This window comes from Nerophis lumbriciformis, linkage group LG34, assembly GCF_033978685.3.
Source record: "Nerophis lumbriciformis linkage group LG34, RoL_Nlum_v2.1, whole genome shotgun sequence".
In the NCBI taxonomy this organism is placed as follows: domain Eukaryota; kingdom Metazoa; phylum Chordata; class Actinopteri; order Syngnathiformes; family Syngnathidae; genus Nerophis; species Nerophis lumbriciformis.
Genome location: NC_084581.2, coordinates 8,073,534 through 8,361,891, shown reverse-complemented (window position 1 = coordinate 8,361,891; position 288,358 = coordinate 8,073,534). Strand labels below are relative to the sequence as shown.

The following is a 288,358-nucleotide window of genomic DNA, read 5'->3' as shown; positions in this document are numbered from 1 at the left end:
TCTTTCATAATTATTGTGAATGATAGGCAAAATTCCCAAAAAATGTTTAGTTCCCCCTCTAATTGGTGAAACTATAATTTAATTTTCACTTTTTTATTGACAGTTTAATTAAGAAAAGTGATTTTAGCACAATATAATTGTATGTAAATATTTTTTTGTCAGTAATTTATGATTCCCTTTTTACAGTATGCAGTATATTTGGTAATTTCTTATTTTTCTAATCTGCCTTACCTGAGCCCAAGGTTTGTGTGTTAAATAAATAATAATCTTTTTGATTAACGCATTGTTTCATAGCATCTGACAAGGTTGCAAACTGTAAGTAGGTTAGATATAATTACTTGATGTTATTAAAAATAAGACTAAGAGTGCTAATTCAATGTTGTACCTACGGAGTACCTACAGAGAAGCGAAGTACCACTTCAACAGGGAAGTGGAGAAAGCTAAATCTGTGTACTCTAACCGTCTACAGCAGGGGTCCCCAAACTACGGCCCGCGGTGCCGGTTCCGGCCCGCCAGCGTCCAAAATCAGGCCCGCGTTAAGTCCCATGTATTAAAAAAAAAAAATTTCTTTTTTTTTTTTCTGTCTTTTCTTATCCACTTTGTACCGCTTGCTACTCACAGTGTCTCCTAGCCGCTCAGGCAAATCATATTGTCTAAAAATGCATTTTCTGATCGATAACGTGACATCATCGCGCGCGCGGAAAGTGCGCTATATATATATATATATATATCCGAGTCAAAAAGTTTGGGGACCCCTGGTCTACAGGAACAGTTCCGCTCCAATGATTCTGCGGCCGTTTGGAGAGGGCTAAGGGCCCTTACGAACTATAAACCCAAAACCCCCCAGGCCCTGAATGACCGGACTCTCGCTCAGGGCCTCAACACACATTACTGTCGTCATGAACGGCCTTCAGCTCATCGAAGCTCTGCTCCCCCCACCATCACCCGCCCCACCAACGCCAGCACTTCATTAAAGGATTTAAAGGACTCAAAGGACTCCAAGGACATCACAGGACTCCAAGAACATCATAAGACTTTAAAGGCCCTCTCCATCCGAGAGGAGGATGTACGCAGGCAGTTCTTGAAGCTGAATACAGGGAAGGCCCCCGGGCCGGATGGTGTCTCCCCCTCCACTCTCAGACACTGCGCGGATCAGCTGGCTCCTGTCTTCACTGACATTTTTAACACCTCTCTGGAGCTATGCCGCGTGCCGTCCTGCTTTAAGACCTCCACCATTGTCCCTGTCCCAAAGAAAGCACGGATCACAGGACTTAATGACTACAGGCCGGTTGCGCTGACGTCTGTGGTCATAAAATCCTTTGAGCGCTTGGTCCTGCCCCACCTCAAGGACATCACCGCCCCCCTCCTGGACCCACTGCAGTTCGCCTACAGAGCCAACAGGTCTGTGGATGATGCAGTGAACCTGGCCCTCCACTTCATCCTGGAGCATCTGGACTCCCCAGGAACCTACGCTAGGATCCTGTTTGTGGACTTCAGCTCTGCCTTCAACACCATCCTCCCTGGACTGCTACGAGACAAGCTCTACCAGGTCAGCGTGCCCGACTCCCTCTGCAGTTGGATCAATGACCTCCTGACAGACCGAAGGCAGCATGTGCGGCTGGGGAAGATTGTCTCGGACAGTCGAACCACGAACACTGGTACTCCTCAGGGCTGTGTACTCCCCCCTGGCTCTTCTCCCTGTATACAAACTGCTGCACCTCCAGTCACCAGTCCGTAAAACTGCTCAAGTTTGCGGATGACACTACCCTCATCGGGCTCATCTCGGATGGCGATGAGACCGCCTACAGGAGAGAGGTGGACCGGGTGGCGTCCTGGGGCAGCCTCAACAACATGGAGCTGAACGCCCAAAAAGCAGTGGAGATGATCATGGACTTCAGGAAAGTCACAGCCACACCATTCCCCCTCACCCTGATTGACTCCCCCACCCTCGTCTCTATTGTGGACTCCTTCCGTTTTTTGGGCACCACCATCACCCAAGACCTCAAGTGAGAGCCGACCATCAGCTCCTTCATCAAGAAGGCCCAGCAGAGGATGTACTTCCTGCAGCAGCTGAGGAAACTTAAGGTGCTGGTGCAGTTTTACTCAGCCATCATCGAGTCCATCCTCACCTCCTCAATCACCGTGTGGTTCCCCGGCGCCACAGTCCAGGATAAGCATCGCCTGCAACGCATCGTACGTGCTGCTGAGAAGGTGATTGGCTGCAAGCTCCCATCCCTCCAGGACTTGTTCTCCGCCAGGACCAGGAGGCATGTGGGTCGGATCACAGCTGACTCTTCTCACCCTGGACACAAACTATTCTCCCCTCTCCCCTCAGGCAGGAGACTACAGTTCATCCAGACCCACACCTCCCGCCACCTGAACAGTTTTTTTCCCTCGGCCATCAGGCACATGAACAATAACTCCTAACAGTAGCTCCTTTGAATTCCTTCTAAGTCTATAACAAGATCTGATAGCTCAGTTACAGCTCTTGTTATTACCAAATCTGTGTTATATGTGTTTTAGGTTGCACGATTGCACCAAGAAAAATTCCTAGTTTGTGAACCCGTTCTCAAACAATGGCAATAAAACTATTCTGATTCTGATTCTGATTCTGATATTTGAGTTGGCCTTGGGTCCCTCTGTAGTGTAAAAATAGGGGCCCGGGTTCAAAAAGGTTAAGAAACTCAAAAAGGGTAATTTTGTCTTTTCATTCATATACTGGGTTGAGTTTTTCCTTGCCCTTATGTGAAATCTGAACTGAGGATGTCATTGTGGCTTGTGCAGCCCTTTGAGACACTTGTGATTTAGGGCTATATAAATAAACATTGATTGATTGAATGATTGATACTTTTCAATGTTCTTCTAGTCAGACAATATATTTGGTAATGGTTAGATTTGTTTTTAACTGACATGTTTCAACTGTCATCTGCAGTCTTCTTCAAAAAGGTCAACGGACCACTGCGATGAGTCGCCCATCAGCTCTTTATACAGGCGTGGCCAACCAGGCAGACTTGACAGGTCTGCCTGGTTGGCTCCCCGTGTAAATCATGCACAATAACATACATCGGTGAAACAGGCAGGACATTCAACACAAGAAAAAAAAAACATGGAGAAGAATGTGAAAAAAAGACAAGGGGAAGCCTAAAATAAAAATCTGAACAGGAAATCTTAAACTCAGCCATAAGAGATCATTGCAAAATAAACAACCTTATCATGGACTGGGACAATGTCAAAACTATTGGGACAGAAACGAACAGATTTAAACTATGAATTAGGAAGGCGATCAAATTAAGGAAGCAGCCCAAGGAAACTATCACTCGGGATGAGGGAGCATTCTTGCCCAACCAGGCAGACTTGACAGGCCACTGCTATAGAAACAGCTAATAGGTGACACGTCACAGTGGTCAGGTGACCATTTGAAGAAGACTGCAGATGACAGTCGAAACATGTCAGGTAAAAAACCCAAACAAACCAAAACAAAGATACAGTATAGTCTCACTGGAAGAAAACATAACAAAACAGCAGATGTTGGACCATATGATGCCAGGAATGGGAAGAGAAATGAGTGGCTCCATGGTGACAGCTGGTAGTCTGCGCAAAAACCTCTTTTGAATATGGCGCTCTGTAACACTATCGATCTCTTTGTCTTAGTAGATCACTCACAACAGCTCCACTAATAGTACACCCAGTTTGCGATCAATATTTAGCACCTGGTATTTGGATCTCAGTCAATCGGGCCCTAAATGTAGGGTTAATAAAGATTTTAGGATGATAACAATTTGACCCTGGAACGGATCATATTTATTACCGTTCATTGTTAGTGGAACATTTTATTCCAAATCCAAACAAATTAGAATTTAAAGGTTTAAGGTCACCTTGCAAAAACATACAATTATTAATTATTTTTAAGTCCTTGCGTTACAGTTTAGAATGTTAAAAAGTGAAATGCCATAGTGACGTTTTATTTTAACTTTAGCTTATTGTCCTGACAGCGGTTAACTTATTTTTACACTTTTTGGGCAGTTTTTTGGGGGAACACCCTGTTGTTAATATGTGACTTAAAATGTCACTTCAGATAAAGAAGCTGTTTGCAACTTTTACACAGATGACACTAAATTTCCAAAGTGTTCCTCTCCTACAGTACGCAATGACTTAAACTACATAACACACACAATAGCTTTGTGTTTAGTTTAGTTTAGTTTAATTTAGTTTAGTTTATTAAGGATCCCTATTAGTCTACACCGCAGTGGAGACTATTCTTCCTGGGGTCCAGGCAAAAAACATTACACAATCACAAAACAAAAGATTACAATGCAGTACAACATGATCAATAATAACATTTTCCATCCATCCATCCATTTTCTACCGCTTGTCCTGTTCGGGGTCGCAGGGCTGCTGGAGCCTATCCCAACTGCATTCGGGCGGAAGGTGGCGTACACCCTGGTCAAGTCGCCACCTCATTGCAGAGCCAACACAGATAGACAGACAACATTCACACTCACATTCACACACTAGGGCCAATTTAGTGTTGCCAATCAACCTAATAATACAAAAGTAGCAACAACAAAAAACAATAACTTGGAGTTTACATAATAATGTTTATACCAAAGATAAAAAAGAGCAATATAAAAATAGATATATATTTATTGCAAAAATATAACAAAGAACCAATGCCTACAACAGCGGTGTCCAAAATACGGCCCGCGGGCCAAATGCGGCTCGCCGGCGTCTTCAAATTGGCTTGCGAGACTTCATGAGTTTAATAAAAAATCTTATATTCATTTTAAAAGTATAACATTTTAAATGCTGCTATTTTGACACAATCTAGTGGACAACATGAGTTTTTCCTGGTCAAAGATCTTTTATGTTTGGAATGTGCACCATCTATTTATAAGACCGAATGTAATAATAATAATAATAATAACTGGGATTTATATAGAGCTTTTCTAAGTACCCAAAGTTGCTTTTACATGTAGAACCCATCAATCATTCACACCTGGTGGTGGTAAGCTGCTTTCATAGCCACAGCTGCCCTGGGGTAGACTGACGGTATGTAAACAACCTTCCCTAGTCATGGTGCAAAAAAAAAATCCAACCAACACAAAATGTAAACATACATGGTCACTGAACTTTGTGTATATTATAAAAAACGTCCAATCACAATAAAAAATAAAATAAAAATACAAAGCGTGATGGGAAAATGCTTAAGACTCTACATACTTGCATGTTTGGTGCATATTAGCTGCTTGATGATTCTGATTGATTACAAAACTTTAAGGAGGTTGTCACGGAAGTAAACAAGGTATAAGTCAAACTTTTGCATACTCTTGATATCCAATTATATTAATATAATGTGTGTGTGTGTATGCTTACATGTAAGTATGCATTCGGCTCTCAACCACATTTTTTTTAGCCCAATGCGGCCCCCAAGTCAAAATGTTTGGACACCCCTGGCCTACAATATACACGTTAGTGTACCAAAGACAAACAATTTTCTAAGTGACGAAAAAGTACCATAATGGATCAAATATGACATAAAGTACATACAAAATCAAGATAATATCAATATAAAAAAACGATAACCAGAAACAAGAATAAATTTAAGCAAAAAATAGGTCAAAAGAAAATAAATGACAATAGGTACAATCTAGAGCAGGGGTCACCAACGCGGTGCCCGGGGGCACCAGGTAGCCCGTAAGGACCAGATGAGTAGCCCGCTGGCCTGTTCTAAAAATAGCTCAAATAGCAGCACTTACCAGTGAGCTGCCTCTATTTTTTAAATTTTATTTATTTACTAGCAAGCTGGTCTCGCTTTGCTCGACATTTTTAATTCTAAGAGAGACAAAACTCAAATAGAATTTGAAAATCCAAGAAAATATTTGAAAGACTTGGTCATCACTAACTGACAAAGAAACAGATAACAGATTTGGTGTCCAGTTCAAAGTGTGACATGATTTATTTAAATATTTGAGAGTTGACTTTTGTATTTTACATGAGTTATTATTTGTACAAACATGGTGCAAAGTAATTCATGATTTGTTAAAAAAAATGTTAGTGGCTAGCTAGTTAAAATGGGATATTGTGATTTCACAAGACTGTCTTAGAAGTGATCATTTGAAAATGTTCAATTTGAAAATTGTGCACTTAGAGAAAATATAAAAATAAAGTGTTGCATATTGATATTTATATGTTTTTATATATATTTATTGTGAGAAATCATTAAGATGATCCGTGTTTCCACAAAGATAAATATCATTAATTATTAATAATAACATAGAGTTAAAAGTAAATTGAGCAAATTGGCTATTTCTGGCAATTTATTTAAGTGTGTATCAAACTGGTAGCCCCTGCGATGAGGTAGCGACTTGTCCAGGGTGTACCCTGCGTTCCGCCCAATTGTAGCTGAGATAGGCTCCAGCGCCCCCCGCGACCCCAAAGGGAATAAGCGGTAGAAAATGGATGGATGGAAACTGGTAGCCCTTTGCATTAATCAGTACCCAAGAAGTAGCTCTTGGTTTCAAAAAGGTTGGTGACCCCTGATCTAGAGTAATCTCTTTCCGCAATACTTCTCCTCTCAGTGTGTGTAGTCAGCTGCTCATGATAGCCATTTAACAAAACCGAGACAGCAGTGAGTGACCAGATTAGCAATTTTTGTGTAATATAATTAGCGATCATGGAAAATTTAAGCCTTTAAAAATATACATGTTTCTGTAACGCTAATAGAAATCCAAGCTAGTTTGTGGTGTTCTTTTTATACTTTTTGGAATAAAACATTTTACTTTGAGCAAGTTTCCAACAGGTTTTAGGAATGCTTGACTCTGGAACGGATCATTTCTATTCCGATGGAGGAGAGTTCACTGCATGTAATGTCCATCCAGGGCCGGCCCGTGGCATAGGCCGTATAGGCAAATGCTAAGGGCGCCGTCCATCAGGGGGCGCCACGCAAGTGCCACAAATGTTGGAGAGAAAAAAAAAAAAAAAGAGAAAAAAAGGTGGTACTATTATTTCTAAATACAAAAAAATAATCCCACGTTAATTAAAATGCAAAGTAAAGCCTATTTAATAGAAATATTATTTGTTACAACACCCCCCCCCCCGCACGGTGCGCCCCCTCCCTTCCCGTATCATGACTCTTTTTGGACGTCCCCACATCAAAAAATCAACACAAGATGTCAAAACGGCCAAAACTGTCAGGTGCCCAGGGAAGAAAAAAGGGAAAAGAAGAGGAGGAGAAACGAGAAAAGACAGAGGTAGCAGGTAGGTAATGTTAGCCTACATGAAATTATTTGTCTGTCACAGAATGTGATAGTAGCTGGCTTTTTAGCATTAAGCTAATGTTACATGATTCGGCAATTGCTAATCAATAAATAGCTAGTTCTGTTTTAACGTCGGGTTAATATTGTGGAGGGGGCTAAATTGTTATGGAAAATAATAATGTAACGTTAGGTAATTACAGTACTCCCTACATTCCTCTGGGACATTTGTATTAGATATTTTAAGCAGGTGATTTTTGTTTACATTGTTATTGCCTTCTGGTTAGCTAATGTTTTCCCTGCAGGTAATAGTCACTTTTCCACCCCTTTATATATTAGGTATAATTGTAAGTAAAAAAAAAAAAAGGTCAAAGACAAAGCTATTCGGTTTCTTGTGAGTATATACACTTCACTGCCGATGTGGGGGGGGGGGGGGGGGCGCCACCTAAAATCTTGCCTAGGGCGCCAGATTGGTTAGGGCCGGGCCTGTGTCCATCCATCAATTTTTTTTACCGCTTGTCCCTAATGGGGTCACGTGGGGTGGCTGGAGCCTATCTCAGCTGCATTCGGGCGGAAGGCGGGTTACACCCTGGACAAGTCGCCACCTCATCACAGGGCCAACACAGATAGACAAACAACATTCACACAGTAGGGCCAATTTAGTGTTGCCAATCAACCTATCCCCAGGTGCATGTCTTTGGAGGTGGGAGGAAGACGGAGTACCTGGAGGGAACCCACGAAGTCACGGGGAGATTGAACCCAGGACAATTCGTATTGTGAGGCACACGTACTAACCTCTGTTCCACCATGCTGCCCTGTAATGTAGGAAGATCAAAATGTGCATGCAGCAGGAAGTACACAGGTGTTTGCATCAGCGCAGTGACGTCACAGTGGATCCCTCTTGCAAAGTTGACAGGGTGGGTCGTGTACGTGTGTGTGTACGTGAGTCACGCGTGGATACCCCTTTAAAAGGCTCACCATGTTGCCATCACATGCTCCAGCAGCATCGACTTGGGATGCGGACGTTCCCGCTCTTGTTGTAAAGTAAAAACATTACGAGAAGAAAGCCGCGATCATCAACCAGCGTGGAGACTTTTGTTTCACCGAGGATTTGCTCACTTCGCGCCCGGCGAGACGGCGACTGGGCTCGGCCCTGGTGTCAGCCTGAGCCTCGCTGCTGCTTGCTGTGTTCCGCACGTTGGTCGACCCCGAGCTCCGTAAGCGAGTCAGCGTGTAGCGGCCAGAACTGCGGGGTTTCGAACCGACCAGCTGGGCGAGGCTGCTGTGCTCTTCGTGGGGAGAGTGGAGCGGATGGAACCCGGGGAGCGAGAGCAGCACATCCGCGGTGCTGGAAGATCCGACTTGTTTGCGTCTAGTTCTCGTCGAGCAGAGCCGCTCGTGGAAGTCTTGTTGTGAGCGGGCTGGCTGCTCTTTAACGGACACACAAGGTGCCCCGAAGCTCAACTACATCCCGGTAAGATCATTATTATAATGATTATTGTCTGCTATTCATTGGTGTTAATAAGTCAGGAGGACGTTTTTAAAGCCACATCATCATGATGGTGATCATGTAGCACTAGTCTCTACTTTCAGTTTGCTTCCTCTTCCAGCAGTCAAGTGCAATGCCAACGTTGTACTAAAGTAATATGTGGCTAATTATTATGTATTATAGTCAAATTGTTTCCTTTTCCCTTTTCAACCTTTTTTGAGGCACGGCACGTTTTTTTCTTTTAACAATTCCGTAGGCACACCACCAGCAGAAAACGTTAAAAATTTAAACTCCACCTTATTTTGCCTTATTTTATTTTTGAGTTTGTTGTTGTTTTCCTGTGTAGTGCTTTAGTTTTTGTCTTGCGCTGTTATTTTGGCGGCCTTTCCTGTTTTATTGGTGTTTTTCCTGTAGCAGTTTCATGTCTTCCTTTGAGCGCTATTCCCCGCACCTGCTTTGTGATAGCAAGCAAGGCTATTTAAGTTGTCGCTATCCTTCTTTGTGTGGACATTGTTGATTGTCGGGTCATGTACGGATGTACTTTGTGGACGCCGTAAGTTTTTGCTGTCGTCCAGCATTCTGTTTCCGTTTACTTTGTAGCCAGTTCAGTTTTAATTTTGTTTTTGCATAGCCATCCCTATGCTTCATTGTTAAATGATTGTCACACACACACTAGGTGTGGTGAAATTTGTCCTCTGCATTTGACCCATCCCCTTGTTCACCCCCTGGGAGGTGAGGGGAGCAGTGAGCAGCAGCGGCGGCCGCGCTCAGGAATCATTTTTGGTGATTTAACCCCCAATTCCAACCCTTTATGCTGAGTGCCAAGCAGGGAGGTAATGGGTCCCATTTTTATAGTCTTTGGTATTACTCGGTCGGGGTTTGAACTCACAACCTACCGATCTCAGGCCGGACACTCTAACCACGAGGCCACTGAGCAACTATTGCCTTTTCCTTTTCTTCATTTTTGGTTTAAGCATTACATACTTTTTTACCTGCACGCTGCCTCCCGCTGTGGTCTGCATATTGGGATCGCAACAAACCATCCTCGTCTCACCCGATACATTCCGACTTTTACAAAGCAATGAACTACCTGCTGCCACTTACTGATATGGCGTATTACATGGTTACCTTGCCGAGCTCTACACAGCTCAGACACTAAGTAACGGCACATTGTTTGCAGATTATAATTATTGATTTGCAAAAAATATTTTTTGGACCAATTAGGTGAAGTTGCATAATTTCCCACGGTACACCAGACAATATATCACGGCACACCGCGGCACAGTGGTTGAAAAACACTAGTGGTGAAATTAACCTCTGCATTTGACCAATCCCCTTGTTCACCCCCTGGGAGGTGAGGGGAGCAGTGAGCAGAAGCGGTGGCTGCGCTCTGGAATAATTCTTGGTGATTTAACCCCCAATTCCAACGCTTGATGCTGAGTGCCAAGCAGGGAGGTAATGGATCACATTTTTATAGTCTCTGGTATGACACGACCTACTGATCTCAGGGCGGACACTCTAACCACTAGGCCACTGAGCAGGTGAGATTGGTTTATTTCAAAGGGGACAATGCAATTTCATAAAACACATGACTACACATGGTTAAAAAAGCCACAATTAGCCAGAAGGCTAGTTTTCATCTGTAGTCCCCTGGCCATTATGTAAAAAAAGGCAGAACAATTACAATTTAAAAGAAAAAGAAAAGAGAGAGAAAAATAAAAAAAAGCACACAATACATATACAATATGATAAAAAAATGTAATACAACATCACAACATAACATTTATCTTAGCATCAAAACAGGCTCATCTTTTATTGCTGGCAGCTGTAGGCGTTGATAAGCCACATTTTCCATTTTTATGTGAAGGCCTTGTAAGTTGTGACTAGTTTAACCTCCTCAGGTAGTGAGTTCCACACATTTGAGCTCCTTACTGACCAGGCCGACTTACTGAAAGTGCTCCTGCGCAGAGGAATATAACAGTCACCTCTGAGAGAGCCTTGAGTGACACGCTCACGGCTTGATAAGTAAGGTATACAGAAGGTGCAGGCTGGAACCCAAACTTTGAAAATTCTCAGTCCTGCCGACTTTACAGTAGGACTGATTATTTTAGGACCAACAATCGAAAAAAAGGTTTTAAAACTTTAACAGTTCCCAGCAGGCACAATACATTAATACACAGGTGTCAAACTCAAGGCCTGGGGGCCAAATCTGGCCCGCCACATTATTTTATGTGGGCCGCAAAAGCCTGGAAATAATATGCGTTAATACAATTTTCTTACTAAATATATTTGTTCTTTACCTTTTTGACATTAAAAATCATGTACTGCATGCAATTGCATATATTTTCAAATTCAATTTGATCAAAATCAAAATACTATATTATCATGTATTCCAAAAATATTTTTTGTTAAAATAAAGATAAATACCGTACCTAAATATCAATCAAATCATAGACTGTAAAATTTACAATAGATTTTACGGTTTAATTTCGCCGACTCAGTTTTTTTTACCGTGAAATCAACTTTGGTACTGTTTTTTTTTCCATATACAGTAAGACACTAAAACATTAAAAAACAAACCAATAAAACATTAAAACAAAAAGATTTTGTGGTAAAAACAAACAAAAAACTGGCAGCTCTGTTGCTTGAGTTTTACCGCTAAAAACAGTGGTATTGTTTTTCTATTTGTACATTTTTTTTATATGCTGTAAAAAAAACACTGCTTTTACTGTAAAATTCTGGTGACTGAGCTGCCAGTTTTTAAAGTAAAATTTTAATATTTTTTTTGCAGCTTATATAAAAAATATATTGTAATTGTATATTCATATATTACTCATTGTTAAAATCGGCCCTCTGAGGTCAACCATAACTGCGATGTGGCCCTTAATGAAAACGAGTTTGACACCCCTGCATTAATACAACGTTGATTATAGGGATGAGGTTTTTGCACTTCCGATCCGATACCGATATTGTTTTTGCACTTCCGAACCGATACCGATACTGACCGATACCGATACTGACCGATACTGGCCTATCCGAGCATGTATTAAAGTTTAAAGTTATTTAGCCTACTTAGTTGTCAGAATCATGTTGAAAAGGGTTTTAGTACTCTTGATAACAACTAGCCAGCTGAATTAGGGGAGTTTGAATAATACACAATGGTTGGTAACAAGAAACTGACCTGTTTACTCAAGGATAAACACAAAATAGACAAAATTATACATGACAAACAGAAATGGCATCATTGAAACTAGGGCTGGGCGATATGGCCTTTTTTTAATATTGCGATATTTTAAGGCCATATTGCGATACACGATATATATCTCGATATTTTGCCTTAGCCTTGAATGAACACTTGATGCATATAATCACAGCAGTATGATGATTCTATGTGTTTTGATTGATTGATTGAGACTTTTATTAGTAGGTTGCACAGTGAAGTACATATTCCGTACAATTGACCACTAAATGGTAACACCCGAATAAGTTTTTCAACTTGTTTAAGTCGGGGTCCACTTAAACTGATTCATGATACAGATATACACTATCAGATATATACTATCATCATAATACAGTCATCACACAAGATAATCACATTGAATTATTTACATTATTTATAATCCAGGGTCTGGAGGGGGGCGCCGATGTAAGTGTCAAAAAGACAGCCAAAAGAGTTTGATATGAGAATAAATCTAAAGTTAAAATATAGGGTAGAAATGCACCCATTTGCAGGAAATGTAGTCTTGATTTTCAAAATTTTCTTTCAAGGCTTGCATGTCTACATTAAAACATTCTTCTTCATACTGCATTATTTGATTTTGTGCGTGGCATAGACGTTTGAGCAGGCGCGCACCTTAGCGGCTGCGCTAGCATCACAGCTAACGTTAGCCATGCTGCTACCTCTCTGCTGGGAGAGGGCGTATACGTATGTGACGTTACGACGTATGTCGTGACAGTATGTGACGTGTGTAAGAAGTTGCGCCTGTCTGTGAGAAGGAGACAGAAGAAGGAGTGGGAAGAGCCTGTAGTGCAATGCCAGCAGCTAAAAACAACTGCGTGAGAATCCATAGACCTGTGGATGTGTTTAAGGTGTGCTGGAAAATGCGGAACGGAAATAGGGAGCAGCAGAAAAGTGGAATGTATTATTTAAATCTTTGCGTTGGAAAACACGGAGCGGAGTTTTTTTTAAACTGGATCTGGATCGGCATTTTCCCATGCCTTGCCGATATGCATTTTTTTGCAAATATTGGCGGACATCCCTAGTTGATTATACATGTTTTAAAAAAAAACTGACTTCTAAACGATGTTTCAAAATAGTTGTATTTGTAAATTGACACAATGTCTATCGTTGTATCCGTGTTTTAGGATGGGAAATGACACAATTTCAATTGTCAAATCAACGTCCCAACCTGACATTGAATACATGTCGTCAAAAAGCATGTTGTTTCAACATTGTCTTTGTGTGGTAGAATATTGGTTGGGTAATGACCACAATTCAATGGTCAAATCAACGTCAGAACCCAACGTTGATTAAACATTGTCAAAAAGCATGTCGTTTCAACGTTGGATTTGAGTTGCTCAACATCAGGACCTAATTCAACATGTTGTCGACGTTGTTTTAATGTCTTGTGCCTGCTGTGTTGTGTCAATTAGGTGTAAAAATTGAATATTTGATTCTACCACCCCAGTTAAATGACACTTAAGGGGTCCATTTATGGCACACAAGACACAGTGTGTGACAATCATTGGTACTTTACTTTATTTACAGTAGAGCTAATTATTCCACTGATTGTACATAATTCAGAACCAAGTGTAAAAAAATAGTTTTTTAAATGCACTTGAATTAAGTGTGTAAAAACTTATTAAAGTTAAAGTACCAATGATTGTCACACAAACACTAGGTGTGGTGGACTTTGTCCTCTGCATTTGACCCATCCCCTTGTTCACCCCCTGGGAGGTGAGGGGAGCAGTGGGCAGCAGCGGTGCCGCGCCCGGAAATCATTTTTGGTGATTTCACCCTCAATTCCAACACTTGATGCTGAGTGCCAAGCAGGGAGGTAATGGGTCCCATTTTTATAGTCTTTGGTATGACTCTGCCGGGGTTTGAACTCACAACCTACCGATCTCAGGGCGGACACTCTAACCACTAGGCCACTGAGTAGGTGGCCTAGGTGGCACTTTTTTATTCATGTGAAACAAACTGTATTATTTTTTTGATCAAACCTGATTTTATTTGGCTTCATGTTTTGTATTAAATTGAATTCCTGGTCAAAAAAAGTTTCATAATTTAGTGCAAAATAACATACATTAACATTAAAGCTTGCAAACCCTCCTGAAACTATTCAGACCCTGTGAAAATGTTTTGGGATTTTTTTTCTATTATATTTTAAATAAACGACTTGTCCAGGGTAAACCCCGCCTTCCGCCCGATTGTAGCTGAGATAGGCTCCAGCGCCCCCCGCGACCCCGAATGGAATAAACGGTAGAAAATGGATAGTTGGATGGACGCAGCAGGACGGGGTTGGAAATATGTTTGCGGTAAAATTTCATATAAAGCAACATGTCATTCATTGATTGGAATTGTACATGGCCCTCTTCACACAATACACAGCAGCTGAGCTACGTAATGGGAGGAGTAAAGCTGCTTATTTGAAATTGTACCTGTTACAGAACCAAAAAGCAAAAAAGTCTGGTTTTCAAGTGTAGCAATAGAGTAAAGGGTATACAAACTGAATATTGTATTGTAACATGCCAGTTAAAATACCCCAAAGGAGTCAATTCATGTTACTTAAAGGGGAACTACATTTTTTTATTTTATTTTGCCTATCGTACACAACCATTATGAGAGAAGACAATAGTTTTTTTTCCTTCCGTTTCTAACATATAAAAATCGGCTCGTTCTAGGTGGCTAGCAATGCAGCTAATGGGAGCAATCAATTCTACCTCTCAATCAATTCTACGTAAAAGTGCATTCAAAAACCGTTAACAGTACTTCCTTTACGTTCCATAACCTGTATAATAACCAAGCTGTTGCAACATTGTTATTGTAAGAGCGAACGCTGAGGAACTCTTTTTCTAGCGTAGTAACACAACGACATGCTACGGTATCAGCCGTAAAAGCTAACCAGGGCAAGAGATAAGCTAGCTTCTACAACAACACGAAACGCGTTTGGGTTTGTAATGCACAACACTGCGATAGGACACCAATCTGTATTGACTGAAAAATATGTGAAAACAGTGTTTGTAAAGTATTAGCCCATATTTCATATTTTGTTTGTACAAAACTGAGCTAGCCAGACAGCAAATCACCAAAATGATTCCCGGGCGCGGCCACCGCTGCTGCCCACTGCTCCCCTCACCTCCCAGGGGGTGATCAAGGGTGATGGGTCAAATGCAGAGAATAATCTCGCCACACCTAGTGTGTGTGTGACAATCATTGGTACTTTAACTTTAACTTTATATGCACTGTAGTTGTAATAACACGCATGGCGTGCTGCGTGTATCATGAACAATATTCAAGTGACCCACTCAATGGACAGTTGTTCGTCTGGTCCAGATGGCCAGGTACGTTTCCTGTTAATTTTGGGTAAGAAATCCATTTATGTCGAAATAGATTGTCTCCAAATTCCATATTTATAGTGTCAAAATCACTTTCACCTCACTCTCCCAGCTTCTGTCTGCTCCAACGTCTCACTCTTCCTTCGTGCTCGCTTCTATAATCAGTGTTGGCGCTAGGAATTGGGACCCCATCAAGTCATAAAAATGGGGTCCCACAGTACATTTTTGGCGTCCCACTTTTTTGTAATCGTTTTGAAAACAAATGATAAATGTATGCATTATCCTGTTATATCTCACATTTTATATTGTGTTTTAGAAAAAGGTTGTCATAAACGTTACTTAATTCATTAAAAAAATAATACAAAAGAAAACACATTTTTATGCATATGTAAATGTATTCAGTTATAAACATTCACTCACTTTCTTCTTTCCTTCATGGATCTGAACTTTACTGCTGCCGGTAGTTTTTTCAATATTTGTATTTAATGAGTTGTAGGTGTATATATTTCAGTATAAAAGTGTAAAAAGTGTTTTGCTTCGGTCATGAAATGATGATAATGGTGTGCCAGGGCATACATACATTTGATATTTAACGCTTAAATATATCCCTCAATGAAATGTTGTTGTTGTTTTTTTGTTTGTTTGTTTTCTGCCCTTTTTGTCAAAGAAAACTTTGTTTTTTATGGCCAACACACAAAATATGCTAAATTTTCCACAAAAAGTATTTTTCAAAGTGGAATATTTGATGTGAAGTACAGTAATCAGAGCCTTGTATAGGTCAATAATTCATAAAAAACTTTGATTTAGATTCAATATTATGTTTACTCAGTGGCCTAGTGGTTAGAGTGTCCACCCTGAGATCTGTAGGTTGTGAGTTCAAACCACGGCCGAGTCATACCAAAGACTATAAAAATGGGACCATTACCTCCCTGCTTGGCACTCAGCATCAAGGGTTGGAATTGGGGGTTGAATCACCAAAAATGATTCCCGGGCGCGGCCACCGGTGCTGCCCACTGCTGTGTGTGTGACAATCATTGGTACTTTAACGTTAACTTAACTTTAACTTGAGCAATGACAGTTTGAAATAAAAAAAAACAGCTTTGTTTTATTAACCAACATTGCAACTTTTTATAAATTACATTTCACCTGTAAGCTTTTTTATTCCACATTAGTTATGTTTTTGTTTATTTTAATAGTATTTTTAGAATGTGCCATGGGCCTTTAAAACATTAGTTGTGGGCCGCAAATGGCCTCCGGGGCACACTTTTGACACCCCTGCTATAGATTATAACAAATTACATCTGATAAGTCTATCGATAAAAAGCCGAGCCTGACGACGCATGCGCGTTTATCATAACGCAAAGTCATTACCTCTGCTTCAATAAACAATGACGGTGATGACGTCACTGTCAGCGATGCGAGCGACACTTGCTAACTTGTCAGCCACTTCTCCAAGAGAACACTCCTCGCACATTAACACTTCAAAAGGCACACATTTGCCCCGTTTGTTGACCTACAAAGTATGTTTTTGGTCTGGTCGGGTGCTGGTTAGCTTGAAGCTAACAGCTAGCCTGTAGCCATCCCCGAACGATGTCGCTTCAGCGGGAGATAAAAGTGAAGTTTCCATGGACTCACAAAGAGTAAAACAACTCATTTACTGGAGAGATGGCACAACACAACACTCACCTTTGTGTTTACCATCAAGTGTTTCTTTTGACAGCCCCTCACGGTAAAGTTGTCCCAGTGCAAACTGAGGCAGTATTTGTCATTGATAAAACTTTCGGCGAATCAAAATTTACGACCAATAAAAACGCAATAAACGGGGACGGAAATTTGATCCGGAAAATATAAACAAAACTAAACACCGGCGGAAAGCGATAATCGATCAAATTTAAAAAAAACAAGCCAACCGGGCAATAAAAATGTAAAAAAAAAAAACCACGCGCGGGCTGCTGGAATTGCGCGTCCTTTCTGATTTCAATTCGTAAAAAGACACAAAAAGTGCGTTAACGCCAACACTGTATAAGCATCAGTATATTTAACTTCAAAAGTATAAGGTTGTAAATCCTCATTTGTCCAAAAATATATGGAACATATTACATTATATTATGAAGGTGTCTGTTACTACATTATATATAGACTTCCATCTATCCATCCATTTTCTACCGCTTGTCCCTTTTTGGGGTGTGCTGGTGCCTATCTCAGCTGCATTCGGGCGGAAGGCGGGGTACACCCTGGACAAGTCGCCACCTCATCACAGGGCCAACACAGATAGACAGACAACATTCACTTGCAGTGTGTATATAAAATGTTGATGGAGGGTTTTGAAGTTGTTTTAGAGGGCTTTGAAGGCTACAAAGGTGACTCCCATTAGCCGCATCTTTCAAGCGTTTTCATCATCTTTAAAATTGTAAAAAAAAAAAAAAAAAGACGTCTGTTCTTGTCTCTCATAATGATTGTGAACGATAGGCAACATTTAAAAAAAAGTACAGTTCCCCTTTAGGGTACAGTAGGGCTACCTTTTTTGACTCATTCCTCACACTTCACACCTGATTAGAGTTTTTTCCCCACAAGTGACACAGATCGGATATTTTTTGGTTATTTTTTGATATTTTTTAAATGCTCCAAAGTGCTTAAAACCTGATCTTTTTGCATCAGATTTGGGCCACATCAGGAGGTAGACCAAATCTGAATGGAATCTGAGCTTTGCAAATGTGACTGCAGTCTAAACGGAAATGTGACCAGATTGCGTCTTTTTATGTCATTATTTGTGTGCGCAGCGCAACCACTTTCCTTTTTGCAATTATCTTCATTTACAGAATCTGGTGTTCTGTCAAAATTAGCCGCTTCGTTGAAAAAAAGCTACCAATGGTGTGTATTGATTTATGCTGCTGCCACATCAAACAATTATACCTTAAGTTTTTGAAATGCCAATTTAGATATCAAATAAAATATATAATAAATTAATCACTTTTAGCGCCAGTGACAAGTCAACTCTTCATCTACAAGAGGTAGTTAATTTCTACAGGTCAACTTACTTTGTTTTCACTTTATCAAACTTTGCATGTAAGTGACTTAGAGGCCACATTTGGGCCTGTGCACATTTATACTGAGGTCTGATAAAAATCCCCTTTTTACTTGCAGTGTCAGCTGGAAAAAAATATTTAGAAAAAAATCTGATTTGGGCCACTTTGGCCTGCAGTGTAAACTTAGTCAAAATGTGTGTTGCTAACTGTAACAGTAAAGAGTCAAAGATGGCCTTGTGGTTAGAGTGTACGCCCTGAGGTCGGTAGGTTGTGAGTTCAAACCCCGGCTGAGTCATACCAAAGACTATAAAAATGAGACCCATTACATCACTCAGCATCAAGGGTTGGAATTGGGGGTTAAATCATCAAAATGATTCCCGGCCACTGATCCCTTCACCTCCCGGGGGGTGAACATGGGGATGGGTCAGAGGATAATTTCACCACACCTAGTGTGTGTGTGACTATCAGTGGTACTTTAACTTTAACAAACAAAATACTACAACTTTGCACAAATCGTTTTTGTTGGTACAGTAGGGCTAAGTATTGAAGCGGCTGTACCTGTTCTAGAACCTAAAAGGTACTAGTGTTTCCAAACTGTAACAGTAACTAGCCAGAGGTGTAAAAATATGTATATATTTGGTTGTACCATGGCAGGTAAACCGACTACCACTCTTCACAGATCATTTTATTTAGGTACAGTTGAGCTCAGTATTGAAGTCAAGGTACCTGTTCCAGAACCTAAAAGGTACTTGTATGTTTCCAAATTGTAACAGCAAAGAGTCAAAGGTGTAAAAAAAAGCTCAATATTTGATTATACCATGGCAGATGGACTATAACTTTGCATTAATAATTTTTAGGTACAGTATGGCTAAGTATATAAAGTCGATGTACCTGTTCCAGAACCTAAAATAAATATTGTGTATTTCCTAAACATGTATGTTCACAACTCTCAGTTAAAATACAATAGAACCATGCATTAGTCACCTTGTATTACTCGAGGTACATTAGTGCTATTATAAGACTTGCTGTACCTGTTCCTGAACCAAACAAGTACGAACAATCACCTTCGAGTCCAATCGTTGGGTCCTGTGTAGTACGCAATAAACGTCAAGGAGTATACATTAAATGCATCCCTGTGCGCTGGCTTAACATCTTAATAATAAAACACTTCTTTCTGTTATGTCTGGCCCGTTCCTCTGGGGTGAGTTTGGTTCTTAGCGTATGACTCATTGGGCCTTAAGGGCAAATAAATCTTCTATTGTGCTGCAACATTGAATGGAGGACAGTCGCTTGTTGCTCCACAAAAAGGTAGAAAGTAAGGAGGCGCCATGACAACGTAGAAACGTTACAAACGTCATGACATCAGCCATCAATGTCGTAAGCGAACACATCGGCCACCTTACTGGCAACAAAGAAAACTATTTAATCACTCAAGTTTTGCCCATAAAAATAAATGAAATCGAATGAATCAGTTACAGTGTCAAATTGTGGTCATTGTAAAACTTGTATTAAAGGAACAGGCAACATTTTAGCTACTGTAACACAGAAACAAACGATAGAACTGTAAACACTGAAATTTCAGAGCCAAGTTATTTTATTAACATTCTTTATTAAACCTTTAAACAAACGTTTACCTTCAAAGCCTAAGACTTCCGTCATTATGACAGCTCTGATAAACCAAATTTAAAAAAAAAAGAATTGTTATGAAACAAATATACTAATATAATAATACTGTAACAACAGTGTATTTAATTTATAGGTGCCTTTCTGGGCGCTTTAGGACACAGTAAAAACTGGTAAATAATTAGTCAGTTAAACATGATCAATAAATATAAAGATATAATAAACATTTAGATTGTTTCGCATTGTTTGTCATATGATGCAAACAATATACAATAATCCAAAAACAAAGAACATGAAACAAAATAAAGAGAGTGATTAGTTGGAAAAAAATATTCTATGTTAATTTTCATTGTCGTATTTTATAATAATGGCTCCTAATGAGATTGTGCAGGTGTGCATTTTGTGATTGTGTTCATTGTATTTCTTTTCCTATACCTTCTGATACAGTAATTATTTCTGTGCTCATCAATGGTGCTACATTCTTTAAAACCTTAATTAGCTTGACACGTTATTTTGTACGCTCACATCACATGAATGAACGGTTTTCTCGCAGTTAACAGGACACGCTAATGTGCCTTTGACACGTTTCCGCAGCCCAGTTTCCCTACAAGGTAGAAACATCTTTCTGTGGTTGTTATGCACTGTCTGCCTCCTGTAGCCAAAACATGAGAAACATCCGCGATCTGTGGGCGTCCTCATTTTGCGTGAATAAGGACATCTAAAATGGCAATTAATGAATGACAGATTGTGAGAATATAATATAAAGGAATAATATAAATAGAAATGTCCTTAAAAGTCTTTAATTGGATTTAATTTCTTCAGAAATCCTTAATAGTGGTGCGCAGTGTTAGTGCTGTGGTACTGGGATCAAATCCTGGTTGTAGATGTTTGACAAAGATATGCAAATGTATGTTTTAATGATATTATTTTGGACTAAAATAGAAGTTATATCAAAATTGATATCCATTAATTAGTTTTATTACACAACATACATCAATTTAAATTAAAAATCATATCACATGAAAAAAATAATTTCACATAAGTATAAATGTGTAAAAAAAAAACGTAATGGGCGGAGGGGCTTCTATATAAAATTCTGCTGAGGGCTTCAATTTACCCCTGACACCTTTGAATGGAAACGAGCCGAAAATGGCTGCTCAGGCTTAAGCTCATTGATTGTCTCTCTAAAGTTTAATCACGACATTATGAATCATGAAAATATGAATCACGAGCAAATAAAACAAAGAAAAACATTGAAAAAAAAGAGCTGGGTGCTTCACTTAAAGATAACTATGTTGTTGACATAAATATTTGTAGCATATACACCCAAGCTGTCACAGCTAACAGAATTAAGGTGGTTTGATCCTTAGCCAGGACATACAAGGTACAGTTGTCCCTCGTTTATCGCGGCTAATTGGTTCCAGGCCAGGGGGTAGCGGGGGCGTGTATATTGTAGCGTCCCGGAAGAGTTAGTGCTGCAAGGGGTTTTGGGTATTTGTTCTGTTGTGTTTATGTTGTGTTACGGTGCGGATGTTCTCCCAAAATGTGTTCGTCATTCTTGTTTGGTGTGGGTTCACAGTGTGGCACATATTTGTAACAGTGTTAAAGTTGTTTATACGGCCACCCTCAGTGTGACCTGTATGGCTGTTGATCAAGTATGCATTGCATTCACTTGTGAGTGTGTCAAAAGCCGCAGATATTATGTGACTGGGTTGGCACGCAAAGGCAGTGCCTATAAGGTTTATTGCCGCTCTGTACTTCTTAATACGTCCGTTTACACAGCGGGGTTTTAAAAAATCATAAATTTTACTTCTTGAAACCGATACCGATAATTTTGAAACTGATACTTATAATTTCCGATATTTCATTTTAAAGCATTTATCGGACATCCCTAATATATATATATATATATATATATATATATATATATATATATATATATATATATATATATATATATATATATATGTATATATATATATATATATATATATATATATATATATATATATATATATATATATTGTTCTGCCACGGTTATTAAGATGACTTTATTTAGTGTGTGTTTATTTTCGAGTCATTTCAGTTGGTTCTGTTAAGTGAGCTGTACCTTTAAGAAACACGCAGATAGGTCACGTGTTTAGACTCAGGAAGTATTTCAGACAGGTGCGCACAACTCCGCCTCATTCCTCGTGTTTCTCAGCAAACTATCACATCTTATGCTGTTCGTGGCATCGTTGGTATGTACCCATATTTAATGTTTGTAGTACACAATGAGTCATATTTAGCTGTGAAATGTGTGTGTTTTATGATGTTAGACGATCGCTGATTGCATTACCTGTTCATGTCGGCTAACTTTCATTTGTTGTCATCTGCCGCCATCTAGTGGACGTTTGTTGTACTGTTACTTAAGACAATTTAAACAGTAGAACGCTCATATGTCACGGATATTATTAATCATAACAACACATACAGTGGTGTGTGATAAAGTTAAACTTAGATTTAATTCAAATGCAATACTTGATAATCTGTGGTCTGTGATATGACATTATTAAGTTAATTTAATTCATGCATTTATATTTACAACGTTTGTGTCCTACAGTTTTACCCTTGCAATTGTCAATAAACCTGGCCTCCATCAGTCAACCTGGTGTTCAGAGTTTTGATGAGCGGAAGGTGTTGAACTTACTGCCTTCGTGTACAAGTGTGCTTAAGGAAGGCAGGATAGTAAAACAACGACTTCATCGCATAAGATAACACAGTTTCACGCTGAACATACATCATGGATTCAAAGGAGCCGTCGCTGAAGTCTAGATCCTACACATCACGCTTCACAAAATCATCTGCAGGGAATGCTGCGGCTTTAGCCCGTGCCAACGCAGAGGCAGCAAAAGCACGACTGAACTTTGCAGAAAAAGACATGATCCTAGCAATGGAAAAAGCCCAATTAGAAGCACAAATGATGAAACTGTCTCTAGAAAGAGATGCAGCTGTAGCTGAAGCGGAGGCTAAGGCGCTAGAAGCAGCGTTAAGCATGGACGGCAGTGTGCGAAGTAGCAGGAAGCTACCACTTCAAGAGATTCCCTGTGATCCTCTAGGGCGGACCAGAGAATATGTCACTGAACAGTCTAAAGAACATTCGTCTTTAGCATTAGAAGAATACGCTCAGGATGGTGCTCGTGAGCGAGGCACACAATCCAACGCCCCTCTTCACCCCTTCATCCAGGACAGTGTTGGTCAGCTACACACACATTCAACCCCGGCACTGCATCCACATCCTCATTTTCCTTCTCAAAATGAAAGCAGCCATCTATGTTTAGACCCAGCACCAAGAAACTATCACCATGCTCCCCAGTCCATAGAAGTAGATAGGCCAGCTGCTTCCAACATCACACAAACAGCAGCAAGCAGAGTAACTGTAAATCAGCCACAACCCTCTATGACCACGCCCCTACCCTTCAAGAATACTCAAGGTTATCATAACCCACAGGGATCAAGTAATAATGGTTTTCAGTATCCCGCCATGTCCAGTAACACTCCTCATAATGCTCATCATGACAGATCAGGTATGAGTGATGTCATCAGATATTTCGCTCGACGTGAACTGGTTACTACATGTATGACCCAATTCAACGACCAGCCGGAGAGTTACAGCGCTTGGCAACAGTCCTTTCAAAACGCAGTAAGAGGACTTCATCTAACATGCAGCGAGGAAATGAATTTGCTGGTCAAGTGGCTTGGGAAAGAGTCAGGAGAACATGCAAAACGTATTCGAGCTGTCAACACTAGCCAACCTCAAAGAGGACTTCAGATGATATGGGACAGACTGGACGCATGCTACGGAGCCCCTGAAGTTGTCGAAGAGGCACTCTTCCAACGCATCAGCAACTTCCCCAAAATCACCTACAAAGACTATGCAAAACTTCATGAGCTCAGTGACCTTCTTATGGAACTGCAGGCGGCCAAGACAGATGGAACTCTTCCCGGCCTTCACTACCTCGACACAGCCAGAGGAATAAGTCCTCTTGTCCATAAGTTGCCCTCTAGTCTGCAAGAGAAATGGCTGTCTGTTGGGTCCGATTACAAAGAACGTTGTCGAGTCTCATTCCCTCCCTTTGAAGTATTTGTGGACTTTATTTTCCATCAGGCTAAAATCAGAAATGACCCTAGTTTCAACTTTGCTGTTCAAGCTGACATTGCAATGACGGACAAGACCTTTAGAACAACCAAACCAAAAGAAATATCAGTCCACAAGATGGATGTCTCTCCTACAGAACACAGTGATGAAGCTGAGAACCCCGAACGTCACTGCCCAATTCATAAAAAACCCCACCTTCTGAGGAAATGTCGAGCTTTCCGAGATAAACCCATAGAAGAAAGGAAAGCATTCCTCAGAGAACACAAGATCTGCTTTAAATGTTGCACATCTTCAAAACACATGGCTAGAGACTGCAAGTATACGGCCACATGCACTGAATGTGGGAGTGAGAAACATAACTCTGCTCTTCATCCAGGACCAGCACCACAGACAGAGGAGCCATACCCCTCTTCAAAGCATGGCGGGGAGCCAACACCTTCAGAAGTTGCCAGCAGCTGCACTACAGTCTGTGGTGGTGATCAAAACGACAGGTCATGTTCTAAAATCTGTTTGGTTAAAATCTACCCCGTCAACCGTCAAGAGAAGGCAATAAAGGTCTACGCTATCATTGACGAACACAGCAACAGATCCTTGGCCCGGTCTGAGTTCTTCGACACCTTCAAAGTCCAAGGATCCCCCTCTCCATACTCTCTCCGAACCTGTTCAGGAGTAACAGAAACCATGGGGAGAAGAGCTACAGGCTACCAGATCGAATCCATGGACGGGAAAGTCAGTCTTCCTCTACCAAGTCTGGTTGAATGCAACGACATCCCTAACAATAGATCAGAGATCCCAACTCCCAATGCTGCATCTAATCACCCCCACCTGAAGTCTATTGCTCAATTCATCCCAGAGCTCGAACAGAGTACACCCATTCTGCTTCTCCTAGGGCGAGACATTATCGCAGCCCACAAAGTTCGCAAACAGTTGAACGGCCCTCGAGATGCTCCTTATGCACAGAAACTCGACCTGGGGTGGGTGATAGTTGGTAACGTCTGCCTGGGAGGTGTGCACAAGCCAGACAGTGTAAATGCCTTCTATACCCAGACAGCAGAATGGAAACGCCCTTCCATCTTTCAACCATGCCCAAACACCCTGCAGGTGAAAGAGAGGTGCAGTCAGTTTCAATACAAAGACTATCCTAAGATACAGACGACAGGGATTCTTACATGCAGTCGAGAAGCTGAGGAGTTGGGCTCCACAGTGTTTCAACAGACAAGGGATGATGACAAACTTGCTCCATCAATTGAGGACATTTCTTTCTTGAAAATCATGAGAGACAACTTAAAGAAAGATAAAAACAACAGCTGGGTAGCTCCGCTGCCTTTCAAGTCACTAAGGCGCCGTCTCCCCGATAACAAACTACGAGGCCCCCATCAGACACAGAAGATGGCCGACCTTCCGGAAGATCGCCTCTCTACTGAACCTCCATTCACAAATGTTGGCTTGGATGTGTTCGGACCGTGGGCTGTGTCTTCACGACGTACAAGAGGTGGCTTTGCTCAGAGTAAACGGTGGGCAGTGTTATTTACCTGCATGAGTGTTCGAGCTGTCCACATCGAGGTAATAGAATCTCTCGACACGTCAAGCTTCATCAACGCTCTTCGGCGTTTCCTTGCTGTTAGGGGCCCTGTGAAGCTTATTCGTTCAGACCGAGGAACTAACTTTGTCAGCGCGTGTAAAGAGCTGAAGATCTCCTCAAGCATCATTAATGCTTCGGTCGAGAAGTATCTCTTGGATCAAGGATGTGAATGGAAGTTCAACGCTCCTCACGCCTCTCATATGGGTGGTTCATGGGAGAGGATGATTGGAGTAGCACGAAGGATTCTGGACTCCATGTTCCTCCAGCTGGGAGCTTCACGACTCACTCACGAAGCACTCACTACACTGATGGCAGAGGTTGCTGCAATCATTAATGCCAGACCTCTGATCCCAGTGTCGACTGACCCGGACGACCCCCTCATCCTTACTTCAGCGACCCTCCTCACCCAAAAGGTGAGTATTCCTTCTGCCCCAGTCGGTGATTGGATCAAAGACCTTCACAAGTCCCAGTGGCGTCAAGTCCAACATCTTGCCCAAACTTTCTGGAGTAGATGGAAGAAACAATACCTTGCGTCACTTCAACCACGGAGAAAGTGGATGGCCTCCACCCCAGACCTTCAGCTTGGGAGTATTGTCCTTCTCAAAGACAACCAGCTTGCAAGAAACGAGTGGCCTCTGGGCTTGATTACTCAAGTCTTTCCAAGCAAAGACGGTAAGGTGCGGCAAGTGGAGATCAAGGTCTACAGGAAAGATGGGACTAAAGTCTTCCTGCGTCCCATTTCAGAGACAGTCCTCCTTCTTGCTCCTGATTAGGAACAATAAGAGCTGTAGGGACATTTAAGTGATGACATTTGATAATGCCAGGCGGGGAGTGTTCTGCCACGGTTATTAAGATGACTTTATTTAGTGTGTGTTTATTTTCGAGTCATTTCAGTTGGTTCTGTTAAGTGAGCTGTACCTTTAAGAAACACGCAGATAGGTCACGTGTTTAGACTCAGGAAGTATTTCAGACAGGTGCGCACAACTCCGCCTCATTCCTCGTGTTTCTCAGCAAACTATCACATCTTATGCTGTTCGTGGCATCGTTGGTATGTACCCATATTTAATGTTTGTAGTACACAATGAGTCATATTTAGCTGTGAAATGTGTGTGTTTTATGATGTTAGACGATCGCTGATTGCATTACCTGTTCATGTCGGCTAACTTTCATTTGTTGTCATCTGCCGCCATCTAGTGGACGTTTGTTGTACTGTTACTTAAGACAATTTAAACAGTAGAACGCTCATATGTCACGGATATTATTAATCATAACAACACATACAGTGGTGTGTGATAAAGTTAAACTTAGATTTAATTCAAATGCAATACTTGATAATCTGTGGTCTGTGATATGACATTATTAAGTTAATTTAATTCATGCATTTATATTTACAACGTTTGTGTCCTACAGTTTTACCCTTGCAATTGTCAATAAACCTGGCCTCCATCAGTCAACCTGGTGTTCAGAGTTTTGATGAGCGGAAGGTGTTGAACTTACTGCCTTCGTGTACAAGTGTGCTTAAGGAAGGCAGGATATATATATATATATGCATATGTATATATATATATATATATATATATATATATATGCATATGTATATATGTGTATGCATATGTATATATGTGTATGTATGCGGCCCTCAAGTCAAAAAGTTTTGGGACCCCTGATCTAGTGTGTCAAAAGCACATTTTAAATAAAAAACTAAACGAAACTGCAAAGCCACCCTGACCTAAAAAAGGCTTCAAACTTTCTAGATAGAGTAACATGTAGCTGCTTCTGGAGAGGGATATTTAGGGAAACCAAATTGCATTGGATGAAAAGGAGTATGTCCACCACTTAGGTGTTCAATTAGCTGTGCGGTAACCCACTTTTCTGCTATTTTTCATACGATTGGCAAAATACTTATCGGCCGATAGTTCTCTGGTTTCGTCTCATCACCAGCCTTAAAAATGGGGGTAACTCTTGCAGTCTTCTTGTTCTTCTCTTGTGTCCTCCCCTCACTTGTGAAATCCAAATTCTGTCCCTGCTGGGAAGAAACCACATTTTGGACTGTGCAAAAGGAATAAATGCAAAGAAGACCCTGCAAGCTCCATTTAAAATCAATGTCTTCCATCCTGGTGTAGTCTCAGTAAGTCATTTGGAAGTGAATGTTGATTCACAGTGAAAGAGGCCTGCTTTGATCGTAAAATATGATTTATCCATGGTTTACATCATCAATAAGTTATCATTCCATCGGGCCTACCCACTGAATCAATACTCGTTTACAGCTTTACAGCGCCGCCACGGTTCTTTCCTCCTTTCGAAATGATACAACATTAATGACATGTTATTAGTCAGTACGGTAATAATTGAAGTGATCATGTCAGCTTCCAGTTATTGATTTATTGTGTCACTGCAGTCTCTTTAAATTGCTTACTGGCAGCACACAAACACTCCAAGCCTGTCACTAGAATGAAACACTTTGCTCGCCCATACAGTAGTGCCTTTTATGCACACAGCGCCTTTTTGTGACTTACAAACAAAAATGTGTTATTTCGAAGATGTTAAAGCGTCAGTCATTAAGATGAAAATATTAGCAGCTGCAATGAATCTGAAAATTCTACTGAGATGCGGCGTCTTCTGCAGTACACATTATTTTTTGCTCTACTTCTTTTGACAGAGTTACAAATTTACCTCTGTTATGCAAAACACAAGTGTCCACTACAAAAAGGGTTGGCTACTCCCTGAAAAAGGAGTAACATTGCAGGGCTTTCTTTTGGATTTTATACTTGTTTGAAAATAGTTTTGAAATATCCACAAAGTTTGAATGGAGGAGACTTGACTCTCCTTGATTGTTGAAGATATCTCCGGGTTGCATCCATTCAACCATTGAACCAAATGACTGACAATCTACACACACATATTTTTATTCTATTTGAATCAGAAGCACAGGTTTTGGCATAATACAAATACATGGGAAACAAATAATAATCATCATTTTTTTTGCACAATAACAACATTTTAAAGATTTGTTTTTTTAATAGAAAGTGTTTTTGCTTTTTGTAACAGTATAACAATAAACCTCTTTCTTTAACACAAATATGTTCTGCTTAACTAAATAAAATCAGTGTGCAGCTTTATGATAGAGCAGGTCTCCTACTTTCATCACTATGACAAGTACTTTGACAAAAACAATGGAAAGGTGAGATATGTGTCTTTTATCATTAGTATGACTGAATTAAAAAAAAAATTGTGCTTAATTTATGAAGCAGATCTCCACTCAAAGCTTTCATGCTTTATTGTAGTAATTTGTCATTAAATAGAAGCATAATGTCAGAATTTACCACTTGTCGATATACTAAGAGTTGAAGTAAATATTAGTTGACCCTTTGGCAAGTTACTGTATCACCAGCTACCTGTTATAGACCTCTGTGTCAACATCATACCGTGTATTGTCACCATCATAATGTGTATTGTCACCATCAGTAGTATCACCATCGTAACGTGTAGTGTCACCATCGTAACGTGTCTTGTCACCATCGTAACGTGTCTTGTCACCATCGTAGCGTGTCTTGTCACCATCGTAGCGTGTCTTGTCACCATCGTAGCGTGTCTCGTCACCATCGTAACGTGTCTCGTCACCATCGTAACGTGTCTCGTCACCAATCGTAACGTGTATCGTCACCATCGTAACATTTGTTGTCACTATCATAAAGCTGGACACACTATGATAATGTTCAATACGGCTGCAACGATTAGTTGACAACATTGGTCATAAAAATTCATCGACAAAGATTTTTTATTGTCAGCGAGTTGCTTGATAAAATGTTTAGCTAATAGACCATCAGGAATGTGCATGTTTACAATTGTATTACTTCAGGTAAATAATTGCAGCAAAATAACCCCGACTGTACTAAGTAAAAATACTTTTTGCACTGAATGTCATGTTTACAGAACATTTCGACTGTAACTCTGTTTATTTATTTAATTTTAAAATACTTTGTGGAATATAGTAAAACCATTATTTTCTTAGTAATTTATGTTTCTTTTGTTACAATACTATAATACTATAAAAGGTTTAAAGGGGAACATTATCACAATTTCAGAAGGGTTAAAACCATTAAAAATCAGTTCCCAGTGGCTTATTTTATTTTTCGAAGTTTTTTTCAAAATTTTACCCATCACGCAATATCCCTAAAAAAAGCTTCAAAGTGCCTGATTTTAACCATCGTTATATACACCCGTCCATTTTCCTGTGACGTCACACAGTGATGCCAATACAAACAAACATGGCGGATAGAACAGCAAGGTATAGCGACATTAGCTCGGATTCAGACTCTGATTTCAGCGGCTTAAGCGATTCAACAGATTACGCATGTATTGAAACGGATGGTTGTAGTGTGGAGGCAGGTAGCGAAAACCAAATTGAAGAAGACACTGAAGCTATTGAGCCATATCGGTTTGAACCGTATGCAAGCGAAACCGACGAAAACGACACGACAGCCAGCGACACGGGAGAAAGCGAGGACGAATTCGGCGATCGCCTTCTAACCAACGATTGGTATGTGTTTGTTTGGCATTAAAGGAAACAACTATGAACTAGGTTTACAGCATATGAAATACATTTGGCAACAACATGCACTTTGAGAGTGCAGACAGCCCATTTCAGGCGTGCTAAGAACATATTTTTCCACGATTTCAGCACTCAGGTTAACCATACCTAAATAGACACAAAATATTGCATTACACAAGACTACCCGAATGTACTCGAATGATTGAAAAAAATAAATGTTTTTAAGCTAAATTATTGGTAAACACAGTTTATGTATAATAATTTACGTAAAACCTCGAGTAATGAATAAAGTTTTCATCAATTAATATATTCTGTAGACATACCCTCATCCGCTCTCTTTTCCTGAAAGCTGATCTGTCCAGTTTTGGAGTTGATGTCAGCATCTGCTTTGAGTGTCGCAGGATATCCACACATTCTTGCCATCTCTGTCGTAGCATAGCTTTCGTCGGTAAAGTGTGCGGAACAAACGACTGACCATTTCGTCAGCTTTCCCCACAGCCTCGTATTTTGAACAAATTTCGTCCAATTTCTTGCCACTTTCGCATCTTTGGGCCACTGGTGCAACTTGAATCCGTCCCTGTTCATGTTGTTACACCCTCCGACAACACACCGACGAAAGTGAGAAAATGGCGGATTGCTTCCCGATGTGACGTCACAACGTGACGTCATCGCTCCGAGAGCGAATAATAGAAAGGCGTTTCATTCGCCAAAATTCACCCATTTAGAGTTCGGAAATCGGTTAAAAAAATATATGGTCTTTTTTCTACAACATCAAGGTATATATTGACGCTTACATAGGTCTGGTGATAATGTTCCCCTTTAAAAAAATAGTTAAAATCAAGTCGCAGACTCAACGTCAACTCAACGTGTACAGCATTTCATAAGCAATAATCGTTTGACTGATCAAAGAAATAATCACTGACTAATCGACCATTCAAATATTTGTTAGTTGCAGCCCTATTGTATCCCATGAACCTTCTGTGTTTAAGCGTCCTCTGCAGTTAGGGTTGTCAACAGCCCCTTAAAAACGGAGTTGTACCGAATTTAGAAGTAAAATTGTCGCAAACTCGCATGGCTGCGGTAGTTGTGACCCCAAGATGCAGGAAACAGGAGATCGATGCGCATGTAAGAGGATTTTAATATATTTAAAAAGGAGGAAGCAGTCATGCATATAAAGGTTCTCAAACAATAATCAATCATCGAGCACGGGAGGGACAGGCGAGGCAGGCATAAATAGCCGCCTGATTCGGACGGCAACCAAGGGGTACCAAGCTGCCAATCAGGGACAGGTGAGGGAAATTGAGTGCTCAGGGAGAAAAGCAGAAAGGGGAACAAAAATAGGAGCGCCGACAGGAAACAAACACCAAACAAGGAACCACCACCAGAGGTGAAGTGACACATCGTCACAAAAATTATGTGTTTTCTCTTGAGTTGTCAAGGGAGACACTTTAAGTATTTTTAATTACTGTGAGAATAAAACATAGTCTGTAAAATATCAATAGTTTTTATCGAATGACAACAGCTTTACTACAGTCGATGCCAGTATGTCTGACCACTCGCCTGTCAAACTTATTGGCGATCAACTTTTCTGACATCTGTTCATTTTGCCTTGGAGGCAGCTAGCTAGAATTATCTGCCTAGCTTTTGGCAATCAGACTCCAAATGTGACTTTTTACTGCAGTGACATGTTTTCTAAAAAAGAGGAAGTTTGGTGATTGGTTTTATCTGACTGGGAAGTCATGGCTGTGACACCCATGAGGTACGAGCTAAAAACTTTGTAGTATTGCCATCTCTCTTTTTTAGAAGTGTCATTTAACAACTCTTGTATTTGTTATAATAATTATGTATTGTCCTCAAAACACTAGTGTGTATAAGTACTTTTTGAGCACATTCAACAATATTGTGTTAATTATGATAACAGTGATAATTTTGCTCACAATACTGTGACATGAAACTTTCATATTGATACATGCCTAGTCTGAAAAGCCAGGGTGTACCCTGCCTTCCGGCCGATTGCAGCTGAAATAGGCTCCAGCGCCCCCCGCGACCCCAAAAGGCACAAGTGGTAGAAAGTGGATGGATGGATAGTCTGAAAAGTTGCAAATGTCGAATACAACTCCTTTAGACAGCGAGCTAGCTAAACTAAAACTAAACTATCTGGTTAGGTCGCAGTTCATTTGGATAAAATCCTCATGTTGCTTCCATACAAGCAAGATAGTTTGTTTATTTATTAGGGGTACACAAAAATTTTGGTTCGGTACGTACCTCGGTTTAGAGATCACGGTTCGGTTCATTTTCGGTACAGTAAGAAAACAACAAAATATAAATTTTTTGGTTATTTATTTTTAAAAAAAATTTTTTAAATTTTTTTTTTTGTCATTAAGAAATTAAATTGAAATGAATGCCTTCTCATTTAGATGAGCATGAAGAGACATATTCTGACTGGTTTCAAGGCGAGCAGTTATAGCTCCAGTTCACGCCTGCCACAGGCTTTCACTGAGGCAGGCAAGAGTTCCACTCGGCCAGAAACGACAAATGTCACCGAGCAGTGACTAAGTTTATGGTAAAAAGCTTGCAACAATTTGCCACATTGATGCTCCTTTGGTGGGTGAATGTTAAATTGTAGTCGGAGAAACGTTGCATGTTTTCCTCCAACCACATTTTCTCCCAGTCATTACATTATACAGGTGGAACTCATGAAATTAGAATATCGTGTAAAAGTCCATTTATGTCAGGAATTAACTTCAAATGTGAAACTAGTATGTGTTGTTAACTCATTACACGCAAAGTGAGATATGCCAAGCCTTTATTTAATCTAACTTTGATAATCATGGCTTACAGTTTACAGTACACCACATTTTCTGAGATTTTCAATTCAAGGTTTTCAAAGCGGTAAGCAATAAACATCAATTCCAGGGCGCGGCCACCGCTGCTGCTCACTGCTCCCCTGACCTCCCAGGGGGTGATCAAGGGTGATGGGTTCAAATGCAGAGAATAATTTCGCCAGACTTAGTGTGTGTGACAATCATGGGAACTTTAACTTTTAACACTATATCAAAAGAAGGTTTGAAATATCTTGTGTTGCAGGTTATGAGCCTATGTCATTATAGTAGTTTCACCTTATAAATAAAGTTAAAAAGTTAAAGTACCAATGATTGTCACACACACACTAGGTGTGGTGAGACTATTATCTGCATTTAACCCATCACCCGAGAAGTGAGCAGCAGCAGTGGCCGGGCCCGGGAATCATTTTGGTGATTTAACCCCCAATTCCAACCCTTGATGCTGAGTGCCAAGCAGGGAGGTAATGGGTCCCATTTTTATAGTCTTTGGTATGACTCAGCCGGGGTTTGAACTCACAACCTACCGATCTCAGGCCGGACACTCTAACCACTAGACCACTGAGCAGGTATGCAACGAAAAATCGAAACAAACCTTTGTGCAGCATATTGCATGGTATATTTTTTAGGTAGATGGCGAAGATTCTTAATAGTTAAAAAGTCTTGTGTAATTTCCACGTTTTGTTTTGTTAAATTCTACAGAATTTCTTTTTAAAATGTATTTTCAAAAGTTTTTGTTCTATGCTACGTGCCTCTTAAGACCTCACTGTTGGCTTTGCAAGGTCATGTGACCTCTAAACTAAACACAATTGATGCAAATCCACCTTTTTTTCTCTTCCTTTCCAAATAAGAATTGATAAGAGAACCGTTAAAGAACCGAATCGTTAAGCAGAATTGAAAGTGGAATCCAAAAAAATCTTATCAATTCCCATCCCTACAGTGGGAGATAGACGACTCACAATCATCTACAATGGTTGCAAGGATGGTGTTTCTTCACCCTTGGTGTCATTTCTGGAACCGGTATCGTTTTTTTTATTATCGGTATCGGTTTTGTATTTATTTTTATTTTTTATTTTTTATTTTTATTAAATCAACATAAAAAACACAAAATACATTTACAATTAGTGCACCAACCCAAAAAACCTCCTTCCCCCATTTACACTCATTCACACTCATTCACACAAAAGGGTTGTTTCTTTCTGTTATTAATATTCTGGTTCCTACATTATATATCAATATATATCAATACAGTCTGCAAGGGATACAGTCTGTAAGCACACATGATTGTGCGTGCTGCTGGTCCACTAATAGTACTAACCTTTAACAGTTAATTTGACTAATTTTCATTAATTACTAGTTTCTATGTAACTGTTTTTATATTGTTTTACTTTCTTTTTTATTCAAGAAAAGGTTTTTAATTTATTTATCTTATTTTATAATTTCTTTTAAAAAGTACCTTATCTTCACCATAACTGGTTGTCCAAATTAGACATAATAATGTGTTAATTCCACGACTGCATATATCGGTTGATATCGGTATCGGTTGGTATCGGTATCGGTAATTAAAGAGTTGGACAATATCGGAATATCGGATATCGGCAAAAAGCCATTATCGGACATCCCTACTTGTCAGGTGTCGGCCTGGGCCTACCTTCGCACTTTCCTTCGCACCCGATGCCGGACCGTCGTCTGGGTGAGGACTTGTTGGGGGTTGTCGCTGTGGGAGAGGGGATGGATCGGCCGATTCTCGGTGGACAGTGGGTTCCAAGGCTGGTTTCCTTAGCTTCGTGCGGGGCAGTCCTGCTGCGGTTGACTAGAGTGGGGCGGCCCGGGGCTGACTCTGGGGAGGGGTGGTTGGGCTCGTGGGTGCCCGGTTACTTGTGGGCCGGGGCGATCTTCTTGTCCGGCTGTGGGGAGTCTCTTAGCGACCTGTCTCCCTGCCCGCGTGGTGTGTGGTTTCTCGCTGGCCTGGGAGCTGGTTGTATCTTGCTTCTTCCATGCCTTGTCCTCGGCAGTGGCGTCCGTTTACGGACTGCTGCTGGCTTGCCCAGTGGCATGGTGGGCCCAGTCCTGGGGGTCCTGTCACTGGCCAGCCTGCCTGCGTGGGGCTGGTGGTCCCTTGTTTCCCGGGCACCGCACCTGCTGTTTTGGAGTTGGGCTTTCTATGTGGCTTGGGCCGTACTTTGGCTCCCGCACATACTGGGAGACAAATATATTGTGTGAATGGGTGAATGTGGAAATAGTGTCAAAGCGCTTTGAGTACCTTGAAGGTAGAAAAGTGCTATAAAAGTATAACCCATTTATAACCCATGACTAATTTGTTCATAAATATGTATTTTTACTGTCTATGCTGCTCATTAGGCTGTTGGAAAAATAGAATAATTATTACCCTTTTGTCCATTTAAAAGAAAGGACAGGAAAAGTGCCAAATAAAACAAATATATTTTTATTTTAAAAAAGGACAGTTAAAATTAACCTGACCGTAGTTTGCTGAGCTCCACACAAGGGTCTGGGCTCGAGGGCAATGCAAACTCCTTCAAGATAGCAAAAAATAATGAACCAATCAAGATCGCCGGAGCGACTGTTTGATTCAAACAACAATGGCGGCACGCAGCGAGGAGTCGTGTGCTGACATTGTTTCTGCTATTGCAACTGTTTTGTCGATGAACAGAGAAACTGTTTTAAAAGATGTACAGAGAACGGTTTTGAACTTTTCGGTCTGTCGTTATCCAATATGTTGGCTGTTCTGTTTTGGATTTCCCAGCGTCGCTCTCATCAGCGTCATGGGTTGATTTCGATGTGAGTGGTTGAAGTAGCACGTCATTCACGATAACGGACAAGTGGTTTATCCAATCACATACAATGATTTTTTTTACAAGGCCCTGCCTTCTGAAATACATCTCCTATTGAGAAGTCCCAGATCCTTGTGTGGAGCTCAGCAAACTACAAGGATCTGGCGAGAGTCAGGTTAAGTTAAAATAGCAATAACAACAAATGATAAAAACAACAAAACATCTGTGGACATTGGACCCCTACACACGGTACATGCATTCACATGCACATTCAATTTACAAACATACATACATACATACATACTATACATACACTCATGCATATATATATATATATATATATATACGTTTCGTCAATATTAACGTTATCCCCCACCCCGAATGCGGGTAAACTGGGTAGAAACTGCTGAAGCTTAACCTATTTTTGTACACACACCTATTTTCATACATACATACATACATACATACGCACATACAGACGTTTATTCGTACATACGCACATACAGTACATAGGTACATACGCGCATACATAGGTACATATGAACGCACATACCTACATACATACACACTTGGTACATACATCCACACGCACATTCACTGTACAAACATACATACATACATACTGTACATGCACATATACCGGTACATACAAACATACATACACTCATGCATATAATCACATTTCATCAATCATATATTAACGTTGTTCCCCCAGGGGAAACTGGGTAGAAACACAGCATACTGCTGAAGCTTAACCTATTTTTACCATAACAATCTGTTAGGTTAATATCGTCCGCTCCTCTTCCCACCCCTTTGTCTGATTTATTTTGTAATTCATGTCTTTATTACATTTATGTATTGTTGCATTTGAAGCGATTGTAATGTTGATAATAGAGGTAATTATTAGTATTACTCATTATCAATAGTGTTTTTTCTATTGGTATTTTTATTGCTCCATTTGTAGTACAATAATGTTCATTGTCATTTCTATGTTATTACTTTCTACTTCATTAACTGGTGCTTTGTTATAATTTTTTGCATTATATTTGTATACATTGTATTCGCTGATGGTGTTCTGTTGTTCTTGCTTTTGTTTTTTGTCGTTGTTTTTCTCTCTGTCTCACCTCCTTCTTGTCCCTGCAATTTCCCCCTCTGTCTTCTTTTTTCTTCTTCTTTCTATCCCATCCCCAAACACTAAATACATCCATTTAATAAAGTCAAATACAAGTTAGGCAACAAGAGAAGTATACCACACTTCTCTTTTGTATAGCAATTATGTACAGCAGATATGGGCATCTACATCAACAATATAATTTGCCTGAATGGCTGGACAGGAGATGTTAAAAAAATTGAAATACTGGAATACAATATTATATTATATTGCAGTATTTTTATTCATATATTTATTTTCACTTTACTCCTTTTTTTACTTAAATATTATTAATGTATAAGTAGGTATGAAATAATAGAATGACAGCATTTTGTTAGTTATACTGCTGTAAGTGCTCTACTATTAGTAATTACGCCACAAAGAATTGAGCATGTGCTAATTGTATGTAATAAAATGCTTATGCTATATTAGTAATTCTATCAGTACCAACATGTATTTTGATATTTTTCGATACTTTTCAAAATAAAAGCGACCACGAAAATATCATTATTGGCTTTAATTGATCAGAAAATCTTATACATTAAACATATGTTTCTTATTGCAGAACACTGAAATAAAATGGTATTAAATAGCCTTTGGAACATATTGTAAAACTTATCTTTTAGTTGTAAGTAAGCAAACAGGTTAATTAGGCTGCTGACATACACAGTAACATATTTTGTCATTTCTAATTGTATTATTATAATTATGAGGAACAAGCGGTAAAAAATGGATGGATGCATGGACTATTCATCTACTTGTTAATTTACTGTTAATACCTGGTTACATTTTGTTTTAAAATGTTATATCTACGCTTCAGTTAAAAGGTAATAAGCACTTATTCTTTTGTTGTTTAGATATTTAACATAAGTTTGGGTCATACCAAAACATTGGGTATCCATCCAATACCAGGATGGTATTAAAGGGTTATACTGTACATTGGTCATAAGTGTTCAGCAACATAGTTCCTGAGTTTATAAACAATAGCAAAATGACAAAAGATTGTATAATAATATAAAATATCAATGTAGTCATTGTAGTATCGACCATATACTGCTCTTGTACTTATCATTACAGTCGATATTTGTATCGATCTACCCAGTTGATTACATTCAGTTTGCTGTTAGCGGTTAGCTATTGTATCCTCCGATAGGTTGTATTCATCTGACATCACGTTTGGCTCATTAAATGTGTGAAGTGCTGGGCCAGCGAGCGTCTGTTGCCATAACGTTCCGGGCAGCATTTTGCTCTTCTTGTCGAAAAATGCCCTATGCTTGCGTCGTTTTAGAATGTTGAAACCGTTCGAAACACAAAAAGATACAAGTTTCTCCTGAGTTTTTAGAGATGTAATCAAGAAGGGCGAAAGAATGCAAGATTTGACAAAAAACAACGAGAAACTTCTCATGCGCTCTAGTCTAAGGAATCAGATCGACCTTTTAACAAACCTTTGTTTAAGGTTTTTTTTATATTTTCAACGTTTAGTATTTCCCATTTAAATACCATCTGAATAATTTATGTATTTTATCTTGTTCCGGAGTTCTTGAAACACATTTTTGTTACAAGTGTTTCGTAAAGCACCAACTCAGCGAATCTAAATAAAAGAAAGCAAATGTGAGCAAAACCAAAAAGAGTTTAGCTTCTACCAAAGGTAGCAATCATGAACGAAGCTTTCAGCACATACACAACGTTGACATCTATAGTTATATTTTGATAAAGACTGGAAAGAACATACATAATCGTAAACTGCGTGTGCAAAAACAATAAGGCAACAAACATGGCTGGAGACATGAAGTTAAACCATGAAATGCAACCTTACCCGAGCAAAAAACACTGCATGATTTATCCGGGAGAGTTTTGATACCAATATCTTTGACCCAGCCACACATAAAGAAGTTGTAAACCAAGGGTGTCAAACTCTGGCCGGGGGGCCAAATTTGGCCCACCGTGTAATTTCTCTTGGCCCTTGAGGCGATATCAAATTAACACTAGAGCTGGCCCGCCGACTATATACAGCGGCGGTGCCGCGGTACACCGCTAATTCTCATATTTGCCAAACCTCCCGGTAGACTCCCAAATTTCAGTGCCCCTCCCGAGAATCGTCATGTCCCCTTTTAGTCCAGTCCAACGAGTGCTGGCCCAGTCACATGATATGTGCGGCTTTCGCACGCACACAGAAGTGAATGCAACGCATACTTGATCTTCAGCGATACAGGTCACACTGAGGGTGCCAGTATAAAAAACTTTAACATTGTTAGAAATATACGCCACACTGTGAACCCACACCAAACAAAAATGACAAACACATTTCGGGAGAACATCCGCACAGTAACACAACAGAACAAATACCCAGCACCCTTTGCAGCACTAACTCTTCCGGGACGCTACAAGGTGTGTGTGTGGGGGGCCGGCGGGGTTTGGGGGTAGCGGGGGTGTATTTTGTAGCGTCCCGGAAGAGTTAGTGCTGCAAAGGGTTCTGAGTATATGTTCTGTTGTGTTTATGTTGTGTTACTGTGCGGATGTTCTCCCAAAATGTGTTTGTCATTCTTGTTTGGTGTAAATTCACAGTGTGGCGTATATTTCTAACAATGTTAAAGTTGCTTATACGGCCACTCTTAGTGTAAACTGTATCGCTGTTGATGAAGTATGCGTTGCATTCGCGTATGTGTGCTTATAGAAGCCGCTCATATCTTGTGACTGAGTCGGCACGTTGTTAGAAGGGATGAAAAGCGGACGTGACGACAGCTCGTAGAGGACGTTAAAGATAGTGCTTGTAAGGCACGCCCCCAAGACTGTGGAATACGAGATACCGTATAATGACTGATGAACACCTTCGTTCGATAATGAAGGTTGCCTCAGCTCAAAGCCTGAGCCCCGACATTAATGAACTAGCATCCAAGAAAAGATGGCAGGTATCTGGCTTGGGCACATCAGATTAGATCCGTGTGTTGCAAACTGAGCAGTTTAAAGTCCAGAATGGTTGGTTTATTCATTATTTTATTTTCAAATTTATTCGCTTGTGGAAAAAGTTAATGTTGATATATTTACCTCAGAAGGCTGCAAATAGAAAAGAGACATTCAATTTTTATTTAAATTGTATTTGATATGCCATTGATATTTTTTAATTATTATTATTTGAAACTCGATTTTGCATGTCACTATAAATTTATATAAGCCTTGCTTGTTCAATATTTAATGCAAAACTTGTTTGGGTCCCTATCAAAAAGGTTAATTTGTTCAACCTTGGTCCGCGGCTTTATTCATTTTTAAATTTTGGCCCACTCTGTATTTGAGTTTGACACCCCTGTTGTAAACCTACATGATTTTCCAAGTTTTCATCTGTTTTGTCAGGAAGAATGATATCTGGAGCAATAGATTGTTTGACAAATCCCGGAACCCGACCAACGGATCCTTGGGATCACTTGACAAATCTTTTTTTGGATATTGTAAAAGTATATTTTCCATTGCATAGTTAGATTTTTTGCTCGTATATCTGATTTTAATGATACAATATAGGCCCCTCCCGTACTCAGATTGTTCGCACTCTGTTTGCTGCACAGTTGCCATATTGGTTTGGTGGCCCACCACTTTGTTTACTTCTGTTCAAAGGTCACGTGATGGAATACAACCAATAGTGTGTAGTGAAGCATGTTTCGTAGGAGTGTGCATCTCTACCTTAAATAGCGATCCGATATGAATCTCAATACATCGGTTACGATACGATTCACTAGCAATACTTTTTAAAACATTACGATTCGATGCGAATCGATGCACATAGAAGCTTTGCATGGTGAAAAGAAAATTAATTGTATCATGTCAAAACAATGTTGTATTTTAATTTTTTAAATAGACACATACAAAACAGGCGGTCCTGTATTCTTTTTTAGGAAAAAGTAGAACTATCAACTTCAAGACATTGCAATCCATAAACTTAAAGAAAATAAGATGTGTGATAATAAATGCAAATTATGATTAGAACTGTAAATTAATTTTCTTCTGTTGATTCTTAGTTTAGTTGTATTTTTCTTTGTTTTACATTGTTAATTGTTAGCATATTAAATTTGATCAAAAGACTGAAGGGTTGTGATATTCACAAACAAACCAAATCTATTGACTGGCACATTAACATGAAAATTTGTTTTTATTTGAAGAGTGACTGTGATGAAATATTTACATCTCAACCAAAGCAGAAACAGCGGCAGCTTTGCACAGAGTGGGTGTGGGTCTCCTTTCTGCTTTGACGAAAATGGAACGGACTTCATTGCAAGTGCATTTAAAAGTACAACTAAATGTGTTTTCAGTGCAAGCTGTCCAAGAGCAGACATTCAGTAGACGGGTGACCGCCTGAGAGGAAAGGCTCACAGCACCACCGCTTGTACGTTAAGGACATTAGAGTGATACGCGCTTTCATGTCTCCAAAAATCCAAAAAAGTTGCTAGATTTGTCGCCAGTCATTTTTGAGAAACAATGTCACAAACAGGAGTTGGAAAGATACAAGATTTAGCGAGAAAGTTGCCAAGTTGACAACACTGAGGTGTGCGTGAAAGATAAAGACACAAAGACCCGCCTTAGGTTGCTTCTGATTGGTTTACATTGCATGATGCTTTCCATGGTTGGCTTTGATTTAGGCACAATCATTTTTGGATTGGTCGGTAAGTCAATCAGAATTACTGTCTGCCAGGTTGCTCTGTCGTTGTCAGTTGTTTACGACAACGATACTCTCGTATTACGTCGATGGAGAAGTGTTCGCAAAATTAGAGCGGCCATATTTTGTAACAGATCTACAATCAACCGATTTATGACTTTCCAATCGGACGTCGACCAATCCATATTACAAATAGATTGATCCAGACGCTCGCCGAACGATGTCTTTATATCTCTAAAGTTAAAATTGGGTATCGGTTTGTACCGATTTCATTTTTAGAACCCCTAATGTTCAGCTATTCCTAGTTCTGCAAGGATGATTCAAAACGTAGTTTATTTGTCGCCGTGGAGGTGAAGATTAGTGATTTAGACGCCAGCTAGCTAGTAATGACTCTGAAGTGCATTGAGGAAGCGTACGTTCTCTTATTATCAAACCCTATCATCAAACACATTTCAGATTTTCCCCCAGATCACCAACATAACTGTGGGGGTGCAGGTGTGGCTAGAGGGGGTGGGGGCATGGTCAATATAACATCGTATGATTTGCATAATCTGCGATGATGCATACATTTTCTTTAAAAAGGCTCAAACATTGTTAGACACCTTTTATTATTAATTATTATGGTGGCAATTGCTCTCCAAGTACCACCATAACGACCGATATTAAAATATAGTAGCGTAGTAGGCTTAAGTATTTACTAAAAACAAAGCAGATGTTTTATTTAACAAGTATATTTAATATTGTCGGCCACTGTAACAGTACACATAGTTTGAACAGTAACACTGTTTGTATATAGGAAAACAAAACACTGTACTTTAATCAAGTCAATTTTTGTCGTACTGCTAGATGGAGCCCGAATACCACTAGTGGCAGAGCCGTGTTCCGAGAGAGTATGGCCAACCTGGTTTCAGGCGAGCTCAATGATTGGTCAAAAGGCACTCATGTGACTACTGGGTGTTTGCCACCAACTTTGAGCTGATCCTATGTGTTTGCGCCGCTTCCTCGTTAGTTTTTCGACGTGAAAAAATGCAGAGTTGTGCAGCCTTGGGCTGCTCTATACTAACAACAATTGTGGAAAGCTTTTACATCGCTTTCCCCACAACCTGGAAAGAAGACAAGTGAATGTAAAGTGAGTGTTTGCCGTCAACACTGGAGAGTCACCAACTACAGTGTCTTGTGTGAGGTAAACACACGACACAACATCTTTGTTTTGTTCATGAGAGAACACACAGAAGTTATTACAAATAATAACAGACAAAATTAATAAATAAGAAAGATGGTTTGACAAAACAGACCAACTTTGAATCTCAATACAACTAAAATAATGCTATTCGGTAAGAGTAGAAGAGAAAGTCAAACACAAATACAAATGGACTGAGTAGACATTGAGATAGTAAAATAAACCAAATTTTGGGTGTAATAAGAGATGATAAAATGAACTGGAAATCTCATATAAAAATATACATCATAAAGTGGCAAGGAGTATTTCAATAATGAATAAAGCAAAATATGTTCTGGCGACTTGTCCAGGGTCTACCCTGCCTTCCGCCCAAATGCCGCTGAGATAAGCTCCAGCACCCCCCCGTGACCCCGAAAGGGACAAGCGGTGAAAAATGAATGGATGGATGGATGTTATAAACCAGTAATCACTCCATATTCTCTACTTCTCGTTAGTGTTACCATGTCTGAGTTATGGTGTCGAAATATGGGGAAAAATGATAATTTCTCAGTGATTGTTGGTCCAAAGCTAATAAAGATTTTGGAAAAATTAGGGTAAAAGTTTATTTTTTTTGGTTGCTCTGGGTATTCTTTCACGTTTATTGTACCGTCTGGTGCGTGTTAGAGAGCCTGCTGGTCACTCAACACTTAAGGAAAGTAGCTGCAGAGTGCATCAAATATGGCAGCAAAATTATACTTTGAAGAAATAAAATAATGTTTTATTGTAAATGTATGAGCTGGTGTATGTTTAGAATTATATTTATTTGTATTATCATGGTTTATTTTGTCAGAGAAACTAACATCAAAACAACAGCAATTGCATGCTTCCGGGCACATCCACACACGTCCTTGGTAGTAAACAATGTGCCTGCTGTTTAGTCGGCCATACTCTCTTTATACACTGCTCTGACTAGTGGTACACGTACCACAGCTTGAGAATCATTGTCTTATATTATATCCTTAAGCTAGTTTTCAATTGTTGCTGCTTATTGTACGATGTACTTTGTTGTTGTAATTCTATTTTCACTTGTTTTCAACAAGTCACACAAGTACATGTGAGGAAAACCCTGAATTTATATAATTTATATAATCTATATCGCCCAACCAAAAATGTTTTAAAGCACCACTTGCAGAATGGCGATTCAGTGTTTATAGCTTGTTCTCAGTTGTTAGTTTTGATGTAAAAATACATCCATTTTCCCTCTCCCGTCTCCACACTGTTTCTGCTTGTAAGTGCTTTGTGTGTGTGTTGACTTACATGCGCCTTGGCTCATATTACCAGCAGTGTCACCACAGCGCGCCATCACGCGCATGAAAAAAAAGTACCAGTATTTCTCAAAGGCAGTATAGTACCTCCATCCATCCATTTTCTACCGCTTGTCCCTTTTGGGGTCGCTGGAGCCTCAGTATAGTACCTTTTTAAATTCATTATTACCGCAGTACTTTATTAGTGTTGGTATACCATACAATTCTATTTCGCTAGTAAACATCTCACACAGTATGGATTTTCTTCTGCCATTAGCGCCACGGTAATTGTCCAGGATTTTCCACTTTTTCATTATCGTTCCAGTCACTTCTCGCAATGTTTACAAATGTTGACCTTCGCGATGAGACCTGACCCAAGTTGTGTCATCAGTGAAAAGACTTTACTCCATCATGCATTAACATTTTTACCCTAGGGCAGGCCCATTCAAATGGTGACCCGTTGGTCACATCCGGCCCGCCAAAGCTTTTCATTTGGCCCCCCGAACATCACCCAAATAGACTTGATGAAACCATTAAAACTAGGGTTGATCGTGTATGTAGTACTGCCGCCACCCCGCAGGGGGCAACAGCGAGACATGTGTCACAGTGAAGCAGCAGTGGGATGAGTAGAAGAAGACTACTCATTCAAACTTGAAAAAAAATCTAAATACATAGCAAAATCGGACTTTTAACGACCAAGTATGAATGTTCTACCCCGAGCAAGTGCTCCAGTCATTTTTATGGCAGACCTTTTAGGCGATGGACACACTGATCCAGACGAGCAGCAACAATGGTAGACATCCCAGCGTGTAAGCTTCATCACAAAACTTGGTCACACATTTATAAATAGATATCATTTGTGCATAAAGATATTTAGTTTGTTTTGTATTTAAATTGCTAACTTTGTGATGTATTTTGTATTCGGGGTCGTGTTGTTTTTTTGTCTGAGAGTAACGATCAATCCTTGTTTAATACATTTAGTGCGAAGTTTGACGAGTAGAGGACAACAACGACAAGTCACATACAATGTTTGGTGTTTGAATGTTGTGTAATTTCTATATGTGTAAATGTTTGTAGTTTATTGTGCGATTGTATTAACACAGAACCTTTTATTTTATTTATGTAAAATACACAATTAACATTATTTATGTTAAATACACAATGGTTATAATTTTGTTACTGTTTATTTTATGTTAACATTTTTAGTCTTACAAACCCAAATGAAGTAAGAAGTGTAAAGAAATAAAATTAAGGAAGGAAAATAATTCAAAAGAAGGATCAACAATCCTCAACAAAACCTGGAACTTCTTTTTCTTCAAAATGTTAACTAGCTGCACATGCTGGAAACACGTAGCGAGGGCAGAATAATGATAGTATTGACAGTGCAGTGTGAAAGCCAATGTGTTTACTTTGCAATTAAGTAAACACAGTCTCTAAGGAATATAACCTGCGGAGGCACTTTCTGACGAAACATCCACATTTTGATGTGCGGCCCTTGGGCTCTTGAAACTGCGGTCCTCTTCATTATGTACAAACCCCGTGTCCATATGAGTTGGAAAATTGTGTTAGATGTAAATATAAACGGAATACAATGATTTGCAAATTCTTTTCAACCCATATTAAATTGAATGCACTACAAAGACAAGATATTTGATGTTCAAACTCATAAACTTTATTTGTTTTTTGCAAATAATAATTAACTTAGAATTTCATGGCTGCAACATGTGCCAAAGTAGTTGGGAAAGGGCATGTTCACCACTGTGTTACATCACCTTTTCTTTTAACAACACTCGATAAACGATTGGGAACTGAGGAAACTAATTGTTGAAGCTTTGAAAGTGAAATTCTTTCCCATTCTTGTTTTATGTAGAGCTTCAGTCGTTCAACAGTCCGGGGTCTCCGCTGTCGTATTTTACGCTTCACAATGCGCCACATATTTTCGATGGGAGACAGGTCTGGACTGCAGGCGGGCCAGGAAAGTACCCGCACTCTTTTTTTACGAAGCTACGCTGTTGTAACACGTGCTGAATGTGGCTTGGCATTGTCTTGCTGAAATAAGCAGGGGAGTCCATGAAAAAGACAGCGCTTAGATGGCAGCATATGTTGTTCCAAAACCTGTATGTACCTTTCAGCATTAATTGTGCCTTCACAGATGTGTAAGTTAACCATGCCTTGGGCACTAATGCACCCCCATACCATCACAGATGCTGGCTTTTGAACTTTGCGTCGATAACAGTCTGGATGGTTCGCTTCCCCTTTGGTCCGGATGACACGATGTCGAATATTTCCAAAAACAATTTGAAATGTGAACTCGTCAGACCACAGAACACTTTTCCACTTTGCATGAGTCCATCTTAGATGATCTCGGGCCCAGAGAAGCCGGCGGCGTTTCTGGATGTTGTTGATAAATGGCTTTTGCTTTGCATAGTAGAGCTTTAACTTAAAGTTAAAGTTAAAGTTAAAGTACCAATGATTGTCACACACACACTAGGTGTGGCGAAATTATTCTCTGCATTTGACCCATCACCCTTGATCACCCCCTGGGAGGTGAGGGGAGCAGTGGGCAGCAGCGGTGGCCGCGGTGGCCGCGCCCGGGAATCATTTTTGGTGACACTTACAGATGTAGCGACAAACTGTATTTAGTGACAGTGGTTTTCTGAAGTGTTCCTGAGCCCTTGTGGTGATATCCTTTAGAGATTGATGTCGGTTTTTGATACAGTGCCGTCTGAGGGATCGAAGGTCACGGTCATTCAATGTTGGTTTCCGGCCATGCCGCTTACGTGGAGTGATTTCTCCAGATTCTCTGAACCTTTTGATGATATTATCGACCGTAGATGTTGAAATCCCTAAATTTCTTGCAATTGCACTTTGAGAAACGTTGTTCTTAAACTGTTTGACTATTTGCTCACGCAGTTGTTGACAAAGGGGTGTACCTCGCCCCATCCTTTCTTGTGAAAGACTGAGCATTTTTTGGGAAGCTGTTTTTATACCCAATCATGGCACCCACCTGTTCCCAATTAGCCTGCACACCTATGGGATGTTCCAAATAAGTGTTTGATGAGCATTCCTCAACTTTATCAGTATTTATTGCCACCTTTCCCAACTTTTTTGTCACGTGTTGCTGGCATCAAATTCTAAAGTTAATGATTATTTGCAAAAAAAAAAATAAGTTTATCAGTTTGAACATCAAATATGTTGTCTTTGTAGCATATTCAACTGAATATGGGTTGAAAATGATTTGCAAATCATTGTATTCTGTTTATATTTACTGTACATCTAACACAATTTCCCAACTCATATGGAAACGGGGTTTGTAGTTGAATAACCCTGCTCTTGGGCAGCACGGTGGTTAGAGCTCATGCCTCACAGCGAGAAGGTCCTGAATTTAATCCTTTCTGTGTGGAGTTTGCTTGTTCTCCCCGTGACTGTGTGGGTTCTCTCTGGGTACTCCGGCTTCCTCCCACCTCTAAAGACATGCACCTGGGAATAGGCTGATTGCCAACACTAAATTTGGCCTCAGTGTGTAAATGGTTGTGTGTTTATTTTGGTTTTCCCTGCGATGAAGTGGCGACTTGTCCAGGCGACCCTGCCTTCCGCCCGAGGTGCAGCTGGGATAGACTCCAGCCCCTTAAACCCAGAGAGGGACAAGTGGTAGGAAATAGATGGATGGATGTTTGCTCTCCAGGTTCAAATCGTTCAACTTGCACTTACCTATTTGACACAAATACTTTGGCTTTGTAATCTCTGCTACTAGCTAAACAGCACACTTGCTTGTTGTGCTTAATAATTCCAACTGGACTTCGCATGTACATAAGGTCAGTGGTGTAGTTCGGAATAGTGCCCTTTAGACTTGGGCCGAATCAGTTAATCAAACAATAAATGAAAATGAATTCAAATACCTTGCTGTCTTTTATAAATAGCCATTTTCCTTTGTTTGTTTTCTTTATTGCTTCTAAACAGAGCACAAGAGGGTTCACGCTGTGCATCGCTTTCAAAACCAGAGCGTTTTTATTTAATAACAGAATTAAATGAACAGAGTGAATCCTTTTGTCAGTCTTCCACAGTCTTTGTCTCTGTGAGTGGAGGTGGGACCGCTAGTTTACACACAGGATGCACAGACAAAGCCTTGCTAGTCGCTGGTGAGAAGAACCACAAAACAACAAAAATTACGAGGGAAAAAAAGATGATTGCAAAGCCAAATCTGGTGTGAGAGTATTTTGGCTTCAAAGGAGTGAGCAAGATGAGCCCATCTACACAGACGAACGAGCAAATATCCCCAATTTGTTGGAAAGTGATGGAAACAAATAAAATACAACAAAATAGACCACTTTGTCCAGTTTTTTAAACTGGGAAAAAAAATGCACTTCAAGATGGCGGCGTGGCTCGGTTGGTAGAGCGACTGTGCCAGCAACTTGAGGGTTACAGGTTTGATTCCCGCTTCCGCCATGCCATCCGAGTCACTGCCTTTGTGTCCTTGGGCAAGACACTTAACCCACCTTTTCCCAGGGCCACCCACACTGGTTTAAATGTATCTTAAAAATGTAGCTAAGGGGTTTCACTATACAAAGCGCATTTGAGTCTCTAGAGAAAAGCGCTATGTAAGTATAATTCACTGAAGATGTTCAATATTTATTGAAGTGGAATTTCTGTTAACAGAGATTAAGAGTCAGTTTTATTCTTATTGTTTGCATACTTATTTAGGATATTTAAAAGTGAATGACCTTGAAATTACAAAGGTAGACAAACAACAACTAATAAGAACATTTGAAAGGGTTACCTGCTTTATTATTATTATGATTACATTAACACTTAATTTGGTCACAAAATAATGGCGACAATAGTATTGTTTATTGGCAATCATTTGTGTGACAATATCTCCTAATTTGTTATCAGCCCAGGCCTATAGCGGCAGTACTTTTTCTTCGTATTATTCTTATTTCATGAACAATAGAATTCCGTCCATCCATCCATCCATTTTCTACCGCTTGTCCCTTTCGGAGTTGCGGGGGGTGCCGGAGCCTATCTCAGCTGCATTCGGGCGGAAGGCGGGGTACACCCTGGGCAAGTCGCCACCTCAACGCAGGGCCAACACAGATAGACAGACAACCAGTGCTTACTAATTAGTGATACTAGCGCAAACATGTCATATACCACCAAGGACAGGGTGGGATAGTTTATTATTGAAGAAAATCTGAGGTAAATTGACTGGGAAAACTCTTGATGATGGTACTGTATTCAAAAAAATATATAAATAAATCACACAAAAATCGAATTAGAATTGGCGACCATATTTTGGATTGAACTTCAATAACCACTCTAATACTGCAAACTTTGGTACTTAATTCATAGTTTTGGACTTAAAAATAAGATGTCAGATTAAATTCCCCCAAGTAATTTTAGGCTTGTTTTCGGATGGCAGACTTTGAGTTTCAGACACATATTGGCACTGTCACGTGGGGGTCGCATGTTACTGCAGGGTTTTTTCTCCCGGGATGCAGACGGACCACTTCGAACAAAGCGTGCAGGTAGGAACATGATTTATTGTCATAAATCCTCCAAAATACAAAACGGCAGGAAACAAACAAAAGGAAAGCGTGCCGATCGCACGAGAAGCCAAGGAACACAACTTAGCACAGGAATCAGGAGTCGAGAAACAGGAATAACTAAACGTAACAGTTGCATAGACTTACTTAGACAAACTTTAATGATCCACAAGGGAAATTGTTCAACACAGTAGCTCAGTTACAATGATGCAAAGTCAGAATCAGAATCAGAATCAGCTTTATTGTCATTACGCAAGGTAACGAGATTGAGGCCATTCCATACAGTGCGATGTGTGCATGCTAGAAAAAGTGTAAGGATGGAAAGGACAATGCAGGTATAAATAGACTAATATAGTGATAAAAAAAATCTAACATATATACGAATATATACATAATATGTGTACAGATTAATATATATACAGATATATTATAGTATGTCTATAACATATATACAATATATACCAATGACCATGTACAATATTACAGCAAACAACGAAGCCAGACCGTGTGCGCGAGCAACGTGAATAAATAGCTCTCTGATTAGTGCCCGGCAGCAGGTGAGCATCCCGGACACTAATCAGAGACAGTTGAAACCAATCAGCACCCATGGTAACCAAAAACAAACCCAGGGTTGCACAAAACAGGAACTGAGGGAGTCCAAAACTAACAGAACAAAACCTAAGCAAAACATGATCCGGGCCACGGATCATAGTACATGTTTGGATCATTAAAAATACAAAATATTAGACATATCATCTAATCAGCAATAACATTTTACAGCTGTTTTGGTGTCGGTTGGCGTTTTTTTTAAATGTTCTTTTTTTTTCATAGGAAATATATTATAGCTAGATATATAGAAAACAATAGAATTCGGTAAGAAAAAAAACGGAACCGGGAAAACGAGAAAAGACAAAAAACGTGATTTCCCGGCAAAAACGGGACGGTTGGCAGGTATGCTCCTTGGTCCGTCTGATGTCATCCAAGGGCTGCGATTGGCCCAAGAGCCGCCAGTTGGATGTCTGTGATGTCATATTGCATCAAAAAAAAAAAAAACATATATATGTAATATATATTTTTTTTAAAGTGAAGAAAGATCTGCCAGTTATGTGTGCGTTGAATTAATTGGACATTTGAGGCTTTCAACGGAAAGAAGCCACGACACTGGTTTGGATTCGGATTAAGTTCGCTTGAAAACGGTGGAAGCACAACCAGGAAGCACACGCACACGCGCGCACACACACACGTACACACGCGCACAACACCGACCGTCCTTCACTCCTCCCCAGCTCTCCCAGTTTACCGAGCCGTGCCATCGCACCAGTCCGGCTCTCTCGCTACGCTCCCCGGCACACGCTCGCTCGCTCGACGGCCCCCGGCAGGCAGGAAGTGCGGCGGTAAGTTGTTGGTCGCTTCAAACGCTGTCGTCGCTTCGTGTGTGCTTCAAGTTGTTCCGAAGGGAAAGAGGAAAGGGGGCGAATGCAATTCTTTAAAAAAATGTGATATTTATTTGTCGACGCGGTGGAGAGAGGGAGGAGGAAGGAGGGAGGTGTGGAGCCTCACACCGGCCGGAGCCTTCTCCTCCTCGTCTCTTCTTGTCGGGCCGTTCGGTCGTGACGTCCGCCGCGCTGTGTCACTAATGAGGGTTCGACAATGTGATCGGATAATGAAGGAGGAAGAGAGGCTGCCCTTTTATTTGGCTTCTGTCAGCGTACAGTATTCCTCCCTTCCTCCCCCATTCTCCCATATTTAGAGCCTGGCTTCTTCGGATGGGCAAGCGACGTCAAGCTTTACTGTATACCATCCTGTTGTATTAGTATTATTATTACTATTAATAATACTGCAACGTGCATGGGCCGCAAAGAAAAACAAGAAGGCTTGAAAAACTTATTTTTTTTATCTCCTTCAAGCTCAACATGCCAACGCCTCCTGTTGGCTGCCTAACATGTCATTGGTGACATGCAAATATGGCAAAGCACCTTTGACAGTTTTTCATGCCAGCTTTAGGACAAAGTTGAGGCTGGGTGGCCCCTCAGGGACCCTTCAACCTGAGAAAATAGGCTCTCGTCACAACAATGATGCAGAAATAATTGAAAATAGTGGGGATAATGAGTGGAGATGTGCAAATATGACCTGAAAAAATTATTTCAACTTGATCTATTCATATTGATTGTATTTATTACTATTACTATTTTAGTTATTACTATTAATGAGATGTGGCATAATCACGCTTTGCCGGGGGTGCCCAAAGTAGGACCCGTGGGCCAAATTTGGACCGCCAAATCATTAATTTTGGCCTGTCAAACAGCGGCTTGCCAGATTTCATTCATTTTCACAGAGAGGCATGGTTCAGATGGTAGAGCGGCCGTCCAGAAACTTTAGGGTTTCTGGTGCATATCCAGCCTCTGACATCCCATTGGACTGAATTAATGATGGGTTCTATTGGGATAGGTTGATTGGCAACACTAAATTGACCCTAGTGTGTGAATGTGAGTGTGAATGTTGTCTGTCTATCTGTGTTGGCCCTGCGATGAGGTGGCGACTTGTCCAGGTTGTACCCCGCTTTCCGCCCGAATGCAGCTGAGATAGGCTCCAGCACACCCCGCCCGCGACTCCGAAACGGACAAGCAGTAGAAAATGGATAAATGGATGGATGGCCCCTCTGAGAGGGTAGGGACCCTTCAACCTGAGAAAATAGGCTCTCGTCACAACAATGATGCTGAAATAACTGAAAATAGTGGGGAAAATAAGTGGAAATGTGCAAATTTGACCCGAAAGACGTATTGCAATTGTATTAATTTATGTATACCAACTTGATCTTTTCATATTGATTGTATTTATTACTATTACTATTTTAGTTATTACCATTAATGAGATGTGGCATAAAGACGCCCAAAGTAGGACCCGTGGGCCAAATTAAGGACCGCCGAATCATTTGTTTTGGCCTGTCAAACAGTGGCTTGCCAGATTAATACATATTCACAAAGAGGCGTGGCTCAGATGGTAGAGCGACCATCCAGAAACTTTAGGGTTTCTGGTACAAATCCAGCCCCTGACATCACAGTGGACTGAATTAATGATTGGTTTCTATGGGAATAGGTTGATTGGCAACACTAAATGGTCCCTAGTGTGTGAATGTGAGTGTGAATGTTGTCTGTCTATCTGTGTTGGCCCTGCGATGAGGTGGCACCCCCCGCTACTCCGAAAGGGACAAGCGGTATAAAATGGATGGGATGGATGGAAGTTTTCACAGTAAAGAGCTTTGAGTGTTTAAAAAAGAGCTATAAATATCTAATCCTATATTATTATTATTTTCACACAGACCATTTTCAAGCTCACACAATAATTTATGGCATTTCTGTTCCTATATGATTATTTAAAGTAAATGTTTTTTTTTCATAACTTGTAAAATATTGATAAGTTATTTCCTAATATCTAATCGTAAACATACTTGAACTGCATTTTTTTCTCTTATGCACACATCCAGGCCTCCATAGCCAATCCACTTCTGATTGCTAAGTAATACAGTAAACCCTTGTTTATCGCTGTTAATTGGTTACAGGCCTGCCTGTGGTAAATACATTTCTGCAAAGTAGGAATTATTATTTATAGATTGAATATTGTCATAGATGGACTTTCTCAATATATATATATTTTTAACATTAGAAAGCCCTTTCCATACAAAATAGCACCTCCATATTCACCTTTACATGGCGCAAACTTCGAAGTGTGATGTGGCGAGGGACAATTGTATTACAATACTCACTAGACTGCAGTCAGCCCTATAGCCACTAGCGTTTGTACACAGGTAATACAAACTGGAACGGGGCCGCAAGCAAAATCTTGATTCGGGCGACAAAAAGCTCAGGGCTGGCCTTGTGAGATCGGATTGGGGCCAATCATTGCCTTTTTTTTTAATGATTCCAGTATTTAAATGGCTAAAGATTGTACTCATGTGAAACATTCCTTTTAAAGCGGATGTATGCACTTTATTCTTTGTTACACACATGCAGGAGTTGTCTGAATTCCTGGAGGGTGCATGTTTTGCCAGAACACTGGCTTCAATTTGAGAGAAAGCTGCAACGAACACCTCGTCTATCCACAATGCAAAGCTACTTTTAAGATACTAATCCTCACCACCATGGTGGAAAATAAAACAAAGTTTCTTCCAAGTATCTTTATTACTGCAGGACTAGAAGAAAATGAATGGCTCAGCATGCTACACACACACAGAGCAGGATGACACAAGAAGCTAACCGCTAAAGCTTCATTTTAAAGTAGGGATGTTCGATCCAGATGTCGATATTATCGCTACCTAGTAAAGTATCAGTATACAACAGTGTTAATTTTGACAGAAGTTTTAATTTAGTTTTAGTCATAGTCTTTTGATAAAAATGTATTTTAGTTTCAGTCATATTTTAGTCATCTAAATTTATTTAGTTTTAGTCGACTAATTTCCTCAACATTTTAGTCGACTAAATTTACAATAAATTTTGTCGACTAAAATATAAAGTATCAAGGATAATGCATCTTTGAAGTTGTCGTGATACCACTGTTATTAAAGGCCTACTGAAACCCACTACCACCGATCATGCAGTCTGATAGTTTATATATCAATGATGAAATCTTAACATTGCAACACATGCCAATACGGCCGGGTTAGCTTACTAAAGTGCAATTTTAAATTTCGCGCGAAATATCCTGCTGAAAACGTCTCGGTATGATGACGTCAGCGCGTGACGTCACGGATTGTGGAGGACATTTTGGGACAGCATAGTGGCCAGCTATTAAGTCGTCTGTTTTCATCGCAAAATTCCACAGTATTCTGGACATCTGTGTTGGTGAATCTTTTGCAATTTGTTCAATGAACAATGGAGACAGCAAAGAAGAAAGCTGTAGGTGGGAAGCGGTGTATTGCGGCCCGACTGCAGCAACAACACAAACACAGCCGGTGTTTCATTGTTTACATTCCCGGAAGATGACAGTCAAGCTTTACCATTGGCCTGTGGAGAACTGGGACAACAGAGACTCTTACCAGGAGGACTTTGAGTTGGATATGCAGACGCGGTACCGTGAGTACGCATGCAGCTGCGGCTTCCAAACATTTGATCGCTTGCCCGTACGTGCGTGCCGCTATGTGCATGTCACGTACGTAACTTTGGGGACTTTGGGGAAATATATGTGCTGTAAGAACTTTGGGGAGGTGAACGGTCCTTTGGGCTGTGGGATTGAGTGTGTTGTGCAGGTGTTTGAGTTGTATTGGCGGGTTATATGGACGGGAGGGGGAGTTGTTTGTTATGCGGTATTAATTTGTGGCATATTAAATATAAGCCTGGTTGTGTTGTGGCTAATAGAGTATATACATGTCTTGTGTTTATTTACTGTTTTAGTCATTCCCAGCTGAATATCAGGTCCCACCCGCCTCTCACAGCATCTTCCCTATCTGAATCGCTCCCACTGCCCTCTAGTCCTTCACTCTCACTTTCCTCATCCACAAATCTTTCATCCTCGCTAAAGTTAATGGGGAAATCGTCGCTTTCTCCGTCCGAATCGCTCTCGCTGCTGGTGGCCATGATTGTAAACAATGTGCGGATGTGAGGAGCTCCACAACCTGTGACGTCACGCTACTCGTCTGCTACTTCCGGTACAGACAAGGCTTTTTTATCAGCGACCAAAAGTTGCGAACTTTATCGTCGATGTTCTCTACTAAATCCTTTCAGCAAAAATATGGCAATATCGCGAAATGATCAAGTATGACACATAGAATGGACCTGCTATCCCCATTTAAATAAGAAAATCGCATTTCAGTAGGCCTTTAAGGCATAATAAATCAACGCAGCATAACTTAGCATATACAGATGCATTTCAATAAATCTGAATATTGTGCATCACATTATTTCAGAATCAATTCAGATTAAGAGACTAATTAAAGCCTCAGAATTTTCTTTTGTTAATTTCCAAAAGTGCATTCAGGAGTGTGGTATCCATCCATCCATTTTCTACCGCTTGTCCCTTTTGAGGTCGCGGGGGGTGCTGGAGCCCATCTCAGATTTGTCCGTCATTTTATTAAGCAAAAGAGCTGGGTAGGTGCATGGTGGGGTACGAGGTATTTACACGCTCTGAGCGGAGTTTAAAATGAAATTATGTGCAGCGCGTACACTTGTATTAAAATAATTTTATTTATTCAGCAGGAAATAATGGAAATGGAACACAAACATGTATTTGACGCTCAAATCATAACATTAATAATATAACAAGAACGGCTAAAAATACAGTTTTACATTATTTACATACACAAAGTTGTATACATAAACCTTTGGCAATTTGGAGTTCATAACTCAGAGAAATCATCATATTTTACTAAAATGTTGAATAATATTGTAACTATTTTCGGTTCCATCATTAAAATAAAATGTGTACATTTTATCATGTAGGTCTTGTATTTATTTAGACAATTATGACCCAATAGAAATATCACTGATCGACAGTTTGTTAAAAAAAAAAGAACTCTTTCAATGCCAGTGTACAGTGCATGAAAATGTGTGTGCATGCTTATGATCATATGAAGAAACAAACTAGTTTTATTTTATATTGTGTATAACTACACTGAGTGTGCACAATACTTGGCGTCTTGGCCACTGTCCCGTCTAAGTACAGCAGCCAGTGTTGTAAAACTAACATGTATATATATCTCAGATAGCTTTCTTTCTTTGTGTGTTCGCTTGATAAAGGACACATTTCCTCTTATGGGCAACACTAAATTGGCCCTAGTGTGTGAATGTGAGTGTGAATGTTGTCTGTCTATCTGTGTTGGCCCTGCGATGAGGTGGCGACTTGTCCAGGGTGTACCCCACCTACCGCCCGAATGCAGCTGAGATAGGCTCCAGCACCCCGAAAAGGATAAGCGGTAGAAAATGGATGGATAGATGGGTTGTCAAGTTGTGCAATTAAAAGCTGAACAGAACATCAGCTGAACATCGATTAAAGGGAACTGTAGGATATGTATTGGCTAGGCCTGGCCGATATGGTCTATAAATAAAACCTTAATTTTTTTCACAAAAAATTTGATTTATGATTTTTTTGAATTCCCCCCCCTACTTTTTAAAGAAACCAATGAATACAAATCACAAAGGTCATTCAAAACAAGTTTTGCTTTTTAAATGACACTGCATACACTGCATCTTACTCTTCCATCCATCAATTTTCTACCGCTTATTCCCTTTGGGGTCGCGGGGGGCGCTGGAGCCTATCTCAGCTACAATCGGGCGGAAGGCGGGGTACACCCTGGACAAGTCGCCACCTCATCGCAGGGCCAACACAGATAGACAGACAACATTCACACTCACATCCACACACTAGGGCCAATTTAGTGTTGCCAATCAACTTATCCCCAGGTGCATGTCTTTGGAAGTGGGAGGAAGCCGGAGTACCCGGAGGGAACCCACGCAGTCACGGGGAGGACATGCAAACTCCACACAGAAAGATCCCGAGCCCGGGATTGAACCCAAGACTACTCAGGACCTTCGTATTGTGAGGCAGATGCACTAACCCCTCTGCCACCGTGAAGCCCGCATCTTACTCTTAGCAAAATTAAAATTGTATAATGTTATTTTTAGACAAGATATAAATTGTACTTTTCTGCAATTATTTTAAAAGAAATAAATTAAGAGCTTCCTATGGGAGACAGTACTTCTGTCTTGAAATAAATACTTATTTAAACAAAAATGTAGCATTGCACATTGAATGCTAATAAACTCCAATAAATCAATAAAGATACCAATAATCATTAAATAGTAACAATAATCAATCAGATCAATAAAGTGAAAACTTAAAACTTTTGTTTTGAATAAAATACGGTAAATAAAAATGTAGTATTGTACATTGTATGCAAATACATAAACAAGTAAAACATTGAGATGACTATATAGTTTTAGTAAGTGGATAAATGCAGGCTTTTCCATGAAGTATCCTGGGCTCCTTGTTAGTGTGTGCTGATGTTAAAGACAATGTACACTTCATTGCACATGTAATACAAAACTATATTGATGATTAAATGCGTTAGAATTCCACAAGAGTTTTGCAGCAGCCCCCCGCGTGTACAAGTTGTCCAGTTTGGATGTGCAGAGCGACTGCTTTAGTTATCTCTCTGTGTATCGCTTCTTAAGTGAAGTTTGTTGTTGTTCACCTTGCAAAGAGCTGCATTTTTCCCACTCGGCTTGATGCTGTTTCACATTCTGAATAAGTTTGTTGTGCTGCTGGCTTTTTAAGAGACTTTGCAACGTGCAGTGATTTGTTCCACGCCTGTTGCCGCAAATCTAAAATAATGGCAACCCTTTGGAAGAAACATCTTGCGCTCGTTAGCATTAGCATGAGCGATGTTTTGCTCGGCTTGTGGATCTCCGCTTAGAGGTTGTGAAAGCTCATGGGGCAAAAAAATATGCCGGAGAAAGAGGAGACTTTTTTTTTTTTAAATGTAAATCGTCTGCAACAAAAAACTTGAATTTATTGATACAATCGATATATCGCCCAGGCCTAGTATTGGCAGGTAAGCTTGGCTCAGCTCGCTGCATCATGGTTTACTACAAAAGTAGTTTGTTTTTAAATAAGTATTTATTTTAGGACATGTGGTAAAATAAGCTGTCTTGCTCCTGCTCTACCATCTTAAATAGTGATTCAGTAAAATGAGTCCTTTTGAAATATTAGCTTCAGCCTACTCATTGTTGCGTAGATGTCCTGAAGGTTAGTCTGCAGCTGTCGCGTCAAGTTTGTTGTATTTTTGCCGAGGAAATTGGAGCCACAGGGTTTGAAGTTATTTTGTTGTCTATCGCGTAAAAGGTGCAGTGCATCCATACGTCTTCTCCTCTCTTTCTTCCCAGTGTAGAAGACATGTTGTATTTATGTCTTGTATTGATTTTTGCTTTTCAGGTTGAATATCAGGGCACCGTGCCTTACAAAGACACTAATTCTGATTGGATACCCATTGTGCTTTTCCACCCGCCCCTCTCCCACATGTAACTGTGTTTGGCTATTTTGTCCAACCTGCCTAAAGACGAAATTAAATATGATAGACAAAATTAACTATGATTGGATTTCGTCTCTGTCAACATTTTTGTCTTGTTTTAATTCGTTGACTGAGCTGGACGAAGTAGCTGGGCCAGAGGGAAGTCTGGGCTTCTCTGCTTAGGCTGCTACCCCCGCGACCCAACCTCGGATAAGCGGAAGAAGATGGATGGATGGATGGAAATTGTAAATTTATTTAAAAAAAATAATAATAATTTTTTTAGTCATCTTGCATTTGTTTTTATTCATTATCGTCCTAATTTTGTCAAGGTAAAATAGGTTGTTGACAATAACAATAACAAAGACGAACATTTTTAGTCAACAAAATTAGTATACCAACAATGCAAAAGTGATTAAATTGATATATTTTTTTATATTCCTTTTTTTGGTGTTTTTTTGTTATTGTTTAGAAACTCAGGGAGTAAGTCTTCGCAAAGCTCAATGATTTAAATGTCAGACAATAGTAGATTTCGCTTTTTAATTTTCCTGCTAGCTAGTAGCTAAACTTAACAAACAAAACGCTCTCATGAACTGACAACAAACATAACACACGTGTTACGTGGGGTGTGGTTTATGTGCTCAAAGCCGAAAGAGAGCGGGATATAATGCTTACAACACTTATGGAAATTAGCATTCTTTAAGTAGCGGCTTAAGATTCCAAACAGTCACTTTGAGGCAGTCCAAATATTAGAAACAGCTGTCAGTATGATGTAGTGCAGAATCAACTAACACAATAATAATAACTGACAATGATTGTTTTTGCAAAGGCAACATTTTTGTGTTGCATCTTATTTGGTTTTTCACTTAATGGTGTCACGTCAAAGATCTGTAAAGTTAAAGTGATCAATTTATACAGAAATACAGCTTGGTGTGTCTTAAAAATGTCCTCTCTTTGGGGGACTGGGGATTCCTGCAAATCTTTGTATGAATATTTGTATTTTTTTATGTGAAGTGCACTATTAAGTGGCTTTGTGTGTCATTGATTTATTTGTGATGCAGTTTTGGATAAGTGTTGGAATTTGTGTATTGGATCTTGTTAGATTACGCAGGTGTTCTACGGTGTGTTTCTTAAGATCTGTAAAGTTAAAGTGAACAATTTTTATAGAAATATACTTTATTTAGGAGCTGGTATAGTCATCAGAATTTCACCTTTTGGAGGGACTGCTGCAAGCACTTGTGAGTTTCCTGCAAATCTTTGCGCACATTTAAGAATATGTTATATACAGTATTTTATATAAAGTGAACTAAGGGTGACCCGATAAGCCTTTTTCCACTTCCGATACGATATCGATATTGATATTGGAGCCTTTAATATTAACCCAATACAATGTCAGCACAAATCATTGTACATACTTTTATTATTTTTTTAGTGTTAGAAAAGGCTTACAGAACAATGGGAGGTATGAAAAACACTAAACTTATGACAGACTTACGTCGTCTAAAGTTGAAGTTTTTTGGCGACACCTAGTAGTCCCAATAATTCATTAAATTAGGCTTATGATGCAGTAAATTGAATGATGCTGACACATTTGTTACTGTAACTTTCTAATACGTTTCTGCCTTGGAGACTTTGTATTGACAAAATAAATGTTGTGTTTCAGACTGCAATATTTTTCAATTAAGGACACTAATTATGTATGTCTAGCTTGTAAGCTATTGTGTGCTAAGCTTTTGTGTAGCTGCTAGCTCGTAGTAGCCTATAGCCTACCATGTTTACCTATTGTAAATGACTCGACTAAAAAACAAGAAAAGACCAACCTTGTGTGCTTACTGGAGGACATTTAGATGTTAACTGGTAAGATGTAAATATGCTGCAGGACTGCATGTATTGGAGATTAGATCACACATTTTACATGCAAGCTGATATCATCTAAAATTTGTTTTTAGATGAGCATTATCATCTAAGTAAAGGCATATTTTTTGTGTTGAATCTCATTAGATTGTGCCGGTGTGCAATGTTTTTTTTTTTTTTTTTTTAAATATCTGTAGAGTTAAAGTGAACAGTTTGTTTTGTTAGTGTTTCTCCTGATCATTTTCAGAGCATTTTCTGCAGTACGTCGGTTATTTTTGGTTCCTCTGACTGTGCCGTTTCCATGGAGGTGCACATCCCGGTGTTGTACCGAAATCTGTTACCCATCGGAATTTGTAACTCCAGGGGGCGATGTTCCCATGGCGTTTGTTTGATGGTTAAACGGCAAGCCCAAAGAGGAGGAGAAGAAGAACGCTTGCGTAAATGGCGTAAACTATCCTTAATGCTGAAACGTCAGTTGTCAGAATTTCAGCATTAATAAATTACACATATACAGGTAAAAGCCAGTAAATTAGAATATTTGGAAAAACTTGATTTATTTCAGTAATTGCATTCAAAAGGTGTAACTTGTACATTATATTTATTCATTGCACACAGACTGATGCATTCAAATGTTTATTTCATTTAATTTTGATGATTTGAAGTGGCAACAAATGAAAATCCAAAATTCCGTGTGTCACAAAATTAGAATATTACTTAAGGCTAATACAAAAAAGGGATTTTTAGAAATGTTGGCCAACTGAAAAGTATGAAAATGAAAAATATGAGCATGTACAATACTCAATACTTGGTTGGAGCTCCTTTTGCCTCAATTACTGCGTTAATGCGGCGTGGCATGGAGTCGATGAGTTTCTGGCACTGCTCAGGTGTTATGAGAGCCCAGGTTGCTCTGATAGTGGCCTTCAACTCTTCTGCGTTTTTGGGTCTGGCATTCTGCATCTTCTTTTTCACAATACCCCACAGATTTTCTATGGGGCTAAGGTCAGGGGAGTTGGCGGGCCAATTTAGAACAGAAATACCATGGTCCGTAAACCAGGCACGGGTAGATTTTGCGCTGTGTGCAGGCGCCAAGTCCTGTTGGAACTTGAAATCTCCATCTCCATAGAGCAGGTCAGCAGCAGGAAGCATGAAGTGCTCTAAAACTTGCTGGTAGACGGCTGCGTTGACCCTGGATCTCAGGAAACAGAGTGGACCGACACCAGCAGATGACATGGCACCCCAAACCATCACTGATGGTGGAAACTTTACACTAGACTTCAGGCAACGTGGATCCTGTGCCTCTCCTGTCTTCCTCCAGACTCTGGGACCTCGATTTCCAAAGGAAATGCAAAATTTGCATGGTTGGGTGATGGTTTGGGGTGCCATGTCATCTGCTGGTGTCGGTCCACTCTGTTTCCTGAGATGCAGGGTCAACGCAGCCGTCTACCAGCAAGTTTTAGAGCACTTCATGCTTCCTGCTGCTGACCTGCTCTATGGAGATGGAGATTTCAAGTTCCAACAGGACTTGGCGCCTGCACACAGCGCAAAATCTACCCGTGCCTGGTTTACGGACCATGGTATTTCTGTTCTAAATTGGCCCGCCAACTCCCCTGACCTTAGCCCCATAGAAAATCTGTGGGGTATTGTGAAAAGGAAGATGCAGAATGCCAGACCCAAAAACGCAGAAGAGTTGAAGGCCACTATCAGAGCAACCTGGGCTCTCATAACACCTGAGCAGTGCCAGAAACTCATCGACTCCATGCCACGCCGCATTAACGCAGTAATTGAGGCAAAAGGAGCTCCAACCAAGTATTGAGTATTGTACATGCTCATATTTTTCATTTTCATACTTTTCAGTTGGCCAACATTTCTAAAAATCCCTTTTTTGTATTAGCCTTAAGTAATATTCTAATTTTGTGACACACGGAATTTTGGATTTTCATTTGTTGCCACTTCAAATCATCAAAATTAAATGAAATAAACATTTGAATGCATCAGTCTGTGTGCAATGAATAAATATAATGTACAAGTTACACCTTTTGAATGCAATTACTGAAATAAATCAAGTTTTTCAAAATATTCTAATTTACTGGCTTTTACCTGTACATGTATAGCCTTGTCTATATTGGAAAATGTATGTGTGTGAGAGAGAATCAACAGCTGATACAATGGACTCATACTATAATGAAAGTAAGTCATTGATTTCCAGAATATGTGTAATTTATTGATGCTGAAATTCTGACAACTGACGTTTCAGAATTAAGGATAGTTTACGCCATTTACGCGATACAATGGACTCATACTATAATGAAAGCAAGTCATTGATTTCCAGTAAATGTGTAATTTATTAATGCTGAAATTCTGACAACTGACGTTTCAGCATTAAGGATAGTTTACGCCATTTACGCAAGCGTTCTTCTTCTCCTCCTCTTTGGGCTTGCCGTTTAACCATCAAACAAACGCCATGGGAACATCGCCCCCTGGAGTTACAAATTCCGATGGGTAACAGATTTCGGTACAACACCGGCAATACTGTGAAAAACGAGTATAGGGACACCGAAAATGGACTATTTGTGTTATAGTAACAGTAGCTGGTGGTTGTTTATTTTTTTTGAGGATTGCTAGCTAAGTATGTGTGATATGTCGGCAGCTCTTTTGGGCAAGAGCACGCCTGCTGTTTTCAAGGCGTTTAATGCTGGCTCATTCATCCACTTCCTGGAACAGTCGGCTGAACTGTGTTTAATAGAGCCAAATTGCTGCGCGGCAAGAGCGCTACGGCACGAGATGTAATCTCCACAGCGCTTTACATGACATTATTTTACATTATATTCCACACTGCTCAACAGCAGCCTGGTAAATTGCAACAAAAACATATTAGTAGCTAGTGTAGCAAATAGATATTGGCAAATGTGTGGAAATGTGCAGGAACAAGCTGGATGGAAATAGCTAGAAGCATGATAGGATTGAAGTGCTGACTCTTTTCTGTGTTTAATAATGTCATGGCTATTTTTCATTTTAATACCAAACTTTAAAACAATATGAGCCATTCCTGTAAAAATTATCTTGAAATTCTTCAAAATTTCCATAGACTTATTTTCTTTCTTTCATTTTAAATAGTGGTTGAATTGTTTTTACACTTGTATGACAATCTTACACCTTTTGGTCATTCATCATTAATGTAAGACTGCTATATTGGTTTTAGGTTTGACTATGAGCAGAAGTTATTTTTACACTTGCATGGCAATCAAAAATGGAAAAAAAAAGAAGTAAAGTCGTCCCTAATCTATCACGACACATTATTTTCTAGACCTAACCATGGTAGACAAACTTTTATAAATAAAATGAATGTTTTCATATTTTGAACTGTTTACGGCCTTCTAAATATTTTTTTAACAGATCCCTCTGAACATAAAATAATACCCTTACGGTCAATTCACCCAAATAGTCACCTTGAGTGTGTTCCACTGTGGATTACAATACTCACCCGTAGCCCGGAGAAGCCTCCCAGTTTCATAGCTATGACCGTCACCTGGCAACTACAACACGGCCACACAGGGACATACTTCATCACATTCTGGGTAATTATTTAAAGTTAGAACTGGGCTTCCATGTGCTGATACTACGGGCGTAAATTGTTCTGCAAAAAAGTGTTAATTTTGAAAGCAGTTTTCAAATTTAGTTAAAAAATTAAATTTTAGTCATAGTATAAAAGATAAGACATCTATAAAGTTTACATGAAAGCACCTTTGTTTATTTTTCCTGCAAAACATTTTTTTGACACAAAAGTAAAATGAGCTTATGGTCATAATTACTGTTATTATTTGTTTGTTCCACATATCAATATCAATAAATGTCTTTCAAGTAAGGCTGGGCGATATATCGATATACTCGATATATCGCGGGTTTGTCTCTGTGCGATATAGAAAATGGCTATATCGTGATATTCGAGTATACGTTCTCACGCAGTTGCTTTTAGCTGCATGCATTACACTACAGGCTCTTCTCACTCTTTCTTGTCTCTCCTTCTCACAGAGCCATAAACAAGCGCACCTTCTTACATACGTCACATACGTATACGCCCTCGTTGAGCAGAGAGGTAGCAGCATGGGTAACGTTAGCTGTGGTGCGAGTGGTAATACGAGAGAAAGAAGGTGCGAATCTCGTAACAAATGAAGGAAGAATTAATTCCCAAGAAAAACAGAACGGGGTCCATCGTCTGGCGGTGGTTTGGCTTCAAGTGGGAATATGTCGAACAGACAACCGTCATTTGTCAAGTGTGGAGCAAAAGCGTTGCTACAAAAAGTAGCATTACTGCTAATTTGTAGCATCATTTGAAAAGTCACCTGCTAGAGAATGAAGAGTGCTTCAAACTCTGCATGTCAACATCTCCGTTCGGTGCCACACCAACAAAATGCCGAGGAAACCATTTCCACATCAACACTGTATGAAAAAAAAAAAAAACGACATAAGGAGATAACGTCCGCCGGAACCTTCCACATAGCGAAGGACGTACACTATTTGATTTCCTATTATGCAGCTCATTTTTATTTGACAGTTATTGAACTATCTTGTGTGACATCATGCACAAAAGTGCACTTTCTTTGTTTTAAACTATTGTAGTGGTGTTCTGTACAAAAAGTGCACTTTAATTTAGTGTTGTTTTGATTTGTCATCTTAGTGACATCATGCACAAAAGTGCACTAATAGCTTGTTTTAAAATGTCTGACAATTTTGCACTTTTTGTTTTGAAATAACATGAATGTTTGTGCCACTGTTTAATAACTGTTTAATTAATGAATAGTTTTGGTCAATTGACTTAGTTGTGATTTCCCTCTCTGCATGAAAGTTTAAAATGAACATATATTAATGCAGTATGAACAATAATGTTTTAATGTAGACACATAGTATCATCATACTGCTGTGATTATATGCATCAAGTGTTCATTCAAGACTAAGGCAAAATATGCCGATATGGCCTAAAAATATCGAGATATTAAAAAAAGGCCATATCGCCCAGCCCTACTTTCAAGCATTTTTTCTATTTAAGCTTCATAAAGTGTGTGTATTTTAGTTTTTTGTGGAACAGTTCGCTCTCTGTCAGTGCTTGTATCATTTGAATAAAGTACTCATTTTAACAGTAGTGACAGGTAATGCACAGTAACTAATGCGAGTAATCATTTTGCCATGGTTTGCTTTAAAGTCACAAAGTTGTCACATACCTGTATAAAAGAGTTGAAGATCTAGTTTACTGGCATTGTTTGCTGTTCTTCGCACCATGTGGTCCATTGATGTCTCTATAACTGTGTCGTCAGCATTGTGTGTCCTGCCACGTTTCCCCCGCTTTTGTCATTCCAAGCTCACCAACGTCATGGAGTTGTGTTATTGATGTCAAAGATGACATCCATCATCAGAGTTTGTCTCCATTTAGCATTGCCTAGCATAGCATTGTCTGCGACATTAGCAGTTAGAATTAAGTTTAGAATTAAGTGGCGTTCCTTCTACGATGGTCTAGCTCAGGGGTTCTTAACCTTTTTAACCTCGGGGCCCAACTTTTCCACTGCACTTAAATATTAATCTTACTCTTGAATTTAATCGTAATCAATAATAATATTTAACCTACTTAAAGTTTTCCGGGCTTAACCTTGTAAAATGATATGAAAGCATATGTTAATCACAAAGATTATTATCAAGGCTTAGGTCAGGCTGATTACAAAAATAAATATTAATCAAATATAGTGCAAGAGAAGGGACATTTACATGCAATTCTGCAGTTCTAAAATAAATCAATTCGAACTAAATTACTAATAAAATAAAATTGAAAATGAAAATACAACTTCACCACTTAAGTCATCATTTTTGCGCTTCAGAACTTTCTCTATGACTTTAGCTCCAGACCTCTGTTTGTTTGATATTGTCATTACTGCCACACGTGGGGGAAAAGTGTATTACAACTAAGTTCCGCTGCGGCCCATACAAACTACAGCTGAGAAACATATTTTTTGGCAGTCTGATAATAAAGACATGTTTAGAACCAACTACAAAATGGATGGATGGATACTTGGATAGTGTGTTTCTTCGAATTGCCCCAGTATGACAATTAAGAACGTAAAAAAAATCTGCAATGTGAACAGTCTTATACAGTTTTGTCATTCATCATTCAAGACTGTGGTCCTAATTTACTAAAGGTTTGCGTGTACTAAAACATGTGCAAACTTGATAGCACATGCAAAGCTGATCTACTAAATGTGTTTAAAGTGGATTGCGTCTGTTAAGTAAGCAGAATAAGGCGTGCGATCCATTTTGCGTCTGTGTTCATTAATATGCAAGATATATGCTGATCATCAAAACGGCCACACTACTGGGAGGAGAAAATGCAAATATCATTATTTAGACGCACAATGTGATTTATCAACACTCATCACCATTTTGTGAGCACTATTTTGTGTTTTATTTAGCACATGTGAGAATAACATGCAAACTGACAAATGGAAAATCATTGCTCATGCTGCACAGACATATGATTGACAGACGAGAATCCTCCGTCCTAATGTGTGTTTGTCAACTTTCTGGACGGTCAGAAGTAAAAAAATAATAGACATTGTTTATTCAGCGGCATCATTTTATAATTTTGTAGCTGCAAGAGGATTTAGGACTTTCTAATACAAAGTCAATTAATGCGTCTTGGTGTCATTAAATATTTTTTTTAATGACAGTCGTTTATTTCGCATAGTAAAAAACGTATCAAAGTACACATTTTTTTTGTCTTGAGCAAGATTAAGTGCAGCGCGGTAAAAAAAAAAAAAGTGGTTTTAATGTAGATGCACAGCAAGACTGCTTCTAAGAATTAGTACATGTCTCCTGCATATTTGAAAACAGCAAAACTCCACAGGTAGGAAGGAGCATGATAACATGAATGTGCAGTAACTGAGAGTGTCTCTGTGGTGATGCTCCATATAGTACATGCAAAATCCTCATTTAAATAAGGCGGTCTGCACTACTTCTCAATTGCACACGCAGTCTTAGTGAATCGCACACAACACATCCACTAATACGCTATTTAATAGATTGCACACGCTGTTTAACGCGTTGGTATTTGGATCTTGCTAAATCAGGCCCTGTGTGTTTTTATAACGAGGAGTGGTTAATTTATTTTTATACTTGTATGACATCAATCAATGTTCACCAAATGAGATACAAGAGGCACATCTCAAAGGTGAACAATCTTTGCAAACATTTTTCGTCATTCATCATTACATTTGAGACATTACATTTAAGACTAATTGCTTTTAGTATTTCCTATTAGCAGTGGCTGACTTATTTTTATGCTTGAGAATGCTAAATTGTTGGCGACAGTTTGATATTATTAAAATCATAGTTTATGATGGTTGAAATGAAAAGGTGATGCTGATTTAGATATATAAACTGGCATTATTGGGATGTTATGTTTAACAAAGTGAGGCATCTTCCTCCTCGTCAGTGTCATTAAATGTTGTGCATCCGTTGGTTCATTATCTATAAGTAGAGACGTGGGGGTTCACGCTGTCACAACTGTCAGTGTGTGCTTGTTAATCCTGTGTGACGTGGTTTAGCCATGCTGATGTGTAGGCTTGATTAGCTTGGTGCTAAACCTCATTAGAAGTACTGTACAGGTCGAATGTAGAGATTAGTGGGATATCACTGTACACTAAAGCAAGGGTCTTAAATGTTTTCCAGGTCAAGGACCCCCAAACTGAAATAAAGATGGAATGTTTTAAAATGGTGTTTTGAAGGTACCTTGTTTTTGTGCAATATTCGCTTGTCTCTCCAACAAGGAACGAGTTGCGTTCCTACAGTGATGAAAGCCAAGTTTTTTTATTGTAATATTGTCAGATCTTGTACTTAAAATATACATAAATTAACTCATAGGACCGTCACAGTGTACACGGAACACATGAAGGACATTTGAAATAGACAAAACTATTAAATAGCAGAATGAAATGAAAGAATAATAAAAAAGAGAACTCTTCGTGTGAGCTATTTTTCTGAGACGATTATTCACATCCAACTTTGTCTCTCTCAGTCATGGCTGGTGAGCAAAGATTTTTTCTTTCCTAAATTCATATGCTCTAATAACTTTTGATACAGATTGCTCATTAAGATGATAACATAAAAAAGGAGGTAGTAATTTCCCTTTGTAAAAAAATGTATCAATTGTTTCTTGGTCTCATTTATTTGTTTTGATGAAATAAATAAAACATTTGGAGTCTCTATTTGTACAAACCCCGTTTCCATATGAGTTGGGAAATTGTGTTAGATGTAAATATAAACGGAATACAATGATTTGCAAATCATTTTCAACTCATATTCAGATGAATATGCTACAAAGACAACATATTTGATGTTCAAACTGATAAACATTTTTTTTTTTTGCAAATAATCATTAACTTTAGAATTTAAAGACCAGCAACACGTGACAAAGAAGTTGGGAAAGGTGGCAATAAATACTGATAAAGTTGAGGAATGCTCATCAAACACTTATTTGGAACATCCCACAGGTGTGCAGGCTAATTGGGAACAGGTGGGTGCCATGATTGGGTATAAAAACAGCTTCCCAAAAAATGCTCAGTCTTTCACAAGAAAGGATGGGGCGAGGTACACCTCTTTGTCCACAACTGCATGAGCAAATAGTCTAACAGTTTAAGAACAACGTTTCTCAAAGTGCAATTGCAAGAAATTTAGGGATTTCAACATCTACGGTCCATAATATCATCAAAAGGTTCAGAGAATCTGGAGAAATCACTCCACGTAAGCGGCATGGCCGGAAACCAACATTGAATGACCGTGACCTTCGATCTCTCAGACGGCACTGTATCAAAAACCGACATCAATCTCTAAAGAATATCACCACATGGGCTCAGGAACACTTCAGAAAACCACTGTCACTAAATACAGTTCGTCGCTACATCTGTAAGTGCAAGTTAAAGCTCTACTATGCAAAGCGAAAGCCATTTATCAACAACATCCAGAAACGCCGCCGGCTTCTCTGGGCCCGAGATCATCTAAGATGGACTGATGCAAAGTGGAAAAGTGTTCTGTGGTCTGACAAGTCCACATTTCAAATTGTTTTTAGAAATAATTGACATCGTGTCATCCGGACCAAAGGGGAAGCGAACCATCCAGACTGTTATTCGACACAAAGTTCAAAAGCCAGCATCTGTGATGGTATGGGGGTGCATTAGTGCCCAAGGCATGGGTAACTTACACATCTGTGAAGGCACCATTAATGCTGAAAGGTACATACAGGTTTTGGAACAACATATGCTGCCATCTAAGCGCCGTCTTTTTCATGGACGCCCCTGCTTATTTCAGCAAGACAATGCCAAGCCACATTCAGCACGTGTTACAACAGCGTGGCTTCGTAAAAAAAGAGTGCGGGTACTTTCCTGGCCCGTCTGCAGTCTAGACCTGTCTCCCATCGAAAATGTATGGCGCATTATGAAGCGTAAAATACGACAGCGGAGACCCCGGACTGTTGAACGACTGAAGCTCTACAAAAAACAAGAATGGGAAAGAATTTCACTTTCAAAGCTTCAACAATTAGTTTCCTCAGTTCCCAGTCGTTTATTGAGTGTTGTTAAAAGAAAAGGTGATGTAACACAGTGGTGAACATGCCCTTTCCCAACTACTTTGGCATGTGTTGCAGCCATGAAATTCTAAGTTAATTATTATTTGCAAAAAAATAAATAAAGTTTATGAGTTTGAACATCAAATATGTTGTCTTTGCAGTGCATTCAATTGAATATGGGTTGAAAAGGATTTGCAAATCATTGTATTCCGTTTATATTTACATCTAACACAACTCATATGGAAACGGGGTTTGTATATGAAGTACCGTACATGAACTATCCTCCATGAAAATGTACTTTGTATGATCATCTCTGTTTTGATTGAAAATCTGGTTTAGAGAATTATTGGATCAGAACATTAAAACAACATTTTTGTATTTGACAAAAAAAAAAAACTAAACAAAAGATGTTGGCTTCCTCGCTAATAAAACATGGTAGCAACATGCATCTGCTCAGAGCCATGTATAGAGATAGTATGGACAACTTGGTTACAGACCATCTCCTAAATGATTGGTCAAAAGCCCTTATGTGACTACAGGGGGCCATGTTGGGTACCAACTTTGAGCTGGAGCTATTTGTGATGGTGTGCACTGCACTTCCTCATTCAACTTATCTTTTAATTGAAGAGTTATCTGCAGTGTAAACATGCCATGTTGGGCACCCACTCCCAAAAACTGTGCAAAGCATTTGCATCGCTTTTCCTGCAACCCAGAAAGAAGACAAGTATGGGAAGTGAGGGTTCACCGGAAAGGCTGGAGTGCCAATGACAACAGTATCTTGTGCAAGGTCAGATAGCAAAAATTGTCGATTTGCGACCTTCTTGACCATAACTTATACACAATGTACTAACATTGACTCTGGGCATGATTGAACTATCTTCTAGGCACAACCTCTTTTCAGAACAGGGCTCCTTTTATTGCTATTCAATGTTTTATTATGTGCAAATTGTTTCAAACTTTCATAGAGAGGTTCATCCATCCATCCATCCATTTTCTACCGCTTGTCTCTTTTTTTCTGACACATTAAATAGACCAAAATCAAATGTCTACTGTAGAGGACGCTGGTACTCCGTACTATACAAAATAAGACTAGTAGTAAAGGGATGTCCGTCCCCCAGGCCTTAGCTTTCTGGAAATGTGGCCCCCGAAACACTTCAGTTGAATATCACTGCCCTACAGTGCCTCTTTTCTCTATTTAGAGTCCATTTATGAAAAATAATGATGTCATTAAACACATTAAACTGGCTGTAGATTCTACAGTGTACAAACTAGAAATTCATGGTGTAAAAATGTATCTGCAAACTTTATTTTGGCGACAATATGACAAGCAGACCAGCCAATAAGCCACGCCCTCAGCCTCTTCCGAACGAGAAGCGGCACAATACCCAGAAGCCTAATGTTAGGTTTTTATGTTAAAAAACAATTGTAATCATAGAGAAAATACATCTATAACATAGTTTAATGTACAAATATTAATATTTATTTCATGGTTTTATTATTCGTTCTTTATTTTTCATCACTTGTGTACCCGGACCGCACATCCCTGCGTCTCACATTACATTCGTCAAGCGCACCAAATCCAACTGCCGTATTTTTCGGACTATATGTCGCAGTTTTTTTCATAGTTTGGCCGGGCTCCAGTGCGACTTATATATGTTTTTTTCCTTTTTTATTATGCATTTTCGGCAGGTGCGGCTTATACTCCGGTGCGACTTATACTCCGAAAAATACGGTACACAAGATTCACAATAAAAGCACTGCGTGCATTGAACAGAATATTAACAAAAATTTATATGTAGGACATATAGATATAATACAATAAGAAGGGCCCTCATTTACTTAACTTCATCCCTGATTTGTCGTTGTGTCCACTTTTATTAACTCCTGTTTAGGTGTATTTACCTTCTTAAAAGTATTGGCCAAGCTAGCCAGGAAGAATAACCTCTTGTTCTACCAGACCTTGCAACAGCACAGAATCAATGATCACTCTAACTTTCATTATCATCAATTCTCTTTAGTTTTAAGGAGGGTCGATTACGATAGTCAAGAAATTGCAAACACATTCACGGCTAATACTAATGGCTGTTTTATCCTCTCTGACCTTTTATGATGATCATAATGAAGTCAGTAAAATTAGTCAAAAAAATAACATTATAATTCACTTCACTGACTGTAATCTCCTCAAAGTGTTTGTACAAGTGTGAGCCAACTGGAAGCACTGAGCACACAGTCCAGTGTGGCGCACGTAGGCAACGGTCTCCTTCCGCCACGTGCGCTGCTACTCGTCCTGTTGCCATGGCCCATTTATCTCCTCACTACAGTGTGTTGGATTAATATGAATATGGATTTCAAGACATGGAAATGAGTGAAAAATATAAATATATACAATGATATATTACAAAAAAGTTTGATAACCACCTGCAGTACCTCTGCAGACCCCCGTTTAAGACCACTGCCTGCTTCCACAAAGTTAGATAGGCGCATCCAGTTGTCCAAAATTAAATTAGATTAGATTAGTTTATTTCAAAGGGGACAATGCAATTTTATAAAAACACATGACTAAACATGGTTAAAAAAGACAGAATTAGCCAGAAGGCTAGTTTTCATCTGTAGTCCCCTGGCCATGATGTAAAAAAGCAGTAAAATTACAATTTAAAAGAAAGAGCGAGAAAAAGAAAAAAGCACACAATACAAATAAAATATGATAAAAAATAAAATACAACATCACAACATAACATTTATCTCAGCATCAAAACAGGCTCATCTTTTAGTGCTGGGAGCTGTAGGTGTTGAAGCCACATTTTAATTTTTTTTGTGAAGGCTGTGTAAGTTGGGACCAGTTTAACCTCCTGTCTTGCTTGATTGATGAAGAGCTTTGTCCCAAAACTTAAGTCCATAGTGTGTGTGCGTTAATATTTCAGGATGAGTCATTCCCTGTGATTAAAGTGATTAAAGCACTCAATCGTTTATTATTATTTTTACCACAACTCACATTTTGTTGAGTTTTTTGACACAAACAAAAGTGATGATGACTACGGTCTGTTGACTTATTGATGTTTGACATACTCCTTTTTGAGGCTTAAGCAAGTTTTAGTGTTCATGCGGTGGAATAAATAAATAAAGAATGAAGCGTGTCAACTCAGCTTGTTATTAAAATCTAATTGATAAGTCAGATGTTTTATTTGGTTTTTTTTCCAAATAAATGTGAATGAGAGGCTTGAGTCGCACACCTCTGTGTTGTGTTTGCGTGTCTCTTTGGATCTGCTTGTAATGTACTATAGCAGCCTTGGCGCTTTCAGTGTGTGTGTTTTACAGTCAGGGGAGAGAAAAGCTGTTAGATAATCTTAATAGTCCCTACTCGACGCCTTGAATGGCTGTTAGCGCTTGCCGACTGTCAACGCTCATCAGGCCTGTTTGGCCTGGTGCCAGCATATTCTAGCATTTTGTGGTTAAATAGGAGCCTTTTCATTAAAAGCCATGAAGTAACTTAGATTTAACTACTTTTTCATCTTACAGCAAGAAGGACTCCGGCTCAATTTGAGCTCAGAGCGCGCCAAACATTTGCCTTCAAAGTTGTTCTTAGTGGAGTTTGCACGTTCTCCCCTTGCTTCATTGTTTTTCTGCAGTGTCCAACTACCAAGAACATAAAATGTTTATTTCCAGATCCTTTGACCAAGGTGCACACACGGTCTGGATCCACTGTAGTCTTCAGGGTGGCCAACAACTGCTCAAAGTAATGCAGTTGCTCCTCATTCAGTATTCAAATTATTACTCAGACTTTTTTCTCCCACATTTTTCATCAAATTAAAACCATTTATGTTCAGCTCATTTATGACCCACAGTGCTACCATTTTTTTTAAATTTTCCTTAACTTCCCACATTACCAAGGAATTCCACATTTTCCGAGGTTATTTTCCTATTTAAAATGAATGGGCTTTTTTTTTTTAACTTCCAAATTTCCCAATCGATTCAAATTATTAACATATTCCACTCATCCTGAACATTCAAACCAACAATTTTCCAAGTTCCAAAAATTTCTGGAATTCCCACTTTTCAATACTTTTGCCACCCTTTTTTAATTACTTCCACATTGTTTAACTATACTTTCCACCTTCAAAATATTTAACTTAATCAGGAAATCGAGGCCATCTATTTTTAACATCCAAAAAATTCCCGGTTTTCCATATCACTTATTCTCTATTGAAAAGTGTTAATACTTCCTAATTTCTCGACCAATTCCAACCACTCTCAAGTCAAAATGCTTCTTGCTCATTTTAGCATGCAAGCAAGCAACTAGCATGCTAATGTTAACTTTAAAAACATATATTTTACAGGTATACACCTGAGAGTCACAGTTATTCAAAGCATACCAATGTCAGTGTGCTAACTGTGTTAGCTAATTTTATAGGTATACACTTTAGAGTCATATATTTTTGTACTTGGCGCATGGTAAGTGTTAATATTAGCATGCTAACATTAACATGCCAGCTTTTTTAACTCATTTTGCAGGTAAGCGCCTAACAGTCGTATTTAGGTTACTTGATATCTTGACCATCTAACCAGCTTGCTAACTGTTAGTATTTCAGTTCGGCTTTTCAGCATTCACATTTTGTAGTTATTATTCCGGCCTTTTTCTCTTTTACCTTATTTTTCCACATTTTTTATCCAATTAAGACCATCCCACTTTCAAAATGTTCAGTCCAATATTGACACACGTGCTTCAATTTCCCCCCCAAAATATATTTCCGAATTTGTTTTTGCTCATTTTGCAGGTACTAGGCACTATCTGGCTAATGTGCTAAATGTTAGTATTTCAACTCGTCTTTGGCGTTTCAGCATTCACATGCAATTTCTACAGAAATGTTATTTTATATTTTCTCTACTTTCCATCTGCTTCTCACCTCCAGGCCCAGTCATAAAGCATGTGATGACCCACATCAAGCAGAAAGGTTCCAACCAACGCTGGGACCGCAGCCCTCCGTGGTCGCATGGTGGCGCTATGGGCGTCGACCAGCTGGAGCGCTCACTCCGCTTCGGCCGAACGAAGAAGATAAGTGAGGTCGTCTATCGAAGGAAGGTGAAGAAGGACAAGAAAGATGCGGAAAGGTCCAATCAAACCCAAAAACCAGGCTGCGAGAAGAAACGGGACAGGAAGTTGTATCCTCTTCGGGGGAGGGTTGGGGACGGGCTCAGCTGCCATGTTCTCCTCACAAGGTTGGAGGAAAACATCCGCAGAGGAAAAAAAGCTGTAGTGTCAGACAAGGACAAGACCAGGAAGAGCGGGATCGGTGCAAGTACGAAGACCAAATCAACGTCAAAAGTAAAATCAAAGCTGAGTGACTTAGTACACGTCTTGCAACCACGCAAGCGCCGCCTCGCCTCCCTCAACGCCGAGGCAGTGAACAGCCTGCTCCTGGAAAGAGCCACTGACCTCCAGCCGCCAGCCAAACAGGCTAAAAGACAGGAAGAGCCCACGAATGGAGCGCATACCACGGATGAGCATCCAGAGTCCAGAACCGCCACCGCAGCAGCTCTTAAGACCTCGCAACGAAACGTCTCTAAAACCTCCTTGTGTTCAATATCCAAGAAGGTCAAGAAAAAAACCTCCAGAGGACACAAGAGTCAGGGGTTGAGTTTGGAGATTCTGGATACGCCAACACCGAGACGACTGGCTGGTCTCAATGCCGCCGCCCTGCTGAAGTTGACTAGCTTGTCTGCTGTGACGAAGCATCGAGTTAAGGCCGCACCCAGCACTACCCTCACGTCTGATGGCAAGAACCCTGCTGCCATCCAGAAACAGACCTCTAGAGTGAAACACAAAGGGCACTCACAGAAACAAAAAGGAGGTCTGGTGAAGATGTCCCCCATGCACTGTAGCTGCTCAGCTTGCAAGAAGGCCGACTTTGAGCCCAAGGTGGAGTGGGAATCCAGTAGTGTCGCCAAACCGGGCTACCAGTCACGCAGCATGTTAGACTACACACTGAAGAATGTGAAGGAAGAGCAGCTGGAAACAGAACTGAACCCCTGCTACTGCTGCCCCCCTGAGGGCTCCGTGGAGTACTGCCACCGCTTGGCCTTCTTCTTAAGCCAGCAGCCCTTTGCAGAGTCAGGTGATCAGTCCATCAGCTCGGCTGTGACCCCCGTGAAGCGTGAGTGCCTTGTCACCTCTTCGTCACTTACCCACTCCCACCCGGCCCTGACCCTCAGCCACCACCCCTGCCTCTGCTACTACGTCCACATCGCCCCGCACCTGCCGCAAACTGGAACATCTCCGCTGCCACCACTCACCTCCAGACCTCTGAGCTTTGCCCCACCCGGCTTGTGCCCTAATCGGACAATTGGCTCCAAGCCACCGGGTCCTCAAGTGACACACGCCTCGCCAGTGCCCCACCCGGCATACTGCAACTCGGTGGGCTCGCCTTGTTACGGCGAAGCCTGCGGGATTGGCGGCTACGCCTGCAGGACCGTCGCCCCCGTCAATAGCAGGGGATGCTCGTTCAGCGCAGGATGCACTGGATGCTCGCATGGCATCAAGACAGGTTTGTGAAAAATAACATTCTGGAAAATTCTTCCCTGGGGGCCACTTACCTAATTGTTACGCTAATTTGTTGCAAGCGTGAACATCTCTTAAGAGGTTTTGTATCGTATGATCTCCCAAATTGTATCTACTATAGCTAAGGGCTCAGATTCCGATCATGCCTGATAAGACTTTACACAGAAACCTATCATAACAACAACAATGACAAGCCACCCACAACCTTTAGTTACTAGAGCCATTTTATTAAGGCGTTCTTCGGATAGTCACGCTGTTGGCTGCTAGTCTCAAAAGTTACTTCTTTCAGGTGTGACATTGTCGCTTTCTTCTTTCCAGAGACTTTTTCCTCCTCTCAGGGTGACCACAGTCCCTCTCTTCTGGTCCCCCCGCCTATCTCCAGCTGCCCTTTATCCAGCGTGCCCACTTCCACCCAGACGAATCCTCACCTGCTGACTCCGCTGTTGGGCCAGGAGCAGCAGCCCCGGGCCAGGCTAAAAGCAGCCACAGACCGCCCGCAAGGCACGAAGGCCTCCTTAGACAGTGTCCCCCCTACACTCCAGCAACGGCCCCCGTCTCCACCGAGCCCCTGCAAACAAAAGAAAGTGGTCCGCAGACGTGCCACCAACGGCTGGCGGTCTGTTGGAATCCCCGCAGAGAAGGACATTTTCATCGTGGTGAGTGCTGAAGATGAGAGATTACAGAGCGGCGGGGTCATCTCTCTGAGGGTAGATTTATTCTCAAGGCTGCTTGCCAGAAAAAAAATCATCTCCTGGGGCGAGCACAGATAATTGTGTGACGGTTTTCTTTTGGCTGTGTATAAGGAGGACTCTATTTGTGTGTCAGGGGGAAGATGAGACAGCGCTCCGGCTGTGCTACGAAGGAGTCGAAAGGGAAGGCGAAGTGATACGCGTTAGAGACACGGTGCTGCTGCGATCGGGCCCAAGGAAGAAATCCCTGCCGTATGTGGCCAAGATATCAGCGCTGTGGGAGGATCCCAAAACAGGTACAGTACATGAGGACAAGACAGCATGATTGATGGATGCAGGGTCAAGGCTGGTGGCGCTCATTCGTGTGTTTATGCGCCGCTTCAGGGGAGCTGATGATGAGTCTTTTCTGGTACTACCGACCTGAGCACACCCAGGGAGGCCGAGATCCCAGCATGCACTGTGAGGTGAGATTATTTATTACTACAACAAATCTACACCCACAACATCAGCGATGCCACAAACCGCTCTGCGTTCTAAAGCTACAGTATGCGTCTGTGATGGTCCTCTCCTGCCAACCACGTTATTATTATCTGGTTGCCTGCAGACAACTGCACTGATGTTATCTGTCACACAAACACAACAAGATGGCTACTCTCCTCTCATGGTCACAAGTAGTGCTCTCTGCTTTCTTGTCCTAAAATTATACGAGGTCTTTGTCGTTTTTAGAACGAGATCTTTGCCTCTCGACATCAGGACGAGAACAGCGTGGCCTGCATAGAAGACAGATGCTACGTCCTGCCTCTAGCCCAGTATTGTCGGTGAGTGACACTTGACAAAAGTATTCAAGTATTAGTAGACATGCCTCAAGAAATAGAACTTCTTGATTACTTATTTACCCTGGTAATACATTTTGGATAATTGTAAGTAAAGTCACTGTCACATGTTCTTTTTACTTCCCCAAAGTGTCAAAACTACAGTGCATCCAGAAAGTATTTACAACGCTTTACTTTTTCCACAATTTATGTTACAGCCTTATTCCAAAATGGAATCAATTAATTTGTGTCCTCATAATTCAATACCCCACAATAACAATGTGAATGTTTTTTTTTTTAATATATTAAATTTACTAAAAATAAAAAAGTCATGTGTACATAAGTATTCACAGTCTTTGCTCAATACTTTGTTGATGCACCATTGTCAGCAATTACAGCCTTGAGTCTTTATGAATACGATGCCACAAGCTTGGCACACCTATCTTTGGGGGAGTTTCGCCCATTCTTCTTTGCAGCACCTCCAATCGCCATCAGGTTGGATGGGAAGATTTGGTTTTCATTCAGGATGTCGCTGTACATTGCTACATTCATCTTAGTCCCGTCAGGGAGATGACCAAGAACCCAATGGTCACTCTGTCAGACCTACAGCATTCCTCTGTGGAGAAAGGAGAACTTTCCAGCACAACAACCATTTTTGCAGCAATCCACCAATCAGACCTGTAAGGTATAGTGTCCAGACGGAAGCCATTCCTTTGTAAAAGTTTGCCAAAATGCAGCTGAAAGACTCTCAGATCATGAGAAGGACAAATATAGAACTATTTGGCTTGAATGACAGACGTCATGTTTGAAGGAAACCAGGCACCGCTCATCACCAGGGCATTACCATTCCTAAAGTGAAGCATGGTGGTGGCAGCATCATGCTGTGGGGATGTTTTTCAGCAGCAGGAACAGGGAAAGTAGTCAGGATAGAGGGAAAGATGAATGCAGCAATGTACAGAGACATCCTGGATGAAAACCAACACTGTCCATCCAACCTGATGGAGCTTGAGAGGTGCTGCAAAGAGTAATGGGTAAAACTGCCCAAAGATACCGGTAGATGTGCCAAGCTTGTGGCATCATATTCCAAAAGACTTGAGGCTGTAATTGCTGCCAAAAGTGCATAAACAAAGTATTGGCTGTGAATACTTACATGTGATTGTATTTTTCTTATATTTATTAAATTTGCTAAATTAAAAAAAAACATTTTCACATTGTCATTATGGAGTATTTTCTGTAGGATTTTGAGGACAAAAAATACTATTCCATTTTTGAATAATGCTTTAACATAACAAAATGTGGAAAAAGTGAAGCGCTGTGAGTACTTTTCAGATGCACTATATGTATTGGTGCATAAAACTCGTGTTATTTATTTGTTAGGGATAGTGCATAATAAAAATACTAAAAATATTATTACTACAGCCATCAATGCATTTTCTACTGCTTGTCCCTCTCTGGGTTGCGGGGGGCTGTAGTCTATCCCAGCTGCACTCGTGTTGACAAGGCGCCACCTCATCGCAGGGCCAACACAGATAATCAGACAAGCATTCACACTCGCATTCACACACTCGGGACAAGATGAGACCAAACCAATTATAGCCCGCTGTTCAGTATTGTGGCCACTGATTGGCTCAGCCTCAAGCAGCATTATTATATTAGATTAAAGGACTGTAAAGGTGACTATGTGGGTGTTATTTCATGTTTAAAATATGTATATAAATATATATATATATATATATATATATATATATATGTATATATGTATATATTAGATGATGGATCTTTATTGTCATTGCACAAGTACAATTACATTTTGTTTTCAGCACAAACCCTTTCAAGATTAGACAAACAAACAGTGTACAGGGTTACAAAACAAGAACGCTGATGGGTCGCCACAAGGTGCCCCGTAAAAGATGGGAAAAAGGTAGACGCTGGGGGAGGATGAGCAATAAAATAATACAATCCAGTCAGGAGTGGGGAAAAAAACTCTATAGCAAAGCACATATACATATTACAACATACAACTCAAGACTTGCAACAGAGGGGAGGGAGTGGGGGCTACGGAGGATGGCTGCTGCAATTCAAGCGCTGCCCAGCCGTCCATCACCCCTAAGGGATTCAAGGGTCAAAGACGTGGGATGGGGTGTAGGGTATTTGTGTGTGGCGTATATTTTTTGTGGATGCATGTGTGTGTGGATGCATGTGTGTGTGTAACCCTGCGGCGTGTCTCTAACCCTGCGGCGTGTCACTCTTCCGCGACCTTCGTGTTCTTGCAGCCGCCAGTCAGTCCAAAGTCAACAACAACAGGTGTATGTCCATGAGAGACAAGAAGGAAGTTTGTTGTCTTCGCTGCACTGTCCTCCAGGAGAGTCTCAAAGCCAGGGAAACAATCCAAATTAGAATGATTTGTTTGCGAACGAAAATAAAATTAACAATTAAAACTCTTAATTGTCTATTACTGGTCCTCAAATTCATCCTGCAGGGCAGACGGTCCGATGTTATCCAAATCACAAAGTGTCCACAGTTCTGCCCGCATCTTCCAATCATTTGTGGCAGCTTTAAGGTACTATGAAGGCTGACAAACCAGAGCAACGCTTACTCCAATTAGCAGGTGTCCTGTTGTCATAATTCCGAATAGGGATTCAACGTCCTCGACTCAAAGGGTCGCCAGGCACTTGGCACTCATTGTTCTACCAAGAGTCCGTCGTGTGTCCGCTCCGTCAAGACAGGCAGGTTTCCCCAAACCCAAGATCTTGTCAATTTCGTTGGGAAGCCAGTTAATTAATTCCATTGTTTAGATTTGGAGAGCAGTGTAAAAAGAGGCAACAATAAAGTTCAGACAAGACAAAGAAGCAAGCAGGAGAGATAAGGGAGAGGAAAGGGGAGCGCCTGCCCTCGATGAGTGCCAGAGAGAAAAAGGGAAAAAAATATAATATATATATATATATATATATATATATATATATATATATATATATATATATATATATATATATAGATATATATATATATATATATATATATATCAGTGACGTGCGGTGAGGTTCATGGCTGGTGAGGCACTGACTTCATCACAGTCAGATTTACAAACATATGAACCCTAAAGAGTATCTTATTCACCATTTGATTGGCAGCAGTTAACGGGTTATGTTTAAAAGCTCATACCAGCATTCTTCCCTGCTTGGCACTCAGCATCAAGGGTTGGAATTGGGGGTTAAATCACCAAAAATTATTCCCGGGCGCGGCGCCGCTGCTGCCCACTGCTCCCCACTGCTCCCCTCACCTCCCAGGGGGTGATCAAGGGATGGATCAAATGCAGAGGACACATTTCATTACACCTAGTGTGTGTGTGACAATCATTGGTACTTTAACTTAACTTTAACTTTACACATACAAACTGTAGCACACAAAAAAGCACATTTAATAAAAAAAACGTTATTATGGTCTTACCTTTACTTATAAATAAAGTCCATTCGCCGCTGTTGTGCTGGATTAATGAACCCCCTGACGGGTGTGTTATATCAACTAAAGCCCTCACTTAAACTTTCCACGTGCAAGATTGAATCTCTTTAAAAAAGTGTAACCGAGGGTTTATAAATGTCGCCTATACTGTATGAAACTACAAAATAACAAACACGGAGGCTCCAGTTTACACGAGGACCACTTTATTTACCTTCTTTCAAAAACCTCCGCTCCACTACAACATATCATCACTTCCTTTCTTGGCGCCTTCAAAATAAGAGCTCAAGGCATATACTGTATAACAGCGCATAACAGGAACTTAACATCACAAATAGGAAAGCCCATAAAAATAGGTTACAAAAGTTATTTAATAAGAAGCCAAAAAGTGCAAAAACAATAATGTTCATGTTGGAGGAGTTGTGAATTAGGTACACCTGCAGTCTGCAGGTGTACCTAATGTTGTGGCCCTGCAGTCATTCACAACTCCTCCAACACGAACATTATTGTTTTTGCACTTTTTGGCTTCTTATGAAATAACTTTTTTTAAATAGATTCAATCTTGCACGTGGAAAGTTTAAGTGTGGGCTTTAGTTGATATAACAATTCTACGGCGGGGGTGCAGGAGGCGGAGCTACTGGAGCCTCAGCCAGTGCGTCTTTTGCAGCCGTTTTATGATCGCTCAGCACAAGAAATACGTTACACACATACAGTTGTTGACAAAATACACTGTACATTATATACCTCAGCTAACTAAACTATGGAAATGTATAATATAATTCATATAGCAATACAGTCTCACTGCACAGCAGGCCAGCAGTTAGCCGAGTCCGTCCATGTTGAGGCACTGAGTGACGTGCCTCAACTGGCTGCTGTTCACCGCACCGTCTCTTCTCAGTATTTGAACGGCAAATGTGAAAATTCAGCGATTTTGAATAAAAATAATCTAAAACTGGTGAAGTTAAATGGAAAAATAACTTTATAGTATAATCACTGCATACATATAACAATTTAATTTTTTTTTTTTCTTTTTACATTTTTATTCTTTCCAGGGCCTCACCTGCCTCTAGTGACTGCACGTCACTGATATATATATATATATATACACACCGGTATGTATGTATATGTATGTATGCATGTATATATATATATATATATATATATATATATATATATATATATATATATATATATATATATATATATATATATATATATATATATATATACATATATATATATATATATATATATATATATATATATATATATATATATATATATATATATATAATATATACACCCCGTTTCCATATGAGTTGGGAAATTGTTAGATGTAAATATAAACGGAATACAATGATTTGCAAATAATTTTCAACCCATATTCAGTTGAATATGCTACAAAGACAACATATTTGATGTTCAAACTGATAAAAAAATACTTTTTTGCAAATAATCATTAACTTTAGAATTTGATGCCAGCAAAAACGTGACAAAGAAGTTTGGAAAGGTGGCCATAAATACTGATAAAGTTGAGGAATGCTCATCAAACACTTATTTGGAACATCCCACAGGTGAACAGGCAAATTGGGAACAGGTGGGTGCCATGATTGGTTATAAAAGTAGATTCCATGAAATGCTCAGTCATTCACAAACAAGGATGCGGCGAGGGTCACCACTTTGTCAACAAATGCGTGAGCAAATTGTTGAACAGTTTTAAGAAAAACCTTTCTCAAGCAGCTATTGCAAGGAATTTAGGGATTTCACCATCTACGGTCCGTAATATCATCAAAGGGTTCAGAGAATCTGGAGAAATCACTGCACGTAAGCAGCTATGCCCGTGACCTTCGATCCCTCAGGCTGTACTGCATCAACAAGCGACATCAGTGTGTAAAGGATATCACCACATGGGCTCAGGAACACTTCAGAAACCCACTGTCAGTAACTACAGTTGGTCGCTACATCTGTAAGTGCAAGTTAAAACTCTCCTATTCAAGGCGAAAACCGTTTATCAACAACACCCAGAAACGCCGTCGGCTTCGCTGGGCCTGAGCTCATCTAAGATGGACTGATACAAAGTGGAAAAGTGTTCTGTGGTCTGACGAGTCCACATTTCAAATTGTTTTTGGAAACTGTGGACGTCGTGTCCTCCGGACCAAAGAGGAAAAGAACCATCCGGATTGTTATAGGCGCAAATTTGAAAAGCCAGCATCTGTGATGGTGTGGGGGTGTATTAGTGCCCAAGACATGGGTAACTTACACATCTGTAAAGGCTCTATTAATGCTGAAAGGTACATACAGGTTTTGGAGCAACATATGTTGCCATCCAAGCAACGTTACTATGGACGGCCCTGCTTATTTCAGCAAGACAATGCCAAGCCACGTGTTACATCAACACGGCTTCATAGTAAAAGAGTGCAGGTACTAGACTGGCCTGCCTGTAGTCCAGACCTGTCTCCCGTTGAAAATGTGTGGCGCATTATTAAGCCTAAAATACCACAACGCAGACCCTCGGACTGTTGAACAACTTAAGCTGTACATCAAGCAAGAATGGGAAAGAATTCCACCTGAGAAGCTTAAAAAATGTGTCTCCTCAGTTCCCAAACGTTTACTGAGTGTTGTTAAAAGGAAAGGCCATGTAACACAGTGGTGAACATGCCCTTTCCCAACTACTTTGGCACGTGTTGCACCCATGAAATTCTAAGTTAATTATTATTTGCAAAAAAAAAATTTTGTTTATGAGTTTGAACATCAAATATCTTGTCTTTGTAGTGCATTCAATTGAATATGGGTTGAAAAGGATTTGCAAATCATTGTATTCCGTTTATATTTACATCTAACACAATTTCCCAACTCATATGGAAACAGGGTTTGTATATATAGTTAATAACATTGGATATTAAGAGTATGTGAAAGTTCCACTCCTACCTTGTTTACTTCCTCCTTACAGTTTTGTAATCAATCCGAAATATCAAGCAGTTAAAATGTGCCAAACATGGAAAGGTGTGGTGAGTGTTTTGCATTTTTCCCATCTTGCTTTGTAATGGATTTAAATGGGTGTAATTTTAGATGTTTTATGGTGCATGGGCATTTTCTATAATATCCAAAAAGTTGAGTGAGCAGGTTGTGTTATGCGTGACCATGTCTATTGACATTTTGTGTTGGTTTTATTTTCTCTTTTTTTTTGCACCATGACTAGGGAAGGTGGTTTGCATTGGGTCATATCAGTAAATGCATGTAGAGCATGATTTAAGGACATTGACCAGAGTTACTCACAAAATGCAAGCAACAAAGGCAGCCTTTTGAAATGAATGCAATCTCCCTGCGGGTAAGATTCCTTATTTTAACTCATGACGTTTTGCGGGCCAAACTGAAGACGCTGGTGGGCCGCACTTGGCCCGTGGGCCGTAGTTTGGACACCCCAGATCTAAACAGAAAGATAAACATCCCATCAGTCGACATCCAAGTGAGAGCAGACATTATACAGTCCGTGATTGATTTTTTATGTTTGTAGTTGTATTTCTTGTTCAGCACTAAACAATAGCGCTACTTGCTGGATCTGCTTATCATCCAGCATCAAAAACTTGAAGGTTATTCTCCTACCAAAAATCTAAGGTTCTGGATCATCATTTGCCCCAAAGTAGTCTTTGTTGGCTCCCATGAAGTCTGTCATGATTACTAATAATTGTTGGTGTAGGAAATGGCCAACGTTGTGATGCGTTTGTGAAATTATGCGCTGCTGTATGCTTAACATGAGCAAAATACATAAATATCACATTTAATTATGAATTTGTCTATAACTACATTACATATTTACTCAAAGCATGTTGATGGAGGTTTTTGGAGGTTTTTTTAGAGTGCTTTATAGGCGGAATAGACCAAATCCCGTTACCTCCGTTGTTAGCTAAATTTTGCTAGCGTTTTTACGAGTTACAATTCATTAACAAAAAAAAAGAAAAGCATATGTGTTCTTGTCTCATCACATAAGGATTGTTTGTAAATAATAGACACAATTCCAAAAAAAAGTGCAAAGGGAAAATGCACTTTTTTGGGAATTTTGACTTCATTGTAAGCAGGCTTCATTTACGAGTTAGAATGCATTACTGTCTTCTTGTCTTACATAATAGTGAATGATGGGCAAAAAAAAAAAAAAGTGCAGTTCCCCTTTCAGTGTGTGTGTGTCTGTATTACTTAACAGAATGTCTTATATTTATTACAGCATGGTATGTCTTATTTTCTATTATGTCTACTATATTAGGTAAAATAAGTGTAAAAGTGATTATAGGAGTGTTATATAACATGTCTTGAGGTAAATCAGTAATGTTAAAAAAAACGTATTTAGAAGGTCGCCAACAGTTTTTTTATGTTTTAACTATGAAAATATTCTATTTAAATATGTTGCAGGAATTCACTTATAACGAACAGGTCTGGAACCAATTAACCGCACGAAACGAGGAACAATTGTATCTAAGCAAATTGCAGAAGTTTGCAAATGTTACATATTTGTCTTTCAAACACATAAAGTGCTCATTATGTTTTATCAAAATATAATAGGAACATGCAAAAATATTCTTTAAACACACAAAAGGTACAAAACAATTAAGTCAAATATTTTTTTAACAAAACTACAATAAGAACCAGCGTCCTCTGCAGTGGACATTTGTGTTTGGTGTATTTAAACGTGTAACCCTGACAAAAGAAAATAGACCATAATCAAATGTCCACTGCAGAGGATGCTGGTTCTCAGGAGGACATTTCAAATGTAAACATTTTGCAATTGAATCACTGCTCTGCATTACATATAAAATTGCCCTTCATGAGCATTATGTCCACTATATATAACTTTTGTCCACATATCATAACTGAGCGTTGTGTGTTTTTAGATATTGTGCCTTGATAAAGCAGCGTTCTGAAGGCGCCCCACCCGGCCGCCCCAGCACGGTGCCCCCGTGCCCGGACTTCGCCCCACCCTCCCACCGTTGTGTGCCCGCCGACGTAGACCCGGAGCTGGTGTACTTGTGCCGCCACGTCTACGACTTCCGCTACGGACGCATCCTCAAGAACCTGCAGTAGGATTTGCCATGAATTATTCATCATCTTCATCCAGTCACCCTGCAGCTGACGTAAGGTTTTAGAGAAAGTGACGCACAGAGCCCTTTACTGTAACTTATGAAGATGTTACAATGAAATACTTCTTTCACGCGCCGCCTGATATGATTTGTCAGCGCCCTGATCTGATCGCTGGCATTTCCCCCCCAAAAGCATCTTAGCACACCAACCATGTTTGTAAGCCACTGGCTCAGGGGGTTCTGGAGGTTCTTCCAGGGGTGGAACACTAGACCTCGGCTGTATCCAAGCAGCTAATGGACAGTTTGGGCAAGCTTGCTTGTGTGGGAGAGCGAGTGTTTTCAGTGTGGATAAATGTGGGAATGTGTTCTGTTTATCTTTTGTTCCCTCTCGATGCTTTCAGGCAATCAAACCAAACAAAACAGTTGTTTTTTTTAGAGCTAGAGGATCTCTCGGCTCATCCTCTGTGCCGCTCACTTTCCTATCTCTTTCTCAACAACGCTCTGCACAATCTAAAAGAAAACATGTTTGACAGACCAAAGTCGCCCCAAATGTACCTTTTGTTAGCAACTAGCCCACTTTATAAGGGCTCCAGTAGGGAGTTCGCTTATGAATCAATTGAACTGATCAACCACAACTATATGTCCTTATCAGTCCCTCCAGGATTTTGCTGGCTTTTTTTTAGTGATTGTTGCTACCTAAAAAGCCTGAGTTCACAGAAGCTTTTTCCGAAAGTGTCGCAGTGGCTACATTTTTTTAAATCAATACATTTTTGTGATTTTATGAATGTGTTACCAATGTTTTAGGTGTTCCATGTAACACTGTACTGTTGACTGATAAAAACTAATCATAGTAATAATGAATAATATTTACAGAAAGAAACATCACAAAAGGCTTCCTTAATGTCTGTTGTCTGCTCTGTCATTCACAAGTTGCAGACATTCTCCGTGTTTATTTTACGCTTGAAAATGTTTGTCCATTTTGAACATTCATTTATGTTCTAACTAGGGATGTAACGGTATCAAATATTATCACGATATTAAGGCCACGGTGCGATATTATTGCGAGATATGTCCAAAAATGCCATAGTATCAGGAATGTTTCCATGCATCCATCCATTTTCTACCGATTGTCCCTTTCGGGCTCGCGGCAGGGTGCTGAAGCCTATCTCAGCTGCATTTGGATGAAAGGCGAGGTACACCCTGGACAAGTCGCCACCTCATCATAGGGCCAACACAGATAGACAGACAACATTCACACTCACATTCACACACTAGGGCCAATTTAGTGTTGCCAATCAACCTATCCCCAGGTGCATGTCTTTGGAGGTGGGAGGAAGCCGGAGTAGATAAAGTAATTGAACACAAACCTAATGTTAAAACGTTCTAATCATATTTTATTACTATAAACAAGTGTTTCTAAGTGCAAATAATTGTGCAGGAACATCTACTGTTTGAAGCAACTATTAAAAAGAATAACTTACAGTTGATGACTTTAAGGTAACAATGTATTTATCCAGTGTAACAAGTGTAAAAAGAACATAGTTTAGTGTCTTTCAACTTTTTACATTATGAGAAGCAGTGTCTTCTACAGTTTGTATCAATGTGGAAAATGTTGTTTCTCAGAAAAGTGAACTAAAATATCTTCTCTGTGTGATGGTTTATGAGGTGGCGACTTGTCCAGACCTGCTTTCCACCCGAGTGCAGATTGAATAGGTTCCAGCACCCCCGCGACATCGAGAGACAAGCGGTAGAAAAATAGATTGATGTATCAAGTAGCTTTTTAGTTTACTCTTATTTCCTGCGTTGCGGTGCGACGAGTCCGGCTGGCTCTGTGTCGCTATGGAAACGCTTGAAACAAATGTGGCGCGCTTCACTTGGCAGAACGTAGACTTTCTTACCTCCGCCAAAGATGTTATGTGTTGGCCTGGGCTTGTTTGTCTGTTTGTTAGCAACATAACTCAATCAGTTATTGACAGATTTAATGTCCAAAAAACAATTATTTTTATCTACGACCAGTGCGAACACACTTCACTTCCTGCTTACGGCGTTCAACGCCCCCACCTTGCCGTTCCCGCGCTGTGCAGAGGATTCTGGGAGATGTAGTTTAAATACAGACCTGGTCAACGCTTAATTACCAGAAAAAAATGACACTCATCAAGTTTTTGTTATTATTGAGAAGACTTTGAAACCTAAATACTGTGGTATTTATAATACCGTTACATGCCTAGTTCTAACACATTTACCCCAGCACCTTAAGAGCACTTGTGAACTGTTGAGTGATTGATGATGTCATCATCACACTTCAACATCTCTAACATGTACATGCTGTCTCTTTGTTGGGTCAGCATTGAAAATAAAAATATGTTATTGATTTTCTTACTCTGGCTAGATAGATGTTAAATAAATATATAAATACATGTACCTGTAAACTAGGAAGTAAATGTGTATGTACTACATTAAAGTTTAAAGTTAAAGTTACCGAGAAGGCTCAGCGCTGTAGACAGAAACACAAAGTTAGTCTGAGCTACGCACAAGGACGACAATTGTGTCGTTTGATCAATAAAGAGTTGTTATATTGTTACACGTTTTTGTTCCCAATTCGTCTACACACAAAAAAGTTTTGATCGGACAGTTGTCGCGTGTGTTACAGCGCTGCTGAGAGACAAATTCGATTGGCGAAAATGACGCCGCTTGGCCAAAATATGAGGGTAACAGAGTATTTGGACAAAGTATAATTTGCAGGGCCTGGTTGAAGTTGCGTGAATTGGCACGATTGCAACATTGTGAAATCATGGAGGGACTGCTTTATACTTCACCACTTATTTTGTTCTGAGTCATTAGGGGTACCTGCAGAGGGCAATTGTCATCTGCGTAAAAAAACATTTCAAGCGGTCTACTTCAGTTTGCCGCTGTATGGTTTGTGTTTCCAGTGAGAGGCGGGTTGACGTTAGCTGCGTCCGCTGTGTAAATCAGGGGTCCCCAAACTCCGGCCCCGCAGCATCCAAAATCCGGCCCACAGGAAGTCCCAAGTTAAAAAAAAAAGAATTTATTTTTATTTTTTTAATCATTCTTTTCTAATCCATTGTCTACCGCTTGTTACTCTTGGTGTCTCCTAGCCGCTCAGGCAAATCATATTGTCTAAAAATTAATTTTCCCATCGATAACGTGACAATGTTAAATGTTGATGAACATCAATGTTAATTGACAAAACAGATTATAAAGACAATGTATATATACATATATATATATTATATATATATATATATACATATACATATATATATATTATATATATATGTATATATATATATTTATATATATATATATATAGCCTGGCCCCGACCAATTTTTTTTAACCCAATGCGGCCCCCGAGTCAAAAAGTTTGGGGACCTCTGGTGTAAATAGTGTGACATCATAACATGGCGCCAAGGAATTCAACAGCTTTTTACACAAAGTACCAAACAAATCAAATATTTTGCTACCTCTACTTGCTAGTACAGTTTAGCTTTGAATATGTGACTTGTCCTCCACGTACGAGGCAAGATGAACAGATTGAATTTTAATACAGTTTCAGCAAATATTTGGCTAATGCGTATGTTTTTGTTTTATGTGGGTGTCTCTAATATAATTGTATTTATTTATTTTTTAATCTGGTATTTCTGAATACCACGGGATGGAGTGCACCACTCAGTGTGAGCATCTATGCCAGTCCTTCTCAAGAAGTTGGGCGGGCCCCCCTGAGGGGGGCGCGGTGTGGTGCCGAGGGGGGGGCGTGTGACCTCAGGGAACATACTTTTTTTGTCGTACAAGAATATGATGAAGCGTATGTAGCACTTGGCTTCACTGTAACCACGGTGGGAGACCGGTGTGTTGTTTCCTTTAATGTTAATAGGCTTACAATGTGATGCAGAGGTATAGTTAGAACAATTTTATAGACAAATTATACTAATTATAGTCACAGTGAAGAGAGGGGGGGCACAAAATATTTTCTTCTTGCTAGGGGGGGGGGCGCAACAGGAAATATTTGAGAAGCACTGATCCATGCCGTGTTTCTCATACATTTATGTATTAGTGGCAGCTTGACACAAATAGATTTGGCGCTACCTGTTCTATGTCACTCAGGGAATGCTAAAGCGGCTGTTTGCAACTTACTCAAAGTCAAAACATTTTAAAACCAAAAATATAACAAGAACACCATCAGCTAGCCTATGTTAACATTCAAAATTTAGCCGAACATATTTATTTTAAAGTTTCTATATTTTTACAATTACTAATTATTATTAAAAAAAAATTGTTCGGCCGTCCGAAGAATTGGTCTGGCATTCATGCTTGTCATACATAAACAAAAGCAGTCCAAGAGAAGCAACTAACAATTTGCAGTAATGTTGTTGTTATGATAGAGTAATACAATAATAGCTAACGATAGTAGCTAATTTTTGCTAAATCGCTATCAGTAGCTGACCACACAAAGCTAATGTATGTTTTATATACAGGCGAAGTCACGTTACTACGTGTGGAACACATTGCAAAAATCAGCGCCCTCTAGGCATCCGCGTAAAGGTTGCAAACTACCCCTTTTGTGCAGTTTGTCGTTCCAGCTCTGTACAGTAGATGGGACCGTAACTCTGCTTTATGACTCCCAATAAGTACCTGGTCTGCCAGAGAATAAAATGACTTAGCAGAAGAGATTAGTGTTGCCAACTATATATATATATATATATATATATATATATATATATATATATATATATATATATATATATATATATATATATATATATATAAGGGCTGCAACTAACAACTAATTTGATAATCGATTAATCTGTTGATTATTACTTCGATTAATCATCGGATAAAAGAGACAAACTACATTTCTATCCTTTCCAGTATTTTATTGAAAAAAATGTATTGTTTCTCAGCTGTTTGTAAATGTTGCAGTTATAAATAAAGGTTTATAAAAAAATAAAATAAAAAAAGGAGCCTCTGCGCATGCGCATAGCATAGAGCCAACGAATCGATGACAAAATTAATCGCCAACGATTTTTATAATCGATTTTAATCGATTTAATCGATTGTTGTTGCAGCCCTAATAAATAAATATATATATATATATATATATATATATATATATATATATATATATATATATATATATATATATATATATATATATATATATATATATATATATATATATACAGTCATGGTCAAAAGTTTACATACACTTGTTAAGGACATAATGTCATGGCTGTCTTGAGTTTCCAATAATTTCTACAACTCTTATTTTTTGTGATAGAGTGATTGGAGAACGTACTTCTTTGTAACAAAAAACATTCATGAAGTTTGGTTCTTTTATGAATTTATTATGGGTCTACTGAAAATGTGACCAAATCTGCTGGGTCAAAAGTATACATACAGCAATGTTAATATTTGGCTGCATGTCCCTTGGCAAGTTTCACTACAATTAGGCGCTTTTGGTAGCCATTCACAAGCTTCTGGCAAGCTGTTGTTCCTGTTGGAAAACCCAACTGCGCCCAACACCCAACCTCTGACATAACATGGACAAAGATAATAGCTGTTTGGCCACAATACCCAGCAATATGTCTGGAGGAGAAAAGGTGAGGCCTTTAATCCCAGGAACACCATACCTACCGTCAAGCATGGTGGTGGTAGTATTATGCTCTGGCCCTGTTTTGCTGCCAATGGAACTGGTGCTTTAAAAAGGACAATGAAAAAGGAGGATTACCTCCAAATTCTTCAGGACAACCTAAAATCATCAGCCCGGAGTTTGGGTCTTGGGTGCAGTTGGGTGTTCCAACAGGACAATGACCCCAAACACACATCAAAAGTGGTAAAGGAATGGCTAAATCAGGCTAGAATTAAGGTTTCAGAACGGCCTTCCCAAAGTCCTGACTTAAAACATGTGGACAATGCTGAAAAAACAAGTCCATGTCAGAAAACCAGAGGTGGGACCAAGTCATTGTTTTGCAAGTCACAAGTAAGTCTCAAGTCTTTGCCCTCAAGTCCGAGTCAAGTCCCGAGTCAAGACAGGCAAGCCCCGAGTCAAGTCCAAAGTCAAGACTGGAAAGTCTCAAGTCAAGTCCTAAGTCCTGCATTTTGAGTTTCGAGTCCTTTTAACCACAGACTAATATATTAACACAGATTGTGTATGCTTTTCAAACGCTGTATTTATTTATTAAAACAAGTGCATTTTAAATTGCAGGAAAGAAAATTGTGCTGACATTGCACTTTATAATAGCACTATTAACCAGTCATTTTAAACATTAACTCATTCCTTTACAGAACAAACACATTAAAAAATAAAGTGCAAATGTACTTATTTGTACAAAAGTGTTAACATTGAAAAAACATGACATATACGTGAACATAACAAAAAAGTTGTACTTTTTATATGTCAGGGCCCTATACTGCATTGCATTTGCAAAAGACCAAATTAGCCAAGAGTCTGTCAGTCATTTGTGCACGATGGGGGCGTAGTATTTATTTTACCTTTATTTTACTATTTTTGTCTTTTTTTAGGTGGCTAAAATACGTGGTGCTGCTGACCGCCGTCTAACATTACGTGTGATATATTGACTAACGTAACCCTGCTTAAAAAAAATCACTGAACAAAAAGTATGAATAAGGTAGTGAACTGCAACAGATTCCCGTGTTTGCAATAACGTTATAACGTTAGCAGTGAGTTTACAGCCTCACTGATTTAACTACACAGCAAATAAAAGTCACGTTACTTAGCCAATAAATGTTATCTTACATTCAAAACTTACCGTTCTTTGTGCAACTTCAAATGCCGGACGAAGTTGGAAGTTGTTGCCTCTCCATCAGTAATTTTCGAACCGCATGTGTTGCATACTGCAAACCGTTTTGTGTTGACCACCTCGTAATTTTTATACCCAAACGAAATTATTTTAGGTATCATTTTTTGTTCACTGGCGTGTGGTTTGGACAAGTCTTCTTCGTTGGTTGTCCTGCAATTTGATTGGATGAATGCTGTGTGATGAAAACAAAGTAGATCTAATTTGATTGGCTGTTGTACTGAGCTCAGTACAACAGCTGGTGTGCTCTAGAGCACACCAGCTGACACACGCAACGCTGATAGACAAGTACACAATGAAAAATATGGAGCGCTCCCGAATAACTTTTTCATCTTTGGGTTTTGGGGAAAGTAGCAAGTCATGTCAAGTCATGTCAATTCAAAAGGCTCAAGTCCAAGTGAAGTCACAAGTCATTGATGTTAAAGTCTAAGTCGAGTTGCAAGTCTTTTTACATTTTGTCAAGTCGAGTCTAAAGTCATCAAATTCATGACTCGAGTCTGACTCGAGTCCAAGTCATGTGACTCGAGTCCACACCTCTGCAGAAAACCAACACATTTAGCTGAACTGCACCAATTTTGTCAAGAGGAGTGGTCAAAAATTCAACCAGAAGCTTGCCAGAAGCTTGTGAATGGCTACCAAAAGCGCCTTATTGCAGTGAAACTTGCCAAGGGACATGTAAGCAAATATTAACATTGCTGTATGTATACTTTTGACCCAGCAGATTTGGTCACATTTTCTGTAGACCCGTAATAAATTCATAAAAGAACCAAACTTCATGAACGTTTTTTGTGACACACAAGTATGTGCTCCAATCACTCTATCACAAAAAAATAAGAGTTGTAGAAATTATTGGAAACTCAAGACAGCCATGACATTATGTTCTTTACATGTGTATGTAAACTTTTGACCACGACTCTATTTATACACATAAGTAAGCGAATGACTTTTTCAGCTGGTCTTTCGCCCTCTCCCCCATGCATATATCTGTCTTGCCTCTGACATAAAAAAAGAGACAAAAATAAGCAACAAAAGAAAGTTAATGTGTATTTCTAAAAATAGTTGTTTTGCTTTTCATATTTTTCTGCTCACTTTTTGCCTTCCACTGCATCCATAAATTACATAATCATTGGACGATACAATTTAGACAATAACATCATCAAACCCTTCCCCCAACACCGTATGCCCTAACAAAAAGGTGCTAAAAGGGTTGCTAACTGTTGCTTATAGAAACAGCCAACAATACCAAAGTGAACCAAAGTTGATGGTAACAACAGGGTCTACTCTTCTGTGATGTTTTCTGCTTTCTCTGCTCTACCGTTGTCTTTTCCAACACGCAAATAACAACTGTTACCATCTGTAGCATTATTTGCCTCCCTGTCGACAAAGGGGAATTATAAACATACAGTATGTTGCGATGGTGAAAGCATTACTCCTTAGATTACAAATGATATTTACGTAACTGATGCAGCTATTACCGCCATCCCTGCTACACACTGGAAACACTCACCACATCGTAATTTATTATTTTATGACGTACCGTAATTTCTTCTATTGAATTGATTGTCATTGCAAATACATTCCTCAGCTGGACCTGCCTTTCCAAAAACATCCATTTGTCTCCTCACTTTCTGGTCTGATGCTCCGCCTCAAAAGGACCACCACCCAGGCCCCGCCCCCTCCACATCTTCCACTCATGGTCAGCCCTTCACCTTGTTCTCGTGTTGAATTGCACTATATAAACCATTCCTAAAAAAAATAATAATACAAATCTTTGAAGAATTAGTAAAGATGGCTGCTATCAGCTGAGTCGTTGTAATACAGTAAGTAGTAATAGTAGTAGTGGTGTTCCAGTTGTACTACTCCTTACTGGTCCAGTACAGTAAATATGACAGAAGCCATTTCGCTGATTCAGCTTTGAAGTACTTGCAAATATATAAATATATATATGTATAAATATATATTTATACACACACACATATATATATATACATTAATATATATACTGTACATATATATTATATATACAGTACAGGCCAAAAGTTTGAACACACCTTCTCATTTCAATGCGTTTTCTTTATTATCATGACTATATTGTAGATTGTCACCGAAGACATCAAAACTATGACACCTGTGAAGTGAAAACCATTTCAGGTGACTACTTCTTTAAGCTCATCGGGAGAATGCCAAGAGTGTGCGAAAAAGTAATCAGAGCAAAGGGTGGCTATTTTGAAGAAACTAGAATATAAAACATGTTCAGTTATTTCACCTTTTTTTGTTAAGTACATAACTCACATAACTTACATGTGTTCATTCATAGTTGGGATGCCTTCAGTGACAATCTACAATGTAAATAGTCATGAAAATAAAGAAAACCCATTGAATGAGAAGGTGTGTCCAAACGTTTGGCCTGTACTGTATATACAGTACATTCATATGTGTGTGTGTGTGTATTTATGCGCAAAGAGAAAGTGAAGCCATTGTTGTGTGTTAGAAGTGCATGAGTCCTAAAGCCCAAATTCAATATATTCTCCTACTTTACGCTCAATTAACAATACTGTAGTACTTTCCTCAGATGGCACATGCAATATATTTTTTGACTATTTTTGAGTGGTCAAGCAACATAACAACGCTGAAGTATTAGATGTAATATTTGTATTTCATTTCACATTTTAATGAACAAGAGTACAGCGAATGAAAGTCCCCTCTAGATGATTTCTAAAAAAAATTTACATATTTAATCAAGCACTGTTTAAATGGACACATAGCCCAGTATTTTTGCAAGATGTGTATTAATTATATGTAAAGTAAGTAAAACCAATATTTAAATGGAGTCATTTGTACAATATATTAAAGTTTTAAGTAACTTATTAGGGGGGCATGCTTTGTTGAATTGATTAATTATGATGTGTTTTGTTGGATGGAATTAGAAAAATGTATGATTTTTTTTTTTTCTTTATTTTTAGGCAAGAGCAAAGCACACACTCCTATTCGGCATGTTAGAATATTTCCTCAAATAGTGGCCTGCGCTCTAATAGTGCGTGTCAACAAACAAATGCATCATCTCAAATAGACGCCCCTCAGGGAAAAAGCACCAGGTAGCTGTAATTACCTTTTACTGTAGCCATATTTGCACAAAACTGTACACTTCATAGAGGACAGCTTTGAGAGAGAGAGAAAAATACATCTTGAAATAAACCCTGGAGCTCTGCCAACGATCTTGTAGCTGTAAAAGCTCTCATGTTGTTTTTCTTCAGCGAATATGCTAACCTAGCATGATATTGCTGTTAAAATGTTAGTGTAATGTTAGCACTTTAACATACAAAGCTATGGTAGTGTTGCTAGCGTATTACTCCTTTAAGTTACCCCGTTTTATGTGCTATATGCTACATTGGGCAAGTACACAATAGCGTATTTTTGGAGACGCTTGTCAAAAAAGCTCGTTAGCATTGTTTCCAGAAGGATTTAATAAAAGCACTTCTAAAATGACTACGATTCTGCATTAAGGTTAGCTGATTGGTGAAATTGCCGACTGATCATGCTGCATCCCAGGGTGCAGAGAAGTCAAGCGACGTGCAGAAAGTTGTTTATTTAGGTACCCAGCAGGTACAAGACATTGATACAATGTTGATTATGCATTCATGTCCTTTAAAACTGAAGTCAAAACAACATTGTAAAATAATTGTATTGGCAAATAAAACTGAATTCAACACAACATTGTAAAGTAGTTGTATTGGTAAATTCTAACAATGGATCCACATTGTTGGTTGGAAAATGACCACATTTCAATGGTCAAATCAACATCAGAACCCAATAGTGATTAAAAAAGCATGTTGTTCCAACGTTAAGTTTGAGTTGCTCAACATCAGGACTTAATTCAACAAACTCTCAACGTTGTTTCAATGCCTTGTGCCTGCTGGGTACCATTCAAGAAGAAAAGTAACAGAACTCAGACAACAACAGAAGACTTTGACATACATTAGATAATGAAAGAAGGATTTCGGTGGAAATAATTAACAATGTGAACACGTGTTCTGGTAGGACAATGAAACCAAACAGGAAATACTACCAAAATAAGAATCAGAGGACAGGAAAATAAAGAGCAACGTTCAAACTGTCATGTGGGGTCATGACAAGTGACAAACACTTTTGAGTAGTGAAGGGTTATCATTAAGCATCTTTTAGAGGAAACAAGAATCAAAACGTAAGTGTAACATAAAAGTAGCCATTCGTACGGTACTCTCTGCACTTAAGTAAATAAACGGCGTGGGCCACTGTTTGGGGAAACGTGGCTAAAACTTGACCTTCCGCGTGACATTTGGGTTTGAGTTGTTCACCCGAGCCCAGATTGATTTGTGCTAATAAAAGTGCACATGAAAGAGATGAAATAAGGATATTGTGTCCCAGGTTCCTATATATATATATACTGTACATCCATGCAGCTGCCTTCATGTTGGACGTGCAGAGTGCAGCAGTCACATGCCCCCCAAACAACCCCCCTCCTCTTGTGGGAAAGCAGATGAAGCTGTGAGGTTTCCCCCCTAAGTGTGTGTGCAGCTGTGTGCAGTGGCTACACACACTCACACTGGGACTTGTTGTTGTCGTGGCGTCACACAGGAAGCGTCACCAGTCAAAACGAAAGTGTGCTCTATACTTGTCCACGTATATTTTGATATATTTTGGTTGCCAGGGCTCAAAAACTTTCGATATTTTTGCAGTAGAAAAGTGTGTATCGGCTTTATTGTCACTCAAATTATGTAACATCCCTGCTGATTTCATGTTGCATTCAAAGAATACAGTATTTATACCTTTTAAATGAAGTCCTTTGGGAAAATTGTGTGTGTGTGTTTTTTTTTTACTTCATTTATCCATCCATCCATTTCCTATTTATGGTCATGGCTTAGTTCCGAACATGCATACCGTTTAAAAGTTAAAAAAGTTAAAGTACCAATGATTGTCACACACACACTAGGTGTGGCGAGATTATTCTCTGCATTTGACCCATCACCCTTGATCACCCCCTGGGAGGTGAGGGGAGCAGTGGGCAGCAGCGGTGGCCGCGCCCGGGAATCATTTTGGTGATTTAACCCCCAATTCCAACCCTTGATGCTGAGTGCCAAGCAGGGAGGTAATGGGTCCCATTTTTATAGTCTTTGGTATGACTCGGCCGGGGTTTGAACTCACAACCTACCGATCTCAGGGCGGACACTCTACCCACTAGACCACTGAGTAGGTTTCAATATGATACAGCACATATTTTCCTTTTCTCCTTAAAACATTGAAGACTTTTATGTTTCACTTGTTTTTGCTGTTCTGTGTGGCGCTTGAGTGCATGGAGGTTCATTTGTGTCTTTATCACACATTGTTTTTTTCACATCAAATTATGCTGACAATTTCAGTGGGAAAAATGGTAGCAAAATGCGTGTTTAAAAATTCAGTGAATAAAATTACAGCGTTTTTAAAAATTTAGTGCAGAAAAATGCGCTGCTTTAAAATGCGAAGCCGCACTTCTGGTGAATCGAGACTGAAGCAGTCGAAAGGTGTATCAGAAACAGCCAATGAGGTGTCAAGTTTGATGTCACATGACACGGGTCTTGCAAAGCCGCTAAAAGACAGTTACCCGGGCTACCTTAGCGTAATACAACATTTCAATGCGGACCACTGGATGTTTCCAAAATATAGAAATGATTCCAATGGTTAGAATCTGCACTTTTGAGTGACATACAAGTTACTACGGTAACCATAGGAAGCTCTGCTGCATGCAGACAAGGCAAGGAAAGAGTGGGCGGGGCTTGTTTACATTGCAACAAGCCTGAGAGGCAAGTGTCAGGTGGAGGTAGATTTCTACAACAAAGTTCTGCAGAACCGTGACATTATGTCAAATATGTGGATGTGTTTTACCCTTTGCGTTTATGTTTCTCCATGTTTGTTGCATCGTTGTTGTTCTTGTTGGATTATAAAAGATGTCGATCAAGGAGGTGGTCTGGGAAGGAACGTTCAAATATTCTGAATATTCAGTGTTTTATTGTTCATAGTTAATGTTGTAAATCCCACATTCTGTATTTTCATTCTAAGGGTTTTACTCAGTACAAAGCTAAAATTGAATTCTGTTTTTGAGATGGTCTAATATAACGTTTTTAGTATCAATCATTGTTGTATGTTCTTTGTAAAATCATATGATCAACTTTAATTTTTTTTGCAGAATTGTGGGATTTTTTCACCTATATGTGTGAATGTGAATGTTGTCTGTCTATCTGTGACCCTGAGAGGGACAAGCGGTAGACATACTTGCCAACCTTGAGACCTCCGATTTCGGGAGGTGGGGGTGGGGGCGTGGTTGGGGGCGTGGTTAAGAGGGGAGGAGTATATTGACAGCTAGAATTCACCAAGTCAAGCATTCCATACACACACACACACACACATATATATATATATATATATATATATATATATATATATATATACATATATATATATATATATATATATATATATATATATATATATATATATATATCCTGAAAATATGCAAACAAAACTGTGTTTAGATAATTGATACTTCAAACTTGCATAAATAAATCTTAATATAACATAACTTGGCTTCTGAGAGCTTCAAAATGTAATGAATAAAATGCTAAAGTTGTTGATAAACAAGCAATTATTTTAATAATTAGATATGGTCATTTTAAATTAATTATTATGATCATTTAAAATTAATTATTTCAAACATGTTTATTTAAATGTATAATTCTATGGCTGGATGTAATAAGGAGTCAGAAAAAATACAAATAAAAATACAATTAATTTTGATGTTTTTAGCAAAATATAGTAATGTATTTAGTTGTTTTTTTTAAATAAAAAAATATATTTATTTGTAGGTAAGATAAACATAGTAATACAATTTATCTCTAGTCTGGATGATTTAGTCACCCTGTTGTACTCGTCCCGAGGCCACGCCCCCTCCAGCTCCGGCTAAAAACCGGGAGATTTTCGGGAGAATATTTGTCCCGGGAGATTTTCGGGAGAGGCGCTGAATTTCGGGAGTCTCCCGGAAGATTCGGGAGGGTTGGCAAGTATGAGCGGTAGAAAATGGATGGATGGATGTACAGCAAATTACTCTGTTTAAAAGTGTTCATAAAAAGGGATCCAAGCACATACAGCAGATCACATGGCCTGGCTTTATCGTCCGCATGTCATGTGACTTCAAACATGACCCCTCATTGGCTGGTTCTAAGACAGGATCGATTGCTTTGGTCTTAATTTTGTGTTTGTGTTTTGAAGCAGTGAAGTTATCTGCACTGCATTTTTGTACACCACATTTTTATAAAACACTGAATTTTTACAAACACAATTTATAAACACTGAATTTCAAAACAGTTTTTCACTGAAACTATCAACATAATTTGATGTAAATAAATTCAGTTCCCAAAATTCATATGCAAAAACTTCAGTATCAAAATAAAAGCTTAGGTAATGAAGACCAAAATTTACCTCTACAGGTCTGGCCTGCATACTGCAGCATCCATCCATCCATTCATTTTCTACTGCTTGTCCCTTTTGGGATTGCCGGGAGTGCTGGAGCCTATTTCAGCTGCATTCAGGCGGAAGGCGGAGTACACCCTGGACAAGTCGCCACCTCATCACAGGGCCAACACAGATAGACAGACAACATTCACACTCACATTCACACACTAGGGCCAATTTAGTGTTGCCAATCAACCTATCCCCAGGTGCATGTCTTTGGAGGTGGGCGGAAACCGGAGTACCCGGAGGGAACCCACGCAGTCACGGGGAGAACATGCAAACTCCACACAGAAAGATCCCGAGTTCAATTCGCATCATGTTATTAAAATAAGAAGTACAGGCTACCCCCTCCCTTAGCGAGATAAAATGCATCCAAATCTCCACAGGAGGTCAGCAGTGAGACAGCGCGTGCAGATCAGGGTCACTGTAGAACCTCAGAGACCTTTGCTAGGACTGCAGGCCTTAACGAGGTGGCCCACTGCATCTGATGATGGCTGTTGAGGTGTAAACCCCTATGCTGGCATATGACGCACATGCACACACGCACACATCCTGTCATCTTTTTTCAATTGTGTTACCAGTCTAATGACTGGTAACACAATGAAAAATGTAACAACAAGCGTAACAAAAGTGAAAATTTTAGCCTTTACAAATATTATAATGCCCAATTCTTAAGGTTGGGTTTATGAATATTTTCCTTAATGTGACAAAAGTTGAAACACTGCATCACACGAAGAGTTGTTTACAATCTTTTTGTTCCCCTTGTGGTGCTAAATAAACCAACAGAATTGCAAGAAACACATCTTTTTTTCCAATACAACAAAACTACCAGCATAACCACACACACAATTTAGGCCTCTGAATAATAAAAGACAATGCAAGAGTAACATTTTATGGATGTGCTAACAGTAATAATAGCTATCATCTCCCTCACTTGTTTGCCCCATTTCTGACAGAAGGTGCTCACTTTTGAAGTTTTAGCTTCCAATGAGAGATGTCATGGGGTCCAAAGTCGTTATGCGCCTTTAATCGGTGATGATCGGCTGATCTGCTGAGCCCAGCTGATCTTTACCACAGCTGTGTCCCAATGTTTACATGCTAAAGAATGTAGTCATGTCAAAGAATCAATAGGGATGCACGCTCAGGGAGACACAATTACATTTCCACAAGCCTTGTTGCACACATGCATACATTCCAGGAGGGTGCATGTCTTGCCAGAACACCGGCTCCAATTTGAGAGCAAACTGCAACGAGCGCGTTGTTCATCCACTGTGCCGAGCCGCTTCTAAGATACTAATCCTCACCACCACGGTGCAAAATAAACTGTTTCTTCCAAGTATTATTATCACTGGAGGGCCAGAGGGAAATAAATGGTTAAGCATGCCACACACACACACATTCTTGTGTGTACGTGTGTGTGTGTGTGTGTGTGTGTGTGTGTGTGTGTGTGTGTGTGTGTGTGTGTGTGTGTGTGTGGGACCTCCGAAAAATGCCTACATCTTTAGGACCACCCTTTCTAGGTATATAAAGATTTGTATTTACAACATTAATAATATATACATTCTATGCAAATATAAACAAAAGTAAGCTTTTAGTTAATTTTTGTTTTGTTTTGTTTTGTTTTGCTTGTAATTGGTTTTTAATCTTCATTATTTACTTAACGTACAGTATGTCTCAATATACATACATATATATATATATATATATATATATATATACATATATATATATATATATATATATATATATATATATATATATATATATATATATATATATATATATATTTATATTATTATTTTAAATTCATTTTGGCCAAAGGGGACACATTTCAATTTCTTACACACACTTATTATTTCATATATTGGCCAGAGGGGGAGCACTTAAAATTTTTACACACACTTGTTATTTCATATGTTGACCAAAGGGGGAGCACTTTTAAAACCGACACACAGTCAATTTGAAAAATCCCTTCTTTTTGGGACCACCCTAATTTTGATAGATTTCACCACCAGGGGTGCAAATGAGACATTCTCTATTAGATGCAATGTTATTGGGACCATGATTTATGTCCTGACTTGTTCACCGGTCCTCATATGGAAGGTACTTTTCCTTGTCGATGTCCCAAGAAGGGTGGAAATACAAGAACACACACATACACACACACACACAAACACACACACACGACACAAGAAGCTCACCACTGAAGCTTCAATGTAAAGTAAGGGTGATCAATAAAGATGTCGATACTACTGATACCTAGTATCAGTATATAAACAATATGTAATTTATATCAATATTGTTTTTTCTTGTTTTAGTTATTACAAATAAAAATGGTCCCTAGTGTGTGAATGTGAGTGTGAATGTTGTCTGTCTATCTGTGTTGGCCCTGCGATGAGGTGGCGACTTGTCCAGGGTGTACCCCGCTTTCCGCCCGAATGCAGCTGAAATAGGCTCCAGAACCCCCCGCGACCCCAAAAGGGACAAGCTGTAGAAAATGGATGGATGGATAGTTATTACAAAATAGTTATTTTTGGTTGTTTTTGTTATCGTTTACAAGCTCAGGGAATACGTCTCTGGATACAAGAAGGCTTTGAGGGCAAAACCGAAATGATTTAAATGGGAGCCGATAGTAGTTTTTGCTTTGAATGAGTTGTTGTGCACTCGTCACTTTATTCAGTTAAAAATGTATTTATAGCATTCAACAGCAAACACCAAATTAAATACATCATCAGAATGACAAAATACTAGCATTTCTACATTACTACAATAAGGTGAGCTTATAACAATGTAATTGTGTTAACTTTAGTTACTTGCCATGAAACATTTTCACTTCTATAATCTGTTGTCCAAGTATTGGATCAGGACTCAATATGGGGTTGGATTGGAGTCCAAAAATATTCATCAGTCAGTTACAGATGTAGACGCTGTAAGTTTGATCATTTTTGTGTTAGCACTTTAGCACACATTGCATAGCGACGGCTCAAACGAAGCATTATGGAACACTAGGAGTGGTATTGTGTCCCTCTATACCTCGACGTGTGTGTCACTTTAAAAATAAATGTGACCGATACAGCTGCTGTATCGTTTTGAGTGTGAAGAGCCAAACTCTTTTGACTTCCAAGTGAGAGCTCGTAGTGAAAGAATTCGCAATTGACAAAGCAACAATTCCTAAGTGTGGGATCATGTTGATCTCCTAGCGCCACCTAAGGTCAATGTTCTTCTCTTCCTGTTTACCACTTGGCTCATTGACCGGAGTTGCATGTTTCATATTCCTTTCCTGCACAGCTGTTCAAAAAATATCTTTGCTAACTATTAATTGTATTTGCAGGTCACATGTAGAGATTTGTTTAATCCAGCAGATGGCGCCATTATGAAACACTAAGAGTGTCAGTGCAGGTAGTGAGTGTGCCATACACTCACCGAGGTGTCATTTACACATCACTAAACATTCTGTGGCTACGCTGGTGTTGCTAACGTTTATGTCCTGCCGTCTCACTCCTTAATGTAATGTTGTTGAATGTGAGACATGTCTTCTACTACAACTTACAGTGTGCATGTCAATACAATGGTGCTTCTGGGACACACCGCTCATTAGCATTGAAGACACAGACGCACAAAAAGGTGTGTTCCTATGTTTTAAGCGTCAAGCTAGATTTTGGACTGTGCACTTTTGATACACTGGTCACAGTGGGAGCGAGTGGCTCAGATGGTAGAGCGGCCGACCGGAGGGTTCTCGGTTTTCAAATCCAGCTTCCGCCATCCTAGTCACTGCCGTTGTGTCCTCGGGCAAAACACCTCACCCACTGGTTTAAATGTGCATAATGGGTTTCTCAAAATAAAGCGCTTTGGAAAAAGCCGAACCCTAACACACCATCAGCAGCTTCTCCATATTTTCATGGATAAATGTTCACCGCTTAGATATTATGTTAACGTCGCGTTGTGTGGCGTTATCGTACAACTCCTTCACCAAGTTAGCTTGTCGTGTTCTTGATGATTTCTTTCTTTAATTCAATGAATATCACCCACTTCTTCTTTTCAGCACTGTCCTTCACACTCACCTTCGTATCTTCCCACGCTCGGAAAACAAAGGTGTGTCCATTTCTCGCTATAAGCTACTGTTAGAACGTATCAGACTTCTATTTAGTATTGGAAGAATAGTAGGACATACCAGAAAAAGCTTGACAGCTCAGCAAAAAGAAGCATCTGGTGGAAGACAACAAAAAACTGAAAAAGGCACCGACAAAAGCGGGCTCGTCTCCTCTTCCTCTCTGGGCCTAATTAGTGCATTCAGCATATTGTCCTCCCTATGGCTGCCATTAATCAACCCGTGCTCCTCATCTGTGATCTCGCCATGCTTGCGCACACCAAACGGCGGTCCTGATGTCAGCGCTTCGACGGGGCGGCAGCATGGAGCCCGCAAGTTCGTCGTGTTGATGTTGCCCAATGAAATCTGCCTAGCAACAGGTGGCCATCTTGTGTACTTTTACTATTACTTGCAGAAAGTTCTTTGTGCGGCATGGATTCTATACCCCCCTCCCGACTGAGCGTTGAGATGGCTTACCAGGCTCTTAATCTGTCCTCTCAGTGACATCACCCTCCCCTTGCACCCTCGCTAGGATCCAAAGCAACCTTTGAAGGTGCAGGTGGGCGTCTGGAGGTGGGAGGGGGCGTTAGGGACACTTGTTTAGGGACGGCGGCCCCCAAGTGACAACAACAACAACAACAAGGAGTAGTTCCAGACGACATTGGTGACCATGGCAACAAGGATGGCCGAGGGGGACATGGAGGAGCTGGCGGACCCCGGGTTGGGGATGGACGAGGACCCGGGGGCCCACGGGGTCCTACAGAGAGCATCGCTAAAAGAGGGATATCACAGCGACTCCCTGCTGGCACCTGACGCCGACTCCATGACAGGTAGACAGCTCATAACAATACTAAAGAATGAAATGGAAGTGATACTTTGAAGGAGAAGTTTCAAGCCAAGGGTCAGAGACCAAAGTGGGTCCTGGGGTAGTTTTTCAATCAGGTCGCAGATGTTTCATGAATTCTGTCGAGTAGTTAAGTTCTTAGTTAAGGGCTTTTTTAATGCTTTATATACTATTTATCAAATGTAATTAATTTGAATGGATACTGTCAGTGTTACTGTATCTTTCTGAGAGATTTATCAGCAAATAATGTGAGTTGAGGTCCAAACAAGTGAATGACAAACACAGGAAAAAATTGTATATTATATATTTTATTATGCTGTGTAAAATCTAAATTAATTAGAGCCTTTTTTTTGTTTAGGATCAGAACAATTCTATATTAACATGTCATTATATATTATATTATGCTGTATTAAACCTTAAATAAATCAAACGCTTGCACTTACATTTTTTGGTTTAATATCAGAATAAATCAATGAATCTGTTTAAAGAACATGAAGAAAATATTAAGTTCATATACATTTTATTATGCTGTACAAGAGCTAGAATAAATCAGACACTTGTGCTTATATGTGTTTTTTTTAGACAAAATAAGGATGTTAAAAGCGACATTCCTTCGTATTAAAGCAAAAGTGAAAGTATCAGCAGCTGTCATAGACTTCAGATGTGGAGATAAAAGCTCCCCTCCCCCCTTAATCATAAAATGACTGCGGTCATAAGTGAAGGATGTATTGCATGAGCTTCAGTGAAATCAAGACTAGAAACACTCCAATGCTTCTTTAACATTTCACTGAAAGGCAAAAGGTGTAATTTTGATATCTGTAAAGCTCTCCTAGATGTGTTCATATTTTTTTAAAGGTGTATTTTCATGAATATTTGCATGAGAGGGTGTTCTTTGTGCGTCTGAGTTGAGCTTTGGGCTGCTAATTCCCTTTTACAGGAGTGGGATTATGTGCTATTCTAAATCCCAATCCCCATATGGAGTGTGTGTGCGTGTGTGTGTGTGTGTGTGTGTGTGTGTGCGTGCGTGTGTGTGTGTGTGAGGATGATGTCACGGCTGGGACGAAGGAAAAAACAGGAAATCAAAGGCCTACACGGAAACATGGCAGATTATGGGCCTGCGGTAGCGTGTTTGAACGATTACGCTGGAAATGTGGAATGAGAAAAATGTGTTTAAAGAAAGTAGAAATCGCAGTAAAAATGCTGAGAGATGATTGATAAGGAAATTAATTTTGGATGTTAATGCTAAAAGTGATCCCTAATGCTCCCTTTGGCTTTAAGTTGCACACATTAATACACCAAAGCAATTTGATCGGACACTTCATTAAAAAAAAACTGTTATGATAGCAGAAACCGTGTTGGGATTGAGGAAAAATAACCGTTTGCTTGTCACTAACAAGCCGCAAAGTTGTAATTAGTATTTAACTATTTTTATCTCCTATCAATAAATAGTAAACCATTCATAAAAATGGAACAACATGAATTAATCTATTTATATAGAGATGGGGACCGTTCACATTCAAACCGATACGGTAGAAATCCCCGGTACTTGGGAATTGATACCGGGACTCACCTTTACCATATTATGGTATTTTTGTGTGTGTTGATAAATATTAAATGTTTGTGATAATAAAATAGATTTTTTTATTGCAACATTTAAAAATGAGCTGATTATGATATTCTGTCATATATCTTGCTTTATTATGACATCTTTGGGTCTCAATTACAGTTGCAAGTCCAAGATGTTAGATGGCAGTAGTGTATAGTTTTTGATGTGTTTGCTAGTCAGTTCAGTCTTTGCTGTCCAGTCTTTTGTTGTGCCCTAAAATGTCTTAATACTGTAAGTATTGTACTTATTACACACCGGCTGTTTGATTGTAACGTGCATCTTAGTAGATTTCATGAACAAATTTGGGGGTGTTGAAACTGCAAAACGCTAGTTAATGCCAATCAGTAGTATGTCCATAGCAAAGCCAATGTATATTAGCATCAAGCTATCGCAAAAGTGGTGCTTTACTTTACCTACAGTACATTGTAGCGGTTTTTTGAGTCAATTGCTTTGTTGGCAATAAGAATTGCAACATTACTTAGAGGTAGTTTCGCTGAGGCCACTCTCAGTGCTGCTGGAGTGATCGGCAAGTGCCGAAGTGCGAAGAGCTTGCTGAGTCAGCAACCGGGCGTGACGTCACGCGTAACCCAGCTATTGACACATGGCACCGTTGGATTCTACGTGAATCAGTGCCCGGTTGGGCCGGTGGGATTCGGTCGGTGCCAAAAAAAGTATTGGATTTGGTAGCCATTCTTACTCCTATACATTTGTGGCGGCTACCCACAAATACATTACTACTGTACATGTTCGCTAGGGGTGTAACGATTCGTTTTTACAACACATCGATTCGAATCATATTTTGACATTGCTGATATGATTCTGGAACGATAACATTTTTTTTTTGGAAAGATTCAATCCAAAATGATTCAGTGAGTTGAAATCGATTTTTAGCAAAAAAAATCAAGCAATGTGACTGTGAAATAAATACTGGATACTGCAGGTGAAGTTTCTTATATTCTTGTTATTTCTTGTGAGGGAATTATTTATACATGAAATATGGATACAAACAAGCACGTAAACAACAATTAATGGTCAGTGCATTCACATCTTATTAGAATAAAGTGCAACCAACACTTCAGGTTGAATTAACAACTTTCTGCTGTCATTTTCAACATTCAATAAAAGTACAGTAATGCTAATAAATGAACAGTCTGTTTCCCTGAGAAATGAAGTGCAACCAAACTTTTTAGATGAAATGACCAGCGGTTTGACCTGCTACGAGAGGTGGGAATCTTTAGGCACCTCACAATTCAATTACAATTATGATTCAAGAGCTACGATTCAATTAAAAATCAATTATTGACACATCTTTAATTTATGTATATCAATGCAGTTTTACATTTCTTTTTGTTTCACTAAATAAGCGATTATCACTTGGAACTTTTAAAAACAGTGTATTTGTAATAAGAAACAGTTCAATTTATTCCCATCAAATGTATTAAATTAATGGAAATATGTGCAAAACTGGACCATAAGTGCCTGATAGTAAAGACGCTGGTCGGTGACGTGGCTCGCTGCAGTCAGACCAGTTTTAGAACTGTCTGCATGACTTTATTTACAATAAATACATTGATTACTTGCATTCACTAATCCGATTTTATAAACGTTCATGTCCGAATTGCGATGCATCTAAAAATCAATTATTTTCCCCACCTCTACCTGCTACTACTCTCATTTTAATAAACAGCTATGGTGGCTGAGAAAAGTCACGACAAATGCAAAAGCCACAACACGACAACATAAAGGCACATCACAACAACATAAATAATAATAATAATGGATTAGATTTTATATCACGCTTTTCTATTGTTAGATACTCAAAGCGCTCACAGAGAAGTGGGAACCCATCATTCATTCACACCTGGTGGTGGTAAGCTACATTTGTAGCCGCAGCTGCCCTGGGGTAGACTGACGAAAGCGAGGCTGCCAGTTTGCGCTTACGGCCCCTCCGACCACCACCACCTATCATTCATTCACCAGTGTGAGCGGCACCGGGGGCAAGGGTGAAGTGTCCTGCCCAAGGACACAACGGCAGCGATTTGGATGTCAAGAGGCAAGGAGCGAACCTGCAACCCTCAGGTTTCTGGCACGGCCGCTCTACCCACTACGCCATACCACCCACATAAAGGCACAACACAACAACATAAAGGCACAACACAACAACATAAAGCCACAACACAACAACATAAAGCCACAACGGAAGTGGCAGCGGACCAGTTTTAACGACATACCAAGTGGTCGAGGCGTAAAGTTGAAATGTTGTATGAACAAAATTAGAAAAGTAGTTGAAGTGTGACCACTTTTTCAGTCATAAATAACTTGTTCAATAATACCAATATACTATGTTCATTCAATAATACTAATACACTATGTTCATTCAATAATACCAATATACTATGTTCATTCAATAATACTAATACACTATGTTCATTCAATAATACTAATACACTATGTTCATTCAATAATACTAATACACTATGTTCATTCAATAATACTAATACACTATGTTCATTCAATAATACCAATATACTATGTTCATTCAATAATACCAATACACTATGTTCATTCAATAATACTAATACACTATGTTCATTCAATAATACTAATACACTATGTTCATTCAATAATACCAATACACTATGTTCATTCAATAATACTAATACACTATGTTCATTCAATAATACTAATACACTATGTTCATTCAATAATACTAATATACTATGTTCATTCAATAATACTAATACACTATGTTCATTCAATAATACTAATATACTATGTTCATTCAATAATACTAATACACTATGTTCATTCAATAATACTAATACACTATGCTCATTCAATAATACTAATACACTATGTTCATTCAATAATACTAATATAATATGTTCATTCAATAATACTAATACACTATGTTCATTCAATAATACTAATATACTATGTTCATTCAATAATACTAATATACTATGTTCATTCAATAATACTAATATACTATGTTCATTCAATAATACCAATATACTATGTTCATTCAATAATACTAATACACTATGTTCATTCAATAATACCAATATACTATGTTCATTCAATAATACTAATACACTATGTTCATTCAATAATACTAATACACTATGTTCATTCAATAATACTAACACACTATGTTCATTCAATAATACTAATACACTATGCTCATTCAATAATACCAATATACTATGTTCATTCAATAATACCAATACACTATGTTCATTCAATAATACTAATACACTATGTTCATTCAATAATACCAATACACTATGTTCATTCAATAATACCAATACACTATGTTCATTCAATAATACTAATACACTATGTTCATTCAATAATACTAATACACTATGTTCATTCAATAATACTAATATACTATGTTCATTCAATAATACTAATACACTATGTTCATTCAATAATACTAATATACTATGTTCATTCAATAATACTAATACACTATGTTCATTCAATAATACTAATACACTATGCTCATTCAATAATACTAATACACTATGTTCATTCAATAATACTAATATAATATGTTCATTCAATAATACTAATACACTATGTTCATTCAATAATACTAATATACTATGTTCATTCAATAATACTAATATACTATGTTCATTCAATAATACTAATATACTATGTTCATTCAATAATACCAATATACTATGTTCATTCAATAATACTAATACACTAAGTTCATTCAATAATACTAATATACTATGTTCATTCAATAATACTAATACACTATGTTCATTCCACTGATTTCAGCCTTTCACCTCAGCCACTTGGTCCGTCGGCAAAACTTGCCCGCTGTCACTTCCGTTGTGTCCGTCACGTTTTTTTGTGGCTTAAAGTTGTGTTGTGGCTTTCTGCTATTGTGTTGTGTCGTTTGTATTTACTGTTGCTGTAGCTGAAAGTCGTTGTGTTGTAATTCATGACATTGTCTTGTGGCGTTTGCATTCGTTGTGACCTTTCTGGGCCACCGTTGCTGTCCACCATTCTTGTTTTGATGACTGAAGGCGATGACGCCACAGACGGGCGGACAGAATTGAAAAAACATTTAACGTCCTTATTATTAAAAGTGCTAAACTTCATATTAAGTCTGCCATTCTTAAATCCAATGTTTTTTCTGGTATGGATACAATTGATTGATTGCTTTTTTAAAACAATGTTAGATCGACATAATCCTTCCGGAATGCCAACTTGCCAAGCACAGATGGATGGAGTTGAATCTTAGGAACATAAATTGATAGATGGATGTAGTGCATGAATCGTTACACCCCGTGTGTTCGCTCTTGCTGAACACAACTGATCTGCCAGGGAATAAGAAGACGGAGAACACGGAACATTCAGTGTTTCCAATTTAGGATGGATATTTATCAAGTCATTTAGATACTCTTTAAAAACTTTTAAAAAAGCAGGAGTGCCGACTTTTAAAGTTCAAGTTAAAGTACCACTGATAGTCACACACACACTAGGTGTGGTGAAATTATCCTCTGTATTTGACCCATCCCCTTGTTCCACCCCCTGGGAGGTGAGGGGAGCAGTGAGCAGCAGCGGTGGCCGTGCCCAGGAATAATTTTTGGTGATTTAACACCCAATTCCAACCCTTGATGCTAAGTGCCAAGCAGGGAGGTAATGGGTCCCATTTTTATAGTCTTTGGTATAGGGATGTCCCGATCCGATATTTGGATCGGATCGGCCGCCGATATTTGCCAAAAAATGCGTATCGGCAAGGCATGGGAAAATGCCGATCCAGATCCAGTTAAAAAAAACCAACTCCGGTCCGTGTTTTCCAACGCACCGATTTAAATTATACATTCTACTGTTCTGCTGCTTCCTAAGTTCCGCATTTTCCAGCACACCTTCAACACATCCACAGGTCTGTGGATTCTCACGCAGTTGCTTTTAGCTGCTTCCGTCATCATTGTTCAAATATTGTATTGTCTGTCGAGACGCTTATCTCCATTCGGTGCCACACGTCCACACCATCAAAATGCAGAGGCAAACATTTCCAGATCAACACCGTATGAAAAAAATAGTGATTTCGTTTAGTTGTGATTTCCTTCTCTGCATGAAAGTTTAAAAGTAGCATATATTAATGCAGTATGAAGAAGAATATTTTAATGTAGACACATAGAATCATCATACTGCTGTGATTATATGCATCAAGTGTTCATTCAAGGCTAAGGCAAAATATCGAGATATATATCGTGTATCGCGATATGGCCTTAAAATATCGCAATATTAAAAAAAGGCCATATCGCCCAGCCCTAGTTCAATGATGCCATTTCTGTTTGTCATGTATAATTTTGTCTATTTTGTGTTTATCCTCGAATAAACAGGTCAGTTTCTTGTTACCAACCATTGTGTATTATTCAAACTCCCCTAATTCAGCAGGCTAGTTGTTATCAAGAGTACTAAAACCCTTTTCAACATGATTCTGACAACTAAGTAGGCTAAATAACTTTAAACTTTAATACATGCTCGGATAGGTCAGTATCGGTATCGGATCGGAAGTGCAAAAACAACATCGGTATCGGATCGGAAGTGCAAAAACCTGGATCGGGACATCCCTACTTTGGTATGACTCGGCCAGGGTTTGAACTCACGACCTATCCATCTCAGGGCGGACACTCTAACCACAAGGCCTCTGGAGTCTCTGACATGAATGCATTATTGTTACGACTTGGCGAGAATGAGGACTCAGGTGCAGAAGGGGAACAATTGACACAGGCTTTATTTAAACAGTTTTCTTTGAAATCTCTTTGAACAGAGTGATTAAAACAAAGCGGCTACAGAACCTAGCTTTGATACATTAGAGAAACAAAAGACATATAGGCATAAGGCCATAAACGGAAAGTCACTCCATAGGGAGGAAAAAGGCAACAGCAAAATTACACACGAATCTAATAACAAAAAAAAATCTATGATTAGCTACAAAAAGGTAAAAAAATCATGCAGAGGAGACTATAAACTATAAACAGAAAGTACGCTACAAAGAGCTGATATAACTACAAACTAAAGCGCTCCAAGAGGAGGAAAAAAGGCAGGCAAGGCACTATGAAATAACACACAAAAAACTTGATCAAAAAACTTTAGCAAACGAAAATCACTCTTTCTCAGAGGAAACAAAGAAATCAATAAATAAGGCGAGGCAATACTTAACAACTTGGTTTGATGCTGTGGACAAAGGCTGGAGGTACGTGACGAGACGATATACTCTGGCACAAGACAAGAGGAGGAAGAGACATACACATGAGGGAGGGTGACACAGGTGGGCACAATCAGGAGAGACATCAGACCAGTGAAACGGGAGGAAGGGCAAGTGACCTGAAATGAGAGGGAGAGTTAACCTTTCAAAATAAAACAGGAAATGACAAGACAACATGAAACCAGACGAAACCCAGACAAGACTTCACCCAGGTGTGACAGAACCCCCCCCTCTAAGGCCGACTCCTGACGGCCCAGGAACCTCAGGGTGGAGTCTATAGAAGTCCCTGATGAGAGTGGGGTCGACAATGTGGCGGGACGGAACCCACTGTCTCTCTTCGGGTCCATATCCTTCCCAATCCACCAGGAATTGTCTGCCCCGGCCCCGGTTCCGTACTGCCAACAAGCGTTTAACCTTGTATACTGGTCCGTCTTCAATCATTTCGGGTGGTGGAGGGGACGTGGTGGCTGGGACCATGGTGCTTACTTTGGCTGGTTTGATCTGACTGACGTGGAAGGTGGGATGGACGCGGAGGGATCGGGGAAAACGAAGCCGCACTGCTGCAGGTCCGACGAGTTTATTGATTGGGAATGGGCCTACAAAACGTGGTGCCAGTTTCTTTGATGGAACCTTGAGGCGTAGGTCCTTGGCTGATAGCCAGACTTTCTGACCAGGCTGGTAGGCGGGCGCAGGCCGTCTCTTGCGGTCTGCCGCCCGCTTCATCCGATCTCCTTGTTTGTTCAATACCTGGCGGGCGGCTGCCCAAATACGGCGACAACGTTTGACCATGGCATGGGCGGAGGGGACCGACACTTCCAACTCATTCTCGGGAAAGAGAGGGGTCTGGTACCCTAAGGCACAATGAAAGGGAGAGAGGCCGGTGGCTGATGTAGGCAATGAATTGTGCGCATACTCTACCCAGACCAGGTGCTTGCTCCATGTGGAGGGGTTCTGGCAGACCAAGCACCGGAGGCCGGTTTCCAGCTGCTGGTTTAGTCGTTCGGTCTGGCCATTGGCTTCAGGATGATATCCAGATGTTAGGCTGGCCTTGGCTCCAATTAGTCGGCAGAACTCCCTCCAGAACCGTGATACAAATTGGGGCCCCCGGTCTGAAACAATGTCTTTGGGGAATCCATGAACTCTGAACACATTAGTCATCATAATCTCCGCCATCTCCTTGGCGGATGGTAATTTAGGCAAAGCGATGAATCTGACCATCTTGGAGAATCTGTCGACCACAGTGAGGACGGTGGTGTTACCTTGTGAGACCGGGAGCCCTGTAACAAAGTCCATCGCGATGTCTGACCATGGTCTGGAGGGGATGGGGAGCAGGTGGAGAAGTCCCATGCGAGACCTGGAAGATGTCTTGTTCCTGGCACAGACCGAACACGCCTCTACGTACTCCCGGACCTCCGTCTCCATGGCTGGCCACCAGAGCCGCCGGGAGATCACAAACATTGTTCTTTTAACTCCCGGATGACATGAAAGCAGCGAGGTGTGGGCCCAATGAATCACCCGGGGACGCAGCTCAATGGGGACAAACAATCGATTATCAGGACATCCCCTAGGTGGCGGGGCCACACCGTTAGCTTGCTTTACCTCAGTTTCTATTGGCCACGTTACCGCTCCTACCACACAGTTCAGTGGAAGGATGGTCTCAGGTTGCTTGGCCTCAAGCTCGGGGTCGAATAGTCGTGACAGGGCGTCTGGCTTGACGTTGCGGGACCCCGGCCTGTAGGAGAGCGAAAAGAAAAAGCGATTAAAGAAAAGCGCCCACCTGGCTTGGCGAGAGTTAAGTCTCTTAGCCTTCTTGATGTATTCCAGATTCTTGTGATCAGTCCAGACGATGAATGGGTGTTCGGCCCCCTCAAGCCAATGCCTCCATTCCTCCAAGGCGAGCTTCACCGCCAGCAACTCACGATTGCCAACATCATAGTTTCTTTCAGCTTTGGACAGCCGCCGTGACAGAAAGGCACAGGGATGCATCTTGCTATCCTGTTGAGAACGTTGAGACAGGACCGCTCCTACTCCTTCATTAGAAGCGTCCACTTCCACGACGAACTGGCGCTGCGGGTCCGGAATGGTGAGGATGGGCGCTGAGGTGAAACGGTGTTTGAGTGTCTGGAAGGCCCTCTCTGCCTCTGGAGACCAGTGGAACCGCACCTGGGGAGAGGTAAGAGCATGGAGAGGAGCAGCTATTGCGCTGAAGCTTCTGACAAACCGCCTGTAAAAGTTAGCAAAACCCAAGAATTGCTGAACCTTCTTGCGGTTGTCAGGTGTAGGCCAATCGGCCACAGCGCTAACTTTAGCCGGATCCATCTGCACTCTTCCAGGAGCTACAATGAAGCCCAGGAAGGAGACAGTGTCGGCATGAAAAACACTCTTTTCAGCTTTAACATACAAGTCATTGTCCAAGAGTCTCTTTAAAACCTGAGTTACGTGGACTTGGTGAGTATCACTGTCAGGAGAATAAATCAATATATCGTCAAGGTAGACGTACACAAAATGGTCCAGGAAGTCTCTTAGAACATCATTGATCATTGCTTGGAACACGGCGGGAGCATTGGTGAGTCCGAAGGGCATGACCCTGTATTCATAGTGGCCGCTGGGTGTGTTGAATCCAGTCTTCCACTCGTCTCCCTCTCTAATTCGGACCAGATGGTAAGCGTTGCGTAGATCCAGTTTGGTGAATATTTTGGCCTGTTGGAGTTGGTCGAAGACAGAAGACATGAGGGGGAGAGGGTAACGGTTCTTGATGGTAATGTCATTGAGTGGGCTGTAATCAATGCAGGGTCTTAATGACCAGTCTTTCTTTTTCACAAAGAAGAACCCTGCTCCTGCTGGCGATGACGACGGGCGGATCAAGTCAGCTTTCAGTGATGCAGAGATGTAATCAGTCATGGCTGCCTTTTCTGGACCAGAGACAGAGTACAGGCGACCCTTGGGAATAGTGGCCCCGGGCAGTAAATCAATGGCACAGTCGTAGGAACGGTGGGGTGGAAGTGACAGAGCCTTAGTCTTGCTGAAGACTTGTCGTAGGTGGTGATAACAGGAGGGAACAGAATTCAGGTCCGGAAATTCTGAGTCTGTGGCAGGATTGGCAGAAAAAAGATTAATTTCCTTGACATTTTTCTTTTGGACAGTAGAAAAACTACATTTCTGGGTACATTCCCTTCCCCATACACTGATCTGCCCCGTTCTCCAGTCAACACAAGGGTTATGCTGGTACAGCAACGGATACCCCAAGATTAGCGAATGAGAGGGTGAAATAATCAGGTATGGACAAATTTGTTCCTGATGACCGTCTATGTTCATTTGGAAAGGTTCACTGATGTGTGTGATGGTGAAAAGCTCCTTACCATTTAGAGACCTGGCCCTAATGGGTTTAGCTAGTGGTTCTGACTTGAGTCCTAGTCTCCTAGCTAAACCCCAGTCCATCAGACTCTCATCTGCCCCAGAGTCTATTAGCGCCTCTAGAATTGTGGTCGTGTGATGGGTTATCGTGATCTTGGTAAGAATACGGGGCATCTGAGGAACAGCCGGAACGTGACTCACCGCCTGGGATCCCTTGGTTGGACACGAAACGACAAGATGGCCGCCCTCTCCACAGTAAAAGCATCTTCCCTCCATCAGCCGCTTGCGTCGTTCTTCTGGGGTCAGTCGGGCTCTTCCCAGCTGCATGGGTTCCTCCTCCCGATTTGTATGTAGGTGAGGAAGTAGCTCCGGAGGTGGGCGCCGAGTCGTTGACCAGCTAGGTGCAAAAGGACGGGTAGTTCTCACTGCAGCTTCCGATCCTCCACCTCGCTGTCGTTTGAGCTGGGCTAGTCGGTTGTCCGTCCTGATAGCGAGCGCGATGAGGGCATCTAGGTTATCGGGCAGGTCCAGGGGAATGAGGAGGTCCTGTATGGAAGCTCCAAGCCCCTTAAGGAAAACATCATAGAGCGCCATGTCGTCCCACCCACTTTCAGCTGCCAGCGTGCGGAAGCGGATGGCGTAGTCGCACACGGAACCGCTGCCCTGCTTTAAGCTGCTTAGCTCTTGTGCCTTTTCTCTGCTGGAGGACACCGGGTCAAAAGTTCTTGTTAGAGCAGCTTGAAAGTCTGTAAATGAGTGGCAGAGTGACGAGTTCCGCCCCCATTCGGCAGAAGCCCACGCCTTGGCTCTATCCGTAAGATGGGAAATCATGAAAGCAATCTTAGAGCGGTCAGTGGGAAATGCATGGGGCATCAGTTCATAGTGAATAGCACAGTCAATCAAAAAGGTTTTGCACAAACCGGGGGCACCAGCGTATGGCGCCGGAGGGGCCAGCTTGCATCCGGCTCCGGTAGGGGGTGACGACAGAGTGGGAGCGGCGGTTGGCGTGGGGGGCGGAGACGCCGGTTCTGGTCGAGTAAACTGCCCGAGTAGTCCTTGCAGCTGGGAGGAAAGGTGACCCATGTTCGCTGCCATCGCCGTCTGAAAATCCTCCTGTTGGGCGAGCCGTGATTCCTGGGCGCGCAGGATTTCCGTCAGTTGTTTAGCCTCTGCTGAGTCCATACTGGCCAGAGTATAATGTTACAACTTGGCGAGAATGAGGACTCAGGTGCAGAAGGGGAACAATTGACACAGGCTTTATTTAAACAGTTTTCTTTGAAATCTCTTTGAACAGAGTGATTAAAACAAAGCGGCTACAGAACCTAGCTTTGATACATTAGAGAAACAAAAGACATATAGGCATAAGGCCATAAACGGAAAGTCACTCCATAGGGAGGAAAAAGGCAACAGCAAAATTACACACGAATCTAATAACAAAAAAAATCTATGATTAGCTACAAAAAGGTAAAAAAATCATGCAGAGGAGACTAGAAACTATAAACAGAAAGTACGCTACAAAGAGCTGATATAACTACAAACTAAAGCGCTCCAAGAGGAGGAAAAAAGGCAGGCAAGGCACTATGATATAACACACAAAAAACTTGATCAAAAAACTTTAGCAAACGAAAATCACTCTTTCTCAGAGGAAACAAAGAAATCAATAAATAAGGCGAGGCAATACTTAACAACTTGGTTTGATGCTGTGGACAAAGGCTGGCGGTACGTGACGAGACGATATACTCTGGCACAAGACAAGAGGAGGAAGAGACATTTATACACATGAGGGAGGGTGACACAGGTGGGCACAATCAGGCAATCAGGAGAGACATCAGACCAGTGAAACGGGAGGAAGGGCAAGTGACCTGAAATGAGAGGGAGAGTTAACCTTTCAAAATAAAACAGGAAATGACAAGACAACATGAAACCAGACGAAACCCAGACAAGACTTCACCCAGGTGTGACAATTATTTGCTCTCGAGGGATGGGAATTGAAAACTGGTTCGGTTCCCAGTGTATCAATGTGCCATTTTTCCCCAAACGGTTTTCTTAACGATTTTTGCTACACAATGTGCGTAGTCAGGTCAAATCCGAAATTGGCGGGCGCCCAGGTGGAACAAACACTCTAAAGTCTGATTATATTTAAAAAAATATATATAAAAAAAGCAACAGCGCTACTTGTAATAATTGCAAGGCTGCTATTTCATCAAGAGGACATTGGAACAATATGCTGAAACACAGAACACACACAATGCAATAACTATAAATGAATGGCGCGTTTTTGAACCGCTCTGATGTCATCGCAGCAGCAGTAACCTGGCGTAAATACAACACATACTAACAAACACTGCCTATAATGTTAGCGCTATTTGTTCAATTTTATTAAATACCTTCTCATCTAAATGAGAATGACGACAGACAGATTCTGAGCAGGCAGTACTCGCTCAAGTTCACATCTACCTCGAGACAAATGTCACTGGGCAGTGACTAAGTTTGTGATCAAAAGCTTGCACGCATTTGCCACAGTAGATGCTCCTGATTTTCAGTAGATGAATGTTAAAATTGTAGTCAGAGAAAAATTGCATGTTTTCCTTCCACCAGACTTTCACGCAGTCATTTCCGTTATACAGGTGCAACTAAAAAAAAATAGAATATTGTGACAATATTGTGAAACTAACATGTGATAAAAGTCATTACATGCAAAGTGAGATATGTCAAGCCTTTATTATGATGTTGGTGATCATGGCTTACAGTTTTTGAAACCCCACATTTTCTGAGATTTTAAATTCAACATTTGTTGTAAGAAATAATCAACATTATAACCAATAAAGGCTTGACATATCTCACTTTTCATGTAATAAATTAATTAATACCACATGATGTAACTAAATTTTAAATTTGTGTAATTTCCACATGGTTTATTTTGTTAAATTCTACAGAAGCATATTTATTTCTTATGTATTTTTTTCCTATACTATGTGCCTCTTGAGACCTCACTGTAGGCTTTGTAAGGTCATGTTACCTTTAAACCAGTGGTTCTTAACCTTGTTGGAGTTACCAAACCCCACCAGTTTCATATGCGCATTCACCGAACCCTTCTTTAGTGAAAAATAAAATGTTTTTTTTTTTCAAATTCAAGACAAAGTTATATGTTTTTGGTAACACTTTAGTATGGGGAACATATTCTAAGTAACAAGGACTTAATTTAGAGTTATTTGGTTAGGGTTAGGGTTAGAGGGTTAGGGCCAGGGTTAGATTATAATAAGGCCATGCCGAATAAGGCATTAATAAGTACTTAATAATGACTAGTTAAGAGCCAATATGTTACTAATTTGCATGTTAATAAGCAACTAATTAATGATGAATATGTTCCCCATACTAAAGTGTTACCATGTTTAATTACTGGTGCACAAAATTAACCGTGCATGAACATCACCTTGTTCAAACAACAAAACCAACACAGTGCATAAACTCACAACAAATTACACACCTGCAAATCAGTGTGACTTCTGCTGTTGCCGTATCCGTAATACACCGATAGGGAGACATTTTTATTTACACGATGAGTCGGGTGTGTTTTGACCTCCGCCGAACCCCTGAGCCCGACTCACCAAACCCCTAGGGTTCGATCGAACCCAGGTTAAGAACCACTGCTCTAAACTAAACTAAATTGATGCTAAACCACCTTTTTTTTTCTTTCAAAATAAGAATTGACAAGAGAACCATTAAGGAACCGTTAAGCAGAATTGAAAGTGCAATCAGAACCGGAAAAATCTTATTAATTCCCATTTCTATCGCTCTCCTCAACAAGCACCTGGTGCTGCCGTGTGCGCCCCCCCCCCCCCCTCACTCCTCCTTCTGAAAGTACTCGCAGGAAACGCTGTAGTGACATTGGAAAAAAAAACAAGAAAAAAAAACAAACAAAAAAAAACAATAGAAAGTTCAGTTGCATTTCAAAAAATGTGTTTACCTTTTCATGTTTTTTACTTACACAAATTTAACGACAACCTTACGCCCCACCCAGAGGTGGGTAGTAACTTACTTTACTTAAGTAACTTTTTGGATAATTTGTAAATGCAAAAATATTTTTTTTACTTTTACTTGAGTATTTTTGTAAAGGAGAAACGCTACTTTTACTTTGTCACATTGAGTTTCATTCTGATCGCTACATTTATTTATATTATAATCATCCTCGTCATATTTATTTACAATCAATTGATTACTGCTTGCCAAGACGTACTTTGAATCGTTAGAAAGACTTCTTCCAGCGGGCACAGGTGACATGACTCCATTTCACCAATCACACAGAACCTGGCAGTCAAATGACCGCAATCAAACTACAAACTGTAAAAAGTGACCTTATGTCAGACGAGGCAGTACAAATCTTTAATGTTTACTTACAAACTATGAAAAATAACATTAATATCATGCACTGTCATCTGTGTCAGTAGAAATGTTCACATTTCAGCCGACAAGAATTCTACTTCCGGCGAGAGACAACATGTTACGGTAAGTTGTAGATGTTGATGTTTTAGCTGCACATATGCTCACATTAGTTCTGTTATAACGTCAGAAGTGACTGTAAAATGTGCTTCTTTTGTAGTACACCCTGTAGTAGTGTCTCTCTGTCACACAAAGACACACATGCCCACGAGCCCCTTACCATGCAAGTGCCAATACAAAATAGCGACTAAATAAATTAGAACTTAGTCACCAGTCACTCAGTACGAGAGTATTTGTTCCACTCAATACTTACTTAAGTAATTATTTGGATGATTACTTTTGAATTGAGTCATTACTCTACGAGCCCCTCACAATCCAGCACCTTTACAAATAGATTGCAGTGTTGTGTGAATGCTTGATTTTCAGCCTTTGTCTAACTACACTTCAGATTATTATAATGAATAAAGCTACACAGCAAGTCAGATATGTGCCCTGTGATTGGCTGGTGTCAGCAGGGATACTCTCCAATTTAGTATAGAAAATTACTGGCTAAAGTGATTTAATATAAATGTCATGTTCATAAAAATTTAAAATATATATATTTAAAAAATTTGAGAACATATTTTTAAAGCATATTATATGTATATTGGCCTAAATTAGGCACGTTCAAGCATAAAAATGACCAAATGAACTACAACTATCAATACTACAATAGTATTAGTCACTAGATGAGAGCAAACCAATCAGAGCGCGCTGTTCATTATCGTGGCCACTGATTGGCTCAGCCTTGCAGCATTTCTCTATGGCAGTGGTTCTTAACCTGGGTTCGATCGAACCCTAGGGGTTCGGCGGAGCCTCTGCCGCTGAGGTCAAGACACACCCAAATCATCGTGAAAATAAAAACTTCTCCCTATCGGCGTATTATGGATACCCCCAAACAATGTTCCCTCTAATTTCCATCTGATTTGCAGGTGTGTAATTTGTTGTGAGTTCATACACTGTGTTGGTTTTGTTCTTTGAACAAGGTGATGCTCATGCATGGTTCATTTTGTGCAGCAGTAAAAAAACATAACTTGTCTTGAATTTGAATTTTTTTTATTTTTTTTTCCACTAAAGAAGGGTTCGGTGAATATGAAACTGGTGGGGTTCGGTACCTCCAACAAGGTTAAGAACCACTGCTCTATGGGATTAAAGGAGTGTAAAGGTGACTATGTGGGTGTTATTTCATGTCTAGAAGGTTCTCATAATGTTAAAAAATGTTTGTAGGAGGTTGTAAACAGATGGGTTTTATTTTGCTCAAGCTATTTAATTTACTATAACTATAGAAGGTACCCATATATAAGCAGCACCCACCTAATTTTTGGACACATTTTATTTTGTACATGTATTGGCCGCACAAATCATTAAGCCACAGATGTACACATTGAAACATAAAATATTTACACAGGCGCTTGTGTTCACTCACAAATGTAACAAAAGACAGTGCCTGTAACACGGCATAAAGCCTTTTTTTGTCGACGTCCTCCTCCTGTGCGCTGGGGTTAACTATTTAGGTGTCGGAGTTGAGGGAAATCAAGGTTGCTTTTTCTGTCGTTTTTGCGGCCTCATTTTTAAATGTGTGGTTTTCTTTGGTGTGCGGCGGTCTTGCCTTTTGGGGCACGTTAATGGCTGTTTCCTTTTCCGATGGCCGGGCCAATTGTCTTTGGCTTTGGGGCTGTATCGTGTGCATTTTCATGCGTCTTCTTCATGATGAGGGTGAGTGCATAATGCGCTAAATGGCTGATTGAATGATTGTATTTGTGCGTTTGATTTAAAATGAACAATTTAATTAGTCCACCATGAAAAGTAGCGGTTTATAGTCCTGAAAATTACGGTATAATTAGCTATTTGTACTTTATGGAAATTAATTAACCACGTTCAGGCCCGGAATCAATTAACAGCGATAAACAAGGGTTTACAGTGGGGGAATGATGCAGAAGGCAGATTTTACTGAACGGTGTAAAATGTGGGTGAAAAAAACATGGAGATTTTTGAAAAAGGGAAGAAAAACATGAGATTCGTCCCATCTTTGTTGTCCCAAGATCTTATTACAGCATTGGTCGAGTAAGATGTCACTGATGAAAATGTTTGGAGCTCACCCTCTACCGCTGACCAAGTCACAAGAGAGTAGGAGCCTGGATTGTGGGAGGAGCCTGGATTTGGCTTGTACACAACTTGACATTTAGGAAGTATTCTATTCAGAGAATAAATAAGCGGTGTGTCCAAAGACTTTAGTGTTCCATAAAGTGGATGTGTGATTCAGTCCGAACTTTAGTGGGATACGGACTAAAAACTCCATTGGATGCGTGTTCCAATGAGTGTGTATCTAACTAACGTCCTTGCTCCTCATGGAGATGTGCAGTAGACATGATGACATTACAAGAAGTAGGGGAGAAGCTCAATTTCTCTCAGTGATGTGAGGCTTATGGGCTAGGGCAGGGGGCGGGGTCATACAGGCTCAGTCTGGGGGATTATCATTGTACTCTCCAAACACACGCACACACACAAAACACACACACACACAGACAATTTAGGCTGAGGTTTTAAGCCCTGAGAGGAGGACTTGAATCATTCCCATCACCGCATCCTAGCGTTGGTCAGTCAGTCGCCGTGGAAACAAGCCCAGGCTCAAAGATCAGGACCAGTACAGGCCTGGATCCTGTGAGGTGCGCCAAACACTTTCAAGAGGCATCCAGGGAGATGAGATCTTAATGGACGCCAGTGAGATGGAGGGAGAGTCGGTCTATCTGAACGCATTCAGAGGAGGTGGAGGGAAGAGAACGGAGAGGTTGTGCTCGCGGGAGGAGAGGAAGAGGAGGAAAAAAGTATTGGAAGAAGGCCCGCAGAGACACATGGACTATTCGTCATCAGTGTCCAGTGCCTCACACGGTACCACAACTTTTGTTTGGCTCTTTGTTTACGATCTGCTGTGTCCAGCTGTGCTCTGACCTCGTTTGCTTTAGACTGACTAGTGTGAACACGAAGGTGGGGTGTGTGCGCGTATCTATGTGTGTGTGTGTGTGTGTGTGTGTGCGTGTAGAGCTTATAATTTATTCTGATAAATGCAAAAAATATTGCTTTTCTTATTGCTTAGAATGGTTGCCACAGGAGAAAAGATAATACATGCTCAGTTTTGATTGACACAATCATTTAATGTTTACTTCAGCTGAGGAGTTATTGCTTTTGCTCATGTGGATTTCTGCATGATTCCACAAAAGACACTTTAGTGGTCATATTTTGTAATAAAAAAAAAAATCATATTTAATGTTTTCTCTTTAAGATGAAAATTTCATGAGTCTTAAGGAGCACACCTCAGGCATATGCAGCAGGTTGGGGTTGTTTGGCCTTGGGGGAGGTTTGTTTTTTCTAGTTATTATTGTTTGTTTAATATTGGCTGCTGTTTGCATCGCTGCATACTTTTGATAAAATAAGGCAAACAAACAACTCTTTTTTTATTGTTAGCATTTTTGTGCACGAGTAACTCAGTATGTGTCGATTTAGGGCTTTTAGACCGCATGTTTGAGTGTTTAAGCACTGTCAGGTTGCTGGAGGGAGACCTAAGAATTGAAAAAGTGCCCTTCAGCAAAGCACTAAACCCCAAAACCATAAAGGGATTAGATCAGCGGTCTCCAAAGTGCGGCCAGCTGCTTGTTTTCTATTGGCCCGCGACACATTCTAAAAACAAACTGAAGATGTCCTGGATTAGAACATCAAACAAAAAATACAAAATACAAATTAAACTGTTCCAAATTCCCCCAAAATTGGGATCTGATAACCAAAATGGGTCTTACCATACTATATGTGGACTGCGATGTGTAATTTCATTATGAACGTGTACAAAGTTATTGCATGAAATGGTAAGTTTTCAAGTTTGTTAAAACCCTTAATAAGGTTTTAAGATGGCAGAATAATGATATTATTAATATTAGTACAACCCAACAGGCACAAGACATTGATACAACATTGATTATACATACATGTTCCTTAAAACTGACTTTGAAACAGTACAAAATAGTTGTATTTATAAATTGAGACAATGATGATGTCTAATAACGTTGGATCACAACCTGACATTGAATAAACGTCGTCAAAAAGCATGTTTTCTCAACTTTGTATCTGTGTTGTAAAATGTTGGTTGGAAAATTACCAAAATTCAATGGTCAAATCAAAGTCAGAACCCAATATTGATTATACGTCGTCAAAAGGCATGTTTTTTCAACGTTAGGTTTGAGTTGCTCAACGTCAGGACCTAATTCAACAAGTTTTCAATGTTGTTTTGATGTATTGCGCCTGCTGGGTAAAGAATAATAAAATATTACCCAGTTAAAGGTGGTGAGAGTAAATATTTGCTTTGTTAGTTATAACAAACAGTTAAAGATGAGGATGTTTTGTTCAGATAGATAAGCATATATTGATCAGAACCAGAATCAGATTTGTTGGCCAAGTATGTTTAACACACCAGGAATTTCCCTCGGTAGACTGAGCTCTCTTTGTTCAATGCAAGAAACAAAGAAAACGCAACAACTTTGAGAGGGCATCTACATTTTATCGGATTTAGTATCTTTAATGTAGAAAATTTACCAAAGTCTTTCGATATTAATGTAGGTAGCTCTTGCTGGAAAAGGTTTGGGCACCCCTGGATTAAATAAGTATGTTTCATTCAAGTCTTGTATTGGATTGTGTTACAATGTGCAGGTGTGCCTAATGTAGCGGGAAGGTTTCAGCTGTCAATCATGCTCATAAACCCTCATCCTTAACCGAAAGACATGACATAGGGCAGTGTGTTCTAACGAGCTGTGACCTCACAACCATCTTAACGTGACCACAGATGGTCGCAGTTCAGCGGCCAGCAACTTGGACGTGGCCGACAGGCTGACCTACCTGGAGCAGAGGATGCAGATGCAGGAGGACGAGATCCAGCTGCTGAAGATGACCCTGACCGACGTCCTCAAGAGGCTCAACATCTCCGAGGAGCACCAGGCCGCCGCTGCCGCCACCGGGAGGAGGGCGCCATGTGCTAAAGGTCAGCAAAGATGTGTGTTAGCGAGGTTCTTATTATTATTGACACGTTCATTTTGTTCCTGTGACAAATATTGACTCTTGTCTTGTTGACTTGCTGTTTATTGGAGAAGAACTCATTGATTTCCAATCCATGTCAGCTTTCACTAAGAATGAGATATAAGGAGCAATAATGGGTGTTTTGCTGGACAATTACTTAAAAATAACATATTATTGCTTTATTCTTTTAAATAAAAGCTGCTTATTAAAGCATACAACTGGATTTTAAGATAAAATCCAGCAAAACACAACCAATAATCAATTAGGAAAATGGTCCTTCCATTAGATAATTGTCATTGTATTTGACTAAAACCTAGGCTGCAATGAGTCATCATCACCTCACAGGATTAGAGTCAATAATTATGGGAGGTGTTCCTAATGTTCTGTATCTATGGGTTGTTAAACAATTAAATTCTTTTTTGTTATTCTTAATTTTTACAAATTTCAGACTGGACAAATATTGAAATACATTACATGATTAAGCCTATAAATGTGTAATGCTGGTATCATCATTGTGCTTAATGTCATCTGAATAATGAAATATGACTTTTATTGTATTTTTATTTTATTTATTGAGGTATATTATAAAAGTTACCAAATTTGCTTTATTGCTTTTGAACATCTATTCAAAGGTGGCTATAAACATGTTTGTAAAGAGATATTATATTTTAACAATTATAATCACAATAATATAATATTTATTTAATTGCCATGAGTTTTTTTAGATGTACCTTTATGTTTCTATGTTAATATATGATGTAAGACACATACAGTAAACCCTCCATTATCACTGTTAAATTGTTCATGGCCTGACCGTGCAATGCTGGGGGGTGGAGGAGCATGCATGTGACCCCGGGGAAGATGCTTTATCAGTATGATGCTTCAAACCCCACTTTGAAAAGCTGTGCACTACAAAACATGCTCATTGTGGCTATTATTCCTGACTTCCAGTGTTTTATATGTTGTGCTTCTGAAATAATGTTGCTGATCAATTTGAAATGTATCATTATTTATTGAGTTTTTTTCATTTTACTTTTCAGTATCTAATGGTTCAAGTGGGTCACAAATGTCGAGAGTTTAAATAAGCGTTTCCTTTTTTTTTTAAATTGTATTTTAAGACAAATTGATGCACTTTAAATATATTCTGTTACAGACAAGAAAACAATGTTGATAAAATTATTATTTGTTGTAAGTGGATATTTCTTTTTTGTTTCCTTTGATGTTATAGAATATAATGTTGTGCAGGGGTGTATAATTTTATAGACAAACGATACTATTTATAGTCACGGTGGCAAGTGCGTGGGGGTAGTTGCGTAAAATGTTTTCTTCTTCTTAGGGCGGGCGTAACAGAAAATAGCACTGCTTTAATCCAATATAGTAATGCTGCCTCAGCCAATCAGCGGCCACGATATTGTACGGCGTGATCTGATTGGTTTCGTCTCCTATAGTTACTATTGTCGTATTGATATTTTTAGCTTGTTTAGCCACTTTTTTTTACTTAAAAATGCTTAATTTAGGTCAAAACAACGTACAATATGCTGAAAAAAATCTGCAACAGAGAGACACTGCAAACTTTGAAGCGCGATGTGACCAGAAGACAACTCGGTTTACTAAATGTAATAATAATATTTTCATATATATCTGTAAAATGTATCCATTATGATATTTATCTGCTCACCCCAAGGGAGGCCGGTCTCGCTGGCTCTGCCCTACAGACCCCCTATGGTGACCTCCACTGGCGCCAGCTTGAGGAAGAGCTCCACGCTGCCTTCCAGCGCCACGGGCAGGAACTACAGCCCAACGCCGCCGCGCAGGTCTGACTGCTGCTGTACTGTCATGAGTGATTATATTCTTGTTTAAAAAGAACAGATTACCGGTACTTACCTATTTTGTCTTCTTTCCAGTGGGGTCATGAGCCCGGCAGGAAGTATGAAGGACAGTCCTTGTAAGACCCACAAGGCACGCCCATCCTCGTCAGCTTCCACCTGTAAGACAGCCAAAGAAGGGTAATAACGTTTATCTTTGCTGCCGTTAATAAAACCTAACCACATTAGAGGCACATTAAATGTAAAGTAAGGGTTGTACCTTTCACATTTGAACTGATATTGGGAATAAATAACGGTAGTCAATGGTTCCAATTTTCATTACTTTTGTGTGAAATTATGTTGTACTAAATGTTTGTTTTAAAAATAAGATTAAAAACTGTAGCATTCAACAGTGAGTTGGTAATGACAAGTGTGCTGTCCAGTTGTTATAATTTGTTCTTACACGTCTAAGTATCATTTGCAAGTATGCATTCATTCATTTTATTCTAGGTGTGTTGCCGTAGTCAGAAATAGTCTTTGCCATTAGGTTGACTGTGCCAGTCTTGTTTTTTGTTGAGTTCTACAAAGTGTTTATACTGTAAGTATTGTACTTATTACACACCATCTGTTTGATTGTAACATGTATCTTAGTTGTAGTTTTCATTACCAAATTTGAAGGTGTTGAAATCGCCATGTAAAATTGCTAATTTTAATTAATAGCATGTATATGGGATATCCAATGTACTTTAACATCGAGCGAGTGCATTTTAAAAAGTGGAGCCTTGCTTTTGAGCACTTTCTATCAGGCATGCTTGCTTTGTTAGTCCATTTAGATTCATTAGGTCTTCTAAGAATGATGTCAATTTTATTTTTATAGCCTGACCTGTGTGTTGATTTCGTACCCGACGGTTTCAGCTACAACTGTGGCCTTCGTCAAAAGTTCTCATGTGATTTTGATGTGACCTGTCTGATCAGCTGATTTAAACAGTTGTTAGCGCTGTCTTCCTGCTTGAAGTAGCAGGCTGACTGCGCCATCTGCAGTCCGCCTTCTTCAGAACTGTGTCCCAGGTGTGGAAAAGTTGGTACGCCTCCACACAGGTCCTGGATACAACAATAAAAAATACATAATTCTTAGAAGACCTAATGAACCTAATTGGACTACTGAAAGAAACTCATGGACACACTCAAAGAGTTCCACTGCATTGAGCAGCTGGAAGCGGGCGCACTTTCGATTCAACGTACGTTGCCGGGATGAAGGCATGACACCACTAAGTTTGAATCTAAAGAACCCGATCCCAACACAGAAAGCAGAAAGGATCGTCAGGAAGGCTCGTGGTGCGCTGCTTAAAGAAATGATTTGTTGCACAGCAAACAAGTTAAAGAACATTGATATGCTACAACAGGAATGCACAACACAAATCTATCAAAGATATACTAAAGTGAAGTGAAGTGAATTATATTTATATAGCGCTTTTTCTCAAGTGACTCAAAGCGCTTTACATTGTGAAACCCAATATCTATGTTACATTTATACCAGTGTGGGTGGCACTGGGAGCAGGTGGGTAAAGTGTCTTGCCCAAGGACACAACGGCAGTGACTAGGATGGCGGAAGCGGGGATCGAACCTGCAACCCTCAAGTTGCTGGCACGGCCGCTCTACCAACCGAGCTATACCACCCCAAAGACAAGGATACTTGTACGCAAATGGAGGAACATCTAAGACACGCGCACAAACTAAACAGGTTAGAAAGTTACAAAGATTCGCACAAAACAAACAAGGCAACAAAGTCACATGGATCACACAACAACAAGGAAGTGGGTGCATATCATCTCCAAACGCTCGCTATCTACCATCAAGCAGAGCGTGTTAGCGCGAGGGTTGAACTATGCAATAACACCCTACGAGGATTTCATTTTAGCCACAGAATTAGCATGTAAGGCAATAGAAGATCAGGGAAATAAATCAGAGCTAAAGGGGAACATTATCACAATTTCAGAATGGTTAAAACCATTAAAAATCAGTTCCCAGTAGCTTATTATATTTTTCGAAGTTTTTTTCAAAATTTTACCCATCACGCAATATCCCTAAAAAAAGCTTCAAAGTGCCTGATTTTAACCATCGTTATAAACACCCGTCCATTTTCCTGTGACGTCACATAGTGAAGCCAACACAAACAAACATGGCGGAAAGAACAGCAAGCTATAGCGACATTAGCTCGGATTCAGACTCGGATTTCAGCGGCTTAAGCGATTCAACAAATTATGAATGTATTGAAACGGATAGAGAAGCCATCAAGATCTGGAAGCGCATGCCCCAGACTGTGAACCAGGACAAGGGGGCATACTAAATTTCCCACACCAGGGACATTGTTTTTAAAAAGTCGGCCTGCAGATAGCGCTATCAGCCTGCTCTGACAAGCAGGAAGACAGCGCCAAAAAATTAAATCAGCTGACCAGACACGTCGCATCAATATCACGTGACAACCTCTGAGGAAGGCCACAGTTGTAGCCAAATTTGTCAGGTAGGGAATCAACACACAGGTCTGGCTGTGAGAAAAAAATGACATACTTGCTTTGTTATCATGAAAAATGACAACATTACTGTGAGGCAGTCCGCTATACGTCTGTTTCCCCTGTAACTGCTTAAGGCGATGCTGAGTCTGCAACCAGATATGGCGTCATGTGAAAAAAAGATATTGAACTATGGTACCGTTTGATTTTACATGAATTGGTGCCTGAAGGAACAGACGGAATTTGGTTGGTACCTATTAAAGCAGGTGTTCTTAACCTTGTTGACCTCAGGGCCTAGCTTTTCCACTACAGATGAGCCAAGGGCCCACTCAAATATTGACTCTGAATTTATAATCTTACTCTTGATTTTAATGGTTTTCAATAATTATATCTAACTTGTTTACAGTTTAACGGGATAAACCTTATCAAATGATATGAAACCACGTGTGTCAATCACGGCTGATTACAAAAATAAATAGTAATCAAATATACTGCAAAAGACAGGACTGAAACTGGTTTAAAAAATACATAAAATTACACAGTCCTACAATAAATAGATTCTAACCAAATGAATAACAAATAATAATAATTAAAGTGCAAATGAACATAAAGCTTCACCATTTTAGACAAATCTTTTGCGCTTAAGAAACCTGTCTTTAGTTCCAGACTTCTTCTGTTTGTTTGAGATTGCCATTACGGCCACAAGTGGTGAAAGGGCGTATTACAACTGAGGACCGCTGCGGCCCATACGGACCACAGCTTAGAAATATAAATTTTTTTGCGGCCCTCGAGAGGGAGCTCGTGGCCCAACAATGCGCCCTGGCGCTATGATTAAGAAACATGGACACCATTGTTGAATGCAAATAGACAAGAGAAAGACAGGAATTGTCACTTTGTCATCTATTTAAATATTTTTTGGTCTTGTTCCAAATAGGGGCAGCAGGTCTAGAGAGGGATCAGTAACTTCAAGTAAGTCAATCTTTTTAACAAGACTATAAACCAGATATGTAAGCTGTCACATTTTAGACTCACCAACATTCTTGTATGGTCTTACCATGCAGGCACAGGGCGAGTGACACGGTGCAAAGGTAGGATTGAACCCCGATGACACGCCACACGAATAACATTATATTACAGAACCCTGGACTCCACATTAAACCTGACATTTTTTCCCACAAATACAAATTTGATTATATTAGAAAAAGTGAAATGTTGTAATTTCATGTTATGTTATCACCTCTGCAGTCACAAAAATATAAGAACAAGAAAATAACAAACACTTTCTACCTTAAACCAATAAAACAAATACAATCAAACACATATTATTAAAATTAAATATTTTATAAAATTACAATAATTTCATAATAATATAATATAAAGGAAATGTATTGTAATATTATTTAATCACCAGAAATAATCAACACTGTCATTTACAAAAAGTGTATTAAAAAAAAAATCAATCAGTGTATTGAATTAAAGTCAGTCTGCTATATTAACAAAACATTTAATTACAATGTAATTATGTGTGTAATAATTGACTACAAGTATTACTACTACCACACATAATAATAGTGGTAAAATTACTACGATTTACAATAATACAGACAACTCGCTACCATACGGTATTTTGAATACATAACCACTGCTCTAAAACTACCGTGAATAATGTATTTTTGTAAAATGAACCTACAAACATTTTTAAATTTTGTGTTCTAATTTTTATTTTTATTTTATATTAGTAAATGTTTAATTTTTTAACATTTGATGATCAAAGATACATTCCTATTTTGTGAATAGCATTTGAGTTGTGTCTCTGTGTCCATCCTCAATTTATTTCCACATCTCACCATGACTTCTTTGCCTCCCACTTTCGCCTGTTTAATTTATGCCCCGCCCCTTTTGCCATCACTCTTCACCCTCCTCACCTCATGCCACCACTTCACTTAGTGACTATGCAGATCTATCTGAGCCCCCTCGCAAGAAAGACTGGGTCGTCTGAGACGGCCACGTCCGCCCCGACAGTGCCCGCCAGGGGCGGCGGGCCAGGGGTTGGTGGCGGACCGGGCAATCCTCAGGCAAGGGGCGGTGGCAAGACAGAGGCGAGTAGGAAGAACCCCTCCTTCACTTTAAACCTGCAAAAGACCACCACTAACATAAGCAACAACAAGAACACACAGCAGGACGCTCAAAACTTCACAAGTCCAATCAAGTCGCCCAGTCAGTACTTTCAAATTTGTTACTGAGGAATCAAAACATTTACGTACCTTCCAACACCGGATTTCTCGGTCCTAAAATCTAAAACTCATTTATTTGACAACATTTGGCCTACTCTTGAATTAAGTTAGCTTAAACATGTTTGCTCATCTGCTATTTCCTCGTTATTTGTTATTATTGCTTCGTATGGCGTGTGTGTATGTGTGGTTTTGCACTGATTGTGTTTTATTTGCTGTGCTGTAGTCAAGCATCCACATTTGGCATTTGCTAAGAAGCAGTATTGTACTAAATGTACTACTATACTATATGTACTAGAATGTAAGGAAGGTTAAGTGAGTCAAAATAAATGAACTGTGTTGTGTGATGTCTATGTCGTTCTTATGTTATTATCTATTAAATGCAAGAGGACACGTATTAAAATCCACAACTGCCTCTTGCCAATGTCTTAATTCAAGATTAAAAGACCCATAGCGTCCAAATGACCAATAAACAAGTTCCTTTTAATGTATTTTTTGCTCCTATAAATTAATCAGGCAGTCATCAGGGGCTTTGAGTCACTAAAGAAATGCGCTATATAAATATAATTCACTTCACTTCACATTTGCCATAATATCAATTAGTTTTGTAGTAATGGGTAGATCACTAACTGTACTTGGAACACCCCCTTTTCATTGCTAGACTTGATATGTGGCCCCCTTCTGGTGTGAAGTCATCTACAGAACTGGAGCCCATTTCCCTGCATGCACCGCCTAATTAGAGACATGCATAACTATTATTTTGATCACTTAATTGCATGTTTTTGTCACTCTGGTCCATGATTACTTCAAAACTGATATGGTTAACATTATGACCAAAAAAGAAATATAAAAGAATTGCCATTTCCGGACTTCCCTGCTCTTCCATAGACACCATAGCCCATGGGTGTCAAACGTACGGCCAGGTTTAATCTGCCCGCAAGATTAGTTTGCTAAGTATAAAAATGAGCTGCAATTTTTAAATTAAATAAACTGCTGTTCTAAATGTGTCCTCTGGATGTCGCAATAGCAATTCAAATGTAACCCACATCACACATGACACTGTTTAAAGATGACGTGTCAGCTGACTTTAAGCGCCCTGTTGATTGGCTGACGCTACTCCAATCAGCGCAGGTGCAAGCAATCAGGTGCTGCTTTTGTGGCTGGCAACAGATGGCGGCAGACTGATGCTGAAGCAACGCACAACACCTTTTTTCATTGTAAATTATCCACTCAACGGATAAACTAACGAAACGGTAAGATCCAAAGACTTAAGTCAGCAGGACCATCATCTTTGTCGTAAGAGTTCCGTGCATAGCTCGCAATTGTTTGACACCATGATGTGCACACTGAATTCCATTGTACACGTGTGTTTCTATATTTGTTGTTTGTTTTATTTAATTTTATGCTTAAATCTACCATGTTCACATTGGTTACGTTTATAGTTATATTACCTTGGTTTCGGCTAAGGTGTCATTGTGATAATAGTTTTTTTTATATTATAAGTGTGATATTTGAATGATTATGAGCTAAAATGAGTTTGACAACCCTGCCATAGCCCATGTTTCCTTATTTCTCTTTCAACATGTCTTCAAGCATCTTGAGAAAAAACCTCAGTAGAAGAGGACGCAAAATAGAATACTAGTGGCTTACCTTCTTTTCTTTCGTTTTTGAACACCGTCTATGTTCTTCTTTCTTCCCTCGAGGGTGCTCCTGATTTTCAAGATTGCATTTTTCACATCCAAAGTCCAACCGAAAATCCTTCCTCTTTGAAGTCAGAATCAATAAAATTATTGCAGCAAATTACACTCCTCCATTTTGTGCAAGTCAATTGGAGAGGAGAGGTCCATACTTTACTCATATTGCCAACAACCTGCAACAACACATCTGGAGGCCATTTTTGATAATTCGTTCAAATTCTGAGCCAAACTATTATGATTTGAAATGAAGCGGCTACCAAAACACATATTACGCAATATGAAATTGTTTCCAGTCCTCTGTAAGTGATGTCAGCAGGCTAATAAAAGCCCGCCCACATTTTGGAGCTAAAGGTGGGCATTCCAAAGTGTGCTGACACTCGTTAGAAAACAAGCCTAAAATCACTACTGTGTCTATTCTGAGGCACTTTTTCCTGTAGACATAATTTACTATGCAATAAGAGCCAATTGTCAGCATTAGATTGGATTGTTTAATAAAAGCGTCTTAGAATAGTTGAGAAATATAATCTTAGAGAAAAATGTTTTAATTTAAAACATTTGTATGCACGTACAACACTTAAGACCTTCAGTATATCAATATGTGGAATTAAATTATGGAATGGATTAAGTAAAGAAATCAAACAAGGTACTAATATAATCCACTTCAAGAAACTCTTCAAACTTAGTGTTTACAAAGTACAAGGAAGAAGAACCATGATAAACATTCTGACTTTATTTCATCCATCCATTCATTCATTTTCTAGATAATCTTATTTATCGCACCATATGAAATGTAATTTACTTCACTAATTATTATTTATTTATTTTTAATGTTATTACTTATGGAGTATAATGTGAATAAATTGAGAACAGGAAGTCAACGAAAGTTTTAGCAACTGCTATGTAAAGGAAAAGGGGTAGGATTAAATAAGCTCTGCTTCTTCCTACTCCTTTTCGAACATGTTGAATAGAGAAACTGGAAATTGTGATGTATCATGTTGTATGCATGCATGTTGGAAATAAACTCAAACTCAAACTATTCGACGATTTAAAATAGACTATCAACCTTGCAGTCGAATCGTCATCATGAGCTTCTATGTTGACACTTCAACACAATTCAAATGTTATTGTGTTTATCCATAGGCTTGCTGAATGTCATACATTAGGATCATGAGTCAGGACAGAGCTATGGTGTCCTCTTGTGGTTATAAAAGCCACACATGTATTATACCAGGCATGTATACACTATTAGAGCTATATCTAACATATTTTGCTATTTATTCCCATCAAATGTGTTACAGTTATCCTATACATCATTGCATTTATTCATCCATCTAAAATAAAAATAGAAATCAGATTATCATTTAAATGATTCTGGGGAAGTAATTATAGTGTAAATGGCAGATTAAGCCTTTTAGGCAATAAAAAGCTTAATTATCTTAAATACGAGTATTACCTTGCTTACCTGCCGTGACCATAGGGGTCGCTGGACTAGACAAACAGTGCCCGCGTCTTTTCCCGCCCATACTGCCATCTAGTGGACAACGACGGAACAAGATGGCACCGCTGGAGCAGCAAGCAGCCTCTCTGCCTGGCTTCTAGTCTTCGGACGGCGGCTGCTGCCGTGAAATGGCTCCTAGCAGTGCACCACCGCGACTATTTATTTAATGAAAAAAATAGATATACATCTGACATCTGGCCATTTTTCACCGCTTGCCTCCTCCCCACAACATCTGCATATTCAGGCGTCGACAAGAGGGTCTAGCATCACACAAGACCCACTGAACGTGACATAGACACGCGATGAGGTAAGAATACGTTCTGGCTTTATTGTGGGTTTTAACAGCTATGCTAAAGGCTAACGTGCTATGTTTACATCCGATGTATGGGCTCTCAGGCCTGTGGCCCGCCTTTCACCTGCCGCTGAAATAAGGTGCACTTGCCCTGATTGGCCGGACGGCAGGTCACGTGTTCAAATACGACATCTGTGTCCCTTTAAGATGACGTAGGCTGTTGCTACTAAAAACATTCTACTGGTGAGTTGCCTATCCAAATGTGTTATGAAGGCCAATTGTCACACCAAATTTGTTATACTGATTAATTGTTAATTTGTTACATCTATGACTTAAAACAAATATGCTTAAGGCATATTGGTACAGATATTTACTTTGGCGCTAATAAGTAGCTATATCCGGGTACGTCAATCAGCCAATCAGAAGCAAAATTGCTGTGGCTGTTGTTTCTGTTACTTGTCACTTCTGCAGTAAAGACCATCAAAATTGACCACTTGCAGGTGAATTGTGTCGAGGCGTAGGGTGGTCAAAATGTTTTTTACACGCCTGTAAGTAACAAGAGAGTCAGGAAATGGAGGGCCTTGAAATATATATTCGCATACAAAAATGAACATAGAAATAATCAGTTCTAGGGTAAAACTGTTTCCATCATAACAATTTTATCAACAATATAGACAATGTTTAAGAATCAGAATAGTTTTATTGCCATTGTTTGACAACGGTTCACAAACTAGGACTTTTTCTTGGTACAATTGTGCAACATAAAAACACATAACCAGTGGTGTGCCGTCAGCGCCAGCAAAGCCTTCTCTGCTGGCCTAACATAACCAAAAATTATGATCATAATTAAAGATAAAAGTAATTTTTTATTCACTTTCTCTAAATATCTAAAAGTATTCATATTCTCTTCATGTCATATTATGCTCCTTCCAGCGCTGTTGTTTTTAGTTTATAGAGTTTTTATCCAATCAGAATTCAGTTAGCTTATGTTGCCATGCTGTACCAAATGTGCCAGAGGCCTTCAGAATCAACAATGCGGGCGTCCGTGCACTCTAAGTGAACGGGGACATACAGTGATAGACAGTTGCGATAGCAAATCAGATCACGCGTTGTCAGTAAAGCCTTCTGGATGGCCTAAGGCAGATAAATAGTGACGTTATGAGCCAGGTAACATAAGAACTGTATTTCCCAGCATGCCACAGTAGTGAAGAGTGTCAAGAAGGGGACTGTGGGGTGTTTTGTTTTCCCGGAATGCAAAGGAAAGTTGGCGCGGGCAAGGCGTGAAGATAAGGACATATTTTATTATTACTATAAAAAAGGAACAAAAGGTGCGCACAAGTGGGAAGTACAAAAACTTGGCTAATGAAACAAAAACTTGCACAAAGGCAGAAACTATGAACATGAAGCAAAACTCGTTAACTGTGACATGAAAAAACAAAACTTACGTGGCATGGCAAGAAGCATAACTATGAACAGGCATGAGTATCAGAAGTAGCATGGCATGAAGTGAGCAGAGGTAATGTCTCCAGGCTGACTTCCTGGCAACTATCGGTTTAAATAATAGTGACATGATTAGTGAAAAGAGGTGCGTGACTCAAAATGTGAAACAGGTGAAACTAATGGTTGCTATTGTGACAAAACAGAGTGAAAAAGCAGGAACTAAGTGTCCAAAAACCAAGCAGAACATAACTAAACAAAAACATGATCAACAGACATGACAAAGAGCATGCGCAGTAGCCCCGTTTGGGTTGTTTACTGTAGCCATGCCGGCCGGCAGCAGGATCTTTTTGATGAGCACGCTGTGGAGTAAACTTTAAGAACTCAGCCAACACGCCTCGTCTGCATCTTTTATGATTAGACAAGACAACACATACTTGCAAGGCCATTTTCAAGAAGAATATTTAAAGAGAAACTACATATTGTGAGACGATGGCGGCCAACCCCGGAAGCTAGCTCAGCTGTCGATAAAATGTGCGTTCAGATATTGTATTTCTTTAGTTTTTTCACGTTTAAAATGTTTTTTTGCAATTTTTAATTTTGACAGTACAACATAAGATATGTTTTAATTGCTGATGCGGGTTTATTGATTCTTAAATGCGCCAAAAAATAACCCGTTTTGTACAATGCCCAGTAGTGCGTACATTTGTTTCTGTATAATGTTTCTCCAGGAATGGTCATGTGGTGACATCAATTATGGTATATTGAGAGGTAATCATTGAAGTCGGACATCACTGAAGGCCTAGGTGGGAAACGCACGGCCTGCCGCTGCATATAGCACAGAATAGGTAATAAAAATCAGCTATAAAAACTGTAAGGCTATATTAAGGGCATGCATTTAAAAAAAAAAAGTAGTGCAAATGGTTGGAACAGGTTATGCCCTTCATGAATCGGATCTTGTTATTGGTCATGAGTCTGTAACTGTAACTGAGCTATCAGATCTTGTTATTGTTCATGAGTCAGTCAAGCAACATTTTACATCATACAACTGTAACAATAAGTTAACCCCTGTCCATAGTAATAAGGAAAAACATAAACCCTACAAATAAATAATCTCACCCGGTAACATTCTTCTTATTTGTCACAGGAGTATAAAAAGGAGTTAACGACAGGACTTGTTTTACTTGTTTATCCTTCTGACTCCTAGGGGGGGGGGAAAGTTGTTTTTCTGTATTATGCCACAATATGTTTTTTGGTCGGAAAATGTAATTAAATAAATCTTAGGCGCGTTGACAATGATATTGTTTCTACAAGCCAAATTGAATCACCAGTTTTGGAGGATGTTCATGTAGTAAGCAGATAACCGACATGGCACAAAACTGTAGTAGTTTTAAATGGCAGCTTTCTGGCTTTTAAGAAACATTAAAATAAATCAAGAAAAGAAAATGTGGTAGATACATTCCAGAATTTTTGCCCTGGGTTGTATGTCATTGTAGAGGAGACTTGCAAAGACAGAGAATGTAGGTGTTCATATACAGTACATGCTCTGTAGGGGGCAACATAGGGAGCAAGATGGCCGAAGGATTAGATTGTTGTTTTTCCCCCACATCTGTAACGTCAGTGAGTTTGCACTTTGCAGTATGTATAAAATAGTCAAGGGTAGTGCATGCAGCATGTATAAAATATTCTTTTAAAATTATATATACATAATGTAGAGCAAAATGTTGGCTAGTGTATTAAAAAAATGCAGAAAACATTCAGTGACCTTTCCAGCCTTTTTCACAGATGATGCGTGCTGATGTCTGTGTCATGTTGTGCAATAATCAGCCTCCTTCTGCTTTAATTTGACATCTTGGTCTAAGCAGCACTGACTTTGTACTGCTCGAATGCGAAGCGATTCCCTCCAAACTGTGGCCCTCTCATAGTGGGATCGATGAGCGCCACCAAGTGTGTGCTCCATCGACGTAGCATCATCTGTGCTGCCTGATGCGTATTGACGTCCATCAGTCATTGTGACCCACATAAATGGCAGTGCTGATTGTAACAGTGTGCTCGTAAATGCAGGACAAGGGCAAAGAGGTGAGCTTAGTTTAGTAACCCGTTCATCGTCACGGGTGATGTGATACAGGTGTAATAATGAACCACCGGTGAGCCTAATATTGTGGCCTGTAAGTGTGCTGCATCCATTGTGAATTATTCTATTTTTGTAATAATAACAGTGAAACACACTCCCACCCATCAGTTGTGTGTGACTGTGTGTGTGTTAGGGTTGATTAGTATGCACCAAAACACCCGGTGTCAGGTGTGAGATCATGTGACCTCACCTGACACACACAGTGCATTTTGGATGACATCAGTTGTGATGGGTGAGTCACTTGTCGCATCTCCTCTGCCAGTAGCAAATCTGAGGATGAGGATTGCCTGCTATAGCGTGACCACTTGCAGGTGGCCTGTGTGTGGGCGAAGAGAATTTAGAATGTTTTTTACACGCCTGCATGTGACAAGTTTGCCGGAAAACCAGATACAGTACCCAGGAAATATTGCAAATAAAATAGGTAATAATCTCTTCCAGGATTAAACAGTTGCCATTGTACATCTGTATTACCTATAATGACCAAGCATAACGTATAAAAATAAAGTTTAGAAATAAATTGCTACAATACAACTATGTGTGTGTGTGTGTATGTATATATATATATATATATATATATATATATATATATATATATATATATATACATACACACACACACACACACACATATATGTATACCATATTTTCTAGACTATAGAGCGCAGCGGTATATTAGCTGCACCCACTAAATTAATATTAGCCACACCGGACTGTAAGCCGCAGATATATACGTTGTGAAATTAGTTGTTTACACAGAAAAAAATTGTAAATGTTTATTTACATACTTAAATTGTTTCCAAACGGTGTCTGTAAGATGCCAGTAAAACAGCTGATCAAACAAAACAGAAGTCATCGTCATGACCCACTAGCTGCTGAAGCTAGCTCTCCAATCAGCTAAACCGACTCAATAACTCCACTGTGACGTCTTGATGAATTTACTGAGGAACTTGTGAAACTGGAACAATACAACAGGGCTGTGCGTTTAGCTTTTTCACTTGTAGCACCGGTGCTACTAAATGAAAAAAATTACAACCCCGTTTCCATATGAGTTGGGAAATTGTGTTAGATGTAAATATAAACGGAATACAATGATTTGCAAATCATTTCCAACCCATATTCAGTTGAATATGCTACAAAGACAACATATTTGATGTTAAAACTGATAAACATTTTTTTTTTGCAAATAATCATTAACTTTAGAATTTGATGCCAGCAACACGTGACAAAGAAGTTGGGAAAGGTGGCAATAAATACTGATAAAGTTGAGGATTGCTCATCAAACACTAATTTGGAACATCCCACAGGTGAACAGGCAAAATGGGAAAAGGTGGGTGCCATGATTGGGTATAAAAGTAGATTCCATGAAATGCTCAGTCATTCACAAACAAGGATGGGGCGAGGGTCACCACTTTGTCATCAAATGCGTGAGCAAATTGTTGAACAGTTTAAGAAAAACCTTTCTCAACCAGCTATTGCAAGGAATTTAGGAATTTCACCATCTACGGTCCGTAATATCATCCAAGGGTTCAGAGAATCTGGAGAAATCACTGCACGTAAGCAGCTAAGCCCGTGACCTTCGATCCCTCAGGCTGTACTGCATCAACAAGCGATATCAGTGTGTAAAGGATATCACCACATGGGCTCAGGAACACTTCAGAAACCCACTGTCAGTAACTACAGTTGATCGCTACATCTGTAAGTGCAAGTTAAAACTTTCCTATAAATGGCGAAAACCGTTTATCAACAACACCCAGAAACGCCGTCGACTTCGCTGGGCCTGAGCTCATCTAAGATGGACTGATTCAAAGTGGAAAAGTGTTCTGTGGTCTGACGAGTCCACATTTCAAATTGTTTTTGAAAACTGTGTACGTCGTGTCCTCCGGACCAAAGAGGAAAAGAACCATCCGGATTGTTATAGGCGCAAAGTTGAAAAGCCAGCATCTGTGATGGTATGGGGGTGTATTAGTGCCCAAGACATGGGTAACTTACACATCTGTGAAGGTGCCATTAATGCTGAAAGGTACATACAGGTTTTGGAGCAACATATGTTGCTATCCAAGCAAAGTTACCATGGACGCCCCTGCTTATTTCAGCAAGACAATGCCAAGCCATGTGTTACATCAACGTGGCTTCATAGTAAAAGAGTGCGGGTACTAGACTGGCCTGCCTGTAGTCTAGACCTGTCTCCCATTGAAAATGTGTGGCGCATTATGAAGCCTAAAATACCACAACGGAGACCCCCGGACTGTTGAACAACTTAAGCTGTACATCAAGCAAGAATGGGAAAGAATTCCACCTGAGAAGCTTAAAAAATGTGTCTCCTCAGTTCCCAAACGTTTACTGAGTGTTGTTAAAAGGAAAGGCCATGTAACACAGTGGTGAACATGCCCTTTCCCAACTACTTTGGCATGTGTTGCAGCCATGAAATTCTAAGTTAATTAATATTTGCAAAAAAAATAAAGTTTATGAGTTTGAACATCAAATATCTTGTCTTTGTAATGCATTCAATTGAATATGGGTTGAAAAGGATTTGCAAATCATTGTATTCCGTTTATATTTACATCTAACACAATTTCCCAACTCATGGAAACAGGGTTTGTAGTAGCACAGAACATTTTTTTAGCGCAGAAAAAATTTAGTAGCAATATGACATTTCTCAAATATCCCCATTTTATTATTAACACTGAACTACACATGTGCACTCATACTTACTGTAACGCTCAACTAAACACAGAGAACATCCCTAAACTGTGCTAGCACTATCGCCAACATCAATCATCATCAATCAATCAATGTTTTTTTATATAGCCCTAAATCACAAGTGTCTCAATGGGCTGCACAAGCCACAATGACATCCGCGGTTCAGCGCCAATGAGTGTAGGACTGGGCGATAAGGATCAAAACTTATATCCTGATACTGTAACTGTAAAACGTATGATTAAACATGTTTGTTATTTCATCCAATTAACAATTTTAAAAGATTGCAATTCAAATTAAAATGGGCTCTTTCTTATTGCCCTCAAATAATTCATAACAATTATTTTACATATTAGACATAGCCTGCTATAATCTAGAATTAGGTTAGAATAGAATAGAAAGCTTGATTGACATTGTATTAAATGTTTCATGATTTATGGTTGCCAATTTTAATCTGTGCTTTAAGACATGCAATCATGAGTAAATACCGAAAACAATAAGGCTAAAAGTACACATCTAAGACATCTAGCAGTTTAGACACACTTTGTTAAAGATAAAACACAAATGAAATAGTGGGAATTTGTTATGAAATACATTCAATTCACTTGCATTAGTTTACACTACTTGGGCGGTTTGAAATGTGCTAATAATTTTCAACAATTTTGAACATCTATGTATCTGTATGTGCACGGGGGAAGTTGTTAACTATATTACCTGCCACTCTTTAAACTTTTTGTGCAGATCTTAATATTTATGTTTACCTAAGTTTGAAGCAAAGGTGGTATTACTGTATTAAAAAAAAATGGTGAGGCATGTTTTAAAGCGATTGCATCGCCGCGTCATCTTTATTGATAGTTTTAAAGCCCAAATACCTTTAATATTGTCTTTCATGCACCCTCCTTATTAACCAGTACAATTGCCGTTTTATTGTCATTATTCCTTTTGACACTTTTTCTGCTTGTATGCGCTCAATGTGTGCGTTTTGACACACAAATGCACCATGCCATGGCTCAGCCATGTCACCGCAGCATATGTGGATGAAAGATAACTACTGGTATTTTCCAAAGGCAGTAGTACCTATTTTAATTCACTAGTACCGCGGTACTTTATTAGTAGCGGTGTACCGTACAACCCTATAGTCCAACCATTACACAACAAAGCGGGCAGCAATGGACTTAGCGGCTGAGATCTTTTTTTTTTCATTCATCATTCTTTGGTTGATGAATATACAAAAAAAGAACTACACGGAGAAGAAGCCATCATCTATGACTGTTGTCTCTTGTGAATTTTTGGAAGGTATATGTAGTGTTAATATTTTCACATTCGCAGGCTTTATAGTATTAGTATTTTAGTATTATTATTTAGTATTTTAGCCTAAAGTTAGCTAGCATGGCTAGCTGGCTTCTGTTACAAACTAACGCGTAACTTATGCAGAATTTGTTGAATTTTCTCTGGTCCTTCCTGATCGAGTCAGCATCTGAAATTCCTCACTCTGAAGGGCTTGATTCATACCCCATACCCTTCATTATGCCCACTACCCCTACATGCAAAGAGTCATTGGAACACCACTACCTTTACGGGAACGTTCAAAATGTAGGGATAGGGATAAAAAGGGGTGTATTTGGACTGGCTCAAGACTACTTTGGAACAAATGATGATCCAGAACCTTCTATTTTTTAGCCTAAATATAAGGAGGATGAGCTTCAAGTTTTAGAAGCTGAGTGATAAGCACATCCAGCAAGTTGTACAAATGCTAAGTGCTGAACAAGAAATACAAAGTAGAAACATAATAAAACAATCACTTACTGTACAATAGGCCTGGGCGATTTTATCGATAAATTCAAGTTTTTTTGTTGCAGATGTTTTAAAAAAATCAATGTTTTTCCCCGTTTCCTCCGGCATTGTGTTTGCCCCCATGAGCTTACGTAGCCTTCACCCGACCCCCTACTTTTTTAGCATGGCTAATGCTAACGAGAGTGAGACTTTTGTTCCAAAGAAAAGAAAAGTATTGTACGTTTTTTAGATGTACGGCAACAGGCGTGGAACAAACGGCTGCACGCTGCAAAGTTTGTTTAAAAAAGGCAGCATCACAACAAACTTATTCCAGCAGCTTAAATAGCATAGAGCCAAGTGGGGGGGGAGATCAAAGTGCCCCTTTAAACTTATGGAAAAATTGCAGTGGTATTATAAGAAATATATATAAAACAATTCTAACACCTAGTGTGTGTGTGACAATCATTGGTACTTTATCTTTTTAACTTTTTAATAGAAAAAACATTTCACAACCTCACTGCAGTACTTCTGCGGACCCCGAGGCATCATTGCTGCAAAGTGGTCGCTATGGAGCGGTGTTTGTGTTCTCGGGATGCAAAGGACAGGCAGCGTCAGCAGCAGCAGATTTTAATCTTTTTACACGAGCAAAATGACAAACTTCACTACTAGCTTCGCACGCTAAGCAGTAAACAAAAGGTTGTAGCGTGAGACTAGCAAAACAGTAATTAATCAATATACAGTCGCCATTGGAGAACCGCAAGAATGTATTTTTGTGTGGAACAACAGGCAAGCGCAACTGTCGCATGTAGCGAACAAAAATCCTGTGCCGAGTGAGCTGCGACACGGGTATTTAATGGGGGAGTGATCAATAAGGTGACAGGTGGAAACACTAATCATAACTACAGACAGGTGTGTGAGCTTAAAGGCTCCTAGCAACCGAAATGTAAACAAAAGGAAGCCGTGAGCGCTAAAACCAAACTAAAACACCAAACGTAGGGAAGAATACAGACACAGGAAGTCCCTTATACCGACAGCCATCAGACTGTATAATGCATATGTTCCTTTTTGAATGTACTTAAATGTATAATAGACTGTATTTATATTATTGACATGTGAATAATGCTGTATAATAGACCGTATTTATATTATTCACATGTGAATAATGCTGTATAATAGACTGTATTTTTATTATTCACATGAGATTAATGCTGTATAATAGACTGTATTTATACTATTCACATGTACAAAATACCTAAGTGTTTATTGTTTATTGTGAGCGAACTGTGGTGCTGAATTTCCCCCAGGGATCAATAAAGTACTTTTTATTCTATTCTATTCTATTCTAATAATACTCAAAACACAAATATCACATGATCGGAGACAATGGATCACGTCACCCTTGTTGAAGAACTCTGCTTTCGTAGAATAAGCTTTTAGACTGCAATATTGTTAAATAAGGTCAATTATTACGTATGCTAGCTTGTGTGCTATTGTGTGCCTAGCTGTTGTGGAGCTGCCTACTTATAGCCTATGTTTATATCATACATCTACAATAGACTAATAGAGCTGTGAGAAAAATGACGTATGTGAAATAATATAGGCAGTGTGTGTGAATATTATGGAGCATGAAACAGTTATGTTCTTCAGAACATCTATCATGTTCAACCCACGACAAATTACATATTTCAATCAAAAATAACCTTTTGATGTCTTCACATTTCATTTATTAGCAATTGAACATGTACACGTGACAAAAAATAGTGTTTTCATTCATATTGTTATACGTATATATCGACTGATAATAAAAACAATATCGCGACATGATTTTTTCCCATATCGCCAAGCTCTAGCAGTTGTCCAGAAACTTGAGGGTACCTGAAAATTACACTCATAACTATTTGCTTTGTCACCCATAACACAAAAGCTAAGATATCGATTGTTCAAATATCTTAGCTTAAATTGGATTGGTTTTAGCATCTTTAAACTACAAATTGTGATCCCCTGCACTCCTTATTTGAAAACGACAGCCTCATTATTAATGTGTTGCTGAGCACACTGTACTAAACTGCAGAGTCCATTGTGTGCAGTACCCGTTTGAAAATAAAGCAATGTGCAACAATAGTCGCTCCAATCAATCAGTTAAAATTTCCATGAATGCCAAACGCAGCGTGATGCACGATGGACGGTGATGGCCTGAGCTGTCTACTAGAAAGAATATTGCACTTTTATCAGAGTGTAATAATGGGAGGGATTTATAACGATTGCTGAGATTATTTTTTCATAGCCACACACACATACACAAACACACAGAAAGCACTTACTGTATATGTTGTATAATCTGCATACATCTGCGAAAGATGAAACATCAATATTAAAAGGGCAAAGGTCGGCCAGGAATGCAAAGAGCGGTTGATTCTGGCTATGATTTGAAGTCTGATTTGATGAACACTGTGGCCAACTGAGGTCACAGGCTGCGGTCAATCTGCTTTTCTTTTTTTTTAACATTTGTTTATTGAGTTTTAAGGCAAATACAAATTCCAGGAATACTATCATATATAAAATTTAAAACCTACTAGATGTAAAAAAATAAAAATACAGTAAGGAAAAAAAAAAGTAAGTAAATACAAATAAAATAAATTAAAATTACAATACATCAGTCAAATGGGTACAGGTAAATATTGAGACAAAGCCACAGACAATTTCATTAATGGCAAATACACTATATAGAACAATCAAAAGTAAATTAAAATAAATAAATAAATAAAGTTGTGATCTATATACGTGACATTTTAGTCGGGATTAAATTGAGGATCAGTTGATTTTATATTTAAGGAAAGTGCCCCATACTTCTTGGAATTTTGTAGAACAACCATTCAATGTCAGCCTAATCTTTTCCATTTTGAGGAAATTAAGAATATCTCTAATCCAGCAAATGTGGCAGGTAGTTGCTGTTGCTTTTCAATTTAACAGAATGAGTCTTCTAGCCAGCAAAGTAGTAAAAGCTACAAGATTCTTTTTGGATTTGTTAAGGGAAGATGACTGAGGGGATACCCCAAATAATCCTCTTAAAGTACCAGTAGATTGGAAAAACAAGTTGTCTCTATATTGAAGCTATTATCATATATATCTGATTTTAACATCAAAATACTTCCACAGTGTGCAAATAAATAGATATGATCAAAATAATGTCAATCTCAAGGAGATTCCCGAGCCATTTTAAGAGTTAATGAGCCGCGAGTCACGGGATCCGTGACGTAGAATTAGGAACCAGAGATCCCTCCCCATCAACAACAATGCAAATCAAGCAGAATTTGTGAGAGCCAACAATGATTTGGGAAAAATTATTATCCAGGTCCTTATGTTTTTCAACCCAAACACAAAAAGGATGAGCAATAAGTTTAAGAAGCCGAGAGCTTAACTAATGCAGCTTTATTGTAACACTATAGCATCAGCAGAATTGCTAGGTGCTAAACATACAAACTAACCATAATAAAACAAACACTTACTGTACAATTTCCACTCTCCCTGAGATGCCGACCGACTGGATGTTCACATAATCCCGTTTAAAAGCAGATTCAATTGCAATCCTCACGAAGGGTTAAAAAATGTTTGCTACATCTCGGGGATGTCAAAGTTGACCAGCCTGTCGGCCCAAGGCCACATGTGTCTACTACCAGGTGAGAGATGCATGAATTACAATCTAGAATTTACTTTTAGCAAGTTTGTTAGCTCGCTGCTATTAATGTGCCGCTAAAATAAGCCATCTACGTTAGCGCTTATAATAACAATATCACTCATATATGTTTTTTAGAAAGTATAATGGGCGCAATAGAGGACTCTCGATCTGTAGACTCAATTGTTAGCTATTTATGTAAGATTTCGAATGCATAAAAAAAGCATAATTTCAAAGTCTTTACAGGCGGCTCAAACTTGTTTCTGACATTAAAAAAAGAAGAAAAAAAAGCAACAGAAGAAAGTTTATTCCTCATTCCAAAAACCTATTTATTTTTCACATTTTTTCATTTTCATGTTTTTTTACTCACTTTGTGTCCCCTTTTCTTTCTTGACATCAATAGTGTTTCTCGACTTTATCAAAGTGCTGGCGAACACAACTTCCTTTTGTCCTGCTCCGCATGACATGGTTTGCTTTTTGTGTCATTTCATATTGGTTATGTGCTGTTATTTTGTATGTTTCCTGTTTTGCGGTGAATGCTTCATCTTTAATCCTGTCTGAGGAGCATACGGTGTGCAGTGGTTTGTAATCACCGATCCCCTAGGATTCTTTAGCACAAGTTCGTTACATTACCATTTCGATTAGGTGGGGAGAAAATATTGATTTGGCAATATATAGGGGCACTTTTTCAAATAATATATTGAGTTTTGTATGTCTTAAAGGGGAACTTGGAATTTTGCCCATCGTCCACAATCATCATGAAAGACATGACGACAGATGTATTTTTTTTTTAATGCATTCTAACTCGTAAATAAACGTAGATAAAAGTCAGCTGACAGCGTAGCCAATGGGAGGTCCTCTATTCCGCCCATACAACCCAATAAAATTGTATTTCAAAAAGCGCCAACAATACTCCATTTACATTTCGTGATTTTAAGTATTTGTCACAATGCTGTATAACAGAGTTGAAAGGAATTCAAAGATGCAGACAGACAGTGAGTAAAACAGTTATTTTCTTATAAAATGTACTCGCAAAAGCACTCTTCACAGGACGTAACAAAAGGCAATGGTGCAAAAAGGAGAAAACAAAATTAGCACCTTTGGAAAAAACAAAACCTACTGGAAACAAAAACAAACTTAACTTGGGTCAGAATTGCAAGATGTGCTAACTACAAAGCAACACCAAGTTGGATGGCACCGGGAATGACCAAGATAGCATATAACAAAATACTAGAAGCGAAGAAGTCATCAGGCGTGGAGAGCCAAGGAGTGGAATCGCCGAGTGCCATCCAGCTGCCAAAATGCTGCTTAAGTAGAGCCAGGGTAAATTGGAAGCAGCTGTACACGTCTTACAACTCCGCCCACAAGGGAAACACAGGAACTCACAAAGCGGCAGCAGGCGGTAACAGTATTAGTGTTTTTTCTTATTATAAGTACGAACGCAGACCAACTATTTATAGCGCCGCTGTGATCATGAGATTGTGTGTCAATGTTGACATGATCGACTGATGAGCTTCTCTGCAATGGCGAGAACGACACGAAAAGACGCTTGGTTCCACCCCCCATTTCTACGTAAGGATTATGAGTCATTTTTAATCTAAAACGGAAATATAATAAGATTCTATCAGTCGGAATCCTAATGACAGCAGACATTGCACAGTAAGTCGTGTTTCATTATGTTTTTTTCCTCTCATAAAGTCTGCAGTGAGTAATAATCAGTTATGTTACAAAAAAGGGAACGTTATGATGTGTTTTTGAAATGAATGCGCTGCGTATGCTTAAAAGGAGCAAAATACGTAAATATTAAATGTTATTATAAATGTGCTCGTTACTACATTACATATATACTTACATCATGTATATAAAACCCTAAATAAGGTGTTTGGATGTTTTTTTAAGGGCTTCTATAAGCAAAATAGAGCGGCTCTCATAGGCTCCATTGTAAGCGGACGTTTAGTCACATGTATTTATTATTTGGAATGCATAAAAAAAAGAAAAACATACACGTTCTTGCCCTACATAATGATTGTGAATGATAGGCAAAAAATATTTATTCCATGATAAAAAAAAAAGTACACAATCCTTATGTAAGACAAGAACGCATAGGTTTTTCTTTTTTTAATTCATTGTAATTTGTAATATACGACAAGTACAAGGTGGTTAACAATGCAGCTAATGGAAGTCATCTATTGCGCCCATAACGCTCTCTAAAAAACACCCAAAAACCGCCAACAATACTCCATTTACATCCCGCGGCCCGGATAAGTACTGTATTAGCGATATTGTTATTGTAAGCACAAATGCAAAGGAACTACTTTTAGCGATGCCATGATCACAGAGAGATAACTAGCTACTGCAGCTATTAACATATTGAGCCAGTGAGCTTCTGAAAGTTAATTCTAGATTACAAATCATGCCTCTCACTTATAGTAGAAGGTTGTGGCCATTAACTGATAAGTTGGTCAACTTTGACATTCAACTTATACCTGGAGATGGCGAGAAATACACAAAAAAAGCTCTTTTGCAGCAACTTAAAATGTGTTTTTTACCTGCGTTAGGATTATGACTGCGTGGGTTCCCTCCGGGTACTCCGGCTTCCTCCCACCTCCAAAGACATGCACCTGGGGATAGGTTGATTGGCAACACAAAATTGCCCCTAGTGTGTGAATGTGAGTGTGAATGTTGTCTGTTTCTGTGTTGGACTTGCGATGAGGTGGCGACTTGTCCAGGGTGTACCCCGCCTACCGCCCGAATGCTGCTGAGATAGGCTAGAGCACCCCCCGCGACTCCAAAAGGGATAAGCGGTAGAAAATGGATGGATGGGATGGAGGATTATGATTAATTTTTCATCTTAATGGGAAGATATGAACATCCCATCAGTCGGCATTACAGTGAGAGCAGACATTATAGAGTAAGTGTTTATTTTTCTAAATATGTTCGTAGTTTGTACTTCTTGTTCAGAACTTGGCAATAGTCCTATTTACTGAATCTGCTTATCACTCAGTTTCTAAAACTTGTAGCTCATCCTCCTTATGTTCAGGGTCAAAAACAAAAGGTACTGGATCATAATTTGTCCCAAAGTAGTCTTTGTTGGCTCTCATGAAGTCTGTTATGAGTTGTCGTAGTTGTTGTTGACGGAAATAGCGAACGTTGTGAAGCGTCTGTGTAATTAATGTTCAGCTGTATGTATCAAATGACAAAAATATGTCAATATCACATGTTATTAGGAATGTGCCTGTTGCTACATGACATATGTACCTGCAGCATTTATATAAAATGTTGCTGGTTTTTGGATGTTTTTATAGTGCTTTATGGGCACAATTGATGCAATGACGTAATGACTCCCATTACCTCCATTGTTAGCTGACTTTCGCTAGCGTTTAGTTTTAATGAAAAAAATAACAAATTCCTAATGTGAAATATGTTTTCTTTTATTTTTAAGTCAACTTTTGGGCCGATTGTAACTCATAGACGATTTCCGCAGCTTCACTCTGCAAAGTGTTGCTGTAAAGCTACTTCACTGTGTGGTAAGCAAAACGGTACAATAAGTCGACAGTTAAAAGGGTTAGAGTATATTCATTACAATTACACTCAGCTGGAAATAATATTTATGTATGGCATTCGTGTGCAGAGCACAGACCTTCTACAAGATATAAAGTTAAAGTTAAAGTACCAATGATTGTGACACACACACTAGGTGTGGTGAGATTATCCTCTGCATTTGACTCATCACCCTCACCCCCTGGGAGGTGAGGGGAGCAGTGAGCAGCAGCGGTGGCCGCGCCCGGGAATCATTTTGGTGATTTAAACCCCAATTCCAACCCTTGATGATTCACACAGAATCATCAAGGGTTATATATACAAACCCCGTTTCCATATGAGTTGGGAAATTGTGTTAGATGTAAATATAAACGGAATACAATGATTTGCAAATCCTTTTCAACCCATATTCAATTGAATGCACTACAAAGACAAGATATTTGATGTTCAAACTCATAAACTTTATTTTTTTTTTGCAAATAACAATTAACTTAGAATTTCATGGCTGCAACATGTGTCAAAGTAGTTGGGATAGGGCATGTTCACCACTGTGTTACATCACCTTTTCTTTTAACAACACTCAATAAACTATTGGGAACTGAGGAAACTAATGTGTATATATACATATTATAATATTAAATATATCATATACATTAATACAATCAATTGGCATGTTATTGGGTGTGCTTAAGCTAGGTGTGTTTTGATGCCACGTAAACGTGGCATAATTTAGTGATGTCAGACGAGGACCACAGACATGTCATCGGATGCTATCTTGCTTCTGAGCAACTTTATGGATTTTTATATTACTTCTAGTTTTCACTTTTTTGATTAATATTGGCCTGTGGCGCAGATGGTAGAGCAGCTGTGCCAGAAACTTGACGGTTCCAGGTTTGATTCCAGCTTCTGCCATTCTAGTCACAAGCCGTGGACTTGACCAACATACTTCACCCTTCCATGGCAGCTTCCACCATCAGTGTGTGAATTTCTGTGTGAATCAATGTAAAGCGCTTTGGGTATCATTCCAGGTATTGTAAAAGCGCTAAATAAATACAGACCATTCAAATGTAGAAATACAGACCATTAATGGATGGCTAAGAGGACAGTTGATGAAGCTCGGTTGCGGCGGTCATAAAGCGCTTTCACCACAAACTGACGCTAACGCGTGACTTTGAGGGACTTTTGTGGAAGAAATATTTTTGTATTACAAACTTTTATGTGGTGTTGCTTCCCTATTTGTGATTATTCCAAGCTGATTATCAAATCCTACCTGTGTCTTTTTTTACGCATTGCAGCGGCACTTGAGTGACAGTGACAGCGTGTCATAATTATGACGGTCAGCATGGATTAAAAAAAATACTGATAGCAGTATCATACAGTATGTCCAGAATCTTAACGGTCTTCCTGGACCAACCCAATTAGGAACTAGTACCAAAGAATACTGGTACTGGGTATATGTCCCTAGTTCTAATCCACTTGTGGCAGAAATACATTAGTCAGTTGACTGAGTTACACAGATTACACATTTTCTATGTATTATTTATGATTTTTGTTAGATTTTTTTTATTAAAGCACTGCTTAATTGGATGTATTTTTGTTCGTTTTTCATGAGTTCCTTCTTTTTCATTAGGTGGTAGAAATATGGACAGATGGATGGATAGATGATTAGTGTTCATTTTTGCAATCAACCTGATTTAAGCTTTGTTCGGCCTGTTGTTGAATGTGATGGTTCATGTACTAAATCAACAACAGTCTTTGTGATTACCACATGTTTTCATATCATTTTTACAAGGTTTAGACATGTTAATTATTGAATTTTATTCAAATCAAGAGTAAAATGACTAATTCAGTGTTTGAGTGGGCCTGTGGCCCCTCTCTACTGGAATAGTTGGGCCCCATGGTCAAAAAGATTACAAACCCATAATCTAGCGCAGTGGTCCCCAACCATGCATTCCCTAGCATCTCTTTCTGCATCTTTGCCGTTTCCTGGCTTTCATTTTTGTACTTTGTAGATTCACTCTTTGTGAGCATGATTGAACACACTCTTTACTTGCACGTCGCCTTTGTCTCTGCATCCCGAGGGTCCAGCCCTATCAGATCAGGAATCCTTTGGCCCATTGGTGGCTTATTTTGCAGTTGTACTCAATAAAAAAAAAGTATAGAGACTACATGAGTCATCAACACGTAAGATTCTGTATTTGTTACACGCAGTGGAGGTGATGTGGCTCAGATGGTAGAGCGGCCGCCCAGCAACTTGAGGGTTCCTGGTTTGAATCCAACTTCTGCCACCCCAGTTAGCGCTCGCCTTGCTCCCAATGCCACTCACACTGGAGTTCTGTCTACCTCTGTTTGGACAGGTTGTACTAAAAAACAAATTGTATTATAATCAAGATGTTATACGAAAAAATGTTGGCTGAAATTTTCGTTGAAAATCGAGTCATAGGCTGTAGCTATTTATGTCGATCTTGGGCATCTCAGGTGTGCAGTCAGTGTCAACACAGTGATACTGGAATGATAAAACATATACAAATGTAATATACTGTAGGTGCTGCATTGTGCACTTACTGTAGACATGCATCATGTTGTTCCATTCATTAAAGCACAGCCACTGACTGCATTGCTTTCTCATTGTCTCCCTTCACCATGTGTCCTACTGTGTTAAGCAACATCCAGTCAAAGCGTGTGTGTGTGCGTGGGCCTGTGTGTATCCTAGCAAGATGTGAGCCATCAGATGAATTAAAATCCGTAGCTCCGCCTCCTCCTCTCGCCATCTTTCTCCCCCACCACGTGGCGTTACGCATCCTGGACCGGGCCAATCCAGCAGATGGTGGGAGAGGAGGGGAGGGCGGGCAAAGAGGAGAGAGATGATGGATGGAGGAGAGGAAGGAGAGGGGGGAAGGCAGAACCAGCAGCTCTTGACACAGCTGGGAGGGGGGGAAAGGGAGGAAGGGAGGAATGGCGAGCGAGTAGGTAATCCAATGAGACACAGAGAGGAGAGGCAGAGCGAGGGCAACGCCTCAAAGCACCGGGAAGCTCTCTCTATCCATCGCCATCTCACTCCCCTTTTTCCCCTCTCTCTCTGTGAAGCGTAAAGCGACCTCTCGTTTTGATGTGTCTGCAGCTCTCGCCTTTTGTCAACATTTAATAGCAGCCCTATGTGCATTGTCACGCTAAGGAATGAAGTGGTGACTGGCTCCTTGGATTATTGCTCTTTTTTCCCCCGCCAGTGGCAGCGAGGTGCAGGCATCTTCTTTGTGGAGTCATCTTTGTTGAGGGATATATCGGTTGGTGGGCCTGAGAAGCAAGGGGTTCACTGGGAAGGGGGCATGCCTTCCTAGCAGTTAGACATTTGGGGTGCCATGCCGCCACTTGAACTCTGACCTGACAGGAGCAGGATAAAGCAAACAAATTGTCTTTTTCTTTCGATTTTCTTTTTCTGTCATCATGGACATCAACCTCCAGTCGCACCGCTTCTACTTCCCTCAGATCTATTGCGCCGAGCCGGGGGCGCAACCGCAGCTGACCGAGTTCAAAGTCAGGTAAGTTAGTGATGTCAGCAAGGTGTCATAATGTTTTACATGCAAGAGTGACGCTACAATGATGCTGAATGTGCAGTGAAGGCTGCTGTGGCCTTGCGGGGGTGAGGGGGTGAGGCGGCTGAATGCTAGTGCGCTGGCTAGTCAGCTTTGTGGTCCCTTAGGAGCAGCATTGATGGCCCATGAAGGAGCTTGCCAAGTTTGGCAGTGGTGTTAGGGGCAATGACAGTGCCACAGTTGTATCACCAACGCCACCCAGGGCAAACACTATCATCGCTTACCCCCGTACGCCTCCTTTGTTCTCCGTTTGGCGTTGGCACTTTCTCCCTCCAGCGCTCACGGGCACCTTGTTGCACCCACAGGCGGCCCCTCGTGTTTGCCTGAGGCGGCCAAAGACCCACACTGGCATGCCGGCGCCATATGATGATGACAACCAAAGATGTCACTCATTTTTACTGTCACTCAGATTCAGTCACAGAACATCTTTCATTCTTTCCTGAATTAGGGATGTTAAAATGAGAACATTTCGTATTAGGTTATCTTTATTGTCGCAGTATTGTTGAATGTGCTCAAAAATACACACACCGAAATCTTTTTACCAAGTTTTATAAAATTAAAAAAAACCTCACAATATATATCTTCATATTCATCACTCTGACATAAGAGAGCATAGCTTGTATGTTCAATGTGTGCGATTGAATATCGTAGTTGCTCAGACAGCAAGGTGTTTATACAAGTTTAGGTTGGAGTATGATGTTAATTTGTCATGTATTTACCTTAGCATTTAAGCTAACTATGGATTAGCAATGTTAGCTACTAGCTAACAATCAGCATGCTAGCTTTCTTTTCTAGGAAATGATCAGTATCACCAGTTTGTGAGTTTTATCGAATGGACATTTCCGATGTTGCCCTCTCAGCTGGCTTGGTTACTGTGGTTATTGTGTGGTTACCTCAATGTTAATTAATCAAGAAGCCTTTATTGGTAATAATAACCGTTGGGAGTTTTAACACGGTTTACCATTCATACAGGTAATTGTCACATCCCCAATCTTGATATTTTGGATGCTTATTTAAATTCTTCATTGCAGATAAACCTTGAAAAACAATCAATCAATCAATCAAAGTTTATTTATATAGCCCTCAAAGAGCTTCACAAACCACGATATTCCCGGATCCAAATCCACATCGGGAAAGAAAAAACTCAAACCAATGGGACAAGGAGGAATATGGAGTCCTCTATAACTAAGGTGTGGTGGCCGGTTGACTGGGCTAAAGGGCTAAATCTGATATGTGTCATAACTGACTCACCGGTTATCGCTACGGCTAACGCTAGCAAACGTGTCCCCGGCGTCTAAAGTTACAAAGCTACTCTGCTCTAACTGGCGGACGCGGCACTCTTGCAGGACCAACTTATCAATGAGAAGGGTGCATAGAGAACATTTTTCACCAAGTCAAGTTCTAGTTCTTGCTGTCTTCGGAGCAGGGGCTTCTGACCGGGACTCGCTTAGCTTCGCTAGTTTTGCAGCTAGCTAGCTAAAAGTGGAGCAATGAAACTAAGAGAGTGAGTGCTATATAAATTCGATAAGACTACTAAATGGTCATTGGTTATGATGGCAAAAAAACTAAATATTAATCAATTCAATTCACACTTGGAATGGACAGGATAATTGAGTAACTGATCCTTGAAAATGTTGTTTATAGGTGTTCACTGTTATTCGACATCGAATCAACATCGACATTACCATGGATACATCAACATTACTAAATCGCATGATGCGCAGTTTTTTTTTTTCTTTCACCGGCATTTGAGTGACTGACATGGTCGCCGATAAAAATTGTTGAGCCTCGCATTTGTTTGTCTCTTGTTTCAAACTGAGAAAGATGTCTCACTATTTGCATTGCTATCAGAACCTGAGCGCGTTTATTTAAAGGGGAACATTATCACAATTTCAGAATGGTTAAAACCATTAAAAATCAGTTCCCAGTGGCTTATTATATTTTTCGAAGTTTTTTTCTAATTTTTACCCATCACGCAATATCCCTAAAAAAAGCTTCAAAGTGCCTGATTTTAACCATCGTTATAAACACCCGTCCATTTTCCTGTGACGTCACATAGTGAAGCCAACACAAACAAACATGGCGGAAAGAACAGCAAGCTATAGCGACATTAGCTTGGATTCAGACTCGGATTTCAGCGGCTTAAGCGATTCAACAGATTACGAATGTATTGAAACGGATGGTTGTAGTGTGGAGGCAGGTAGCGAAAACGAAATTGAAGAAGAAACTGAAGCTATTGAGCCATATCGGTTTGAACCGTATGCAAGCGAAACCGACGAAAACGACACGACAGCCAGCGACACGGGAAAAAGCGAGGACGAATTCGGCGATCGCCTTCTAACCAACGATTGGTATGTGTTTGTTTGGCATTAAAGGAAACTAACAACTATGAACTAGGTTTACAGCATATGAAATACATTTGGCAACAACATGCACTTTGAGAGTGCAGACAGCCCAATTTTCATCAATTAATATATTCTGTAGACATACCCTCATGTCAGCAGGCCAGGGAAGCTAGGGTCGATATTCTTCTCTTGATCATCTTCGGTGTGAGCCAAGACATCCAGGGGGTTTAGCTCGCTCGTCTGCGGGAACAAACTGCCGCCATTGCTTGCCGTGCTACCGAGGTCCTTTGTCCCTGAATTGCTCACATACTCCGGCAGATTCAATGGGGGTCTGGCGACAGATATCTTTGACTTTATCGTTGGAAATGCATCTGCTTTGAGTGTCGCAGGATATCCACACATTCTTGCCATCTCTGTCGTAGCATAGCTTTCGTCGGTAAAGTGTGCGGAACAAACGTCCAATTTCTTGCCACTTTCGCATCTTTGGGCCACTGGTGCAACTTGAATCCGTCCCTGTTCGTGTTGTTACACCCTCCGACAACACACCGACGAGGCATGATGTCTCCAAGGTACGGAAAACAGTGGAAAAAATGAAAAATAACAGAGCTGATTTGACTCGGTGTTTGAGAAAATGGCGGATTGCTTCCCGATGTGACGCCACGTTGTAACGTCCTCGCTCCGAGAGCGAATATTAGAAAGGCGTTTAATTCGCCAAAATTCACCCATTTAGAGTTCGGAAATCAGTTAAAAAAATATATGGTCTTTTTTCTGCAACATCAAGGTATATATTGACGCTTACATAGGTCTGGTGATAATGTTCCCCTTTAACATAATAATTAATTGAACGCAGTGAGCCCTCATTTCAGTCATTCGGGGCTCCAGCTTTCCACACATAGGCAAAACAGAGAGCCTCCCTACTCAGGACCCGCTGCAAAATAACAAAAATTAGCAGAATAAAATATGATCACAAAACCAAATTTCCCGTTATGGTGATATTTCAGCTTCAAATCAAATGGGCATTATTAGCCCATCGACATGGACAAAGGAGCGAGAAACCGTAAAACAAAAAGACAACGTCTGACCTTGTTTTTCCAACTGGGAAAAACAATGCACTTTAAGATGTTCAATTTCTAAGTAATATTTTTCCTTAAAGAAATCAGTCAATCTTATTTTTTGTTTGTTTATTTATTTAAGATAAAATAGTTGTTTACCTTCCAATTAAAGTACTGTAAAATAATAAACAATTCAACAGTAATGAGAAATAAAAGTTTATATTATTTTACTTGCATTATCATATATATTATGATTACATTGTAAACACTGTATAGTTATTTTTATTGGTTATTTATTCAGTTAAAGAGCATGATGTAGATAAAAGCTCTGAGTCTGTCTGTATATAGTTAAATATTTTTTAAAGTCAATTATTGCATATCGTTCTAATGTGTGGCACCTTGATACAAGAATTTGTTGATTGACAGTCTAAAAGTAACATGTCTTCCCTCACTCGTTTTTTTTGCAGTTTTGTGCATTTTCATGTACAGTATAAACATAAAATTTGTAAACTGCAATCGCAATTTTGGAGAGACAAATTGCAATTGGGTTTTTTCTCAAACTCGTGCAGGCGTAGTTGTTTGTGTGCAATTCAGTGTTGATGAATCGTGTCTTAAAGCAGCTGGGTGAGACTGGAGCGCACTACTTAGCCGCAGCCAGCAGAGGCGCTGTTGATTTAGTAGGCGGCAAAACGTAACAAACAAAAACTAGTCAAATGATTTCAACCAAACTTTATTGAGAAGTGTGGCGTTGTCCAAGAAAGACAATGTTGGATTCTAATTTATTCATTATTTTGCAGATGAAAAATGGGAGCCTTGGCTTATATTTCTTTAGTTAAGCATCAGTCAGTCACTTTGGACTAATCGATACCGCCACCAGCAGGACTGAAGTGGACTGCCACATATAGATTTGGTGCTACGTGTTAGGTGATGGTATGCAATGTTACTCTTTTTGACACAGTGCATGCGCAATGTGTGGAGTAAGTATACACACCTGGAGCCTCCTGTATTAAGCGTGCGTACGTACAAAAACGTAGCGTATGCCCAGTGATGGGCAAGCTACTTGGAAAATGTAGTAAGCTAAGCAACAAGTTACTCTCGGTTAAATGTAGCTAAGCTACGGGGGAAGCAAACCCCCGGAGAATTGTAGCAAGCTACACTACAAACTACACGGCAATAATAGCTTGCTACATCAAATATACAAACCCCGTTTCCATATGAGTTGGGAAATTGTGTTAGATGTAAATATAAACAGAATACAATGATTTGCAAATCCTTTTCAACCCATATTCAATTGAATGCACTACAAAGACAAGATATTTGATGTTCAAACTCATAAACTTTTTTTTTTTTTTTTGCATATAATAATTAACTTAGAATTTCATGGCTGCAACACGTGCCAAAGTAGTTGGGAAAGGGCATGTTCACCACTGTGTTACATCACCTTTTCTTTTAACAACACTCAATAAACTATTGGGAACTGAGGAAACTAATTGTTGAAGCTTTGAAAGTGGAATTCTTTCCCATTCTTGTTTTATGTAGAGCTTCATTCGTTCAACAGTCTGGGGTCTCCGCTGTCGTATTTTACGCTTCATAATGCGCCACACATTTTTGATGGGAGACAGGTCTGGACTGCAGGCGGACCAGGAAAGTACCCGCACTCTTTTTTTACGAAGCTACGCTGTTGTAACACGTGCGGAATGTGGCATGAAAAAGACGGCGCTTAGATGGCAGCATATGTTGTTCCAAAACCTGTATGTACCTTTCAGCATTAATGGTGCCTTCACCGATGTGTAAGTTACCCATGCCTTGGGCACTAATGCACCCCCATACCATCACAGATGCTGGCTTTTGAACTTTGCGTCGATAACAGTCTGGATGGTTCGCTTCCCCTTTGGTCCGGATGACACCATGTCGAATATTTCCAAAAACAATTTGAAATGTGGACTCGTCAGACCACAGAACACTTTTCCACTTTGCATGAGTCCATCTTAGATTATCTTGGGCCCAGAGAAGCCGGCGGCGTTTCTGGAGGTTGTTGATAAATGGCTTTCGCTTTGCATAGTAGAGCTTTAACTTGCACTTACAGATGTAGCGGCGAACTGTATTTAGTGACAGTGGTTTTCTGAAGTGTTCCTGAGCCCATGTGGTGATATCCTTTAGGGATTGATGTCGGTTTTTGATACAGTGCCGTCTGAGGGCTCAAAGGTCACGGTCATTCAATGTTGGTTTCCGGCCATGCCGCTTACGTGGAGTGATTTCTCCAGAATCTCTGAACCTTTTGATGATATTATGGACTGTAGATGTTGAAATCCCTAAATTTCTTGCAATTGCACTTTGAGAAACGTTGTTCTTAAACTGTTTGACTATTTGCTCACGCAGTTGTGGACAAAGGGGTGTACCTCGCCCCATCCTTTCTTGTGAAAGACTGAGCATTTTTTGGGAAGCTGTTTTTATACCCAATCATGGCACCCACCTGTTCCCAATTAGCCTGCACACCTGTGGGATGTTCCAAATAAGTGTTTGATGAGCATTCCTCAACTTTATCAGTATTTATTGCCACCTTTCCCAACTTCTTTGTCACGTGTTGCTGGCATCAAATTCTAAAGTTAATGATTATTTGCAAAAAAAAAAAAAATGTTTATCAGTTTGAACATCAAATATGTTGTCTTTGTAGCAAATTCAACTGAATATGGGTTGAAAATGATTTGCAAATCATTGTATTCCGTTTATATTTACATATAACACAATTTCCCAACTCATATGGAAATGGGGTTTGTACATTTAAGGGGCAATTACATCTATGAGCACACATGTATACTATCACTGTTAATGTAACTGAGTGTCCAAATTGACTCAATAAGGGTCCCTTACTATTAACTATCTTGTCATTTAGCTGGGGACACCCTACAACAGGGGTAGGTAACCTATGGCTCTAGAGCCAGATGTGGCTCTTTTCATGACTGCATCTGGCTCTCAGATCAATCTTAGCTGACACTGCTTAACACGATAAGTAATGAATAATTCCGCTGGTAATCACAGTGTTAAAAATAACCACGTATCAACCAGACTACAAAGCCATCAGCAAAACCATGCAGCACCAGAAGTCGCATTAATGGTAAGAAGTATTTAATTTATTATTGGTTAGCTTCAGAACAACATTGTTATTAAAAAGAATAAGAGACTCATTATACTCTAAAAATGTTGTTCTTACTTAAAAATGCACGCATTTAGTTGTATTCATTGTTAAAATATACTATACGGCTCTCATGGAAATACATTTTAAAATATTTGGCTTTCATGGCTCTCTCAGCCAAAAAGGTTCCCGACCCCTGCCCTACAACTACCTTTAGGGGTCCCTGCACCCCACTGTATGTATTTATTTAGTTTGCCTTTTATTTAACCCCTATAATGTTATACATTTTCTCTACCAACAGTAAAAAACAGCATATATCTATAGCTTGACCAAAACAAACGTTTGGGAACAGTTGGTAATGGTTATCTGCAGTAAAACTTTTCATGAACTCAATTCACCTTAATGTGTGTTCCTAAATTTGTGTTGGGCGTCTTTGATGAAGAGTGTTTTCTCTAAACGCATACATTTGTCTAAATATGACCAAGGACAAGCAATATTGTGGGTTTCCTGGACATCAATCAATCAATCAATCAATCAATGTTTATTTATATAGCCCTAAATCACAAGTGTCTCAAAGGGCTGCACAAGCCACAACGACATCCTCGGTACAGAGCCCACATAAGGGCAAGGAAAAACTCACCCCAGTGGGACGTCGATGTGAATGACTATGAGAAACCTTGGAGAGGACCGCATATGTGGGTAACCCCCCCCCCCTCTAGGGGAGACCGAATGCAATGGATGTCGAGTGGGTCTAACATAATATTGTGAGAGTACAGTCCATAGTGGATCCAGCATAACAGTAAGAGTCCAGTCCACAGTGGGGTCAGCAGGAAACCATCCCGAGTGGAGACGGATCAGCAGCGCAGAGATGTTCCCAACCGATATACAGGCGAGCGGTCCACCCCGGGTCCCGACCCCGGACAGCCAGCACCCCATCCATGGCCACCGGACCTGTGTGTCTCCCCCTCCTCAAGGGATAGGGGGGAGCAGAGGAGAAAAGAAAAGAAACGGCAGATCAACTGGTCTAAAAAAAAAGGGGGCTATTCAAAGGCTAGAGTATACAAATGAGTTTTAAGATGGGACTTAAATGCTTCTACTGAGGTAGCATCTCTAACTGTTACCGGGAGGGCATTCCATAGTACTGGAGCCCGAATAGAAAACGCTCTATAGCCCGCAGACTTTTTTTGGGCTCTGGGAATCACTAATAAGCCGGAGTTCTTTGAACGCAGATTTCTTGCCGGGACATATGGTACAATACAATCGGCAAGATAGGATGGAGCTAGACCGTGTAGTATTTTATACGTAAGTAGTAAAACCTTAAAGTCGCATCTTAAGTGCACAGGAAGCCAGTGCAGGTGAGCCAGTATAGGCGTAATATGATCAAACTTTCTTGTTCTTGTCAAAAGTCTAGCAGCCGCATTTTGTACCAATTTTAATCTTTTAATGCTAGACATAGGGAGACCCGAAAATAATACGTTACAGTAATCGTGACGAGACGTAACGAACGCATGAATAATGATCTCAGCGTCGCTAGTGGACAAAATGAAACGAATTTTAGCGATATTACGGAGATGAAAGAAGGCCGTTTTAGTAACACTCTGAATTTGTGACTCAAATGAGAGAGTTGGGTCGAAGATAATACCCAGATTCTTTGCCGAGTCGCTTTGTGTAATTGTTTGGTTGTCAAATGTTAAGGTGGTATTATTAAATACATGTCGGTGTTTAGCAGGACCGATAATCAGCATTTCCGTTTTCTTAGTGTTGAGTTGCAAGAAGTTAGCGGACATCCATTGTTTAATTTCATTAAGACACGCCTCCAGCTGACTACAATCCGGCGTGTTGGTCAGCTTTAGGGGCATGTAGAGTTGGGTGTCATCAGCATAACAATGAAAGCTAACACCGTATTTGCGTATGATGTCACCTAGCGGCAGCATGTAAATACTAAAGAGTGCAGGGCCAAGAACCGTACCCTGGGGGACTCCGCACGTTACCTTAACATAGTCCGAGGTCACATTGTTATGGGAGACGCACTGCATCCTGTCAGTAAGATAAGAGTTAAACCACGACAAGGCTAAGTCTGACATACCAATACGTGTTTTGATACGCTCTAATAAAATTTTATGATCGACGGTATCGAAAGCAGCGCTAAGATCAAGAAGCAGCAACATAGATGACGCGTCAGAATCCATCGTTAGCAGTAGATCATTAGTAATTTTTGCGAGGGCTGTCTCCGTAGAGTTATTTGCCCTGAAACCAGATTGAAAAGGTTCACAGAGATTGTTAGACACTAAGTGTTCATTTAGCTGCTATGCGACAATTTTTTCGAGGATTTTCGAGATAAACGGAAGGTGGGACACCGGCCGGTAGTTTACCATGAGGTCAGGATCGAGGTTAGGTCTTTTGAGCAGAGGATGAATAACCGCTTTTTTGAATGCTAGTGGAACAGTGCCAGAGGAAAGTGATAAGTTTATAATATTTAGCACTGATGGACCTAATAATACAAAAAGCTCCTTGATAAGTTTCCCAGGAAATGGGTCAAGTAAACATGTTGTTTGTTTTGTCCCATTAACACATCTTAACAATTCCTCTAATGTTATTTCATCAAAGAGAGAGAAACTATTTTGGAGGGCGGTATCCGTCATAGATACAGTCGTATCTGTGTTAATAGAACCCAGTTGTAGCTGCGATGCATTGTCTTTAATCTCCTTTCTAATGAGTTCAATTTTCTTATTAAAGAAATTCATAAAATCATCTGCCGAGTGGGTGGAGCTACTGGGAGGAGTCCCTTGTTGGGTTAGCGATGCTACTGTACTAAACAAAAATTTAGGATCATTTTTGTTGAGGTGGATGAGATTTGAGTAATATTTAGCTTTAGCTAAGGTAAGCATGTGTTTATAAATTATTAAACTATCACTCCATGCTTGATGGAAAACCTCAAGTTTAGTAGCACGCCATTTGCGTTCCAGCTTTCTACACGATAATTTATGGGCTCTAGTTTCTTCTGTAAACCATGGGGTGCGCCTTTTAGGGGCTCTTTTTAGCTTTAGCGGTGCTATACTATCAATGGTGTCGCGCAGGGCGTCGTTAAAGTTGTTAGTCTTCATCACTAAAGAAAACATCTAATAATAAAAAAGTTAAAGTGCCAATGATTGTCACACACACACCAGGTGTGGCGAAATTATTCTCTGCATTTGACTCATCACCCTTGATCACCCCCTGGGAGGTGAGGGGAGCAGTGAGCAGCAGCGACTGATAATAATAATAACCTCAATAAAACTCCTGAAGGTCAGTATTACCGTATTAAATGGAATTGATTGAAAAACCGTGTTTGATAAACCACACTTTAATAAACTTACAGACCAACTAGTGTTAGCTTGCCAGCTAGCTTAAATGCTAACAGGAACACAAAGGACATAACGTCATACCCAATCTAACCCTGTATAAACACATTGCTGTCTGAACAACCATAGTAAGATATTCACATTAAACAAACTATGTGCAGAATATGAAAAGTGATCGATATACAGTATATACTCTACAGTGTTGAGTCGACACGGACGGAGGTGTCTTCAACAGGAAGTGTACTTGTGTGACATCACATAAACTGGAAGTGAAGTGAACACCCAATTTGCATTTATTAAAAAAAACAATTCTAAACTGTTTACAAATTAAAATGGAAGAAGATAACCATATTTAAACACTTAAGTAAAAATATACGGTATATGGCTATTGTGAAGCCAGAACAACAATGTTAAGGTTTCTTCTGCCAAGAAAGTATATTGTGTGTCTATTATTTAGTTTAAAAAAAAATTCAACATGGTTAAAAGATTTCAGTGTGTGTATAAGTACTTTTTGAGCACATTAAACGATACCCCGTATTAATGATAACCATGCTAATTTTGTTCACGATAACCAGGATATGACATTTTTGTATCGTTACATCCCTAACCAATCCAGCCACTTCAAATACATTGCAGTCTTGTGGGAGACATTGCACTTAATTAGAATTTATAATACATTTTTGTTTTAATAAACTACATTTTTAATCCAGTTTTGGCATAAGTCAGCGCAATGTGGATTGTTTGAGCGGCACTCCTCTAACAGCTCTGATTAGTGCAGCTTTAAAGGACTCAGTCCTGCTAAGAAGCTTTTCGTCTGGCAGCGGTTCTCTCAGGTTGGAGAAGGTTTACGGGGCCATGACATGTTACTACATCACAGCCGAGCCAAGGTTCTCCCGTGGCATTTAAAAAGAAATAGGAGACAGGAAAATATGTCTGTAAACAAGCACGATGCTACATCTCACTTTTGCTATGGTTTAGTTTAGCATTGCACTATTTAACCAATCGTTTTCATTTTTCCAACAGTAGAAGTCATGCATCTTGACTTCAACATACATTTCGAAATATCCAGATGTAGCATCTAATATTCTTATGTCTTCATTGGGAACAATGTCAGTTTTGCACTTTTTTAAAACAATAACTCATACTTATAAGCTACATTAACGGTTTTTCAGTTTAGTTGCGTGTGGATTAGATAAGGTGCAATAAAGAGGAGCAATTACAGCCGTTGACAGTAAGGTGAGCTTTTGAAGTGAGAGGGAGGATGAGGAGGAGAAGCCGAGGAAGCAGGAGAACAAGAGATGGGGGATGGTGAGAACAGCAGAGCTCACCAAAGGAGAGCAAATGTGAGTTAGGAAAATGACCAATGGATGTGGAATTAGAGGAAAAGCAGGGGAATTGCACTAATATGAATGTGTTGTTTTGTTTTGAGGTTTGTTGCTTTATTATATTGTTTTCTGAAAGATGCTGGCATACTTTATACTACCACCAGCCCCTGTTGTATGTAGATTGAAGGTATGACCACATCGCCATGACAACCAGTGCTGGTCAATTACAAGGCATCGTTGACACACAGCATATAAAGACTGGAGAAAAAAGTACATTATATGGTGCTACAAGTGCTTGTGTTTACACAAAACATTGATGGCTGAGGAAGGAAGGAACTTTATTATCATTGCACAAGTACAACAAAATTTAATTTTCAGAACAAACACGCTTAAGAGTAGACATCCATTGTACACGGGTAAATAACAGCAACGCGGACGGTTTGCCTCTTACAGCGCCCCGTAAAAGGTGGGGAAAAGGTGGACCTGAGGGTTGCGTAAAAAAAAAATCGATCTCAGACTGGGCTCCTATGGGGGCGTAGGGCGGGCTGAGGCAGTCTGGGGCCAGGAAAAATCCTCCACAGCCACAATAAGTATATATACACATTACAACACAGAAACCACAAGACTTGCAAAAGGAAGGGAAGGGGTGGTCGGGGGGCGCTTTGGTGCCGAAGCTGCAGCCCTTTTGGCACTGCTCCAGCCCTTTATCGACTCAACGGAGTTAAGCGGTGGCAAACATGTGGGGTGGAGGTAGGGGTATGTGTGCATATGTATTTATGGTCAATGGAGTGTGTGTTATGTCTGTAGGCCTGGAGTTGCTCTGCAGGCACAGCAAACTCCCCAGGTATTATTGACAGGGAAGGAGTTTGTTGCGTCTTCGCTGCACTGTCCTCTCGGGGAATGTTGAAGCACCAACTTTGCCAAGTGGCTTACAGTCTGGGAAAACAATACAGAATAGTATGTTTGTGTTTGCGAGTGGAAACAAATTTGAACTTTTCATTCTAATTGTCTATTTCTGGTCGTCAAATTCACCATGCAAGGCAGAAGGCATCGCTGATGTTGTCCAGTTTGTGATTTAGTCCAGAATCACAAAAGTGAGTGTCCACGCTCTGCCCATATTTCAATTATTTGTGGCAGCTTTGGGGTACCTTAAACGGCTGCGAGCATCTTCCAATTTGTCGATACACCAGGGCAAAGCCTACTCCAATCAGCAGCTGTTATCATGATTCCGAATAGGTAGATATCTTCAACGTCCTCGACTGAAGTGGTCGCTAGGCACGCAGCACTCCACTTCTGTCTTGTGTCCAGCAACAACCATTCCGCCAGGACAGGCGGGTTTCCCCGAACTCGAGATCTTGTCAAATGCGTTGAAGCCAGTTGATCAAGTTCATTGTATGGATTTTGGAGAGCAGATCAAAAAGAGGCTACAAGAAAGTTAAACAAGACAAGACAAGACAAAGAGGAAATCAAGGCAGATTTGGAGAGGGAAGGGAATGTGATCGCCCTCGCCTAGAGCAGATTTAAATATTTAGTCTATATGTGCTCTTGTAGTCAAAAAAACACTGTAGTATGCATGCCAGGCCAGTAGATGGCGCTTGTCATCTTTGTCAGGGTATGTGATTTGAAATAAGGTTTTGTTAAGTGGGCAGCGTGGCTCAGATGGTTGAGCAACCATTCAGCAACTTTAGCCATCTTGCTGCCCACACTTGTGTATGAATATGAATGAGAGGCCGTAGGCGGCAAGGGAAACAAAGACAACAAGAATGCTAACACGTTGTGCTGCATACGGTTGCAAGATACACCATACTGTTGAAACAAGCATACGAGGAGTAATTTTTTATAAGTAAGATTTGGGTTGTTTTTTTTCCAAAAAATAAGAATAAGCCGACGGCTGCTTCTGCTCAGTCTCAAACTTGCTAAAAGTAAATTCTAGATTATAATTCAGGCATCTCTCACCTAGTAGTAGACAAATGTTGCTATTGACCGACAGACTGGTTGACTTTCACATCCCTGAGATGGCGAAATAGACCCCAAAAGGCGTTACCTGCAGGAAGTTTTTTTAACATTTCGTGAGGATTGTGATTGCATCTTTCATCCGAACGGAATTTTGTGAGCGTCCCGTCGGTCAGCATCCCGGCGAGAGTGGAAATATTACAGTAAGTGTTTGTTTAATTATGGTTTATTATGGTTTGTTTGTAAGTTTAGCACCGAGCAATGCTGCGGATGCTATAGTGTGCCAATTTAACTGCATCCATCACTCGGCTTCTAAAACTTATTGCCCATCGTCGTTGTGTTCGGGCTCAAAAATATAAGGTCCTGGATCATAATTTTTCCAAAAATAATCTTTGTTGGCTCTCACAAAGTCTGCTTGATTAGAAGGGCTCTGTGGTTCCGAGCGCGACGTCACGCAATCACGTGACTGGCTTCCTCATTATCTCTCAAAATAGCTGGGGAATCTCCCTGAGATTCATGCTATTTTGATCATATCTATTTATCCGCAAACTTTAGAGGTCTTTTGGGGTCATAAATCAGATACCGGTATATAAGATAATAGCTTCAATAGAGACGCACATTTTTTGACCACTCTACTGGTACTTTAAGCATTGGTGACTTTACCGGGTTTCCCACTTCTTTATTCACTCGGTAAGGTTAATTGTGCAAACCCCACAGCTGCACCTTTCGCTAATTAGCTACTTTGGTACTAATTATGTAAGTAATTTAGTTTAGTCATCTGCTGGTGGCTTTGTTAGAAAGTGACATAGGATAATAAAAAAAAATTGTCTGCACTTTTATTAAATGATGTTAATGGCCGTATATTCATGCTAATGTTAGAACCGCGCTGAGTCATACCTGCTACCGATCTTGCTTGCTGTACTGCTACTGGGTTAATTAATAAGAAAGCAGCCAGCAACACAGGCTTAGAATATTAAAGTACACAAAGAATGCTAATATGATTGCTTTTGTACTTGTGTATTTAAATCAGATCTGTAGCTTTACATTTTGCTGCTAAACGTTTTTAGCTCTGTTGCCTAACAGCATTAGCCATTAGTTTAATTTCCACATAAAGCATTTGGATTTAATCGGAAACAACATATCTATCTGTGTTGGCCCCGCGATGAGGTGGTGATTTGTGCAGGGTGTACCCCGCCGTCCGCCCCTGTGCAGCTGGGATAGGCTCCAGCCCTCGTGGTAGAAAATGGATGGATGAATATTGAGGATAAAAGTATTTTTAATGTTTGCCTTTATATACATAAAACAAGCATTACATTATGATGTAGACTAAAACACTATTTTTTTTAGCCTTGCTTCAATCTTTAGTGTTCCTGTAATACAATGTATGGATTGAGGATTAAGTCTCAATATGGTGGAAGGCTTTTTGGTTTCCAGGATTCCCAAAGGGGAGGCAGCAAATGTGTGTGTTATTGTCATAGATGCTGCGCACGCCGACAGATTAGAGCTGAAGTCCACAGCGCACACGTGATGTCAAACAGGGAAAGCACTTCTGGGAATTTGTAACATATTCTGGGTCACTGGATGCGCCGAGTGATGACTCGTGGTCGCACGCAACAAGATGTCCGCAGAGTTGAACGTGCGGCCAATTACAGATGTGCCTGTGAGGCGTGGAGTCCCGCAGGCACTTAACCTAATAGCACATTTCCAACTGGGAATGGAACACACATAAACACAACTGCTGTGTGCTTGCTTGTTGTCGTTCACAGTGCTGTAAAATTCCTAGTTAATATTTCTATGATTGATGATTCACCATGTTTTAAAACAATTGAGTTTGAGTTTATTTCGAACATGCAAACATACAACATGATACATCACAATTTCCAGTTTCTCTTTTCAACATGTTCGAAAAAGAGTAGGAAGAAGCAGAGTTCTTTTAATCCTACCCCTTTTCTTTTACATAGCAGTTGCTAAAACTTTTGTTCACTTCCTGTTCTCAATTTATTCACAATATACTCCTTAAGTAATCACAATAAAAAAATTAAAAAAATACTCGGTGAAGTAAGTTACATTTCATATGATGAGATGAGTAAGATTATTTTGAAAAAATGAACGGATGGATGGATGAGGCCAATTTAAAGTACGCTACTCCACTTCAACCAGCAGAGGCGCTGTTGATTCAGTCTCAATAATCTGGCTGACTGAAGAATGCTGTTATTTGTCTTTTGTTACAAAACAATTGTTGTGAAAAAAGATTATTCTTTACATCATGTGGGGAATTTTTTTTTTTTTTACTCCTGGTAGGAGGTTATGTAGTCATTGGCGTTGGCTTGTGAGTGAGTGAGTGAGTGAGTGTGTGTGTGTGTTTGTGTGTGTGTGTGTGTGTGTGTGTGTGTGTGTGTGTGTGTGTGTGTGTGTGTGTGAGTGAGTGAGTGCGATAGACAGTTGCCAAAATAACTCAAAAGGTTGTTGGAAAATATTCGTTAAATTTCAGAAAATGTCGAAACAGTAAAAGGAACAAGTCATTAGATTTTGGGCCTGATCCGAATCATTACCTTCTTTTGTGTGTGTGTGTGTGTGTGTGTGTGTGTGTGTGTGTGTGTGTGTGTGTGTGTGTGTGTGTGTGTGTGTGTGTGTGTGTGTGTGTGTGTGTGTGTGTGTGTGTGTGTGTGTGTGTGTGAAATAAAACGAGAAATGAATGCTCAGTTTGATTGTTTAGTAAAATAAACACTAGCTAGAAACATGCCCTCTGTCAGGCTTTTTAACATTTATTTTAAATTACACACCATGTATAAAATGAGGAGAAAAACCCAGGAAACAAATTAAATTAAATACAGTGAAACAATGTCAATGATAAAAAAAACACTACAATGTATACTCCAATGAAGACTTACAGAATAAATTACTGTTTTAACAGAAACCACAGTGGTAAAATGACAATAACTTGGGCAAAAGGCACAAAATATTGGTCTCACAAAAGAGACATTAAAAGGGAACTGCACTTTTTGGAATTTTGCCTATCGTTCCAATCATTATGAAAGACATGACGAAGGATGGAATTTTTTAACGCATTCTATGTAAAATACATAAATAAAAGTCCGCTTACACAGGAGCCAATAGGAGGTCCTCGATTCCGCACATAAAATCCAATAAAAAAACTAAAAAAACTGCCAACAATACTCCATTTACATTTTGTGACTTGAATATTAACCACGTATTAGCAGGAGAACTATTTTTAGCGGTGACGTGATCACCAGTTTATGCTGCTATGTTTATATCATCAAGTGGTCAGCTGTTTCCCTGCTTCCTTGCTCCTTGGAAGTTTATTTTTAGAACATAAATCATGCCTCTTCCCTGTATAGTATAAGGCTGAAGATGTAATCCGACAAATTGGTACACTTTGACATCCAATTTGACCCCAGAAAAGGTGAGAATGACAAGAAACGGTGTTTGGCTCAACTTCCCTTTTCTTTGCGAGGATTATGAATCATTCTTCATCTAAGCAGAAGTATAACAAGATTCTATCAGTCAGCATACTTATGGCAGGCCGACTAACTAACTAACTGTTATTCAGCAGGGGTGTCAATCTGTTATGGTTCAGTCTGTTGCTTGCCCATTTCGGAGGTAAAGACAAAGCACGCTCCTTGCCAAAATCTTCCTGCATGTTGTGATAAACAGAGGAAACGCTTGACAGGTAAATTATGATAAATGATAAATGGGTTATACTTGTATAGCGCTTTTCTACCTTCAAGGTACTCAAAGCGCTTTGACAGTATTTCCACATTCACCCATTCACACACACATTCACACACTGATGGCGGGAGCTGCCATGCAAGGCGCTAACCAGCAGCCATCAGGAGCAAGGGGTGAAGTGTCTTGCCCAAGGACGTGACAGGTCAACCTTTTTAGTGCTAGTATCTTAAGCAGAGGCGATACGGAGACTGGCAGATCTAAGGAAATAAGTAAGAGAACACATTTCAGTTAGAAACGTTTAACCTCTCCCAATTGATAAGTGGACTGTGTCGGATCAGCCATGTAAGTCCCAGCACTACAGGGGCAGTGTGAGAAGGCATAACATAGAAAAGACATTCCTCACCATGGTTACCAGATAAGGGGAGGGTAAGAGGAATGGTCTGATAAGAAATATGATATATTTGACGCTGATCTAAAGAATGTACAACCTTAGAACTGGCTACAGCAGAAGTGGATATTTTGTGAACCTTAACCAGCCCTTCCTCTATAAAATAGTCATTAGCTCCTAAATCATTGAATGTCAAAATGTCAAGTTCTATATTGGAGGTAGCCAGTGGCAGGAAAAAAATGCGTAGTATACTAAGAGGCAAAAAACATCTAAAGGTGGTCTGCAATGGAAGACGGATTGATTGAGCACAAAAAGCACAAAACATATCTACAAAATAACTAAGCAAGAGAATACTTAAAGGGATGGAAGCAATAGGAGATAGGAGCTGGATGTGGTTGGTGTGATATAGACTTGATGTGTTGGGACAGGGAATTAAGATCTTGCGACAACAGGTGAGTCTGGTGAGTCTAAATAGGCTAGGGTAATTCCAAACAGCTGTGCTCAATCACTCACGCCTTCCCCTGAGAACCATGGCAACTGAAACAGCAGAAAAAACAGAACAAGGCAGCAAACTTGCCAGCAGGAGGCAGACATATAACAGAAAAGATGGCTTCAATTGTAGTTGGTCTCAGTCTTGGTGCATTTGTGGCAATTTTAAGGATTGTGTGAAATCAAAGTCAGCATCTTCTAAACCGAATTATTGCGCGTCGAAGACTAAGAAGGAAGAGGGCAAGTATTTCTGCTCTGGCAGTTTGTGGGACATTTTACTTTCACGTCTGCTCCGAAGAGCTTGTGGGTGAGCAATCAGACACATGATTTCCTAAAACGTATTATTTTCACCTGTTTTCTGCTCATTTGTCAACGATTTATTTTGTAACCGTCTATTTTGGCGAATAATTATAACGTTTCTCACTTTTTGATGATGTTCTTGTCGGATGAATGCGACCGGAGCGTGGAAGCGTTCACACTGCAGTCGCATCGCATACATATCCGATTTATATCCACATACAAAAGAGGTGTGAAAATTCTGGAATTACAGATATGATACGGATATGAAAAATCTGGAATTACAGGTTCTGAATCTAAATTGACCTGCAGTGTGAACAAGGCTTTATTTACGTGCCTCCACCTCGACAGCGTCTTTTCCCCGTCATCCATGTTGTAGTTTTTAGCACTTCCATGTTGAGTCTACTGACAGATATACGTTATAAATATACGCTACTTTGTATTAGAAAAGGCAACAGTAAAGGATGCATGTGCATGTACAATCAGTCTGCCCTACGACAAGAAGTACCTTATTAAATACAGCTTCAGACTACAATGGCAGGTTCTCACAAAGCACTTCGGGTAAATTTCTACCAAATATGGATAATCCGCTGATGTCGCTGGTAGAAAAAACATCACAGGTTGTGCAAATTTCAAACGGCACGTATGGGGGAAGTATGAAGGAAGGCAAGATTGTTTTCTTAATATTTCCGCCATGCCTCCATGGTTTGATTTCAAATTTTCTGGACTTTTGCTCATCTAAATACACAAACACAGGTACCTATGGTAAAAAAAAGTTGGTTTTGCATAATTGGTCCCCTTTAAATGGGATAAGGAACAAGTGATTACATTGTGAGCCTGATCTGGATTGTTACGTTTATGTTACGAGACTCAACTTTTTTTTGTGTGCGTGTGTGCGTGCGTGTGTGTATGCTGATGGCCCCTCATCCACCCAAAGAGAAAAACACAGTGGATGACTGACAAGAAGCTGCACTCTCTTTCGTTCCACTATAGATGACTCAAAAATGTATGGATTTTCATTTTTCTCTCAGTAAATGTCAGAAATGGAATAAGGAACAAGTGATTACAGGATGTTATACATTGTGTATGTTTTTGTTTGTTGGCTGTTAAAAACCCATGCAAGGAAGAACCCATGAATTCATACTGGTGCAAATTCAGGTGTTGTGCAGGTGTACCTAATGTTGTGTCTCGTGAGAGATACATTCAAAGCACATTTAAGAAAGATTATGCCAAGAATGCAGCCTTACACATGCTTTTTTTGCATGCACCTTGTCAAATCTCCACTGTGTGTGTGCGTGCGTGTGTGTGCAGATTAACTTGTTTGTTGAGGGCCTCATCAGGGATATATTGACCTCCAAGTGTTGGCTGCACTCATGTTATGTCAGAGGATTTGGATTTGGTCTTTGGCGCACAACATAAAGAAGCAATCCTTTTCCTTTCCCTTGTTTTCCACCATCTCTCTTTGTCCCTCCATTAGAGAACATTTGACTTACTATGAAGTCCCCTTTAAAGGTGACCTATTATGCAAAAGTGACTTTTCAATGGTTTTCTAACAGTAATATGTGTCCTTAAACCTGTTTATGAGTACCAAATGTGAGAAAAATATATCATCTCCCTTCACTTACAGTATTTGCTCCCAACTTTTGATAGAAGAGACACTCAAATGCTCGATTTTTTTCAACTTTATAAAATTTGGACCACTCAACAGGACAAGGAAGTGTTTTTAATGTAGAAATAAATCACAATATGACCCCTTTAAGACATAATTCCATTTAATGATAAATAGGTACAGTAAATATTGCCTACCATTGTTCTTTGTTTGACTGATTTCAACCTTTTCTATCACACTACAAAATAACAAAACAATGTGCTATGATTGTTGCTGATATTGTATTGACTTAATACCGGTATCGGGTAATACTCAAGGTTTTGATATCAATATTGTATCGGAAGTGAAAAAGTTGTATCAGTTATCATTAAAAGTAGATAACGTCTTTCTTAACGTAAAGTGCTTTGAGTCATGAGAGATCAAGCACTATATAAATATAATGTACTGCACTTCACTTCTAAAATTCGACCCTACAAATTAATAAAAATATGGATGATTGCTGATGATAGTGTATTGGATCAATATTGGTATCAGCCAATACACAAGGCTCCCAAATCGCTATTGTATCGGTAGTGAAAAAGTTGTATCGGGACACCCTTAAATCTATGTGTGTTCCTTTTCCACTACATAAAGAGGAACTGCACTTTTTTTTAATTTTGCCTATAATTTACATTCCTTATGTGAGTCAAGAACACATGTCTTTCTTTTTTTTTTGCATTTTAAACATTATAACAAAGCTAGCAAAAGGCAGCTAACAAGGCAGCAAATGGGGACCTGTATTACCTATAAAGCGCTCTAAAAAAAGATTCAAAAACCGCCAGCAATGCACCATTTACATGCCGTGACCTGCATTTTAAACAAAAGCTATATCGACATTGTCATTGTAAGAGCTAACACCAAGGAACTACTTTACAAGCGTAGTGACACATTGCCTTGCTCACACTGCTCTTCCGACCACGAGCGAGTAGCCAGCTACAAGCTTGCTTAAGCTGCTAATAACATTGGTTACTATCCGCTAGAGATGCGCGGTTTGCGGACACAACCGCGGAGTCCGCGGATTATCCGCGGATCGGGCGGATGAAATTTAAAAAAAAAAGATTTTATCCGCTCGCGGGTCGGGTCGGGCGGATTAATTAGATTTTTTTTTTTTTTTTTTTTTTTTGCGGGTGGCAGTTAAACCAATTCGGAAATATATATACATAGTTAAATGTTGTTACCCACATACGAAAAACGAGCAGGCACCTGCAGCATATGCCACAACAGAAGAAAAAAAAAAAAAGAGATGGACACTTTTACGGAGCGGAGAAGGGACGCCTCGCCGGGGTCCGGGACCGAGGCCCCTTCCCCCGAGAGGGCCCCACCGGGAGCCGTAGCTGAGGCGATCCGCGAGAAGGGCCCGACGCACGTCCAGGGTCACTACCGCGCCCACCGCACCGACACCCCGCCTCGTCCGCTTTCGCCACGGCCGGCGTCACGCGCAGCAGGTAAGCAGCTTACCTGCCCGCCACCCCCGTGGCCGGGGGCTCGTAACATGGGTCACTCCGCGCGCTCCGCCCGCGCAGCTTACCTGCTTGCCACCCCTGTTGCCGGGGGCGCGTAACAGGGGTCACTCTGCGCGCAGTGCGCTCACGAAAGGGGTGGGGCTCACCCTGGTTGATATAGAGAGCAGGACGGTGGCCATGGAAGTCGGAACCCGCTAAGGGAGTGTGTAACAACCCACCTGCCGAATCAACTAGCCCTGAAAATGGATGGCGCTGGAGCGTGGGCCCATACCTGGCCGTCGCCGGCAGCGAGACGCGCTTGGAGGTGCGCTCAGCGCGGCTCCCATATGATTGCGCACTGGTGTGCGTCTGGGTCGTGACAGCGTGGCACGCGCAAGTCTGTGCTGCGTTGGATCAGTCTCCTTTCTTTAACAGGCAAAAGCTTTATAACCTCACCATACCTGCCAACTTTTAAATCAGAAAAACCTAGTAGCCAGGGTCCAAGGGCCGCAGGCCCCGGTAGGTCCAGGACAAAGTCCTGGTGGAGGGTTCAGGGCTTCGCCCCCCGACGCAAAATGATTATTAGCATTCAGACAGGTTAAAATGTTGCTAAAACCATCACTTTTCTATCAGTCACAGTGACTTTTCAAAACAAAAATATTACAGCAAAAATCATATGGGTTGATTGACATGTTTATTCTGTAAGCTAACTTCAATAGTTTGAAATTATTTTGACAGTTAATGCCAGTTATCCTGTCAACCTTTCACAAGACTTCAATTTGTTAATTGAAAGTATAAATAGTATAAACACTTTTAACAGTATGTCGTGCTGTGAAATACAGCCGACAGGATGGCGCACCAAACACGAAGCAAGGCCATGCTGCAGGAGAACAAAGGACTTCTTTCATTTAAGGTTTGTGATAAACCATCAAACTCATTCGTTAAAAGGACTCTATAGTAATATAAAGCGAATTTTTCTGGACATTATCATGCAAGAAAAGTTTATTTTTGGGATCGCGATCACCGCGTAATGATTTTTAAAGGTTGCATTACATTATTAACTGTCCCATGTGATCAGCCAGTGCGATTGGAAGTCCATGCTCAATTATTGCCTCCGTAAATAAAACTTCGGCATTTATCACATCCAAAGAATCTGTTTGGGCGACGAAAAACGTTGAAAGTTTTCCACTTGTATCGCTAGCAACGGCATTAGACTTGTGTTTTTTTGTCCCAACGTGGTCTTTTACATCACTAATTCCTCCGTGTCCGATCGAAAAATCTTGTCTGCACAAGGTGCAATTCGCGTAGTTTTCACCCTTTTTTTTTTTTTTTAATTAATATTAGATATATAACAACGGGCGGATGGCGGGCGGGTGCAGTTCTGATCAAACGTTACATCGGGTGGATGGCGGATGGTTGACGACTTTCTGCCGCGGTTGCGGATGAAATAAATTGCCTATCCGCGCATCTCTACTATCCGCCATAAAATAAAGAAGAAGCTTGAGCTGAAATTTGAAAATCTACTCGCTATCAACTTAACATCGATAGGAAGCAATATTTATCTGAGTGAGGATTATTCTGAATTAAGCACTTCCAGAAAGAACCAACATCCCATCAGTCTGCATGCCAGTGAGCACAGACATTGCAAGTCCCGGTTTTATCTGCTTATTTAAAACGTTTAGCGTGCCGGCGTGACCCAAATGCTAAAGCGTCCGCCCAGAATCTTGAGGATTTTTTTGTATGAATCCAGCTTCCGCCATCCTTGTTACTGCCGTTGTGTCCTTAGGCAAGACACTTCACCCACCTTGCTCCCAGTGCGGCTCACACTGGTGTATGAATGTGAATGAATGTTCGGTTGTGGTCGGAGGGGTTGTAGGCGCAAATTGGCAGCCACATTTTCGTCAGTTCTGGCTACACTTACCACCACAAAGGAGAGAAAGTGGAGTGAATGAATGATGGGTTTTCAATTCTCACACTAATGTGCTTTGAGTGTCTACAAAAGTGCTAATACATCTAATCCATTATTATTATAACAACAAATGTTGTTGCTATGCACTCTGTAAATTGAATGCGCACAGGAAAGTAGTTTTGATAATGCTTATGATGACCAAAGTACGGTAAATATTACATGTTATCATGAATGTGCATGCAAATGCAAAAATGCATTTCTTTCAATATGCATCATAACAAAAAGGGTAATATTAAAAAAATAAAATAGATGTTGATTGTCCAACTCTTACTGACTGGTATACACAAAGAAATGATATCAGTAGAAAAGACTGCATTTAGTTTAGATAATAATGAGTCATATATTGGAATATGGGATCCATTATTTAAATTTGTTTTAACTATTAAATTAACCTAAATTATGACTTATTTAATATTGGACACAGTGTGTTGTCAAGCTTATGAAATGCGATGCAGGTGTAAGCCACTGTGACACTTGTTCATTTCTTAAATGTTTTTATTTTATTTTTAATAAATGGCTGTGATGATAATGTCAATGAGGGATTTCTAATCACTGCTATGTTGGAATTCTTGTTAATATTGATACTGTTGTTGATATTATTCATTTTTGTTTTACTATTTCGGGATTGTTTTGTGTCATGTTTGTGTGTCCTCTCAATTACTCTGTCGATTGCTATTCTGAATGTTGCTGGGCCGGGTTTGGTTTTGGAATTGTAATTGTAATATTATGGTATTATTGTGTATTATTTTGTTGGATTGATTAATAAAAAATGAAAAGAAAAAAAAAAAGTATTAAAAAAAACATTGCATACAAACAGCTAGTATATAAAATGACCTTGTAGGTTTTTTGAGGTTTTTTAGAGTGGCAGGTTAGATTGTATTACGTGCATTGTTAGCTGCATCTGAGTAGCAGTCATTTAATATTTAGAATAAACAGAAAAGAAAAACGTGTTACATAAGGATTGTGGATGATGGGCAAAATTCCACTAAAAGTGCAGTTGCCCTTTAATGTTAATTTGTTGTATGTGATGTATGGCTTCTATTAAGTTGAGTGCGGAGTTACGGTATACAGTATGTGTAATAAGTGGATAAGGTACACAATAGCTTCTTGGAGACACACACTTAAGGTGTGGACCAACATAGCTAATTAGCATTTAAGGGGGTTCTATTTTGCAAAAACTATTTTTTTCTACTTATTAGTACTTGTTTTTGTGTATTTAGGATCTGCATAATTGCCAAAAATTTGAAATCAAACATGGAAGCATGGCGGATATACAGTATTTATAAAACAATCTTGCATTCCTTCATACTTCCCCCAAACGAGCCGTTTGGAATTTGCCCAATTTGTGACGTTTTTTTCCACATGTGACGTCAGCCGATTATTCATATATGGTAGAGACTTACCCGACGAGCTTTGTGCAAGTCTGACGCTGTAGTCATTAAGTTACTTCTTTTTCTCTATACTCTTGTTGTGGGGCAGACTGGCTCGTACATGCACATGCATATGTAGCATAAAGTTCGAAGGTCTAACTTAAATCTGTCAGTAGACTCCATAAGGAAGCGCTAAAACAACATGGATGACGAAGAGAAGACGCAGTCAAAGTGGAGGCACGCAAAAAAGGCTACCCACAAAACGGCCCATCCTGAAGAGATGTTGAGAAAGCGGCTTGAAGATGGTCTGCAAAAAATCATCTGCATATGCAACATTTTTACTTAAGACCCACCATTACATGTTCTATAGACCACAATGAAGTGTTTTAAATGTAAAAAAAAAAAAAAAAGACCCCTTTAAAGCTGCAGACACACAACACGTGTTGATAGTCGTGCTTACTAAAAGTACCTTTAAACGGTATACATTTCAATATCGAGGCCAACACACTTCTAATGCACAATTGTAGGACCTCTGACATGTATTTGAGGTAATTGAAAAGTTGTAATTATACAGGGACTTGAAAGGTTTTCTGCATATCGCACATACAGCTAAAAGCCTCCAAAACATTTCCTGCCATGACCACATAAAGTGTGGACACCACGTTTTATATTAATGCCTGCATCAAAGTTGCTCATTAAACTTTCACATCAACCCACAGCTGTGCATCTCTCAGCATCAGCAACCTGCAGGAAACAATTTAATGCTTTATGGGACCTTGTGTAGAAGCAGTAAAAGAAAGCCGTCCTTCCATGGATGTTCATTTTCAACCTCGAAGACCACTTTTAACAAATAACGCAGATAGAATAACCACCACACTTTGACAGGATTTCTTCTGTTGTACATGATGTTCTTTCACACCAAATGCATTCAGACATTGCTTTTCTGCACTAGGAAGAGAAAAGGATGTTACCCAAACTGTTTTCACTGGTCTCGCTTAGACCAAGAAATTAGAAGTAAGGACTCTGATTGATAAACAAATCATCCAAAACAGTCCAAATAATGCCTCATACACCTCACAAGTATTTTTTTTTTTAAATCAAACCAAGCTGTCAAGTGCATGCCTAAATAATAGGGGGTGACCTAATCCTGAATTATAGGGCTGTATCAGCCAATCAGGACCACTGTTGCATTAGTAGTACGGTAGGTGTCAAAAGTGTCACCGTCTGTGTGACAGTTTTGGGTTTTGGTGTTTTTCCTTGTTTTGTGTTCCATCCTGTCTAGCACTCTTACTTTTGTTCACTTCCTGTTTTGGCTGTTCTGCAGTGACTTAACCCCTACTTGACGGCGTGGCGAAGTTGGTAGAGTGGCCGTGCCAGCAATTGGAGGGTTGCTGGTTACTGGGGTTCAATCCCCACCTTCTACCATCCTAGTCACGTTCGTTGTGTCCTTGGGCAAGACACTTCACCCTTGCTCCTGATGGCTGCTGGTTAGCGCCTTGCATGGCAGCTCCCGCCATCAGTGTGTGAATGTGAGTGTGAATGGGTGAATGTGGAAATACTGTACCTTGAAGGTAGAAAAACGCTATACAAGTATAACCCATTTATTTATTACTTCTGAGTGTCATTCTGCACACCTGTCCCTGGTTGGCAACTAGGAGGCTCACCTGTCCTTGATTGCCAATCAGGAGGTTTTTCTCAACCAGTGTCGCTTGCCTCTTGCCGCTGGTTCATTGTCCTATATTCATGTCTCACATTGTCGTTTTTCACGACCTGTAGTTTTAATCATGTATTGCTGATTATCACGCTTGTATAAACAGCAATTAAAAAAATTCTTGACATTCTTTAAGAAGTCTTCTGACGGCCATACTCAGTTATTAAAAGAAAGTGACGCAACAATTGAACAAATACGTATTTCTCTTAAAATCTTGATCAGTTGTGGGCTGTGGTTGTTATTCGACAGCATAAAGGAAGTCCCTATCACGTCCTTATAGACATGTGATGATTATGAGAGGACAAGACTGGACGTGGGGTGTTACTACAAAGACCGCCGGCCATGTCAATAATGACTTATTCATTTATTTACATCTCATTCATCTTTTTCTTTTCCAGCCTGCCATACTTTCTAGGCCAGAGCCAATATTCCACGCCTGTTGTCATGCCAACAGATTTGCCTGCTTGTGCGTGCTCTCAACAGTCTAGCACTATGTGTGTGTGTGTGTGTGTGTGTGTGTGTGTGTGTGTGTGTGTGTGTGTGTGTGTGTGTGTGTGTGTGTGTGTGTGTGTGTGTGTGTGTGTGGTCAGTACTCATTAAAGTACACACACCTACACAAAGCATCAAGCTGATAGTGGCTCTGAGTGTACGTATGAAATATGTTGTCTTTAAGTATGACGACACACTAATGACATCAATGTTTGTTTTCCATAATTGAAGCCATCAGCGCTGGACTCGCAAATTCCCGACGGTATAAAACAGGATTATGTGAATTAGCATTTAAACTGTTGACGGTGCTCCAAGCGTTCAAATGAGCTGTTAGAGATGCTGACTTCCCCCCCCGTGAAAAAAAAAAATCTCCTGCCGGCTGATTTTTCCACACATTAACAGGATCCAAGTTCTGTCTCCAAGGCGGCAGATGTAAATACATTCAGGGCCAAAGCAGATACACAATGCTACTGTGTGTTTAACACCAACATCACTTGTATGATACCCAACACAAGAGCTGTATCAACTAGATTAAGGAGTGTCCAAACAGTTTTCAGTGCGGTCTGCAAGACATCACAAGTTTAAAAATAAGATTGGCCCAATGCACGTCTTTTCCTAAATTTTTGTCCATTGTGAATTGAATCGCAGTGATCTTGCTAGCCTCTTTCGGGAGCAGATAGAATCGATGGCTAATAACCAAGAGTTTTCAGAGACTTTACCACAGCATCAATTTATATGACCCAAAGTTAACTATAACTAACAAATAAAGTCAACACACCTTGTGCTCACTGACCTTTGTGGACGTGATGATACACGTTGTTTCAACTTCGATACTTTTCAACTTCGATATAACTATAACCTGCTACCCAAGAATGTATAACAATTATTGTCAACAAAAGAGGAGATATAATCTTAGAGAAAAATGTAATTTAAAACGTTTGTACACATGTACAACACTTAAATGATAAATGGGTTGTACTTGTATAGCGCTTTTCTACCTTCAAGGTACTCAAAGCGCTTTGACACTACTTCCACATTTACCCATTCACACACACATTCACACACTGATGGAGGGAGCTGCCATGCAAGGCGCTAACCAGCACCCATCAGGAGCAAGGGTGAAGTGTCTTGCTCAGGTCACAACGGACATAACGAGGTCGGTACTAGGTGGGGATTGAACCAGGGACCCTCGGGTCGCGCACGGCCATTCTTCCACTGCGCCACGCCGCCCCCTTAAGACCTTCAGTATGTCAGTATGTGGAATTAAATTATGGAATGGATTCAGCAAAGAAATCAAACAATGTACTAATTTGATCCAATTCAAGAAACTCTTCAAACTTAAAGTGTTTACAAAGTACGAAGAAGAAGAACCATTATAAACATTCTGAATTTATTTAATCCATCCATTCATTTTCTAGATAATCTTATTTTTCTCACCATATGGAATATAACTTACTTCACTAATTATTATTTATTTATTTTTAATGTTATTACTTATAAAGTATATTGTGATGGCTTCATCTGGCCAAGATCTTCAGCTCTCACTGGATCGGTTCGCAGCCGAGTGTGAAGCGACTGGGATGAGAATCAGCATCTCCAAGTCCGAGTCCATGGTTCTCACCTGGAAAAGGGTGGAGTGCCATTTCCGGGTTAGGGAGGAGATCTTGCCCCAAGTAGAGGAGTTCAAGTACCTCGGAGTCTTGGTCACGAGTGATGAAAGAGTGGATCGTGAGATCGAAAGGGGGATCGGTGCGGCGTGTTCAGTAATGCGGACGCTGTATCAATCCGTTGTGGTGAAGAAGGATCTGAGCCGGAAGGCAAAGCTCTCAATTTACCGGTCGATCTACGTTCCCATCCTCACCTATGGTCATGAGCTTTGGGTTATGACCGAAAGGACAAGATCACAGGTACAAGCGGCCGAAATGAGTTTCCTCCGCCGGGTGGCGGGGCTCTCCCTTAGAGATAGGGTGAGAAGCTCTGTCATCCGGGAGGAGCTCAAAGTAAAGCCGCTGCTCCTCCACATCGAGAGGAGCCAGATGAGGTGGTTCGGGCATCTGGTCAGGATGCCACCCGAACACCTCCCTAGGGAGGTGTTTCGGGCACGTCCGACCGGTAGGAGGCCACGGGGAAGACCCAGGACACGTTGGGAAGACTATGTCTCCCGGCTGGCCTGGGAACGCCTCGTGATCCCCCGGGAGGAGCTGGACGAAGTGACTGGGGAGAGGAAAGTCTGGGCCTCCCTGCTTAGGCTGCTGCACCCGCGACCCGACCTCAGATAAGCGGAAGAAGATGGATGGATGGATGGAATTGAGAACAGGAAGTGAACAAAAGTGTTAGCAACTGCTATGTAAAGGAAAAGGGGTAGGACTAAATAAGCTCTGCTTCTTCCTACTCCTTTTCGAACATGTTGAATAGAGAAACTGGAAATTGTGATGTACCATGTTGTATGCATGAATGTTGGAAATAAACTCAAACTCAAACGTTCATTCACTATATATAATTAAAAAATACACATGTATAAATTCACTACAGCGCATGATGGGTGATATGCAAAACACTTTCTCCACACTTCCCCATGTTTGGCGCATTATAGCTGCTTGATATTTCTGATTGATTACAAAACTTTAAGGAGGTCGTCGGGGAAAGAAACTCAGTCAATGATCACATACCACTTGACTTGCATTAGCAACTTAATAGTGAATTAAAAGTGTACACCTAAATCTTTATCAGGAATTCAGCTTGTTTCCAGATTAAAGCACAAACACTTAAGGAAGCTTGTACTGCTTTGTCGTTGGTTTTGAAGAATTAGTGTTCCGAATCCACAAAGGTTAAAAACTAGGGATGTGAATCTTTCAACAACTTGTGATTCAATTCGATTCTGACTCTTAAGGTGACAATTTGATTTAGAATTGATTCTCTTTTCAAAGCAAATGTCGCAATATATTATTTGGTACAAAAATTATAAGAAAACTTTTTCAAAACAGGTTACAGGTTACAAAATGTTCCCTGGGCTGCTGAAGTATAATGTTTATCTCAGCGAGTTAGCACAGAGATAGCCTAAAAAAAGGTATTTGTATATATATATATATATATATATATATATATATATATATATATATATATATATATATATATATATATATATATATATATATATATATATGTATATATGTATGTATATATATATATATATATATATATATATATATATATATATATATATATATATATATATATATATATATAGTGTCCCCCTGGGTCACTGGGCGTTTCGGCCTTATCACTAGATGCCCTCTCCAGGGGTGGCCAGCCACAGGGTGATCGACCCCGGGCTTGCGTCAATCCCAATTAATCATGAGAGTTGCTTGGTGTTGAGCAGCAGACTTCTCATGGAACTATGCATGGCAGGGGCATCCTTTTCCCTGAGTCAAGCCTAAGCTGACCGCATACCTCCTGGCTTGCTACTTGGGGGCCCAGCAGGGGTCTTTCCTCCTCATGAACAGCCACTGGTTGCCTCTTTTGGCTGCCTCCGATGCAGTTTTGATGGCTATACGCAGGCTTTGGCCTCGGACTCCCAGGTCTACAAGCAATTTGGTGGTAGATCTTGCCACAAAGCCTCTGCAGCCCACCTCCACTGGGCGGACCTCAGTGTTCCAGCCACGATGTTGTGCTTCAGCTGCAAGCTCGGCATAGCGTAGGTGTTTTCGCTCGTAAGCCTCATCCACTGAGTCCTCCCAGGGTACTGTGAGTTCGATGATGAACACCTTTTTTTGTGAAGGGGACCAGAGCACCACGTCCGGTCTTAGGGTGGTTATGGCAATCTCCGGAGGAAACGCAAGCTCAATCAAGATCAATCATCATCCTCCAGTTGCAGGCCAAACGTAGATGGCCTCGCTCAGGTAGTATGGAGCCGCTCCTGACTCCCTTAGCCCCTTTGCGGACAAAGGTATTGGCCTGCTGGTGGTTGGCTGCTGGTGGTGGTAGGGAGTTGGTGGCAACTCGTTTGTCCTCCAGGGTGGACGCAAGGGTCTTTAGGACTTGATTGTGATGCCACGTGTAACGTGCTTGGGTGAGACTGGTTTTGCACCCTGTGAGAATGTGGTTGAGGGTAGCTGGCATGGAACAAAGGGCACACACCGGGTCTTCGCCGAACCACTGGTGAAGATTAACTGGTGTTGGAAGGATGTCGTATTTAGCTCTTATGACAAAGCTCAACTGCCTCGCTTCCATGGCCCACATGTCCTTCCAGCTGATCTTCCTCCTCTCCACACTGTCCCATCTCGTCCGCTGATCCTGTTTGCCCAGAGAGACTGTATTGGCCTATCTTGCAGCCTCCTCCTGGCGGCGTACTTCGTCCACCACCATCTTCCTCCGTTCTGGTGCTGTGGCCTTACTCCAAGCTGGGCGGGTAGCTGTTAGCCCAAAGCCTCCTCTTCCTTGCTGGACATAGCCTACAATGTCAGCATGTCTGAGGGCTGCTGTTGCTTCTTCCACTGCTTTGGCTTGTCTCCAATTGCGCCCTGTCGCCAAGGTCGGTGCATTGTTGCTCACTACTAAGTGAGCAACTATTCAGTGCCATCTGGAGTCTTGTTTTTGCACACTTGAACTCCTCTGTGAGACTGGTGAGGGGCAGCTTGAGGATGCCATCTTCGTAGAGGCCTATGGTGGTAAGTAGGCCTGGGCGATATGGCCTTTTTTTAATATCGTGATATTTTAAGGCCATATATATGTATAACCTACTCGGTGGCCTAGTGGAACCTACTCGGTGGCCTAGTGGTTAGAGTGTCCGCCCTGAGATCGGTAGGTTGTGAGTTCAAACCCCGGCCGAGTCATACCAAAGACTATAAAAATGGGACCCATTGCCTCCCTGCTTGGCACTCAGCATCAAGGGTTGGAATTGGGGGATAAATCACCAAAATGATTCCCGGGCGCGGCCACTGCTGCTGCCCACTGCTGCTGCCCACTGCTCCCCTCACCTCCCAGGGGTGATCAAGGATGATGAGTCAAATGCAGAGAATAATTTCGCCACACCTAGTGTGTGTGTGACAATCATTGGTACTTTAACTTTAACTTTAACATATCGCGATACACGATATATATCTAGATATTTTGCCTCAGCCTTGAATGAACACTTGATGCATATAATCACAGCAGTATGATGATTCTATGTGTCTACATTAAAACATTCTTCTACATACTGCATTAATATATGCTACTTTTAAACTTTCCTGCAGAGAAGGAAATCACAACTAAAAAAATCACTATTTTTTTCATACTGTGTTGATCTGGAAATGTTTGCCTCGGCATTTTGATGGTGTGGGCGTGTGACACCAAACGGAGATGTTGACATGCGGAGTAAGCACTCTTCATTCACTAGCAGGTGACTTTTCAAATGATGCTACATATTAGCATTAATGCTACTTTTTATAGCAACGCTTTTGCCCCACACTTGACAAATTACGGTTGTCTGTTCGACATATTCCCACTTGAAACCAAACCACCGCCAGACGATGGACCCCCTGCTGTTTTGGGGGGAATTAATTATTCCTTCATTTGTTACCAGTTTCGCACCTTCTCTCTCTCGTATTAACACTCGCACGGCTGCGCTAGCATCACAGCTAACGTTACCCATACTGCTACCTCTTTGCTGCGCGATGGCGTATACGTATGTGACGTATGTCGTGACAGTATGTGACGTGTGTAAGAAGGTGCGCTTGTCTGTATGTGAGAAGGAGACACAGGAAAGAGCGAGGAGAGCCTGTAGTGTAATGCCAGCAGCTAAAAGCAACTGCATGAGAACGTATACTCGATTATCACGATATAGTCATTTTCTATATCGCACAGAGACAAACCCGCGATATATCGCGTATATCGATATATCGGCCAGCCCTAGTGGTAAGGCATCGTGGAACTCCGAGCCATTTTTTGATGTAGCCTGTGACTTCTCTTTCCAACTTCTCCACGGTTGAGATTGGGACCTCTTAAACTGCGAGGGGCCACAGTATCCTGGGTAGGTGTCCGAACTGTAGGCACCAGGCCTTTAACTTTACAGGCAGTTGGGTGTTATCGATGGACTGTAGGCCAAAGCTGATATCCTTACACAGCTGTTGCACCTGGTCTTTGTCCTTCAGGCTTGCATCATACCACCTGCCAAGGCTCTTTACAGGCTGCTCAGACACTGTTGGGATTGCATCATCTCCGATGAAGAATTTCAGGTCCGAGAGCCCTCCCTTCACAATTGAGATGCTTCGTGACTTGGATGGTTTGATCTTCATCTGAGCCCAACTGATGTTCTCTGCCAGTTTTCTGAGAAGCCTCTTGGTGCACGGGACGGTGGTGGTCAACGTTGTAATATCGTCCATGTAAGCTCTGAGTGGGGGGAGGCGCTGGCCAGAGTCAACCCGCTGACCGCCTACAACCCACTTTGAGGCGCGGATAATGACCTCCATTGCCATCGTGAATCCTAGGAGTGAGAGTGCATCCCGCCATGATGTAATATATGAATCATGATTACTTTTTTCCAGCACTCTTACTTAAAGACGTTTACCATTTCTTGAATTGTTTGACTTCTGGTGACAATTTAATATATTTGGAAAGAGGAGTTCAGAACACAACAAAAAGTATCCTATATCTTCAAAAATGATATTTAAGAATTATTGGATTAATCCACTCGGGATCTTTCTGTGTGGAGTTTGCATGTTCTCCCCGTGACTGCGTGGGTTCCCTCCGGGTACTCCGGCTTCCTCCCACCTCCAAAGACATGCACCTGGGGATAGGTTGATTGGCAACACTAAATTGGCCCTCGTGTGTGAATGTGAGTGTGAATGTTGTCTGTCTATCTGTGTTGGCCCTGTGATGAGGTGGCGACTTGTCCAGGGTGTACCCCGCCTTCCGCCCGAATGCAGCTGAGATAGGCTCCAGCGAACCCCCGCGACCCCAAAAAAGGACAAGCGGTAGAAAATGGATGGATGGATTAATCCATTGTTAGTTACCTAAAATTCTTGATCAAACAATGTTCATTCCTTCTTTTAAAGAGGGTAAATGTGTTTAAGTGCACTTTTGCACCTCAAAACAAGCAAGAAGAGCAGCTGCACTGTTGCACACAGACCTCCTCTCTTCTGCCAACGTTGACCCACAGTGAGCGAGTGTCAAAGTGTTGGCATGGAGTGTCATTACCCAAAGTGGCCTCTGCCCGATGCCAGTTGGACGACAGCGCAGCGTTTTTAGCTCACTTTATTCCATTTCCTATTAAAGCTGAGAAAAGTGCTAATGTAGTACTCTTATAAATGTTTAAGCCCTCAGCTGTTGGCTCCTCCGCTTCATGCAGCTTTCATACAGTAGCTTCATGCTAGAAGAAGCACACTCACTTTTTGCAACAGGCGTTTCGCTCTGCATCCAAAGAAGACAGACAACATTTTGTTAGGGATTTTTCCTAAAGAAACAAACAGTTTGCGGAAACGATTGTTGAGGCAGGATTTTGGACATTTCCTCCAAGCAGCTGCCGATCGCCACAAAGACGCCTTCTGTTGTGTTGCCTTATAGCGTGATCACGTGTGCTGAATCAGCTACTGTAGTGGACGCTAGTACACTAATTCATCATTGTGGAACACTCAATGGACTTGGGGACATAAAACAGGCAAAAGTGTGTGCAGAAAAGATGTACAGCTGGAGTACAAGTCACCCAGAAAAATACATTATCATCTCATCTCGAGGTTCACTTTTACAAGAATGATGTTCTCCTATTACAAGGAATAATTTTGAATTTAAGAAGGTAAAATCAAGATATAATACAAGAAAAATGTTGATGAGTTTGCTAGATTATGGTCAAAGTAATACGAGAAAAATAATTATTTTACTAAAATAATATAATTGTATACAAAAACGGGTCATACATTGATGAAAATGTAATTGAATATTTTTAAAAAGTACCCTTTTTCTTAGAATAAAGTTATATTAAATTAACAATTTCACAAGCATAATCCCACATTTTGATGGCTATAAAGTTAGAACATTTTAAGAAAATAAATGTAATTTCAATGAGTGTCATGTTATACTTCTATGAGAGGACAGTTTTATTATCAGGTAAAAAAGTAACAATTCTACGATAAATAAGTCATCATATTATCAGCGTAATTATTAATATAATTTTAATTTACAGAAAAAGTTGTTTTATTGTGAGAACAGATAATTTTCTTATATGTTATTTATAATCCATCCATCCATCCATTTTCTACCGCTTGTCCCTTTTGATCTTACGAAATAAAATGGTATTATTACAAGAAAAAGGTAATACTTTTATGGGGGAAATTGTCATGATATGGCCGCTCTGCTGCAGCCTGTCTGCTTTTTGTTGCAGTGCCTGGTTTTCGGCCTTAGGGGCAGAGCCACCTTCGCGCACACCTGATACCCATTTCCGCCTGACTGCTTAAGTTTTCCAGTCCATTCACTCGGCGCCAGTTGATTCCTGATGCTTCACCCTTCCAGTCGTATTCATCTCCTCTGCTCTGGCTCCTCTCACGCTCCTTGTTCCTCTAGCGTTGCCGTGCAGTGTTTACTTTGTCCTCTCCACACCTTTTGTGTGCGATTTCTGTTTCTCCACACCTTTTTTGTGCATCCTGAATTGTTTTTCCTCACTCCTTTTTGTCATCCCATTGGGTTGAGTTTTTTCTTGCGCTGATGTGGGATCTGAGCCGAGGATGTCGTTGTGGCTTGAGCAGCCCTTTGAGACACTCGTGATTTAGGGCCATATAAGTAAACATTGATTGATTGATTGATTTTTGAGTGTGCCTTTTGTCATTGTTCTTATTCTTTCTTCTCTGCATTGGGGTCCTCCTCAAGCGAAGGCTGATTATGACAGGAATATAAATAATTGATAAGAATAAAGATGCAATATTAGAGGAAAAAGATTGCGATAAAACCGTAAAATTGTATTTTATGTCATTGTTGTGTTCAATCTATTCTCATAACATATTACTGTAGAATAATTTAGTTATATGTTTGCAAGAATATGAAAAAAGTAAGTGTTACAAGAATTCTGATTCATAAGAATAAAGTTGTAATTTGACATGCTAAATTCTGGGTGTGTCATTAATGCGGTGTTGGGTTACCATGACAACGTGACATTTTGAATCTTAATTTCTGTGTTTCAACCTGGCGCCCCAATTTATTATGGCTCACAGATTGTCAGCAAAATTCGCTGCCTGTCTGTCTCTTAATGTTCATCCTCCAGAGGCTTGTAGTTGACAGCGAGGCAGCAGATTGATGCCTTTAAGGAAATGTGACTATGGAAGCAGAATCACTGAGGTTTGTAAAGATTGAGGAACGGATATACAAATAATAAAAATTGTTCCAAATGTGGCAACTGTGGCTTTCTTCACAAACATTACAAAACCCTCAGATTCTTGGATTTTCCTGCCTCTTAATCACCAGCAAGGATTCGTTGCATTGAATGCTTGTGTGTGTGCAACGGCTGAAAAAAAAAACCCTTCATAGTTGTTTGAATCTGTGCTGTTTGGATGTGAATAATTCATGTGTTTATCCTTCCATGTGACCGCAAAATGAACTATTAACTCTTTGCAAAATCGTCACTTCATAACATTTATAGATGTTCAAAATATGCTTTATATACTTAAAAATATATTTAGTTTCTTATTTGTTAAATCGCACAACTGCCCACTTCATTAGGTACACATGAAAAATCTACTCTCTGGCCACACCAACAGTAAACCTGTGGTTGTTAGGGTTGCATGTTATAGGTGACATAAATTACATAAATGTGGCCAACAAAAAGGTTTTAATACTATCGTCATTTTGTGATGATGCATGTTGATGACACATTCTAGCTGTGTCCCGCAAATTTTACAGTGACAAGCGAACGGCCGCGTCCTCAATGCAATGTCGCGTCCTCGCTAGCGAGTTCGCTGCTAATGTCCCTCCACAGTACAAAGCTGTTTCTAAGTTTGTAATCCTTGCTTCCATGGCGGCAAAATAAATTATGTATTTCTTACAAGTATTATGATCACTGGAGGACAAGAAATAGATAGATTTGTTACACTACACACTGTAAAAGGATCATTAAACCAGGCTAACACCTGAATATAAACACGGGTGGACAGATCAATACAAATATAGACAGGAAGGGAAACAAGTATAGATCGGTATATGGTCAACAGCACAGTTATTAGATCAATATTTTTCATGACACACAAAGTCATTTTTGTTGTTTTTGTTATTGTTTATAAATTAAAAAAATAAGTCCATGGACACAGGAGGACTTGAAGGGCAAAAACCTAATAATTTAAATCAGAGCATATAGTAGTTTTTGCTTATGTTTATTTGTTTTGGAATGTTGACTTTAATTTGCTCAAAGTATTGTATGCAATAAAAAGGAATAAGAAAATAGATTATTTAACTGATACTGACTGTGTTATTTCTTAGTTTAATTGTTATCCAAAATGTATTAATTCAATAATCTTGAAAATTTGAAGTATCAGAATCAGCATGAGTGTGACCAATACTGTGCCTGGAACTACTTGGTGTTGGATTGATACCCAAAATTGCAGTGTCACCCAAAACTTGTGTAAAGTATCCAAACGACAGAAGATTAATTGCTTATTACATTTGAACAGAAGTGTAGAAGGAAACATGTTTCACCAGAAAGTAACCAGCAGTTAACAGTAAATTAGCAAGTACCTGTCCTTGGACTCTCGCTTTTAAAACTCTGATCATTTGTACCTGTGGTGTTACTGTCTGTGGTGTCCATGTTGACTGTGTGTCTAACTGTGTGTTTGTGTTTTTCTTCCTTCCTGAGGACAATGGATGCAATTGAGCTTATGTGCTAATTCCAGCATATTTATGTTAAGCTGTTTTTGCTGACATGTTGAATGGTATATACTGTCCTAATTTAAATAAATAAATACATCAAATAAGTGGATTAATAATATGTTTGAAAAAAAAAGTACAACTGGAAATGACACAATATGAGGAGGATGTAAATATATACAGTTCCATTATACAGATTTTAAGCCATATCGCCCAACCCTAGTTGTGGTTAATTAAACACGAACATTACTGTATGCTGAAGAAAAAATAAAATCTATATTACAACACAGACATATGTAGCTGAGCTCTGGGCATGAGTTTAAGATGTGTTGTGAAGCCTGAGGGAGATTTTTTTTTTTTTTGTGCATGGAAAACTGCATCATCAAAAGCGAGCATTTGAGGAACTCTTCTCTCAAAAGTGGAGCAAACCAGTGAGGAAGATGATAGATGCAACTCACGTTTGGTGTTCATAAACATATTACTTTCAGAGCGTCGTAGTTCGTTATGCACAATAGTGGACTCCTGTTCGACTCTGTGGTTCCTCCCTTGTCACAATTCAGCAAGGGTGAAAGCAGGGTGTGTGTGTGTATGTGTGTGTGTGAAGACATGTTCAGAAGTGCCTGATTAATTCATGTCCTATGGAGAAGTAATTCATATTTTAAAACGAGGGTGGCATGCGCCAATTCAAGCTGCACGTTACTCTGTTTGTGTAAAAGTGCGTCTGCGCGCGCGTGTGTGTGTGTGTCCTCTCTTTGGACCCGCCTTCTTCCTGCTGCTTCCTCTTTTAGCACAGGACCCTCATTTATTCATGTTACTGCTGCTGCGGGGACTTTTCTACGCCATTCTCTGCCAGTTGCCGAGAAGCTGCATTTAAAGTTTAACCAAGTCGACAAGTTAAATAAAGAAAATGAATTATAAACACGTCGCTGCGCCCGCTGGTGCGTGTGTTTGTGAGTGTGTGCAACATCACCGCTTATACCACAACATGATGTGACATACATACTTACCAAGGTTACTGAGATTAGAGTCAGTTTTGTACTAATACTAATTATTCTCTTTGGGGGCAGTTTTGTCACGTTTAAAAATGTTAATTATTATTTTGTATCCTTTAAGGCCTCTTTTGACCAGGAGCAGGTGGTAGCTGCTGGCTAACAATTAGCTGTTTATTATGTTTATGCAGTGGAACCTCTAAAAAAACTATGAATGCATCACAAAATCTTAGTTATCGGACAATCAATGTATTATGTAACATTCCTACCTCCCATACAAGCGTAAAAAATAACTTAACTGTATAAAATGTTGAAAAAAAGAAATCACCCTTTGAAGATGCTTAGACACATGAACAGGAAGAGTAATACTGTCACTTAGTAGTATATTATAACAAAACAATTTTTATGTTATGTTAAAAAAATATTTTCACTTCAGGTTATATGGTCTCACACCCACATGAAACAACACTAAAAAAGAAGTACAAGACACACATGAAGGTGCAAGCTTTGAATTGTTTTTTTCCCTGAAATTTGTTTGGTAAAACATTAATTTGTGTTTGTAATTTAAATGTATCACTGCTAGGATTCGATTTATTTTGTTATCGTCACACTTTTTCTCTTTGCCATCACTTGTGCCCTTCTGGTGGTGGCATCACAAATAAAAACACATCAAAAAAAGCCAAAGAAAAAGAAACCACACATATGATTATGGTACTCAGTGGCCTAGTGGTTAGAGTGTCCACCCTGAGATCGGTAGGTCGTGAGTTCAAACCCCGGCCGAGTCATACCAAAGACTATAAAAATGGAACCCATTACCTCCCTGCTTGGCACTCAGCATCAAGGGTTGGAATTGGGGGTTAAATCACCAAAAATGATTCACTGTATTGTTTGTAGTGGCGTCCACTTCTTACTAAATTATGTTCTTTTGGGGTAATTGAATCTACTTACACAAATACCGTATAATAAAATAAAACATTTTAAAAAGCGATTCAGCTTTTTATCACTTGTCACCAAGTGGTACTTTGCAGATATTGCTATAATTAAAAAATAGTGTAGGAGTATATGAAAACATAAAATTATAATTTCTGCGGAAAAAAAGATTTGTATGTCAAAAATATTTATTGAACTGTATTGCTCCCAGACCGTTTCCTATGTCATTGTTTTATGGTTGTCATCACTGTTTATCTTTATGATTTATCACTTGAACAAAAAAGCAAAAAGAAGTAAAAACATGCACATAATTATGGTTTGAATTCTCAAATGTGTGGTTTTTGAGTCATATTATTGCAGGACATTTATGTTGGACTTTTTCGTTGACCTTTTATTGTATTGCTTTCAGTGGCGTCCTGTACAAGCTGAAATGTGATACTGCAATTGTCATGTTTTCCATCAATCCATCCATTTTCTACCGCTTGTCACTTTCGGGGTCACGGGGGGTCAGGGAGCCAATCCCAGCTGCACTTGGGTGGAAAGCGGACAAGTCGCCACCTCATCGCAGGGCCAACACAGATAGACAACATTCACACACTAGGGCCAATTTAGTGTTGCCAATCAACCTATCTCCAAATTCACTACAGATAATCTGATCTATTTTGAGTTTTATTAGGTGGGTTAAGGTAACCAAACTATTAGAAACAGCAATAAGACAAACTGCATTGAATCCATTCTGTAACATAATTAATCCTTGTTTGCAAAAGCATTAAATACTTTTTAAATACAGTTTGCACAAACATGTCAGTACCTCTGGCATTGGCTAATCAATTTTACACTAACTGTCTGATCCACATACAATCTGCTGACATTTATATGAGCATGTGTGTGTGTGTGTGGCCTACAGTGTTGTCTGCATACTTTTTCCCATCTGACTGCATTTATCTCAGCCCACACTGGCGCCCTTTGTCACCCCACAATAGACATAAACTCCAAAAAAGAGCTAAATTGAATGGAATTATACGAAAAACGATGAGTCTGGGAACAAAACACAAGACAGAGAAACAATTTTTGACTTGCAAATGAGATTAACGAGCAAAGTCCCATCTGTGTCTTTGCCTCCCTGCCAAGCTAAAATTAGATGACGGACCCTCAAGGCAAAGCTAAAAAGCTGCGTCAGAAAAGACTCGAAGAAGAAGAAGAATGTATTTGAGGAGGAGCGAGAGAGTCAAAGACTTCACACACACATTAGTCACTTTATTAGGTACATTGAGGCAACCCGATAAGAGGAGAAACGTCTTAAAAACTGCCTTTGCAAAAATGTTAAGGCTGAGTGTTATGATGTAACCATTAATTAGTCTGGTTGTAGAAGTGTTTGTCATTTCTAATAATGGTTGGTCTGAACACCATTTCAATTAATAAATGGTCGAATTTACGAGAACTTGCGTTCATATGACTATAAACTTCGTCACTGTTTTACGAGAATCCTTACCCCAAAAATATTATGATAAAAAAGGTTCCCTTAATTGTATAAGGGGATAACAAGTAATATTACTATAATACATGTGCAATTAAAAGACATGATTGTATGGGAATAAAATCGTCATTTTACAAGAACATTTACAAAATAATGTTAATAATGTAAAGCAGAAATTATTTTGTGTGACTAAAGTTTTAATTCCATAATAATGAAATGAATTCATAATGATCAATTCAATCTTGTGATTCTAAGGGGGATATGTAAATTGGGAATAATTTAATTTATAAATGTATACACTTATATACTTATGTATATATATATATATATATATATATATATATATATATATATATATATGTATATATATGTATATGTATATATATATATATATATATATATATATATATATACATATATATATATTCACATAAATATATATAAATATACATTTGTGTGTATGCATATAGATGTGTGTGTGTGTGTGTGTGTGTGTTTGTATGTATATATATATATATATATATATATATATATATATATATATATATATTTGTGTATAAATATTGTGCAATCAGAATATATATATATATATATATATATATATATACATATATATATATATATATATATATATATATATATATATATATATATATATATATATATATATATATATATATGTATATATATATATATATATATGTATATATATATATATATGTATATATATATATATATATATATATATATATTCTGATTGCACAATATTTATACACAAAGGGACAAGCGGTAGAATATGGATGGATGGATGTTTCTTTTATTTTTTACTTAAATGTTTTTTATTCTTATTCGTACTATAATGTCTAAATGTGGCTTTTGTAGCAAAGTGATTTCCTTCAAAGGATCAATAATGTATCACTATATGATTTAATGAGAATGATATATTTATATTTTGAAGATAACATTTTAATTTTTAGAAGAATAAAGTCATAGTAGTACAGAAAAAGTCAGTATTTTGATTTGATTAAAAAAAAAAAAATTTTATGAGAAGAAAATATTTTTAAGACGACTGCATGCTTTAACCAAATAAATAAAAATAATGAGAATATGGTTGTAATACTATGAGACAAAATAAAAAAAATGTTTGTGACTGCTACTGAAATTATGGGATACTATGGTGTAGATTTCTTTTCTCTTGTTTGGCCCTCATTGTGTACCTAATGGAACAATGCTCATTATTATTTTTTTTACCAGAACCAGGAGATGATTAGCCTAACATTACATAAACACAGGAAGCAGGAGTAGAGCGCATGCAGCCGCCACATCTAAAAGACCCTCATTAAGCTGTTTTGTTGCTCATTAATCAAACTTGCTTACAGGGCAGCCTTCAAAACAAACATACTGTGCTTAGTTAGGAGGTTCATGTTCATGAGTGAGGCCGAGATCATTAAAAAGTCTTTATTGTGTGTGCTTGTCTGTGTCCTCCACAGTGAACAGAGCATCTGCCAGGCGCGGGCCTCCGTCATGGTTTACGACGACACCAGCAAGAAGTGGGTGCCCATCAAGCCGGGCCAGCAGGGGTTCAGCCGCATCAACATCTACCACAACACGGGCAACAACACCTTTAGAGTGGTCGGCGTCAAGCTGCAGGACCAGCAGGTTAAAGAACATCTAACATCATGCACTCAAGCGACACAAGGAAACACAGAACACAAATCGATATATTCTTTCACATATACACACAATGTGAAGTGTCTCCATTCACATACATATAATGCAAACATCTGTCTGTCCATTCACATACATGTAATTATCTCTCTGTCCATTCACATACACATCATGTAACCTATCTGTCCATTCACATACACATGTCGTAAAAATCTGTCACTCTACACACACACACACACACACACACACACACACACACACACACACACACACACACACACACATATGTGAACATTTGTTGGTAAATTCATACAGACATAAGAAAACATCCCTCTCTATCTTCACATATATGCATACACATTTCCTTTCACACACACACATTTACATTTGTATGTCTATTCACATAAATACATACTGTCAACATTTGTATATCCAATCATGTTTCCAACACACTGTCGAAATGTGCCCGTCCCTTCACATAAATACATAATGTATGGAAGTATTATTGTTGCAAAATTATTAGCAAGCGTGTATCTCAATCTGTGTGTGTGTAATCCAATTCACATGTCTGTGTACGAATGCGTGTAAAACGAGAGCCAATAGAAGGTTCCTCAGTGTTGGCGCTAGGAATTTTCAAAATGGGGTCCCCATCAAGTCATAAAAATGGGGTCCCACACTAAATTTTTGGGATCCCACTTTTTTGTAACCGTTTTGAAAACAAATGATAAATGTATGCATTATCCTGTTATATCTCACATTCTATATTGTGTTTTAGGAAGCGGTTATCATAAACGTTACTTAATTCATAAAAAAAAGAATACAAAAGAAAACACATTTTTATGCATATGTAAATTTATTTAGTTATAAACATTCATTCACTTTCTTCTTTCCTTCATGGATCTAAACTTTACGGCTGCTGGTAGTTTTTTCTATATTTGTATTTAATAAGTTGGTGGTGTATTTATTTCAGTATAAATGTCTATCTGTGTTGGCCCTGTGATGAGATGGCGACTTGTCCCTGGTGTACCCCGCCTTCCGCCCGAATGCAGCTGAGATAGGCTCAAGCACCCCCCACTACCCCAAAAGGGACAAGCGGTAGAAAATGGATGGATGGAATCTCTAGAGTCTACATCAACTTGTTTTTGTTTTTATGTTGTTGTTTGTTTTCTGCCCTTTTTGTCAAAGAAAACAGTTTTTTATGGCAAACACACAAAATATGCAAAATCTTGCACAACATTTTTTTTTCAAAGTGGAATATTTGATGTGAAGTAATCGGAGCCTTGGATAAGTCAATAATTCAAAATAACATTGATTTTGATTCAATATTATGTTTTGAGCAATGACAGTTTTAAAGAAATAAAACAGCTTTGCTTTATTAGTCAGCATAGCAACTTTTTATAAATTACATTTCACCTGTAAGCTTATTTTTTCCACTTTTGTTATGTTTTTGTTTATTTTAATAATATTTTTAGAATGTGCCATGGGCCTTTAAAACATTAGCTGCGGGCTGCAAATGGCCTCCGGGCCACACTTTTGACACACCTGCTTTAGATAATAAAAAATGAAATCTGATAAGTCTATCGATAAAAAGCAGAGCCTGGCATCTCTGCTTCAGTAAACAATGACGATGATGACGTCACTGTCAGCGATGCGAGCGGCACTTGCTAACTTGTCAGCCACTTCTCCAAGAAACTCCTTTTGAACACTCCTCGCACATTAACACGTCAAAAGGCACATGTTCGCCCCGTTTGTTGACCTGCAAAGTATGTTTTTGGGGTGGAGGAGTCAGGTCGGGTTCTGGTTAGCTTGAAGCTAACAGGTAGCCTGTCTCCATCCTCAAACAATGTCGATCCAGACTTGACTTTACACTCACCTTAGTGTTAAAGGCCTACTGAAACCCACTACTACCGACCACGCAGTCTGATAGTTTATGTATCAATGATGAAATCTTAACATTGCAACACATGCCAATACGACCGGGTTAGCTTACTAAAGTGCAATTTAAAATTTTGCGCCGAAATATCCTGCTGAAAACGTTTCGGTATGATAACGCCTGCGCGTGACGTCACGGATTGTAGAAAACATTTTGGGACAGCATGGTGGCCAGCTATTAAGTTGTCTGTTTTCATCGCAAAATTCCAAAGTATTCTGGACATCTGTGTTGGTGAATCTTTTGCAATTTGTTCAATGAACAATGGAGACAGCAAAGAAGAAAGCTGTAAGTGGGAAGCGGTGTATTGCGGCCGGCTGCAGCAACACAAACACAGCCAATGTTTCATTGTTTACATTCCCAAAATATGACAGTCAAGCTTTACCATTGGCCTGTGGGGAACTGGGACAACAGAGACTCTTACCAGGAGGACTTTGAGTTGGATACGCAGACGCGGTACCGTGAGTACGCAGCTGCGGCTTCCAAACATTTGATCGCTTGCCCGTACGTGCGTGCTGCTATGTGCATGTCACGTACGTAACTTTGGGGACTTTGTGGAAATATATGTGCTGTATGAACTTTGGGGAGGTGAACGGTACTTTGGGTTGTGGGATTGAGTGTGTTGTGCAGGTGTTTGAGTTGTATTGGCGGGTTGTATGGACGGTAGGGGGGAGGTGTTTGTTATGCGGGATTAATTTGTGGCATATTAAATACAAGCCTAGTTGTGTTGTGGCTAATTGAGTATATATATGTCTTGTGTTTATTTACTGTTTTAGTCATTCCCAGCTGAATATCAGGTCCCACCCGCCTCTCACAGCATCTTCCCTATCTGAATCGCTCCCACTGCCCTCTAGTCCTTTACTCTCACTTTCCTCATCCACGAATCTTTCATCCTCGCTCAAATTAATGGGGAAATCGTCGCTTTCTCGGTCCGAATCGCTCTCGCTGCTGGTGGCCATGATTGTAAACAATGTGCAGATGTGAGGAGCTCCACAACCTGTGACGTCACGCTACTCGTCTGCTACTTCCGGTACAGGCAAGGCTTTTTTATCAGCGACCAAAAGTTGCAAACTTTATCGTCGATGTTCTCTACTAAATCCTTTCAGAGAAAATATGGCAATATCGCGAAATGATCAAGAATGACACATAGAATGGACCTGCTATCCCCGTTTGAATAAGAAAATCACATTTCAGTAGGCCTTTAGTGTTTACCATGAAGCCTTTCTTTTGACAGCACCTTGTGGTAAAGTTGTCCGAGTGCAAACTGAGGCAGTATTTGTGATTGATAAACCTTTCAGTGAATCAAAATTTTAAAAATGGTACCGGAAAGTTCATTACTTTGAAGAAGACCGATAAAAACGCGGAGAATGCTGTGTCTGTAAAAATGCTTTCGAAAATGCGCGTCCTTTCTGATTTCAAAGCGTAAAAAGACACAAAAGGTGTGTTAATGCCAACAGTGGTTCCTGCTTCACACATATCAAAATACGCACACACACGTTTTGTTTTTTTACACCCACGCCAATCAAAATACAGACAGACATATATTTTTTCATACACAGACAAATCATACTACGGACAGATATCTTTAAACACACACGTGGATCTGATTACACACACACAGATTGATATACAGACACACACAGTACACACATGTGAATTGGATTACACGCGCACAGATTGAGATACACGTTTGCAAATAATTTTGCTACAGTAGTACTTCCATAACAATGTAAACATTTCCATGTCCAATCGCATTTACAACATACTGTTAACATGTGTATGTCCATTCACATTAAAACATGAATACATTGGTCACTCCATGCACCATCACTTATTCTCGCAGAATGTTAACATTTTTATGCACACTAGTATGTTCATTCACACTGACACATGATGTAGACAAATACAAACATCTGTCTGTCCATTCACATAAAGTGCCAGTGAAAAGCTTTCACACAGAATGTGAAAGTGTGTCTAAAATTTGACTGGCTTTATACACAGCACACACAATGTGTAAAAGTATGTCTGTCCATTCACATACAGACACACAGTAATTCATATGCTCGGATGTGCTGTCCTCTGTTCCAGGTGGTCATCAACTACTCCATCGTGAAGGGCCTCAAATACAACCAGGCCACGCCCACATTCCACCAATGGCGGGACGCCCGGCAGGTCTACGGCCTCAACTTTGCCAGCAAGGAGGAGGCAACCACCTTTTCCAACGCCATGCTCTTTGCCCTCAACGTGCTCAGCGCTCAGGATGGAGGTGGGTCCTTGTAACCATTATGTCTTGGGGCCATGTTGGTGCTTGTTATTGCATTATAAGAGCAGCAGTTTGTCTCCCCCTGCTGTCCTCTCCCTCCAGCCTCGTAATTAGTAGTCATTGAGAAGGTCTCTCTTGGATGTGTAGCGCATAGATAGTGCAGCTTTTCATCTGACCTAATAACACAAGAGGGACACAAACATAGCTGAGGATCTCATTCTATACTTTCAATGTGCTCCACCTGTTTCTATAAAGGCCAATACACAAATGTATGTTTCTCCAGTCACAAAGGCACAAAGTATAAATATCTCTCTGTTCAGTCACATACACATAATGTGGTATGTATCTCAATTAACATATGTACACACTCAATGCAAAAACCTGTCTGTCCTTTCATACAGACATACAGTACAGTATAATATCAACGTCTATCCACATACACACACTGTGAGTATCTGTCTTGGTACAGACTTGCAACAAAACATCCATCCCTACATTCATTTTGTCACATAAACATCATTTTGTCCTTTCGCACGCACGCACGCACGTGCGCGCGCACACACACACACACACACACACACACACACACACACACACACACACACACACACACACACACACACACACACACACACACCCACACACTTAATATAAACATTGGTCTGTTCATTCATATACAAACATACCCTTCCACACTTAACTATTGTATGTCCATTCACACACAAATATGTTACCATTAGTGTGTCATTTCACATTCACACAATATGTTAACAGCATAATGTCTATAGTCACACTACACACACTGTGAGTATCTGTCTGTCTGTTGGTACAGACATGCAACAAAACATCCATCTCTACATTCAGTTTGACACATAAACATAATTTTGTCCTTTCACACACACGCACGCACGCACGCACACACACACACACACATACACACACACACACACACACACACACACACACACACACACACACACACACACACACAAACACACGAACACACACACTCACTTAATATAAACATTGGTCTGTTCATTCATATACAAACATAGCCTTCCACACTTAACATTTGTATGTCCATTCACACACAAATATGTTAACATTAGTGTGTTATATCACATTCACACAAACGTTAACAGTGGAATGTCTAGTCACACTACTCCCCACTCGCCAATCAGAAGTGCTTCAAAGTAACAAAAATTAGGAGGAGAAGAATATGATTACAAAGCCAAATGTCCTGTTGTGGTAATATTTCAGCTTTAGATTGGATGGGCAATATACGGCCATTTACACAGACGAACAAGCAAGAATGCGGTGATCATGTGATGGCAACAAACAAAAATACAACCCGACTTTAATCGTTTTTCCGACTTGGAAATAAAAATCACTTTAAGATGTTCAATATTTATTTAAGTACAATTTTTGCTTACAGAAATGAGAGTCCATTTGCCTTATATGTCAGGCGTCATTCGCACATTTCAAAGCTTCAAATCTTCAGCGTCTTGGACGTGGTTGAACTGGGAGTTAGTCTGTGTGAGATAGTGCTCACAATGTTCATTGTTGAAATTGACTGGCCTGAGGTCTTACTGAAGGAGTCAATTTATGTCAGTATCATGTTGGTTTGTGACATTTACAATAAATCTGGCTAAGCAAAATGTCTTTGTGTGTGTGTGTGTGTGTGTGTGTGTGTGTGTGTGTGTGTGTGTGTGTGTGTGTGTGTGTGTGTGTGTGTGTGTGTGTGTGTGTGTGTGTGTGTGTGTGTGTGTGTGTGTGTGTGTGAGAGAGAGGAAGGGGCGGGGTGATGTTCATGTACCCATGTGTATGATGTGGCTCTTTGCGGGAACAGTAAAAATTGTGGCTATTGTTCTCTGACTGGTTGGCCACCCCTGCATTGCTGTGTCCATTGACATGTACACTTATTATTAACATTAGTGTATCCATTCCCATTCCAACAGGATGTTAACATTAGTATGTCCATTCACGTTCATACGCAATGTTAACATTAGTATGTCCATTCACGTTCATACATAATGTTAACATTTGTATGTCCATTCACACAAATATACCAACATTATTGTGTCCATTGACATTCACACTTAATGTTAACATTAGTATGTCCATTCACATTCCAACATGTAAACACCAGTTTCTCCATTCTTATTAATAAAGACCATGTCTGACCTAAACAGATACTATTCCCTCTAGTGGTTAGGAGTTCAAACTGTGAGCATTAAGGAGCACAACAGTACTGTGAGTGTGAATGTTGTCTGTCTATCTGTGTTGGCCCTGCGATGACGTGGCGACTTGTCCACGGTGTACCCCGCCTTCCGCCCGATTGTAGCTGAGATAGGCTCCAGCGCCCCCCGCGACCCCAAAGGGAATAAGCGGTAGAAAATGGATGGATGGGACAGTACTACACGATGAGTGTATTCCTATACTTATGAAAAAATGTGTCATGTAATATCAAGGATTATCCGTCGGTTGCGTTCCCATACATGTCGAACTATCTTGTGCTCCAGACGCCACAACCAAACAGATGGAAACTTGGAAAAGCATGGAGGTCTATAATTTATTTGTGTGTGGCTGGGTCAAGGAAATTGGTATCAAGACTCTACCGGATTAATATGCATCGTTTTTTCTCTGGTAAGGTTGCATTTCATGATTTAACTTTGCGTCTACAGCCATGTAGACGAGAAAGGCTAAATGGCGCCGAGTACCCATTGAGAACAGGGCCAGCTTGACCATCACGTGTTTTTAATGAGTGTACCGTAAGCCAGATTTTATGTCATTTAAAACCAAGGTACAGTATAGTGGAGTACTGTATAGCAGCGATTCTCAACTTTTGTCCACGCAATGCTCCATCTAGACCAGGGGTGCTCACACTTTTTCTGCAGGGGTGCTACTTTTCAATTGATCAAGTCGTGGGGATCTACCTCATTCATATATATAATTTATATTTACTTATTTATGAAATATATGTTTTTGTTAATAAGTTAAAGGTGTTTAATGATAATGCAAGCATGTTTAACACATAGAGTTAATATTGTTAATAAATTAAAGGTGTTTAATGATACTGCAATCATGTTTAACACATAGTTAATATTGTTAATAAATTAAAGGTGTTTAATGATAATACAAGAATGTTTAATACATATAGTTAATATTGTTAATAAATTAAAGGTGTTTAATGATAATACAAGTATGTTTAATACATATAGTTAATATTGTTAACAAGTTAAAGGTGTTTAAAGATAATGCAAGCATGTTTAATACATATAGTTAATATTGTTAACAAATTAAAGGTGTTTAATGATAATACAAGCATGTTTAATACATATAGTTAATATTATTAATAAGTTAAAGGTGTTTAAAGATAATACAAGCATGTTTAACACATATAGTTAATATTGTTAACAAGTTAAAGGTGTTTAATGATAATACAAGCATGTTTAACACATATAGTTAATATTGTTAATAAGTCAAAGGTGTTTAAAGATAATGCAAGCATGTTTAACACATATAGTTAATATTGTTAACAAGTTAAGGTGTTTAAAGATAATACAGGCATGTTTAACACATATAGTTAATATTGTTAATAAGTTAAGTGTTTAAAGATAATACAGGCATGTTTAACACATATAGATTCCTTTCGTTCATGAAGACAAGAATATAAGTTGGTGTATTACCTGATTCTGATGACTTGCATTGATAGGAATCAGACAGTGGTGCTAAAAACGTCTGCATTTTCGAATGGAGGAGAAAAAAGTCCTCCTTTATGTCCAATACCACATGAAAGTGGTTGGTTTTTGGCATCTTATTTGTCCAGCTTCCGTACTCCTTTGTATACACTTTACAAGAAATACATTGTCGGCAAACTCCGTAGCTTGCTAGCTTGTACACGCCAGCTTTCTGAGACTCGTTTTGTTAGCGCAACTGTGCAACTGTGCAGTCGGTCTTTGGAGTTTTGACGACAGGTACGGCGCCAGAGTCTGTTGAAATAAAGTGTTTCTCGCCTTCCAGTCGGTAATTTTAATGAGCTGGCAGCAGCCAGCGTCATCTCAGAAGACCCTCGGGTGCCGTGAATGTCAATCAAGTGACGAAAGTGACGTCATAGTGAAGATTTATGATCGCTCATTTTTAGGACTATTTTTTTAATGCCTGGCTGGTGATCGACTGACACACCCTCCGAGATCGACCGGTAGCTCGCGATCGACGTAATGAGCACCCCTGATCTAGACGTACACCAAAAAAAATCACTTGGTTAAAGTATAGTGTTTTATTTTCCTATATTTAAACACAGTGTTACTGTTCTAATTGTCTTTAATGTTACAGTGGCCAAAATATTAAATATACTAGTCTAGAAGTTTACGAAGTTTAAGAACCACTACTGTATAGTCTAGGTTCTTCGGCAAATAAGAGCATGTCAAAGTCAGGCATTGATCCAAGATTTCTACCTAATATATATATTTCTACCTAAATAAATTCACGTATGTGTCCATAATCATCTTGCGTAGGAGCAGCATAGTGCAGGAGGTCTTTGAAACCTGGAAAGACAGCTGGATTGTATATCCGGGAAAAATTTCCTCACCACTACGAATCGATACTGGGGCTGCATCACTACAGACGCCGCACCGATTCACCTGTGGATTTCACGACACACTCTTCCCTCACTCGTGAACAAGACTCCGAGGTACTTGAACTTCTCCACTTGGGGCAAGATCTCCTCCCCAACCCGGAGATGGCACTCCACCCTTTTCTGGGTGAGAACCATGGACTCAGATTTGGAGGCGCTGATTCTTATCCCAGTCGCTTAACACTCGGCTGCGAACCGATCCAGTATGAGTTGAAGATCCTGGCTAGATGAAGCCAGCAGAACCACATTGTCTGCAAAAAGTAGAGACTTTATCCTGCAGCCACCAAAACGGATCCCGTCAACGTCCTGACTGCGCCGAGAGATTCTGTCCATAAATGTTATGAACAGAATCAGTGACGAAGGGCAGCCTTGGCGGAGTCCAAACCTCACTGGAAACGGGTCCGACTAACTGCTGGAAATGCGGACTAAGCTCGGACACCGATCATACAGGGAGAGGACTGCCACAATTAGGCAGTCCAGGACCCCATAATCTCTGAGCACTCCACACAGGACTTCACGAGGGACACGGTCAAATGCCTTCTCCAAGTCCACAAAGCACATGTAGACTGGTTGGGCAAACTTCCATGCATCCTCAAGGATTCTGCTGAGAGTGTAGAGCTGGTCCACAGTTTCACGACCAGCAAGAAAACCACACTGTTCCTCCTGAATCCGGGGTTCGACTATTCGGCATAGCCTCCTCTCCAGTACCTCTTGATAGACCTTTCCAGGAAGGCTGAGCAGTGTGATCCCATGATAGTTGGAGCACACCCTCCAGTTTCCCTTCTTAAAGACAGGAACCACCACCCCGGTCTGCCAATCCAGAGACACTGCCACCGTTGTCCACGCAATGCTGCAGAGTATCGTCAACCAAAACGACCCCACAACATCCAGAGTCTTTAGGAACTCCAGGCGGATCTCATTCACCTCCGGGGCCCTGCCACCGAGGAACTTTTTAACTGCCTCTGCAATCAGCCCCGGAAATGGGAGAGCCCTCCACAGATCCCCCAGGCACTGCTTCTTCATAAGAAGACATGTAGGTGGGATTGCGGAGGTTTTCAAATTATTCCCTCCACCGATCTACAACATTCCGAGTCGAGGTCAGCAGCACATCGTCCTCACCATACACCTTGTTGACAGTGCACTGCTTCCCCCTCCTGAGGCGGCGAATGGTGGTCCAGAATTTATTTCGTTTTCCATGGCTTTCCTCAACTCCTCCCATGTCCGAGTTGTTGTTCTGTGCCCGCCAAAGCAGCAAGCCGCGTAGCCTGACGGTACCTGTCCGCTGCCTCTGGAGTCCCACAGCCCAAAAGGACCCGATGGGACTCCTTCTTCAGCTTGACGGCATCCCTCGCATCTGTGTTCTGGGATTACCGCCACAACAGGGACCAACGACCTTGCGGCACATCTCTGATCGGCTGCTTCGACAGAAGAGGCCCGGAACGTGGTCCACTTGGACTCAATGTCCAGTGCCTCATCTGTGACATGTTTGAAGTTTTTCCGGAGGTGGGAATTGAAACTCTCTCTGATGGGAGACGTTCCCAGCAGACCCTCACAATGTGTTTAGGTGTACCAGGGCTGACCGACATCTTCCCCCACCATCGGAGCCAACTCACCATCCGGTGGTGATCGACTGAAAACTCCGCCTTTCTTTTCATCCAAGTGTCCAAAACATGAGACCGCAAATCCGATGACACAACCACTAAATCAATCATCGAACTGCGGCCTAGGGTGTCCTGGTGCCAAGTGCACACATGTACACCCTTATGTTTGAACATGGTGAACGGTATGTATAATCTGTGACGAGCACAGAAGTTCAATAAGGGTTTAGGTCCGGACGACCGATTATTCCAATCCAGCTCTCCAGGTTTTATTGTCATGGGCAATGTGAGCGTTGAAGTCCCCCCACAGAACAAGGGAATCACCTGGGGGAGCACTTTCCAGTACTCCCTCTAGCAAATCCAAAAATGGTGGGTACTCTGAACTGCTGTTTGCTGCGTAAGCACAAACAACAATCAGGACCCGTCCCCCCACCTGAAGGCAGATGGAAGCTCCCCTCTCGTCTACTGGGTTGAACTCCAACATATAGGCTCTGAGCTTGCAACGCCAGAGTGGAAGAGAGTTCAGCCCCTCTGGAGTGGATTGGTTCCAGAGCCTTTGCTGTGCGTCAAAGTCAATGCGACTAAACCAGAACTTCTTCACTTCGCGCACCAGCTTAGGCTCCTTACCCCCAGTGAGGTGACGTTCCACATCCCAAGAGCTAGCTTCTGTAGCCGAGGATCTGACCGAGAAGGGCGGCTGTACATGCACATTTACACGTTATTAGTGGTTTTCCATTCACATAGACACATAATGTGGATGTTAGTATGCCCATTCATATTGACACATAATGCAAACCTTAGTCCCTCCATTCACATAAACACATGCACACAGTTACATGTTAACATAGGTTTGTCCATTCACATAAACCAATGTTGTTTATTGTCTTCTCTTTTCACGTTTTTTGTCTCCTCCTATTAACCCTTTTCGAAGGATTCCCCCCAGATCAGAAAAGATGTAATCCTCTGATGCTGGCTCAAAGTGTGAGCAGGCATAGGACATTTTGTGCATTGTTAGGGTCATATATTTTAATGGATAACTTTGGTCCATTCCGAAATGTACGACCTCTAGGTACGCCATCTGGTGGCTCACTTCCCTACTGCACCTCATGCAGAGTCACCACTGACTGTTTAAATGAACACAACCTTTTTGGAACATGATCCCAGTGCTCGATGCACTTCTGCTGCCTGAAGGTTTGCGTTACAGTGCCATGACAGATGATCCCGTATTTAGCCCGATGTAGGGGGAGGGGGGCAGGTGAAGCGATGGAGGAGGATTGAGGGCAGGTGGAGGCGAGCTATGGTAGTTAACAGGGAATGGTTCTGTCAGTGCCTCTGTGTCTGCTACAGCCGCTTCCTCTTCTTCAGCATGTCATGTAGGTGGACTACCTCACTACCTCGTCTGTCAATATATGCATGATGTTGACTTTTTAATACATTTCCTGGTTGTAGCATGCATGTTTCATGCAGGAGTGGACAGCTGGTGTGCGACTGATGTTATGATGCTATGTATTTGTTTGGGTAGACAATTCTTACTTCTGAACAGCTACTCACAAAAAAGAGAAAAGGTGTCAAAACATGCACCACTACTCATTTGCTGTGGCTATTATTTTTCTTAAAATGCACCACACTGCAGCGCTATTATTCAACCTCAAAGTTTGACTACATATGTCGGATTGACTTGAATTCACTGTCAGTGTTTTCGGGTTTTTTCAGTGCTTATTAGTGATTTTTAGGCTCAATTACACCTCATCTGTTTCCTCCTTTGCAGGTCCAGCTGTGCAGCGTCAAGTCCAAAATGGACCGACCTCGGAAGAGATGGAAGCCCAAAGAGCAAGGTAACGTCATTATAACAATAAATTGTTTAACAGTCATGCCTCGCAACCTCGTGCTTCTTATTATGCGGCTTCACTCTATCACAATTTTCTTAAATATATTTATTTAAAAAAAATCATATCACAGTTTCTTGATGTTTCACATCTGATTACAGCCAATCATATGTATATTTAAGTATTTTTTTTTAGATTTAATTAAGAATTTTTTACACATAAAAATGGCTAAATGAACTTTAAATAACAAATTTAAGCTAACATAGCACAGCAGATAATCATCGTCATTTAACAAGTTGCATGCAGTATTTTCACTGTTCGGTGGTTATCTTTAAAAACTGTGTGTGTGTGTGTGAGAGAGAGTCTATATTACTTTACAGTATGTTTATTTATGTGACTGTAAAGGTGACTGTGTGTGTGTTATTTCATGTCTAGAGCGGTATAAAAATGTTACAAAACATAATTTACAGTGACTATGGGTGAAAATGTGTTGTTTGGCTAACTCTGGCATATTGAGAGAAATGTGTATAATAATGTACTGTCCCTGTAACTAATAATTAAGTTTAAATTAACTAATTTAGATGAAGGTCATAAGCAGGGTTTTTTAAGCACTATGAAAATATTGGATTTGTAAAAAAGAATTCCCACATTGCAGAATTTCACTTATTACAGTTGGGTCTGAAACCAATTAAAGGGTCTGTTTGCAAAATGTACACAGATGACTGGAGGGCACCAACTTTCCAATGTATTTTACACAGTATATCCCGCCCTCTTAAGGCTTCTCCTATGTAATGACGTAACTATGTACGTGCGTAACACATTCACGCGCATTAGCTTAAGGTGTTGTTAGATAATAATAGCCATTTGAATAGTTAGCGTTAGCTGTCATTGAATGTATTTTCTATCATAACGTGTGCACGCTCTCCCTGCGCGTACGTGTTGACGAGAGTGGGTGTCTGACAGCCATAAACACCAATCACTTTATTCGGGTCTGTAAAAATGTTTTTTTAGATAAACTTTGGAATTGTGAATAATATAGACAATTGTCAAACAAATGTGTTCTGTTAAACCACTAATGGTAAAATAGGGGTTGTTGTTATATTTTTTGCCTTGTAACTGTGAGGAAGTTGCATACAGCCACTTTAAGAGCAATAAAAGAGGGATGACTGTACAAGGGTACCTTAATTTTCGTATACACCAGTTTTTACTGAACATTTTTGGACATTTTCACTCAAATCATTGTACGGCCAATAATTGCAGGTAACAAACTAGTCCGGTATTTCACGGAATGGAGTGCCCAAACAAAGAATCCCAAGCGTTGGTGACTTAGTCTCTGTATTTTTCTTAATGAGTATGACTACAAAATAATCCACTATGGGGCCAAATAACAATTGTGAGGACCAGCACTTTGGTAAAGTAGATGATAGTGTGCACCTGTCACTTAATAGTAATGACATTTAATATAATAACCATCATAAGGGTGGCTTTTGAATTCAAGAAACGACTTGTAGCAAAGTACCGAGATGGTGTCCGTGTGGCTCCTCTCATCGCCGCCTTCAGCAACAAGAGTTTTCTTTAAAGGTAAAAGTGATTGTCATGCATCATATATGTTTTTCATGTTATGCATGTAAAATATAATTATTCTTAATCAAATGTTTAAATTAAATATTTTGGATTTTTAAACAAAAAAATGTTTTTCTGGAAAGAAATAGCTTTGGTTTTCATGTGATTTGTTTTTCATCTGACCTTTTGGAAGGGAATACTAACAAAAACTGAGGTATTTGTCTGCTTCAAGAGACTAGCACAAAAATAAGAACACTGATAGTCACTCTCAATTTGTAGTTTTTCTACTCAGTGGGGGGAGCAACAAAAAAAGCTCCATGCTCTGAATGATGTGATGCAACCCTTTCCCAAATGAGTCTCACCTTTGAGCTTTAGCAGACAGCTCATTGGTTTCATGTTGGATTAAAGAAAAAGCAAATGTTGACTTAAAAAAAACACAAATCTCCTCGCGCACCCAAATAACAATTTAAAGTGGATATGTCATTAAAGTTAAGCTGTGTGGTGTTGCTGATCCTGATTGTTTATTCTTTGTTTCACATTTTTGATTGACTTGAATTTTTCTAACATGACAAAACAAAAAACAGACTTTTTGAACCAAATGTGTTTGTTGTTGTTCTATTTAGTGCAATTGTTGTCTTTTTACCACATTGAAACCTTGCATTGTAGCAAATATTATCAAAAAAAGCAGTGGGTGAACTCTGAGTGAACCCAAAGACGAGCAGTGGCCGGGATTATTAGACTGCTGTGTGTGTGTGTGTGAGTGTGAGTGTGAGTGTGAGTGTGAGTGTGAGCGTGTGCGTGTGCGTGTGCGTGTGCGTGTGTGCACGCGTTCATGCTTGCATGCGCGTGCGTGTCTGTGCAGTCAGCCATAACTTGACTTTTGTTTACATTGACATTATTCGCCCAATGACTCATTCGGTGACATTTTATATTACATTATGCATACTACATTCCTCAAGACATTTAGTTCTATTTTTTTACTGTCCCAAGACATTTTCAAATTTCAGTTTCAATTTGTTGAATAAAAAGTCTCAAAATAAAATTATCATGTTTGTCAGCGCAGAACTGTATGTTCGTTACTTCAACCACGGGGTCTCCCTACACTGCCGGGTAGGTGGTCTACAAAAAGGAATAACTTTCGAGGTCTCTAATTGAACAGTGGCATAAATAACTGTGGCTGTAGACAACCTCCTAATATAGTTTTCAATAACTCCACAAGATGGCAGCATTTTCCAGCAGCTTTATCTGCCTCTGCAATTTCAGTTGTACTACTCAGCTGTTGGAGTAAAGGCCATGTGTTACACGTGTACTGTGCTTTACTGCTGATTACAATCAACTCCATCCATCCATCCATCCATTTTCTACCGCTTAATCCCTTCGGGGTCGCGGGGGGCGCTGGAGCCTATCTCAGCTACAATCGGGCGGAAGGCGGGGTACACCCTGGACAAGTCGCCACCTCATCGCAGGGCCAACACAGATAGACAGACTACATTCACACACTAGGGCCAATTTAGTGTTGCCAATCAACCTATCCCCAGGTGCATGTTTTTGGAAGTGGGAGGAAGCCGGAGTACCCGGAGGGAACCCACGCAGTCACGGGGAGAACATGCAAACTCCACACAGAAAGATCCCGAGCCCGGGATTGAACCCAGGACTTCTCAGGACCTTCGTATTGTGAGGCAGACGCACTAACCCCTCTCCCACCGTGCTGCCCTACAATCAACTCATCAGTGATATTAATGATGACTGAGCAGTTTTCTCTATAAATGTTTTCTCTATAAATTTTCTACCGTCATTTGTCTCCTGGGTCGCTCTTTAGACACCATATTATTCTTCCCTCCCTGAATGTTGGAATATAGTTTGGCAGATATGTAAACAGTCCTTTAAATTAGAGATGAATAAACTTCCAACTTGAGGTTGTTTATTGATAGCCTCTATGATTAAGTTCATGTAAAACTAATCACAGAGAGTACATTAATATATATATATATATATATATATATATATATATATATATATATATATATATATATATATGAAGTGCACATACTTGTAGGATTCATGATAAAAATCAACAATGCTGTAAAAAGCAATGCAACCATACAGGATAAAGGTTGGCACTTATGCCGCTAGCTAAATGCTAACATACATTGACAGGCTAATGAAAATTAGTACTGCAGCAGTTTAACAAGAGAGATTTTAACGTAGCAAAATTGACATAAAATAGAAAATGCATTTCTACTTACAAACATATTGATGCTAACTTTGTACAACGAGACCAGTCTGCTCCTCGGTGCTGAGTGATAACTAACTACAGAAGCCTGTTGCATTGACCTCAAACTCAGATTCTAAAACAAACAACATTGTTAATGTTACTTGGAACATGATTGTCAGGAGAGGGCAGTACTTATCTCACCTGGAACGATAATTGTTACATTCCTGCAAAGCTAAATCCAAAAATATTTTTTGTTTTTTTATTTTGTGGCCATCCAAATTTACTCATGGCAGGCTGCCACAAATGCATTTATGTAAGGGAAACACTGTAATAAATGGCCATGTGTCATTTCCTTTCCACTCTCTCATGCACTCCAAATAATTATTGGCCCTTTTGGAGTCCAGAATTGGAATTAGCAGTTTTACATATCTTGGTGTTAACGTTTATATTTCACTTTTAGGATTGTCACGAGACCAGAGTTTCATTAGTCGGCAACATTTTGCATCTAAAGAGCCATTTGGGCCAGTTTCCACCAAATCAAAACCCACTTGGAGCCACAAAACCTATTTGATCACCATAATGAAATTAATGCTACATATACGGTTCCCTTTAACGTATTGTCACATAATTTTCCTGTCTTGTTCCCCCCCGTATTTTGCATGTTCTTTTTTTACTGGTTTCTTTTGTAGTTTTTCCCTAAGTTTTCCTTGTAGGTAAAGACCAACACCTGTCGCCACCTGACAATTAGTCAAGATCCAATTTTGCTGGATTTCTGTTGGATGAACTGTTATGTTGTCACCGGTTTTGAGGGTTCCAGGTTCGATTACCGCTTCAGGACATTGCAGTCACTGCTGTTATGTTCTTGAGCAAGACATATTACCCACCTGCTCCTAGTGCCACCCACACTGGTGTAAATGTAGCTTAAAGTTGTAGATAATGGGTTTCACAATGTAAAGCGCTTTGAGTCTCTAGAGAAAAAAACCGCTGTATAAATATGATTCACTTCACCTCACATTTTTGCTGTTTTCTTGTTTGTTTTATTTCTCAAAAAATAATCGCTAAATCATTCAACAACAGATTCGAAAAATTCATGAATAAAAGTGGAAAACTCCCAGAGAACCAATATGGATACAGAGCAAACATTTTACCATCGACAGCAATAATCAAAATAACAGAGGAAATCAGCAGTGCAATAGATGGTAAACAGTTTGCAGCTGCAGTGTTTATGGATCTAACAAAAGCATTTGACACAATTAACCATTATATCTTAATCAACAAATTAGTACGGAATGGAATCAGAGGAAGCTATTTAAACAACAGGAAGCAATACGTGTAGATATGAGAAAAATATGTCAACAGTGCTACAGATATCTTGCAGCGTACCCCAGGGATTAATATTGGGACCAAAATGGTTTAATCTATATATAAATGACATTTGTAAAGTTACAAAGGACTTAAAGTTTGTATTATTTGCAGACAACACGATGGTGTTTGGTTCAGGAGAGAACACACAGGAGCTAATACAAATAATAACAGAATAAATTAATAAATTAAACAGATGGTTTGACAAAAACAGACTATCTTTGAATCTCAGTAAAACGAGCGAGGGCGAGCCTGAAGCACCAACCATATGTGACAAGCTTCCACGAATAAATATTTTGGAAACACTGAATTTTGAAGAGAGCAGGCATTTTTCTTCGGTGCTAACTCAGTTCTCACGCGCCAAGCCAAGGGAAAAGTGTTCTGCAGTATTCGGTACACTGACTATACTGGAAAAAGCAGGTATCGATGTATTTTTTGTGTGTGTTGATATCGACTTGTTATCGAAATACTGATACTTTTGACAACCCTATTCACTTTTAAAAACTGTTCATCTTGTTTTGGTTGGTTTTCAGTAAAAACTTACATGTGTGACATTACAGATATTGACATAGTGTACTAATACATTGGGTCATTAAAATGCAGATTCAGTCAACTAGAACAGGGGTCTGCAACCTTAACTATCAGAAGAGATATGTTGCTGCCCTGTCCACTAAAGAAAAATAGTATAGAGCCGCAAAATGTAACAGCTTATAAACATTAAAAGTTTTCATCTTTTTTGTTTCACAGGAAAGCAAGCCGTACGTCTCCTTTTCATTTTCTCTTTTCTTTTTTGGTAAGGATTCATAGTTGGCTTACCCAAGGGGGTTTCACACTCGAGAAGCTGAACTGAAGGCAAAGGCTTTCTGTCTTTTTTTACTTGCCTTCCTAACGCCTCAGGACTCAGCCTGTGCGCATTCACCGCCTCAATGGCAGTCGCAAATTATGGAACACTTTTTAAATATGCAAACTTTTCCCACTCCGGGGTTTTAAAAAAACTGAGGGAGCCATAACCAGGAAGCAGAAGAGCCACATGGCCCTTCAGAACTGCGGGTTGCAGTAAACTAGAATAAAAAATCTCAATATTTCCTGCAGAAAGATGAAAGACAGCTCCTCTACCTTTTATTCACTTTTGTGTTCACTTCTTGTAGGTAGAATGTGTCCCAATACTTGTGCCTGTTGGGTGAGAGTCTAAAGAGGAGTGTGTGTACTTTGTGTTTCTGCAGGCAGATGATGGAGCAGCAGCAGCAGATGCAAGCCCACATGGAGCGAGAGCGACACTCCTCCAACTCAGGTAGTGACGTCACACTCCCGACGTTATTCATTCGTTGAAGCCACCTTGATGCTCTTCTTCCAGGTTCTCCTTTCCAAGGCCACCCCGCAGTGCTATCTGTGGCGCCGCCTGTCATACCTCCCCCTGCCAACATGGGCGCGGCTCCTCCCCCGCCGCCGCCGCCACCGGGGCCTCCGCCGCCCTCCGCCGGGACCCCTCCACCTCCCCTCCCTCCTCCACTGCCCATCCACGGGGAGGAGACCACGGCCCAGACAGGTCTCGCTGCCATGATCGCGGGTGCCAAGCTGCGCCGCGTTCAAAGAGTGAGTTGTTGAGTGTTGCAATGATTCTAAGTGGAACCATCTCAAACTGGACTGTGCTTTAGCCTGAGGATAGCACGCCCAGCGCCAAAAACGAAGTCAATCGGACGAGCGGCGGCAGCGGAGGACTGATGGAGGAGATGAACGCTCTCTTGGCGCGAAGGTCAGACAATTCAATGATATAAAATTGGGCAAAATTCTTGAATTTGCATGTTTACGGTTTGAAAAGTGCTTGAAAGTGTGACAGAGTTGCCTGACTTTGTTTTGTAGGTTGGAAAACTGAAATAAAACCTGCTTAATTGTAAGAGAGTGTTGTACATTTATATATTTGTATTATACATTTTGTTTGTATGCAGTAAATTAATCAAATAATTAAGTAAAAATACAAAACATAGACAATCATGTCATACGTATTTTGAAAAATACAAATGATCTCGTATCTTATTAGCCCAATTGTTCCTCTGTGTGTTCTGCATGACTTATACAATTAAAAGTAAATACATAAAACATAGGAAGACATATCTGTTTAAACAATACAAATTATCTTGTATGTGTATTGCATAATATTTCCTCTTTGTCTGGTAAATTAATCAAGAAAGTAATTATATAGTATAAGGTTTTTGTTTTAATATAATGTACAAAGGCGCAGGACTAAATTTGGCCAAATGGTGGGGTCTATCAGAGGCATACAGTCATGGAACAGGCTGCCAGCCCATGTCAGAAACTGTGACACCTATTTAACATTTAAAACTGCACTGAAACAGTGGTTGAAAACTAATCAGACATGCACGCACAATTAGATTATTCACATGTTTTTTTTGTTTGTTGTTTGTTTTATTTTTTTGTCCATGGTCTGTGCTTATGGTATGCTTGTAATGTGTAATGTCTTGTGATGTATGTATTATTTTGTATCATGACCTGTTGAATGTTTACTGTATTAACCTGCCTTAGGACAACGGATGAAAATGAACTATTGTGCTAACTACGGCATATTTACATTGTCGCTCTATATTGATGAATATGCATCGTCCTAATTCAAATAAATATAAAAATATAATTTTATTATAACCCTAAACATATAAAATATATGCAGACATGTAATATGTATTTAAAAAAATATTATGTATCTTAAATGTTTATGCTGTAATTTTTAATTTTTGCGTTGTAAATGACGTAAATAATAAAAGTAAATACTTAAAATATATACAAACATACAATATGGATTTAGAAAAATACAAATGATATTGTATGTTCATAGCAGAAGTGTCCAAGATTTTTAAACTTGGGCTAATAAAATTTGGCTGGCGGCCAAAAAGACTGCATGTGAAGTAACAAATACATATATACTGTATATATACTAGAGATGCGCGGATAGGCAATTTATTTCATCCGCAACCGCGGCAGAAAGTCGTCAACCATCCGCCATCCACCCGATGTAACGTTTGATCAGAACTGCACCCGCCCGCCATCCGCCCGTTGTTATATATCTAATATTAATTAAAAAAAAAAAAAAAGGGTGAAAACTACGCGAATTGCACCTTGTGCAGACAAGATTTTTCGATCGGACACGGAGGAATTAGTGATGTAAAAGACCACGTTGGGACAAAAAAACACAAGTCTAATGCCGTTGCTAGCGATACAAGTGGAAAACTTTCAACGTTTTTCGTCGCCCAAACAGATTCTTTGGATGTGATAAATGCCGAAGTTTTATTTACGGAGGCAATAATTGAGCATGGACTTCCAATCGCACTGGCTGATCACATGGGACAGTTAATAATGTAATGCAACCTTTAAAAATCATTACGCGGTGATCGCGATCCCAAAAATAAACTTTTCTTGCATGATAATGTCCAGAAAAATTCGCTTTATATTACTATAGAGTCCTTTTAACGAATGAGTTTGATGGTTTATCACAAACCTTAAATGAAAGAAGTCCTTTGTTCTCCTGCAGCATGGCCTTGCTTCGTGTTTGGTGCGCCATCCTGTCGGCTGTATTTCACAGCACGACATACTGTTAAAAGTGTTTATACTATTTATACTTTCAATTAACAAATTGAAGTCTTGTGAAAGGTTGACAGGATAACTGGCATTAACTGTCAAAATAATTTCAAACTATTGAAGTTAGCTTACAGAATAAACATGTCAATCAACCCATATAATTTTTGCTGTAATATTTTTGTTTTGAAAAGTCACTGTGACTGATAGAAAAGTGATGGTTTTAGCAACATTTTAACCTGTCTGAATGCTAATAATCATTTTGCGTCGGGGGGCGAAGCCCTGAACCCTCCACCAGGACTTTGTCCTGGACCTACCGGGGCCTGCGGCCCTTGGACCCTGGCTACTAGGTTTTTCTGATTTAAAAGTTGGCAGGTATGGTGAGGTTATAAAGCTTTTGCCTGTTAAAGAAAGGAGACTGATCCAACGCAGCACAGACTTGCGCGTGCCACGCTGTCACGACCCAGACGCACACCAGTGCGCAATCATATGGGAGCCGCGCTGAGCGCACCTCCAAGCGCGTCTCGCTGCCGGCGACGGCCAGGTATGGGCCCACGCTCCAGCGCCATCCATTTTCAGGGCTAGTTGATTCGGCAGGTGGGTTGTTACACACTCCCTTAGCGGGTTCCGACTTCCATGGCCACCGTCCTGCTCTCTATATCAACCAGGGTGAGCCCCACCCCTTTCGTGAGCGCACTGCGCGCAGAGTGACCCCTGTTACGCGCCCCCGGCAACAGGGGTGGCAAGCAGGTAAGCTGCGCGGGCGGAGCGCGCGGAGTGACCCATGTTACGAGCCCCCGGCCACGGGGGTGGCGGGCAGGTAAGCTGCTTACCTGCTGCGCGTGACGCCGGCCGTGGCGAAAGCGGACGAGGCGGGGTGTCGGTGCGGTGGGCGCGGTAGTGACCCTGGACGTGCGTCGGGCCCTTCTCGCGGATCGCCTCAGCTACGGCTCCCGGTGGGGCCCTCTCGGGGGAAGGGGCCTCGGTCCCGGACCCCGGCGAGGCGTCCCTTCTCCGCTCCGTAAAAGTGTCCATCTCTTTTTCTTTTTTTTCTTCTGTTGTGGCATATGCTGCAGGTGCCTGCTCGTTTTTCGTATGTGGGTAACAACATTTAACTATGTATATATATTTCCGAATTGGTTTAACTGCCACCCGCAAAAAAAAAAAAAAAAAAAAAAAAAAAATCTATTTAATCCGCCCGACCCGACCCGCGAGCGGATAAAATCTTATTTTTTTAAATTTCATCCGCCCGATCCGCGGATAATCCGCGGACTCCGCGGTTGTGTCCGCAAACCGCGCATCTCTAATACACACATATATAGTTTATATATATATATATATATATATATATACATATACATATATATAAACACACACAATGTGTATACAATATACATTAAACAGATCTTGAATTAGTGTTGTAAAATAGATATTACATATTTATGTAATTTATTAAATATATATAATTTAATTTATTGAATATATTTGGAATTTATTAGATAAACCATCTAAATAAATTTGATATAAAAACCACTACACTAACTTCAGGTGTAGCTCCAATTTTAAGACTAAAAACATCTGTTTTTTATTAATAATTGTTCCAACTCTGAGTGCTGTCTGATTCAAAGTGTCTATGTTCTCAAGTTTACAGAGCTGTTTTACACATTAATCACAATGATTTAAGTTGATATATAAAACACAGACATAAATATATGCGTTTAAAAAATACAAAGTATCTTGTTTTTTAATAGCACAATATTATGGTGTGGTAAATTAATCTAATAATTAGGGAAATACATAAAACGTATACAAACACATTGGTATTGTGAAAAATACTAATTATCTCGTATAATTATAGTATAGTATTGCCTATGTGTGTGGCAAATTAATCTAATAATTAAGTAGATATAATATTAAACATACAAACATGTCCTATGTTTTTTGAAAAATACAAATTATCTTGTATGTTTATAGCAGAGGTGGGACCAAGTCATTGTTTTGCAAGTCACAAGTAAGTCTCAAGTCTTTGCCCTCAAGTCCGAGTCAAGTCCCGAGTCAAAACAGGCAAGCCCCGAGTCAAGTCCAAAGTCAAGACTGGAAAGTCTCAAGTCAAGTCCTAAGTCCTGCATTTTGAGTTTCGAGTCCTTTCAAGTCATTTTAACCACAGACTAATATATTAACACAGATTGTGTATGCTTTTCAAACGCTGTATTTATTTATTAAAACAAGTGCATTTTAAATTGCAGGAAAGAAAATTGTGCTGACATTGCACTTTATAATAGCACTATTAACCAGTCATTTTAAACATTAACTCATTCCTTTACAGAACAAACACATTGAAAAATAAAGTGCAAATGTACTTATTTGTACAAAAGTGTTAACATTGAAAAAACATGACATATACGTGAACATAACAAAAAAGTTGTACTTTTTATATGTCAGGGCCCTATGCTGCATTGCATTTGCAAAAGACCAAATTAGCCAAGAGTCTGTCAGTCATTTGTGCACGATGGGGGCGTAGTATGATGCCACCATGGCTGAAAACTCGCTCCACTGGAGCACTGGAGGCAGGCACTGCCAAGACTCTCATGGCCACTCGGAACAGTGAAGGAAGAGTCTTCATGTTCAATGCCCAGAACAAAAGGGGGGAGAGAGTTGTTTTGGGTTGGTGCACTACTTGTAAGTGTATCTTGTGTTTTTTATGTTGATTTAATTAAAAAAAGAAAAAAATATATATATATTTCTTGTGCGGACCGATACCAATCGATCCACGGACCAGTACCGGGGCCGCGGCCCGGTGGTTGGGGACCACTGAGGTAAACAACCAACAGTATGTCAGAAAGCTAGCTAAAACGGTACACATATTCATAATATAGTATACATTTTAACTGACCTTTATTTGACTATTTTTGTCTTTTTTTAGGTGGCTAAAATACGCGGTGCTGCTGACCGCCGTCTAACGTTACGTGTGATATATTGACTAACGTAACCCTGCTTAAAAAAAATCACTGAACAAAAAGTATGAATAAGGTAGTGAACTGCAACAGATTCCCGTGTTTGCAATAACGTTATAACGTTAGCAGTGAGTTTACAGCCTCACTGATTTAACTACACAGCAAATAAAAGTCACGTTACTTAGCCAATAAACGTTATCTTACATTCAAAACTTACCGTTCTTTGTGCAACTTCAAATGCCGGACGAAGTTGGAAGTTGTTGCCTCTCCATCAGTAATTTTCGAACCGCATGTGTTGCATACTGCAAACCGTTTTGTGTTGACCACCTCGTAATTTTTATACCCAAACAAAATTGTTTTAGGTATCATTTTTTGTTCACTGGCGTGTGGTTTGGACATGTCTTCTTCGTTGGTTGTCCTGCAATTTGATTGGATGAATGCTGTGTGATGAAAACAAAGTAGATCTAATTTGATTGGCTGTTGTACTGAGACCACACCAGCTGACACACGCAACGCTGATAGACAAGTACACAATGAAAAATACGGAGCGCTCCCGAATAACTTTTTCATCTTTGGGTTTTGGGGAAAGTAGCAAGTCATGTCAAGTCATGTCAATTCAAAAGGCTCAAGTCCAAGTGAAGTCACAAGTCATTGATGTTAAAGTCTAAGTCGAGTTGCAAGTCTTTTTACATTTTGTCAAGTCGAGTCTAAAGTCATCAAATTCATGACTCGAGTCTGACTCGAGTCCAAGTCATGTGACTCGAGTCCACACCTCTGGTTTATAGCGTATACTTCCTCTTTGTGTAGTAAATTGATCAAAATCATTTTGAAAATACAAATAAAACCAATGCAAACATATGTCTCACACTAAAATGGCCAAATTATTTGGTACGTTTACAGCAAATATTGTGTCTACTGTATTTGAGTAATAAAATATTTTAGCAAATTAATAAATACAGCCTGTACAAACATACTGTACAATATATAAATTTGTTTTAAGAAATTTAAATGATTTGATGTTATTGCAAAATATTGTCTCTTTGTGAGGTGATAAATAAAATAGTTATGAAAATTACCAAATATATATATTAGAAAAATACATAACACAATGCATTTAAAAAAAATGTCTACTCATATAATATAAAACAGTACTTCACAATTTTTTGTATATATATTTTGATGTTTAAAAAAAACTAAAAATTATCTTGAAAATCTTAAAAAGGTGCTTAAATTAGTAAGTTTTTTGTTTTTTTCTCTGCATTTCTAACATGGCGCCTTTTCTTGCTCCCAGAAGAAAAGCAGCATCAGAAAAGCCAGAGGACAACCAAAATGTGAGTGTGCACCTCTCACGTAACGCTCATGATATCTAAAATAATAACCATCATAACAATGATAACAAGTTGTGATGTCTTCCTTTAGGATGACCCAAATTCTCCATCACCCGGCAACAGGGGGAGTCAGAACGCCACAGGTAGGCTCACATTTACAGCATCATTTTCCATGACCACAAAGAGATGTTTTTAAACTGCAAGTGATAGTATACATGTGTATGCTTCTTTTATTCCTGCAAAACACTTGCCAATGTCATCAAGATGGTGCTAAAAAGCCCTGGGACAGAGCCAACTCTGCAGACAGGTCAATGGCTTCAAGGTAAGAGCTCCACACACTGTAATTGTGCGTCAGAATGTCAAAGAAGTGTATTTATTATTTGCAGGGTACGACCCGTGGGGAGTGCCAACGACGGAGACTCGCTAGACATGGATAGAATGAAACAGGTAGCAAGAATGTGTCTTTTTAAAGGTTCTGACCTAGAGAATAATTGCAAAATGACCCGTGTTCCCTTAGGAAATCTTGGAAGAAGTGTTCCGTGAGTTGCACAAAGTGAAGGAAGAAATAATTGATGGTAAGCTCACTTTTATCTGAATTAACTGTACGCGGCGTACACAATATAATAACAGCTAAGTTCCGCCAGGACGAAAAAGTCCTCAGGGAGTTTAGAGTGTTTTATAACAAATTCCAAAATGTTCCCCATCTTCCGGTAATTCCAAACAGTAGAGATGACAAATTGTTAGTTTTTTTCTATAATGAAACCCTGAAATTAGAAACAGCAACAGCCTTACTTTTATTACGATATAAATGTATATTCAGAGCCAGTACCCCTTTAACATTTACTGTACGGATGATAACTAATTTTATGCAAATTTTTCAAAATAAAAAAAATGACAATACAAGATCAAATGGGTATTCAAAGTGTTGAAATACATTTAAAAAAACATGAGATTTTTGCTATTTTTATTTTGGACTGAAGTTGATTAAGAGTAAAAAGTAGAAAGAAACATCCATCCATCCATTTCCCACCGCTTGTGCCAGCTGCACTCGGGCGTAAGGCGGGGTACACCCTGGACAACTCACCACCTCATCGCAGGACCAACACAGATAGACAACATTCACTCTCACATTCACACACTAGGGCCAATTTAGTGTTGCCAATCAACCTATCCCCAGGTGCATGTCTTTGGAGGTGGTAGGAAGCCGGAGTACCCGGAGGGAACCTGCACAGTCACGGGGAAAACATGCAAACTCCACACAGAAAGTTAATTCGACACTCTTAACTCCCCATAACGGTACTTAACTGGATTAACATTATTTTTGAGTGTACCATCGCTATATTAAATAATTTTTATTATTTATTTATATTATTATTTATCATTTTATCATTTTATTTAATATATTTATTAAGGCCTGCAAGGTTTGTGGTTGTGGTTGCAATGTACACTAGTGGCCACTGGGATGCAGTAGAACCATTATTTGCAATACATGTATGCATTATTTGCATACTAACTTTACTGTATTTTTGCATGTATTACTTTGTTTTTTCTAGTCATTCACTGTAGTAAAATCACTCACACATGAATATAACATGAACCAGTAATAAATTATAGTCCGATACATCTCTTAAAGTAATGAAACAACGCATGAAAAGACTTATAACACATTTACTCAGTATTAAATTATGTTCTATTACAAAATGATGCTGATTACTTATCATAGGTCCATATTAAACATCTTATGCAATGCTTTTGGTAAAAAAATATTTTTTCTGTATTATCTCTCTCTGTTACAGTGATAAACTTGCCATAAAAATACATTTGAGACACTTAAATTAAGGGGTAAATAAATAAATCTTTATTTATTCATTTTTTGATTATTTGTACTATTCATAATGTCTTTGTAAGGGATTAAAACTACAAACTCAGCAAATACTAATTTACACCCATTTGAAGACCGCTGGTTTTAATTCACCCTTTACAGATAAAACATTGTAAACGGTGCACTTTTGGTTTGTCAAGCAATGTACAGTGTTTGTAGTATACTACTCTATTACAGTGCATCTTACACAATGTAAAGCAGGGGTCTGAAACTCAATTTACCTGGGGGCCTCTGGAGGCAGAGTCTGGGTGAGACTAGGATCAGGTTTCCACAAGAAAAGCTTTGTTTAAAAAAAATCCAATCTTCTCAAATGTTTATTTTATTTTCTAACACAAAATAAGATGAACAAATAAATAAAGTAAGAATAATAAGAAAATAAGTAAAAAATCAATAATAATGATAATAATAATTAGATTTTTCTCGTCAGCAACTGTTTGTGGTTTCTTCAGTCTTCTATATCTGCTGTATTTAGATTTAAACATCTTTATTACCAGTTTTATAACCTCAATGGATTCTTCTGAACATGAATTGTCCTGGACATGAATGGAACATTGAAGAACATGAACAATTCTTCTGAACATGGCTTCTTGCCTACTCCTTGCTGCTAGAGACCTGGCAACCCTTTCTATGCACAGCTGAGCCACATTTGGCTTCAAGGAGAAAGTAGTTTAGACCCTCAGTATGACCTGAAGATGATCATCAGCATACTTGCCAACCCTCTCGAATTTTCCAGGAGACTCCTGAATTTCAGTGCCTCTCCCGAAAATCTCCCGGGACAACCATTATCCCGAAAATCTCCCGATTTCCAGCCGGAACAACTATATTGGGGGCGTGCCTTAAAGGCACTGCCTTTAGTGTCGTCTCTCATCTGAAAAGGAGACTATTATATATGTCTCCGTTATCCATGGGTTTATCTATAACCCATAAAGTAAGCAGGCACGGAGCTATTTTTCAGCATGTGTTTATTCCAGCCGGCACGTTAATACTGTAGCAGCTGGCTACGGGGTGTTAGCCAATGACTTTGGCTGGGGGGCGGGACTTCCGGGAGAGATAGGGAAGTGACGTTGTTAATAGGAAGTGGGTGTTCGAGTTTTGCCGGGAAAAGGGATAGACACACATTGGAGCTGTTGTGTGGTTGAATTACATCTTGTGCAATAAAGACAAGACAAACAAAGAAGTCGTATGAGCCTAAATTCCTGGGATTATTACAATACACTGACACGGATTCAGAGATCGCTCGCCAGTACTCAAATGGCAGAACAAAAGCTACTCAAATAGTGAAAGGTAAGTGTTTTTTTTTTTTAAGTAAGCAGCAAGTACAGTACAGTTAGTAGAACAACTGTGTTTTCATTACTGTTTACTGTACTATATATATATATATATATATATATATATATATATATATATATATATATATATATATATATAATACTTTAATTTCAGTGAATTCTAGCTATAAATATACTCCTCCCCCTTAACCCCGCCCCCGCCCACCCCCCAATTTCCCGAATTCGGAGGTCTCAAGGTTGGCAAGTATGATCATCAGTAAGTCTGGACCTGTACTTGGATTTATTGAAGTTCAAGGTGGTGAAATAAGTGTTCCCAAAAAGAGAGCCATATACCTCAAAGTGATTGGTAGGTTTGTACACAACACTGTAAAATGCCATATATATAAAACTCACAGGCCGCGCTAACATTAAACTTTAATATTAATGTGAGGGCCATAAAATGTTGTCTTGCAAGCCATAATTAGCCCGCAGGCCGTGAGTTTGAGACTAATGGTGTAAAGTCATGCAATTGTGTCATTACAAGGATTTGACTATGCTGCGTTTTCTTTCCCTCCTTCGCAGCTATTAGACATGAACTCAGTCGAGTTAGCACAACATAATCTTCCAGAACCACGCGCCAATTTCAACAGCAGGAGGACGACGACAAAAGAAGAAGTCAAGCTGAAACTGTTACGTTCACTGTGGTGTTGAGGCGCCGCCGCCATGTTGCTGTGACACTTGCGTGACAAGTGTGTGTAACATTGAGTTTGTGCTTCGCAAAGGGAGCCGTGTGTGTGTGTGTGTGCGCGCATGTGTGTGTGCGCGTGTGTATCTGTGTGCGTGTGAGGGGACTCTACAATTCTTTACATTTCTCTTTGTTGTCCACTGTTCCTTTCTGTCTCTGTTTGGTCTGAAGAACACTAGACAATTCAATATATTTGAACTATTTTAAAGTTTTCAAGAGTTTATTTTTATTTTTGGTATGTTCACTCTCATTTTTATGACCCTTACTATCATTTCTCATTATTGAAGTATTCTTAAAAGGAATCATAGCCGATAATATTGAGAATATGATAGTAAATGTAAAACTGTTGCACATATTTTGAAATAATTCTGTTTTATATTATTCACTTATGAACTGTACTACCAAATGCTTCTCATTATTTGTTAATTTTAAATGTGTGTTTATTCTTTATGGCCAACACAGTAGTGCAGCTTTGACCAACAACAGACAGTGGGTGAACTTTTGAACAAAATAATAATAATTAACACACCAGAGTATTTGTGATCATTTTGTTAATAATAGTTTAAAAAAATGTTTATTAGCTGCCAGTATTGTTCATTTTATTATCTCTATGACAAAGTGCTTCCTTGTTGGACAAGTGAAGAGGGAAAATAAAATGCACTGAGTTTGAAATTAATCAAATAAAACTGTGAACAATGTCTTGGATAAATAAGCCTTACTGTTTCACTTAATGTGTGTTTTTATTGTATTTTTTTTTTTTAGAATAGAATAGTTTTTTATTGTCATTGTACATTAAGAAAAAACGAAATTGTGGGACAACGTTTATTGTATTAATATATATTTAAAAATATAATTTTCAATTAATTTTGTTTTTGATATGGCTGACATATATCGGATAGAAACTTTTAAATTCAGCCTTTGTTTTGATTGATTGATTGATTGATACTTTTATTAGTAGATTGCACAGTTCAGTACATATTCCGTACAATTGACCACTAAATGGTACCCGAATAAGTTTTTCGACTTGTTTAAGTCGGGCTCCAAGTAATCAATTCGTGGTAAAATAATACCATCAATTTAAGTGGACAGACAAGTTGAAAAACGTATTCGGGTGTTACCATTTATAGTGGTCAATTGCACGGAATATTACTGTGCAATCTACTAGTAAAAGTTTCAATCAATCAAACCGATAATATTTTAACACTGTGTGTGTGCGGGGGGGGGGGGTATTTAGTAAAACAATCCTAATTTCTAAATTGTTTCAATAATTTATAATAACTAAAACGTAATTGATTAAAATGTGTACATGAAAAAAGCAAACGTTTAAGACGAAATTTCTGCCTTGGGGTTAGCGTCTCACCCAAAGTCTCGCGAGGTTTCCCAACTAGGGAAATAAGTGGCAACGAGATCTGGAGCGAGACGGCAGAGTGGTGAGAGTTGGTGCGGAGGAAGAGGCAGCGAATGCGGGAAGTGGCAAGAGCTGAGTTGGGGGGCGTGTAAGAGCGAGCGTGGTGGATAAACCCACCAAAACAGTAGCATAAACACGGCGTGAATGATAGAGGCAAGCTGGCGGACTTCAACATGGCATCCGGCGATACGCTGTACATCGCGACAGACGGCTCGGAGATGCCGACCGAGATCGTGGAGCTTCACGAGATAGAGGTGGAGACCATACCGGTGGAGACCATCGAAACCACAGTAGTCGGCGGCGACGATGATGAGGACGACGACGATGAGCAGCCCATGATCGCTCTCCAGCCGCTGGACGACCACAGCTCTATCCACCACCACCACCATCATCACCACCACCATCCGGAGGTGATCCTGGTGCAGACCCGGGAGGAGGTGGTCGGCGGGGATGACTGCGACCTGCACACAGATGATGGGCGATTCGAGGACCAGATCCTAATTCCGGTGCCGGCCCCGGGAGTGGAGGATGAGTACATCGAGCAGACTTTGGTGGCTGTAGCTGGAAAGAGCTCCGTGGGTCGGGTGAAACGAGGAGGCGGCGGGAAGAAAGCAGGCAAAAAGAGCTATTTGAGCGGCTCGGACACCGGAGCGAGAAAATGGGAACAGAAGCAGGTGCAGATAAAGACACTGGAGGGGGAATTCTCGGTGACGATGTGGGCGTCGGGTGAGTAACGTTAGCCCAGCGGCGGCTGTCAAATGTCGGCTACACGAGGCCTCATTGCCAGGGCGTTGTCCTTGCTGCACCCGACTAGTTCCTGGAATGCTCCGGTTGCAAACCACCGTGAAAAGCGACGAGTCGAGTGGGGTTTCGTTTTGTTTTCGACGAGAAAGCTCAATTCGGTGCGCGGAAATGTGTTTATGTTTTGACGGGAAGCCATGTTTTAGGTGTTACAGGGCGCCGCCATATTCCCCGAGTCCGAGAAATATGGCGGCGGCCCCGAAAAATGGCGATGGTTACGGTTATGCAGTCATGGCGGCAGCTGTGCTTTTGGAGTCACGAGAGGCAAATACTGCCACATTTGTGTTAATCACAGACCGAAACACACCGCTGTTGTGGCACTTACACTTCCCCGTAACATTCTGTCGAATATATGTTAACTTTTAAGCTAATTTGTCAATTGTTATTTCAGTTAGCTGCTTGTTAGCCGTTAGCAGCTAACCTCTCAGCTAATACAGGGCCTTGTTTAGCCTTGACGAGCTGTCAATCAATCTAGCAACGTTAACAAATGAAGTCAGTCGCACAAGTTGTGATTCTCTTGCACTGTTTGTCTTAACTGGTGTCATGGAAAACTACTAAGTTGGCATGTACGTTTTAAAATATGTATCTGTTTTCAACGGCGGTGCTATTTTTAGAGCACGCTGCAAAAAGTGGAGAGGAAGCATTCATGCATTTCAAACATACGGTGGCCGACTGGGGAAAACGAGCTTCTGCCATATCGGCCACTGTGCAAATCCGACTAACATCTACAGACTCTTGTGGTGCTATCAAAAATAAATATTGTTTCTTCCAGGTTTTGCTTTATACTCCTAACATATTCAGTACACACAATTTGATGACAAACTACTAACGCGGTCCCATAGTTCATATACCCCCTTTCATTTGTATTCCACATTGCCTCTTAAATGATAATACACAAGTAGTGTCATTATCCCATTCACTTTTGCTGCTGCAGTAGCTTCTCACCTGTGTGCCCTCAGGGAATAGCCATTGTGTTTTCCGTTCAGTCTCTGTAATGTATTTTTAGATGAAAATAAAGACATCGACCACGAGTCAGTGGTGGAAGAGCAAATTGTCGAGAACTCGCCCCCGGATTACTCCGAGTACATGACAGGGAAAAAGCTGCCACCCGGCGGCATCCCAGGCATCGACCTCTCTGATCCCAAGCAACTGGCCGAGTTTGCCAGGTGAGCGTGTATTGAACTTGGTAGACGGTGGTGTTCATGCTAAAATGATCAATTTATGTGCTTTAACAGAATGAAACCCAGGAAAGTCAAAGAAGACGATGCTCCACGAACAATAGCTTGTCCTCACAAAGTAAGCTTGATGGCACAGTACTTTACTGGACAATATGTGCATTAGATCATACCATGCATATAATACTGAGATGTTTCCAATATTCTGGTTGCCTTCTTTTGCAAGATGCCGTCAAATCAGTTGTCTGTGTGATGCATTGCAAACACCAACTACAAATGTTTTATTAATTGGCCTGGGCAATATATTTATTTTATCAATAAATTCTGGGTTTTTGTTACAGACGATTCAAAACATAAAAAATCGATGTTTTTTCTCCTCTTGCTCGGCATACTTATTGCCCCCATTAGCTTCAATAGCCCTCGCCCGCCCCCTTACTTCCTCAGCAGCGATCCTCAAGCCTAGCAAAACATGCCTAATGTTAATGCGACGTTTGTTCCAAAGAAAATACAAATGTTGTCAGTGCTTTAGATGTGCGGCAACAGGCGTGGTACAAATGACTGCAAGCTGCAAGGTGTGTTTAAAAAAGGCAACATGTTTACCAAAGTATTTTATTTAAGACAGAAGTTTTAAGTTTCCACTTCATTAATCTCAATGGTGGAGATTATTTATTTGCATGCAATGTACAATGCTACATTTTTGTTTAACAAAGTATTTTATTAAAAACAGAAGTGTTGCCTTCTAGATAGAGTAGTTCTTTGAAAATGAGTGCATAAAAAGTCAAATGTATATCTCGTCTAAAAATAACATTATACAAATTAGAATTCTTCAAAGAGTAAGATGCAGTGTAGGCAGTGACGTTTCAAACAACCAGTTTTGATCAAATAAAAGCAAAAACTGGTTTTGAATTATCTCTGTTATTTGTATTCATTGGTTTATTTAAAGAGAAAGAGGGAAAAAAAAGGAATTATTTTTTTGTTTTGTGAAAAAAATGTGATATTTTATTTCTAGGTCATATCGCCCAGGCCTATTACTTCATTGCAACTGTTTCACAAAATTGAATGTCTTGTCTTACAGCTTGCCTCTTTTTTAATTTCAAAGCAAACAAAAACAATAACTACACTGAATGTCGCATATTAATAAAATAAACAGAAACCAATTATGGGAAAACTACTAAACGAAAAAAATCTCCCATTGATACAAATGTATAGTACAGGAAACTATACTGATTGTACAACATATCATCCTCATTATTTCATGATTTTAGTAGGAGTAGCAAGTTTACCTATACTTATTATACAGTATACATTAGAGGTGTAACGGTACGCAAAAATTTCGGTTCGGTACGTACCTCGATTAAGAAGTCACGGTTCGGTTCATTTTCGGTACAGTAAGAAAACAACAAAATATACATTTTTTGGTTATTTATTTACCAAATTTTCTAAATCTTTCACCAAAAATATTTTTCTTAGTGAAATATTTGATGTGAAGTAATCGGAACCTTGGATAGGTCAATAGTTCATAATAACATTGATTTTGATTCATTATGTTTTGAGCAATAACAGTTTGAAAGAAAAAAAACAGCTTTGTTTTATTAGTCAACATTGCAACTTTTTCTAAATTACATTTACCGGTAACCTTTAAGCTTTTTTTATTTCACTTTTGTTATGTTTTTGTTTATTTTAATAGTATTTTTAGAATGTGCCGTGGGCCTTTAAATCATTAGCTGTGGGCCGCAAATGGCCTCCGGGGCACACTTTTGACACCCCTGCTATAGATAATAAAAAATTAAATGTGATAAATCTATCGATAAAAAGCAGAGCCTGGCGCCACATGCGCTTTTATCATAACTCTCTCACTCTCTCTGTCCCTCACGAATGCTGTTGCGCGCACAATTTGTTTTGTTTTTAACCCCTTCTTAACCCTGAACGTACATTGAAAATACACGCAACCCTAACTCAAAATGCCGGACATTTGAGGCATTTAAGAAACTCAGCCCGGACAGCCCCGCAAAAGAGGACATGTCCGGTGAAAAGAGGACGTATGGTCAGTCTATCGTAGCCCGGCCGCTGCTAGCATGCCATGTGTTGTGCCTCGGTGTGCATAGTTTACATAATGTGCTACTTAATATGTCCATGTAGAAACTCGTTCGGTACACCTCCGAACTGAACCGAAACCCCTGTTGCGAAACGGTTCAATACAAATACACGTACCGTTACACCCCTAGTATACATATACTGCACTATTGACCTACATTATATTATACAGTATGTATTATATATGCGCGTATGTATATATATATATATATATGTATATGTATAATCAGGGTTTCCCCTAAATTGCCAAAAAAAAACTGTGTGGTCATTATGACATCATCACATGGTTCGCTGTGATGCATATGCATATATTCTTTAAAAGGCAAAACATGTTATCAAACAAAAAAACAAATCTGTTATTTAGTATAGTATGAACATACATATTTTTGTGACATAATATTGTTTTTTCCATTTTTAAATTGCTGATACTTACTGTACAATGTACTTTGACAATCATTTTTTTAGAGATTTCTCCAATCCTTTTAGTCACTCTTTCTTTAATAACATTGATTGGCAACAAATCTAGCATTTATTTCTGGTGTTATCGGAGACTGTACCCGTGTTTAAAGACCCTTTTACTTCTGTCGCTCACTGTCCGCGACGAAAAGTGACTCGTTGCACCGGAAATCAAATTACATCTTTTCCGACCAAATTTTCGTTGCATCATTAGTCAAAAGTGTGCAAATAATAAACTGTATTTAGCCATGTATACTGTAACTACCTGCTGGTGTTAGTGTGTTATGATGGTATTTTTTCCCATGGTCTGTGAACACACTGTGTCAGCAGGGAATGAAAAAGTGTTGTGTGTCTAGGAGTGAAGCACGGAGGCAGATGTGTTTGCACAGAGGAAATACTTGTTGGAATTGGGCCCGTTGTTAGCATAAAATTGGCAATAAAAGCTCAAACGAGTGTCAGACTTTCTTTGTTTTCGTCTGGACGCTACAATGCATTATATTACTTTATTATGTTAGGTGTCGCTGCAAATATGTAGCCGTGGTGCACAGCCACAATCAAATACTTTAAGGGGAAAACCTGTATATTTATACAAGTGTGTGTGTGTGTGTGTGTCTCATGCGCAGTCATGGCCAAAAATATTGGCACCCCTGCATTTCTGTCAGATATCGCACCACTTCTCCCAGATAATTGTTTAAATTACAAATGCTTTGTTATTCTCATGTGTATTTCTTATGTTTGCATTGGAACAACACCAAAAAAAAGGCATAATCTTATATTATTTTACACAGAACTCCAAAGATGGACTGAATAATAATAATTTTAAATATTTTATTAACCTTTTCTCTATCGTTTAATTAAATACCATCTCACCTGGGGATATTGGAGATTAAAGTTAGCACTTCAAAAGGATGCACAGTATTTTTGGTCATCTGAGAATGTTATTTGCCCTACAATTACAAATAATCAATAAAAAGTCATTATCTTTGTAAAGTCAGATTTTTTTTCTGTCATTAATTCAAAAAATGAGGAGGTACACCGAAGGAAATATACCTGAAACTGTTAAACTCTGAATACCGCAACACTTTCTTTTTTTACCATATCATCTTTGCAGTCTTTTTTTTGTGCAAGTGACGGCAGTTGTGTATTCTCTTCAGGGCTGCACAAAGATGTTCAGGGACAACTCGGCCATGAGGAAGCATCTCCACACCCATGGGCCCCGCGTGCACGTCTGTGCTGAGTGTGGAAAAGCCTTCGTGGAGAGCTCCAAGCTCAAACGCCACCAGCTTGTCCACACGGGGGAGAAACCCTTCCAGGTTGGATTGATAAGGCTACATTCACATTAACATTCATTGCTGTAGTGCTTTTATCGGCGTGTCATCTAAGTCTGTCATCTCCACTGGTCCTAAACAACTCATTGAAGTAACATGCAACATGAAGGAGATTTAATATAGCAATTAGCTGGAGGTTGCAGGGTAAATGGGCTGTTAAATGGATGAAAGGTTTATGAGTCACAAAGTGGACGATAAAAGCTTCTTTGTATGGATGAGATGCTGCTGACCAAGGTTCAGATTGGCAAATCTAACCAAATTTAATTAAGGTTTTGTTTTTAAAAACTTTGAACACACTGGTAAGCCAAGAAAAATGTTTGATCATGTAAGAGTTTTCTAAAATAATTTTAATGACAAAGAAATGCACAAATGTTCATAAAACATTCCTGTTTATGTATGTGTTTGTGTGTGTGTATATATAAATCCAACAAATAATCAGAGATGGATAGAGTATCCTCAAATTGAATTTAAAGAGCACATTTGACCAAAAGAAATGTTAACATTGTATGTTAGACATCGGACACCTGCTCTCCGCAAAGGCAAATTCCTCTGTACATTCATCCTAAAATGTATGGCACTCGTCATCTGTTTTTCTTTTCGCCATTTATTTAAAAAAAGTTTTATCAACATAAACTATCAAGCTGTGCTTTGGCTTGAAAAGCGGGGCGTTTACCTTTTGACGTCACTTTGATTATCTCAAGTCTTGCACGTAATTGGTGATAAACCCTCTGCTTCTGACGCTGTCACGTTGAAAAAAAACACATCAAAAGTAGCATGCCATGTTACTGTATATGAAACGTAACGGTAAGGACATAAAAATAATTACTTACTTGTAAAAATAACAGCGTTGGTAACGTCATGAAGGGAAAAAATTCCTTCCTCAACCCGACTTTGTGTACTGCACTTTTTTAGGGGAATTTTGTCCATCGTTCATAATCATTATAAAATACATGACGACGGATGGATTTTTCTTTTATGAATTCTAAATATTAAATACATTTGATCTGAAGTCCGCTTACAATGGACACTATGGGAGCCATTAAATTCTGCCTATAGAGCCCCTAAAAACATCCAAACACCTCCATTAAGGGGGAACAAGCGCTTTTTGTGTCGTTCTCGCCAGTTCCAGGTCCTAAATGGCTGTCTAAGTGTCTAATGACTGTCGGATTATATTCTCAGCCATCTCTTTTAAGGTGAGAGGCATGATTTATGATCTATAATAAATTTACAGGGAGCAGGGAAGCGAGGAAACAGCAGACCAGTCGATAATGTAAACATAGGCACAACCAGAAGTGATCACGGCGCCGCTCTACATAGTTTGTCTGCGTTAGTGTTTATAATAACAATATCACCAATACTTTAATATTCAAGTCACGAAATATAAATTGAGTATTGTTGGCGCTTTTTGAATGGTTATTTATCAGATTTTATGGGCGGAATAATGGAGCTCCCATTGGCTCCGCTGCAAGCAGACTTTTATTTACGTTTATTTAATATTTAGAATGTAATTTTAAAAATCCATCCGTCATGTCTTTTATAATGATTGTGAACGATAGACAAAATTCCCCCCAAAAAAGGAAGGACAACTTGAAAATAAATGTAAGGCTTTTCTATACATCTTAAAATAAATAATTTGGAGACCTGTAATTCAAACAATATACATACAATTGTTGCTGATTTTTTTTTCGGACAGAACTGCGCCCCGTAACACTTCTCTCCTCAAACTGTACTCTGGGCGTCAGCTCTGCAGGCAAGTTTGTTGAAGTAAAAACGTCTACTGCAACCAAGACTGTATCAGTCAGAGTAAACGTAATAACAGCTAGTGATGGATAAATGAGGCACATGTAACTGTGGCACACTCACTGGTTGTATTGACAGTGCACCCATAGTGTGTTAGTGTTTCATAATGGTGCCATCAATCAATCAATCAATGTTTATTTATATAGCCCTAAATCACAAGTGTCTCAAAGGGCTGCACAAGCCACAACGACATCCTCGGTACAGAGCCCACATAAGGGCAAGGAAAAACTCACCCCAGTGGGACGTCGATGTGAATGACTATGAGAAACCTTGGAGAGGACCGCATATGTGGGTAACACCCCCCCCCCCCCCCCTCTAAGGGAGACAGAAAGCAATGGATGTCGAGTGGGTCTGACATAATATTGTGAAAGTCCAGTCCATAGTGGATCTAACATATCAGTGAAAGTCCAGCCCATAGTGGATCCAACATAATAGTGAGAGTCCAGTCCATAGTGGGGCCAGCAGGAAACTATCCCGAGTCAGCAGCGCAGAGATGTCCCCAACCGATGCACAGGCTAGCGGTCCACCCCGGGTCCCGACTCTGGACAGCCAGCACTTCATCCATGGCCACCAGACCTGTGTAACTCCCCCTCCACAAGGGAGAGGGGGGCAGAGGAGAAAAGAAAAGAAACGGCAGAGCAACTGGTCTAAAAAGGGGTCTATTTAAAGGCTAGAGTATACAAATAAGTTTTAAAATGGGATTTAAATGCTTCTAATGAGCCAGCCATCCATTTTAATCCAGCCATCTAATGGATTAAAAATTTAAATTTAACCTGAAAATAAATGAATGGTCAGCAAATGTCGTTTTTTTCCCCCCCTTTTTGTATGAGTTGCTGGGCTGAGCCAAATAATAAACTGGAAAAGCCCTGCGATGAGGTGGCGACTTGTCCAGGGTGTACCCCACCTTCCGCCCGAGTGTAGCTGGGATAGGCTCCAGCACCCCTGCGACCCCGAGAGGGACAAGTGGTAGAAAATGGATGGATGAATGAATAGCGCGCTATAACAACTTTTTTTAGTACGAGCTGTCTCTTGTGAGTCGAAAGAAGCACTTCCTATAAAAAGTTTGGCGCTTCTCAGTCAAACGACACAGCAGCTGTATCAGCCACATGTTTTTTTTCTTAATGTGACACACATTGATCGGCACATTAGCCCTTCAGTATCGTTTGACTCATCAATATCACAGCCACCAAGGAGGCATCTGTTTGAGATGCTTTCAAATGGATGTCGTGGATAAAAAGTATTTGGAGCACAGTGTTATTGTGTGGGTTTTGTCGTTGTAAACGTTAGAGGCTGTGAAAAAGTTGTGTAGGGTTTGCACATCTTTATAAACAAGACAAAAGTTCACAAGTGTCCAAAATGCAGCTACTCCGCATAATTACTTTCTTTGCTTTGGTTGGTTTGCGCCTTTTACAAAATAAAAATATCAACTTTTGGCCCCCAAATTCTTTGTTGTTTCAGTTTGTGGCCCTAATAGTTTATCCCGGTTTTCCGCTGTGTTTTTTGTTGAGCTTCCAGTTTTCTGGAATGCACCATTCAAACAGCGTTTCTTTTGGGGGAGGGGCTTCTCCTTCTGCCAGATGATCTATAGGTAACCTTTGACTTCCCATTTCCCCTCTGCAGTGCACCTTTGAAGGCTGCGGCAAGCGCTTCTCCCTGGACTTCAACCTGCGCACGCACGTCCGGATCCACACGGGCGACCGACCGTACGTGTGCCCATTCGACGGCTGCAATAAAAAATTTGCCCAGTCAACCAACCTCAAGTCTCACATCCTCACACACGCCAAAGCCAAGAATAACCAATGAGGGGCGGGGGGGTCCGCCCACAGGGACGTGTCCTCACGGAAATACTTTTTAGAGAAAGAAAAGACACGGAGCTCGTTCTCCTGCATCCTGTCGCTTTGGCTGTCATTTGGAATCAGGAACACAGGGATGATTACAACCCCTCCCACAAAGGGCTTGACGCTGTCCCTCCGGGCCCCCCAGATTGCTCAAGATGGAGCCTAGAGACAAAAACATCAGAGACTTATTTTTACCAGAGCGAGGCGCGTATATCCTGTTTGATGTTTTCATTTAGTCACACGGCTTTTCTTTGCCTTTCAGGTGTGCATATTGTACGCCTTCCCTTCACCCCCAACTGTAATGTTTGCATCCGCACTCTAATCCATGCTAACCACACAATAACCTCCTGTACTTGTAATATGGCTGTGTTGGACTTAGTAGACCGTTAGAGCGGTGGGATTTTGATTTTGTAAATGTTAACCAGTTAATCTTTTAGTCGCAGCGAGGTAAGCATCACTTCCTTTTTTGTTAAAATGTCATGTACAAACAATAAATCAATAATCTCTGCCGTGTGTATCACCTGGCCACAATAAACACGTCAGCGCTGTTGAATTATGACAATTGTTGCAAAGGCTGTCTCTCCTAATTGCTACATTTTCAGCTTGTGTTTTCATTTTCTTCATATTTCATCTTGTGAAACATCTGACAGCAAAGTAGATCATAGGAAGTGAGTTTTTTTTGTGTGTGTTTTTTAAGTTTAAGTTTGACACATTTTTGCTCTTGAAGTTTCGTCACCCTAAAAACATGTTAAAGCTGCTGTGCTGTTACATTGAAAAAAATCACTGCTTTTTATAAATATTGGCACTTTGGGGCATTAGTATATGAAAATAAAAAATGTTGCTATCTGGCTTGGCTGCATGGGTCAAAGTACTAGCTCTCACTGCAATAATAGACATTTATACTTCTCTGACAATGTGACTAATTGCAGTGGTGTGACTTTTTTTTTTTTATTGCATGAGTTTCATTTTCACCATTTGATTCTATTTCCATGATTTTTTATTTTTAAATGATCAGTAGATTTTTATTATAAGTATTCTATATACGCTGGGATGTTATTCCTTATTTCCCTTCCACTTGCATGTTCAAGTTAACTAGAATGTTCTTTTTGTGCTCACTCAGCAGGATTCGTTTAACTGCCGACGTCAGCAGCGTCCTGCAGAGGTGCACCTTGTTTCTTCATACTGCTTCTCCTGCCACCGCCTCCTTGTGGCGTTAAGCCGTAACTACACCAAAGAGCTTTCCGTGGTGCTGATCTCCATTCGCGGTAAGAAAAAAGTTTGAAACCGTTGTCCAAACTAATCTTGCTAGCACTTTTCTCGAGAAGTTCCCCACCACATGCACGTTTTCTCCACGTGTGATGAAATGGATGATGCATGTCCTCCCCACAAGTTTGCCTCTGCATTAAATTGTGGTCAATGGAGCAAAAACTGTAAATTGAAATTGGTCCATAAATTAGGCCATAAAACTTATAGTTTTAACTGACGTTGTGCACTCAAAAATATGGTGAGCATATCAATAGTGATGTGCTTTGCCTTTGCCTTTTTGTGAAGTCCCTACACCAGAGAATGCTGGCTGCTTAAAATTGCTACAGCTGATATCTTTAAAATATAATAAAATAATATTTAATATATACCATTACATGACATAATTATATCTGAAAATTGTAAATAAAGTGCTACATCGGAATAAGAGCGTCATCAAGTTTTTTCGGGATAGTTGGCTAATTGTTATTGTTTTGAGATTTTTCCTATATGACCAGAGGAAACTAAGATCTTTTTAAGTATTTATTTGACATCTCAAGTAAAATCAGTTTATATAAAAACATTTTAAGCTGCTCCATAAAGAAAGAAGAAAGCAAGAGAGAGCGTTCCTGGAGGGAGGGGTTTGGGTGAAATGTCCTGTCTCCTGGGAGAGGGCGAGAGAAGATGGGCAAATACAAACTGATTGTGGCTAAGGATGTTTTGGTTAATTGGTTATCGTCAATCATAATAGAACCCCATTTGCAGAGTAACCTTTTGACCAAAATCCAAATACAAGATAAGCCGACATCACAGCATGCAGTCTTCGTCCTATTCACAGAGAAGACCCATTACAAAAATGCGTAATGGGTCATTAAAGTATCTTATCTTAGGACAAACAACAGACCAATACAATGAAGATGAAGCAGCGCACAAACTCTTAGACTCAAATTGTGTTTTTAGACAAATTACTCAAATATTAATTTTGCCATTATGTTATGCTTTGAATTGCAAGCAAAAATTGGGGTTATGAGCCTCCCCACCACATAACAAATGTCATAGTGAACTCTATAATATCCGACCAAAACATCCTGGCCTTACTCGCTAGCATTAGCTTATAGCTAAAGATGGACAAAACCTTGTTTTTCCAACCATGGGAAAGAAGAAAGTGAGTGTGAAGGACAGTGCTACATGTTAAAATTGTGCTGTTGGCAGGTCAAGCACCATCTAAATGTATCTTAATTTTAATGAGCAATACTGTTTTACAATTCAAATACAATACATGGAATTAAAATGCAGAATTTTGGTAACTTATACTGAAGTTTAATATTTTTTAGGAATGCTCTCCTTACTGGAGGTTGTGATCTCTAAAAAGTAGAACGCTCGCAGCTTGCAGGTTAAAAAGTGTTTAATGTACACAAAATACAAGGTAGAGTGCAACGGGGATATGTAGAAAACATGCACCAGGAAACTGTGCATGAAAAAATAGCTAAGGATAGGTAACAAGAAAGAAATGTAAAAACGAGAAGCCAAAAAATACTACTAACCGTGAAAGTTCCTGACATCAAACTTTTGCGATGATCCCATGACCGACAAAGAAGGGAGACTGGTAAGGCCTCTAACACCAGGTGACACAATCAAATGCAAACAAGCTGCAGGTGAGGAGGGAAGCGCTCAGAAAGAGAGTAATGCTACTGAAAACAGAATACAAACAAAACAGGAAGTGGAACCAAAAAATCATCAGAAGGCACCCATAAACTCAATAAAGAACGACCTAACCAAACAAAGAATGACCTGATGAAACAGGTCATTACAGTACCCGCTCCCCCACCCCCCACCCAAGGGACAGAAAAAAATGAGTCCAAAATCCCGGGAGGCTGGAGAGAGGAGTTGGCGGCGGGCCAGACCAAGTGTCTCCAAAACAACCGGGGATTGGGTCAGGTGGTGACAGCAAGTCGAACGCCGCTGCAGCACGCGAGACGAACGTCCACCTAACATGGGCCGACGAGTGTAGTGGCGTCATGGGAAGAGCCGTTAGAGACGAGTGATGTGGCGTCGTCAGGCCCACTGGAGTAGCGGGTGGTGGCGTCAGCGGGTCCACTGGAGTAGCGGGTGGTGGCGTCAGCGGGTCCACTGGAGTAGCGGGTGTTGGCGTCTGCAGAGCGGGAGCAGCAGGCGGCTGAGCTGGATGTAGGACTGGCAGCGGAGGCCGTGCAGTAGGTGACAGTTTGGCTTGGGTAGGCTTAGCAGCTGGAGCGAGCTTGACGAGAGTGGGTGCTGAAGCTACAGCAAACTTGACTTGAGCGGGATTTGCAGCTGGGGCAAGCTTGACTATTGTCGTCGCTGCTTGGGTGGGCTTGGCTGGAGCTGGCGGGGAGGGTGGCGTCAGCTGATCCACTACCGGACATGTTAGTTCCTCCATCTCCACCTCCATCAGCACCTTCTGGTACCACACGTCCATCCATGCAGTGCCGTACTTCTCTGGAGCTTGAGTCTTTGGGGGCCTAGCCTGTGCCATAGGAGGTGGAGCTTGAGCCTTGGGAGGCTGAGGCTGACTGGCTTCTTTAATGGTAGATTGCGGCGCTAGAGCAGGAAGTGGAGCTAACGATGCCCCTGCAGGAAGAAGCAGCTTTGCAGGAGTAAAAGCTGCTGCTGGAGTGAGTGAGGTGAACTGTAGTTTGCTGGCTGTTCCAATCAAAGAACATTTGTCCTAACTGAGTGCACCATGTTGGCAAGCCCCTCACGTGTCTGCCGCTTGCGGACACGTGAGGGTCTAATGTCAATGGTCATTAGATGGTTTTGAGCCAAGGCTGCGCTGAGTGATAGCCCAAGCCGCGTACACTGATGCTGATAAAAATGCCAACAAGCTGCAGGTGAGGAGGTAAACGCTCAAAAAGAAAGTAAAGCCACTGAAAGCAGAGTACACACAAAACAGGAAGTGAAACCAAAATAAGAGTGCAAAACAGGAAGTGAACCCAAAAAAACACCAGAAGACACCCATAAACTAAACAAAGAATGACTTGATGAAACAATAATGAATACACAATTAAAAAAACACCTCACGGAATGTTACCAAGGGAGAGAGGAAAAATACGATTACGAACGGTTTAACAAACATCTCTCTCCTGGCCGCTGATGATGAAATTATAAAATACAAAAATAATATTTTTGTTAGGCATATCAGGGAGAGTATAACAATATATGGAATATTGCTTGGATTTTACTGATGTCACGTCCGGCTCACGTCCCAATCATCAAATATGTGCTAGCTCTGTTCTTAATGGGTACTATGCTCCATTTAGTCTTTCTCGAATAAAAAATGCCCAATGCTTGTGTTGTTTTCTGCTGTAAAAATGTTTCAAATCGCGAAAAGTCACGTGTTAGAATACAGCAATTTTTATTCATCAGGTGATTATCTCTCTATCTTGTAGTTAAATTATGAAGCAAGCGTATCATGTATAATAAGGTAAATGTGTGGGATCAAGAAAATGGTAAACTGAGTAATGGAGAACTGTAAGCTTTTGCTTCTTACTGCTGCTTTTCGCACACATTCTGTGTTATTTTCTTAATTTACTTATGTTTTAGAAGACACTATTATATCAGTAGTTACATTTTTTTGTTTGTTTCCATTTATCTTGATGGAAAATGTTTATATTGTTTTGTTATAAATAAATGAACACAATACATTTTAACTCATTTTATCATTTAACATGATTATTATAAAACAACATAATTATTATAAAACAGTACAATTAATTAGAAAATAAATTCTGACAATGTAGTACAATAATTTTGCAGTTAAAATTGAGAATTACAGCAAGTGTCCTATACAGTAGAAGTTTGTTTCTGTTGTAAATACTGTGGTTTAACATAGTTTTATGCTTGCGTTCGAGTACACAATATTAAACTCCTGCATAAGACATGACCTGTACACTTAATTTATATTTCAAATAGCCCCAGCTTGACCTCGGAACAGATCATATCTTTCCATGATTTCCTCTGGGGGGGTGAATTGCTCTTTGGCTTGTAAGTGCATGTTCAGAACCTCCATTGCAGCACACCTGTACTAAAGTGTTTGTTGTTGTGTTTTCAAGTATAAGAGCTTATTTACGCAGCAGATTGGTATGACTGACAAGAGCAAGGAGAGGCTAAATGCGCTACTTGTTATGCAGCTGAAGTCTGTCAAGGCTCCAACACCTGCTCTCTTTCACAGGCTTATTTCATTATGGCTTCTCTCTCCCAGGAGTCAAAGCACTCACTCCTGTTCCTCTCTCTCTTTAATCCTGTGCTCCGTGTTTACCTGGATGCCATTCTCATCCGTTTTACTTATTTGCAGCAGGCAACCATCGCAGCCTCGGTGCTACTCGGCGGCTGGATTTATCCTTTCATTAGTCTGTCTCCCGCCTGCGTTGGCAAGCCGCGAAACAAAGCTGTGTCACGGCGGGGGGAAAAGATGCGGCGCTAAGCCCCTTTCATCTCCGCGCCGACACCATCAGGACATCCGCCCCTCGGCCCTCTGCGGTTTATTATTCCTTTTACGTTTCTTCATAACAAGGTTCTTTTTCACCCTCCCCGTCCTCTTCTTTTGCTTGTGAAGACCTGAATTAATCCTTGGCATGGGCGTAAACACAAAGTGGCACAAGCAAATGGAAGTGATGGTATGAAATCTCCACCAAGGCCGTTCAAATATGTGCTAGGTCAGCACTTCTGAAGTGTCGGGGGGCTTGAGAGGCAGGCATTTCAGTATTAATGATGGGATCAGTGGGAAAAAAAGGCACATCTCAGTAATTCATTTGCAAACTGTCAGGTTTGGGAATCACACAGACTGAGGATCTATAAATCCGAAACCAGTGAAGTTGGCACGTTGTGTAAATCGTAAATAAAAACAGAATACAATGATTTGCAAATCCTTTTCAACCTATATTCAATTTAATAGACTGCAAAGACGAGATATTTAACGTTCGAACTGGTAAATGTTATTTTTTTGCAAATATTAGCTCATTTGGAATTGGATGCCTGCAACATGTTTAAAGCTGGCACAAGTGGCAAAAAAGACTGAGAAAGTTGAGGAATGGTCATCAAACACTTATTTGGAACATCCCACAGGTGAACAGGCTAATTGGGAACAGGTGGGTGCCATGACTAGGTATAAAAGCAGCTTCCACGAAATGCTCAGTCATTCACAAACAAGGACGGGGCGAGGGTCACCACTTTGTGAACAAGTGCGTGAGCAAATTGTCAAACAGTTTAAGAATTTAGGGATTTCACCATCTAAGCTCCGTAAAATCATCAACCGGTTCAGAGAATCTGGAGAAAGCACTGCATGTAAGCGGCAAGGCTGAAGACCAACATTGCCCGTGACCTTCGATCCCTCAGGAGGTACTGCATCAAAAACCAACATCAGTGTGTAAAGGATATCACCACATGGGCTCAAGAAGACATATGTGCAAGTTAAAACTCTACTATGCAAAGCGATAGCCATTTATCAACAACACCCAAAAACGCGGCCAGCATCACTTGGCCTGAGCTCATCTAAGATGGACTGATGCAAAATGAAAGTGTTCTGTGGTCTGACGAGTCCACATTTCAAATTGTTTTTGGAAACTGTGGGCGTTGTGTCCTCCGGACCAAAGAGGAAAATAATCATCCGGACTGTTATAGGCGCGAAGTTGAAAAGCCAGCATCTGTGATGGTATGGGGGTGTATTAGTGCCCAAGGCATGGGTAACTTACACATCTGTGAAGGCGCCATTATTGCTGAAAGGTACATAAAGGTATTGGAGCAACGTGTTGCCATCCAAGCAACGTGTTTTTCATGGACGCCCTTGCTTATTTCAGCAAGACAATGCCAAGCCACATTCTGCACGTGTTACAACAGCATGGCTTCATAGTAAAAGAGTGTGGGTACTAGACTGGCCTGCCTGTAGTCCAGACCTGTCTTCCATTGTAAATGTGTGGTGCAATATGAAGCTTAAAATACCACAACGGTGACCCCGGACTGTTGAACAACTTAAGATCAAGCAAGAATGGGAAAGAATTCCACCTGAAAAGCTTCAAAAATTGGTTTCCTCAGTTCCCAAACGTTTACTGAGTATTGTTAAAAGGAAAGGCCATGTAACACAGTGGTAAAAATGCCCAAGTGGCAACTTTTTTTAAATGTGTTGCTGCCATTAAATTCTTAGATAATTCAATTCTTGTTGCCCCCCGGCTCAAAGCCTCCACGTTGGAGTTCAACCCAGTGGACGAGAGGGTAGCTTCCCTCCGCCTTCGGGTGGGGGGACGGGTCCTGACAGTTGTTTGTGCTTACGCACCAAATAGCAGTTCAGAGTACCCACCCTTTTTGGATACACTCAAGACAGTACTGGAAAGTGGTCCCCCGGGTGATTCTCTTGTCCTACTGGGTGACTTCAACGCTCATGTTGGCAATGACAGTGAAACCTGGAGAGGCGTAATTGGGAAGAATGGCTGCCCGGATCTGAACCCGAGTGGTGTTTTCTTATTGGACTTTTGTGCTCGTCACGGATTGTCCATAACAAACACCATGTTCAAACATAAGGGTGTCCATATGTGCACTTGGCACCAGGACACCCTAGGCCGCAGTTCCATGATCGACTTTGTAGTGTCATCGGATTTGCGGCCTCATGTTTTGGACACTCGGGTGAAGAGAGGGGCGGAGCTTTCTACCGATCACCACCTGGTGGTGAGTTGGCTGCAATGGTGGGGGAGGATGCCGGACAGACCTGGGCCTGACGCATTGTGAGGGTCTGCTGGGAACATCTAGCAGAGTCTCTTATCAGAGAGAGTTTCAATTCCCACCTCCGGAAAAACTTTGAACATGTCACGACGGAGGTGCTGGACATTGAGTCCGTACCTCTATTCTCGAGGCGACTGATTGGAGCTGTGGTTGCAAGGTAGTTGGTGCCTGTCGTGGCGGTAATCCTAGAACCTGTTGGTGGACACCACCGGTGAGGGATGCCGTCAAGCTGAAGAAAGAGTCCTATCGGGTTATTTTGGCTCATAGGACTCCGGAGGCAGCGGACAGGTACCGACAGGCCAAGCGGTGTCCGGCTTCAGTGGTCGCGGTGGCAAAAACTCGGACATGGGAGGAGTTCGGGGAAGCCATGGAAAACTACTTCCGGACGGTTTTGAAGCGATTCTGGACCACCATCAGCCGCCTCAGGAAGGGGAAGCAGTGCACTGTCAACACTGTGTATGGTGTGGATGGTGTTCTGCTGACCTTGACTGCGGATGTTGTGGATTGGTGGAGGGAATACTTCAAAGACCTCCTCAATCCCACCAACACGTCTTCCAATAAGGAAGCAGTGCCTGGGGAATCTGTGGTGGGCTCTCCTATTTTTGGGGCTGAGGTTGCCGAGGTAGTTAAAAAGCTCCTCGGTGGCAAGGCCCCGGGGGTGGATGAGATCCGCCCGGAGTTCCTTAAGGCTCTGAATGCTGTGGGGCTGTCTTGGTTGACAAGACTCTGCAGCATCGCGTGGACATTGGGGGCGGTACCTCCGGTTTGGCAGACCGGGGTGGTGGTTCTTCTCTTTAAGAAGGGGAACCGGAGGGTGTGTTCCAACTATCGTGGGATCACACTCCTCAGTCTTCCCGGTAAGGTCTATTCAGGTGTACTGGAGAGGAGGCTACGTCGGATAGTCGAACCTCGGATTCAGGAGGAACAGTGGGGTTTTTGTCCTGGTCGTGGAACTGTGGTCCAGCTCTGTACTCTCGGCAGGGTCCTTGAGGGTGCATGGGAATTTGCCCAACCAGTCTACATGTGCTTTGTGGACTTGGAGAAGGCATTCGACCGTGTCCCTCGGGAAGTTCTGTGGGGAGTGCTTGGAGAGTATGGGGTATCGGACTGTCTGATTGTGGCGGTCCGCTCCCTTTATGATCAGTGTCAGAGCTTGGGCCGCATTGCCGGCAGTAAGTCGGACACGTTTCCAGTGAAGGTTTGACTCCGCCAAGGCTGCCCTTTGTCACCGATTCTGTTCATAGCGTTTATGGACATAATTTGTAAGCGCAGTTAGGGTGTTGAAGGGATCCGGTTTGGTGACTGCAGGATTAGGTCTCTGCTTTTTGCAGATGATGTGGTCCTGACTGCTTCATCTGGCCAGGATCTTCAGCTCTCACTCGATCGGTTCGCAGCAGAGTGTGAAGTGACGGGGATGAGAATCAGCACCTCCAAGTCCGAGTCCATGGTTTTCGCCCGGGAAAGGTTGAAGTGCCAATTGGGGAGGAGACCCTTCCCCAAGTGGAGGAGTTAAAGTACCTCGGAGTACTGTTCACGAGTGAGGGAAGAGTGGATTGTGAGATCGACAGGCGGATCGGTGCGGCGTCTTCAGTAATGCGGACGCTGAATCGATCCGTTGTGGTGAAGAAGGAGCTGAGCCGGAAGGCAAAGCTCTCAATTTACCGGTCGATCTATGTTCCCATCCTCACCTGTGGTCATGAGCTTTGGGTTATGACCGAAAGGACAAGATCACGGGTACAAACGGCCAAAATGAGTTTTCTACGCCGGGTGGCGGGGCTCTCCCTTAGAGATAGGGTGAGAAGCTCTGCCATCCGGTGGGAGCTCAAAGTAAAGCCGCTGCTCCTCCACATCGAGAGGAGCCAGATGAGGTGGTTCGGGCATCTGGTCAGGATGCCACCCGAACGCCTCCCTAGGGAGATGTTTAGGGCACGTCCGACTGGTAGGAGGCCACGGAGAAGACCCAGGACACGTTGGGAAGACTGTCTCTCGGCTGGCCTGGGAATGCCTCGGGATCCCCCGGGAAGAGCTGGACGAAGTGGCTGGGGAGAGGAAAGTCTGGGCTTCCCTGCTTAGGCTGCTGCCCCCGCGCCTCGACCTCGGATAAGCGGAAGAAGATGGATGGATGGATGGATGGACAACGTGCCAACTTCACTGGTTTTGGGTTTTGTATATCTATTAAAGGTTTGCATGTAATAAAAGACATGCCAACTTGATAACACACAAATCTGATCTACTAAACTTGTGCACTGAGGATTGTGTGCCTGAAATGAGCAAAATAGCGAGTGCAATCCGTTTAGCCAAGGAGTCTCAAACTTGCGGACTACCCCTAGTTTGTGTCCCTCTACTTAAAGTACCAATATAAATATAATATATTTCTGATTTATAACACAAACGGTCTTACAAAGGAGACTGCTACCAGGATATTATCCGCCAACCTGCTGCTGAACAGGAAAAAGCGGAAATGACGTTTTCCGTGCGTTGGCTGAACACGACAGTGGAAATAAATTATAAATATATATTCTTATTGATTCTTAATTGGTTTATTTATTTTTCATCCTATGTTGGGTTAAAAAATAAATGTAAAGACATTTGAGAAGATTTGAATTTTTTCAACAAATCTTTTTTTGTGGAATACCTGATACAGCCCAGACTCAGCGGCCCCCAGGTAAATTGAGTTTAAGACCCGTGGTTTAACTGATACAATGAAACACAATTCAGTATAAAAAAGCATTTATTTTTCCATTATGGTATTTTAACTTCGTAGTTTAATGTAATTGCAGCCCACAGACCCTGGGCAGCTAATAGTTGAATATATTATAGCAATCATGAATTCCACCAGAAGCAACACTAACTTAAATAACAGTGCAGACACTAAAATAACAGCACAAAACCATACATTGAGCAAACCAACCAACAACTTCCTGTAAACAAGTGGAAGTGTCTCCTGGCCTGGGCAACTCAATGTCAAAATATAGATATAATAACTTGATGCCAAGCAACACTGAGGGTCACTATAGGTCAGTTCTTCTCAAACATGAGGGGTGCGGGCAGGGGGGAACATGTTTTATCATTATCATGCTTGAAATCCCGCTTTAAAAAGCTGTGCACTAAAAAAACTGCGCTCATTGTAGCCATTAATCCTGACTTCCTCCTTTTGATAAAAAAAAAATATGCCAAACTGTTTTATTAATTTTTGTTTTGTAGGTTAAAGTGTTTTATATATTGTGCTACTGAGTTTTGCTGTAATTTTGACACCTCTGTAAAAAACAACAAAAACCTTCTTTTTTTTTTACAGAAAAAAACTGGCAGCTCAATCGCCAGAATTTTACTATGCAAATGAAGGTGATACTGTTTATTCATTTACAGAAATGCACTGTAAAAACGGCCATACATTTTTCACAGTAAAAAACCGAAAGGTCAGTTGCCAGACTTACGGGAAAAATAACAGTGGTACCGTTTTTCATTTACAGTAATGCATGGCAAATACGATGGTAGATTTTACGATAAAACGTGGCAGATTTTTCCCACAAAAATAAAAGTGATACTGTTTTTCCATTTACAGTAATGCACTGTAAAAACGGACATAGTATTTATGGTAAAAAACTGTTAGTTACGATGGAGAGCCAATCAGAAGCTTTTCTTTGTGAAATGAGGAAGTCTGATTTCTCACTGCCAAAACAAAAATGTATGGATTTAGCATGTCCCATATCGTAATATGTGTAATCCTGGGGGAAAAATGAAGAGCACACATTTTATTTTTGACGCTATATGATGCTATCAGCGGGCGAATGATTGATGGCGACATCATAAACTACACAACTGTAAATTGAAAGCTCCATGTATAATCTGCTTCAGTTCATTTGCGCAGGCAGTAGGTGGCGCAGTGATCAGCGCTTGTGCCTCACAGCGAGAAGATCCTGGGTTAAATCTCCGGCCTCTGGGTCTTTCTTTGCATGTTTTCCCACCTCCAAAGACATGCACCTGGGGATGGGCTGATTGGCAACACTAAATTGGCCCTAATGTGTGAATGTGAGTGTGAAGGTAAGAGGAACATGACTTCGCCACAGTGTAGGAGTGCTCATAGAGCCATTGTTTAGCCTGAAGCAAATAAATGGTAGGTTGAAAACGTTTGCCCCCCTGAAAAGATGTAATGACCCCACCCCCACCCCAAATGTTTTTCTGCTGCCGGGTCTTGTCCCACTCATCGACAAGACAAAATTTATTGTGTTCTGATTTGATTTCTGCACGCCCACCCTGCCGGGACTGCTTGAGTGTAACAGTAATGCATGGTAAATACAACTGTAGATTTTACGGTAAAAAGTGTAAGCCAGAATTTTTCCACTAAAGTATGAATGGTACCGTTTTTATAATTACCCTGATGCACTGTAAAAACGATTGTAGATTTTACTGTAAAAAAACAACTGGCAAGTCAGTGAAGTGTCTGTAAATTATAGCATGTACATTTTCTATTAGATTATATTAGATCCCAGAACTCTGGAGGGGGTTATTCCATTGATGAAAGACTCTCTGGATAGATCCTGTTCCAGTTATCAAACACAGTTCACGACTTGGGAAGAATGAGGGGTTCTATTTTATCATTGGAGTAAAAGCACATGAGCAACATCTGATAGTAGCCACCCTCTATAGGATTAGTGACCAGGGGTTATATGTTTTTGGCATTGGTACACACAACTGGGCTTTGTCCAGACTTGCCAGTCCCAAGACTAGCACAAAACAGAGGAAGTGTCTTCATGTTAAAAAGTACTTAAGGAAACGTTGTCCTGGTAGAAAGAGAGCGTAACATCAGGTCCATGCTCTTCTCCTGGAAGCTGCAGTTCCAATCCGAGGCTCGCTTGACCAAATAAAGCTTTTTGTTCAACGATTCCTCAACGGCGTCATCTTTGATCCATTCAGACCTTAAGTCGGATGGACGAGGATGACAATATTCATCATCGGTCTCCAGAAATTTACCACAAAAATAAAAGTGGTAACATATTTCCATTTACAGTCATGCACCGTAGTAAAAACAATGGTAGATTTTATGGAAAAAACTGTCAGCTAAGTTGCCAGAATTTTACCGTAAAATAAGTGGTACTGTCTTTTCTTTAACAGTAATGCACTGTAAAGAAAATAATAAAAAAGACCAAAGATTTACAGTAAAAAAAAATTGGCAGCTCAGTCACCAGCATTTGGGGAATGGCGTGGCGCAGTTGGGAGAGTGGCCGTGCCAGCAACCTGAGGGTTCCTGGTTCGATCATCCCCAGCTTCTACGAACCTAGTCACGTCCATTGTGTCCTTGAGCAAGACACTTCACCCTTGCTCCTGATGGGTCGTGGTTAGCACTTTGCATGGCAGCTCCCGCCATCAGTGTGTGAATGTGTGTGTGAATGGGTGAATGTGGAAATAGTGTCAAAGCGCTGTGAGTACCTTGAAGGTAGAAAAGCGCTATACAAGTATAACCCATTTACCATTTTATCGTAAAAATAACTATGTATCGTTGTAACTACACCAGCGTAAATTTTACGTTAAAATTCTGGCAACTGAGCTGCCAGGTTTGTGCAGTAAAATCTACCGATTTGAATGAGAACCACTAGATTAGGTAGAGCTGCATCATCCAAAAAAGCGTGATGACAAACTATGTCTTTATGGCGATAAAATTTAATAAGAGAAAAAAATTAAGAAGAAGCAGTTCACTTTGCACCATTTTGTGTTCCAAATGATGCAAGGAGCGTGTATCAACGCTGCCTTTCTCTTCTCTTTCTCTTCAGGCACTTAAATGAGGTGAGACATGCACAGTGAGGTCAAGTCAAACAACTCCAACTTGATTCCAGACATGTTGGAATGTATTGAAGCCCCCCTCCCCTCCTTCTTAGCGAGGAATAGCAGAGATGCTATTTCCATGCAGAAAATATGTTGCCACGGTAACCGAGGAGAAAGTGTGAAAGGCAGCACCGCCGCTGCAGACAGTTGAGCGTCGCCGGCTTTTGACACTCGTTACGCATCTGATGGCTGTCTTCGAATAGTTAAAATGTCAAGGCTGGCTTCTTTTCCTTCTTGTGTCACAGCACAGAATATTGCTTGTAATTCATCCTCCTACTCCTCCTCCTCCTCCTCGCCGTGATGCCCTTGTCTCCTCCACTGTGTACCGACACACTGTCTGTCTCTGGGCGGCCTTATTTGCAGTCAGCGTCTGTCTGCATGCCGCCGCCTGATTTGTTTCGCCGGCGTAATTAAGCCCCGAATTACCCGAGCAATTTGTAACACTCGAGTATGACCACTCGCTATGCCGGCCTAGAGATAGAGAACGCCTCGCATGTTAGCACACGACATACACGCCGCACTAATCACCAGCTCCACTGCTAATGATATTAATCATCTGAATTATGTCATCGGGCGGCTTACTGTCTGTACTGTTGCCAGCCGCCTGATTCGGAACATCATCTAATGAGATCCAACAACAATTCTGCTTTTACGAAGAGGAAAGTTCTGTGGTCAGATGAAACAAAAATTGAGCTGTTTGGCCACAATACCCAGCAATATGTTTGGAGGAGAAAAGGTGAGGCCTTTAATCCCAGGAACACCATGCTTACCGTCAAGCATGGTGGTGGTAGTATTATGCTCTGGGTCTGTTTTGCTGTCAATGGAACGGGTGCTTTACAGAGAGTAAATGGGACAATGAAAAAGGAGGATTACCTCCAAATCCTTCAGGACAACCTAAAATTATCAGCCCGGAGGTTGGGTCTTGGGCGCAGTTGGGTGTTCCAACAGGACAATGACCCCAAACACACGTCAAAAGTAGTAAAGGAATGGCTAAATCAGGCTAGAATTAAGGTTTTAGAATGGCCTTCCCAAAGTCCTGACTTAAAAGTGTGGACAATGCTGAAGAAACAAGTACATGTCAGAGAACCAACAAATTTAGCTGAACTGCACCAATTTTGTCAAGAGGAGTGGTCAAAAATTCAAGCAGAAGCTTGCCAGAAGCTTGTGGATGGCTACCAAAAGCGCCTTATTGCAGTGAAACTTGCCAAGGGACATGTAAGCAAATATTAACATTGCTGTATGTATACTTTTGACCCAGCAGATTTGCTCACATTTTCAGTAGACCCATAATACATTCATAAAAGAACCAAACTTCATAAATATTTTTTGTGACCAACAAGTATCTGCGCCAATCATTTTATCACAAAAAAATAAGTGTTGTAGAAATGATTGGAAACTCAAGACAGCCATGACATTGTGTTCTTTACAAGTGTATGTAAACTTTTGACCACGACTGTATGTTGTGTTTTAATGTTCAAAGGCCATTCCTTGTCATGTCCTGCAGAAGCAAACACAAATATTGTGCTCCACATTCTTTTTCTCACTCCTGCTCAACCTTGATAGAGTCTACGCTGCAATGAGTACTATTCTACAAACTCTATATTCACAAAATATCTCCATAGAGGTCCACTATTATGCCAAAGGGACTTTTTATAATGTCCTTGCAGTGATTTGTGTCCATCAAGCCCAAATGGTTGAACATTCTATAACTCCCTCACTTTTTTTGCTCCACTTTGTCAGAGATGAGGCACTCCAAAGCTCGCTTTTTGCGTGAAGTTATCTTCCCGCTCTACGCAAAAATATGTTAAAATAGTCAGAATCGTTTGTGCTGGTTTGTGATTTTTGAATTGTCGTTTGTGCTGTTATTGTTTTTGAGTTAATCAAGATTATTTTATAAATCAATCAACATTCACACAACCTTACATTTTCTCCAAATTCAACCAAGATAGTCTCGCTTGTTTGTGCTACGTATGTGCCATTGAAATGATGGATTACACTGCTTTACTTCTTGTGTTACTAAAGTTTTCAGAAACGTCAACAGTTAGAATATATCCAATCACAGCTCTTCTATAGTGCACATGTAAAATAGGGTGGGGGTTGGTTACAAAGGGGAGCCAATCAGATGCTTTTCCTTGTGAGACGAGGAAGTTTGATTTCTCACTGCCAAAACGAAAATGTATGGATTTAACACGTCTCACATCGTATTGTGTACACCTGGGAGAAAGTGAAGAGAACACATTTTTATTTTTGAGGCTATATGATGCCATCAGCAGGCGAATGATTGATCGCGACATCATGAACTACAATCTCCATGTATTTGCTGCTTCAGTTCATTTGCTGCTTCAGTTCATTTGCACAGGCAGTAGGTGGCGCAGTCCTGGGTTAAATTTACGGCCTCTGGGTCTTTTTCTGCATGTTCTCCCCGTGACTGTGTGGGTTGTCCCACATCCACAGACATGCATGGGGATGGGCTGATTGGCAACACTAAATTGGCCCTAATTTGTGAATGTGAGTGTGAATGTGTCACGTGGGGGTCGCGTGTTACTGCGGGGGTTGTTCTCCCAGGATGCAGACGGACCACTCCGGATGAAGCGTGCAGGTAGGATATGATTTATTGTCATAAATCTTACACAATACCAAAAGACAGGAAACAAACAAAAGGAAAGCGTGCAGATCGCACGAGAAGCTAAGGCAACAACTTAGCACAGGAATCGACAACAGGAATAAACCAACGTAACTTGTTGCATACTGCAAATAACGAAGCCAGACCGAGTGTGGCGCACAACGTGAATAAGTAGCTTTCTGTTTAGTGCCCGGCAGCGGGTGAGCGTGCCAAACACTAATCAGAGGCAGGTGAAACCAATCAGCACCCATGGTAACCAAAACAAACTCAGGTAAGCACAAAACAATAACTGAGGGAGTCAAACTAACAGAACAAAACCTAAACAAAACATGATCCGGGCCACGGATCATGACAGAATGTACGAGGTACATGAATTATCCACACTGTAGGAGTGGTCACAGAGCCATTGTTCAGCCGGAAACAAATAAATTGTAGGTTGAAAGAGTTCACCCACCCTGAATATACAGGTAAAAGCCAGTAAATTAGAATATTTTGAAAAACTTGATTTATTTCAGTAATTGCATTCAAAAGGTGTAACTTGTACATTATATTTATTCATTGCACACAGACTGATGCATTCAAATGTTTATTTCATTTAATTTTGATGATTTGAAGTGGCAACAAATGAAAATCCAAAATTCCGTGTGTCACAAAATTAGAATATTACTTAAGGCTTATACAAAAAAGAGATTTTTAGAAATGTTGGCCAACTGAAAAGTATGAAAATTAAAAATATGAGCATGTACAATACTCAATACTTGGTTGGAGCTCCTTTTGCCTCAATTACTGCGTTAATGCGGCGTGGCATGGAGTCGATGAGTTTCTGGCACTGCTCAGGTGTTATGAGAGCCCAGGTTGCTCTGATAGTGGCCTTCAACTCTTCTGCGTTTTTGGGTTTGGCATTCTGCATCTTCCTTTTCACAATACCCCACAGATTTTCTATGGGGCTAAGGTCAGGGGAGTTGGCGGGCCAATTTAGAACAGAAATACCATGGTCTGTAAACCAGGCACGGGTAGATTTTGCGCTGTGTGCAGGCGCCAAGTCCTGTTGGAACTTGAAATCTCCATCTCCATAGAGCAGGTCAGCAGCAGGAAGCATGAAGTGCTCTAAAACTTGCTGGTAGACGGCTGCGTTGACCCTGGATCTCAGGAAACAGAGTGGACCGACACCAGCAGATGACATGGCACCCCAAACCATCACTGATGGTGGAAACTTTACACTAGACTTCAGGCAACGTGGATCCTGTGCCTCTCCTGTCTTCCTCCAGACTCTGGGACCTCGATTTCCAAAGGAAATGCAAAATTTGCATGGTTGGGTGATGGTTTGGGGTGCCATGTCATCTGCTGGTGTCGGTCCACTCTGTTTCCTACCAGCAAGTTTTAGAGCACTTCATGCTTCCTGCTGCTGACCTGCTCTATGGAGATGGAGATTTCAAGTTCCAACAGGACTTGGCGCCTGCACACAGCGCAAAATCTACCCGTGCCTGGTTTACGGACCATGGTATTTCTGTTCTAAATTGGCCCGCCAACTCCCCTGACCTTAGCCCCATAGAAAATCTGTGGGGTATTGTGAAAAGGAAGATGCAGAATGCCAGACCCAAAAACGCAGAAGAGTTGAAGGCCACTATCAGAGCAACCTGGGCTCTCATAACACCTGAGCAGTGCCAGAAACTCATCGACTCCATGCCACGCCGCATTAACGCAGTAATTGAGGCAAAAGGAGCTCCAACCAAGTATTGAGTATTGTACATGCTCATATTTTTCATTTTCATACTTTTCAGTTGGCCAACATTTCTAAAAATCCCTTTTTTGTATTAGCCTTAAGTAATATTCTAATTTTGTGACACACGGAATTTTGGATTTTCATTTGTTGCCACTTCAAATCATCAAAATTAAATGAAATAAACATTTGAATGCATCAGTCTGTGTGCAATGAATAAATATAATGTACAAGTTACACCTTTTGAATACAATTACTGAAATAAATCAAGTTTTTGAAAATATTCTAATTTACTGGCTTTTACCTGTAGTTAATGCCCCTGTTAAATGTTTGTCTGCAGCTGCGTCTGGTCCCACTCATAGACAAGACGAAATTAAATATGATTGAGTTTCATTTCTGTCTACATTTTAGTCTGTTTTTATTTGTTAACTAAAATGTCAGTTAATTCTGTCATTGTCTTAGTCACTGTGCCTTTGTCTGAATTTCCCCCCGGGGATTGATTAAGTATTTCTGATTCTGATTTGATTAAATACCGTCTTATTTGTATCTGCTCTGATTTGAAAACAAAACAAAAACAAAAAAACAGCTTCCAGCCCACACAGCTGACTCTGTGGGCAGGCATTGCCCATGCACATGCCACCAGGACTGCTTGAATGAAACCATAGACACTGGGATGTTTTCAGCTTCCAGGAATTGTGTACAGATCCTAGTGTAACCTCACTCCCTGACTGCTTCAAATAGTGTGCTACCCGCTAGGATAGCAGCTCGGGCTTTTTGCCTAGTGGCAAGCACACGTCTCCTCTCAATCGGGCGGTCGTGAGTTAGCGCAGTAGTGCCAGTATGGGAAGATAAACAAAACGCGTAGAGCTACACTTGCAACATGGAGTGGTGCATTGTCTTGCTGCAACACAAGGTGTTAATCTCGGGTGAATGGCACAACAATGGGCCTCAGGAGCTTGTCATGGTACCTCTGTGCTTTCGAAATGCCATCAATAAAATGCACTTGTGTTTGTTGTCCATAACATACGCCTGCCCATACCATAACCCCACTCCCACCATGGGCCACTTGATTCACAACATTGACATCAGCAAACCGCTCTCACACATGACGCCACACACGCTGTCTGCCATCTGCCCTGAACAGTGACAACTGGGATTCATCCATGAAGAGAACACCTCTCCAATGAGCCAGACACCATCGAATGTGAACATTTGCCCACTCAAGTCAGTTCCGACGACGAACTGCAGTCAGGTCGAGACCCCGAGGAGGATGACGAGCATGCAGGGGAGATTCTGTGAGACGGTTTCTCACAGTTTGCGCATAATTTATTTGGTTATGCAAACCAATTGTTGCAGCAGCTGTCCCGGTGGTTGGTCCCAGACAATCATGGAGGTGCACTTGCTGGATATGGAGTTCCTGGGCTGGTGTGGTTACACATGTTCTGTGGTTGTGAGACCAGTTGGATGTACTGCCAAATTCTCTGGAATGCCTTTGGAGATGACTTATGGTTGAGAAATGAACATTCATGTCACAGGCAACAGCTCTGGTGGACATTCCTGCAGTCTGCATGCCAACTGTACGCTCCCTCAAAACTTGCGACATCTGTGGCATTGTGCTGTGTGATAAAACTGTACATTTCAGAATGGCCTTTTATTGTGGGCTGCCTAAGGCACATCTTAATCAACATCTTGATATGCCACACCTGTGAGGTGGGATGGATTATCTTGGCAAAGAAAAACATGCTCACTAACACAAATTTAGACAGATCTGTGAGGAATCGGTCTTTTGTGTATATAGTAACATTTTTAGATCTTTCCGTTCAACTCGTTAAAAATTTGAGCAAAAACAAAAGTGTTGTGTTTACATTTTTGTTCAGTGTATGTTTGTGAAATTCAGCCAACATTGATCAGTAAGTTATGTACAAACAAATAGTTAAAGAGTGACAAAATTATTTCACTTAACTTAACCTTAATGAATAGTGCAGTAGTACTGTGGGACAATTCCTGCTATCAAACATGGAAAATATTTCTACAAAAAAAAAAAAAGCCTAATATTTCTAAAATGTTAAACAAATTCTGAAAAAGAAACTTGCTAAAAAAATTAACAAACTGAATCATTTTGGGGTTTATGGCTCTCTTTTTGGGAGCACATACTTGTGCCAAAAGCTCTTGATTATTAAGCGCATGATTATTGATGTGAAGACAATTATTTCCGTCACCTAAAATGTTATGCCCACCGTAGTTTTGAAAAAGAGGCGTTCTAAAATACTAACAAACAAGAAACATTCATCTGCTTGTATAGGACATACATGCAAACAAAGTTAGTTGTAGGAAAAAAACGATGATGAAAGCATGGGAATAGTTGGTAGTGTAAAACAGACACGGCTGCAGAAAAACGTTTAAGGGGGGGGGGGGCATTACATTCTTTCAAGGCGGCCTCTGCCAAAAATTGATTCCCGCGACGTGGGCGCACATGCTTCGTAAAGCTGCACTGCTGGGGCTTCGTCTGTCCACAACTGATTACTACATGTAAGACAAACACTTATATTTGTGGTTATTGTAACAATATGTGTTTTTGAAATTATTTAGACCTTTATGGTGTCCGAAAAATTAAAGCCTTGGCCATTTCTACCATATTAATGAGACTGTAAAGGACTGTTATTCATGTGCTAAAACCTCTTTCTTGTTTAGAAGCTACACTATATTGCCAAAAGTATTTGGCCACCTGCCTTGACTCACATATGAACTTGAAGTGCCATCCCATTCCTAACCCATAGGGTTCAATATGATGTTGGTCCACCTTTTGCAGCTATTACAGTTTCAACTCTTCTGGGAAGGCTGTCCACAAGGTAGCGGAGTGTGTTTATAGGAATTTTCGACTATGCTTCCAAAAGCGCATTGGTGAGGTCACACACTGATGTTGGTTGAGAAGGCCTGGCTCTCAGTATCCGTTCTAATTCATCCCAAAGGTGTTCTATTGGGTTCAGGTCAGGACTCTGTGCAGGCCAGTCAAGTTCATCCACACCAGACTCTTGTCATCCATGTCTTTATGGACCTTGCTTTGTGCACTGGTGCACAGTCATGTTGCTCCAAACTGTTCCCAGAAGGTTGGGAGCATTGAATTGTCCAAAATGTTTGCATTCAAAGTTCCTTTCACTGGAACTAAGGGACCAAGCCCAACTCCTGAAAAACAACCCCACACCATAATTCCTCCTCCACCAAATTCCACACTCAGCACAATGCAGTCCGAAATGTACCATTCTCCTGGCAACCTCTAAACCCGGAGTCGTCCATCAAATTGCCAGATGGAAAAGCGTGATTCATCACTCCAGAGAAAGCGTCTCCACTGCTCTAGAGTCACTTACACCACTGCATCCGACGACTTTGCATTGGACTTGGTGATGTATGGCTTAGATATAGCTGCTCGGCCATGGAAACCCATTCCATGAAGCTCTCTGCGTACTGTACGTGGGCTAATTGGAAGGTCACATGAAGTTTGGAGCTCTGTAGCCACTGACTGCAGAAACAGACCTCTTTGCACTATGCGCTTCAGCCTCCGCTGACCCCTCTGTCAGTTTACGTGGCATACCACTTGGTGGCTGAGTTGCTGTTGTTCCCAAACTCTTCCATTTTCTTATAATAAAGCCGACAGTTGACTTTGGAATATTTGGGAGCTAGGAAATTTCACGACTGGAGTTGTTGCACAGGTGGCATCCTATGACAGTTCCACGCTGGAAATCACTGAGCTCCTGAGAGCGGGCCATTCTTTCACAAATGTTTGTAGAAACAGTCTCCATGCCTAAGTGCTTGATTTTATACACCCGTGGCCGTGCCAAGTGATTAGGACACCTGATTCGGATCATTTGGATGGGTGGCCAAATACTTTGGGCAATATAGTGTATATACAATAAAAGTTGGGTCCTGATGAGAGCATGTAAACACGAGCATATCACCAAAACCCTTCAATCATTGCTCTGGCTCTCTGTCTCATCCCGGATCAACTACAAAATTCTGCTATTCACTCATAAATGCATCCATGGACATGCACTTATTTACCTTCAAGAACTCATCAGCCTACAGTCCACGACCACCTGCACCCTCAGATCCAAAAACACCCTCTAAGTCCCCAGCACCAGGCTCTCCACCATGCGTGACCAAGCTTTCTGCTCGGCTGTACCACGCATATGGAACAGCCTCCCAATCCATCTGAGGGCTATTCAGCGCCTGGACTCTTGCTAATCACTGATTTGGTTTTAACCTTGTCTTTTTGTTTTTATTGAGTATGTTTTGTCTCCTCCACTGTGTTTTTAACTTTGTAGTACTTAGAGATCATGTTTGATGAAAGTGCATTACAAATGTAATTTATTAACTGTTATTCAAAGGCATTCAAAGTCATATATTTGATATTGACACATCTCATTTGTACATCTCCTAAGGGTATTGTCCTAATGTATGCACAATTAAGATGTGTCAATACCAAAATATTACTTTGAATCACTTTGACAACCATAAGTTGTCATTTGGGGTAGATTTCAGCTTCTTAAAGGGCAATTCAACATCACACAAATCAAGTCAATATCAAAATGTTACATTGAACCATTTTTTGGCAACCAAGAATACATTGATTTAATGACTACATCAAAACAATTTATTAATATTTATTATGTGCCTTAACAAAGAAATGCAAATATTGTATGGAGCTTCTAAACAAGAAAGAGATTAAGCACATCAACATCAGATCAACAACAGTCCTTAACAATCTCATTAATGTCGTAGAAATGGCCAATTATTTCATTTTTCAGACACAATAAAGGTTTAAATAATTTCAGACACATATCGTTATAAGAACCACAAAAATAAGTGTTTTTTTCACATGTAGCAATCAGTTGTGAACTGACGAAGCCCCAGCAGTGCCGTTTTACAAAGCGACTTGCGCTCACGTGGCGGGAATACATTTTTGGCACAATGCCAAAGCAGCAAATAATAGACTTAACTTACAGTTGTGTGGATGTCACGATCTATGACCACAGTGTATATGTTTATTTTTATTTTATTTTTTTTTAACTTTTGTAGCTGTATGTAGAAATGGCTGGTTGCATCAGCTCTGCTCTTTTAATGTCTTTAATGTCCTTTGATTTCTTTGATGTTTCCCTCTTACACACATGCTTATGTGTGCTATGGCTATGAGTTTTATTATTATTTTATTTTCTTCTTGGCCTCAGTGTGGACCCCCTCTCTAGGGGCCTAGGCTTAGACAGAATTGTATTTATTTATTTTTTCTCACCGCCCCTCCAGCGTTGACCTGTTTCTCACCTTTTTTGTAAGGGGCGCCGGCAGTTGGCAGACCCGTCAGCGATCCTGTTCTGTCTCCCTGTGATGTTTGTCTGCTCTTGAATGGGATTGTGCTGAAAATCTTAATATCCCCTCTGGGATTAATCAAGTATTTCTGATTCTGATTCTGATTTGCAATAAACTACACTTCTTGGAGGACAGCTTTGTGGAAAAATAAATAAACATGCCTCTCGACACATCTTAAAATAGCTCCACCAACTATCCGTCAGTCAGTTACAGATGCGGGAGCTGTTAAGTTTCATAAGAAAAATTTGTTCAAATGTAATTCTATATATGCTAGCACTACTAACATTTTGTACCACTCCTTCATGTACAGTATGTGATCTATTACATTAGTCAGTGTTGGTACTTCCTGTAGAGGCAATACTTCTGCATAAAAAATATTAGTTTTTTTGTGTTTTGGCAGGGTTGCATCATAAGCGCAGTAATTGAATAGCGATGATAATGGAGGTGCTGTTCCCTGCCACACATCATCCTCTGTTTTCCTCTGCCAGGCTCTCTTGTCGATCCAAACACGTCAATCAAGAGTTGACCTTTCATAGCGAGATGGCTGCTTCATTTCAGACCCGCCGTCACATCTCAGCCCCGGAAGGTGAGCCATCTTCAAACAACTTTTTTTTCCTCTCTCTCCGTTGCATCTGCATTTCAAATCCTCGCCCGTGCAGGGATTTTAATCAGCGTGCACATTCCACTTTGCGAACACGGCTGCCGACTGATCAAAAGGCCTGGTTGTTTGCGAGGTGCGTCCGTCGAGTCACTCCCAGCTGCTGTCCCATCCGCCCCGGTACATGACAGATGATCAAGCCGTAGCTGTAGGGCCGTGGCAGCCTTGTGTTAAGACCATGCACCCCACCCCCGGCCTCTTTAATGCATGCTCGCCTTGCATGCCCAATTAACACGGCACCCGCATTAAATGCGAGGTGGCGGCTCCCGACAAGCACACTTAGATGAGATCAGCGTGAGCAATAAGATTAGCGCACAAAAACACAGTGGATTCATAATCCTGTGCCCCACCGGCCGTGTGGATTTCTGCATCGCTACAACATGACTCAGCATCTGGCGAGCTCGGGAGGCGCCCGGGTTAAGTGCGACAAGGCCGGCCCCCGCCTCCCCTACCACCCCGCAGCGGTTTGCCATCCTCTATTACCACATAGGCCTGAAGAGATAACAAGATTAGCATAAGCACTTTTTAAAAAGTCACACTGAATGGCATCCCTAAAGAGGCTTAAACTGAGACGTCCTCCCCCTCAACCCACCCTCCATCTCGGCTCTGCGGCACTGGATGGATTGTTGGAGCCTGTCGGCAACATCTGCCGGCTTGTTCTCTTTGTGATCTCCAACACCGGGAGAATCAATGAGAGATCCATCATTGGCAACGATTGGTGGAGAAAGGGAGCAAATCACCTGGATGAGCGATAGCAGCTATCAGGCAAAATGCTTCCTAATGGTGCCTGCTGTGTCGGGTGTAAAATGCAGCCGGCCTCCATGTCGTCCATCACCCTGGAGCACATGTAACTGAGAACAAGGAGGATGCTTGGCCGGGGGGGTTAAGAAGAAGAAGAAGAAGAAGAAGAAGAAGAAGAAGCATACCCTTGTGCGGCGTGGGAACCTTTCTGGGGGGAGAGAAGGCACTGATGCCAGTTTACGTAATCCAAACACTGTTGTCTGTGCGGCTAAATTCACATTGACATACTTAATGTTGCTTCTGAGAGCACTGGGACGTCGGAAAATATGTCATAGCAGACATCTGCGATACTCTCGGAAGTAAACAAAAACCTGATAAACGTCAACGAGCATTAGGGTTGCGTTATTGAAAAGTAGAAAGTCAAATGTATCACTCCACTGATGCCGTGTGCAAAATTTAAAAATCAAGTCGTTTTGCTTCACACAAAACTAAAGCTAGCTTCGCGGCTTTGAAGCATTTTTCTTTATTTTTCTCGTGCTGCTGCAGCACCCCTTAAGACCTCCAAACCTGCCTCACCAGAGGCAGGTAGAGTATTGAGAGTACTGTTACTTTAGAGTAACATCACTCAAGTAGAAGTAAAAAGTAGTTGAGTAAGTAAGTTGTCATGTCTTGGTGATCATGTTTAGTTTGGCTATGTTCTGTTTGGTTTTTGCACTCTGTCAGTTTCTGTTTTTTCACTCCGTTTTGTTTCCATGACTACCAATCAGTTCACCTGTCCTCACGACTGGCGCACCCGATTAATTTGAACTCTCGCACCTGTTTTCAATCACCACATGACTATTTAAGCCTGTCATTTTCTGTTGGTCGGCCTGGCGACATCACATTCATGCTCTGCACTCTTGACACACTGCTTACTCTGCCCAGGTCATAGTTCATGCTGCTCTTGTCTTGCCACGTACTGTAAGTTTTTTGTTTATTCAAGCCACTGTTTTGTACCTCCGCTGTGAGCGCCTTTTGTTTGTTGCTTTTTTCCATAGTTCTGCCTTTGTGCGAGTTTTGTTTTATTAGCCAAGTTTGTTCCCCGCCTTGTGCGCGCCTTTTGTTTATACTTTTTATAGTCTATTATTAAATCATGTATTTTACTTCACGCCATGTCCGGTCCAATTCTTTTGCACCATGGGAAAACAAACCACGCCAAAGTCCAAGTCTTGACATAAGTAAGTGCTGTAGTAAGTAAGTAAGTGCTGAGTAACTGGTGAGTAACTTCTCCATTTATTTATTAAGTTAGCTTTTAATGGCACTTGCACTACAAGCACAGTTGGGTTGTGTGTGTACTCACGCGTGTTAGATAAAGACCCTACTAAAATATGTACAGTACTATAAAAGATGCACAATTACAGTCACTTATGAAGTTAAAACAGGGAAAATCTTAGCAAAAGCCCAGCTAAAACATAAAAAAACATCTACATAATAGAGCAACATGTTTTGTTTAGTTGGAATGGGACTTTTTGTTGGCTGAATGTTTACTGTCACAGATGACAGAGCATGATATTAATGTTGTTTTTCATAGTTTGTAAGTAAATATTGAAGAGCTTTTGACTTAATGTCACTTTTTACAGTGTGTAGTTTGAGTGTGGTCATGTGACTGCCAGGCCCCGTTTGATTGGTGAAATGGAGTCAAACGTGACTTGTGCTTATGTTGGATCGGTGAAACAAAGAGTCATGTGACAGTGCCCGATGGACGAAATCTCTCTGAGTAAAAAGTACCGAACGTCTTTGGCAAGCAGTCATCAATAGGTTATAAGTAAATAAGATGACGATATAAATAAACGTAGCGATCGGAATAAAACTCAATGTAACAAAGTAAAAGTAGCGTTTCTTCTTTATAAAAATACTCAAGTAAAAGTAAAAAATATGTTGCATTTAAACTACAAGTACAATGTATCCAAAAGTAGATGTAATGGAGTAAAAGTAGAACTTTACTACCCACCTCTGTGCCTTACACTTAAAATTTTTAAAAAAAAAAATGCAATCGATATACTGTACATAGCGTAATTAGTATCTCTGGTGCTACTCTAAACTGGTTGAAGTCCTACAGTATGTTAATCGCAGCACGTACTTTGACTTAGTAATGCTCCAAATGACCATGACCTGTGGGGTGCCTCAGGGGTCAATGATGAGGCTCCTATTGTTGCTGCTATTTGACCATCTAATACGCAGCTACAATGTGTCCTGCAGATGACACTCAGATCTATGTGTCAGTGACAGCAGGTAAGCGTTGGCCTGTTGATTCATTTTGTCACTGCACAGAGCTGATCAGTGTGTGGATGCAATAACAATTTTACGGCTGAACTGCGAAAAAAAACTGGAATCATTGTCTGTGGCCTACCAATGCAAAGGGAAAATGTTATCACCTTCAGACACTCTCTCTGAAAAATAATAATCAGGTTATAAATCCAGACTGAGCCTTGAACTTTACCGCATTAAATCAGTTACATCAACAGCTTTTTACCACCTAAAAAACATAGTGTCCAAAAAAAAAAATAGAGACTAATCCATGTCTTTGTCTCCAGCAGGCTAAAAACTGCCATCGCCTTCTCACTTTGATACATCTTCTATTTTACAGATGCTAAAAGCAATCCCATATAGGTCAATACAGTATATACTAAACATGTACTGTATATGAAAATGTAATTGTGTTGTACTTTTTGAGTGCAATGACCATAAAGGTCCATCCATCCATTTGTCTAAACGATACATCCGAATCTTAGCTTATGTGTTATAGCTGACTCAGCTAATTGTCTAATAATAATACATCTAATTCATAATTAATTTATTCAACATTTAGAATATGGTATGCTGAGCTATTACAATCAATTGTATCTAATTGTCTCCTAATTGATTTCTATTATTATTGTATGAACATTTGAAACAGAAATTTAGGCAGGGATGGGGTCTTTGTCTAATGTGCACAAGTGGCCATATCATTTTTGAAAAAGGATTAAAAAAAAACTTCATACATTAATTAAACACAATTTTTTGTTATTAGTTATTAGTGGTGCTGTCAATTTAATTTTAATTTTTTTCAGATTAATCACACTTTTGAGGTTATAATAAATCACAATCAAGCACACTGAAGTACTTGCATTAGATACATTTTTAAAAAGACCTCACAAAAATGTCATACACAAACATTTTATGAATGTTTTACTTGATTGCACATTATTTATTTGTCTAAAGTCCTGTCAGGGTTTATTTTGAAGCCAAATTTACCAGCGAGCACGCCAGGCGGAGTCTCCTCACTCATCTTTGCACTGACGTGTACATTGACCTGGTCACTGACCGTATAACAGCTCACGTCGCCTTTCAGGTAACTATCCGTCATTAAGGTAAAAGAGCATGTGTGGTCAAAATAAATCGAGTGATTAATCTGCAGGGACTTATGAATAATGTGATAATTTTTTTGTGATTAATTGCATGCATTAACCTATAACTCATACAATCTGATAGTTATCAGTATGGACACACAACAGACTCTTGGAAGAACGAGGATTGCCAAGTGCCTGGCGACCCTTCCAGTCAAGGATGTTGAATCCCTATTCGGAATTATGACAACAGGACATCTGCTGATTGGAGTAAGCATTGCTCTGGTTTGTTGAAATTGGAAGTTGCTGGCAGTTTTCAAAGTACCCCAAAGCTGCCACAAATGATTGGAGGATGCGGGAAGACATCGGACTGTCTGCCCCGCAGGATGAATTTGAGGACCAGTAATAGACAATTTAGAGTGAAAAGCAAATTGTATTTTCACTCGCATACAAAACTTGTTTCCCTGGCTTCGAGACTCTCCCGAACGACTCTCCCTTCTTGTCTCTCATGGACACACTCTTGTTGTTGTTGACTTTGGACTGACTGGCAAGAACACCAAGGCCGCGGAACAGAGACACGCGGCAGGCTTACACACACATGCATCCACAAAAAATATACGCCACACACACATACCCCACCCCCCGTCCAACGCCCTTGACGTTAATCCCTTAAGGGTGATTTGCACACTGTTGGAGTCAACATGTCATGAACATAGTGTCATGTACATAGTGTATATACCCCCCCTCCCCCCCATTTTTTGTATATACTGTTTTACAATTCACCTGACATGTATACTATGTATATGTACATAATTTATAAAAAAATTGAACGTAATTTTTTATATACATGTTACAGGTTATATATCTTTTATTATTGAATGTATCAAATGTGATGAATATTTAATGGACCGCAATGGAAACAAGCCTTTTGGCTTTTTGTGCCATCCATTTGCCTTTTTAAAGCATTACATGGATTCAATTCTTTAAGATGTCAATAAACTTCTCAATCAATCAATCAAATGATGGACGGCTGGGCAGCGTCTGAAGAGCTGCACCCTCCCACCGTAGCCCCCACTCCCTCCCCTCTGTTGCAATTCTCGAGATGTATGTTGTAATATGTATACGTGCTTTTCTATGGAGGTTTTTTTTCCCACTCCAGACTGGGCCCCCTTAGGAGCCCAGTCTAGATTGTATTTTTTTACTCATCCTCCCCCAGCGTTGACCTTTTCCCCATCTTTTACGGGGCGCCTTGTGGCGACCCATCAGCGTTCCTGTTCTGTAACCCTGTATACTGTTTGTTTGTCTAATTTTGAACGGGTTTGTGCTGAAAACAAAGTTTTGTTGTACTTGTGCAATGACAATAAAGACCTACCTACCTACCTACAAACATGTCGCTTGTATGCTGTTTCTTTTCCTACAATGGGCGACGGTCCCATAAAAATGAGTTGCAGTCACAAACGTCGCCACATCTCGCCTTTAGCGGCGGTAGTAATGCACACTCCCAGGACTAGTGGAGGTGCCCTGCATGTCTGGATCTCCACTCCCACTGTGAAAACTTTGCCTTTTGTAACCGCTTGTATTTGATTAAAGTAATGCATGACACAAGAAACAGTTCCTGTCTTTCACTTTTAATGCATAGCAGGTGGGAAATGGGTACACCTCTGTACTTAATCAACGTCAAAGTACAAATACCTCCCTGTCCCCCTAGTATCTAGAGAGATCTGAATACTCACTGAATATAGCAACTAAGATGCTAAGTTGGCAAAATGAATCCATCCTGCTGTCTTCTTATGCTCTGTCAGACCAGATACGTATTAGTTGTGTGTATCTAATAGGTTGCGCCAAATCTATTTGTGACCATCCAAATAAATGTTCTGAATGTTAGAATATGCTGAATGTTCAACACAGTCCTATTGAGCATTCTCTGCGGGTTGCAGGCAAGTAGTGCACTTCATTTTGCCTCCATTGTGTCAAGTCAGGCTTAATTGACAACCAGTCCCACACAACTTTGGCTTGCTCCTGCTTGCTGATGGCATCTGAGAGAAAGCTGCATCCAGAAATCCTTTTTTTTTGCCAACGGAAGCTCAGCGGAATCACGAGGGGATCGTAACCCCAAAGAGGTGGCAAGTGCGGCGCCACCGCCAGGATGCTTTACCCTCTGAACCAGTCACAGTTGGTGCTGAGTAAACAAGTCGGTCTGGGTTTGGAATTGACCGTTTCAATTACGCTGCTCTTGCCTCCCTTCCCATCCTATCCCCCGTGCCTGGACGGCTGTTTTCCCAGAAACAGTAGTCACATTCACTATTAATGAGCTATGATGTTCATCCTGGACCCATTTACTCCTCTCAATAATGCATACTCCATGAAAATTGCCGGTGCATATTTTACACCGCCACCTCCACCCCCTCGACCCTCCTTGTGAGAGGAGGGATGTTGTTTTGGTGGCGCTCGCTATCTGGCCCCGGGCTGTCCTCATGTACTCCCAGGATTGGTGCTTATTGGGGAAACAATGGTCTCGTGTGTGAATGATAATGAGAGCGGCTGCTGCTGGGTGATAATGAAATGCCGGAGAGCCAAAGGTGCTAAAACACTCGTCGGAGCACCTCGGAATAGTTTGATGAAGAATTCCCAGTACCCGGCTGATTCAAACAGACCCTTCAGTTTGTTCAAATAGGCCCGGTGATGTCTTTAACAACAAAGACGATGCCAGCAATTGCAGCCATCGGCGCTCCAATGGGATTGCCCCGCTCATCATGGCTGTCGTTAAAAGCAGCGTAAAGAGACTGGAATGTTGCCGAAAGAAATGAAAAGCCTATTAGCATTAGCATCGAGAAATTGAATTTAATTGGCGAAACAGAGAGGAGGGGGAAGGAGATGCTAATCAAAGAGCCTCAGATGAACACTCTGCCCCGCCGGCGTTTGAGCAGCATCTCAAATCAGGCGCACAAAAGCTTCTTTCACACAGAGATCCCGCAAAATTACTAAATCTGAGCCGTAACAGTCTAACCTCCGTTTATGTGTCTGTGCATTTCACACAGATCCCAGCATGAACCGAGAATGTGACGCACAATCCTGTTATCAGATCATCACATGCATGACGTCGTCTGATGTGTCATGTTAGATAGCAACAATTGCTTTCAACACAACAAGACGGGTACTGCACCGATTCAGGTAAATTCAAACAGTACCATATTTCAATACCTTTGTTGCATGTGATATCACGTCTGATTGCGGACTCGGCGATTCTTTGCAAACTACCTCAAAGTAATGGTTTTACATGCCAACAAAGCAAGTATGCCTGATAGAAAGTGCTCAAAAGTAAGGCTCCACGTTTCAAAATGCACTTAATACTCATTTACTTTGGATATACCTTCTACAGTACATGCTTGGACTTAGACTTCCTTTTTATTGTCATTCAAATTTTAACTTTACAGTACAGATAAGAACGAAATTTCGTTACATAAGCTCATGGTAGTGCAGGATAAAAAAGCAATAAGGTGCATATATAAAGAAATAAATATATATAAATAATATATATAATATATATATAAAATAAATAAATATATATAAATATATATAAATAAATAAATAAATAGATTACTGTACAGATAAATATATTGCACTTTTTCACATGTGTCCACGTTTATGGATGTATGTTATATTGTCTTTTTTATTCCAGCGAGTTAATCCATTTTGGGGGGAGTTGAGGGGATAATTTAATCCTGATGCGTTCAAGAGTCTTACGGCCTGAGGGAAGAAGCTGTTACAGAACCTGGAGGTTCTGCTTCAGAGTCTGCGGAACCTCTTTGTAGAGTCCGGCAGTGAAAACAGTCCTTGGTAGGGGTGGGAGGAGTCTTTGCAGATTTTCTGAGCCCATGCTACTGATTAGCATTAGTGATTAGTGATTTCTAGACTGACCATACGTCCTCTTTTCCCCGGACATGTCCTCTTTTGCGGGGCTGTCTGGGCTGTCCGAGCGGGACTTCTTAAATGCTTCAAATGTAGTGAGTCAGGGTTGCGTGTATTTTCAATGTACGTCCAGGGTTAAGAAGGGGTTAAAAACAAAACAAATTGTGAAGGTGTGCGCACGCCTTAGCATTCGTGAGGGAGGGGCAGAGATAGAGAGAGCCAGGGAGTGGATTGATTGACATACTTGCCAACCCTCCCGATTTTCCCGGGAGACTCCCGAATTTCAATGCCCCTCCCGAAAATCTCCCGGATCAACCGTTTTCCCGAATTTCTCCCGATTTCCATCTAGACAACAATATTGGGGGCGTGCCTTAAAGGCACTGCGTTTGCGTGCCGGCCCAGTCACATAATATATACGGCTTTTCACACACACAAGTGAATGCAACGCATAGTTGGTCAACAGCCATACAGGTCACACTGAGGGTGGCCGTTTAAACAACTTTAACACTGTTACAAATATGCTCCACACCGTGAACCCACACCAAGCAAGAATCCCTTGCAGCACTAACTCTTCCGGGACGCTACAATATACTGAATACATTTACATATGCATACAAATGTGTCTTTTTTTTAAATTATTTCTTTTAATGAATTACGTAACGTTTATGACAACCTTTTTCCTAACCCCAATATGGAATGTGAGATATAACAGGACAACGCATACGTTTATCATTTGTTTTCAAAACGCTTACAAAAAAGTGGGACCCCAAAAATTTACTGTGGGACCCCATTTTTATGACTTGATGGGGTCCATGGGACCCCATCAAGTCCTAGCGCCAACACTGCTGTCAACAGAGGAGAAAAAAATGCTTTATTTAAATAAATATATTATTCATAAAGCAAGTTCAAGTATCATTGGCAAATTTTCACCTCGTCCCGGCCTTGGCGTGCTGCCCGCCTTGGCATGCATATATGTGTCCTCTTTTTGGGATTTCAGAATATGGTCAGCCTAGCGATTTCAACACCACCAACTTTGGTAATGAAAACTACAACAAACATACACGTTACAATCAAAGAGCTGGTGTGTAATCGGTACCATATTTACAGTACAAACACTTTGTGGGACTCGACACAAGACTGGCACATTCAAGTTAATGGCAAAGACTACTTCCTGACTACGATAACGCACTGAGAACAAACTGAAATGAAAAAGTTGATACTGTAAACCAATGTTTATTCAACTGGCGGCCTGCTAAAGTTTTTCATTTGGCCCGCCGTACATCACCCAAATAGATTTGATGAAAGCATTCAAGCTCGGGATGCTCATGCAGTACTCCTGCCGCAGGCAAATGTATCACAATAAAGCAGCAGTGGGGTAAGTAGAAAAAGACTACTTATTCAAACCAAAAATGGCTTTATGGACCCTGAAAAAATATGTAAATAAATTGCGAAGATGTGACTTTTAACAACGACGGGACAACATGTATGAATGTTCTGCCCCGAGCAAGTGCTGGAGTCATTGTTTCCTGTCAAACCTTTTAAGTTGAGGAAACACGGTTCCAGACCAGCAACAACCGTAGAAATCCAGACATGTAAGCTGCATCAGGAAACATGGTCAGATCTTTGTAATTAAATATTGTGCATAAAGATATGTAGTTTGTTTTGTATTGAAATTGCTGACTTTGTCTTTTATAGTTGTGGTCGTGTTGTTTTTTGTCTGAGTAACTCTATGCCGATCAAAGTTCGTTTAATACATGTAGCGCTAAATTTGACCAGTGTAGGGCGATAATACTACAGCTTAGGTTTAATTTCCATTTAATGTTGAGCCACATACATTGTGTGCAATGTTTGCTGTGGATGTTTTGTTTCATTTAATTTTTGTATGTGTGAACATCTGTAGTGTGAATGTATTAACACTAAACCTTCCATTTTATTTATGTTAAATACACAATGGACGTTATACTTTTGTAATGTATAATGTATCTTCATATTTTCGGTCTTACAAACCTAAATGAAGGAAGGAGTGTAAAGAAATAAACCTGAGGAAGGAAAAGAAGGAACATCAATCCTCAACAAAACTTTTGGAGCTTCTCTTTCTTCATGCTGTTAACTATCTGTGTAGCTGCACACGCTTGAAATGAGGAGCGAGGGCAGAATAATACATTTAATGAAAGTGCAGTGTGAAAGCCGATGTGTTTACTTTGCAATAAGAAAACACAGTCTCAAAGTAGTATAACCTGTGGGGGATTTTTCTGACAAAACATCCAAATTTTGATGTCCGAAATGTCTTGAAACTGTGGCCTCCTCCATTATTGAATAGCCCTGCTGTAGAGTATCTGTATCTGTTCACAGGTACTAGTAATTGGTACTGTATCAGTTCAGATGTGAAAGGTACCTGAGTTGAAATAATACTGCCTTTCAAGCCGCAAAAAATGTACAAGTCAACCTTTTGGGGGATTGTTTTTTGTAGGTCAGGCGTACATAGGTCTCTTTCACACAGACATCGTAAAAAATTGAGGCATCGACGCCCTAACAAAAGTTTTCACCTTTATTTGTGTGTGTATTTCAGACAGAACATAACGAAGCGGGACATTGCAGGGAATGCGATGCAGATTTTTCTTCTATCAGATCATCCGTCGTTTATCAAATTGCTTCCAGACCAGACTGTGGTAAACACATATCTGCAAAGTAGGAGTTTTACTAATAAATCAAATATTTTCATAGATGGAGCAGAAAGAAACTGTTTTGACTTTCTAAATATTTTTTAAACATTTGAATGAATGAAATAATGACAATATAGTCCCCTTTACACTTGTTTCACTCAGTATAATAGCCTTGAGTGCGTTCTCCCGTAGATTCCAGTACTCATTGGTAGCTTGCAGGTTTCTCCAAGGGTCACTGACATGCTGTCGCCCAGCCACCATGTGGAATTACTTTGTCACATCCTGGGTAGATCCTTCAAGTTAGAACTGGGCTTCCATGTGCTGAAACAACGGGCGGAAGTTGTTCTGCAAAAACTTGGTCAACTTGACAGCCTTGATAGCTGATAGCATTAAGTGGTGTGGCGGTGCTGGGATGTTTTAGGTCTTGTCTCGTCTTTTGATATCGCTCTCGTCAAGACTCACCAATTTAAAGATGTGTTATTGATGAGGCAGCAGTTAAAGATAAAGTGCATCAAAAACTTGTTCTGCCTAAAGTTGGTCAACTTGATTGTCGCAGTGAAGATAGTGCCAAGATTAGCTGCCATGTTGTTGTTAGCATTGTTCACCCTTAAACCGGTAATGGATCCCATCTTCTTCTACCGTGTTTTAACTGCAAAACAAAAAGTTGAACATGAATGGTAAATGGGTTATATACTTGTATAGCGCTTTTCTACCTTCAAGGTACTCAAAGCGCCTTGACGCTATTTCCACATTCACCTATTCACACACACACACATTCACACACTGATGGCGGGAACCACGACCCATCAGGAGCAAGGGTGAAGTGTCGTGCTCAAGGACACAACAGATGTGACGAGGTTGGTAGAAGGTGGGGATCGAACCAGGAACCGTCAGGTTGCTGGCACGGCCACGCTCCTAACAGCGCCACGCCGTCCCATAAAAACCTTTGAAACACACAAAAACAATAATAGTGTACGACAATATGAATAATGGCATCGAAAACATAAAATAAATATATAAAATTAAATATCCACCAAAAATATTGAATTTTTTTAAATATTTGTATTTCTTTGTTGCCAAAACTTGTTTTAGTGCCATTTTCAACAATGTCATTTTTTTTTTCAATACCAAGTCTTACTGGCAGTGTTTTAGCTCCATACACTCAAAGCTTTTGGGGAAAACTTTACAATACATGGAGATATCTGCTGACGTCAACAGATGGAGAGCGCCACAAACTGTTCTAATTCCTAACAGCAAGATAGTTTTCTAAATATCTCCGCCATGCCTCTATGATTTGATTTCAAATTTTCGGGACTTATGTAGATCCCAAATATGCAAAAACAGGTACCATTACATAAGAAGAATAGGTTCTCTTTAAATTTAAAGACATCTCTAGGAAGTTGCTTGTTTCCTACCAGCACATTTTACGCACTTGAGTGAAGATTACTCTGAATTCATCATTTAAAATGTGTGCGCAAGATACAACCATCCCATCAATCTGCATCCCAGTGAGAGCAAACTTTGTACAGTAAGTGATTGTTTTATTGTTAGGAGTAGTGTGTATTTCTTGTTTAGCCCCTAGCAATAGTGCTACATGATGCTTAATCTTTCACTAGAGCTTGATCTGCTTATCGCTCAGCTTCTAAAACCTGTAGCTCATCCTCCTTATATTCAGGCTCAAAAATATAATCATTCGTACCAAAGTAGTTGTTGTTGTTGGCTCTCACCAAGTCTGCCATAAATGGTGGTGGTAGTTTTTCTGTTGACAAAAATAGCGTTTGTTGCTTAAAATTATCAAAATACTTCAATATTATATGTAATCATGAATGTGTCTATTACTACATTACATATAAACTTACAGCATGTGTATAAATGGTAAATGGGTTATACCTGTATAGCGCTTTTCTACCTTCAAGGTACTCAAAGCGCTTTGACACTATTTCCACATTCACCCATTCACACACACATTCACACACTGATGGCGGAAGCTGCCATGCAAGGCCCTAACCACGACCCATCAGGAGCAAGGGTGAAGTGTCTTGCTCAAGGACACGACGGACGTGACTAGGTTAGTAGAAGCGGGGGATCGAACCAGGAACCCTCAGGTTGCTGGCACGGCCACTCTCCCAACTGCGACACGCCGTTCCCGTATAAAATGTTGTTGGAGATTTTTTAGAGTGCATTATAGGTAGCATAGATCAAATCCTCGTTACCTACATTGTTAGCCGCCTCTTACTGGCAGGTTTTTGTTTTTTCCCCCATTTTGAACGCACAGAGAAAAAAAAGACGTGTTCTTGTCACACAGAAGAATTGTGGGTGATGGGCAAAATTCCCCAAAAAGATCTGCGTGAAAGAGGCTGCAGATTGTCAGTAGAGTTGGTGTTGCTCTGTGTGTGTGTGTGTGTGTGTGTGTGTGTGTGTGTGTGAAGGCTTTTGGGAGGATTGTTTTCCTTTGAGTGAACAAACTTGAAGGCTTTCGGAAAGAGCAGGTCCAGCTCGTGTCGTGCCAGTAAGAGGCGGCCTGTGGATTCAATTTGACCCCCCGCCCCAGACCTCCATCCAATGTCTGTCACCTCAGTGACACCTTACCACCCCCACACACCCCCAACTCCCCTACTCCGCCTATTTGAACGGCTGCCCTGATTACAGAATAACTGGCGGCTGCATGGCTGCCGTACAGAGGATGCTCTTTCCCCGTCTCCTCCTTCTTGTCTTTCACTGCACATTCCTTCGCACTCCCCCTGTGGCTTCTTTCTCAGAGCTCCTCCGCCTGCATCGTCAACCCCCCCCCCCCCGCATATTTGTTTCGTAAACCCTTCCATCTTTTCCTCCTCTCCTCCTAGTCTCCCTCCCTGCCTGCATCTATTATTAACAGGCACCTCCAGCTACCTCCAAAGAACAAACTAAGGCTCAGGCCGAGCTGCTCAGCATTTGAATCACTCCTAATGAGCTGGTAATGATGAATAAACATGCTAGGAACCAGGCGCCGTGCTTTGTCGTACACGCCGTGTGCTCAGCTTGTCTCTGCAGGATCCCCCGCGTGACTGCATGACTGGGTATGTATTATAACCCCCCTCCCCCGGCCTTAGAGACTTCCTGCTGTGCGAGGCCGTGCACATGTAGGAATCAATCAGGCAATAGCCAACGACTAAAATACACAGCAAATCGGCTCGTGTTGCAGCCTTTGCTCATATCGCGCTCGTGCCACCGTCTCGGATCAATATCGGATAGCAGCACGTATCCACCGAGCGGCATGGGGCCTTCGGTACGGTTTGGAACTGTAAAACCTGGCGAGGTCAGCTTGGTTAAGTAAATGGTGTGACATCATGGCGAGGCCACAAGGAGTTGGACCAAAAACGCCTTACAGCAGGGGCGCAAGGTTAGGCCCGCAGCTCTTTTTTTTTTTTGCCCCGCGACAAAATAAACATGTTCTGGATTATCCATCCATCCATTTTTTTACCGCTTATTCCCTTCGGGGTACAAAAACCAAAAAAAATAATTTACCCGGTCCAAATCCCTCCAAAAATAGGACCTGACAATCAAAATGGCTGACGACCTGTGCATCTCACTGTATATTGAAGTAAAAAAGTTAAAGTACCACTGATAGTCACACACACACGAGGGGAAATTCCATCCATCCATCCATTTTCTACCGCTTATACCCTTCGGGGTCGCGGGAGGTCGCTAGAGCCTATCTCAGCTACAATCGGGCGTAAGGCGGGGAACACCCTGGACAAGTCGCCACCTCATCACAGGGCCAACACAGATAGACAGACAACATTCACATTCACACACTAGGGCCAATTTAGTGTTGCCAATCAGCCTATCCCCAGGTGCATGTCTTTGGAAGTGGGAGGAAGCCGGAGTACCCGGAGTCACGGGGGGAACATGCAAACTCCACACAGAAAGATCCCGAGCCCGGGATTGAACTCAGGACTACTCAGGACCTTCGTATTGTGAGGCAGATGCACTAACCCCTCTTCCACCGTGCTGCCACGAGGGGAAATTACCCTCTGCAATTGACCCATTCCCTTGTCCCACCCCCTGAGAGGTGAGGGGAGCAGTGAGCAGCAGCGGTAATCATTTTTGGGGATTTAACCCCCAATTCCAACCCTTGATGCTGAGTGCCAATATTAGGCTATGTTCACACTGCAGGGTCGCATGTCCAATTCGGATGTTTTTTTTTTTGTCAAACCCGATCTTTTTAGTGGCAGTTCACATTACAAAGAAAAAATATGATTTCTAGTGTGAATGCAATCTGACCCGCATGCGGACATGACGTCACGACATCACACGCACTCTAGTGTTTACGGAAATATAAATGGCTTCAGCTCGAGTCGGTGTCAGTACTGGCAGATTTGTTGCAATTTCAAGGTTTTTGTGTACTCCAAAGTCCATCCATCCATTTTCTACCACTTGTCAGAAGGAAGAGGCATAAACGTATTTTGGCTCTTGCAGTTTTCCAGTATAGTTTGCTTCAATGTCTGCTTGAAGAGCGTGCCTGTGGGCGAGCAGTCGGAGACAGGAGGAGTGGTGAAAGTTTCACCTGAGTTCCTAAAACATTTTATTTTCACCTCATTTCTGCTCCGTTGTCAGCTATTTATTTTATAACCGTCTATTTTTGGTGAATAAGTATGACGCTTATCACTTTTTGATGATGTTCTGGTCGGATGAACAAATATAATATTATTTTGTGATTTTCAAAAATAGCTGAGCTGAAAGGAATTTGAAATGCAACACTGTGGTCAATGAGCCAGAAAAATAAGAACGTTTACCTTAGTTGGCGCTATAAAATAACAGTTATTACACACTTGAATTTTCCTTAGTTTTCGATCAATGATGGAGACAAAAAACAATGTCAAGCGCAACTCTTTCAACTTCTTTAAGTAGGAGCTGTCACTGGTGGGCCGAAATAAGCATGTCCTGATAAACACAGTCAAATAACAAAGTAGCTGTTTCGGTCATGTGTATTTTTCAAACTGACACACACATTAACGTATCAAGGGACACAGTATCATTCCTTGTACCGTATCTTCCTAGTGCATCCATGTTTGACCAATCACTGTTTATGGTCTTTGATCATGCCTTCTGTTTACACATTTCTTGCAAGATAAGACAAATATTCCAGTGTGCTAAAGCCCTTGGCATAATAATAACAATAAATGATAAGCAAAAGAACTGATTAAATATTTCAAGTGCGTTGGTTTAGATATTACACTAATTTGCTTAGTTTCCTATAACACAAAGCTAAGATGTGGATGTTTTGTTTATATAATTTAGCATATATTGATTAAAGTCTATTGCTTTTAGTCGCTTCAATGCACACAATATGTCAAAGTTGCCAGCACATCTTTCCATTCTTTTAACTGCTGGACAATGGTTGGACACCCCTACCTTACAGGAAACAAACCAAGCAAGATTGGAAGCCATCTTTCTTGTTGACATGTGGCTATTTGTTACACGAAGAAGCTTGTTTGTTTTGTTTACTTTCCATTGTGGAAGCCACCATTATATGTCTACCAATTTATGAACTGCCGTTTGTATAGCTCTGCCCTTTTGGCACCTGCGCTGTATGCTATCCAAAAGGCAGGGTGCCCAAAAGTTATACACAATAGTACCTCGGTTTTTGTATGTCCCACTTTTTGTACAATTCAGTTTTGGACAAAAAATTTACATATAATATACTGTGTTGGTTATCGTACAAAGAATCCCACGCGTTGGTGACTTAATGTGTGTTTTTATTTTTTTTTACTGAGTACGACTATAAAACAATCCACCCGGGGCCAAAGAAAGTTGCAAGTGCTGGCGCTTTGATAAAGAAGGCGGGAAACACTATTGAATTCAACAAAGAACCCTCCTCCCTCTCTGCTCATCACCACTAACTAGAATCTTGATTAAAAATAAAAATCATTTACTTTTATTCAGTGAAAGTCAGCCGTTTAATTTGTCATCTATATGAATTTCACATTGTTTTCTGCATGTAAAGCTATAATTATTTTGTATATGATGTGTTCTTTGTTAAAGTTAAAGTCCCAACGATAGTCACACGCACACTAGGTGTGGAGAAATTATCCTGTGCATTTGACCCCCATGTTCATCCCCTGGGAGGTGAGGGGAGCAGTGAGCAGCAGCAGTGGCCATGCTCGGGAATCATTTTGGAGATTTAACCCCCAATTCCAACCCTTGATGCTGAGTGCCAAGCAGGGAGGCAAAGGATTCCATTTTTTAGTCTTTGGTATGACTCGGCCGGGGTTTAAACTCACGATCTTCCAGTCTCAGGGCGGACACTCCAACCACAAGGCCACTGAGCAGGTCTTAAAATTGGATTGATGGAAAAAAATTGCTTTGATTTTCATAGGATTCTTCATCAGACCGTTGAGAATGACTTTTTATCATTACACTCCAATCAACAAATTGTAGTTGGGTTTGCTTCACTGAATAAACTCAAATCTAAGGAAGAAAAAATACCTCAGTTGAGATCAGAAATACTTATTTCTGATAAACAAGCTAATTTCTTCTTTCAATTTTAGACTAATGTGCATATTTTGGGAACTGCACTTTTTTGGGGAGTTTTGCCTTTCGTTCACAATCCTAATGAGAGACAAGAAGACAAAAGGTTTTTTTTGCATTCTAACTCGTAATAATCAGCTCATTCTAGGTGGCTAGCAACGCAGCTAATGGGAGCAACCTGTTCTGCCTCAAGACTACGTTTACACTAGACTAAATAAAAAAAAATTTTAATCAGATTTTTTTCCAGCAGACTGTTTACGCTGCAAGTAAAATGTGATTTTTATCAGACTCCAGTGTAAACGTGCACAAGCCCCAATGTGGCTCCAATGTGGCCCTGACATCAGTTGCATGCTCATTTCGATGAAGTGAAAACAAAGGAAGTTGACCGGGAGGAAGTCGCTACTACTACAACATAAAATAAAAGTCGCAACACCTTAAAAATGAGTGTTTTTTATGTGAAAATAAATGAAAGCAATATAATGTATGGATGGATGTATATAGTGTCATATATTTGGGAGGGTTGTAATCTTTTAATGGCTGTTAGGTAGAGGAGACACGGACATCAGCGTGGATCTACGGGAGATTTATTTTTTAACTCACATCCAGGCAAATGCGCCACAGCGTCAATTCCGGTCCTTCAACAATCGCTATTTCTTCATAATAAAAAAAAAAAAATTACTTATAGCCTATAATTTGTGCACTAGTGACAAGTGATGCACCGAAAATTCAGTTGTCTAGAGCAGACTTTGCTCACCGAAACCAGATGTTGTGATGAAATATCCACTTCCGCTGGCGACTGGGTCTTTTCCCGCGCACACAAGCGATGTAGCTCGCCCAGAGCTGACAAAAAAAAATCACATACATTTCGCATTCGGGTCGGACTGCGTTTCGACTGCAGTCACATTTGAAAAGATCAGATTCCAATCGTATTCAGGACTACATCCTGATGTGGCCTGCATCTGATGCCAAAAGATCAGATTTGAAGCACTTTGGAACGTTTAAAAAATCTGATCTGTGTCAGTTGAGGGCCAAAAAATCTGATTTGGTCTTTATCACTTTAAAATGCATCTAAAAACCGCCAACGATACTTAATTTACATTGCGTAACCTGTTTCTGTATAATAACCAAGCTGTAGCAACATTGTTATTGTCAGTTCAAACACAGAGGAACTTCTTGTGACGTCTTACTATGGAAATTAGCCATGTGCCTAGTGGTTAGAGTGTCCGCCCTGAGATCGGTAGGTTGTGAGTTCAAACCCCGGCCCAGTCAAACCAAAGACTATAAAAATGGGACGCATTGCCTCCCTGCTTGGCACTCAGCATCAAGAGTTGGAATTGGGGGTTAAATCACCAAAAAATATTTCCGGGCGCGGCCATCACTGCTGGTCACTTGTCCCCTCACCTCCCAGGGGGTGAACAAGGGGATGGGTCAAATGTAGAGGACACATTTCACCACACCTAGTGTGTGTGACTATTAGTGGTATTTTAACTGTGACTAGTTTCTGGGTCAGCGGCTGACTGGCTTTTGAGTTTGTAATTCCCAACACAACCAGTGTCTGTAATAATGGCGTTAGTGTATAATGGCATTAGTGTATAACGGCGTTACTAACAGCGATATTTTCTTCAGTTAGGAGTAATCTAATGAATTACTGTTCCCATTGTTGCTATGCTGTTGTCAGCTGCATGCAGAGAGAAGGGGTAGGGATGATGACGTCGTTGTGAATGTGATGATGATGATTGGCCTTTTTATCATCTTTAGAATACTGAACAAAAAAGGCATGTGTTCTTGTCTCTCATAATGATTGTGAAAGACCATTCCCCTTCAAGGAATGTTCACAGAAATCTGAGATATACTTCTTAAAATAAGTGAAAAAAATTACAGCAGATTACAGAAATGACTAAAATGCTCGCACCGAGGAAAATAAATAGTGAAAACATGTTAGAGTAAGTTATAGATGTTTTTATGTTTTAGTTAAAGGGGAACTGCCCTTTTTTTGAAAATGTTCCTATCGTTCCCAATAATTATGAGAGACAAGAACACGTCTTTTTTTTTTAGGATTTAAAAGATGATAAAAAACGCTTGAAAAATGCAGCTAGTGGGAGTTACAGTTGTAGCCTTCAAAGCCCTCTAAAACAACTTCAAAACCCTCAATCAACATTTTATATACACACTGCAAGTTTATATATAATGTAGTAACAGACACGTTCATAACACTATGTAATATGTTCAATATTTACCGTATTTTGGTCGTTTAATCATTGCCAGAACTAATTCCTTGGCGCATTTATTTCCGTTTCCATAGCAGCGCACGCAGACTTCTGACAACAAATGTGTGTTCCTCCTTCCAGAATCAAACACGAGTGTTCTAATCATGGCAGAATTGGTAAGAGACAACGGAGACGACTATTTTTGGACAATTGAGGATTCACAACCTTATATTTTAAACCTGAATATACGGAGAATGAACTACTGCTTACAGAAGCATGAGAAAGTGAGACGTTGGAGCAGACGGAAGCCGAGAGAGTAAAGTCCGTGCCACTTTGACTCTAAAAGTGTAGCTTGGAGCCAAGCTATTTCAACATAAATGGAGTGCTTACCCAAAATCAAAAGGAAAAAAACGTCCCCGGCCAGCTGGACCAAATAGGTCACTATAATATTGATCATGATACACGCAACACGTCATGCGTGTTATTACAACTATAGTACATACCCTGTCTGGCTCGCTGTGTACAAACAAAATATGAAATATGGGCTAATATTTTACAGATACTGTAATATAATTGTTCGTGTTTTTCAGTCAGTACAGATTGGTGTTTTATTGCATTGTGTTGTGCATTACAAACATAAACGTGTTTCATGTTGACGTAGTAGCTAGCTTATCTCTTGCCGTAGCTAACTCAGGACAAATACTAAAGCACGTTCCTCAGTGTTTGCTCTTACAATTATACGAGTTACAGAACGTAAATAAAGTATTGTTGACGATTTTCGAATGCATTTTTAAAGTGATTTATAGGCAGAATGGATTGCTCCTATTAGCTGCATAGCTAGCCACCTAAAACGAGAGGATTTTTACATATTAGACTACAAAACAAAACAAAAAACCTTTTGTCTTCTTGTCTCTCGTAAGTATTGTGAACAATAGGCAAAATTCCCCCCCAAAAATGCAGTTCTCCTTTAACATTATGCTAACATTAGCCATGTTATAACGTCGTAAGTGTATAATGTGTAGTTTTTGTTGCTCTCTGAACTCCGTGCGCAAACACAAGCACGCACGCCCACACACACACATGCAAACGAACACACACACACACCAGCTACAGTTTAAGTACAAGTACCATTAAAAAATACCTACTAAATCAATCAGAAGTTTCTCAGTACTTGAATAGTTTTTTTTTTTTTTTACTTTACTTACTCACTTTTAATTATTTGGATGACTACTTTTTACTTTTACTTGAGTCACATATTACGATAAAGCAGGCCTTCTCAAATAGTGGGGCAGGGGTACGTGTGACCTCGGGTAACATGCTTTTTTTGCCGTACAAGTTTATGACAAAGCGTATGTAGCACTTGTGACTACGGTGGGAGACGAGGAAAGACTGGTGTGTGATTTTCTTTAATGTAAATAAGGATACAATTTTTTGCAAGTGTATAGTTGTATTTTTATTTATAGTCACAGTAGAGAGTGTGGGGAGAGGGATGCAACATATTTTCTCCTTCCTATTGGGGGTGTGACAGAAAATAATTGAGAAGCACTGCTCTAAACTCTTACTTGAGTACAATTTTTGACTACTCGACCCACTTGTGGTGAGCTGAAAGATATTCAATCTTGCTTTGATTTCAATGTCTGCATCACCAAAATGACTAATCTGTACTGTCCCACTGTTTGGCTCATCTCCATTAGGGTACTAAAAGTAGTGGAGGGTACCTAATAGGGCGGGGCCAAACCCTAGTTGACAGAGAATAGTGACTTATGTGAGAACAATGAAATGGTAAGCACAGCATTTGAGAAAATATATGCTGTTTGCGTGTAGCAGCTCTGTGTTGCGTTGTTTCCTACTGCTCCTGGCTGCTCTGAGCAGTGCACGACCCAGATCGTCGGCATAAGAGGTGAGCATGCTGACCACCGAGCTAAAAGCCCAGGCTATTAGCCAGCACACTCTTGAAATTGTCAGGGAGTGAGGTTTACCAACGTACACAAGGCATTTGTTACATGTGTATAATGCCATCACAAAGTGCTGAGTCATCTAATAAAAATGGCATTTTCTGACATGATATGGCGCAATTTATAGCAGAAGTAGTCATCCTGACTATAAACCCTGTAGTGGAAACGTGAGCCTGATGAGGATTGACAGCTCAGAGGAATTTGGTGGGAACTTGTTTTGTCCCTAAAACTGAAGTGCTGGACGTCACATTTGGAATGTTCCTTGTAACACTGGTTTATTTATACTGTTCAACATCAAACAGAAACAACAGCAAAATCAATTGAATACCCGCCATGGTCGTTCCGCTTACAAGTTAATTTACAACAGCGTGTCATGAGAATGCGTAGAAAGAAAGGAAAAAAGAAGCATGGTAATAAGGTCTCGTTTGTCTGGAGCTCGTCCACGCAGAACACCAAGTCCCTCCTCTCCGCGCCTGTCGGGCATTTCGTCTGCGCCAGTCGTCATTCAAAGCTGTGCTCGGGTCTTTATGCGATTACGTGATAGAAACGATTTGATCCATTCAAACCGCAGGGCAGTATCAAGGCTGAGTCAACATGTGCCACAAAAAAAATGCTGCATTGTGCTGCGTCTGGGATGTAAATAAAGCACATTCATTATCGCTCCCAAAACCCCCGCCAAGGTTGTGTTGTTGTCTTTAGGGCGACAACCCTGTCTCTGTTTGAATACAGTGCGTGTCCGGGTTACTGCATTCATAGACACGCAACTAAACATTTGTACAAGAGTTGTTTTATACACTTGTGCTTCTCTTGGTTCACTCAAAGTCCCTTATGAAGAAGACTTTTCTAGGTTATAGTGTATAAAACAAAAGTGAAGCCTTAATATTCCCTTAGAGTTGTGCAGGGGACCTTCAGGGCAGCTCCACAGCAGGCCACAAATCCAATCCAGGAAAAAAACGCCAAAGGATGCAGGCAGTAAACTTCGAATCATAAAGTGCTCTCAAGAAGCCACTCTGACCTGGACAGCTTGTCGCGAGCCCTGTGAATGTTTGTTGTGCTCTGCAGCTGCGGCAGCTCTCCGCTCATGGACAGACTGCGCTTAGAGCGCAGGCTGGCTCCCGTTTTGGGATACGCCACGTACAAGCGCTCCCCGAATGAGTCCACGTTCAGCGAGTGTCTGCGGTTCACCCTCATGCCCCCAGCGGGCACAGTCATGTAATGTCGCGGTGTCTGGCGGACCCGCGGACCCCTAGGAGCTGCAGTCCATGTGATGGGTTGTCCAGGTATGACTCGGGCCACGACGGGCGGCATCTTAACCTGCGAGGAGTTATTGCGGTTCACGTTGTTGAGTTCAACGTCTGCCAGGCGGACCTCAGAGGGTTTGGGCGGTGCGGTTGAACGTTTCACCCTGGGAACGCCGGGGGATGCCGGGTGCCAGCTGTGGCTTGCTGCCGAGTTGGACACGGTGCAGTCGGGAACGGAGGGTTTGGTTGTGGCGCTGGTGGTGGCGTTGGAGGCGGCTGTGGAGACAGGTGCTCGCTGCTTGGCTTGCTCCAGCGGCGGCAAAGCTACTCGGAGACAGTCCTTGTCATTTTTCTCCGGACGCAGGACTTGTTTAGAGAGAGATTTTGGAAGTCCGCAGCCTTGAAGCTGTCCGTCACTGCTCAGGGAACGTATGTCGCCCATCTCCAGGGCCTGACAGGAAGTAGGACAAAGAGAAGGAAGAGATATGTGCCACTTGAGGAAACCATTTCTAATTGATTCTCAGGGCATTCCATTGGTCGCAACTGGACTGTTCAGTTTGTCTTAAAGGACGTTTAGCCTCTCATTCGAGCAGGTTTCATCAGTTCATGCTCATTGACTTAGATTGGTCAGATCTAGTCTCAATGACTCAAGACTCGATCTGACCAAGTCTCAAAGACTTAAGACTAGATCTGACCAATCTAAGTCAATGAGAGTGAATTGATGAAGGTAGCTTGGATGAGAGGGAGACGTCTTCTAAGACAAATTGAGCAGTGCAGTTGCGATCGATTGAATGCCCTGAGTTGACCTGAATGAATGACAACATCTTTAGACACTATTTTTAATTGATTTGTGTGTTTGCTTGTGTTTCGATGTGTGACAATGGAGTTAGAGCTCAGAAATCATGTAAACCCTACAACTACTGGCCTGGCATGCAATTTACATGCATTACAGTGTTTTTTTCAGGTTTTAAATCTGATCTAAACTGACGACAAGAGAGAATCAAGCTAGGCTAACCTTGTCTGTGTCGCCCTGGTTGCACACCCGGTAGCGCACGATGAGAAAGATGATAAAAGCCAGCACTGAGGCCACGATTATGCCCCCGATGATGACCACGATGGTTCCTCCCAGGAACTGCGACTGCATGAAATGGCATCTCAAGTACTGCGGCTCGGTGGTGAAGCGGGCGCAGCCGATGACGCGGGTGGCGGTCAATGAGGTCACCTGGTCGTCGTAGATAGCCAGGACGCACAGGTCATACTGCGTCCCTGCCGCCAAATTGTTCAACAGGATGTTTTCACTGGTCGGCGGGATCATTCTGAAAAGGGAAAGAAAGAGCCGAGATTAGCGCGGTTTATTGTTTTGGCGGCAATGGAACGACGTTGACAGTCGTTCATCTCTGGGGTGCCGTTTAAGGCGTGTCTGCGCGTAATCAGTCGTGACATCTGATTCATTCTCTGCGGTGCCATTAGCGATAAATGTTGCTATTTAGGCCTCTGTTTTTCTGACACGTCTTCGTTCTCTCATGTCTCTGCTGCTGACTTTTTTTGTGTGCCACCGTCCCATCATGTGAAGGAGATGAAAGAATGTTGCCTTTGTGATGCTTTTTGCCAGACTCAAGGCTTACAGCTCTTTCATCTTCCGAGCTTAGTGCTGACATTTTGTTTTTTTGATTTTGTTGATTAAGCATTATCATGGCAGTAAATGGTACACGGCGGCAAAAGGGATTATGAGTTAAAGAATGAGAAGTCAGATGCAGTGCATTAGTACTCCTGATGGGATTAATGGACACCGTAAATAATCACAAAGACAGTCCAGTTCCAACGTAGGAGACAACATCTTACCGGATTTGAGCATCTCTTGATTAGGTCAAATGAGGGTCATGGAATGTTTTATCATGTGGTTAAGGTAATCTTAAGTTTAGCTGCTTGCTATGTCTACTCAGTTCTTAACCCTGAGAGTATTTAAAAGACTTTTTATCCTTTCAGGTAAATTGTTGCCCTATTTGTGGCCATAACCTTGGTTGCGTTATTATGAATGGAATGGTTGTTTCCTAAGTGGTTTTTAATGCTTATTGTTACTATTTGGATTTTAAATTCCTTCATATATTAACAATACACAGGGAAATCATTTCAGCCTAGTGACGTAGCGCCAGGGTAAAAAAGTCCTTAGCGAGTTAAGAGTAGGGATGTGGCGCAGTGGCGTGTCCAGACTTTTATTTTCTGGGATGGCACAGAGGGCACCTACTTCTGCAGGGGTGGCACCCTTAAAACCCTCGGTTTACCCCAGGGGCAACTGAAACTACTAAAGTAGCTTACCACCACCAAATATGGAGTGAATATTTGTGTAAGACAATTGCTGACATTAAAAAAATATGCATCCTAAAGTATTGAGCTATGAAACAACTGGCTACTGTTGGCACAAAATACAAATACAGAACGTTAGATTCCCTCTTTGATAAAGTAAAATTGTAACATTTATAAACCTGTAACAGAAAAACATATACACATAAAATATCCTACTTCTCTTGACAAAAGCCTTTACAGCTAACACCAGCTAACACCAACCCTAGAATGCAAAAGCTAAATGTCAAGAATAACGCCAAAGTAGCAGCTTATACGCGCTTGTGTAAAAAATGACTTATGTTTGGTATAGGACCACGGACTTCAAGAACCTATACCTGCTCAACGGTCATTGCTCAAAAAAAGAATGTGTTTTTTTCTTTACATCTTATCCTCTGTGCATACAGGCATTACTTCTGTTTCCGCTGGTGCTTAACGGCAAATATACAGATTTAGCACACAACTGCTACCCGTAGGATATGTACGCTACGACCGTATGCTTCAAATCTGAGTCGAGTGGCACCTGGGGTGGCTTATCAGATTCTAGGGGTGGCATGTGCCACCCCAGGCCACTCACTAATGTGGCGATCAATCGGCCACAGATCACTATCGGACGATTTTCGTAAAATAATTACGTGATCCCCATCGGCCATTAATGCTTTTTAATGCTGATCAGAAACGCAGATCCCCTCTGCTGAAGCTGTATTTATTTTAATTCCCCCGGTTTGCCATGTTGTTTTAAAATTGTTTTATTAAAACATTTTATTTGTTATCTCTTGCGTGTTTCTTGTTGATGTTGAGTAATTTGTACTCTCTGCTCCCGTTTTTGTTGTTGTTATATATATTTATGAAACCTGTTTTTGCTGCCATTTTGGCCAGGTTACTCTTGCAAAAGCGATTTTATTCTCAATGAGTTTTTACCTGGTTAATTAAAGGAAAATGAATGAATGAAGGAATGACGGCGTGGCGCAGTGGAAGAGTGGCCGTGCGCGACCCGAGGGTCCCTGGTTCAATCCCCACCTAGTACCAACCTCGTCATGTCCGTTGTGTCCTGAGCAAGACACTTCACCCTTGCTCCTGATGGGTG

The 288,358-nt window shown here is 40.3% G+C and overlaps 5 protein-coding genes across 12 annotated transcripts in view; 4 read left to right on the top strand and 1 right to left on the bottom strand.

Annotated features, from left to right (window-relative positions):
* The first annotated feature begins 8,220 nt into the window (after nt 1-8,220).
* LOC133576283 (bromo adjacent homology domain-containing 1 protein) lies at nt 8,221-90,635 on the top strand. Of its 2 annotated transcripts, none has more exons than XM_061929395.1 (7): nt 8,221-8,727; nt 75,009-76,640; nt 76,973-77,310; nt 77,480-77,639; nt 77,728-77,807; nt 78,070-78,161; nt 86,495-90,635. In XM_061929395.1, exons 2-7 carry the CDS (start codon nt 75,029-75,031, stop codon nt 86,682-86,684), a joined length of 2,472 nt encoding a protein of 823 aa, XP_061785379.1. In that variant the 5' UTR covers nt 8,221-8,727; nt 75,009-75,028; the 3' UTR covers nt 86,685-90,635. The 2 variants fall into 2 exon arrangements, with proteins under 2 accessions (XP_061785379.1, XP_061785380.1); XM_061929396.1 differs by lacking the exon at nt 8,221-8,727 and adding an exon at nt 50,913-51,045.
* A 14,814-nt stretch (nt 90,636-105,449) lies between these two features.
* LOC133576378 (uncharacterized) lies at nt 105,450-133,609 on the top strand. 2 transcript variants are annotated; one of them, XM_061929553.1, is made up of 7 exons: nt 105,450-105,955; nt 126,478-126,672; nt 128,392-128,521; nt 128,612-128,713; nt 131,957-131,991; nt 132,084-132,110; nt 132,970-133,609. In XM_061929553.1, the coding sequence occupies exons 1-7, from the start codon at nt 105,796-105,798 to the stop codon at nt 133,263-133,265; spliced, it is 945 nt and encodes a 314-aa protein (XP_061785537.1). In that variant the 5' UTR covers nt 105,450-105,795; the 3' UTR covers nt 133,266-133,609. The 2 variants fall into 2 exon arrangements, with proteins under 2 accessions (XP_061785537.1, XP_061785536.1); XM_061929552.1 differs by lacking the exon at nt 105,450-105,955 and adding an exon at nt 124,135-124,538 and having other exon boundaries at nt 132,970-133,606.
* Nucleotides 133,610-134,371: 762 nt separating this feature from the next.
* evlb (Enah/Vasp-like b) lies at nt 134,372-227,990 on the top strand. Of its 5 annotated transcripts, XM_061929548.2 has the most exons (14): nt 136,431-136,755; nt 136,845-136,983; nt 197,937-198,105; nt 202,133-202,310; nt 210,310-210,376; nt 216,731-216,798; nt 216,862-217,100; nt 217,163-217,260; nt 223,338-223,377; nt 223,466-223,517; nt 223,639-223,696; nt 223,761-223,821; nt 223,892-223,949; nt 227,107-227,990. In XM_061929548.2, exons 3-14 carry the CDS (start codon nt 197,971-197,973, stop codon nt 227,142-227,144), a joined length of 1,092 nt encoding a protein of 363 aa, XP_061785532.1. In that variant the 5' UTR covers nt 136,431-136,755; nt 136,845-136,983; nt 197,937-197,970; the 3' UTR covers nt 227,145-227,990. The 5 variants fall into 5 exon arrangements, with proteins under 5 accessions (XP_061785531.1, XP_061785532.1, XP_061785530.1 ...); XM_061929547.1 differs by lacking the exons at nt 136,431-136,755; nt 136,845-136,983 and adding an exon at nt 134,372-134,506; XM_061929546.2 differs by lacking the exon at nt 136,845-136,983.
* Nucleotides 227,991-228,669: 679 nt separating this feature from the next.
* On the top strand, nt 228,670-238,731 carry yy1b (YY1 transcription factor b). 2 transcript variants are annotated; one of them, XM_061929550.1, is made up of 5 exons: nt 228,670-229,403; nt 230,485-230,644; nt 230,714-230,774; nt 234,358-234,516; nt 237,952-238,731. In XM_061929550.1, the coding sequence occupies exons 1-5, from the start codon at nt 228,851-228,853 to the stop codon at nt 238,132-238,134; spliced, it is 1,116 nt and encodes a 371-aa protein (XP_061785534.1). In that variant the 5' UTR covers nt 228,670-228,850; the 3' UTR covers nt 238,135-238,731. The 2 variants fall into 2 exon arrangements, with proteins under 2 accessions (XP_061785534.1, XP_061785535.1); XM_061929551.1 differs by having other exon boundaries at nt 228,671-229,403; nt 230,497-230,644.
* A 44,477-nt stretch (nt 238,732-283,208) lies between these two features.
* lrfn5b (leucine rich repeat and fibronectin type III domain containing 5b) overlaps nt 283,209-288,358 on the bottom strand; it is a 69,105-nt gene continuing 63,955 nt past the window's right edge. The window contains exons 5-6 of the mRNA XM_061929727.1: nt 285,947-286,247; nt 283,209-285,382 (exon numbers count right to left, since the gene is read on the bottom strand). Coding sequence (XP_061785711.1) covers nt 284,675-285,382; nt 285,947-286,247 — 1,009 coding nt within the window. The 3' untranslated portion in view covers nt 283,209-284,674. The remainder of the gene's footprint in view (nt 285,383-285,946; nt 286,248-288,358) is intronic.

Coding starts and splice junctions, on each gene's coding strand:
- LOC133576283 (XM_061929395.1), top strand. CDS start 75,029: ATGACCCACATCAAGCAGAAAGGTTCCAACCAACGCTGGGACCGCAGC. Junction 77,311..77,479: donor AGAAGGACATTTTCATCGTG/GTGAGTGCTGAA, acceptor TTTGTGTGTCAG/GGGGAAGATGAGACAGCGCT. Junction 78,162..86,494: donor CCTCTAGCCCAGTATTGTCG/GTGAGTGACACT, acceptor GTGTGTTTTTAG/ATATTGTGCCTTGATAAAGC.
- LOC133576378 (XM_061929552.1), top strand. CDS start 124,361: ATGGACGCCAGTGAGATGGAGGGAGAGTCGGTCTATCTGAACGCATTC. Junction 124,539..126,477: donor AGTGTCCAGTGCCTCACACG/GTACCACAACTT, acceptor ACGTGACCACAG/ATGGTCGCAGTTCAGCGGCC. Junction 128,522..128,611: donor AGCCCAACGCCGCCGCGCAG/GTCTGACTGCTG, acceptor TCTTCTTTCCAG/TGGGGTCATGAGCCCGGCAG.
- evlb (XM_061929544.1), top strand. CDS start 155,439: ATGGACATCAACCTCCAGTCGCACCGCTTCTACTTCCCTCAGATCTAT. Junction 198,106..202,132: donor TCAAGCTGCAGGACCAGCAG/GTTAAAGAACAT, acceptor CCTCTGTTCCAG/GTGGTCATCAACTACTCCAT. Junction 216,799..216,861: donor GCGACACTCCTCCAACTCAG/GTAGTGACGTCA, acceptor CTCTTCTTCCAG/GTTCTCCTTTCCAAGGCCAC.
- yy1b (XM_061929550.1), top strand. CDS start 228,851: ATGGCATCCGGCGATACGCTGTACATCGCGACAGACGGCTCGGAGATG. Junction 229,404..230,484: donor GGTGACGATGTGGGCGTCGG/GTGAGTAACGTT, acceptor ATGTATTTTTAG/ATGAAAATAAAGACATCGAC. Junction 230,775..234,357: donor CAATAGCTTGTCCTCACAAA/GTAAGCTTGATG, acceptor TATTCTCTTCAG/GGCTGCACAAAGATGTTCAG.